Below are 288,358 nucleotides of genomic sequence, written 5' to 3' on the forward strand. Positions count from 1 at the left end.
TATAGAATTTGTGTGTAATACACGCACATGTGAAAGTATTTTAAGAGCTTATGGGATCAAGCTGTCAAGATCTAAGACATAGGCATCCAGGAATCACTCCTGCCCTTCATCTAAAAATGTCAGGGAATGTCTGGAAGTTCTTTTTCTCTGCAGTTGCCCCTTATGTAGAGCGCATTACAGTAATCGAGCCGTATCAGGATCAATGCCTGTACTGTTGATTGGAAATCATATGGAAGAAGCATCGGCTTCAATCGATAACGTGTCCACAGTTGTGAGTATCTACCCTGGATCACCCTGAGGACTAGATTAGGTGGTGGCAAGTAGGAGTTGCAGTCAAAGCAAAATCATTAAGTCTTGACAGTTACAGTAACTCAAAAAGAATCAGTGTATTTATCCTGCAGGGAGAGTGGTTCATTTTCAAATAGCCAATGATTCTCTGTACAAAATTATGTCCAATTATAACATTTTTATAGGATTCTTCTTGGGTCTGTTGAGCTGATCATTGTTGAGTTTAACTATCAGTCTCACATGTATGAAGGTTAAGGAGAGAGGGGTTGCATTTGGGTCCTGATAGTTGAAGAGCGTTAAAGAATGAAGGTTTGTCTAGGGCAGTGTTTTTCAACCGCTGTTCCGCGGCACACTAGTGTGCCGCGAGATGTTGCCTGGTGTGCCGTACGGTCAGGGCCGCCATCAGGGCAGTACCACCAGTCTAGGGAGAGGGGCGGTCCGCCCCACGTGGACAGGAGAGAGCTGGACGGGGGACCCGCGGAGTTCAATACATCTCGAGCCGCGAGGCTCGTCTTCTGTTCCTGCCTGCCCTGCAGCTAACATATAGCCGATCGCAAGCGTTCCCCGATGTCAGCGCTGACGTCGGAGGGAGGGCTTAAGCAAAGCCTGCCCTCCGACGTCAGCGCTGACGTCGGAGAATACTTCCGTTCGGCTATTTGTGCGCGGCAGGGCAGGCAGGAAGCAGAAGACAAGCCTTGCGGCTTGAGCTTCGTTTTGCTGAGAAAGTTGCAAAGATGGGCTGGGAGGCAAACACGGAACACAAAAGGGGGGAGGGAGTGCGTTTTGGACACAAGGCATGAACTTGGGAGAGAGGAAGGGAGGGAAAGAGATGCTGAGGTGGGGGAGGGAATGGGTTTTTGGACACAGAAGGCATGGACTTGGGAGAGAGGAAGGGAGGGAAAGAGATGCTGAGGTGGGGGAGGGAATGGGTTTTTGGACACAGAAGAAATGGACTTGGGAGAGAGGAAGGGAGGGAAAGAGATGCTGAGATGGGGGAGGGAATGGGTTTTTGGACACAGAAGGCATGGACTTGGGAGAGAGGAAGGGAGGGAAAGAGATGCTGAGGTGGGGGAGGGAATGGGTTTTTGGACACAGAAGAAATGGACTTGGGAGAGAGGAAGGGAGGGAAAGAGATGCTGAGGTGGGGGAGGGAATGGGTTTTTGGACACAGAAGGCATGGACTTGGGAGAGAGGAAGGGAGGGAAAGAGATGCTGAGGTGGGGGAGGGAATGGGTTTTTGGACACAGAAGGAATGGACTTGGGAGAGAGGAAGGGAGGGAAAGAGATGCTGAGGTGGGGGAGGGAATGCGTTTTTGGACACAGAAGAAATGGACTTGGGAGAGAGGAAGGGAGGGAAAGAGATGCTGAGGTGGGGGAGGGAATGCGTTTTTGGACACAGAAGAAATGGACTTGGGAGAGAGGAAGGGAGGGAATGAGTGTTTGGACACAGAAGGCATGGACTTTGGAGAGAGGAAGGGAGGGAAAGAGATGGTTGTGTACACGGGGAATAGAAGAAAGGAGAATTTTTGGTCATAGGGAGGGAGTGAGGTACAGATAGTGACATACCAGGGTGGGGGGGGGCGGTCTGCCCCACCCCGGGTTTACGTCCCAAGGGGGTGCACAGCTGGCCACCCTCCAGTGTTGTCCCTAGGCCGGCAAACTGCGGCTCTTTAGCCACTTGAGTGCCACCGCCGCCAACGGTGTTGATGGCGGTGGCAGCATTATAAAATACTTTCTTTGTGTTTATTTGATTCCTATTCAAGAGAATTACTTTATATATAGTCAATATAGGCACAGAGTTAAATTTTTTAACATTTTCTAATGGTGGTGTGCCTCGTGATTTTTTTCATGAAACAAGTGTGCCTTTGCCCAAAAAAGGTTGAAAAACACTGGTTCTAGGGCATCTAATATTTTTACACTGGCTCTGGGTAGTGAGGTGAAACTTAAAGAGTCCTCCAGAATGTTGAAAGGGAGAGATGGGGCAGGTGGTTAACAAAGAAAATTGCAACAAGATAACAAACAGGTCCTTACAAGGAGGTAGAAATAGCTAGTTTACTTGTCAGGAGCAGTTGGTAGAGTTTTACAAGAGGTGGAACTGATCATTGTTATTGGGGTACAACATAGCTTGGCAGAGGTGGTTAATAATGGAAGTCACTTTCTAGGAGTCTTAGGAAGGACTGCTGAATTTAGAAAAGAGATGTATTTTTAGGAGTTTTCTAAAGTGCATGTAAGAGGTTGATGCTCTGACCAGTTGGTTCCATTCTGGGTCTTTGGACGCGGCTTGATATGATAGGAGTGTTGATTAATTTTTTCTGAGTGCAGCCTTTAATCGAGGGGAAGGTGAAGAATGACTGATGTGTGGATTGAACAGGTCCAGTGAATAGGAACTGATTAGTAAGGTAGTTGGGCATTTACCATATTTCCCCACATATAGGCCGCCCCTGTGTATAGGCCACAAAAAATGCCTATACAAGTTTTAAAATTGGTAGATAAGCCACCCCATTTTTTTAGCCGTGGTTTATCTACCAGTAACTGGGGCGGCCTATACAGTTTTAAAAAATCATCCCCCCCTTACCTCCCTCGCTGGAATCGCTGCTCCTCCAATCACGGCCAGCAGTGCAGGGCAGGAGAGATCTTTTCAATCTCCAGCCCAGCCCCATGTTGCTTCCTGCGTGCGTTTGCGTCAGTTCTCCTCCTCACATGCATGATGCAATAGTTACACAGAAAGACATGCTGTCTTTTCAGGCTTTTCTGCTACCTTAGCCTTTCACTGATAGGAACCTCTGTCAGGTTAGAATCACATACCTTCCAGAGCCAGTCATCCCAAACAATCTTGCTCGTGTCCTTTCCTCTGCCAGGTTCTTCCATATGAAACAACTTCCTTTCTTCGCAAAAACAGGAAGTTGCATCATAAGGATGGGACCTGGCAGAGGACAGTCTACAAGCAGGCCTATGCGAAAGTATGTGCTGGCAGGAGAGAGGGAGGAAAGAAGCTCGGGGAGTGGAAGCATGGGTTCCCCCACCCCCCTAGGAACAAAGCTTTTTCTGTTTCCGTGGAGCAGTGAAAAGCATTGCTACCATACCCATGGTAAATAGCTCAAAATGTTTCCTATTCCTGCAAGAACAGGTCACTGTATTATTCTCTACCCCACAGTTCCAGTAGCGTGCACTCTTTGATAAGTGTGCACTCATATCAATAGCACACACTAATATCAAACAGTGCACACTATTTTTCAAGGACAACATGGGACGATTTCTCTGTCCATTTTGGGGCTTTGGCGACATACTATTGACCATTCCCATGTCATTTCCTAAAATGTACATTTACATTTGCATAATTGTGCTTCATTGGAGATATATTGAACTATTTTTTTTGCTAGTATAAAGAAATTCTGAAGTGGGCTCTTTAAACAGCAAATCAGATGCAAAAATAATTACATATCACAGGTGACTTACACAGGTATCTCAAAGTGAAGCAAAATCATTTTTATATAAACTGCTTAACTTTAGCAGATAGAAATCAATAATTTAACTTATCTGTTTATTATACGTTCAAATTCCAAATTTTTTTTTATATTGGAAATATACTTGGCTATTGTTATTTACATGAAAATATATGGTTATAGCATTATTAAATTTTAAACAATTGACCTAGAAGCTATGAATGAAAAAATATATTACTATTCTCAAGCAGAACAGATCTCTTTATTTTGCCTTTCTTTTATGGATCTCTCAGTCATATATTTTTTATTGCTCCTCTGTCAAGTGTAGCCTTGTTTTACGTTTTAGAAATAATTTTGCCTTGCAGTAAAATACTGCATATTGAGTGCCAAGGAGGACAATGATTACAGAAAAGAATTGAACCAAGGAAGGGAGCTGCATATACAGAAGGCTGCTGGAGACAGAGGTGCCAATTTGATTATGTTTATAGTTATGGTTATCTTTTAGTTGACATACTGCCTTTCCTCTGCAGATATCAAAATGGTTTACAATACATTAAACAATAAGCAGGTACTCTAAGTAATTTCCCTATCTGTCCCTGTGGGCTTATAATCTAACTACAGAGGGTTACGGCACTTGGTCAGCATCACAAGGCAGTTGGCAGCATCCATGCTGATTTGTAGAAGCAAGGTCACCAGGAAAGAGTATCACCTGTCAGTGGCAGGAAGTGAACCTGTAGAAGGGACTTGTATCATAAGTGATGAGTTATCCTGTCACATTGAGGATTAGTGATGTGCTTTCATTAGAAATGGAAGAACAATCTCAATGAACATGCTATTTCATTTTAAAACAAAAGAAAAATATCTAACAGCATTTCATCTGTCTTAATTTCCTTTCCTTTTTTTTTTTTTAAAGGCTTTTAAAACACAGTTATGGAAGTTCAAAATGTTTTCCCAAAACATACACAATGTGACACAACAGCATATTTTCCCTTTTTCTTGAAAAAATGCTGTTTAACAATTTAAAAAGAGCTATCAAATGTGTCCCATTTTCAGAAGGCATTTGATAAGGTATTTCATGAGACTCCAAAGGAAATATAAAGTCATGCGGTAGAAGGCCAGAGGATGTGGTAAGAGTGGTTAATGTAGCTGGTTTTAAAAAAGGTTTAGACAAGTTCCTGGAGGAAAAGTCCATAGACTGCTGTTGAGACAGACATGGGAGACTGCTTGCCTTGGATCGGTGGCATGGAATGCTGATACTATTTGTGTTTTTGCCAGATACTTGTGACTTGAATTGGCTTCTGTGAAGATGGGATACTGTGCTAAATAAAACCATTGGTCTGGCCCAGTAAGGCTATTCCCATGTTCTTAAGGCCATGTTTTACTCTAGGCTGGTAACCGATTAAAAAATAGAAAGCAAAAAGTATGACTAAAGGTCATTTTCCCAGTGGAAAAAGGTCTGACCTAGGACAGGCTTGTTCATTAATGATCTTAACACAGAAAGAGAAAAACAAAGAGAAAATGGCAGCAGATATTACTACTATTATTATTTCCAGAGCGCTACCAGATGTACGCAGCGCTGTACAGAGTCACAAAGGAGACAGTCCCTGCTCAAATGAGCTTACAATCTAACATAGTAATATAGTAGATGACGGCAGATAAAGACCCGAATGGTCCATCCAGTCTGCCCAACCTGATTCAATTTAAATTTTTTTTTTTTTTTTTTTTTTCTTCTTAGCTATTTCTGGGCGAGAATCCAAAGCTTTACCCGGTATTGTGCTTGGGTTCCAACTGCTGAAATCTCTGTTAAGACTTACTCCAGCCCATCTACACCCTCCCAGCCATTGAAGCCCTCCCCTGCACATCCTCCTCCAAACGGCCATACACAGACACAGACCGTACAAGTCTGCCCAGTAACTGGCCTAGTTCAATCTTTAATATTATTTTCTGATTCTAAATCTTCTGTGTTCATCCCACGCTTCTTTGAACTCAGTCACAGTTTTACTCTCCACCACCTCTCTCGGGAGCGCATTCCAGGCATCCACCACCCTCTCCGTAAAGTAGAATTTCCTAACATTGCCCCTGAATCTACCACCCCTCAAACTCAAATTATGTCCTCTGGTTTTACCATTTTCCTTTCTCTGGAAAAGATTTTGTTCTACGTTAATACCCTTTAAGTATTTGAACGTCTGAATCATATCTCCCCTGTCTCTCCTTTCCTCTAGGGTATACATATTCAGGGCTTCCAGTCTCTCCTCATACATCTTCTGGCGCAAGCCTCCTATCATTTTCGTCGCCCTCCTCTGGACCGCCTCAAGTCTTCTTACGTCTTTCGCCAGATACGGTCTCCAAAACTGAACACAATACTCCAAGTGGGGCCTCACCAATGACCTGTACAGGGGCATCAACACCTTCTTCCTTCTACTGACTACGCCTCTCTTTATACAGCCCAGAATCCTTTTGGCAGCAGCCACTGCCTTGTCACACTGTTTTTTCGCCTTTAGATCTTCGGACACTATCACCCCAAGGTCCCTCTCCCCGTCCGTGCATATCAGCTTCTCTCCTCCCAGCATATACGGTTCCTTCCTATTATTAATCCCCAAATGAATTACTCTGCATTTCTTTGCATTGAATTTTAGTTGCCAGGCATTAGACCATTCCTCTAACTTTTGCAGATCCTTTTTCATATTTTCCATTCCCTCTTCGGTGTCTACTCTGTTACAAATCTTGGTATCATCTGCAAAAAGGCACACTTTTCCTTCTAACCCTTCAGCAATGTCACTTACATACATATTGAACAGGATTGGCCCCAGCACCGAACCCTGAGGGACTCCACTAGTCACCTTTCCTTCCTTCGAGCGACTTCCATTAACCACCACCCTCTGGCGTCTGTCCGACAGCCAGTTTCTGACCCAGTTCACCACTTTGGGTCCTAACTTCAGCCCTTCAAGTTTGTTCAACAGCCTCCTATGAGGAACTGTATCAAAGGCTTTGCTGAAATCCAAGTAAATTACATCTAGCATATGTCCTCGATCCAGCTCTCTGGTCACCCAATCAAAAAATTCAATCAGGTTCGTTTGGCACGATTTACCTTTTGTAAAGCCATGTTGCCTCGGATCCTGTAACCCATTAGATTCAAGGAAATACACTATCCTTTCTTTCAGCAACACTTCCATTATTTTTCCAACAACTGAAGTGAGGCTCACCGGCCTGTAGTTTCCTGCTTCATCCCTGTGACCACTTTTATGAATAGGGACCACATCCACTCTCCTCCAATCCCCAGGAATCACTCCCGTCTCCAGAGATTTGTTGAACAAGTCTGTAATAGGACTCGCCAGAATCTCTCTGAGCTCCCTTAGTATCCTGGGATGGATCCCGTCTGGTCCCATCGCTTTGTCCACCTTCAGTTTTTCAAGTTGCTCATAAACACCCTCCTCCGTGAACGGCGCAGAATCTACTCCATTTTCTCGTGTAACTTTGCCAGACAATCTCGGTCCTTCTCCAGGATTTTCTTCTGTGAACACAGAACAGAAGTATTTGTTTAGCACATTTGCTTTCTCCTCATCACTCTCCACATATTTGTTCCCAGCATCTTTTAGCCTAGCAATTCCATTTTTTATCTTCCTCCTTTCACTAATATATCTGAAAAATTTTTTATCTCCCTTTTTTACATTTTTAGCCATTTGTTCTTCCGCCTGTGCCTTCGCCAACTCTTGGCTTCTTTCAGTTTCACCCTGTAGTCCTTTCTGCTCTCCTCTTCTTGGGTTTTTTTATATTTCATGAACAATCAAGACAGATAAACTGGATGCCAGGGTAGGGGTTACAGTTAAAGGGGATGGTTAAACTGTTGGATAGGGTGGTGAGCAGAGTGGAGTAGGGTTATGATTGAAGGCTGTCTCAAAACAGTGGGTTTTCAGCCTACTTTTGAACAAGGGAAGGGGGCATAGTAAATGGGTTCAAGTAGTTTATTCCAGAGGAAAGTGTGGTGTAGTGTTTAAAGCTACAGCCTCAGTATCTTGAGGTTATGGGTTCAAACCCATGCTGCACCTTGTGACCCTAGACAAGTTGCTTAATCCCCCATTGCCCCCAGGTACATTAGACAGATTGCGAGCCTGCCAGGACTGACAGGGAAAAATGCTTGAGTACCTGAATAAATTCATATAAACTGTTCTGAGCTCCCCTGGGGGAATGGTATAGAAAATTGAATAAATAAATATGGGGCAGTTAGATGAAAGGAAAGAAGGCTGGAATTGGAAGTGGTGGAGAAGGGTACAGACAAAAGTAATCTGTCTGAGGAACAGAGTTCTTGAGGAGAGATACTGAGGGGCTTCAGGATGAACACACTTGTAGGTTAGTAATAGGCATTTGAACTGTATGCAAAGGCAGATAGAGAGCCAGTGAAGTGATTTGAGGAGAGGGATGAGGTTGGCAGAAGATAAGTCACAGCAGAGTTTTGTACAGATTGCAAGGGAGAGCGGCGGTTCAACAGGAGACCTGTTAGAAGTAGATTGCAGTAGTCTAAGATAAAGACCATATGGGCTAGTCAGTCTCCTATACCAAACTATTTTTTCTCTACCTTAGAGATCCCATGTGCTTGTCCCATGCTTTTAGGAATTCAAATACAGCCTTCATTTTCACTGCTTCCACTGGAAGACCATTCCATGCAACCACCATCCTTTCTATAAAGAAGTATTTCTGTAGATTTCTCCTGAATCTATCACCTTTCCTCTTCATCCTATGCCCCCTGATTACAGGACATAAGAACATAAGAATTGCTGCTGCTGGGTCAAACCAGTGGTCCATCGTGCCCAGCAATCCGCTCACGCGGCGGCCCTTAGGTCAAAGAGTTTCCTTTCCATTGAGAGAGACTTGCCTCCTGTTCATTTATGCCATATACATATTTAAACCTCTCTATTATATCTCCCCTCTTTTTTCCTGCTAGTCATTCCTCTCCCTTTGCAGTCAAGCATCAGTCTGGCTTTTCCCATTGATCTTTCTACCTGTTTGGCTACATTAAGATTATCAGATACGATCATCCCCAAGTCCCACTTTTCTTTCACGCACAGAAGTACTTCATCCCTATACTGATTTTGGTATCCGATGCCGCTGGACTTAAAAGTTAGGTACATTCAATGACACAGAACCCCATGCCTTGATAAAGATTGGCGAAACACGTTGGCAGGGGAGCGATCTATTTTGAACGCTGGAAAAAGCATATTCAAAACAACATGACCTAAATAATCAATTGAAAGAAGCTAAGTTATCTTTTTTATATAACTTATTATGAATAGTTGAAAAGTGCATTTATATATAAAAAAGTATAAAAATTTGACTATGATAAAGATATAGGGGACGAATGAAGATTTGATAGACCTTTGAGGTGCTTTTCACTTCAAGCGGTCAATCTGACACCCCATATCTAGCTTATTCCACATCACTGGAATTTTGTTATTTTGTTAATTGCCTAGTCATCTGTTTAATTAGCTGCATGTAATATGGTGGGATGTTAAGAATTTAGGAGGCAGGAACGAGGTTGTGGGTTCAAGCCCTGCGCTACTCTTTGTGACCCTGGGCAAGTTACTTAATCCTCCATTGCTACAGGTACATTACATAGATTGTGAGCCCACTGGGACAGATAGGAAAAAATGCTTGAGTACCTGAATGTAAACTGATTAGACAACCTCCCTTGATAGACAGTCTATAAATAAACTTAAATAATAAGCTATAGGCATAGCACATTACTTATTTACAGAAAATCCCTTTGATTCAACATCAAAGCCAGTGGAGAGAAATGGCTTACACTTAGCTTTCTGAGACATGTTTTTAGAGTTGTAGGCATTCAGCCATGGACTCAATAAAAGGAAAAAAAATCATTGTCAAATAAACTATCGAATGCTAACCTTTTCAAATTTGATATGAGGAACATCATTAGAACATAACTGCCAATCCCCTTTTAGTTGTAGAACAGAGTTATATTCCAGCAAGAAAGGCAATGTAGCTTTTTTGTTGAATATATATGGTTAAAACACAAATAAATGTTGAAATTGGAGCAATTTCTTGTCAGAGCATAATGGAAAACAAAATGATTGGTGTGGTTTTAGAAGCCTGAGGCTGAGGCTGAATGTCTAAATTAACATTTAAAAAAATCTTGTAGTTAAATTTGCAGATAGTTTGAGAAAATGAAGGAAAGTATTCCATTCCACTTGACATTCTGCATTTCCCAAGAGCACACAAAGCACATTTTATCCATTAAAGACAGTAAAAATGCAATCTTGCAGAAAGTAAAAAGATATATATATATAGCAATAGATAAACTCCATCTCTAAACTAAACTATGAGAAATTCCTAGGTCTGAGCATTTAAAATACAGTGCAAACAATTAACTAAACACCAGGATAAGTAAGTTTTAACTGCTGACATCTCCCTGGCGAGCTGTCATCTGCACCTGCTCCAAAATGCAACAATGAAAAGTTGAAAAATTGTGTTGTTCCTGTAAGCAGTGTTCGACCAGTGGCTCCATAAGTTTCCTAACTGCTATGCAATGTCTATGCTCAGTGAGGCGAATACATAATTGCCGCAAGGTTTACCCCACATAATAAAGTCCATAAGGGCAAATAAGTAAATAGACCACATTCATAGATGTACATGAAGTATCAGCTAGTAAATAGAAAATCCTGTTAGTCCTTGCATCATAAAATGTAGGTCCCTCCAGCATCATCGGACAAGCTGTGCAATGGCCACATTTACGATGACCCTCATCTGGATTTCAGCTTTCTACCTAAGAGCTTAAGTTTTTCAACTTTTCACTGTTGCATTTTGTAGCAGGTGCAGATGACAGCTCACCAGCAGTTTCTACGTCAAAAGGATCAAAGATGGATATTTAATTTATGATCTACTGCCCCGCCAGCTTAAACTATGCCATTGAATGGAAAGCATTTCTGTAGGAGGTACCTGACTGATGATGTCATCTGAGGACTGTGTTTGAAGAGCGATGACTTTTTCGCCACATTCAGCGCAGCCAAAAGTACTTTCTGTGTTTCAACCCCTGAAGATACTGTTTGCAAAATGGGATACTCCCATTGGGACTTTCTTTGTGTTCAAGGACTGTGCATAGGAATGGACAACGCTGAAGCCCTTTGAGAGCTATTGGAATGCGATAGAACTGCTTGAACTAAAGCTAAGTACAATTTCTGGCTGAAGCTAAGTACTTTTTGTTGGCATACAAAGGGCAATATCTCCTCTGGGACTTTATTATTACTGTTTTTGATTATTTTTTAATTAGAATTGTAATTGTTCTGTTTTTTTGGATTTTTTTTCATTGTGATTTGATATTGCCCTGTTTGCTTTATGTTGGTTTCAGTTTGCTTTCTTGTGAAGTGGAGAGTGAAGTCCTTCTTATGCTGCTTGGTTTTTCCAGTTCATTGAACCTCTATTGAACTCCTATAATGTGCTTTGATGAAAGGAGCCATACAAAACATTGATTCTGCACAAAGGTGGAGGTTTTCTTATGACCAATGATGATAAGTGAACTTACTTGATTTCAGCTGTTGCTGTTATGTTAAGTTCCACGATGCTTATGTGAGGTCTTTCTTCTCCACTAATGTGCTTATGTATGTATGTCCTTTCCTTAATAGAAGAGGATTGAGTGAGAGTGTTTGTATTGATATTATCTATCCTGCCTGGTGTATAATATTATAGGTAATTGAAATCACCCATTATTATACTGTTACCCAATTCTCCAGCTTTCCTAATCTCTGAAAACATTTCTTCATCTGTCTGCTCATTTTGTCCCCGGGGGATGGTAGTATAACTCTACCTTTATATTCCTTCCCTTCACACATGGAATTTCTATCCATATGGATTCCACACTGCTATCTATGTCTTGCAGAAAGTTTATTTTATTTGATTCAATTCTCTCTTTAATATATAGCGCAACCCTCCCCCTCTTCTAATTTGATCTACTCTACCCTTGTAATATAATTTGTACCCAGGGTAATTGTGTCCCATTAATTGTCTGCCTTCCACCAGGTCTCCGAGATGTGTGCTATCTTTACACAAGATTACAGTTAACCATTCTAAGTATGCTATATTTACATCCTCCTAAATAGGTTAAGCCTTACAACTAAGGGCTAGATTCACTAAGCAAACCCATCGTGTAAAGATCGGTTTGCGAGCCCTTTGTGACCCGATTTACCTTTGACCCGATTCACTAACCATTGTCCCAATCATCCTCCAATCCGCGCATGCAAATGAGGGGTAATGGCATTCAAATGAAGGCAGGAAGTGATTCACTAAAATAAAAAAAGCAACACCGACTGGGCTGGCTGATCCAAAATAAGCAACTGCTGAAGACCAGTCGCTGAGGTCCTTTCCGACTGCCCTGCCTTCTGCTGAAGAGCTCTAACTTTTTTAATCTTTCCTCATATGAGAGGAGTTCCATCCCCTTTATCATCTTGGTCGCTCTTCTTTGAACCTTTTCTAGTGCCACTATATATTTCTTGAGACAAGGAGACCAGTGAGTTCCAAAATTTCACTCCTTTTATTGAAAACATATTTTCCAAACCTAGTATGTATCACATTTCTCTCTTTCATTAGTGCCAATCTCATATCATGTCTAGATCTTAATTCCCTTCCTGGACAATATAATTCCAATAAATCTTGAAAACATCTAGGGGCTTTATGATACTATCACAATGATGACCCTCCCCCCTTCCCACCCATTATGCTACTACCATGAAGAGGACAGTGATCTAGGAGAAATTCATGTGCCCCACCATATTTGCCCTTCGAACAGTGCTGTTTACACCAACCAAAAGGCCCGATGAGAAGCCCCATAATAATCCAATAGACATACAGCTTACAAACATCATGACAGTCAAAGGGTTAATGACATTTTGTCAGTAACAGATAAAAGTTGATGAACTTTCCCTGCTCTGGAAAGCTAATTAAAACTATTTAATCTAGAGAACACAGTTAGTTAATTAGGTAAAGTATCCTAACACTGTTTTGCCTCCAGTCTAATTACTTAAGAATATAAGATCTTCAATGACAATCAAAAGGTAATCAAAAGACCTAGAAGAAACTGTGAAAATCATTAACCCACAAAATCAGGATATTGTTAATAGAAATACAGGAATAAATTAAACATTCATGTAAGAAAACAAATTTGAACTCCTGACCTCAGTTTCTTCTCTCATTCTTCCCATTTTATTATGATTCACTGGTTACAATAAACATGGTTCTTGATACATGTATATGACGTGATTCATTTAACGAGAGATTTTTTTTTTCATAAATAATAATAATAATTTGAACCAAATATTCAAATGCTGATGACAGTATATCATGATGTGCACTGCCAACGTGTTATTGACCAGCTATATTTATCATTAAAAAATGTGGTGGTCAGGGCTGCTCCAAGTTGGATTGTTAAGGAGAATAAACAGGAACTTAGGGCTCCTTTTATCAAGCCGTGCTAGCGGGGTTAACGCGCGCAAACTTTCATCACGTGCTAACCCCCGCGCTGGCCAAAAACTACCGTCTGCTCAAGAGGAGGCGGTAGCGTCTAATGCGGTTTAACGCACACTATTACGCGCGTAAAACCGCTAGCGCGACTTGATAAAAGGAGCCCTTAATGATTACATCAGAACCTGAAATGAGAAAATGTTAATTGAAGTTTACTGGAGGAACATCAGAGACAGAGAACAGCACAGACTCAACAACTGGAAACCCATTTAGTTAACTGGAGAATCAAGGCCTTACATTGACAATACCTTAAGGAAATTGAGAATAATGTGGACTATACCAGGAACTGGCATGGCTGTAGCTCATGAAGTATGAACAAGCTCAAGAACGAGCTTTACAAACTAATCGAAGGAAAGTGAATATTCAAGATGACATGAAGACAGACCTAGCAAAGCTTGAAGAATGGTCTGAAATTTGGCAGCTAAAATTTAATGCAAGGTCATGCATTTGGGCTGCAAAAATCTGAAGGAACGGTACAGTTTAGGGGGTGAAGAACTTATGTGCATGACTGAAGAGCGGGACTTGGGTGTGATTCTATGTGATGATCTTAAGGTGGCCAAACAGGTTGAAAAGGCAACGGTGAAAGCGAGAAGGATGCTAGGTTGCATAGGGAGAGGTATGGCTAGTAGGAAAAAGGAGATATTGATGCCCCTGTATAAGACTTTGGTGAGACCTCATTTAGAATATTGTGTACAATTCTGGAGGCCACACCTTCAAAAAGATATAAAAAGGATGGAGTCGGTCCAGAGGAAGGCTACTAAAATGGTCTGCAGTTTTCATCATAAGGCGCATGGGGACAGACTTAAAGATCTCAATCTGTATACTATGGAGGAAAGGCGGGAGAGGAGAAATATGATAGAGACATTTAAATACCTATGTAATGTAAATGCACATGAGTACCATGAGGTTGCTGTGAGAGGTTGGAGGATATTGGGGGAAGGGATGAGTGGCAGTGGACTGAGGGGGAAGTCAGTTTTTAGGAGCTAGGAGGAGGTTTGGAGAGGCATCAAAAATAGTAAAATACTTATGTGGGTCTCGGAATTCACATACCTAACCTGGCCAAGTTAGGACAGCTTTTGAGTTGTTCCCACTTGTAACATGGAAGGGCAGAGGTGATTTTCAGCAGCACTGCCCAGTTTAATGCTGCTGAATATTGGTGATTGGGTTGCTCACCATAATTTAAGTGGGCCAGAGCACTCTCCTGCCCACGTAAATCTCTCTGAATATCAGCCAGAACAAAAATGGTATTATTATAATATAGAAAAAATAATACAAAATGAAAAAGTCAAAATTTTATTGGACTTTCAAATTCAAATGGACCAACATTTGGGTCATAATATACTTGATATTATTACATCAATCATGAATAATTCTGTGATTTTCAACAATTTCATTACCAAGAGATATAAGAATTAAAGACAAAACTAGAAAATTAATGAAATATTAAGACCTGACAACAGAAATAGCAAGACTTTGGAACAAGCTATGTTGAGTTATCCCTATTGGAACTTTTTGGCGGCGTTACACCTAGGTTATGAAACCTTGGAATCTCAGAATTGAAAACAGCAAATTTACAAAAAAAAAACCCCCAAAAACCCATTTTGTTGGGCCAAGCTATATTTTGCAGTGAAACCTGGATAATTCCTAGGCTTCTATGTGAAACTCAGTTTTTCCTGTTATATCTTAAATAATAAAATGCTAGCCGCGCATGCGCAATTGTCTCGCATGTTCCCTGATCCCTTTTCTGTCGGGATGTGGCAAGACAAGTGCGCATGCGCGCTTATTACGTCACTGAGAGCAGCGAATGCAGGAAGCGGAGTAAAAAAAACAAAACAACCGAGCGAGCTGGGCCGCTGAGAAAGCGCGGGAGGCCTGGCCCGGGCTGCGGACGGGTAAGGAGCTGGGGCAGTGAGCCTTCCCTGCGGCTGAAATGGAGCCGGCCCACCCTCCGCTACAGACCACAGGAGTCCGTGTCCTTTTCCGCTCACCTCCCTTCCCGCGGACCCGAATACCTTGGCGATTCAAGCAGCGTGTGCACCAGTCTTCACACGCTGCTTCGGGCCCTTGTACTTCCCTGATTTGCTCTGCCGCGTCTCTGATGATGTCATCAGGGGCGTGCAAGAGTAAATCAGGGCAGTAGAAGGACCCGAAGCAGCGTGTGAAGACTGGTGCACACGCTGCTTGAATCGCCGGGTAGGTAGTCAGGTCCGTGGGAAGGGAAGGGGGGGGGCACAAGGACTCTGGGGAGAATGGCAGACACCGGCCCTGTTCTAACTCCCTTGGACAGGGGGAGCAGGAAGGGGTGCTGATGGACAGGGGTGGGGGAAATGAAGGGAAGCCTATTGCTAGACAGAGGGAGCAGGAAGAGGTGATGATGGACAGGGGGGGGGAAAAGGAAGGGAGGCTTATTGCTTGACAGGGGGAACAGGAAGAGGTGCTGATGGACAGGGGGGGAAAATGAAGGGAGGCCTGCTGGATAGGGGGAGCAGGAAGAGGTGCTGATGGACAGGGGGGGGAAATGAAGGGAGGCCTACTGCTGGACAGGGGGAGCAGGAAGAGGTGCTGATGGACAGGGGGGGAATGAAGGAAGGCCTACTGCTGGACAGGGGGAGCAGGAAGAGGTGCTGATGGATGGGGGGGGAAGGAATGGAGGCCTATTGTTGGACAGGGGGAGCAGGAAGAGGTGCTGATGGACACGGGGGGGGGCGGGGGAAATGAAGGGAGACCTACTGCTGGACATGGGGAGCAGGAAGAGGTGCTTATGGACAGAGGGGAAATGAAGGGAGGCCTACTGCTGGACAGGGGGAGCAGGAAGAGGTGCTGATGGACCGGGGGGAGGTAAAACAAAGGGAGAAGGGCTGCTGCTGGATAAGGGGAGCAGTGAAGGGGTGGTGGTGGACACAGGGGAGGTAAAAATAAGGGAGAATGGACAGGAAAAAGCAGCTAAGGAGACAGAGAGAGAAAGAAATAAAGACAAACACACATATATTCTAGCACCCGTTAATGTAACGGGCTATAAAGCTAGTTCTATATAATCAGGATATTATTTAGTGGACTAATAATGCTGTTAAGTGAAAATTGAGCGGGTAACCTGTTCCCATCCTATTGTTTCTTTACCCATGCCATTTTTATTTTATTTACAAATTGTATTTAATCCTTTTTTTCTCTTTTTTTTCCTGTTGTGCTTGGTTGGTCAAAAGTTGCAATTAATGTGTTTTTATTTACTCTGATTTTATTATTATTTGTAAATCACATTGGATTAAGATTTTGCGATTAAATCAAATTTTTAAACTTGAAACTATATCAGATAAGTCATTGTGTTCTATACCATATATCATCATTATCATAAACTGAAGGAATAATTGTAGCAGCCCAATAACCAGCATTACAAACAAATGTTATGAAAAATGTGTTATTTTTACCAATAACATGCTATTGTAGAAAAGGTCAGTTTTGAGACCCTGTGGTATAATAACCTGACTTAACAGTAGCCCATGTTGATAATTTCCCCCCCCCCCTTTTTAAAGGGCGCTCTTATTGATGACCCTTTTATCACATCTCATTTCATAAAATGAGACTCAGTTAATAATAACTGTGGTTAATAGTAATATCTTAATGGTATGAATATTGATGAATTTGATATAAAAACCTTTCTGTAGTACCACTAAAGTAGTCTGTAAATTATATAATAGCAGCCTATGTTAGTAACCACACCCCATTAAGGAACTAAAATTAGTCAACATTCACTGTGATATGCCACACATCAATATAATAATAATTATTTATTTATTTATTTATTTATTTATTTATTTATTTAATTTCCTGTCCTCTCCAAAGAGCTCAGAATGGGTTGCAGGCTAACATACATAATATACAGTTTACAGGTTACAATTTGCCATAGTTAGAGTTCAAGGTTTATCAATACAAGTTTTTGTCCTAACTTAGGGAACAAAAATCAATATACAATATACAGTTTACAGGTTAAATTTGTCATAGTTACAGTGCAAGATTTTTCAATACAAGTTTGTATCCTAATGTGATACATACGGAGGATCTTGTATCAATATACCTTTCTTTCTAATCTATCAGCTGTGGACGGGGGAGTTAGGTGAAGAGGTATGTTTTTTATTGCTTTCCTAAAGTTGAGAAGTCCTTCGAGGGATCTAATCTGTGGGGGCAGTTGATTCCAGTGGCTCAGTATGAAGTAGGCATAAGAACGTCATTTGGCAGTTTGCAGTTGAAGGACATGACCAGGGGGCATTTTGAGGCATATTTCATCCTAGGAGTGGAGGGACCTGTTTGGCACATACAGAGGAAGCTTGGTTGTCATATAGCACAGTGCCATGTCGTGTAAGGATTTGAACGCTAGCATCAGGCCCTTGAACACACAATGTTTGTCTAAGGGCAACTAGTAGAGAAGAGAAAGGGAGACATGCTGGATTATGGGAGAACATAAGAACATAAGAATTGCTGCTGCTGGGTCAGACCAATGGTCCATCCTGCCCAGCAGTCTGCTCACACGGCGGCCCCAAGGTCAAGACCAGTGCTCCAAATGAGTCCAGTCTCACCAGTTTAGCATGAACTTGTCCAACATTGTCTTGAATCCCTGGAGGGTGTTTTCCCCTATAACAGACTCCAGAAAAGAGTTCCAGTTTTCTACCATTCTCTGGGTGAAGAAGAATTTCCTTACGTTTGTACGGAATATATTCCCTTTCAACTTTAGAGAGTGTCCTCTCGTTCTCCCTAACTTGGAGAGAGTGAACAGTCTGTCTTTCTCTACTAAGTCTCTACACCTTCAGTATTTTGAATGTTTCGATCATGTCCCCTCACAGTCTCCTCTTTTAAAGGGAGAAGAGGCCCAGTTTCTCTAATCTCTCGCTATACGGCAACTCCTCCAGCCCCTTAATCATTTTAGTCGCCTTTCTCTAGACCCTTTCGAGTAGTACCGTATCCTTCTTCAAGTACGGCGATCAGTGCTGGACGCAGTACTCCAAGTGAGGGCGCACTATGGCCCGGTACAGCGGCATGATAACCTTCTCGGATCTGTTCGTGATTCACCTTCTTGATCATTCCTAGCATTCTGTTCACCCTTTTCGCCGCCGTAGCACATTGTGCAGATGGCTTTATGGACTTGTCGATCAGAACTACCAAGTCCCTTTCCTGGGAGGTTTCTTCAAGTACCGCCCTGGACATCCTGTACTCGTACATTAGATTTTTGTTCTCGACATGCATCACTTTGCACTTATCCCCATTGAACCTCATTTGCCATGTTGATGCCCATTTCTTGAGCTTGATTATGTCACGTTGCAGATCTTCGCAATCCCCCTGTGTCTTCACTACTCTGTATAACTTCGTATCGTCCGCAAATTTAATCACCTCGCTCGTCGTACCAATGTCTAGATCGTTTATAAAGATGTTGAAGAACATGGGTCTAAGCACTGAGCCCTGCGGCACCCCACTGGTGACGCTCTTCCAATCCGAGTATTGTCCATTTATCCCCACTCTCTGTTTCCTATGCTCCAGCCAGTTTTTAATCCATGTGAGTATTTCACCCTCGATTACATGGCATGCAATTTTCTGAAGTAGTCGTTCATGTGGAACTTTGTCAGACACCTTCTGAAAATCCAGATATACAATGTCAACTGGGTCGCCCTTGCCTATCTGCCTGTTTGCTCCCTCGAAGAAGTGCAGCAAGTTCGTCAGGCAAGATCTGCCTTTACTGAAACCGTGCTGCCTGGTCCTCATCAGATCGTGTCCGTCAAGGTGATCAATGATGCGGTCCTTTATCAGCACCTCTATCATCTTTCTCGGTACCGAGGTCAGACTCACCAGTCTGTAGTTTCCTGGATCTCCCCTCAAACTTTTTTTGAAGATCGGCGTAACATTCGCCACCTTCCAGTCTTCCAAAATCTTTCCCGATTTGATCGACAGATTGGCTATTAGCTGAAGCAGTTCAGCTATAGTCCCTTTCAGTTCCTTGATGACCCTCGGATGGATGCCATCCAGTCCTGGGGATTTGTCGCACATAAGCCTATCAATCTGCTTGCATACCTCTTCTAGACTGACCGTCAACCGTGTCAGTTTCCCATCTTCTTTTCCATCATATAGCCTGATGGGTTCTGGTATGTTGTGTATATCCTCTTTGGTAAATACAGATGCAAAAAAAATGTGTTCAGTTTGTCAGCGATTTCTTTGTCCTCCTTTAGCACTCCCTTTATTCCACGGTCATCCAACGGCCCCACCGCTTCCCTCGCAGGTCGTTTCCCCTTAATATATCAAAAGAACGGCTTGAAGTTTTTCGCCTCCTTGGCTATTTTTTCCTTGTAGTCTCTTTTGGCCCCTTTTACCACCTTATGGCACCTGCATTGATGTTGTTATCAAGTTTATCAAGTTTTCATCCATTTTTGACCTTTTCCATTCCTTAAATGACAGGGGAGGGGAAGGAAGGATAGCAAGAGAGAGATAGAGATGCTGGATCATAGGAGAAGAGAGAAGGAGATATGCTGAATAGGGGGCAGGATGTAAGTAAGATGGGACAGGAAGATAGGCTACAAGGGCAAGGGAGGAGAGGAAGATGAGATGCTAGGCTAAAACAGTAGAAGGTGAGAGAGGTTGGAAATGGTGGAACCATATGGGAGATGCCAGGAGGTGACAAGGAGATGAATGAGAGGAGGATGGTGAGTAATAGAATAGTGAATATGGTAGAAATCAGGTAATATGGAGTAGCTGAAATATGGAAGGGAGTAGGAGATTGGGCATTTAATATCAGGTTTAATGCTGACGGTGGGCAGTCAAAGTCCTTCCCAGCACCAGCTGAATATAGGATGGATAATTTGTAGAATAGAATTTGTATATCAATGCCCACTTAAGTTAGTCTGTAACGGAATTATGGTGCCAAGAGAACTGGTGCTAGGTTCACAGCATTGGGACACTTAAACTGAAGTGGCAGTTTATAAAATTGCCTCAACTGTTTTTACTTTTAAATTAAGCTTGCTGAACAGCTGACCTAAATTAAATTGATAGTGGTGGTGGTAGTAGTCAGAGGTGAATATGGATAATCAGCAATGCTGGCTATGGTTATTACTTGGAAATATTTCTATGTCTAAATGGAGAGACCCAGGCCCAGATGCACTAAAGCCAGTGATCATTTGGGCTGTTTTAACAGCTTTAGCGACGATAGCGTTTGCTGACCCGATTCAGAAAATGACTCACTACCTAGTTTTCTGCTCATTCCCCAATCCAACCATACAAATAAGCTGAATATTAGAATGCCATGTAAACTAGTAGAGCCATTGATGCTCTAACATGCCTTCCTGAAGCACTAAAAAAGTGATCACTTACCTGTCTAACCTTTTTTAAATGGGCACAGATGCTGTGCATATTACACATATCCTTGCGTCAATGTGTTTTTTATACATATATATATAGTCTTTAGTTACCTTTCTAGGGCGTCAGACATGCCATTTTTATTCGCCTAGATTCTGGCGACATAAAGAGTGTTTATGGCTATGACTCTGGCATTGGCCTCTTCATTCGCCCATTATCATCGATTATTTTAATTTTTTATATACTTTTTCTTTTTTTCAATTTTATAATAAAGTGCTATTGCTTATATTCTTAAATATTGAAGTGACAATAACTTATCTTAAAAAGACGTTTTTTCTTTAGTACATTCGGACCAGGGACCTGTCAAATCGACATGTTTCGCCTCCTCGGCTTTTTCAAGATTTTGTCCCCCTTTTCTTTTTAGTGCGACCATCCCGATACTAAAGCATTTTTGATCTGTCAAGATCTTGACAGATCAAAAATGCTTTAGTATCGGGATGGTCGCACTAAAAAGAAAAGGGGGACAAAATCTTGAAAAAGCCGAGGAGGCGAAACATGTCGATTTGACAGGTCCCTGGTCCGAATGTACTAAAGAAAAAACGTCTTTTTAAGATAAGTTATTGTCACTTCAATATTTAAGAATATAAGCAATAGCACTTTATTATAAAATTGAAAAAAAGAAAAAGTATATAAAAAATTAAAATAATCGATGATAATGGGCGAATGAAGAGGCCAATGCCAGAGTCATAGCCATAAACACTCTTTATGTCGCCAGAATCTAGGCGAATAAAAATGGCATGTCTGACGCCCTAGAAAGGTAACTAAAGACTATATATATATGTATAAAAAACACATTGACGCAAGGATATGAGCTACACTATATTAGTCAATGTAAAGAACACTGGCTTATATATATATTAGTGCATATTACACATGCACAATATCTGCCCCATTAGAAAAAAAAAGCACCCCCCTCCACTGATGACACCCCTTCCCGAAAAACTGGCATTGTGAACTGACCCCCACCCTGTGCCAGCGAAAATGGCAGGAGAAATGCCCAATTCTTCCTGCCATGTCGAGCCTACCTCCCACGCACTAGAAAAATGGCAGAAGGGATGCCCACTCCCTCCTGCCACTGAAGGCCCACTCCCATGCCAGGTGCCTCCTCAAACATCCCCTACCCTTTTGCTCACTGATAAAAAAGGCAGGGGGGAAGCCCACTCCCTCCTGCCACCACAGGTCCCCCTGAAACCCCCCCCCTACCCTCCAACCCCCCCCCTCTGTACCTTTTTAGAGAGGCTGGAGTGGGAGGGAAGCTCAGTCCATCCCTCTAGTAGTCCTGCCAGTTCAAAATGGTAGGCCTTTCCCTCCCTGGAGCGGGAAGAACTGAACCTCCTTCCCGCTCCAGCTTCTCTAAAAAGGTACAGGAAGGGGGGGTGGAGAGTGGGGGTGAGGTTTTGGGGGAACCTCTGGTGGCAGGAGGAAGTGGGCATCCCTCCTGCCTTTTTTTTGGGGGGGGGATGAGGGGAGGGGATGTTTGGGGGGTGCCTGGTGTGCGAGTGGGTCTTTGATGGCTGAAGGAAGTGAGCATCCCTCCTGCTGTTTTGCTGCTGTAGGGGGGGGGGGGTGGCATAGCAGGAAGGCGTGAGCATCCTTCCTGCATTTTTATCTCATGGGGGGAGGGGGGAAGGGAAAATGGCAGGAGGGAAAGGCCATACCTCCTGCCTATTTTCACTAGTGTGTGTTGGGGGGGGGGGGGAGGATTTCCAGTGCCGGGTTTAACAGGGTCATTGGGGAGGGATATCATCAGTGCGGAGGGGCTTTTTTAAAAAATTATTTATTTATATATTTCAATATTTGACAAAGTAATCAGTCTAAAGAAGAAAAAATACATTGCCAACATAAATATCATAACAAGTATAACAATATCTTGCTTAAGTTAACAAAGGAAAATTTACCACAACATGTGCCATTAGTCCACAACAGTAGAGGCAGAGCTGCAAATAGACTGAAATATTTAACTAAATACTTATAAAAAAGGAAAATAAAGATGTGTCTAGGAGGCACCAAGACATATCCTCACTGAGCTAATATTAGAGACTGACAGGTCTCACGTAGTAGAGACAGATTGCGCTTTGGCTGAAATAAATTTTGACAGCTGGTGTGGCTCATAAAAAAACATATCTATTCTCTTGATAAACCATAACACATTTACAGGGGTATCTCAAAATGAATGTTGCGCCTAACTGCACTGCCTGAGGTCTCAAAATAAGAAACTGCTTTCTTCTCTTCTGGGTGGAACGTGATACGTCAGGATACATTCTTACTACATTTGACATAAAGGGAACATTTTTACATTTGAAAAAGAGTTTTAGCATCCATTCCCTATCTGAATCTATAACAAATTATACTAGGAGCATAGCAGTAATCAGATACTGAAGCTCAGATTACTGGGGCTTTTTTTTTTTTTCATGGGGCAGATATTGTATGCGTGTAACACGCATAGTATCTGTGCCCATTTAAAAAAAGAAAGGAACCTTCAAATACCCCCCCCCATCTCTCCTCCCAATCCCTCCCCCCCCCCTCAGTGGTACTCTCCACCCCTCCCCACCTTTACTCACCATTGCTCTCTCAGCCCAACAAACTGAGCACTCAGATTAGGACACCCATCTTAAAACCTCACTGCGTCCCTTTGGATGCAAGGACTGCAGATATGGCTCCCAGATATTCAAGAACAGCATCTTTCGCTTCCTAGCCCATCCGGCATCTCGCGCCTCCCAGGTGGCCAACTGATGCAACTGGTTCCGCCAATGCCAAAACGTCGGAGGGTCTGAGATTGTCCAGCACTGAAGAATACATTTCCTGGCCAGTAAGCTCATCTTCCTTCGTCATGGGTATGATCTGTGGTGTTGGGTGTGGGAGGGGGGGCATCTTCGGGGCTCATCAGAGTCCAGGGCCTCGGAGTGCCTTTCCGCCCCTCTGGTCTCGCTTGCCCTGCGTGAATTAGAAGGGGGGGAGGAGTTTTGTTGCTGTTACTCCTCTTATGTACCTGATAGTGATATTATTATTATATTATTGTTTGTGCTGTGCACCATTGTGGTGCCCTGGCATTCTATTTGCTGTTGCTTGCATGAATAAAAATTGTTTGAACCTAAAAAAATGAAAGGGGGAAAAACGGTTTCCTGCCCAAACAGCGTGGCAGCAGGCTTTCCCCTACCTCTCAGCTGTTCGGGCTTCCCTTGCTTGCTCTACACATGTGCGAGTCGCTCTCACAGCGATCCATCGGATCGGAGAGTCAGGGATTATGGTGAACATCCATGTGAATCATTTGAATGCAAACTTTTTAGTGCATCAATAACTCTCTCTGAATCGGCCAAAAATCAGATTGGTGCAAACCCATACGGTCTTACTGATCCTTAGTGCATCTAAGCCCCAGGCATTTAAATGTTATTTCAAAATAGAGGCCATTCACACTTGAGGAAGCTGAGTATGTCTAGATGGCAAGATGGAATAAAGAAAGTAGGGAGAGGGAGTGGTCTGAACAGGTGTGCAATGTCATATTATTTATGACACTCCTTGTAAATCTATTTTCTCTGTAACAGCCCTGGTTATCTGCTGGCTGCGTTATCCACAGAGAAGCTAAGTACTTCCAGTTGACTTTTGCACAGTTGGATTTGGACGTTTGAACTTTATGTTCGGGCCCCTTGGATAAGGGGTAGAGACAATTTTATCTGTAGAGTGTGTTTTTGATTAAGTTTTGCACCTTCAGCACTTGTTTTGTGTGTTATTTATCACTAAAAATTCCACAGAGAGCCCGGGGATGTTTCACAGTTAACATCCTTTTGGGTGTAAGCCAGTGACAGCCATTACTTCTGGGGGCTCCCGGTGGGAGGCTCTCTTAATCTTAAACATTCGAAACTATCTTACTCAGTTTTCTGAGTGTCAGCAGAATAACCACTCTACAGATTGTCTCTCTCCCTTATCTAGTTCCATTTCTTGGGGTTTTGGGAGATCTGTTCTCTTCAGTGTTTTTGCATCTCCCATTTTTGGGTTTTGTTACTATTCTGTTGACTTATGTTTAGTGTGGCAGGTTCAATGCTCACTCATTCCCACTCATATCTCCAACTCATCAAAATGGCCACCAAGACCTCTAGCAGTGACATCATAAGTGTTAGGCTTCCATACTGTATATAGGCATTTGAAGCGGTTTGCGCCATGCTGGGGAGTTACTTGAAGGGATTCTTTGCCATCTAATGGTTAGTCAGGGGAGGGAAGTATCAGGTATTGTGATGGTGGGTTACTTGGGAGAGGCAGATGCTGTGAGAGGGTTGGTTGGAGGAGGCTGCACCATGATGGGGGGAGTTGCAGGGGAGCTCTGAAGTGGATTAGCCTAAAATAGTGGTGTCATAGTGGGGGTTGCCTTTTGGGGTGATTGTATGTTTTTGGGAAGTGGGTCTTTGACGTGCGGTCCTGCACCTATTTTACAAGAGGATTTAGGTTTGGCAGACCCTCTTGTAAAATAGCATGGTAATTCCTCACTTCCTCACATGGACCCATGAATCCCCCTCTGGACATTCTGTTTGAAATCTGCCTTGGCATGCATCGCAGTGCTGAATATACATATTCATCTGAATGGCATAGCTGGTGTTTAAGTTAACACTTTGAATGCCACCATGGAAAAGCTGTCTCTTTAATTCTTCTATCAGTGATATAATATTAGTTTCTTATCTAGGTTATCTCATCAGTTATGCTCTATTTGATGAGATACTCTTGGTTTTCATAAAAAAGACAAAAAAGAAAAACATGTAGCTCCCTATAGCCACTTCAAACACAACACTGCTACTATAACATTACCCTCCGTTTTATACAAGCTAAACAAACTCATCTCCTTTAACTGTTCTGCTCTTTCTTCAGTGGTGTCTTGAGAGTTCCTTTTAATTATTGATGGAAGGCATTTAAAAGAGCATATCTATAGCCTAAAACTGTAGGCAAGTGAAGAGATTCAGGGCAATTGGATTGAGCACATTCAAATCCCATTTCAGTATCTGGAATGTGTCTTTTGTGACTACAAATGTTTTCAGTTATTTCACAAGCTTTGTTTCATGCAATGAGCAGTATACTTTTCACAGCTGTTGATGCATTGAAATACCAGAAGGTGAGAGGACAGTTTATCATGTGAATTTCTCCTTGTATAACTAAGACACCAAACAGATAGACAACGTTATGGATGCTACATACTATTCAGGATATTTTCTATATTCTTGGAAAATGAAAATAATATAGAAACAGAGAGAAAATTAAGACAAAAAAAGACTATATGGCCTATCTAATCTGTCTATCCATGCCATCTACTATCCCTTCCTCTCCCTTAGAGATTCAATATATCTGCCCCAAGCTTTCATGAATTCAGTTACACTTTTTGTCTCCACCACCTCATTTGGGAGGCCATTCCGTGTATTCACCTCTTTTTCTGGGAAGAAACTTCTATTTTCTACACTATGGAAATGTAATTAAGTGACACAATTCTGTTACTGTTTAAAGAAATGTATGGAGATGTACAAGCATCAATATATATTCATAAATTATAACTTATGGAATATCTTTGATGAATAGGGCCCAAAAAAATTGATTTTCTGAATTATTCTCCTACAGAAAGATATTTGGCCATTGCATTGGGTGTATCTGGAAAAATCCAAAAAGGAAAATGATAAAACCAGGGGGCATAATTTGAGCTTGAGGGGTGGTAGACAAGAGTAATGTTAGGAAATTCTTCTTTACATAGAGGGTGGTTGATGCCTGGAATGCGCTCCTGAAAGAGATGGTGGAGAGGAAAATGGTGACAGAGTAAAAAAAAAGCATGGGATTAACACAGAGGATCTCTAATCAGAATATGATGGGCATATATTGAAGAACTAAGGCCAGTACTGGACAGACTTACACGGTTTGTGCTCCGTATTTGGCCATTTAGTTAAGGATGGGCTAGGGAGGGCTGCGATGCCCGGGATGGTTTAGATGGGCTAGAGCAGTGGTCTCAAACTTGTGCCCGGGGGCCTCATGCAGCCCGCCAGGTACCATTATGCTCCATTATAAAAACCTTGTACCTTTTACTCCCATAAATTGAGATTCAACCCTACTACTGCTTACTCCAAGAATAACTATAGGAAACCTTTTTCCCTAGTGACTTTCTCATTGTTCCCAGTGAAAGGAAACATTTTTACATTTTATTAAACTTTTATTAAGTCGTATAAAAACTTTTTGGCACGATCTCACTTTCTTGTTTGAGTTATTAGTTGGGCACCTTTTTTTTTTGCTGTTTGTGGCTAAACCAGTCTGATTTGATAACCATACATACTGTAGATCCCTGACCCAGGCGAACATGCCGAAACACAGCCCATGTCAGGTCTTAATAAAACACACATTGATTGTCCTTGAAGGTACCTTGTGCTATTTTCTTTGTTTATTTTGTACTGTATGTCCCTCTTCATTTTTGGACCTAAATTTTATTTATGCCATTTTATGTACTGGGACATTTGAAGATCTGTAGCTTCAGAAGCTACAAATTATGGAGGGAAAGGCATCTTCTTTCCTGCTTCTTGTGGATCTTGGAGGGCAGGGAGAATAAACTTCTTCAAGTGCTTAGTTTGTAGATCAGCTACACTTTCAGGGGCAAATTCTGTAAAGGATGCCTAAAATTTAGGCAGCATTTAGACATTCGGCTGCACAACGTTGAGTGCAATTCTATTAAGCATAGATGCACAATATAGAATCGTGCTCAGTGGTGCTCAGAGAATTTAAGCGCATCTATATAGTTAGGCATGCTTTATAGAATCACCTTTTCGGCGTCGCATAGACATCTTCACATCTCTCGCATTTTAGCATTATGATGTCATTAGAATGGCGATTTTATGCTGTTTTTTTTTAACATTAAAATTGTATGTAGTAAAATGGCATGCAGAAGGCAGCCCGATTTTACAGAAGCACCACTGTTATATTTTATTTATTTATCTTTTAATTATTTATATTTGGCTACTTTATCATAATTCCCTTCTGTCCTTGTAGGCTCCAGGGGATTAAGTGACTTGCCCAGGGTCACAAGGAGCAGTGAAGGCTACTAAGGCTGTAGCTCTAAACACTGCGCCACACACACTCAAATATTAAACCACGTCAATTCAAAAGCCAAGCTTATATCCTCTTGATTCATAAGCAGTCATTTCTCTAAGAAAAATATCAAACATGTACCTTCAACACTTGTCCAGTTCTTCTTTTGGCCTCTGTGTTCCTCAATCAAAGCACATGAAAAAATAAATATATATATTGCATACTAAACCTATTTTTGGGTATAAAGAGGACTCCTCTTTGATAATGGAAAATGAAGTTTAATAATGCATTACTCAAGCAAAGCACATGATAAAATGTATTGCATAATAAATCTCATTCCCAAAGTTTAAGAAAATAAGAAGAGAAACCCTACTCACAATGGCAATGGCTCAGAGCAAGTAGACTTGTTTGACGTACTATCTTGACATCATTGTGACATCATCAATATGCACCTAGATGGCAATATGCACCTAGATGGCAATTTTTCTTTAAAATATGGCACAGTGCCAGAAGAGAGTGGCTAAAAGGACACCGATATTTAGAAAGGATTCCAAAGGTGATCCAGGAAATTTTAGACCAGTGACTCTGACGTCAGTGCCGAGCAAAATGGTTGAGACTATTATAAAGAACAAAATGACAGACCATACACGTACGCATGAATTAATGAGAGAAAGCCAACATGGATTTAGTCAAGGAAAATCTTACCTCACCAATCTACTGCATTTCTTTGAAGGGGTGAAGGAACATGTGGATAAAAGTGAACCAGCTGATATTGTGTATTTGGATTTTCTAAAGGCATTTTAAAAAGTACCTCATGAAAGACTTCTTAGTAAATTATAAAGTAATGGGATTGGAAGTAATATCCTATTATGGATTAGGACCTGGTTGAAAAACAGAAAACCATAGGTTTAAATGGACAATATGCTCAATAGTCCACAACAAAAAGAACACCAATGAAAATCCACAGAATACCAAGGGAAAACAATAAAACAATAACAAAACTGTGGATATGAAGTACTTAATGTCAAAGTTGATTGTAATGGTTCTTCACAGTGGATTCAAATAGTGCATAAGAAATAATTCCATACAATAATACACCGTGAAGAGTCATTACAATAAACTTTGACATCAAGTACTTTGTATCCACAGTTTTGTTCTTGTTTTCAATATTCTCAATGGAGAAGTTTAATAATGGGGGTCCCAAGAGGTCTGTGCCGGGACCGGTACTTTTTAACATATTTATCTATGATCTAGAGATGGGAATAACTAGTGAGGTTATTAAATTTGCTGATGACACAAAGGGCTTCTTTTACGAAGGTGTGCTAGCAGTTTTAGCACGCGCGCTAGACGCTGACGCCTCCATAGAGCTGGCGTTAGTATTTTCCAAGCACTGTGGGGTTAGCGCATGCGGCATTGTAGCACGCGCTAAAAATGCTAGCGCACCTTCGTAAAAGGAGCCCAAAGTTGTTAAGGATTGTAAAAAATTGCAAGACCTTGTGAGACTGGAAGACTGGGTACCAAAATGGCAGATGATATCTAATGTAAGCAAGTGCAAAGTGATGCATATGGAAAAGAAGAACCTAAAACATAGCTGTGTGATGCTGAGTATACATTGAAATCTCAATTCAATGTGCACGGGCAGCTAAGAAAACAAATACAATGTTAAGAATTAACAGGAAAGAAATGAAAAACAAAGATGTAAATGTTACAATGCCCTTGTCTTGCTCTACAGTGGTACCGCGAATACTGTGTGCAATTCTAGTCGCCACATCTCAGAAAAGATATTGCGGAATTAGAAAAGGTACAGAAAAGGGCGATGAAAATGATAAAAGAGACGGGGCGACCTTCCTTATGAGGAAAGGCTAAAGTACTGAGTGGAGTGGAAAGGGTAGATGTGAATCGCTTGTTTACTCTTTCTAAAAATACTAGGACTAGGGGGCATAAGCTGAATCTACTAAGTAGGAGATTTTAAAAAAATCTGATAAAATATTTATTCCCACAACATGTAATTAAACTCTGGAATTTGGTGCCAGAGAATGTGTTGAAATCAGTTAGCTTAGCAGGGTTTAAAAAAGGTTTATATAATTTCCTAAAGAGAAGTCCATAGGCCATTATTGAGATGGCTTTGGGAAATCCACTGGTTATTCCTTGGATAAGCAGCATAAAATCTGTTTTACTACTTGGGATATAGCTACTGGTAGATACTTGGGACCTAGGTTAGCCACTGTTGGAAACAGGATACTGGACTTGAAAGACCTTCGGTCTGTCCCAGTATGGCAATTGTTATGTTCTTAAGAAAGCATGTCTCCTTCCAGCAGGGCCGGATTTTCCTATAGGCTAACTAGGCTTCAGCCTAGGGCCTCAAGATCAAGAGGGGCCTACATTCAAATTGTTAGCAAAATTAAAATTACACTATTCTAAAAACAGTGAACACTAAAACACTGAACCGAAAATAAGGAGAAATTCTACGCTTCGGGATCGGAACCGGCTCCGGCCGCAACGGGGCGCTGACTCGGCTTCTCCCTTTCTTTTTCTTGCCCTGGGAGGAGGATCGGGGAGGGAAAGACTTCAGTCCGGAAACAGCTGGGCAAAGCCCAGCCCCGTGGGGAGAGAGGCAAAACGTGGATCCGTCAGGACAGGGCGGCCCAGACTGGCATCGGGGGGGGAGGAGGGGAGGAGTTTAATGGAAGGCAGGCAGGCAGGATGGCATGGGGGGTGTTCAATGGAAGGGGGATGGGAGGCAGGCGGGCATCGGAGGGGGGGTGAGGTGAGGAAGGACGCACTGGGGGCACTATGGACATAGGAAGGGGCAATGTTGTGTGTTATGTTTGATTAGTTATTGTTACAAGTACTATATATGGTGCTGAGAATAAATGTCCAAATAAGTGTTCTCGACTTTTTTAAATTTATTATCCGTGTCACATTTTTATAAAGGTTAGTACCAATAACAACATGTTTCATTTAACATATTGATATATATCACAGTAATGATGTATTTTATTATCTCTCATGTAATTTACAAACTTAAAAATGGGAGGTGAAAGGGCCTCATAAGTGGAATAGCCTAGGGCCTCTTTTCATCTAAATCCGGCCCTGCCTTCCAGCTTCCTTCCCCATCACAGTCCATGCCCCTTCTGAGTTCCTCTCAACTGTTTCGTCTCCACTCACACAGCTATACTTTCCATCACTTAGCCTCTCTTCCCTTTTAGAGCTTTCAGACACTTACAGCTCTCCATTATTTTTCAAATCCCTTCACTCCTTAGTGCCCTCAATTCCTTCCAAGTCTGTCTTCCCCTTATAACTACTTTCTACCTCTTCCAATCCTTCACTGGATAATTCTCTCTCTCTCTCTGCCATTTCCATTCATCCCTTTCTAGCCCCCTCTGTTCCTTTACCCACAACTCCACTACTTGTGCTTATCCCTGTCACCCTCTCCCCCTTATAATTCTTTTCTGTTTTTTTCCAGCCTTTCACAGCAGCATTTTCTCTCCCAGACATACTCCTTCCTCTTCCTACAGCCCCCTTCTCAGCCTGTCTCCATCACCCAGTCTCTTTCCCATACAACTATTTTCTGCTTCTTCCAGCCCTTCACAGTCAAATTTTTTCCGTCAGTAACCCCTTTCTATCCCTTTCACCTCTTAGACTTGTCTATTCATCTACCCACAGCTCCACTCTCAGCACAAGTCCCAATGTCCCAGCCCCTCTTCCCTGTACATTTTCTTGGTTTCTTCCAGCAGAATTTTTCTCCTAGGCATCAACCCCTTTTCTAGTCACTTATACCTTCTTATTTTTCTTTCTACAGCTCTACAGCTTTCTAAAGCTCTTTCAGCTTGTTCTTATTACTCAGCTCTCCTATCCTTACAGGTGCTTTCTATAACCTCCAATTCTTCACAGCTGCATTTTCTCTTCCAGCCACTAACCCTTTTCAAACCTTTTCATCCCTTCCCAGCTCCGCAATTACTCTCTTAGTGCTTGTCTGGGTTTACCCTCCCCCCTTTAACTGCTAAATACATTTCTTTGGCAACACATGTAAAATTGTCATAACAATAAAGTTATGTGATTCCGTTTTCTTTTAGTGTCTGTTGTTCTTCCCCTCCCCATTGGCAGCTGCAGGCAGGAAGTGTAGGATTACCATATGGCTCCAGAAAAAGGAGGACGGATTGAGACACTGCAAGGCCGCTGAAGAGTTGGGGTATGTGCGGGGGAGGCAGGTGGGTGGATTCAGCCAGGACGGGAGACGGGGGAGGGATCCTCATGTCCCAGCCCACTGCTGGACCACCGGAGGCCTGCAATAGGTCTGGGATGAGGGCGGTTAGGCAGCCCGAATATAAGCCGAGACCCCCATTTATGGGCCACTTTTTGTCCCCCAAATCCTGGCTTATATTTGAGTATATACGGTATCTATTTCTCTCTATTGAGAAAGAAGTTGTGTGGAAACTGTCAGTGAGTACAGAACACAGATGACAGAGATGTGAGAAATTGTGAGAGAGTCAAATTCTCTCAGGTCTAGTGTTTTCCCTTAAAGGGAAGGAAATCTTACCCATAAATATCTTTTACCTTAGGTGAAGACACCAGGGCACAGCCGGCCCCAAGGGCTCCTGTTAAGCTGGATCCCAATCGACAGATGCTTCTGAGGGGGGTGTTACAAATAGAATACTAAGTGCAGTTACAAGCGTAACTGAAAATTAGTGATGGTTTAACTAAATTATAGCCAATAATTAATAATGCTAATACCAATTAGTGCCTGATTTAACAATTAAGTTTTATATAAACTGTGTTCACAATCAGGCATACAAGATTATAGAATTAGAAGAACAGGAGGCAAAACTGTGCCAAAATGTGCATACAATGGCAGGTGTTAAGTACTATTTTATAAAGGCATCTGGGCTCCCAGATGTCATTATAGAATAAAGCAGTGTTTTTCAACCGCTGTTCCGTACGGTCAGGGCCGCCATCAGGGCAGTACCACCAGTCTAGGGAGAGGGGCGGTCCGCCCCACGTGGACAGGAGAGAGCTGGCCGGGGGACCCGCGGAGTTCAATACATCTCGAGCCGCGAGGCTCGTCTTCTGTTCCTGCCTGCCCTGCAGCTAACATATAGCCGATAGCAAGCGTTCCCCGATGTCAGCGCTGACGTCAGAGGGAGGGCTTAAGCAAAGCCTGCCCTCCGATGTCAGCACTGACGTCGGAGAATACTTCCGTTCGGCTATTTGTGCGCGGCAGGGCAGGCAGGAAGCAGAAGACAAGCCTCGCGGCTTGAGCTTCGTTTGGCTGAGAAAGTTGCAAAGATGGGCTGGGAGGCAAACACGGAACACAAAAGGGGGGAGGGAGTGCGTTTTGGACACAAGGCATGAACTTGGGAGAGAGGAAGGGAGGGAAAGAGATGCTGAGGTGGGGGAGGGAATGGGTTTTTGGACACAGAAGGCATGGACTTGGGAGAGAGGAAGGGAGGGAAAGAGATGCTGAGGTGGGGGAGGGAATGTGTTTTTGGACACAGAAGAAATGGACTTGGGAGAGAGGAAGGGAGGGAAAGAGATGCTGAGGTGGGGGAGGGAATGAATGTTTGGACACAGAAGGCATGGACTTTGGAGAGAGGAAGGGAGGGAAAGAGATGGTTGTGTACACGGGGAATAGAAGAAAGGAGAATTTTTGGTCATAGGGAGGGAGTGAGGTACAGATAGTGGCATACCAGGGTGGGTGGGGGGGCGGTCTGCCCCACCCCGGGTTTACATCCCAAGGGGGTGCACAGCTGGCCACCCTCCAGTGTTGTCCCTAGGCCGGCAAACTGCGGCTCTTTAGCCACTTGAGTGCCACCGCCGCCAACGGTGTTGTTGGCGGTGGCAGCATTATAAAATACTTTCTTTGTGTTTATTTGATTCCTATTCAAGAGAATTACTTTATATATAGTCAATATAGGCACAGAGTTAAATTTTTTAACATTTTCTAATGGTGGTGTGCCTCGTGATTTTTTTCATGAAACAAGTGTGCCTTTGCCCAAAAAAGGTTGAAAAACACTGGAATAAAGCATAAGTCTCCATCAATACTCCCTCTAAGGATTGGCCTGGTAAATGCAAGTTTGGGACAGGAAGCTCTAAATTGTTTTAGGTTTTTTTCGTGTGAGCAACTAGTTCTAAAAACTAGATTTGCAAGTGTTTTTCTGAATGACATTCCTAGAATGTATGAGCAATTGCTCATGTGCTCCGCTTAGAATGAACAGAGGTCACCATTTACATGCCAACATTTAGGTGCTTATGCCTGGCTTATGGAAGGTATAAATGCGCACATATACAGTAGATATTGTTCTTTAGCACATAATCAGGGCCGGATTTTCCTATAGGCTAACTAGGCTTCAGCCTAGGGCCTCAAGATCAAGATCAAATTGTTAGCAAAATTAAAATTACACTATTCTAAAAACAGTGAACACTAAAACACTGAACCGAAATAAGGAGAAATTCTACGCTTCGGGATCGGAACCGGCTCCGGCCGCAACGGGGCGCTGACTCGGCTTCTCCCTTTCTTTTTCTCGCCCTGGGAGGAGGATCGGGGAGGGAAAGACGTCAGTCCGGCAGGGAGAGAGGAAAAATGTGAATCCGTCAGGACAGGGTGGCCCAGACTGGCATCGGGGGTGGGGTGGGGTGAGGGGTTTCAGTAGAAGGGGGATGGGAGGCAGGCAGGCTGGCATCGGAGGGGGGTGGGGGGGTTTAATGGAAGGCAGGCAGGCAGGATGGCATGGGGAGTGTTCAATGGAAGGGGGATGGGAGGCAGGCGGGCATCGGAGGGGGGTGGTGAGGTGAGGAAGGACGCACTGGGGGCACTATAGACATAGGAAGGGGCAATGTTGTGTGTTATGTTTGATTAGTTATTGTTACAAGTACTATATATGGTGCTGAGAATAAATGTCCAAATAAGCGTTCTCGACTTTTTTTTATTTATTATCCGTGTCACATTTTTTATAAAGGTTAGTACCAATAACAACATGTTTCATTTAAAATATTGATATATATCACAATAATGATGTATTTTATTATCTCATGTAATTTACAAACTTAAAAATGGGAGGTGAAAGGGCCTCATAAGTGGAATAGCCTAGGGCCTCTTTTCATCTAAATCCAGCCCTGCACATAATTCATAGTATTCAATAACCCCCATTTTTCAAAACTGTAGCATGGTTTTTAGCACTGGCCGCGGCGGGTAACAGCTCCGACGCTCATAGGAATTCTATGATCGTCGGAGCTGTTAATGCTGTGGTTGGCATTAAAAACTGTGCTACGGGGGGGGGCGCTGTTGAGCCCGACAAAGATGGTCGTCTGAACAGCAGGCTCCAGCAACCTTCACCATCTTTTTACTCTCTGGCTGCACTGCACTGGTGTTAGACCCCTCCATCCAGCTCCATCCACACTATAAACGATGGCTACAGCTACTAAGGGCAAAAGGCACAAGCCCGACCCTCCCTCTCCCGCAAAGGACTCTAAATTGGTGACACAGGATGGCCCTGAGGCTCCCTCCATGTCTGATTTGTGGAATGCAATCAAAACAGTCCAGGATCTGATGACTGAGACCAAGGATGCCATCTCTGAGCTTAAAGATGACTTATCTTCAATCCAAACTGAACTGACCACCTTCAAAGTGAAAATAGCTGATCTGGAAATAAAATCAGCAACCACAGATGCCAATGTTAAGGCATTACAGGGCCACGTGAAACGCACGCTGGCCCTGGAAAAAGAAATGGAGGACGCCAGTAATCGTTCCCGCCGGAATAACCTGCGTCTTTTGGGGGTCCCGGAGGGGCAGGAAGGCAATAATATGGTGGCGTTCTTGGAGTCCTTCATCCCCAAAATACTAGATCTGCACTTTAAGCATGATTTTGAAATTGAACGTGCTCACCGCTCTCCATCCTCCAGGTTCCCGCGTGATCGCCGGCCACGACCCATAGTGCTTCGGATCCTCCGCTACCCGCAGGTCCTAGAAATTCAACAAAAAGCCCGATCACTAGCGCCTGTGACCCACGAGGGAAATAAGATCCTTTTCCTCCCAGATCTGCACAAGAACACTGTTAAAGCACGACAACAACTGCTTGCATTCAGACCACAACTAAAAAAGATGGGAGCCCGCTACGGTCTTTTCTACCCGGCAAGAATGAGGGTAACTTACCTAAATCAAACAAAAGACTTCACTGACCCGGAGCTTCTGGCTACTTACATCGAAGAGACTTCACCAACCCCGATTGACTCTGTGTGAGCCTGTTTCCCTCTGTGCCTGATGCTCATCTGCCATGCTGCCTCTGAAACTGACTCTTTCTACATGTTATTCTAACTCTACAATTGTTATTTCCATGATTATTTCTCTCTCTTTTACTATATATCGCTTGAATGACTCCTTCTCTAATTTATTTTTCATTTTTACTACCATTTTACCTTTCCACTGCATCGCAGGACCTCTAGGCATGTTCGTTACTCTCTTCTTTTTACAGACATGTGACTCTGCACTGCAAGACCATGCACCTCAGCCATTTTGTGTTTTTTTTTTTTTTTTTATATATATTATATTATGTTACTGGACTATTATGCTCACTCTACCTGCTAAAACCCTTTGAACCTCTTACTCTTTTTCTTCTCGTTGGTGCGGATGTTAATTGGTAAGCATAATGAAAGTACAGTGGCTTTAAATTTACACTTTTAAATGTCCAGAAACTTAGATGATGAATGTTTACTACATAGGTTTGGTCTTCTGCAATTTTTTCACACATGACTCAATTACTGTGCCACGGATTTTAATCTTTTATTTATTTTATGAATTTCCTTACTTGTATTATCCTATGACATCATAGGCTTTGCTATCTGATGTCATTTATACTAGATCAGAGTGCTAATGTCCTTAGTGGGACACACTGACTGCCTGAGTAGTTCATCTTTCTGTATTATTATGCCTCTCTTTCCATTTATTTATCCTCCTGAACTCTATAATCATTATATATTGTTTTTAGTTTATTTCATTAATGTTACTTCCACAGCAGGCATTCATGGCTGACTGACATTGAATGTGCCTCTTTATTCTGATGATTCACTTGTTTTAGTGGTTGCTGTGTATTGCCATTGTTGGCATAGTTCATTCATTATAAACACAGCACTTAAACTTTTTGACCTGTTGTTTACTTTAGTTAATTGTGCATACAGCTAGAGCTACCTTTTGCAATACACTGATCAAATGGCTGCTGAGTTTGTTTTGTTCACTCGGCTATCTGTCCCCTCCTCGGCCACCCAAAGTTTTTTGCTTGCTGTTTTATTACAGTGGGCTCTTTCTCCTTTCAGGTACATCTCTTACTCCTCTACTATAATCCTTTTGTTGATTTTTCATTTTTGTTATAAGATGCATACAGCTTCTGCTTTTTTTGCCATAATTTTATTTACAGCTTATAAGTCCCACACCAAATTTTGTCTGGCTTATTTAGGTATCTCAACCATGCTAAATATCATATATCCATGCTTTCAATGTCATTATCAATAACATCTTTAAATATCAAAGGTCTAAATAATGTGATTAAAAAGCGGAAATTATTGTCTTATATTGATGATCTTAAATCAGATATTATTCTGCTTCAGGAAACTCATCTCAATGAATCTAGCTCAAGTAAATTTCTTAAACAAGGCTTTTGTGCGCCATTGTTTTCCCCTGCTCTGAATGGAAAAAATGGTGTAATTACCCTAATTAAACATCATCCATCCATCTCTATTTTATCTAGCTCTCATGATACTTATGGTAGATGGGTTAGTGCCAAACTTTCTATATCCAATCGCACATTACGCATTTTAAATATATATGCACCAAATTTAGATTCTCCTGAATTTTTTCATAATTTGGCCAATCATATCTTACAGGATCCTGACACCCCTATTATTATTGGAGGTGATTTTAATCTTATTTTAGATCCTTCCAAGGACAGGAAATCACATGCCTCCTACAAGAAACCAAAATCATGGTATGCATTGCATGATATTATATCCCAGCTTCACTTAACAGATCCCTGGAGATTGCAGCATACCACCCTTGATCAATTTACGTTCTTTTCAGCACCACACTCGACATACTCCAGGATTGATTACTTTCTTGCCTCTTCTTCTATCTTACCTCACATCACCACCTCTGATATTCACTCTATCACAATTTCTGATCATGCAGCTATTTCCCTGACTTGCTCTTACTTTTCTCTTACACCTCGCAGTAGGCAATGGCGGTTCAACTCTTCACTCCTTGCTGAAAACCAATTCTCTGAAAGTATTACTGCGGCCATCCAAGAATTTTTTCATTTTAACATCCCCACTCAGTCCAATTGGATCAACACCTGGGATGCCTTCAAAGCTTTCATACGTGGGACAATAATTCAATTTACTGCTAGACTCCACTCCTCTAGAAAACAAACCCTACGAGACCTTGAATCTCGCATACGTGAAGCGGAAGCTACCCATATTTCAGACATTACTGATATTACAGCCCTGACTACTCTTCGTAACCTTAGAATCCAATACAACTCTTTATTGAGTTCATCTGCTGCCAATTCAGTCTTCGTCCAAGCGGCTTCGTACTACGCAGAAAATAACAAACCTGGACATCTGCTTGCGAATTATTTGAAAAAATCCCAGGATAAAACTACCATATCATCCATTAAAGACCCCGCAGGAATACTTACTACAGATCCTTCAATCATCTCATCCGCCTTCCATAATTTCTATCAAGATCTTTATTCTTCAGAAATCACCTCCTCTGAAGCTAATCTCAATTCCTTCTTATCTTTCCCGCACCCCACTCTTTCTCCTACAGATTCTCTCTCACTTTCTTCTCCCTTCACTTCCCAGGAAATCACGGATGCCATTAACTCCATGGCTCCGAACAAATCTCCAGGCCCGGATGGCCTTACAATAGAATTTTACAAAGCCTTTCTACCAATTTTACTTCCACATTTGCTTCCTTTCTTTCACTTCTTGTGCAATCAAGGTCATTCCATAGGCTCCTTTACAGAAGCTAATCTCATTGTCTTTCCTAAACCGGGTAAGGACCCTCAAGAGGTCAAAAATTACCGTCCCATCTCATTAATAAATGTAGACGCAAAAATTTTCGCTAAGATCCTTGCTTCTCGGCTTCAAACCGTACTTCCTCTGCTCATTTCCTCAGACCAATCTGGTTTTCTAAATAATCGTTACTCTTCTAATAATACCCGACTCTTGTCTCACATTATCCACCACTCATCTTCTCACGCAGAAAGACTGGTAATCATGGCTCTTGATGCCGAAAAAGCCTTTGATCGTCTAGAATGGCCCTTCCTATTTCATATTCTACGTTGGTATGGTTTTCCTGATCCCTTCTTATCTATGATTAAAGTTCTCTACTCTCATCCCACGACACGAATTATGATAAATGGACTTCTTTCCCAACCCTTCTCTCCATCCCGTGGCACGAGACAGGGTTGCCCCCTATCTCCCTTACTCTTCAATCTTGCTCTTGAACCACTTTTATCTGCTATACGGAATGATTCTCGAATTGCTGGCTTTCATTACAATGATTTTTCAGTTAAACTCTCGGCATATGCCGACGATGTTCTTCTTTATGTTCATCCAGAATCTATTATCTTTATCCTTGAACAAATTAATCGCTATTCGGCGATTTCTGGATACAAATTAAACATCAATAAATCTGAACTTTTACCTTTAAACTGTATAGATATTCAATCTGATTCTTCCCAATATGGTTTCATATGGTCCCCTTCTAAGATCAAATATCTTGGATTGTATTTTGGGCCCTCTCTCGACTCCACCTCACGACTTAACTCTGACTATATCTTCTCTATTATTCGTTCCTGCACTTCCAGATGGTCCCCCCTTAATCTCTCCTGGTGGGGTAGACTATCTACAATACGTATGATGATCACTCCGAAAATCAATTACATCCTTAGTATGCTTCCCTTTCTCTTCCCTCACTCAATTTATTCTCGTATTGAACACTTACTCACTTCCTTTTTATGGCAAGGCAAACAGCCTCGGATTGCACTCCGTAAACTGAAATGTTCTAAGGAGCAGGGAGGAGTCAATTTTCCTAGCTTTCGCGAATATCACCATGCATTTTTGATGTCTCAGGGCTCCTTATGGCTGAATGTTGAGTCTATGCATGTAAATCCTACGTGGCTACCTTTGGAACTCTCTTTAGTTGATTCTTATATATTGCATCATGCTCCTGCCATTCCTCTTCCTCAATTGGCAAAACAAAACCCGATTATATTAAGTACTTGGCAGGCGATCAGTTATATTGACTCCCTTTCAAATATGAAATTGGCTGATTCAGTATCTGCACCTATCTGGCATAACCCCAAACTCAAGATAGGCAACGCGGTGATGGTTTGGAAAACTTGGCAACAGCGAGGAATTTGGCATATTTCCCATCTTTTGACTAATGACAAATGGATTACTTTTTCAGATATCATGGCCAAATATAACATCCCTCCCTCTCAATATTTCAATTGGATTCAACTCCACCATTGCCTTTCTGCGAGGTATCCTTCTCCAACTTCTCTTCATACCACTTCAGACCTACACTCTATGGCTCTTTCCTTCTCTGCATCCCATGGACAATCATCTAATTGGTATAAATATATACATTCAAAATGTTTCCCTGCAATTTCGGCTTCCCTGACTAAGTGGGATTTGGTGTTGCAATCTCCGTTAACTGATCGTATGTGGACAGAACTGTGGATTAGGATCTTTAAATCGCTCCACTCAGCCTCCCATAGACAAACTGCGATTTTTCTGTATCATCGAGCCTTCTGGACTCCGTCCAAAACAGCTAAAATTAAGAGATCCACGGATAGCTCCTGTTGGACCTGTAAATCCTCCGAAGGCTCCCTACGACATATGTTATTTGATTGTCCCCATTTACAGATTTTTTGGTCCTCTATCTGGAATATGATTACCAAACTTTTTATTATTAATGACCCCTTCACATTGGATGTCTTACTTCTGGGATCCTCGGCACTGTCCTCACCTTTATCTTTGTATCATGATCGTCTTTTGACCCTTTTGTTATTCATAGCTCTTCAATTAATTTTACAAAATTGGAAAGACTTCTCTAACCTCAGCCTCACTCATTGGTGGAATTCAGTATGCCTACATGCTAAATACGAGAAACATATGGCAGAACGCTCTAAGTCACTATCCACTTATGATAATACATGGTCTATACTAATAGACCATTCTACTCAAGACCTTTGAAATAATGCTTATGAGATCATTTATTGATATAACATCACTCATCAATTTGTTTTAATCTTTCACACTTTTCATTGGTGTTCCTTATCTGATATATCTCAGGAATCAATATGACCCTCTCTCCATTTATAATGCCAGATTCTATTAAGCTTTTGTATTCTCTATGGCTTTACATACTAGACTACATTATGATACTATACATAATTCATGGTCCTGCCATCCTATTTATGTATTTATCTTGCAATGTACTATGACCAGAAGACTGTGTTAGTTTTCTCATTATTATTTGTTGCTTCTATCCTTGAGTATCGATAATATTTCTTATTGTGATATGATGTACTGAAGGGAGCTGTCACTTGGTTTTTCTTGTTAGGCTTCCTCGGAAGCCTTTGTTGTATATTTTCTATTTTATAACTATGAAATCAATAAAAATATTTTGAACAGAAAAAAAAAACTGTGCTACGGTTATATTAAAGGGGGGATAAGTTATGTGTGTAAATGTAGAACCCCATCTCTTGCAAATACATGCAAAGCACACACAATTTTCAGGATAGTACTTAGCAAGCATAGAGTGCCTGCATATGTGACTATTGCTTAAGTGCTGGTATTCATATGGCGCTTATATTCTGGAGCTATGATTGAAGAATAAGGGGGAGATCATGTTTTTCCTTTGTTTTATATATACTGTATATATATATATATACACACACACACATATACATACATACATATATATACACATATATCCATACATATACACACACATACACACACTTATATAGAGAGAGCTGTATATATATATATATATACATACACACAGTATATGTTGCTTTTTAGCTTGTTTTGTATATCATACTTTTTTATCTGTAACTTTCTGTTGAAAAGTAAGAAATAATGAAAAAAGAATAGATCTCTGTTTTCTCTTCTTTACCTTAACATTTTATTATTCACTTTCTTCGTTTTCTTTCTTTCTGTTCCCCTGATCAAGTTTACCTCAAGGAAATCATATCAATGTACTTTACAAAAGATTTATTGATTCTCAGTTTAGCTCATTTTATAAAATCCATCAATGTCTCTGAAAGAGCAGAGAAACAAATCAGACTGGGGAGACAGCCAATCAGATTTCAGGTCAGAGCCAGACTTGGAATGTAATACTCCTGGTTCAGTGCTCTGAATTTTAATTCAGTCCACTGAATGGTAAATAGCAGAGCTCAAGACTTTGCTTAGTTGAAACTGCAAATTTCATAAGTTACCATTAAAATAAATTTAAAATATTTTTGATTATAAAATGAGATAAACCTGTCTCTTCAGTTCCTGTGTTTGGAGCAGGGATATGGTGGGAAGAAATGTCAGTCTTTGAGGGATTCCTTTCTTGTAATTGGGGGGGAGGGGAGAGAAAGGTTGTTGGTGATCACCGATTTCTCAATTGTGCTTGGACATGTAAATAGGTGGGGGAAGAGGCAAGCAGAGGCATTTATTCCCCCCGGATTTCTTAGCCACTGCCTCCTCCTACTGCTGCTATTACCCTCTATCCAGGGGCAGACTGACTATTCAGCCAAAAAGGAATATGGGTCCCGTGTCTCTCTGCTCCCTCATGTGATCCAGCTACTCGTATATCTTTGTCTGTCCGCCTCCAGCCTCTCTCACTAACTTCCCTGTCCACATGGATAGGATAGGTCAGATGGAAGGCTTTGGAGCAGGCAATGTGAATTGCTACCACTGTCGGAGACTTCTAGAAGAATAGGTAGGCTGAGATATTGGTGGTGGTGATGGTGGGTGGGGGGCTGGCAAACTACAAACGGGAAGGAGAGATGCCAGACCTCCTACAAAAGCAAGGAGACGGAAATGCTAGAGAATGGGAGGGGGGGAGGATTGAAGGGGGAGCAATGTCAAGACCAAGAGGTGGAGGGGAGAGAGCCGGAGAGAGAAATTCATTTGTGGAACAAATTTAGAAGTACAGTATATGTTTTGGATTCCGTACCTCTGATATCAACGTTTGTTTGTGTGGTGCTGTTTATAAATTGTTGAAAGATATTAATAAAAAGATTATTATTTTGTTCCAGTCACGACTGTCATCCCAAATACTCTATTGGTTAAAACAAAAATTGCTTTGTTTCCCGTACAGAAATTCTTCCCTATGCCCAGGGTGTGGGTGTTGATGAACAGTGACATCGCCACATTACCAAGGCAATTTTCAAACTGTGCATGAAGCTTGCAGCCCCACAGAATATTGTACATACATAATTGCAAACTTATGTTCAAGGATAACTCCAAGTGAAGTGGATTTCCTGAAAAATGAGTGTTTGAGATCGAACACTATGATAACATGAGTTTTCAGATAAGCAATTTATTATTATTTTAAGGATTACCAGTGATGTGCAGTGACATTTAGGGCTCCTTTTACGAAGGGGCGTTAGGGCTTTAATGTGCGCTAGCCGCTACCGCCTCCTATAGCGCGTGCTAATCCGGTGCGTGCGCTAAAAACACTAGCGCACCTTCGTAAAAGGAGCCCTTAATATTCAGTCATTTTAGTAATTTAATAATTTTAATTTTGTTATGCAATTACTCTCCCATTGTAATTATAATTATAAAGTACTTAGCTCCGGTGTGGATTCTTAACCCGGGCCAACTAGGGCAAAAAAGAACGATGGAAGATCTCCGTTTCGCTCCCATCAACCATGAAAGAGCTTCATCGGGAAAAGTGCTGAATGCCAACACTATGAATAAACATATCACTAACTACTCTAATCAATTACTATTTTAAACAAATATGATTATAAATACTCATGCTTAAAAAGGCTCCATTGGACCACTTCAGGTTATACTACTTAATGATTAAACCCTTGTTTATTCAAAACCTTAAATGTAATGTTATATTTTCTTAGTCATATTTTCTTTCATGGTTGATGGGAGGGAAACGGAGATCTTCCATCATTCTTTTTTGCCCTAGTTGGCCCAGGTTAAGAATCCACACCAAAGCTAAGTACTTTATAATTATAATTACAATGGAAGAGTAATTGCATAACAAAATTAAAATTATTAAATTACTAAAATTACTAAAATTATTTAAATTATGAAACTTATAGGAGAGGAGAGTGTAAGGGACCGATGATAGCTCACTTGGTAGTTATTTGCCTTGATGTGATTGACGGGCATATAGCTGTGAGCGCTTGAGACCCCAATTACCTCTCTAGACAACCTTTTTTGGTTGTTTATGGACTTGTGTTATAGCCAGGTTCTTAGGATTTCAGTGTGTTTCACAAGATTTTGGAGGATTGTTTACTTTATACGATGAAGCATGGAGGATCATGAAAAAAAAAAATTACCACCCTTTTACAAAACCACGATAGCAGCTGCTAAGAGGCAAATGCTCCAGCACCCATTAAATCCCTATGGGCATTAGAGTGACTACCACAGCAGCAGCTGTTACCACGGCTTTGTAAAAAAAAAAAGAGCCCTTAACGTGTAAATCCTGCACATTTCAGATCTAATTAATTAAAATACGCAATTACCTGATCTAGCTTTATGTTATCCAAATTCACTAACAGGCTCTTATGCAGATTACAAACTGTTATTGACCCAGTGCTAATCTGTTTGTGAGAGAATTTGAAAATATGTTTAATTATTTAAGGAAATAATTTTAAATGAATTGCTTCCCATAAACCTAACATTTGCTATTGAGGTATAATTTCATTAACAGAGTTATCATTATCGTCTTAGTTCACAGATGTCTGGTGATCCATTTTCCTTGCTCATAATTTAAAACAGTGCATACTTTTTTTATTAATGTATATTTTACAGGAAGATAGAATTACATTTTAACCTACAGGCTTTGAATTTACTGCACCGTTGCGTCCATTAATAAAATTAAAAGGCCAAAATATAGTTCCAAAAACCCAGCAACAGTCTCTTACGGTGATGGATAGTCAGACAGCACACTTTAGAATTTCAGTATCCTTGACATGCTATTTTTAGATTCAGGATATAAAGAAGAAAGTCTATGGAGCATGTGTAACCCGCTTAACATACATCTCAAGTAACATGACATTAATAGTTCCTACCATTAGTAAGTCATTTGTTCACATTTCCATAACATGAACTCAATGGTGATTCACAGTCTGCACTGTCCTTCAAAGGATTTTACTCTGTGCACAGTCGAGTCATTTGTTGGTGCATCTAGCCAGAGACGTTTTTAAATGGCTCCATTTAATTTCCTTAGTCACAAGTTATGATTTTAAGCCAACATAAATTCTCAGCATATTTTTTTTTTTCATTCAATAACTGGGCTCTAAAATAAAATGAAACCAAATGGAGCTCAAACTGCATCAACATAAATGTCTTCACAGTTCAATTTCAGTGCTTGCATCTGAACACTCGCATGAATCTCAAAGAAATAGTGGTCTAATGTTTAATGAAATGGACTAGGAAGTAGTAAAATGGTCTGGAAACTAATGAAAAAATTGCTCAGCTCTCACATCGTCCACTGATCATCCTTGTGACCTTGAAAGGTCATTGTACCAGATACCCACTTGGCTTGTAAACTTCTGCAAACAGGACTTTTCATACCTGGGTACCATACTTATCACTATTGTACAGCACTGCACGTGTCCAATAATACAATAAAAGCAAGTATTATTAAGACTTTGCTATTTGCTTTGTAAGTTTCTTTTAAATGCCAGTGTTCAAACAATATGTTCTTCATAAAGAGTTTTCATCTTTAAGATGAAAAACTCTTACATGGCTTGTGTGTCTTTTACACAGGTATTGCCAATATGTATAAATAGCATCTTTTCAAAAACCACTATTTACGCATGTAGATCAGCTGCATGATGCCGGTGTGTTTTGGGTAGGCCAGAAAAATGCCTATGTTCCTGATTCTGCAATGGCAATGCTCACATGGAGGGGCATAATTGAAAGGAACGTCTAAGTCCGTTTTCGTCTAAGTTGCAAGTCGTCCAAAGTGAAAAACAGCTTAGGACACATTTTTGAAAAATATGTCCACATTTTTTTTGTTTCGAAAATCGTCTAAGTATACTTCCTGCCGATCTGATCGTCCAAATCACTAAATTATACATCTTTATACCACATTTTCGTCCAACTTTTCATCCAAGTCAAAAACGCCTAGAACAAGCCCTGTTGGACGTGGGAGGGGTCTGCAAAGTGATGGACTGAACACCCAGATATGGCACCTAAATAGTGGGGTACCTTACAGGGCATTGCTGTGAACTTCACAAAAAGGGTGCCATGTCTTCTCCTCACTACAGCTCCCTTATAGGTCATGGTGAGCCCCCCAAACCACATCCAGAATCCCCTAGACCCACTTATCTACCACTCCAATAGCCCTTATGGCTGCAAGAGCCACTTATATGCCAATGAAAAAGGGTTTTGGGGGTGTATAGGGAAGTGCACAAGTTTCAATATCAATGCAGTGATTACAGGAGCTTATGGGCATGGGTCCTCCTCTCCATGGGTCCCTAACGCACCCCCAAGATGGCTTAAGACGCCTCTGTGCAGCATGACTAGGCTTTCCAATGCCAGGCTGCCAGGTGATGATGTTCTGAAGGCACAATTTTCAAGTTGTGATTAATATTTTTATGGGGGTGGGGAGGGTCTGTTATCACTGGGGTAGTGTGTGGGGGGTCTGTATTATTTGTTTGCAGTGCTTATCTGGTCATTTTAGGTGGGTTTTTGTGACTTAGACCATGTTTTAAATGGTCTAAGTCACAATGTCCAAGTTCCGTCGATCCTGTGCTGTATAACTTTTGATTATACATGCAGTACGACTAAATCTAAGCCTGCCCAAGTCTCACCCAAATCCCGCCCTCGACACTCCTCCTGAAACGCTCTGTTTAACTATTGTCGTTCATCGGCACTATGAAGGCCTAGGTCGTTTAGAAATATGTCCAATACCCATTTTTATTATTGGCACTTGGACGTATTTTGCCAATGTTCGTCCAAGTGCCGAATTAGACCGGTTTTTGGACTTTTTATAAGTCTGAGTATATTTATTTAAGATTTAGAACAGTACAATAAAATACAACAGAAAATGTCATCAATAACAAATAACAAAACACAGAGACACAAATATGCTGAAAAATGCTAATTATCTGATTAGAAATAAATAATAAACAGAAAATAACTTTTAGTTACATTGTTTGAGAAATAAATCTAATGGATCCCAAGTTTTCTTATTATAAATTGAGGTACCTGTTCTATCTGTAACTGAGAGAAAAGGATTATTTTTTTCCAGTTCAAAAGAACTCATTTAAGTGCAACTGAAACAAGAATATCATACCAACCTAGCTTGGTATGGTATGAAGATAACTTTTAGTTAATAATCCAAACAATATTTTAAGCCATTGAATTGTATTTCTTTAATAGGGAATAGTTGTTTTAGAATATTCGAGATTTCAATCCAAAAAGGAAAAGTAGCATGACATTCAAAAAGAAGATGTAATAAAACACGTTCCTGTTTTTTTCTGAATATGACTAGCAAATGTTAGTGTTATATTGTATTGCTTGTTTTATTTATTATTCACCTTATACAAAGTGAAGTACAAATCAACAAACATAATAAATGTCATTACAGGCATAAAAACGATATTCAATTTGAATACTTAATAAACCATAACATGCATTCAAAAATAGACTATGCTATGAAGGTATCACTGTAGTTTACTTAAATAGTGGAGAAAGACTGCAATTATTTCGTAAATTCCTGAAAACTTTGTTATTCTCGCAGTTTTTAAATGGTTTAACTATGGCCTCAACAAAATGATAATATTATAGTTATTTTTCTTATGCTTTTCTGTTAGAAGCCATGTACTAAATCATCTGCAAATGCTCTAAATCAAGTTTCTGCATCGACCCTTGGGTTTTTTACCATAGTCAATATTTTTCTTGGAAAACACAACCCACATTTATTAGAAACTCAGAACCATTAACAAGTAACAGTACTATCATAAAATTACCTCTTAAATATCTGACAGAACAAAATTTTTTACTAGGTCTCAGTATTACAAACATCAATCTCTTTGATTTGGAGCTTTGGCCTGGATTCTCTAACTAGTGTTGATTTTTCAGGAGGCGCTCAAGCTCAGTAAAAAAAAAACTGGTCAAATTGTATTTTTTATTGAGTTTCAAGGTACTACTGGCACCTAAAAAAATTGGTGCCAGAATTGTGCCTCCATAGGCAATTTAGGCCACCTAATGCCACTCAGGGTGTGTCTAATGCCGCAAGTGGTGATAGATGACCTAAAGCACCTACAAAGGCACGATTCAAGACAAAGATAGGTGCCGGAAATATAGGCCTAGAAAATTCTGGCCTGGAAAATCCTGGCCTACATTTCAAGTACCTATCTTTTGCAGGGTCCTAACTTCAGCCTGTCAAGTTTGTTCAAGAGCCTTCTATAAGGAACTGTGTCTAAAGCTTTGCTGAAATCTAAGTAAATTACATCTAGCATATGCCCTTGATCCAATTCTCTGGTCACCCAATCAAAGAATTCAATCAGATTCATGCCAAACAAATCTGTTTGAATTCTTTGATTGGGTGACCAGAGAATTAGATCAAGGGCATATGCTAAATGTAATTTACAGGTACTTAGATTTCAGCAAAGCCTTTGACATGGTTCCTTATAGAAGGCTCTTGAACAAACTTGACGGGCTGAAGTTAGGACCCAAAGTGATGAACTGGATTAGAAACTAGTTGGTGGTTAATGGAATTTGCTCAGAGGAAGGAAAGGTGAGTAGTGGAGTCCCTCAAGGATCGGTACTGCGACCGATCCTATTCAATATGTTTATGATCAACATTGCCGAAGGGTTAGAAGGAAAGGTTTGCCTTTTTGTGGATGATACCAAGATTTGTAACAGAGTAGACACCAAGGAAGGAGTGGAAAACATGAAAAAAGATCTGCAAAAGTTTGAGGAATGGTCTAATATCTGGCAATTAAAATTCAATGCAAAGAAGTGAAGAGTAATGCATTTGGGGATTAGAAATTGGAAGGTGCTGGAAAGTGAGAGACTGATATGCACGGATGGGGAGAGGAACCTTGGGGTGATAATGTCTGAACATCTAAAGGCAAAAAAACAGTGTGACAAGGCGGTGGCTGTTGCCAGAAAGATGCTGGGATATATAGAGAGAGGCGTGACCAGTAGAAGAAAGAAGGTGTTGATGCCCCTGTACAGGTTGATGGTGAGACCCCCACTTGGAGTATTGTGTTCAGTTTTGGACACCGTATCTGGCAAAGGACATTAGAAGACTTGAAGTGGTCCAGAGAAAGGTGACAAAAATGATAGGAGGTTTGTGCCAAAAGATGTATGAAGAGAGAGTGGAAACCCTGAATATGTAAACCCTAGAGGAAAGGAAGGACAGGGGAGATATGATTCAGATGTACAAATACTTGAAAGGTATTAGCGTAGAACAAAATCTATTCCAGAGAAAGGAAAATGGTAAAACCAGAGGGCAAAGTTTGAGGATGAGGGGTGGGAGACTCAAGAGTAATGTTAGGAAATTCTTCTTTAGGGAGAGGGTGGTTGATGCCTGGAATGCGCTCCCGAGGGAGGTGGTAGAAAGTAAAATGGTGACAAGAGTTCAAAAAAGCATGGGATGAACACAGAGGATCTCTAATCAGAAAATAATGGTACATATTGAAGAATTAAGGCCAGTACTGGGCAGACTTCCATGGACTATGTCCGTATATGGTCGTTTGGTTGAGGATGGGCTGTGATGGCTTGTGATGGTTTAGATGGGCTGGAGTGAGCTTTGACGGAGACTTCAGTAGATGGAACCTAAGCACAGTACTGGGCAGAACTTTGGGTTCTGGCCCAGAAAGAGCTAAGAAGAAGGAAAATGTAATCAGTAATTTAAAGAGAGGGTAAAGTTGGGCAGACTGGATGGACCATTCGGGTCTTTATCTGCCATCACCTACTAAATAACTATGTAAACCATCTTGTGTGTATACCCATTAGATGGTATATTAAGAGATTAATAAACAGAGCACCAAGCTAAAAAGTTTATTCACTTTATTCTGTGATATAGAAGGTCTCTAAGAAACAGTTTTTGACAGAACATGCAATTTTCTCTGAACAAATATCTTTGTATTGGATGTTTTTAAGCTATGCATTTCAGTGAATCAAGCCCATAATGGCTCCTGTTTGAGAAGAGTTGTAGGAAACTATGTTCTGCTATTTCAAAGTGCTCTCTCTCTCTCTCTCTTTTACTATCCAATTTTCTTTTCATTTGCTTGAACTACACAGACACCACGTCTGTCAAAGCAAACCCGAGAGATCAGAGGAATGAAAACCCTCAAGCATTCAAATAATGTCAGGAATTTCTAATGACGTTCTTGTTTGGCAGAAAGTTTCATATCCTTTCATGGACGATTATTTCCAATTTATTTTCCTATTTGTGAAATATAAATATGTTGCTAATTCTAAGTAAAATGTGTGTCTTTTAGATAAGAGACTAATTTTATGCTAATAGAGTTTTGTGCCAGCATTTCTGTGACCTGTGGAAACTTAAAGCAAGGTGGTTTCATATTAAATAGTATTGCTAAAATTCAAGTTGGTACACATAAATTTAACGTAAGAGACTGGAAGTAGGTTAACGCATAGACAGAGACATTTCTTGTGTAATGCATTTCATAAAGAAATTGCCAAACTATTACAGTATAATAAACTTAAGGAAAATTCAAATTACAAAAAGGGCCTGCATACTAAGCTGTGTTAAGTGCTAACATGGCCTAACTCAGGATGCTCTGAAATGGCCTGAGTTAGTGTTGCTGGTTGCGCATGCTAAGTATGTGGTATTTAATTTTTTTAATTTGGGGGGAGGGGCAGGGAATAGGTGGAGAGTGGGCGTGAAAGTGGTAATCAGGATAAACGCAGGAGTCCTTACCATCAATGTTCTCTCTAAGGACCAAAGGCTAGATTCACTAACCCTCCGATCCGTGTTCGCTCCATGTGCGATTGGAGGCAGGCCAACCAATTCCCCAACCATCTGCATGCAAATGGGGGCGATCGGAGGCACGCCCCCCCCAATCAACTGAACGTCGCTAGAGCACTGACAGTAGTGACAGGAGAAGCAGCCTCCTGTCACTGCTGTCAGGGCTTCTGCTGGCTTTTTAATTTTTTTTTTTTTTAATCGGGCAGATATTTTATACATATCTGGAGCTAATGTAGTTGGTAATGGTTATCATTTAAAAAAGGTGATTGCTGTCAGCTGAATATCAGCCAGACATTGTTTACTGTCAACAAAGAGACTGCTCTTTCAGAAGAGTGCTTCCTTTTACCAACAGTACCTTCAAGGGCATACTATTCATGCATGTGCAATGGCACATATATGTGTGCTGAATCAGGAAAGAGTGTGCACTCTTTGAGAATAGTGTGCGCTTATATCACATGAAAAAAACCTGATATACTGGGGTTTCTCCTGGAGTGAAGGTGAGGTCTAGTGGTTAGAGATGCTGACTCAGCACCCTGAAGTTATGGGTTCAAGCCCAGTGCTGTTCCTTGTGACTCTGGGAAAGTCACTCAACCCTCCATTACCCCAGGTGCTATAGCTAGATTGTGAGCCCACCAGGACAGAAAGGGAAAATAGAGTACCTGCTTACAAGTCAATGTAGTGCAAATCACCTTGATATCTGCAGAGAAAAGACAGTACAGTACTCCCCCGATATTCAGAAAAACTGCGAATACGGCTTTTCATGGGGGAGCCTGAAGAGAGCAGCGGGAGAGGGCAGCGACAGAGCAGCAGGAGTGCCGCGAGTGCAGGAAATCACTCGCGGTATGCTCCGACTGCCTCTTCCTGCACTAAGTCGGGCCTTATCCAATCAGGAGCTGCATGTCAAAGCAGCTCCTGATTGAATAAGGCCTGACTTAGTGCAGGAAGAGGTGGTCGGAGCGTACTGCAAATGATGTCCTGCACTCGCGGTGCTCCGGCTGCTCTCTCTTGCCTCTCCCGCTGCCCTCTCCTTGTCGGCGGTTCGCAGTCGGAAAATACCGCGAATGACCGGGACCACGAATCGCCAAACACGAACGACCGGGGGAACACTGTATATAAAATAAAGATAACCATAACCATTTGGGGCAAAAAAAAAAAAAAATGCTATAAATGTACATACATCCTTATTAATTAGCATACACTAGCAATTGCTTTACATGGCATAAGCACGTGTTTTACAGCCCTATTATACAGTACCTATACCTACTGCATGGAAAGGAAAGGTCTCCCCCAACATCTTTAATAACCATTAAGGGGGATATTCTATAAATGATGCTGAAACTTAGCTGCTGGTAGGCCCTTTTCTGGTAAAAAATGGTAAAGGGGGATTTCTATAAATGATGTTCTATAAATGATGTTCTATACATGATGCTGAAACTTAGGCGCTGGTAGACCCCTTTCTGGCAAAAAATGGTAAATGCCGTTTAAAATGGCAAAAATTGTAAAAATAAAGTGCCTAACAGTGCCTAAATAATAGGTACCAGAATCGCACCTACATAGGCGCTTATCAGCGCTTAATGCTATTATGGGTGTGGCTAACACCGGAAGTGGCATTAGGTGCCATAAAGTGCCTACATAGGTGCAATTCATGACATAGATAGACGCCTGAAATGTAGGCCTGGAAAATCCTGGCCTATATTTCCGGTGCCTATCTTTCATGGAGGCATGATTCTCTATAGGGTGCCATTGCATGACTGACACGCAATTGTCGGCCACGTTTTAGGCAGCCACTGATATCGGCACCTATAGGGAATCTGGGCCTAAAGGCCTAAAAGTGGGATGAGTCTAACTGGGTTCTAATCAACTCTTTGCATTAAGAAGGTTCTAGAAAACATAGTCTTTTCCTTGAACCTTCACCAGAGATTGCATGGGAAATTCCAGGAGAGAGTATATACCAATGCTCTAGGTTTCAATTCAGAAATTATTTTCAGACTATTAGCATCCTACAAGAGAAGAGATCAGGAAACACATAAATCAACCACCATTTTTTTTTTTATTTCTGAAACATGTGAAATGTTTAAGACCTTATGATTTGGATACTTAATTGCATCCTTTAATTGCCTCTTATTTCTTCAAATGCCCATTTTCTTCTACATTTTAATTTGTATGCTTAATATTACTAAACTACCTTTGTTTCCATTTTTTACTTTTTTATTGGTTTACAAAGAGACTATCATTGCTTTATTCTAGTTATAATCATTTAAAATGGATAATAATAAAAATACTATGAGATCTTGTATGCCAAATGAAACATTTCACATTTTTCTGTCCCTCTTTCTAAAGCATCCATGAAAAGCAAGGCAAGATTCAGACATGGAAACAGAGCTCGGTTCTCAAAACAAATGAAGACCGTCGGCACAATTTCCAAGACTTATGATTAAAGTGATTTATCATGTTTGTTATTGTGCTCACTGCCTTATATGAAAAAAAGAAGAAACTGAAATGCTATTACCAGAATTTCTGTAATGAGGTCAGAAAGCATGATAACAGTTTTGTTATTATTTGATATCAAACTTAGGTAATTTAGAGAGCACAAATACACCTAAAAACTATAAATGAGCCATGGTGATTATTCTGTGGCATAACCAAGAGACATCAAAGCACCTGGAGTGCTGTCCTAAAATGTGTTAAAGAAACATGAGCGTACTACCGAGCAGAGAATACTTTAACTGCTGCAAATATTATAGCCCTATTAGACTGAAAATTGTGGCTTCAATTTGTACTTGTTTTCCTTACCATTAAGAAATTATTTAATGAAAAGAGGGCCAATTTAAGTCATGTTGATTGAGCATAAGAACTTTTTTTTTCCGTTTTGCTTAATGAAAGATAAACATCCCCATCTACTTGCAAAAGGCACCCCTGATTTCACAAAAGAGCAGCGCTAAGTCAACAACAGAAAGCTCTGCTGACATGGATTAGCCAAATCCAGTTTTCTCTTGCACATGAACAAACAGAGCTAAATGACAATGGGGTTGATTTGGAATTTTTAAAATAAGTTACATTTTCACTAGCTTTTTAAATACGGTTTTAGTTAGGAGGTCTAAATTTATTGGCATTTGGAGACAGCCTAAGATGAGTAACTTGATTTGAATCCAGATCCAGACATTATTCATTTTCCATTGCTAGGCTCAAATTTGACTCTGAATGTTTTGAAAATGTTGAATTTACCTGGATTATTTATACACTTCACAAACTTTAAAATTCTTGTAATCCCTCCAAAGCAGCATATTGATGTGAAACTATTTTTTTTTCCAATTCTTTATTCATTTTCATATCTCATAACAAGTATACAATAATCATTCAATATTCATACAATTCACTTGTATACTTCATATAATATTAAATCTTATATTATCCCCCCTTCCCCCTTCCCTTCCACACATATCAACATTTTATTTGAATCTCACACATTATACCCTCCCAATCCCATATCATATTATTCTTCTATAAAAAAAAATGTCTAATCATTCGAATATTCAATCAATGGCCCCCAAATTTTTTTAAACTTGTTATAATTTCCTTTTTGCATAGCAAGAATTCGTTCCATTTTATAAATATAACATATAGAATTCCACCAAAAAGTATAGTTAAGTCTTGTATAATCTTTCCAATTTCTAGTTATATTCTGAATGGCAACTCCTGTCATAATCATTAGTAATTTATTATTATTTGCTGAAATTTGACTCTTTGCTCTCATCATTGTTCCAAACAAAATTGTATCATATGACATAGCAACTGGATTTTCTAGAAAATAATTAATTTGAGACCAAATTGACTTCCAGAAGGCGTTAATACAAGGACAATAAAAAATTAGATGATCCAAAGTCCCTGCTTCTAGATTACAGTGCCAACATTTATTAGATCTAGAGCTATCAAACTTTTGTAAACATACTGGGGTCAAAAGAGCTCTATGCAACAAAAAGAACCAAGTCTGTCTCATAGATGCCGACACTGTACATCTAATTCTCCAAGACCAAATTCGTGGCCATTAAGAAGCAGAAATTTGATGCTTAATCTCAATGCTCCAAATGTCTCTGAGACCTGTTTTTTGTTTTTTATTTGTAAAACCATATATCAATTTATACCACTTAGCGGCTTGGTGACCCAAGAAATCCGCCTGGAAACATAGGATTTCCAAACTATATTGAGTATCAAGATCTTTCCATTCAGGGAACCCATGTGAAACTATTGTTAACTTGTTGATGCCAATGTTCTATCTATTGTAGCTCATTGACAATGGTCAGCCCATCTCTTTTGTAAACCGCATAGAACCAAAAAGCTTTTACGAAATATAAACATTTATGTTATATTATAATGGCAGTTCACAGTATCATGTTTAATTGTTGATTCATATTTGCACATTTCTGAGCCCCTTACCTATCCTTTTGAAGAATTTAAACAATTCATGGCAAATGACTGGCTTTCTTGAAGAACGCAGTACTCTCATTTCATTAGCAGCGTGTGCCCTCCAGATTAAATTTTCATACACAATAGGTCTGTTGATCAAAGGCTTTTCCCATTCTTCAACAGTCAATGGCACTGAATATATGACTAAATACAGGCAGTCCTCGGTGTAAGAACACTTAGCTTATGTCAAACTCGTACTTATGAACTAGGGTACTGCCTCTCCCTTCCTTTGCCAATACAGCCCTTCTTCCTCCCTTCCTGTCCCAATACGACCCAACTCTTACCTTCTGTGTTCCAATGCACCCCTCGTCAGCCCCTTCCATTCCGCATCCCAGATTCTTGCCTCCCGTGTTTACCTCCTCTTGCCAGCTCCCTCCTCCCAGCCACACTTCTGTTGTCAAAGCCGCAAGCGACGGCTCCAGCACATGGTCCCCTGGTCTTGCAAAGCTGCAATCTGTGGCTCATGCATGCAGCCCACTGACCAGAAGCCTTCCTTCAAACAGGCTACCAGGTCAGCAGGCCGCATGCACGAACTGCAGATCGCGGCTTTGCAAGACCAGGGGACCACGTGTAGAGCCACCACTTGCAACTTTGACAACAGAAATGCGGTTGGGAGGAGGGAGCCGGCAAGAAGAGGTAAATGTGGGAGGCATCAATTTGGGACACAGAATGGAGGGAGCCACGCCAACGATGAGCACATTAGGTACACGGAAGGGAAGAAAGGACTGCGTTGGCATAGCAAGGGAGAAGCAGGGTTGCGTTAGGACACAGAAGGAAGGAAGGGGACACAAACTTCAGACAAAGGATGGAAGGAATGAGGGAGGGAGCTTGAACATGGGACACAGAATGGAGTGAGGGAGTGGAGCATGAACTTGGGACATAGGATGGAAGAATGGTGGAAGTGAGGAAAACAGATGCTGAGATGGGGAGGGAATAGAAAGGGAGAATTGCTGGGCATGAGTGTCTGAGTGAGAGGGAAAAAGAGATGGTGCACATGGGGAAATGAAGAAAGCAAGTGAAATGTTAGGCATAGGGAGGGAGAAAAATATTGGAAATGGTGGTGGGAGAAGCATAAGATGCAGATGCATGGAGAAGAGAGAGATGAGAGGGAGAAATGTTGAATGTGGTGGTGGAGAAGGAACAGTGGGACTGATGAAGAACAAAATTAAGTGTAAACCTTCTATCTTTTCTTTCTATTTAAACTACAGTACAGGTGTCCCAAAAGTCACTACACACTTTTAATAAATTCTTAAAAATTACACAAGAATCTGAGTTTATTCATATTCTTAGCATCAACAAAAGAGTTATTGCAATTTTACTTGCTAGGCTTGCCATCACGTTCCAATACCTCAAAGACAAGTTGTATACCTCCACATGAGCACCTCCATTTTTGATAACTTTCAGCCACCTTCAGATGCAAGCCTCTCCAACGTTTTGCAGCATCTCTTCCTCGACTTCGCTGCAGGCCATGCATATTCTTTCCTCAAGCTGTGACAGGTTACGGGGCTTAGTGGCATACACCTTGCTTTTGATATAGCCCCACAAGGTGTAAGATCAGGGGAGTATGGAGCCCATTCAAGGGGACCCCTTCGATCGATCCATCGGTCAGGAAACTTGATATTTAGGAAATCTCTGACTAACCTTGCAAAGTGGGGAGGGGCTCAGTCTTGTTGAAGAAAGATATTAGCAAGATGACTCCTCGCTTGAAGTTGTGGCACAGCAAATTCTTGCAGCATCTCCAGGTAATTTTCCCTTGTAACGGTGGTCGTATTACCGGATGCATAGCGAAAGAAAAATGACCCAATCAGCCCAGTGCTAGACATTGCACACCAAACCACTAGCTTTGGAGAGTCTTGTTCATGCTCGAGAATTTATACTGGGTTTGATTTTCCCCAAATTTGACAGTTGTGTCAGTTAGCCTTACCAGAGATATGAAAGATAGACTCATCGCTGAACCATACGTTTTCCAAGAGCTGAGGTTTGTTTTGGTAATGGTGCAGGAGTGATTCTCATATTTCCACACGAGCATCGTAATCTTCCACTTAAAGTTTTGGAACAACCTGAAGTCGGTACAGGTAGAGCTGTATCACTCTCTGAAGAATCCGCTGAATCGAACTTTTGTTGATGCTGAGTTCCATTGCAGCCCTCCAGATGGATTTTCCCTGGCTTTGTGCGAATGCCTGCTCCAGGAGTTCAGTGTTTTCATCGGTGGTGGTGGTAGCAGGCCTTCCGCTGTGTGGTTTGTCAAGAACAGATCTTGTTTTGAGAAACTTGCCATGGATACCGTAAATTGTGTTATGTGTTGGAGCAGTGTGTTGGCCATAAAGCTTCTCAAACTCTTGCTGAACTGCAGTAGGAGGCTGAAAAACTCCTTGCCAAGTGGCAATTTTGTAATGCTGCTCTAATGTCAATTGGCAAGCCATAGTTAAGGGATGATATGCTTACAAAAACCGCAAAGCTTAGCAGTGGTCATTTGGTCAGTTTGGTTACCTTTTTGATTCTTATTCATTTTTTAAACAGGTCTAGCCCTAAATGTGTAAATGGTATCCTGGACGTATTGTTAAGTGTTTAATTTTCACTGCAAAATGTCTCAGTCCTAAACCCACCCTAAGATTTCTAGATATGTGGCTTTAAACTGTATTACTAAGCTACATCCTTCCAAGGCTCCAAATCCAGGTACTCCATTCCAGGTTACACCTACCATTGCTTCAATGTTTCCAGCTCCTAGTATTCCCATCTAGGAACTTAAACTACTTTTGTTTCAGTGAAATGGGGGTAGGTGGGATTGAGGAGAGATTGTTTCCACCCTCACACTTTACCACTAATATCCATGGTAAATGCCAAAGGGGAGGGAGGATCAGTTGCTTTTTCAGTGGGGGCTGACATACTGCCTAATGTTGAAGGGAGGTGCAATGGGGGTAAGGAGTATAGGTTGGCATCAGGCTTTTGAGTTATGATAAGGGAGTTGGGGGAGTTGTCACAAGCTGGTTTCTTGTTGGTTTGATTAGGGCAGCAGCTGCAGCCACTTATAAATTTAAAAAACCAAAAATGAAGCAAATTGACAAAAGTTGCAAATGTCACAGAAAAGCTAAGCAAACTATAAAATATTTGTCTGCACACCCCTTTTTTTAATATCATATAGGAACCTCTAGCCCTCACTCTTAAGATTGAAAAAGAGATCTGGATTTTAGAATGACAAAAATACTCAACTTTACCTGATTTTTCTGACCAAATGTATTCAGTTATGTGTATGAATAAATATTCATTGCTGTCAAGGACAGGAATTGAGAAATCTTAACTCATATCTCATCAAATTTGCATTCTTCTAGCTTGTATTTGGAAGCACTTCCTTTACTCATACTCCTTAAAACCAGAAACATAGGGCTCCTTTTACTAAGGTGTGCTAGCATTTTTAGTGCATGCTTAAGATTAGCGCGTGCAAACCACATGCTAAACCAGGTCAAAGTCCCTCCTCGAGGGCCGCAATCCAGTCGGGTTTTCAGGATTTCCCCAATGAATATGCATGAGACCTATTTGCATGCACTGCTTTCCATTGTATGCTAATAGAGTTCATGCATATTCATTGCAGAAATCTTGAAAACCCGACTGGATTGCGGCCCTCGAGGAGGGACTTTGACACCCCTGTGCTAAACGAAAAATACTAACGCAAGCTCTATGGAGGCGTTAGCGTTTAACGTGTGCGGCATTGTAGCATGCGCTAAAACCGCTAGCACACCTTAGTAATAGGAGCCCATAATCAAATTTCAAAAAATGGTAATTTATGAAATAATGACCCATAGATTACATTACATTACATTACATTAGGGATTTCTATTCCGCCATTACCTTGCGGTTCAAGGCGGATTACAAAAGGTTAATTAAAAAAAAACAGAGTTACAATGATTAGCAAGAGAGGTAAGTTGTAGATCTTATAAACATTTAGCGGGTTGTTGAGGGTGAGGTGGTTTGTGAAAGAGTTAATAGGTGGTCATAGTGGAAGTTCTTTTGTTATTATTCGTGCAGTAATGGATAGGTCAAATGTCAGTTTTAGAGTTATTAAACGGTCGTGATGTTATTGCTGCTTCAGGAATTTCTTGAAAAGTGTGGTTTTTAATTCTTTTCTGAACGTCCTATAGTCTGGGGTGGTCATCAAGAGGTTGGAGATCTTGTTGTCCAGCCTTGCGGCTTGGGTGGCTAGGAGGCCGTCGTGTAGTTTTGTTCTTTTTACTTCCTTGATTGGGGGGGGGTATGAATGGGGAGTGCGTTTTTCTGTGTCTTGTAGTGGGTGCTTGGATGAGGCGATTGTTCAAGTATGATGGGCTGTCTCCGTGTAGGGTTTTAAATAATATGCAGTAGAATTTGAATTGGATTCTTTCTTGGATTGGGAGCCAGTGTGAGTTGATGAAGGCTTCAGTGATGTGGTCATGTTTTTTCAAAGAGTAGATGAGTCTCAATGCTGTATTTTGGATTGTTTGGAGTTGTTTGATCATAGTTGCAGGGCAAGGAAGGAAGAGGATGTTGCAGTAGTCCAATATACCTAGTATTAGGGATTGTACTATAAGTTGGAATTGTGTTCTTTCAAAGAATTTTCGGACTTGTCTCAGATTTCTCATGACTGCGAATGATCTCTGAATTGTTTTATTTATTTGCGGTTGCATGGTGCAGCATCTGTCTATGGTCATGCCAAGTAGTTTTATGGTGGTTTGGATGGGATATTTGATTGCGTTTATGTCTAAGTTGGTTGTGGTTTGGATCTTGTCATTTTCGAGAAGGATGAATTTTGTTTTGTCTTGGTTGAGTTTAAGTTTGTGATTTTTCATCCAGGTTGTGACTGTTTCAAGTGTTTGGTGAAGTTTGTCAGTCATGGTAGGTTTGGAATGATCGTATGGGATGAGGATGGTGATGTCATCCGCATAACTATAAGTGGTTATGCCCAGATTGTCCAGATGCATTCCTAGAGATGCAGTGTAGAGATTGAAGAGGGTGGGGGATAGTGGAGATCCTTGTGGTACGCCGCAGGGGTTTGACCAGGATTCTGACTTTTCTTTGTTTGATTTTACACTGTAGGTTCTGAGTTTTAGGAATCCTTCAAACCAAGAGTATACTTTATCTGAGATGCCTATTGCGTCTAAGATCTGTAGAAGGATGTTGTGATCCACTAGGTCGAATGCCGCAGTTAGGTCCAGTTGTATGAGAAGCATTTTTTTCCCTGTACTAAGGTGTTGTCTGACGGTATCCATAAGGGAGCCTAGTAGTGTCTCTGTACTGAAATTTGTTCTGAAGCCTGATTGCATGGGGTGGAGTAGGTTGTGGTCATCTATGTAGTTGGTGAGGAGTTTGGCTACTAGGCCTTCTATAATTTTGACATATAGCGGAATTGAGGCTATAGGTCTAAAGTTAGCTGGGTGGTTTTGTGGTGCTTTTGGGTCTTTTTGGATTGGGGTGATGACGATTTCGCTGAGGTCAGCAGGGAATGTGCCTTCTGTGAGCGTGAATTGAATCCATTGTAGAATTATGGCGCGGAATTTTACACTCGAGGTGGTAAGGAGATATGAGGGGCAATGGTTGAGGTCACAGGAGGCATGGCTGTATTTTTTGTAGAATTTGTTGAATTCTGACCATTGTATGTTGGGGAATTGAGTCCAAATTCTGTCTGCTGCAGATGCCTCTTTTCCTGAAGGGTGGATTGTGATTGGGTTTTGATGGGATGGGTTAAGGATGAGAGTGGCTCTGGTGTTGGTAATTTTGTTCTTGAAGTGTTCTGCTAAGAGGGTGGGTGATGGTGGAGGTGTGTTCGTGGTGGTTGTGTATGGTTTGGTGTCTGTTAATTCTTTCAGGATTTGGAATATTTTTTTGGAGTCTTGGGTTTCCGTGCCTATGAGATTAGTATAGTAGCTTTTCCTCTTATCCCTTAGTTGATTTTTGTATTGTTTGTTGATTTTTTTTCCATTCGGTTTTTGTTTGATCTTGGTTCTTTTTTCTCCATTTTCTTTCTAATCTTCTACACTGTCTTTTGAGTTGGAGTAGTTCATTATCAAACCATTGGTCTGATTTCCTGCTGGTTCTGGTTTTGGTTTGTAGGGGGGCCAGATCATCAAGGATGTTGGTGGACACATTTTTCCAGTGGGAGATGAAGTTTTTTGGGTCGCAGTCTTGGATAGTTTCGTCTACATTTGACCAAAAAATGGTTGGGTCGATATGTTTGCGTGTGGTATATGTGGTTTTTTTTGATTGAGGTGTGTGTTTGGTCATGGTCCAGTTGATGTTGAAGTTGTATGTGTAGTGGTCTGACCATAGGGAAGGGGACCATGTTCCGTTAGGAGTTTGGATTGCTGGATTGGATGGTTGGTGAGTCATGAATGCAGCAATGTCCAGTTGATGACCTTTTTCATGGGTGGTTTGTGGATTTAGGATCTGGAAGGATAAGGCATTGAGGAAGGATAGACAGTTGTTTGCTGGTGTGGAGGTTGTGTCTTCTAGGTGTAGGTTTAGGTCTCCTAGGATGAGGTTATATTCTGCTGTTAATGAGTTTTGGTAGATGAAGTTTTCAAATTCAGGTCTCACTGTGGTCCAGTTTCCTGGTGTTATGTAGCAGAGCAAGCAGTTTAGTGAGTTTTTTAGTGTTGGGTTTGTGAGATGACACGCTAGGAAATCCATTTGCGGGGTGGATGTTTTTTCAAGTATGTTTAGAGTTAGGGAATTCTTGATTATTATTGCTAGTCCTCCTCCTCTTTTTTTTTCTCTGCAGGTTACTGTTATTTTGTATCCCGGCGGGCATACTTCTTTTATTCTTGGGTCTGTGTCTGAGGTTAACCAGGTTTCAGTGAGGAATAGGCAGTCAAGTTTTTCTGTTTTTATCCAATTTTTTATGTTTTCTGTTTTGGGTCCTAGTGCTCTGATGTTAACATAGGCACATGTAAGGGAGGTCGTGTCAGTCTGGGGAATGTGTGTTGTTTCCGGGTATATGAGTGTTGTGGGAGATGGATGAGATTTTGTTTTCGGAAGTGTTGATCTTCTTCTCCAGGTAACAGTGATGGAGTGTTGAGTGCTGGTGTGGTGGTTCGAGTTTCTTGTTGTGATTATTCTTCTGTTGGGGAGTTGGAAGTTGGTTGTACTGGAGGATGTGGTTGTGGTGGGTAAGTTGTTTGCTGCTGCTTTCCAACTAGAAATGAGGAGGATTATCAAAAGGGTGGCTAGAGTGTGTGTATGCAAGGAGAACTTCATTTTTGATGACTGGTTCGGAGTGTTAGGTAGAAGGAATGGTTCTCCCTTTGAGTCCCAGCTGGATCGGGAGTGGCTGGTTTTTTCGTGCTGGGAGGAGTGGGAGGAGCGGGGATCTTACGCTCCTTACCTTATGTTGGAAGTCGGCAGGAGGTTCTGTGGAGTGGTCTTTGGGGCGTAGGTGTTCCCGGTTCCTAGGTCCGCACGTGCTCCTCTCAGGTGCTCCACGAAGGCGCTCACTAAGGCGCAGGCGCCTTTGTCGTGCGCCTTCGTCGGCGCGCCGAACGGCGGTGCGCCGTTGACCCTGGGTCGAATTAAATATGGTGTCCTCCTGCGGGAACGGGGGGGCGGAGCAGGGCTCCCACGCCGGCCCGTTCGAGCTGGCTTGTGTGGTGCTGGCGTCGGGTCTTTGTTTTAAAATGGTGTCCTCCTGCGGGAACGGGGGGACGGAGCAGGGCTCCCACGCCGGCCCGTTCGAGCTGGCTTGTGTGGTGCTGGCGTCGGGTCTTTGTTTTAAAATGGTGTCCTCCTGCGGGAACGGGGGGGCGGAGCAGGGCTCCCACGCCGGCCCGTTCGAGCTGGCTTGTGTGGTGCTGGCGTCGGGTCTTTGTTTTAAAATGGTGTCCTCCTGCGGGAACGGGGGGGCGGAGCAGGGCTCCCACGCCGGCCCGTTCGAGCTGGCTTGTGTGGTGCTGGCGTCGGGTCTTTGTTTTAAAATGGTGTCCTCCTGCGGGAACGGGGGGGCGGAGCAGGGCTCCCACGCCGGCCCGTTCGAGCTGGCTTGTGTGGTGCTGGCGTCGGGTCTTTGTTTTAAAATGGTGTCCTCCTGCGGGAACGGGGGGGCGGAGCAGGGCTCCCACGCCGGCCCGTTCGAGCTGGCTTGTGTGGTGCTGGCGTCGGGTCTTTGTTTTAAAATGGTGTCCTCCTGCGGGAACGGGGGGGCGGAGCAGGGCTCCCACGCCGGCCCGTTCGAGCTGGCTTGTGTGGTGCTGGCGTCGGGTCTTTGTTTTAAAATGGTGTCCTCCTGCGGGAACGGGGGGGCGGAGCAGGGCTCCCACGCCGGCCCGTTCGAGCTGGCTTGTGTGGTGCTGGCGTCGGGTCTTTGTTTTAAAATGGTGTCCTCCTGCGGGAACGGGGGGGCGGAGCAGGGCTCCCACGCCGGCCCGTTCGAGCTGGCTTGTGTGGTGCTGGCGTCGGGTCTTTGTTTTAAAATGGTGTCCTCCTGCGGGAACGGGGGGGCGGAGCAGGGCTCCCACGCCGGCCCGTTCGAGCTGGCTTGTGTGGTGCTGGCGTCGGGTCTTTGTTTTAAAATGGTGTCCTCCTGCGGGAACGGGGGGGCGGAGCAGGGCTCCCACGCCGGCCCGTTCGAGCTGGCTTGTGTGGTGCTGGCGTCGGGTCTTTGTTTTAAAATGGTGTCCTCCTGCGGGAACGGGGGGACGGAGCAGGGCTCCCACGCCGGCCCGTTCGAGCTATCTTGTGTGGTGCTGGCGTCGGGTCTTTGTTTTAAAATGGTGTCCTCCTGCGGGAACGGGGGGGCGGAGCAGGGCTCCCACGCCGGCCCGTTCGAGCTGGCTTGTGTGGTGCTGGCGTCGGGTCTTTGTTTTAAAATGGTGTCCTCCTGCGGGAACGGGGGGGGCGGAGCAGGGCTCCCACGCCGGCCCGTTCGAGCTGGCTTGTGTGGTGCTGGCGTCGGGTCTTTGTTTTAAAATGGTGTCCTCCTGCGGGAACGGGGGGGCGGAGCAGGGCTCCCACGCCGGCCCGTTCGAGCTGGCTTGTGTGGTGCTGGCGTCGGGTCTTTGTTTTAAAATGGTGTCCTCCTGCGGGAACGGGGGGGCGGAGCAGGGCTCCCACGCCGGCCCGTTCGAGCTGGCTTGTGTGGTGCTGGCGTCGGGTCTTTGTTTTAAAATGGTGTCCTCCTGCGGGAACGGGGGGGCGGAGCAGGGCTCACACGCCGGCCCGTTCGAGCTGGCTTGTGTGGTGCTGGCGTCGGGTCTTTGTTTTAAAATGGTGTCCTCCTGCGGGAATGGGGGGGCGGAGCAGGGCTCCCACGCCGGCCCGTTCGAGCTGGCTTGTGTGGTGCTGGCGTCGGGTCTTTGTTTTAAAATGGTGTCCTCCATTGTATGCTAATAGAGTTCATGCATATTCATTGCAGAAATCTTGAAAACCCGACTGGATTGCGGCCCTCGAGGAGGGACTTTGACACCCCTGTGCTAAACGAAAAATACTAACGCAAGCTCTATGGAGGCGTTAGCGTTTAACGTGTGCGGCATTGTAGCATGCGCTAAAACCGCTTACACACCTTAGTAATAGGAGCCCATAATCAAATTTCAAAAAATGGTAATTTATGAAATAATGACCCATAGATAATTGTTCCAACAGCTGTCAATTATGAAGATTTCAGCTAATGAAAAAAGCTTAATGGAATAGTATTCTGAAGAACATTTATGTGAATGCTGAAGAAAACATACTGAAAACATGTAAAGCTGATTAAAATTTAAAATGACCCTTGAATGATATATATGTTACCTGTTCAGATATTAGTGTAATGTATGTAATACCTACTGTTTTTTCATTTGTATGACACTTTTAGATTAAAAATCAATAAAGATTTTTTAAAAATGACCCTTAGGCAAAAAATTTATTTTATTTTAAAAGAGTTTTGTTAATTATAGTTTTTTTTAGGAGGGAATATATGCTGATACATTTCCAATTAACAACCAGTAGAATTTTCTACCTCTTCAGGAAAAGACCATTGATACTATGCTACTGGTTTCTCATTACTGTGTAGTTAATTAACAATCAAATTACCACCAATCTGAAAGTTCAATGCTTTTTAAAATTCTACTTCTGCTCTATTTTTAGGGCAAAGTCTTTAAAATTTTGGTAAAAAGTTTTCACCAATTCTAAAAGAATGAAATTGAAGAGTTGGGGGCCTATTGATTTTATCTGTTTTTCTGTCTCTCCACTGCTATTGTACTGTATTATGCTCCAACAGACTTGCATCAATTTTTTAAACCACCTATGAGATTTTGGAATAGCCTGCACGACAGATATAATTCCAAAGTAAGTACTTCCAAGAACATTTAGAACACTGTCACAGATAGCCCCATGCTGATTTTCTGGATGATTTGGGGAATTAAACTACCTTGCAGTGTCAGTGACAATTTCCTTTGATGGCAAATCAAAATTATAACCTTGGGATTACATCACAACATGTGAGGCAAAGTTGTCAAGCTCTCCATATGAGTCAATGAAATTTCCATCAGAGAGATTATGATGCAGTTCTTCATCCACAGACAGAAATGGTATGTTGTAACTGACTGGAGTTTGGGATCACTGTAAATTAGGATGTCAGTGACAATATCCCTAAATTGTAGCCAGCAAAACAAAGTGAAAGCAGCTTTATTCCATTGGTTTGAAAGCATCAGGCCTCAAAGCAGCAGCCTGATGCTTCCAACATAGGCAGCGGAACGCTGTTTGATTGGGGGGGAGGGGAGCAGGAGCTCTACCCTAGCCCCAGCGGAATCCTGCGGCCCGTCACCAGCTCCTGACTTCCCTCTCCCCCCAATCTCCTCCCGGCGTTGTACTTTAAATCTTTGGGGCAGCCGCAGTACAACATCAACAAGCAGGCCTGCCCCCGGAAGTAGAATGAAGGGCTCTGAGGCAGGCCTGCTTGTTGATGCTATGCGGAAGCTGCTCCGAAGATATAAAGTACAACACCAGGAAACGGGTGAGAGGGCAGACGTGAACTGTCAACCACTAATTTGGGGGGAGGTCATGGCCCCTGTGGTCTCCCCCATTCCAACGCCTATAGATGACCTAAAGGAGCTGCAGAGTAAATAAGAACCTCCCCTAATCATGACTCCCAACCTTCAGATCAAGTTTCAAGTTTTATTAAAATTTTTATGTATTGCAGTATCATAAATTCACAGATCAACACCCACCATCTCTCGAATCATACTACTCCTCTCCCCCCCCTCACACACACACACACACACACACACACAAACACACTGAAACAACACTCTCACTTGCTGATCAAGACTCCCTCTCTCTCCTAAGGGCCCTTTATCTGGTTGCTCAGTGATCCAAAAAGCAGTGATTCTGCTCTACCGACACAATCTCCAAAGCGACACCTCTAGCAATAGTCTCCTGCTGATACCACTAGGGGTCATGTTTCATATGATGTTGAAGGAAAGCCTAAAGGGGGTAGGAATGTGGCTTCAGTGGGGGGGATATAATCAGAAGTGTTGATCCAGGGTGTAGGGGTATGTGTGTGTGATTGGGGTTAGGGGAGAATTGATCAGGTAGGGGTACTTGATCTTGATGTTAGGGGGGTGGGGGTCATGATTAGAGGGATCTGAGTAGCCTTGCAGCCCCTATAGAGTCAGGCCTCCCAGAGCATCGGGTTGTAGCTTTGAGGGCTGATGCTCCTGCCATGGTAAAATAACCCCAGCTTTTAGATTATTTTACTGTGATTTTATGGTCATAACACAGTGCTGTGTACAGTAGGTGCACACCACAAATCATTATGTTTTTTGCATAGTAATAAGCTGATTTGTATCCTTGCAGCTCATTATTGTGTAACCTGTGGTGATCTAAATATTAACAACATGAACAATAAAGAGAGATATATAGTAACACTAGGATTCTCAAACTATCAATAAAATATTATCAAAAGAGAATCCAAATCAATTTAACATTGTAACAAGAATTTATTTAATTAATATTACTGCATTTAAATAACAATATAATCATAAAATTCATAAAACATTGATAACAAATTGTAGACAGTAACAATTATACAAATATCGACAAAAAAATGTAATACATAACATTCAATCATCCATTTTTACCAAAAATCAGTGAAGGAATAAATAGAGAATGTTCAAGATAAAGTAAAAACTTCAAAGTCCAGATGTTCTTAATCCCAATTCGTGTACAACTAGTCCATAAGGTGCAAGTGCAGTTGTTTCATAAGTGCTTCACAAAGTGACATAAGAACATAAGTAATGCCTCTGCTGGGTCAGACCAGAAATCCATCATGCCCAGCAGTCCGCTCATGTGGCGGCCCATCAGATCCAGGACCTGTAGAGTAATCCTCTATCTATACCCTTCTATACCCTTTTCCTTCAGGAAATCATCCAATCCCTTCTTGAACCCCAAAACCGTACTCTGTCCTATCACACCCTCTGGAAGCGCATTCTAGGTGTCTACCACCCTCTGGATGAAGAAGAACTTCATTGGTTCTGAATCTGTCCCCTTTTAATTTTTCCGCATGCCCTCTCGTTCTTATAGTTTTTGAAAGTTTGACAAATCTGTCCCTCTCCACTTTCTCTATGCCCTTCATGATCTTGTAAGTCTCTATCATATCCCCTCTAAGGGCTCCTTTTATCAAGGTGTGGTAGGCGATTAACGTGCAGAATACCGCGCATTCAACCACCTGCCGCGCTAGTCACTAACACCTCCATTGACGAGGCGTTAGTTTTTAGGCTTGCTGCGGGGGTTAGCGTGTGATGAAATGTCCGACACTCACGTAGCGCGCCTTGATAAAAGGAGCCCTAAGTCTCAGCTTCTCCAGGGAAAAGAGCCCCAGTTTCTCCAATCTTTCAGCGTATGAAAGGTTTTCCATACCTTTTATCAATCGTGTTGCTCTTTTCTGAACCCTCTCGAGTATCGCCATATCCTTCTTTAGGCACGGTGACCAATATTGGACGCAGTACTCCAGATGCGGGCGTACAATCGCCCGATACAATGACAGGATAACTTGTTTCGTTCTGGTTGTAATACTCTTCTTGATTATACCTAGCATTCTATTCGCTTTCTTAGCAGCCGCTGCATACTGTCTTGTCCACTGTCTTGTCTTCATTGTCTTGTCCACTATTACCCCCAGGTCCCTTTCTTGGGTACTCTCACTCAATGACAGCCCTCCCATCGTATAGCTGTACCTTGGGTTTCTGTTTCCTATGTGCAAGACTTTACATTTCTCTACATTAAACTTTATCTGCCATCTCATCGCCCACTCCTTTAGTTTGTTCAGATCTCTTTGTAAATCTTTGCAGTCTTCTATAGTCCTAGCCCCATTAAATAGTGTGGTGTCGTCTGTGAATTTTATTACTTCGCACTTCATCCCTGTTTCTAGATCATTTATAAATACATTGAATAGCAGTGGTCCAAGCACTGACTCCTGCGGAACACCACTCATGACCCTCCTCCAGTACGAGTAGTGGCCCTTTACTCCTACCCTCCGCTTCCTACCTGCCAACCAATTCTTGATCCATCTGTGTACGTCTCCTTCCACCCCATGGTTCTTCAGTTTCCGAAGTAGGCATTCATGGGGTACCTTGTCAAAGGCTTTTTGGAAGTCTAAGTATATGATGTCTATTGGGTCCCCTTTGTCTATCCATTTGTTAATTCCTTCGAAGAAGTGCAATAAGTTCCTCAGGCACGATCTTCCCTTGCAGAAGCCATGTTGGCTTGTTATCATAAGTTTATTCCTTTCTAGATGCTCCTCGATGCTATCTTTTATCAGTGCTTCTGCCATTTTCCCTGGAACCGAGGTCAGACTTACCAGTCTGTAGTTTCCTGGGTCACCTCTCGATCCCTTTTTAAAGATGGGCATAACATTGGCTATCTTCCAATCTTCCGGGATCACGCCTGTTTTCAGGGATAGATTACAGACTTGCTGTAGTAGCTCCGCTATTTCCTCCTTTAGTTCTTTCAGTACCCTAAGGTGGATTCCGTCCAGGCTCGGTGATTTGTCAGTTTTTAATTTTTCTATCTACCTGTGTACGTCTTCGAGGCTTACTTCCATGGATGTTAATTTTTCTGCTTGGTCTCCTTTGAAGATTTGTTCAGGTTCCGTTATATTAGATGTGTCCTCTTTTGTAAATACTGATGAAAAGAACATGTTTAGTCTTTCCGCCACTTCTTTCTCCTCCTTCACCACTCCCTTCAAAATCCACATAGATGAATCCAACTCCAAATACGAACAGATACTCCAATACAGATACAACTCCCTCAACATGAATCATGTTTCGATATTGTTTTTTTCAAGAGGAAGAACGGTACAGGAGAGGAGAAACACTGGATTGACCATAAGCAGCATAACAAAACCGCCAGACAGCGGAAGATTGCTGTCTACAATTTATTATCAATGTTTTATGAATTTTATGTTTATATTGTGATTTAAATGCAGTAATATTGATTAAATAAATTCTTGTTATAATGTTAAATTGATTTGGATTCTCTTATGATAATATTTTAGTGATATAAATATTGCCACATTAGAATATAACAATTACCACTACTTAAGGCCTCATCTGTGCAGAGTTACGACTCAGTATCATTTTCAGTTTTTAATCCATGTGTTTTCATATCAGGACTTTTAGGGACCCCTGGGGAAGACAGCATTGTCGAAACATGGATCGTGTTGGGTCCACACCTCTCAATGGTTTAGGTCCTAGATATATTTTATGTGGATTATCAAATTGTACATTTTTAAATAAAGCCTGCATTTTGAACATCACCATCTCCACAGAATTTTCACACAATAATTATTATCATAGCATGTTTCCCACACAGTTTGCCATTCCATGTCTTCCATGCTATGTCTCATAAGAACATAAGAACATAAGAAGTTGCCTCCGCTGAGGCAGACCCTAGGTCCATCCTGCTCAGCGGTCCGCTCCCGCGGCGGCCCATCAGGCCCATTTCCTGAGCAATGGTCTATACCTATCTATACCCCTCAATCCCTTTTTCTTCTAGGAATCTATCCAAACCTTCTTTGAAACCATTTAATGTTTTCTTGTCTACAACAGCCTCTGGAAGCGCGTTCCACGTATCCACCACCCTCTGAGTGAAAAAGAACTTCCTAGCGTTTGTTCTAAACCTGTCCCCTTTCAATTTCTCCGAGTGCCCCCTTGTACTTGTGGCTCCCCTTAATTTGAAAAATCTGTCCCTGTCTACTTTTTCTATGCCCTTCAGGATCTTGAAGGTTTCTATCATGTCTCCTCTAAGTCTTCGCTTCTCCAGGGAGAAAAGTCCCAACTGCTTCAATCTTTCGGTATATGGAAGTTTTTCCATTCCCTTTATCAGTCTAGTTGCTCTTCTTTGTACTCCCTCAAGTACCGCCATGTCTTTCTTGAGGTACGGCGACCAGTACTGGACGCAGTACTCCAGGTGCGGCTGCACCATTGCACGATATAGCGGCATGATGACTTCTTTCGTCCTGGTTGTAATACCCTTCTTAATGATACCCAACATTCTGTTTGCTTTCCTTGAGGCCGTGGCGCATTGTGCTGATGCCTTCAGTGTTTCATCTACCATCACTCCCAGGTCTCTCTCCAGGTTGCTGACCCCTAGTGATGTTCCCCCCATTTTGTATGTGAACATCGGGTTCTTTTTCCCCACGTGCATGACCTTGCATTTCCCCACGTTGAAGCTCATCTGCCATTTTTCGGCCCACTTTTCCAGCTGTGTTAGATCCTTTTGAAGATCTTCGCAGTCTTCCCTGGTTTGAGCCCTGCTGCATAGTTTGGTGTCATCTGCAAATTTAATGACCTCACACTTGATTCCCGCCTCTAGGTCGTTTATGTAGATATTGAACAGGAGCGGTCCCAGCACCGACCCCTGCGGAACTCTGCTCGTGACCCCTTTCCAGTCTGAGTAGTGGCCCTTTACGCCAACCCTCTGCTTCCTGTTTGCCAGCCAGACCTTGATCCATCGGTGGACCTCCCCTTGTACCCCGTGGTTCCATATCTTTTTAAGCAGTCTCTCGTGTGGCACCTTGTCGAAGGCTTTTTGGAAGTCAAGGTAAATGATGTCTATAGATTCCCCTTTATCCACCTGACTGCTCACCCCCTCAAAGAAGTACAATAAGTTAGTGAGGCATGACCTACCCTTGCAGAAGCCGTGTTGACTCGGTTTTAGCTGCCCATTTTTTTCGATGTGCTCACAGATGCTGTCTTTGATCAGTGCCTCCATCATCTTTCCCGGGACTGAGGTCAGGCTTACCAGCCTGTAGTTTCCCGGGTCTCCTCTTGCGCCCTTCTTGAAGATGGGCGTGACATTTGCTATTTTCCAATCCTCCGGGATCTCACCGGTTTTTAAGGATAGGTTGCATATCTGTCGAAATGGCTCCGCTATTTCGTTTTTTAGCTCCTTGAGTACCCTTGGGTGAATGCCGTCCGGACCTGGCGATTTGTCGTTCTTTAGTCTGTCAATCTGCTTAAGTACATCCTCTTGGCTTACTTCTAAATCGACCAGCTTATCATCTTGGTCTCTTATTACGATCTCCTCGGGTTCCGGAATGTTGGTTATATTTTCCATTGTGAAGACTGACGTGAAGAACTCATTTAACCTGTCAGCTATCTCTTTCTCTTCTTTTACTACTCCCTTTCTGTCACCATCGTCCAATGGTCCCATGTTTTGTCATATTATATTTTTATCATGCTTTGTAAACTTTGTTTTGCCATCTTTGCCCAGACTTGCCCCAGGTACATTAGATAAATTGTGAGCCCTGGCACAGACAGGGAAAAATGCCTGAATAGCTTAATAAATTCATTTAAACCATTTTGAGCTCCACTGGGAGAATGGTATAGAAATATAAATAAATAAATCTATAGGACCCACCCCAAATATAATCATCTAATTGCAACCCTCATGATCAAATCTGCTCATTAACTATATAAAAGACTTCAATAAATAGATGTTACCTGTAGCATTCTGACTCTCCTTGCTGTCCATGTTATAATGTTCATTCCACAATATAAAGGTTTTCAGTAAAAAGCCATGTTTTCAAAAGCTTTCAAAAACTCAGGTAATTTTCCATTGATTGCAATTCAATTAGCTTTTTTATTCCACAAGTTATGTCCAGCATAATAGAATGTTAATTATAATGTTCCAGTCAATCTCACTTTATCCATTGCTGATAACTGAAGCAAGTTCTTCTGTGATTAATGCAGAAGACGTGTTGGAGCATATTTACTCAATTCATCTGACAAATACGCTGGAATATTCTACTTCAAAGCTTTAAACACCAAACATAAAATTTTAAAAGTAATTTGTCGGCAACCAATGCAAATTAACCTAATATAGATGTAATATGATCTGATTTCTTTTTTTTCCAGTTATCAATTTAGCAGCAGTATTTTGCACTAGTTGCAATCCATTGTACAAGGAACTACAATAATCTAATTGACTAGTTATTAAAGCATACACAATCTTTACCAAATTGAATTCACTCAGAAATGGTCTGAATTGTTTAATAAACTGTAAATGAAAAAAGCAACCCTTGACCACCATCAAATTCAGTCCAGTTGGATTCCTGATGCTGTCAGAAGCTGCCTGTAATCTTCAGTAGCAGTCCACCAAATACATTACAAAACTGAGGCCTCGGCTTTATTTTAGGCCCACTGGAATTCTGGACACATTACTGCTTATGAGCCAGATTTAAAATCCAATGAACTATCTGGCTTGCCCGAGATCTGGCTCATAAGCAGTAATGTGTCCAGAATTCCAGTTGGCCTAAAATAAAGCCGAGGCCTCAGTTTTGTAATGTATTTGGTGGACTGCTACTGAAGATTACAGGCAGCTTCTGACAGCATCAGGAATCCAACTGGACTGAATTTGATGGTGAGAGTTGTCAGGGACTATAAGCTCTTCTGAGCAGGGACTGCCTATTGAATGTTAAAATGTACAGTGCTTTGTACACCTTTAAGCACTATAGAAATGATAAATAGTGGTAGTAGAGACCAGGTAAGGAGACCCTTGGTCTTCTATTTTATTTTTTAATTTCTATGGGCCATTTTGGGTCTGGTGATGCTCGGGCTCAAGGAATTAATTCAAAATTTTATTTTTGGGTGTTGGAGGGTCTGGAGGTCCTGAGGTGTTGGACCTAAAAAAAAACTTATTTTGCTTGTCAAAAATTGTGTTTTGTGAATGAGCTGGAAATCAGGTTGAAGGTTGAATTATGCCTTTCAAAAAAGAAAATAACCATTTTAAGAGTCATTAATAAGTATCTGATAAGTTTCTGAGAGAATTTTGATGAAAAATGTAAGAATATAATTTATAGTGTTTAAAAGATTAGAAAACTACTTTTACTTTGGGTTGGGTTTGGAAAGCACTTTAAATAACTTTGGAACATTTTCTAGTAATTTTGGTGATTTACAATGAGTGTATGGAAAAAGAGGACTTCAAAATGGAGATTTTCTTCTGCAAAATGATCCTGATTTGTGGACAAGGAAGAAGGCAGGAGTAATAACATCATCCAAATCGCTGTTTCCTTGAAACAGCTTAAGTTTCAGTTACGCAGAAGATCTGAAGAACTAAAGAGAGTCAGACATCTGTGAGAGTGTCTCTGGTGAAAGAAAAAAAAGTTGAGGAAAAATTGTGTCTGAGAGTCTGAAAGGAGGTTAGCATTGGTTATGTTTAAAAGAACTGAATGACTGGAAAGAAAAGAATGTGGGTTTAAACCATATATTTTGGTTATGGTACTGATTGTTAATGTGACTGCTGATGCTTGATTAGTGCTTTGACAGGATTAGAGTCCTTTTACTAAGGCGCGCGGACCGAATATAATGGGCCTTGTTCCGTCTCCGCTGAGGTGGAGTCCATCCTTCCTGTATAGCTGGGGGAAGAGCAAGCTATACAGGAAGGATGGACTCCACCTCAGCGGAGACGGAACAAGGCTACTTGCAAGCAAGAAAATTGAGAAGTTTTTAAACTAGGAAGAAGGGGAAAGCCAACAGTTGACCATTAGAAGGAGTGTAGTTGGTGAGAGGCAGAGGCAAGGGGCTGCTGACTAGGGTTGTGTTTCCATTTGAAACTAACCCCCTCATCTACTAAACTGCGCTAGCAGTTTTAGTGCAGGGAGCCACGCTGAATGGCCCGCGCTGCTCCCGACACTCATTGAGTTCCTATGAGCGTCGAGAGCAGCGCGGGCCACTCAGTGCAGCTCCTCGCGCTAAAACCGCTAGCACAGTTTAGTAGAAGAGGAGGTAAATAGACTACTTTAATTTTTTTTTTTATTGGGTTTTTTTTCTTTCATTTTCAACACACAACAACAAAAACTAATGAAATTTGGAAGGAACCATTACCACACCAATACTTTTTCCCAATGCATCTGCCTCACACCTTAACCATCTATTGATATCTACCACAGGGCAAGAACAACCCTCAATAGAACCTGCACTGCTAGTGCCATACTCCAAAATTGTGCTATCTTTAGATTATCCAGTGCCATTTTGAAACCCAGTGCCAGTGAGGCAAAAGCAACTGAGGATCACATCACCTCTGTGAAGAAGAAATAGGGGGGGGGGTATTTTATAAAGTTAAGTTCTGGCTGTGCATAGTAAAATAATCCCAGCATTTTGCTGGGAGGGAGGGGGTGTTCATTACTTGGGAGCATCAGCACCAGTTTTTCCTGTCACAAGATACCCCTCCCCTGGCAGAAATCCCCTCCCTTCTCCCCTCCCCCCACATGGGCATAGAGGTTCAGAGGGCATAGAGGTTCAGAGTGACCTTCAGGCTAGGGTTAGAAGATTTTAGTTAAATAAAATCCTGACCCTTAGTCCCACCCCCAGGCCCACCCCATTATGCCACATCATATCCTGGCCCCGCCCCTCAAACTGCTCTCATCAGTGGGAGGGCATCCGCGCATGGGTGGATGCAACACAATGATGTCACCGTATTGCCTTCACGCATATGCAGATGCCCTCCTGACATGGTCTCGAAGAAGTAGCTTTTCAAAACCCAGACAAAAAGAGGACATATTTAGGTAAATCTGGACATCTGGTAACCTGACTTTAGGCAGAAATGAGGCCTAGTTGTTCCTTACCAATACCAAAAAAGACATCCAGAGTCGTAGCCTCACACAGATTAGTTACCTTATATACTCAAATATAAACTGATACGAATATAAACCAAAATGACCTTTTACCCCCTCCCTCCACCCCCCCAAAAAAAGGGGAGGAAAAAAGGTTGACTCGAATATAAACTGAGATTAGAAATTTGGGTGATCCTGGTGAGAAAGTTTACAAAATCTAGACATCCTTGCCATATGATTTTTCAGTGGGATTTCTATCACTAACTTATAGTACTTCTACTTCCTAGGGAAGTCAGAGGGATGCTACTACCTGGCAGTCAACATCCAAGCTGAGGGTGCCAGAACACTTAAGAACGGAGTGCAGTGTTCTTTCCTGATCTTGCGTGATTACCATCTAATATAATAAAACGCTAGACGCGCATGCGCACTCAGACCTGCGTGATCTGAAATCCCTGAGATGTATGTCTGTGGCTTTGCAGGAGTGCGCATGCGCGAGTCCCCAGCCTTACTGCTTCCCAGCCGCATTGCTTTCCAGCCGCCAGCGTTGGACTCTGTGGCCCCCCTTCTGTCTCCCCCCCCAAGCAAAGCTGTCTGCCTCTAAGCACACCCCTTCCCCAAAGCAGGCCCCTTTCCCTCTTCCGCTCCAGTTCCTCCCTGTCTCTTCGTGGCCCACCCGATTTTCTCTTCTCGCGGTCTGGCCAGCTCCCCTAGTCTCTTGTCGCCGCCGCCGCCACCCCCTTCCCTTCCCGCGGTCGACAAACCTCTTGGCTCCAGCAGCGGCCGCAGCACTGTAAACACGCTGCTTCGCTGCCTCTACTGCCTTGATTTGCTCTTCCGTGTCTCTGATGACGTCATCAGAGACACGGAAGAGCAAATCGGGGACTAGGGGAGTTGGCCAGACCGCGAGAAGAGAAAATCGGGTGGGCCACGAAAAAAAAAAAGGGGGTGGGTGGGTAACAGAGTTAAGACAATTCTGGAAGGGACAAAGATCAATGGAATAGGATGATGTAGGAAAAAAAATAGCACTATGCCATCCATGTAAAAATAGAAATTAATATTAAAGTTTTGAATTAGAGTAGCTGCAGTTGTCTATTGCTTATGTTTGCCTTATTCCTGCTATACACTATCTTGAGTGAATTTCTTTGAAAAGGCAGTAAATAAATTTATTTATTTATTTATGTTACATGGAAATTTCCTGTAACATAAATAAGATACCTGTAGAGGAAATGTGCCATATAGGGGTGATTCGATAGTGATTTTTCAGTAATGTCAAATGGTGTACTGAGGTTTTATGGTGATTTATTGATCTGTTTTGGTCATGTTTCAGTGATGAGATGTGTACCAAGAAATAATGTATATGATGTGGTTGTGAAGGTCTAGAATGAACAAAAATGGTCATTTAAAATAAAATAACTTGCTTTATTTATGACTGCTCTTATTTGTATAATTCGAGTCTAAAGTGTCTTCATTCAATATTAACCATCAATATATACATAAATACAGTGGGTTGCTAAGAAAGCATTTGTATCTCCAAGAGAACGTAGCAACGGGAGTTCAGATATTGACCTCAGAGTATAGAATGCTCATACGGTCTCATTCGTCATTAATCCCTGCTAATGTTCTCATATTTTTGTATATTTTTTATAATCTTTTTGTTGTTGTATATTGTATCATTTAATTTATTAATAAACTACTGTTTATATATCGTATATTTTGATCACTTAGCTTATTTTGCGTATCTGCATTCTGTGATCTACTGGTTCACCAGTGCTGTCCCAGCATTAGATTAAGTATTCCCCCATGCCAACGCGTTTCGCTTAGCTTTATCAGGGCTGGGGAATCTGCGGGAAACATAAAGCACAGAGAAAACCTATTACTGCATATTAATCAGTACATGGAGCAAAGTATTCATAAAGTAAAGCATCTTACCATAGTTTTAAACTTCTATACTATCACGCCGGCAATAACCAAAAGATGGCCGCGGCGTGCACCCCACAATATAAATACACACATCCCTTGACGTCATCTCCAATAAGGAGCGAACAGTAAAACTGTCAGAATACTAACAGGCTAGTTAGACGTCAGCCTGAGCTAGCCAGTCAGAAGCTTCATTCAATCCCTCAGGAGCCATCGACCCTAGCATGAACATCCAACGTAGTTCTTTTAAGTTTAGATTCCTCTCTATGGAAGATTTAAAAACTACAATCAAGCAAGCCTGTGGTAATGAGGCGGACTTTAAGACTCTGGAAAATGATCATAATCAAAAAATGGATAGCTACAGGGAATCCATAAAACAGACAAAAATAAAGAAATATCGTAGAGATGAGCGAGATTACCAGACTAACCAGGTATATCTATGGTTATTCAAGGGAAACCCTACAATTAACAAACAACCATTTGAAGATGACCACCTCTCCACTGACTCAAGTTCATCCAGTGGTCGGAGTGGAGGTCGGTCATATGCTGCCACTGGCCAACAGGGTCAGGGGGGTTTTTATCCGCGAGGGCAACGCGGCAGACAGAAAAACCGAGGCTCAAGACGAGTCGGTTTTCAGTATCAACAACAGGGGTATGCCCCGGGCCCCCAGACCCGATCACAATCACGGAACAATCCCCCATAGTGAATTTATCTTCAGATGTACTATCTACTACCCAGGAAGCGGTTTTAACCCTGGGATTGGGGTTTGTCCCGACTACAAGATATAATGCATTTGAAACACGATTGTCCATTTTCAGCTTTTTGCGTAAATTACATGTTAAAATGTTTTTTCTGGACCGCTCCTCTTGTAGTGATGGGACGTTGATTGCTAACAAATCTGGTTGGTGTCCTGCTGCTCCTCTTCACTCTCATCTAACGACCTTTAGAGATCTAATTTTGGCTGATTTAGAAGAGGTTGAGAGCTTGAATGTTCATTCTCCCATTGAATATAATATGACTCGGGAAGAATGGTCTGCTTTACAAGAACTTCAACACAATACTTCCCTGATCATTACCCGGGCTGATAAAGGAGGAGCGATTGTTCTCCTTTCAAAAGAGAAGTATATTCTTGAAGCTCTTCGCCAACTCAATGATACGAAATTTTATTTAAAATTGAGAGAGGACCCTGTGGTAGAATTAAAGACCATCATATCCAAATTGATTTCGAAAGCTTTCAAGTTGAAAATGATCACTACCCGTGAAGCCAATTTTTTGAACCCTAACTGGTACACCACCCCCAACATTTACTTTCTTCCGAAAATTCATAAGGATATGCAGAACCCCCCTGGACGTCCGATTGTTTCTATGAGGAACTCCCCATTGGAACCATTGTCAAAATTTCTAGATCTTTTTCTTCAACAAGACCTCCAGCATGTTAAATCATTCATCAAAGACACTACCCACATGCTTCGAATACTATCTGAAATCCAAGAAATCCAGGATCATTGGTTGTTGGTCACCTTTGATGTTACGGCGTTGTACACCATGATTCCTGTTGATCAAGCTTTAAATCTGCTTAGGACTATATTCTCTAAACAAACTATTCGTCCGCACTTATCAACTGAAATTTTGATGGAGATGGCTACCTTGGTTTTAACTCGTAGCTACTTTCACTTCCATGGTGAGTTTTTTCTTCAACGTCAGGGCATTGCGATGGGGGCCTCTTTGGCACCATCTCTAGCCACTCTTTTTATGGCAAATATGGAGGAAGAACTGATATATCTGATGCCCTTGTTTGAACACATGGTAATTTGGAAGCGCTTTCTTGATGACGTATTCTGTATATGGTCATCTTCTGAAGCGGATCTCCATCGATTCATTGCAGATTTGAATAAACTAAATACAAACATACAGTTCACTGCGACTATCAATAACCAGGAAATTGCTTTCTTGGACATAAAAATTATCAAGAAGCATGGCAAACTATTAACAACGATATATCGAAAGCAAACTGATAGGAACAGCTTACTTCGATACCACAGCTTCCATCCCATTGGTCTCAGAAGAAGTCTACCTATCAGTCAATTCCTGCGGCTTCGGCGGATTTGCTACTCCCTTGATGAATTTCGGGCCCAGGCTAAAATAATGAAGAGACGATTTTTTCAACGAGGCTATCCCCGTGAAGTAATAAAAAAAGCATATATTCGAGCCAAATATGCCCATCGTGAATGGCTACTTCTTGAAAAGCAGAAAAGCACTGAATCTGAGGGGGTGGCTTTTGTTCAACAATTTTCGCCTTTATCTCACCACATCACCCAACTAGTTATGAAACACTGGCACATAGCTAGATTGGCCAATCCAACTTTAGCTGAGCAACCCATTTTCTCATACAAACGTAGGAAAAATATTGGGGAGTATGTAAATCACAACCTTCTTAGAGATCCAAAAGCTAAAATTGCAGGTTGCCACTTGCCTTGTGGTAAATGTCAATGGTGTCCTTACACCATGCCAGGTGAAACATGGATTCACCCCCGTACGGGGGAGGCTTATCGCTCAAAAACTAAAACAAATTGTAATTCTGATCATGTCATTTATCTGATTCAATGTCCCTGTCCTAAACTGTATATAGGCAGAACCGTGAGATCCATAAAAACACGTCTGACAGAGCACAAATCGCGTGTTCATACAAAAAGCGAAACTTCCCCTTTGGTCCGGCATTGGCTACTATGTGGCCATACTCTAGATGACCTTAGGTGGAGGGTTCTAGACTCTGTTTATGTAGGGTGGGAGGGTGGAAACATAGAGAGGAATCTAAACTTAAAAGAACTACGTTGGATGTTCATGCTAGGGTCGATGGCTCCTGAGGGATTGAATGAAGCTTCTGACTGGCTAGCTCAGGCTGACGTCTAACTAGCCTGTTAGTATTCTGACAGTTTTACTGTTCGCTCCTTATTGGAGATGACGTCAAGGGATGTGTGTATTTATATTGTGGGGTGCACGCCGCGGCCATCTTTTGGTTATTGCCGGCGTGATAGTATGGAAGTTTAAAACTATGGTAAGATGCTTTACTTTATGAATACTTTGCTCCATGTACTGATTAATATGCAGTAATAGGTTTTCTCTGTGCTTTATGTTTCCCGCAGATTCCCCAGCCCTGATAAAGCTAAGCGAAACGCGTTGGCATGGGGGAATACTTAATCTAATGCTGGGACAGCACTGGTGAACCAGTAGATCACAGAATGCAGATACGCAAAATAAGCTAAGTGATCAAAATATACGATATATAAACAGTAGTTTATTAATAAATTAAATGATACAATATACAACAACAAAAAGATTATAAAAAATATACAAAAATATGAGAACATTAGCAGGGATTAATGACGAATGAGACCGTATGAGCATTCTATACTCTGAGGTCAATATCTGAACTCCCGTTGCTACGTTCTCTTGGAGATACAAATGCTTTCTTAGCAACCCACTGTATTTATGTATATATTGATGCTCTTATTTGTTGAATACAGTTGAAAAAGTAATTTTATTTCATGTACTCGTATGTCTATGGAAAAGGCAGTTTAGAATTTTGGATTTATATTTAAACTTTATTTATTTATTTATTTATTTATTTATTTATAAGTTTTCATTATAACATACCAAGGGAAAAAACTTGTAGAGAAAGTGAATTAGTCTGAGTACAATTCCATAAAGTGTAAATCATATCTTAATACAATTTACAAAGAAAAAGAAAATTAAGAAAACTTTGACTAATTCTCTCAAGTCCTCAATCTAGGATTCCAAGATTACATATAGACGAAAAATAAAGAAAATTGTACAACAATTTAGCAAGATCTGATACAGATAGTGCTGGGGAAGGAGCTTCTTCTATAATTATTGAGCACTTGATTTTCTTTCATCCAGGCGGGACGTTGCCAAAGACGCACTTAATTGTTGAGGTTCAAAGAAAACATATTTAACTGAACGGTGGCAAAGGCTGTCTCAAATAAAATGTCCCAGTAAAGTGACTCCTGGTCTCATGAGAAGAAATTCTCTATGACGCCTTTGAGTTTCCCTTGAAAGATCAGGAAACATTTGAATTTTACAACCAAGAAATTATTTCTGTTTGCTTTTGAAGAAAAGCCTCAATAACCACATTTTATCAATTGAGAGAGCTACTGTTATTATCATTGTAGATAGTATTGCAATATCTCTGTCTGATGTTTCCAAAATTTCCGATACATTTATTGCAGTTTGATCAGTCATTGTAATCTGTTGCTGATTCCCTCCTTTATTAGGCAAATGGTAAACTTGGGAAAAGGGTGGTAATGTTTCCTCTGGAATTTGTAAGATTTCCACCAGGTATCTCCTAAGCATCTCCCTAGGAGTCACTATCGTTAATCTTGGAAAATTAATTAGTCTCAAGTTATTATTCCTTGCATTATTCTCAAGAATCTCTAACTTCTTCCTAAGATTCACTTGATCCTTAACAAGGGATTGTTGTACTTGTTTAGTTAATAATAAGTCCTGGTCAAGCTTTTTAATTGAGGATTTTGAAACAGTGCACCTTAAGCTCTTTAGTATGTTGAACCAATTTTGCTTCAACATATTGGAATTTGAGACTAATAGTCTGTAAAACTTGTAATTAAATCCCATAGGGAATCAAGAGTCACTTGTGCTGGTTTATCAGGAATTAGGAACTTTTGCTGAGTATAAAAATGCTCACCATCTGTGGAAACTGTTTCTTGGCTTTGTTTCGACTGGATATCTTCACCTCCGGTAGCTGGATCTCCCCCAGTTTCTCCTACAGAGACACCCTGAACCAGGGGCTCTGCTTCCAAACTCTTCGACGGTAAACTCGCCTCCAGGGAGAGTTCCTCTCCCGTCTCCGGGGTTTCCTCTTCCCCTGGAGAGCTGGTAACTCAGGGTTGCAGGGATGAAGCTCTCACGTCGGGGCTAAGCATGGTATCTGGCCCAGGAGAAGCGACTCTGGTTTCGTCATAACCAGCGCCCTCAGCGGACTGGTTCCTGGCGTCGCTACTGCAGCTCCCTGCATCCTTCTCAGGTACTCTTCGATGCTGCCAAAGGTTGGAGCATCGGGATGTCGTGAGGTGCTAACGGTGCACCTGTCTCTCCTCTTTGGCATCATTGAAGGTAGGCTACACGAGCCGCAATAGTTATCAGGAAAAAGGCTCTGAGTGGTGCGGTTCAGGTGCGATCCTCTCAGCACTTCTGTACCGCGGCCATCTTGGAATCTTCTATATTTAAACTTTTTGCAGACAAGCCTGAGCTTGCATGGAAACTCAGAATGGTTATACTACAGTTGGCTAGGTGAATCTTGTGAGCTTGTTGCTAGGGAAACAAGCTATATTTCAGTTAGGGAGAGAGGCTGGAAAACACCATAGGGAGATGACTTGTGTCTAAGTGGCATATGAGATGGGATTTGTAAGAAAGTGATCAGTAGTGTGTGAGTTTATTTTAGAAGGGCTAGATGATTTAAAAAGTGTTGTGATAGAAAATCTTATATACGAGGGGGGCACTGAAAAGTTCCCAGCCCAAATAACCAGCTTCCTAAATTCTGAGCGTTATTTTGCCACTGTAGTTGAAAAGAGTGTTATTTTATTTCGTTAAGTGCCAATTTGCAGAAACAAAATTCTGTTTTCTCATTGTTTCAGATCATTGATTGAACCATATCCACGTTATTATCTTCTTGATTTGGATGAGATCATTTCAGCACCCCTTTGTACTATGTGCTTGAATGAAAGGGTGAGATGAAAAAAGGATCGTTTTGAGCTTTGAAAGGTTCAACACTATGACTGCCTAATTTAATTTGATGAGATTTGAAAATTTAGTTAAAAATGAGTTAACAGCTGTATTGGAGTTGTAAGCTGTAAGCTGATAACAGTGGCTGAGCGAACCCTTATACAGTAGTTACAGTGGGCTGGGGGTAGAGGGGGTGGTTAGAATGTGAGGGTTGGTAGTGGGAGCTGGAGGTTGGCAGGGATTGGTGGTTGGGATGTTAGGACAGGAGGATTGGTTGGAAGGGTGAAGGGTGATTGGTGGAGGAATTGTGTGGGATTAAGGGTGATTTTGGCGGGTTAAATCATTTTTGGAAGGGTGGGAGTATGGGAAGAGGTGGGTAGGCAGAGTTAAATTTGTTTGTGCGGTCAGTGAGCCATTTAATTGTACTTTAATTGTAGTTTTACCTTTTTTCCCCTTGGTTTCCTGCAGTGGTTGCTGACTAGGAGTGTTTTGGGCTGGGGTGAAGTGCAGGGTTGTTTTTCTGTGGAGAGCTGTCCGTCGCGCTTTGGCTTTCTTTAGTGCTGGTATTTGTGCCGTGCGTTGGAGCTGTGTAGAAGGGTTCTCGGAGTTCCCTACAGGGTTTAGCAGCTTCGGCAACGAATGTCCTGTTCTTTGCTGCTCTCGCGGTGTTTGAAGGGGTGACGCGCGTTGGTGTGGAGCCAGCCTTTATAGGCCCTCCGGCTCTTTTCTGCTGTTGTGGTGCCATGCGTCTGCTGGGGGCTGGAACGGTAAGCTTAGAGCGGGCGGTTTGAGCACAGCGCATCTTTTCCCTGCTCTGGTTTGACAGGGACGACACGCGTCTTTGTGAGCCGGCATTGCTCAGTCAGCTTTGCGTGTCCTGCTCATCGAGTGGCTGGGTGAATACTGAGCAGGTCAGGTGATCCTTTTCCCCTGCTTCTTTTTCTGCTGCTGACAAGAGATTCGTGTGTCAGTGAGCTAGTGGTGCACGGAGTCTGTGGCAGTGCTGAAGACTACTGGTTTCCTGCTGTAGAGGTGCCTGCTTGGTAGTCCTTGTTGGCTTTATTATTTTGTTCAGGTTTTGGGTTTGATCCTTGGGCTGGTGGTTGGGGGGGGGGTGGTTTCTGGGTTTGGTGTGTTGGGGTTGGATTGCTGGGTTTGTGGGGGGGGGTGAGAGTTACTTCTGGTTTGGGGGTTGGTCGGGTGGTTGAGTTGCACAGTTTTGGTATTATAGGGAGCAGGATTTCATGTTCGTTTGTTATGGCTCCTAGGAAGCCACAGTCTGCTAGGGAGGGCTCTTCCGCTAGAGGAACTCGTAGAGGACGCTCTCCCTCTCTTGCAGGTGCTGTTCCATGTGCTGCTGCTGCTGGGAGGCAGCAGTGTGGTTCTCATGCAGCTGTCTAGAGGGGTGCTGGGCCTCGCAGGGGTGGGGCCCATGGTGGTCGGACCTCTAGTACCCGGACTTATTTGGTGCCAGCTGCCTCTCAGCCTGGTACATCTACAGTGGATCTTGCTCTGGTTGATCATTCTGGTGAGTCTTTTGGGGTTTTGATGGATGTTTTGGCTGGGGTGGGTGCTGCTGTGTCTGGGAGCGGGGTGGCACAAGGGGGGCAGCATGGGGTGCGTCCGGTGGCGCGATCAGTGGTGAAGCGTTTGCGGGATAAAAAATTTTTGAAGCGTCTTCAGCATGTTGTTAAACGGTTAGATGTGGACAAGAGGCGGCGTCGGGGTGCTCCTGCGGATCCGATAGCTGTTTGGCAGTCGTCTGATTGTGGGATTCCTCGGAGGTTTCTTCTGGTGCCTCTTCTTCATCTGAGAGTGGTGCTGCCGCTGGACCTTCAGCCCAGTCGGTGGGTTTGGGAGTTGGTGTTCCTTCGTCCACGTCTGTGTCGAGTGGTTCTTCTGGTGCGGCTGCTCAGCTGATGCGTCATGGTCATACATTATGTGAAATTGCACCTTTAGATTGTAGTATTTCAAAGAAATTGTGGGAAAAAATATTGAAGGGCAAGTATGTGGATGTGTTTTCCTTGTTGGAAAAGGAGCAAGACAAAGTGGATAAGAAGAAAGATGCTGGTAAGGCTGATGGGCAGCGTAATCGTTTTCTTGTGCCTAGAACCATTATGAATTGGTTGCTGGGTTTTAATATTTATGCTTCTGTGGTTGGGGCAGCTCGGCCGGGATTGTTTGCAGGTTTGTTGAAATACTCTGATCTTATTTTGAGGGCGTTTCGGATTTATGGTGGTTGGTCATGGTTAAAATATGACAAGCAATTTCACAAAAGTTTGGCTGCTGATAAATCATGGGTGTGGGGGTATAGGGATGTTGATTTATGGCTTGCAGAGATGACGCAGGCTCATGCTGGTTCCTTTCGATTCGGAGGGGGGGGTTAGGTCATCTGTTATGGGAGGATCCTCCTTCAGTGGGGTCTCCACCTCTTTTGGTACATGGAGGCCCTTTGGCACTTCTGGACGCGGTGAGACCTTTGGGTTGCCCAGGTTTCGGGTCGCCATGGGTACCTTGTTTCCAGTTTAACGCCGGACGCTGTGACCGAGCGATTTATAAATTCAGACATCGGTGTAGTCAATGTTCCGGTGCCCACCCAGCATTTCGTTGTTTCAATGCTGGAGCCAGCGGTCGTGGGGCAGGGATCCGGACTGCCGGGTCCTTTGGTGGGAGTTTGCCAGGTCAAAGCAGAGTGCCCAATTAATTTACCCATGATTGATCTATGGTTGGGTTTGTATCCTTTGGAGGATGTTGCTCAGCTGCTTAGAGAGGGTTTTCATTTTGGTTTTGTGATTCCTTTTGCTGGGCCACTCCTTGCTCATCCTTGTTGTAATTCTTCTTCTGTTGAGCGGCATGTGGAGGTGGTGCGTACAAAGTTGCAGAAGGAGTTGGAGTTGGGGAGGATTGCTGGCCCCTTTTCTTTTCCGCCTTTTCCAGATCTGGTGGTTTCACCTTTGGGTGTTGTGCCATATAGGGAAGGGCAGAGAGATGGCAGACAGTGGATGGAAGGAAGACAGTAACAAGAAGATGAGGAAAGCAGAAACCACAAAAGACAAAAGTAGAAAAAAATTTCTATTTATTTATTGCTTTAGGAGACATGTGTCAGTGTTTCTGTGGTGCACTGTATGCAGAGTCCAGCTTCTTACTGGTTCAATTTAACCTTTGTCTATGTATTTCTATTTTATCCCCCCCTTTTACAAAACTGTTAAGCATTTTTTAGCGCCAGCCATGGTAGTAGCAGCTCTGAGGCTCAGAATTCTATGAGCGTCAGAGCTGTTACCGCCGTGGCTAAAATCCACACTACAGTTTTGTAAAAGAGGGAGGGGTTAGTTTTGTGATGACATATTCCATACTAGGCAAAGGTGTTTTCTGTGTTCTGTGTGTTTGAAAGACATGGTTTTTTGTTAGGATTGACTGCAGGATTGATCTGTACTAGTCTGGCTTGTTTAGTTTTACAATGGGTATATTGATGTACTGCTCACTGCAGTATGTAAGATGCTGCCTTTTCCTAGGTACTCATGTGTGACGTGTGGCTTTTTACTAAAAATCATGTTTTTCGTACAGATGGGAGGGAGGTGTCAAAAAATGATGGGCCCCAGGTGTCACATATGCTAGGTACGTCACTGGATGTGTATATGAGGAGTGATGCGAATGCCAGTGTTATAAAGTGTGAGAGCTGGAACAGGAAGCTTACAGCATGTGGTTAGCTTCATAGGCCTAAATGAACTCCATTTGAGTCTTAGTGCCTAATTTTTAATATCAGCTAAAACTGAAAGCAGTGACATGTGTAATTAAACTAGGATTTGGATAGTCTGTGGTTTCTGGCTAGCAAACGAAATTGCTGACAGTCTTTAAGAAGCAATATAAATTGAGCTGCATGTGTAGTTGTTGGTGCCAGTACATTTATGTGAATTCTGAAAAAGGCCATGCATTTATTTTGAGATTCTAAGTGTAAGAAATGGGAAATAAAAATGATCTTATCATCTTAGTACAGGGTTCTCCCCACTCCTGTCCAAACTTCACTGGCTTCCAGTTCACTCCAGAGTCCTCTTTAAATGTGCCTGTTTAGCTTTCAAGATCCTACATGGCATCCTCCCTCCCGTTATCCCACTCTTTTGGAACTCCTCTAACCCTAATTCCACTAGATCTTCCCAAAAACTGAAACTATCATTCCCCTCTGCAAAAGGTATATCCCGCGTAGGAAACATCCCTCCCCTTTAGAACCACAGAACTCTGGAACAACCTCACATCCCTGCTCAGAATTTCAAGCTCCCTCCAATCCTTCCGCAAACACCTGAAAACTTGGTTCTTTTCAAAAATCTAACACCTCCCGCTCCTTGGTACCCTGTCCCTCTTTATCTTCCTAGCTCCTTTCCTATAACCCTTCCTAGCTCCTTTTCAACCTAACCCTGTAAACCGTGCTGAGCTCTACGCTTGTGGAGATGGCGCGGTATACAAACTTAAGGTTTAGTTTAATTTTAGTTTAGTTTAGTATGAGACTTTTAAAATGGGAAATAGCATAGGGTTTCCCATTATTTAGCTTTGAGAAGTTAGGAAGTATGATTACAAAAGAAAATTAAAGCCACAAGACCTAAGGGCTCCACTGCCTAGAAAGGTGGAGAAATCCTATAAAAGAAAGAAGAAGAACACATAGAATAGTATTTTTCAAATGGGAGAAAAAGACAAGAAAAGAAAGACTAGAGAGGTAAAAGCGACAGAAATACCTTTCCCTGAGTAAAAGTCCTTGGGTTCTGGTACATCTGGAACCTAAAAACAAAAAATAGTACATAATGAAACAGTTCTTACATGTTTTTGTTTATTTAAAATTTAATTAACCGCCAATGCTGTGCACAGATCAAGACGGCTTACAATTAAACATTTTAAAACAAATACCATTTCATTTCTAGACCAGAAAACTTCTTGGGTCGATGCGGTTCACAAAAGTTAAAAATACTGGACAATCTCAGCAATCTACAGATTAGACATTAACCTTTTTTACACTTCTCCCTCCGGATTCACGGGGGATAGGGGCAGAGCCGGACCGCAAATGGTGAAATACCGCAAATATCTTCTGGTCCGGCTCTAACCTACCCCCGCCTCCCTCCTACATTCCCCCCCCCCGGCATCCCGGCCTTACCTGGTGGTCTAGCGGGCTTTCGGGGAAGGAGCAACCTTCCTACACTCCTGCCCCGTGCAGATCGCCAATAGGAAATAGCTGCCGTGAGTTCCCGTAGTCTCTTGAGACTACGACGGGAACTCCCCACAGCCATTTCCTATTGGCGATCTACATGGGGCAGGAGTGTAGGAAGATCGCTCCTGCCCTGAAAGTCCACTAGACCACCAGATAAGGCCAGGACACCGGGGGGAAGGCTAAACTGTGTGTGTGTGTGGGGGGGGGGTTCTTTTTTTTCCCCTCCCCAAAGAGGAGATAAATGGCATTCATTTTTCCTCACTGTAAACTCCCTCTTGCACACAGAATAACCAATATGAATGCAGCTGACCAAACTAATTGGGAATGCAGGATGCTTGTTCCCAAGGCCTTAGAGGCAATGAGCCTTTGAAGAAAGAAGAATGTGAAAAAAAACAAGCACATTTGTTCTTCTTCTGTTCTTTGAAGTGTGGCTCCTTTCCTATAAATCTTTCTCTGACTTTAAAAATACTTTATAAGCAGGTACCTGCTTTTCTCTGACTTTTTAACATTCCCATTATTTCTGTTTCTGAATTTCCTTTTGTTCTTTTTTCCCATCCCTGATGAGACAAAGTTTAGGGAGAGTGCATTTTACATTCAAGGCAATTCACCCCCTGCCCTTCAATCAGGGCCCTCCAATTAAGGGTCAAATCAAGTTTTGCTTTTTACTATGAAAATGACACAATCTGGAGATTAGCTAGGAACAGTAAAAGAGGTGATGAGAACAAAAAGGAATGTTTATCGCTCTAACCTGAGTTACACTAAAGTTATCTGAACTAATGAATATGCATTTTTTTTCTTATTCTGTACGTTACAGAGAAACCTAAGACTCCCTAAGTTCAGAAGGTAGGCTTTGTTCTCTTAAGCCTCAAAGGATGCTACTCTGCCAGGCATACAACTCCCCTCCCCCCATTTGTCTTTATCTAATCTAACCTGGAATTTATGAGTTGCGCTATGTCTAATTAGGTTCAAGGCGACTTACAGAACAATTTAAAGAGATACAATTTAGTATAGTACAATGGTGCTACTGTCTTAATTTGTCTTTTATGTCAGTGTGTATGCATATCACATTGTAATGGTCCTCCTGAGAGCTTTGTGTGCTATAATTATCGCTATTTGATTAGTGTTCCTTCCTATTTTGTATAACCTTTTTTTTCTATACTTGTATGAGAGTCTGAGCTAACCATAATAAAGGGAGAAGGCAGGCCCTGAGCAAGCACAGATGCTCAAAGCTCCACACCAGGATCACAACACAACATCGGCGGCAGCGACTTACTTCGGAGTCAGTGGCTGTAGCAACAGCTTTCTTTGGCTCTGGTGGCAGTAGATCCTCAGAAATCAACAGTAGACTTATTGCAGTATAAGTGTAGGAAGTAAGGCAAAAGTACCAGGGGGGAGATGGGGAAGACAAGGGAGTATAGACCCATGAGGACACCATATTTCCCGATCGGATCATTACCTTCTTACTTTGTTACCCTCTCCTTATCTCTGTCTCGAAATGCCACTACCACTTCAGGCTTTTTTTGTAACTTGTGCTTTTTAATGTTGCAGCTTCACAGTAGAGAATTAATAATCCTATATAATAAAAGGTTAGTGGCGCATGCGCTTTTAAAAAAGCATGATTACTGCGGCCGTGGTGTGTGATCCGTGGCCATGTTCCATTTTGGAACCCGGCCAATGATCACTCTGGCCACGCCCCTCCTCCCGCCCTCACCAACCCAAAGGAAGCTCAGCAGACCTCCCGCCCTCACCTCACCAAGCTGGAACCATACCTCCCGCCCTTGCTCACCGCTGATGTCGCTGCTGCTGCCGCTGATCCTCCTCTTCTGGCCAGCCTGCGATCGTGGCTGGCTTTGGTGGGCCTCGTGGGCTGCTTTCTGGCCTCGGTGGCACGTTCCCTCTGACGCACGGGATCGCGTCGGAGGGAGCGTGCTTCCGGGTTGGGGAACAGCCTGCGAAGTTCGCTGGAGCCGTCCACCACGATTGCGGCCTGCTTTGAAGAGGAGCAGGCCAGGTAAGCAGGGGGATTAATTCAGGGGGCCAGAGGGAGAGGGAAAGGGGCCATGGAGAGATAGGGAGAGGGAAAGGGGGCTTCTTTGGGGGGGGGAGGTGTGCTGGGGACAGACAGTTTTACTCTGGGGGGAAGACAGAAGGGCAAATGGAGAGACAGGGAGAAGGAAAGGGGGCTGCTTTGGGGGAGGTGTGCTGGGGACAGACAGTTTTGCTCTGGGGCAGACAGAAGGGGCCATGGAGAGACAGGGAGAGGGAAAGGGGGCTGCTTTGGGGGAGGGGTGTGCTGGGGGGAGACAGAAGGGGCCATGGAGAGATAGGGAGAGGGAAAGGGGGCTGCTTTCGGTGGGAGGTGTGTGCTGGGGGCAGACAGCTTTGCTTGGGGGGGGGGAGACAGAAGGACACAGACAGCAGCCAAGGAGAGAGAGATAAAGAAACACAGACAGACACTCTATTCTAGCACCCGTTAATGTAACGGGCTTAAAGACTAGTTAGTAATAATTAGTAAGCCAGTCTTGTGGCCAGATTTTAACTTCACTGTATAGCTTCTTTGAAGTATACTGATTTTGCCTTCCCTCTTGTTTTGCCCTTGAACGTCTTACTTACTATCAAACAATTTGTATTTCCTTCCCCTTCCTTCCCTTGTGTTTCATGGGTCTGTAACGTTAGTCTTGCAAGATTTAGTTTTGTCATTTGTTGTATTGTTCCCTAAATTTTGTAATTTTAGTAATATGTACATCGCTTAGAATTCTGATTAGGCGATCAATCAAATCCTTATTAAACTTGAAACTTGAGAATGACACGGAGACAAATTTTTCTCCGTCCCCGCAGGAACAAAATTTCTCCCTCCCCACAAGATGTCGCTGTCCCTGTCCCTGCCCCATTCTTGTACTGCCTTAACCATACAGGCCTCAAACACTTATGATTTTAAAGTTTTTAAGCCAAACACGATTTGAAGTTGCAGGGGACTTTTTTTTAAAAAAAGATCACTAAAATTCAAGAGGGCCACCGGAAGACTTTTGATGTCCAAAATTGCTACAAACAGCAAAACAAACCCTCCCCCCACAAAAGCCCAACAACTTTAGGATTGTAGGTGGCTGTAAAGCTCTCAGTGAAGTAGGAGGGATACAGAGAAAATCTAGAGTGGATTCGTTCTGCAAAGGCTTGCGACCATTGGGAGATTACCCACTTGTCCAAAATTATACACCTATTGCACTGGTAAAGGTAGGTTCCCTGGAGTTCTGAAGAGCTTGTCTGTCCCCCACTATTGAAAAAAGTGAAGTGTGACAGTGCCCTCACTGGCAGGACTATAGATGGAGGACTCCCGCTCAGCTTAGAGGGAACAGTACCCTTAACGCAGTTTAGTAATTACCTCTCTAATAGTTTTGCCCTATTATTCCTCAAAATAACCAGTTTTTACTGTTGACAGTTTTTATCATGAAAATTTCTTTTGCATCCCATATTTTTTCTGTAAGTAGTTTACAAATAGTAAAGCCAATAAAAGAGAATTTACAGCATTGCTATCACTCTATGCAGACAATTTCATTTTCTACAGAAAAGAACATTTTTTTTTCCTGAAGTGCTTATTTTAAATGTGTGAACAATTTCTGTGTGCTCAGCTACAAGGGCAATATGACTGAAATAGAATTACTGACTGTGAATATAGATTTACCAGGATGAATTTTGACCACCCAGATATTTAGCTAGATCTCCGTATCCTTAAGGTATTTTGAAATCCATCCACCCTTTTTAATTACACAAGCTACAGCATAATCAGTAATGACTGTAGAACTGATTTATCAAAGTCATTCCATATTTTCGAAGCACCTTCATCTATTACACTTGACATTATCCTATATAATAAAAGGTTAGTGGCGCATGCGCTTTTAAAAAAGCGTGATTACTGTGACCGTGGTGTGTGATCCGTGGCCGTGTTCCATTTTAGAACCCGGCCAATGATCACTCTGGCCATGCCCCTCCTCCCGCCCTCACCAACCCGAAGGCTCAGCAGACCTCCCGCCCTCACCTCACCAAGCTGGAACCATACCTCCCGCCCTCGCTCACCACTGATGTCGCTGCTGTTGCCGCTGATCCTCCTCTTCTGGCCAGCCTGCGATCGTGGCCAGCTTTGGCGGGCCTCGCGGGCCGCTTTCCGGCCTCGGTGGCACGTTCCCTCTGACGCATGGGATCGCGTAGGAGGGAGCGTGCTTCCGGGTTGGGGAGCGGCCTGCGAAGTTCGCTGGGGCTGGCCACCACGATCGCGGCCTGCTTTGAAGAGGAGCAGGCCAGGTAAGCAGGGGGATTAATTCAGGGGGCCAGAGGGAGAGGGAAAGGGGCCATGGAGAGATAGGGAGAGGGAAAGGGGGCTTCTTTGGGGGGGAGGTGTGCTGGGGACAGACAGTTTTACTCTTGGGGGAAGACAGAAGGGCAAATGGAGAGACAGGGAGAAGGAAAGGGGGCTGCTTTGGGGGAGGGGTGTGCTAGGGGGAGACAGAAGGGGCCATGGAGAGATAGGGAGAAGGAAAAGGGGCTGCTTTGGGGGGGAGGTGTGCTGGGGATAGACAGTTTTGCTCTGGGGGCACACAGAAGGGGCCATGGAGAGACAGGGAGAGGGAAAGGGGGCTGCTTTGGGGGAGGGGTGTGCTGGGGCAGACATCTTTGCTCGGGGGGGGGGAGGGGGGAGAGACAGAAGGACACAGACAGCAGCCAAGGAGAGAGAGATAAAGAAACACAGACAGACAGACTCTATTCTAGCACCTGTTAATGTAACGGGCTTAAAGACTAGTAATTTATAAAAACTGAAAGTCAGGGAACAATCTCTGTGCTTAGATAAATAGATTCTCATGTGAAAAGGAACAATGTCAAACAGCGGGAAATGTGGAACATTTATTATAATACTATTATATCTTCTGAGGTCAGTACTGAACTGGGGATCAACATACAGTTTGCAGCATCTAATTTAGACATTTGCACATTATACAAAGGGCTTCTGATTTGACGTCTTAGCAAATAAACATCCCAGGAGAAAAAATATGGCTGTTTGCTGGATAAATTCCAGAAAAGCCTTGCTTCCCCTTATACTCTCATGCATTCTCTTATCCGCTTTGAATGTTCTATTCTGTTTATGTGTCTTATCCATGCTGATAGTTCCTCAGCTCCACAAATGTATATATTTAATTCCACCAGAAAAGATACCCAAGTATGGCACTTGTGACATTTCCAGCACTAATGCTAGACCTGTCACTTTTAAAACACCAATGATTCAAAAGTTGTGGAACAAAATTTGCTCAACTCCACATAATGTTCACCCCAAATATTGAGACAAGTGAAACAATTACACAAGATACATCCTTTAGTGGGGATCAAGCCTCAAATACCCAAACACCCGCAACATGCTGGTGTTTTCCTGGGGTAATGAATGTCATCATTGGCTCGATAAATCTCCCACTAGAGCTGTGCTGTAACATTCAGCTATATGAATTGTGATTAGATGAAGCCAATACTTAGCTTTCACACGACCCAGCAGGAGCTCTTGTCATTTCACTTTTCAAAGCTTCATCTGGGGTTTAAAGTTTTGAGTAAACAAACCAAAACTGCAGGCTTATACACGATGCAGGCAAATTTTATTGTGACAAATAAATCATATCTAAAAACCTTTTACTAAGCGAGGGACCCAACACGGTCCGTGTTTCGGACAACCTTCATCAGGGGTCCATGGTGAAAAAGGAGAAAAGAAAAAATTGTCACAAAATAAGCTGGAAAGATAACGTTTGATGTCACGCCAAAAGTCGCAAATTACTGTAAATAATCGCCAAAGTTTACAGTAATTTGCGACTTTCGGCGTGAAATCTAACGTTATCTTTTCAGCTTATTTTGTGACAATTTTTTCTTTTCTCCTTTTTCACCATGGACCCCTGATGAAGGTTGTCCGAAACACGGACCGTGTTGGGTCCCTCGCTTGGTAAAAGGTTTTTAGATATGATTTATTTGTCACAATAAAATTTGCCTGCATCGTGTACAAGTCTGCAGTTTTGGTTTGTTTGCTCTAGTTGGTTTTTCACTGCAGACGAAGTTGGACCCCTTGTCTTCTCTGGTTTAAAGTTTTGAAGCATTCATCATGACATTCACAGCACATTTGCATAAGCACCATCTTTTAATAAATATCTAAAGTAATATTTTTTTAAAGCCGGCGTTTTTACATTTAATTTATTCTCAGATATTTAAAACATTTAAACTTCTATGATTTAAATAGTTTACAGGAAACTCACCCTACATACAACTATGGCATAAGAGCCTTCTTCAATCGATGTCAGTTTTTCTAATGTGATGCATCAAATGGAAATGGTGATGGTGTATTTCAAAAGAACGCCATCATTTGTAACCAATTACAAGGCTACATGTCACTTCTGACTATTTTACTGTAAAACTCGGAATAAAACTTCCTACTTCTGTTATATAATTGGTATTCACAATACAACCCTATTCCTTTTTTTTTTGGTATGTTTTTTAATTCCCTTTATCATGTTAAGGGCAAGTCACTTAATTCCCCCCGTTGCCCCAGGTACATTAGATAGATTGTGAACCCGCCGGGACAGAGAGGGAAAACTGCTTGAGTACCTGAATAAATGCATGTAAACCGTTCTGGGAGAACGGTATAGAAAATTGAATGAATAAATAAATGTTAACATTTTAACGATAAATTCACTGTTTGTTTGTTTTTTTAAACCAATGGAATAAGAATTCACAATCATGGTTTCACTTTTAACGATTTTTCTATACTGAACATCAGAAACTGAAAAGTAGAATTATAGAACCCTTATTTACATGCAACATCTTATTTTTACTTTCGCTCCATTCGATCAAAAGCGCTTTTGATCGAGTGGAGAGAAATAACTGTCCCTGCACACAGTGGCTTGGTTTTTTTAAGTCATCTTATTGAATCAATCACCATTAAATTAGATATTGTTTGTATATTATATACTGATATTCTCCACTATATTCTCTTATCACTTGATTCCCTGATATGTAATTTTCATAATTGAATCCTCTACCACACCATGTAATGTACATGAATCACTGTTATGTAATTTATCTAGATAATCTTTATTACGCAATTCTTTTGGTAATGTCCAAATCTCCTATAATTTGTATTCCGCCTTGAACAATATATAATGTATAATGTATTCAAAATTAATTTTCCTATGAACTGTTTTCCTACCTTCTTCTACTCTATGTTTATAACCTAACTAATTTATTTTTCTCAAGTACTTTAGCAAGAATGTGAGCCTTTGGGACAGTCAGGGAACTCTAAGTACTCTCTCTTCATCTTAATTAATCTTAATTATTGCATTTCTTCTGTTTCTACTGTAAACCGCTTAGAACTTCACAGTACAGCGGTATATTATTATTATTATTATAAGAGGGCAATTACAAACAGCATTTTATATTAAGGAAGACCCCTGAGGCAGGCCTCACGGCTGAAACACATACATGTCGAGTCTTGAGTGAATAAAAAGATTGAGCAGCTTTGGTTTTCTTTGCTCTACCTTAAGGTGGTAGTACCTCCTGTTTGGCTGTGTATGATTTTAAGTTAGTGTTTCCATTTTTAGTTAGATTTTAGATTGTAAGCTGCCCATAAGTCTTTTGCCCTTGGTGCAGATAGTAAGATTTGATTAAACTTGGAAACTTGGAAGAATTCCAGTGTATTTATACAACTCTTATCACTGCAGCATTTAACTTTGGTGTAGAGAATGACACGGAGACAAATTTGTCCCCATCCCCGCCGGAACTCAATTTCCTCATTCTGTCCCTGCGAGTTTTGTCGCTATCACTGTCCCTGTCCCATTCCTGTAAGCTCTGCCTTAACCACAAAAGCTTCGAACACATATGATTTTAAAGGGTTTGAGGATTGTGCAGTTGAGGTCGGAGCTTGCAGGAATGGGGCAGGAACAGGAAAAGAACTTGACGGAATGGGAAAATGAGTTCCTACGGGGACGGGAATGGAAAAAAATTTCTCCCCGCGTCATTCTCTGCTTTGGTGGCAAGCCATTCCATTTTGTTTTACATTTTTTGACTGATAAGTAATGTGTGAAGACTATAGATGACTGAATCAGGCAGACTATGAAACAGAACACTATTTGAAAGCGCAATGACAAATAGTCACTCTTATTATAAAACATAAAAAGCTGCAGTAATGGCTTGCAGTGGCACTGAAGTAATGAGCTCCTCTGCTAATGAAGAGGAACTTCCTCAGTTTCCCAGCAGCTATAATAAAGTATTTAGCAATAAAAAAAAAAAGTGGTAACAATGAGAATCTGGAGCTGAATTGCAATGATCATATATAAGAGCTTCCTAGCATAACATGTACAGGGTACTGATTAGAGAATGACACGGGGACAAATTTGTCCCCATCCCCACAGGAACTCAATTTTCCTGTCCCCATCCCCACCAGTTTTGTCCCTGTCCCTGTCCCATTCCTGCAAACTCTGCCTTAATCACACACGTCTCGAACCCTTATGATTTTAAAGTGTTTGAGGCTTGTGCAGATGAGGACAGAGCTTGCAAAAATTGGGCAGGGACAGGAAAAGAACGGACAAGACGGGGTAAAATTTGTCCCCATGTCATTCTCTAGTACTGATCTCTAAAGCAAGCAAGAAAAAAAAAATGGTTCTGAAATCATTTTCACTGATATGAAGTAGTACTACTATGATTTTATAAAGTTAAAGGGATGGATTTCTGAATATTATAAGTGGGAATCAAAGAACTCTTTGTAAACCTTTCAAAAGGTTTCTTTGAGTAATTCATGCAATGTTCCAGGAGTTCACTATGAAAAAAAACCCCATGAATATTTCATGACTCTGTGAACATCTCAAAAATACAAATGTCACAAATGTTGAATTTTGTACTGAATACTAAGAGCACTTCTTGTGATATATCTTAGCAACATAAATGTCAGCCCCTATATTTGTTGATGTGAGTCACCAGTGTCGCATCGCCAGGCACACCTCACATAGCTGTTCTCTGAACCCAGAAGAGAATATAATTAAAAGGCCCCTTTTACTAAAGTGTGATAAAAAAAAATTAACACATAGGCATGCATACATTGAAATCAATGTGCATTAATCACAAAATTAAGATATCTATAAGTAGCTTATGGCAGGGCATGCCTATGGTATAGAGGTTTCTGCCTCCATTAGGCATACACTGGTTTGTGAATCAGTCACTACTGTGCACTAAACACAAGCAGTCCCACATGGTAATATTCATGTGCACAATACCTAGGCCTATTCTTATTATGGAGGGGGGAGCATTAGAGGTCTGGAAGTGAAATATGTGAGGTGTGACAGTGATGGTGGTTCAAACAAAGACAGTATAGCACAGAGACTAAACATTCAGGGTATGTAGCCAAGTCCTATGTATGCCAGAAGCTTCCTTGGAATCTCCTAGGTCAATATTCCAGCAGGCCCCAAATAAGGTCTGGATGGCACTTTGTCCGGGTTTTGAAAAGCTTTCTCAAAATCACGGGCAGGAGGGCAGAAGGGAGAGAGAAAAAGATAGTGGGCAACGGTACAGAGAAGAAATGGAAGGGGAGGAGGGAAGAAAGAAATATGATAGACTGCGAGGAGAGGAGAGAGCAGACCATGGGAAGGGGGAGAAGGGAAGGAGGGAAATGGACCATGGGAAGGGGGAGAGAAGGAGGGAAGGGAAGAAGGTGAGAGAAATATACCAGACTGTGGGAAGGAAAAGAAAGTGATACCAGGTCAGGGGAAGGGGGGATGGAAGGAGAGAGATGTCAGACCACAAAAAGGGCAAGGAAAGGAGGAGAGAGAGATGCCAGACCACAGTAGGGGGAAGGAGGGAATGGAAAGAGAGAAAAAATATGCCAGACCATAGGAAGGGGGAAAACAGAGATGCCAGAACACAGGAGGAGGAGAGAGAGAGGAGATGATGCACAGGGATGGGAGGAGTGGGGAAGAGAAAAGAGATATAAGAAATGTTTAGAATTGATGGGAATAGGGGAAAAGGAGGGAGGAGATAATGCACATGTATGGAGAGGCGGGGAAGACATGGAAAAATAGATTGAGAAATAAGCAGAAAAATGGAAGAAAGTTGAATGTTAAAGGTTAATGCCAAAGATGGATATGGGCAAAAAGTGAAGGAGAGAAAATCAGCAAATGGATAAGAAAGTCTTGAAAACAGAGTTAAGAGCACAGGCAAAAGGAAATGCAGCCAGAGATTGGGAAAAGATGTTTACAAAATAAAATCACCAGACAACAAAGGTAGGAAAATAATTTTATTTTCAATTCAGTGATTGAAATATGTTAGTTTTGAAAATTTATATCTGTTGTCTATATTTTGTATTGTTCAGGAAGAAATTCATTTGTTTCTATTTCTCTGGTGTTGTACTGTATGTGCTAGATGTGGTGTATTTAGATTTTAACAAAGCCTTTGACAGTGTTCCACACAGACGTCTAATAAATAAACTGAGTGCCCTCTGGATGGGCCCCAAAGTGACAGACTGAGTTAGGAACTGGTTGAGTAGAAGATGACATGGGGGTAGTGAAGGTACCGTCTCCTGAATTGTACATAATATTCTAGAATGAGGTCTCTCAAAAGTCTTATATAAGGGCATCATTACCTGCTTTTCCCTACTGGCCATATCTTTCCCTATGCACCCAAGCATCCTTCTACCTTTTGCCATTACCTTTTCAACCTGTTTAGACACCTTAAAATCATTACACACAATCACATCCAAATCACACTCCTCTTTTCTGCACAAAGGTTTTTCACACCTAAACCGTACCATTCCCTTGGGTTTTTGCAGACCAAAAGCATGACCCTGCATTTCTTAGCATTACATCTGAGCTGCCAAATTCCAGACCATTCTTTAAGCTTCACTAGGGCCCATTCACTAAAGATAGCAATTAAATCGCTGTTGGCTGATTCTCTGGCCAATTTTTAAACAGCGATTGATTCACTATCAAGTTTGCATGCAAATGATTTGCACAGAGGTGCAAATCATTTCCATGCAAACTCCCCAACTCAGTCGCTCAGTGAGCGATTGAGTCGGTGCAGAGCCCTGACAGTAGTACAGGAGAAGCAGCCTCCTGTCACTGCTTTCAGGGCTTCTGTCAGGAGGCTTTTTCTTTCTTTCATTTTTTTAAATGCACAAATATTTTGCGTGTATTGCACACACACAATATCTGCCCAATTAAAAAAAGCCTCCCGACTGCGCCCCTCCCCCCAACCCCCAAAAAAGGCAGGAGGGATGCCCACTCCCTCCTGCCACCAGACATTCCCTGCCACTCTTAAATATGGCAGGAGGGATGCTCACTCCCTCCTGCCATCGGCCCACTCCCCCTCTCCCCACAGAGCAAAGATATGGCAGGAGGGATGCCCACTCCCTCCTGCCATCAGGCCCCCGCAGTTGGGTCGGGTCGTCATTCCTTCTTCCCCCCTCCTACTGCTGCTGTCCTCCTCCTCCCCCAGTACCGTTAAGTTGGGAGCAGGAGGTGTGCTCAGTGATGCACAGGGAGGGGCCTAAGGAACTGATTGTCTCAGGTACCTCGGGCTCCTCCCTTGTGAGGGGCCTAAGGTGACTGAGCCAATCAGGGATTTTCTTAGGGAGGAGAAGCCTAAGGAAGTTCCTGATTGGCTATTGTTTTGGATTTTCCTACAGTGTTTGGATTGAGTCATTAGTACTGTGTTACAAGCCTGAAGCCATTCTTTTAGATATACATATATTAAATCAGCGCCATCTATTGGATCTCAAGTCTTCCCCTGAGGAAGGCTTTCTAGTGGAAGCTGAAACACAGGCTGTGTTGGGTCCAAAGATATAAGCAAAAGCACTCTATATAAGGCTTGGTGTTTTACATATGTGATATGTTTTTATGATTTTCAATAAATTGTAATTGTTCTAGAGGCTGATGTGCACAGTCCCTTCCCCACTTGTTCTTTGTTTTGCAAGTCTTTGTGATCCAATATTTGGTATGTTACACGGTACTATCAGACCAGCTGCTGAGATAGATGCTACAGGGTATGTGTTACATTTGGTCTTTTTCTTACCGACTGTCAATAGAAAACCTTAGAAGCATCAGTGGAACTCAAGGAGACAATCTATGCTGACAGCCATGTTGACCTAGTCTATTTTAAAGTTGCTATTTGAATTCAGACACTTTAGGGCTTTATTTAGTGAGCTTTAACATTCTGAGTAGGTTGTACAGAAACAGGCAGCAGCTCTCATCTATTTCAGCAAGCAGCATGCATTAATTGCTTTGTGACAGGGTTAAAAAGGGAGTAACTTTAAGAGCTGTCTGGTGGCTGATCTAGCATGTTAGTAGTTTTAAATCTCTCTTTGCATCTTCCCCGCTCTATCTCACTCTTCAAGGCAGTGTGCTCAAACATACAATTGTTTCCTTCTTTTCTACACCAAGGACAGTTATAAATTTACCTTGCTGAATACAGACATGCCTATTTAGATTGTAATCGTGATTTACTGGTCTATTTTTCAAGTATTTGAAATAGCCTTCACCAGACAAAATTAGAGAAGAAACTTTTTAATGGGTTTTTTTTTTCCTATTTCATTTTGTTTTACATTCCTAGGAATTTTTGTTGTAGAGGCTACAGTTTGTCAATAATTCAAAACAGTATTTTTTTGTTTGTTTTGTAAGCATATTAAAATTCTTGAGTTCAAAATAGAGAATGACACGGTGGCAGTTACCCATGGCTAGCCGCGGGTAACCTGCCGAAATGGTGGGGGGGGGAAAGTTCTCACTGCGGGCACGGGGACAAGACCATCCAATGCCCTGTGGAGCGGCTTTGTCCCTGCAGTTAAAGGAGGGAAGGTGCGCGGTCACCAATCGCGAGTGGCTCCCTCCCTACCACCGGCCAAATCTATCTCCCTCCCTCCCCCTTACCTTCGTGGCACTTTAGAAAAGAAACTGAAGCTGGCGAAGCCTGCCTGTGCCGCCCTGCGGTCGCGTGTGTATGGGCGGAAGCTTCTCCTCTGACGCAACTTCTGGTTGCGTCAGAGAAGACGCTTCCGCCTGCACACACACGACTGCAGGGCAACACAGGCAGGCTTCGCCAGCTTCAGTTTCTTTTCTAAAGTGCCACAAAGGTAAGGGGGAGGGAGATAGATTTGGCCAGAGGTAGGTAGGGAGGGAAAGGACTGCGCACCTTCCCTCCTTTAAGTTTCTTTACACCGCGAAGGTAAGAGGGATGGAGGGAGGGAGATTCTCGGGCCACTGAAGGGCGGTGAGGTGGCAAGAGGGAAGGGTGGATGCTGTGGGGACGGGGCAGTGAAGGGGACAGCAGGGATGGGGTGGTGAAGGGGATGGTTGTCCGGTGACGGGGCAGTGACGGGGACAGATTTTTTCCCCCGGGTCATTCTCTAGTTCAAAATGAACATTTTTGTGTCTATATTCTGATCATATTTTCAGTGGATGGGAATGCATGGAAGAGGAACGCTCCTACCTGTGTGTATTATCAGAGATTTGATTTTGAAATGGCATCATCAAATTATTTCATATGCTTCATTTTGGTGTTGTCTGTGCTGTCTAAGGGGTCATTTTATTAAGGTGTGCTAACCAATTTAGCATATACTAAATGCTAAGGCATCCATTATATCCTATGGGCATCTTAGCATTTAGCGCACGTGTGGTCTTCGTCATAAGGTGTATGGGGACAAACTAAAAGATCTCAATCTGGATACTTTGGAGGAAAGGCGGGAGAGGGGGGAGATATGATAGAGACGTTTAAATACCTACGTAATGTAAATGCGCATGAGTCGAGTCTCTTTGAAAGGAAGTTCTAGAATGAGAGGGCATAGGATGACGTTATGAGGTGATAGGCTCTGGAGTAATCTAAGGAAATACTTTTTTTTACAGAAAAAGCGTGGTAGATGCGTGGAACAGTCCCCCGGTCGAGGGGGTGGAGACGGAAACTGTGTCTGAATTCAAGAAGACCTGGGAAGAGAGAGGAAGAGATAATGGTTACTGTGGATTGGCAGACTAGATGGGCCATTTGGAACAGTATTGGAGCATTTAGGCCCAAATTCTATAACCTGCGCCTAAAGTTAGGCACCTATTTTGGAGGCGGCCGCCTAGATAGGCGCCTATCTAAATTGAATAACAAGCTTAATTAAGCTTTTAATCAGCACTGATTGAAACATAGGCGCCTATTAAGAAAGTGCAATTCTGTAACAAGGCGCCCTTAAAAATTTAGGCAGCCTTCATAAAAATAGGTGCTATGCATGTTAGGCATGGGCGTGGCTACATGTTAGGTGCCTTGTTGCAGAATCGCTGGTCTTAAGCTTGCTTAAGCGCACGCATGGGCGCCTAACTTTTAGTTGTGCCTAGAGCTGGCCTATTTAATGGGTGCCTCCAAAACAGGTGCCGCTCAGCACGATTCACTAAACAGCACCCAATTTTACTTGAATCACGCTGAACAGTGCCTATATCGACGCCTATATTGGGCATTTCTTATAGAATTTGCCCTTTAGTGCTTCAGGCTCGGTAGAAACCTCTGCTGCGCATATTAAAAGAGGGCCTTAATTACATCACTAGTTATTCCCATCTCTATATTAATTATACACATGATAGAAAGCAGCAGTCCTAGCACAGACCCCTGGAGGACTTCATCCTCTACTCATTGCTATTGAGAATACGCACCATCAAACCCTGCACTCTGCTTTTTCTTTTATTTATTTATTTAGATTTTTATCCTGTCCTCCCAGTAGCTCAGAACGGTCTACAAGCAAACATTCACAGTGGAGTACATTTGGACAGTACAAAGACTATACAGTAGTTTAAATACATTTGGACAATAGAAGACTATACAGAAGTTTAAAATACAAGGACTATACAGTAATTTAAGTATAGGTTAAGAATGGACTGCACAGCAATTTAAGTAGAAGTTTCGAATGGAGAAGAGAGGTTAGAGGGGGGGTCAGGGGGGGTGAGGCGTAGACTGTGGTTGAATTTTAATTGAAGAGGAGGGTCTTTACCGCTTTCCGGAAGGTCATATTTCCGGAAGTTCTTATTTCATAAGAGGACACAACCTCATATCCAAACTGAGTGTATTTAACGATCATGCAATACCTTCGTATCTAAGCATTTTCACTGATGTATCTACATAAGAATAAAAGATTTTAGGGTCCCTTTTATCAAACTGCGCTAGAGCCAGCGTGGTAAATGCTCCAACGCTCATAGAATTCATCTGAGCATCAGAGCATCTACCTCAACAGTCCATGCTAAAAACCTCTAGTGCAGCTTGATTAAGATAAAACTGATGAAGTATTCTACTCCCATAGTAAGACAAAACTTGTCAGTGACTCTAGGTAATTTTATAGAAAAATAAAATAATTGTGTAACAATTGGTAGACCTTTTAAGTTATTGTAATTGTTTTTGTGGTAAAATATCTAAATTAACCAAACTCCTGTTATATATGAAATTTAAAATTTTGTTCCAGATACCTGCAACAAAAAATGTACAAAGAATTAACTGTTTACCTTTCCATATATGAGAAAAACGTAATGAAAGTGGATGCCCTGTGATATGATATCAAAATAATCCAAAAGGATTTCAGTAATGTCTTAACAGAAACACCTATAACTTTACATTGAACAAGTTAGATTAATGTCTTCAACCTTATCTACATGGCCGTTTTCAATATCACATCCAAAATCCGAGTTTGGATGTTTTGCAGAAGATGCACAAAAATCCAGTACTAAACATGCCCGTTTTAAAAACTGCAAAACATCTATCTTGTTGTTGTTTTTTTTTAATATGGCTATTTTTCAGATGTGTGTTTATATTTTTGAACCATTAAAAAAAAAAAAACCACAATCTAAAGTAAAATGCACAAAACAAACCATTGGAATGTAGGAGGGGCCGGCATTTGTGGTAGACTGGCCACACAGACATCCTAGCAGAGAAGTGTTGCACTTTAGGGGGCACTGCAATGATCTTCACATAAAAAGGCCCAGATACACATCTCACCATAATCCCCTTACAGTGTATGGTGAGCCCTCCAAACCCCACTAAATATCTGCTGTACCCAACTGTACACCACACCAATAATCCTAATATCTGCAGGCATCACCTATATGATGATACGGTAGGTTTTGGTGGACTCACACCTTCCACAACAAGTGTAGTACAGTAGTTAGAGTGGGATATGGACCTAGCCCCCCTTCTCTGTAGTCCATTGAACTGACCACCAGACTACTCCAGATGCCTGTTTGCTGCTCTACATCTGCAGTTGGCATACAAGCAGGTATGTACTGTTTTATTTACATCTTTTTTTTGGGGGGGGGATGTGGGTGTCATGCTTACATCCCCTTCAGTGATCTTCTGGTCAGTTTGTCACCTTTCTGGCACTTATTAAAAGAGGTCTAGCCTCAAATGTCCAAATTGTGTCCTGGACGTTTTCTTAAATGTTCAATTATGGCAGAAAACATCCGAATCAGAAGCCCACCCTAGTCCCACCTACACTACTCTAACATGCCCCCTTGAGATTTAGATAAACTGCAGACAAAATACATTTAGCATCAATATCCATCTAGAAAATAGATTTAAAAAATAGGGAATTAGAAGGATTTGGCAAGAAAAACTTCCATAAACATCCATAAGCCCCTTTATATCTCTTTTCAGATTTTTTTTTTTTAATGAGCCCCTATGTGACACAATATCACCACTAAAACAAGCAACTTTTGGTAAAAAAACAAAATAAATAGAACTTATATAAGAACTAGAGAGGCAAAAAATTAAGGAAGACTAATACACTCAAAACACAAAAGGGTCCTTTTATTAAGGTGCGCTAACTTATTTAGCGCGCACTAAAGATTAGTGTGCGCTAAATGCTAAGATATTCATTATATTCCTATTGGCATCTTAGCATTTAGCATGCACTAATCTTTTTTTTTTTTTTTTTAATCTTTATTCATTTTTAAAACTCACAATAATGTAACATAAAATACAATCATTTTATACTTTAACATCGCTTAATATATCATCAAATTCTAACTCTCATCAAATATTCCCTCTTACTTATACCCAACAATTATTCATAAGCAAAATAAATCATGAAATATTCCCATCCCCCACCCCACCCTGGACGTGTATGAACAAAAGGGAAAAAAATTAATATTTATTCTATGCAGCAATTTCAATCTTTACAGTATCTTGTTAATGGCTCCCAAATAACCTGAAATTTCTTAAAATTTCCCTGCTGCATGGCAATTATCCTTTCCATTTTGAATATGTGACACAAAGAGTTCCACCAAAAGCTATAATTCAGCCTATCCCAATTTTTCCAATTATTCATTAAATTGGTTAGCGCACCTTAATAAAAGGACTCCAAAGCTCAGTTGCATTTCTGCTGTAATTAGCCACAGAAATCACATACTTCACTTCAGGTACCTTTTAGGCACTTGCAGGTTTTAGGCTGTAGACCATGAAAAACAATAAAGTTCTGAATAAAACTACATATTCCCTTTCCACTGATCCTATAATACACAAAGGGGCTCATAATCGAAATTGAAAAACGTCTAAACCTGGTCTAAATTGGCACTTGGACAATCTAAAAGACAAATCATCCAGCCAATAATCAAACCAGGTTTTAGACGTATTTAAAAATGACCTAGGTCTTCACAGTACTGTTGAATGACCAGAGCTAAAAGGGACGTTTCAGGAGGAGTGTTGAGGGTGGGATTTAGGAGGGCCGTGGGCCATCCTAGACTTAGTCATACTGCATGTATAACCGAAAGTTTTACAATACTGTCAAGACGGAACTTGGACGTTGTGACTTAGGCCATCTAAAACCAGGTCCACAAAAGGTATCCAAAGTGACCAGATAAGCACTGCAGATACAAAGTACAGATCTCCACACACTGCCCCAGTGATCACTGACCCCCCACCCCCATAAAAAATGTAATAACTTTACATATCTGCCTCCAGAACATCAGCACCTGGCAGCCTGGCATAGGAAAGCCTAGTAGAGCTGCACAGAGGTGGCTTAAGTGGTCTTGGGGGTGGGTTAGTAAACCATGAAGAGGAGGACCCAGGACCATAAGCCACTCTAATCACTGCATTCATGGAGAAACATGTTCACCCCCCAAAAAAACTCCAAACCCCTTTGTACTGCCATATAAGTAACTCCTTCAGCCATAAGGGCTATTGGGGTGGTAGATAGGTGGGTCTAGTAGAGTCTGGGGGTGTTTTGGGGGACTCACCATGACTTATAAGGGAGCTGTTATGAGATGTTTATTTGGCACCCTTTTTGTGAAGTTCACAGCATTGCCCTGTAAGGTGCCCCACTACTCTGTTGCCATGTCTGGGTGTCCAGTCCCTTAATGTTCTGGCTCCTCCCATGCCCTAAAGTTCTTTTTCTAAACATTTTTGAGTTGGATGAATTTTTGGTTGAAAATGGGGTATAAAGATGGATGACTTAACGGTCTGGACGATCAGACGGCTGGACGTACAGTTGGACAATTAAAAAAAATAATAATGCTGGATGTATTTTTTGAAAATGGACCTTTTCCTGTGTCTGACTTTGGACGACTTGTGACTTAGGCCAAAATGGACTTAAACGTTTCTAATGATTATGCCCCTCCACCCCTTTAAAAATGAAAGTTGTCCAAATTTATTTCTTCATATTTTTATAGCCTTTATGAGATATCTCTTTTATCTAGTAGACCATGATATCCTTTTACAAATTCTAGACTCAATAGGAATTGCAGGAAATGTACTAACATGGTTTAAAGGATTCCTACAATCCAGAACTTATAGAGTCAAAACAAACAAAGAAAAATCAGAACCATGTCCAACCCATGTGGAGCTCCCCAAGGATCACCCCTATCTCCCACACTCTTCAACATATACATTGCCTCCCTAAGCTCCTACCCAGACAAACTAGGCATTACTTCCTACAGCTACGCGGATGACATCACTATACTCCTCCCCTTCGAGCAACTTGAGCCCTCCATGATAGGCACAACACACAGAACACTGGAAACAGTACAACATGGATGAAAGAACACAAACTAAAACTTAACCCTGACAAAACAAACTTCATCTTCCTAGAAAACAGCAAAATCCCAACCTTCACTACCCTAAAACTCCTCGGAGTACTGATAGACAGGGGCTGTACCACGCAACCACAAATCAACAAAATAATAAAAACATCATTCGCAACCATGAGAAATCTAAGACAAGTCCAAAAATTCTTCAACAGAAAACAATTCTAAATAGTGGTTCAATCACAAATCCTAGGCCTAATAGACTACTGCAACATACTTTATCTCCCCTGCCCAGTCACCACGATAAAACAACTTCAAACAATACAAAACACAACCCTAAGACTTATCTATTCATTGAAAAAATACGACCACATCACAGAAGCATACTATGACTCACACTGGCTTCCAATACAAGCCAGAGTGCCCTTCAAATTCCACTGCCTATTATTCAAAGCTATAAATATTCAAAGCTATAAACGGAGACAGCCCTTCTTACTGGAACAATCGACTTACTCAATCCTCCTCAACCAGACAAAGGAGAACCCACACAATATTCACACACCTGCCAACCAAAAATGTCAAATGAAGAAAAATGTATGATAACCTACTGGCCACCAGAGTAGCGAAACTGGACCGACAACTCATCGATCTGCTGACTTCGACCACAGACTACAGAACCTTCAAAAAAGAAACAAAAACCCTAATCTTCAAAAAATTCATAAAACCAATGTAACAATGTAACAATTTCTACTGAAAGCCATTCCACTTCCCCAGACCTCCCTGAGGTACTGCAGTCAATAAGGCACACTGGGAGGATTCTTGCCCTTGACCAAACAGGTTCTGAACACCTCCTGCAATTACCAACTACTTCTTAGCAAAATAGAAAAGGTTCTAAATATTCCTTAAGTACTTCTTAATATCTTAACAATATGTACTTCTTAATATCATAACAATTCTTATGTAATCCGCCTTGAACTGCAAGGTAAAGGCGGAATAGAAATCACTAATGTAATATAATGTAATTTGTAACTCCACTTTTAGTACCTTTGCAGTCAGTGTCTATAAAGAGTTGAATGGACTGGTTGCCAAAATTATGAATTTATTTATCTACTAAACCAGTGGAACTTTAGTAATCCTGGTTCAGGTGAATCGAGTGAATAGTCACAGAAATCTTCAAGGTAAAGTCACAAGCCCATTATAGAAATCCATGAGTCAGGGGTTGCCAAACCTGTCCTGAGAGAGCCCCAGCCAGTCTGGTTTTCAGAATATCCACAATAAATATACATGAGATAGATTTGCATACCATGAACACAGTATATGCAAATTGATCCAATGAATATTCATTGTGGATATCCTGAAAACATGACCGGCTGGAGCTCTCCAAGGACAGATTTGGAAATCACTTGCCATGAGTAATGGTGTTCAAAAACCTAAAGCAGATCTCAATGTTCCAACCCATCAGGAATCATAAAAATATGCATTTTTTCCCCAATACCCATTGCTTACTAAGGCAATCATTTTATTCCAGTATGAAAAGTTTCTTGGCCTCATTTGTCAAGCTTTTCAAGCATGACTTGCAAACTCTGCTTTATCACAAATGTTACCACACTTCAGCAGCCTTCAGCAACCAGAAGACTGCCAAAGCATGAAACTAACTGACAAAGATCTCAAACAAGTATCCATAGAGCAAATTCTTGAGAAGGAATTGAAATATGTCACGCTTGAGCTTCAGTGTAGAACAAACTAGAAGTGTGTCTAGATTGAAGAGTCAACAAAGTTCACAACAATGGGGGTCCTTTGTGAGGAAATAAATTATTCTATTTATGTTCCACAGTAATTAAAAGATGAATCAAATCAATAAAGAAAATCTATATTTCTTCTACAAATAACAATGTCTCTTGATGGAGGATCAGCTGTGATATCCATGGTTTGCATATAGATTACACTAAATGAGTCCAAAAGTAGTAAAAAAAAAAAAAAAAAAAAGAAAATTAATAGATATGATTTGACATGGTTCACCTTAATCAAGCAATCTGAATCGTGAGACCTTGTCACATTCCATTCAGCAATTCCAGTGGCTAAAGAAACTCCGTTGTTTCAATAGAACAGTGTTACTCCACTGAACAATTTCACAGAGTTCCTGGTTGTACTTTTGTTCTCTTTACTTATGGTTTCTGCCATGTCCTCTGTGGTATATTTTCCCTGCCGTGGTACTTTTTTGTCTTTTGATCACTTGTAATAAGCAAATTAAAGAGCATACCAGAGATGAGTGCCAGTATTCAGAGAAGCAACTTTTGAAAGCATTGCGTTTGCTTTCATGTATGGCTTTTTAAAGAACTAAGATGACAGAGAACAGAACATTTCACAGGCAGTATTTTTTTTTTTTTTAGGATTAATTTAACAGTACTTAATTTTGGAGACTGTAAAATGCTACTGCTAATATTAGGAACTGTTTCATTTTGTTTATATGTATTGTATCTCTGTGATGCCTTTAATCAAACATGTACCTGTAAAGTGATATTAGGACCATGTAAATATGCATTCTAAAACTGAAGAATAAGTATGAAGTACAAGCCAATAGACAGCCCTGTTGCTCTGTCAGTGTTATTTATTTACTTATTTAGATTTCTATCCTGTCGTCCCAACAGCTCAGAATGGGTTACAAAAGGACATTCACAGTGTAGGGAGAGGATATGAAGCTAAAGACAGGGACTACAGAGGACAAAAGAACTAAAAAAGAAAGAGAGGATACAGATAGATGCATACAAGGGGACAGTTTCCTAACTACATAGGGACGAGAGGTTAAAGATAGTAGCTTTCGAAGAGGTCAGTTTACAAGTAGTCACTTCATTCAGTATCTTTGGCAAAATGGAAGGTCTTTGTTGCTCTCCGAAAGGCCATTAGCGAGTCGGAGTTAGGTTCTTCAGTCTAGCATCTGCTAATCAGACTGGCTGCTGCAGACACTGCCTTCAAAACCCTGGGTGAATCTGGGGGGAAGGGGGAGAAACATAATTCCCAGGGGTGTAGTCACAGGTGAGCTCTAGCCCACCCACTTTCACCTGAGGCCCACCCAAGTATGATCTTGCATCCCTCTCTCCTTTTCCTCTACTCTCACCTGTCATGCTGATCCAGCATCTCTGCATCCTTTTTCCCTCCTCCCACCGAGATGCTTCTACCTTAAGAGAGTGGTTTGAAAAGTTTGGTAAAAGAGAAAGTTGAACAATGTAGTCTCCATCGACACTTAGTACAACAAGTTTCCAGTTTTTGCATAAGCTATTTTTCCTACAATATTAAAAACCTGGAAACTCAGATGGAGACTACGTTGTTTAACTTGCTTTTTTACCAAACCTTTCAAATCACCCTCAAACATTGGGCCTTACAGTAGCAAATGACACAAGTCTGCTCTGGGTCCTTCCCTCTGCTGCATCTCCCATATCATAAACAGGAAGTTGCATCAGAGAGAGCAGGACATAGAAGAGGGATGGCTCTGGTGCAGTTAAGAGAGAGAAGCAGAAATCAGAGCCTAGGACCAAAATGACTTGAAAAATAAAACTGATTAGACAACAAAAGATAGAAAACATAATTTTATTTTCTGATTGGTAAGTCATATTTGATGTGTACATTGTGCCAGAGCCGATGTTAGATATGGTTGGGGCCTTGATCAGAAATTTACTATAAGCACTTCTAGATGTATGCAGTGCCTTGCAGTGATTCAGTTCATAAGTCTTTATAAAATCCACCAGGTTGCCCAATAGTTTCCAGCTGTGGTTTTTCCTGGAATCTCTTTCAATGTATGTTGAATGCTTTCTGTGTCCAATGATGCAGAGAGACAAATCATATGAGGTCTGTTTAAAAAGTTCCAGGACAGTTTGAATTGCATGCCAATGGAAAGTTCTTTTGAGATGTGCTAGGTGGCATTCAGTAGTGTGATACCTCACAAGTAACCTCCTTTTTCTCCATTTATTGATATCTGTTTTTGTCTCTAAGCTACAGTAGTTTGTGTGAAAGTATGTTGTAGTGATCGGCTATTTTTCACAATGTGCGACCTGAATGAGCAGCGCTACAGCATGAAGTTTCTGTTTTAAATTGAATAAGACCACTATAGAAACTTATGAAATGTTGAAAGTGGCTTATGGGGAACATGTCATGAGTCATGGAAGGTGTTTTGAATTATATTCATGCTTCAAAAGTGCTGTGAATCAGTGGAAGATGATTTGCAACTGGAAGACTATCAACGTCAACTGATGATAATCATGTTGATCAATAGAGGGCTCTTGTGCATACTAATCAATGATTAACTATTAAATAATTGGCAGAGGAATGCACCATATCCATTAGTTCATGCCACAATATTCTAACAGAGTAGTTGGGGATGTCTCGCATTTCAGCAAAGTTTGTTCCACGATCGATGACCGATGACCAGAAGAACAAGTGCATCATGATCTGTCAGAATCTCCTTGAGCAGGCAAATGCAGATGAAACATTTCTTGATAAAGTGATAACTGTTGATGCGACGTGGAAACCAAAGCTCAATCATCTCAATGGAAAACCAGAACATCGCCAAGACCGAAAAAAGCTCGGCAAGTTCAGTGCATGCCAAAGTGATATTAGCAGTTATTTTTTTGACAGTCATGGCATTGTTCACTATGAATTTCTGCTACAAGGACAAACTGTTAACCAAAATCACTATCTAAAAGTGTTGAAACAACTCCATGAAAGGATCAGGAGGAAGTGGCCTGAACTTTGGAAGGAGCAGTCATGGTTCCTGCATCACGACAACATACCGCCCTCAAAATTCATGAATTTTGTACAAAAAACACGTTAACAGTTCTTTCCCAGCCTCTCCTGACTTGGCCCCTGATGACTTCTTGTTTCCTAAACTTAAATCCACGCTGAAAGAAAAGCAATTCAACACCATTGAAGACATAAAGCAAAATTTGACGCAGCAACTTTTGGCGATTCCTGAAGATGCGTTTAAGGACTATTTCCAGAAGTGGAAATGACATTAGGAAAAGTGTATATGTAGGGAAGATGAGTACTTTGAAGAGGACCCAATGGAATAAGTTGTAAGATTGTTTAATAAATTTTAATAAAATCAGACTTGAACTTTTTGAACAGACATCGTATATTACGGATTTGACTACTTTCATGAACATTTTAGCAAATATTAATTGTGACATCATGAGTTGTTGGCTAGCTACCTTGGATATAATACCACTATATACAGTGACCCCTGAACATGAATCACTACAAGTTGTGAAAACATATTTGGATCAAACTAATTCTACCAAGGTTTCTACAGATTTAATTATACAGCTAGTTTCTAAAGCTATGAAAAATTTTTTCTCTATACAATAGCAGATTATTTCAATAGCACCTTCCATAGCACATCTTTTTGGGCACACTATGAAGAACAATTTGTAGACCCTTTTCTTCATTTTCTGAAGATAAAGATGTGGGTGAAATTCATTGATTTTTTTTTTTTTTTTCTTGCATGGGAAGACACAGAGGCCCTGATTCTGTATAGGACGCCCGGGAGAGGTAACCGGCGTCCATGTTACAGACGCTGGTTAGAAAATCGGGTTAGATTAGACACGGCCCGCTACACTTATCGCGGCAAGGGATCTCTCTGCCGCTATAAGTATAGCGGGCCGCAGCCCCCTGTCCGATTGCAGGCAGGAGGGTGCCCAAAACCTCATGCCGAAAGATGCTCCCCCCCGACACTACCGACCGCTCCCCCCGACACTACCAACCGCCCCCCGACACTACCGACCGCCCCGCCCCCTGACATTACCAATCTCCCTCCCACCCCGACACTATCGATCTGGCAGGAGGGTGCCCAAACCCTCCTGCTGGAAGATGCCCCCCCCCGACAATATCGATTGCTGGCAGGAGGGTGCCCAATCTCTCCTGCCCGAAGACGCACCCTCCCCCCCCACGCTAACAGCCCCCAAACCTCCCCCCCATCAAACTAACCTTTTCTTTTGGCCAGACGGCTCTTACCCGTCCAGCCGGCAGGCCCGCCTCGTCGAAATGAGGCGGGCCCGCCCCTTCCCGGCCCATCCCGCCGAAGCCTAAGGCCTGATTGGCCCAGGCTCTAGAAGCCTGGACCAATCAGGCCTTAGGCATAGCGGGTCCGCCCATCCCCACTTAATCTAAGGCCTGATTGGCCCAGGCTCTAGAAGCCTGGCCTAATCAGGCCTTAGGCATAGCGGGTCCGCCCATCCCCACTTAATCTAAGGCCTGATTGGCCCAGGCTCTAGGCGCCTGGGCCAATCAAGCCTTAGACTTAGTGGGGATGGGCGGACCCGCTATGCCTAAGGCCTGATTGGTCCAGGCTTCTAGAGCCTGGGCCAATCAGGCCTTAGGCTTCGGCGGGATGGGCCGGGAAGGGGCGGGCCTGCCTCATTTCGACGAAGCGGGCCTGCCGGCTGGACGGGCAACACCCATCTGGCCAAAAGAAAAGACTAGTTTGGTGGGGGTGGAGGTTTGGGGGCTGTTAGCGCGGGGGGGAGGGTGCGTCTTCGGGCAGGAGGGATTGGGCACCCTCCTGCCAGCGATCGATATTGTCGGGGGGGCATCTTCTGGCAGGAGGGTTTGGGCACCCTCCTGCCACATCGGTAGTGTCAGGGTGGGAGGGAGATCGGTAATGTCGGGGGGGGCGGTCGGTAGTGTCGGGGGGCGGTCGGTAGTGTCGGGGGGAGCATCTTTCGGCATGAGGTTTTGGGCACCCTCCTGCCTGCAATCGGACAGGGGGCCACGACCCGCTATACTTATAGCGGCAGAGAGATCCCTTGCCGCAATAAGTAAAGCGGCCGCGTCTACTTACAATGTAGACCAGCATTTTATTGGCCTACATTGTAAGCGTCTCTTCCTCTACTAGGGAGATGCGTAGGGCCACCTAGGTTCGCCTAAGGCCCGCCTAAGGCCCCTAGGCGAGCTTAGGCGTCTTGCGGGTCTCCCTAGGCTCCCGGAGGCGCCTTCAATATAGGTGGCCTGCCTGGAGAGCATTTTTTTAAAAAACATGCATCCCTATTGGCTGATTAATCAGGACGCACTTTGGAGAATCAGGGCCAGAGAATTTGTGTATATATGAATTCTTGCCACAACCAATTGAAATTCACTTTACATTATGATCTACACTTGATCTCTTTTTTTGGATGTGAAAATTTTGAAAGATGGAGACAAAGTAAAAACTACAGTTTTTCAAAAGGACACAGAAATACTTTATTCCAACAGTCACCCCCATGCAGTGGCATAGTAAGGGGAGGCGGTACGGATCAACCCGGGTGCTGTTTTGGTAGGGGTGTTGGCACCTCTCCTGCGCACACCCTTCCTTCCCCGCTCCCCATATTTCTTTAAAATCTTCACCAGCGCTAGCAATTACTCTTTCCTGCTGCTCGTGCCAGCCAGGCTCCCTCTGAAATACTTCTGAGTCATGGGGCCAGGAAGTAATGTCAGAGGGAAACCCAATGCCAGTGTGAGCAGCAGGCTGGAGAAGCTGTTTGTGCTGGCAAAGATTTAAAGAGGTACAGGAATGGGAAGGGAGGCATGGGTGCATAGAAGAAGCGGGGGTAGAGAGGAGGGGGGAGGTTGGCATGGAAGGAGCAAGGGGGTGTAGAGAAGGGCACGGGAGCATCACTGCCCCTTGCACCTCTGCCCCAGGCACCTCCTACCCTCTCTACGCCACTGCCCTGGTGTTCTAAAAAATAGTCTTCCTTTTTCACAGTTTCTGCGATTTTGTTGAATCTGCTCAGACAACAAAGATTTGAAGAAACAAGTTCTATAAAATAGGTTCATTGACAGAAGATATCCAAAAAATATCGTAAAGAATGCTTACCATTGAACAAAGTTTAACCAAAGAGTGTTACTATTATCTGCAAGCACTAGAGAAAGTGATGGTAATGATGTTTTTAACTTGGGTTTTGAAGCACATTGTTATGGCACCAAAGGTAGCTCGAGCAATCAAGAAATATTGGCAGATAATGACATCTTTACCTGAGTTAACCAGCAACAGTGCGGTTTGCATATCGCTGTGGAAAAAATTTGAAAGAAATGTTATGGCCTTCAGAACTACCATTATTGAATGAAAATGATGCTATTGGTACCCCTTGACATTCGAGATGTGGACACAGTCCCATTTGTGAGATCACCATGGCGATTCCTGTATTCATTAATCCCCAATCTCAGTGTCAATACTTTTTGAAAAAATGCTACATCATGTCAAACTGATTTTGTACTTTACTGCACAGTCTAGTCTGCCCTTGTAATGAAGTGTACGATGGGCTAACAACTAGGAAGCTATATGTTTGTATGCTGCAGCACAAAAGCAATATTAAAATTCAAAAGATGGCACCTTTTGCTATGCACTGTAAAGAAGCTATGCAGGAGTTCAGTTCTCTACAATGTTTAGCTCTTCAGAGAGTTCTGCTGTCCAGATGCGGTGGAGCCTGGCACTGAATGTTAGTAAGACAAAAGCAACAGTGGATTTTCTATTTGGGATTGTTGGAACCTAGTAACTTAAATATCAGACTTGATTGGAGTGATTTTTTTTTTCAAATTTTGACATGTTTTTTCCCTCAACTTTTGACATGGATTTTCCTTTTAAATTCTGTTCTGATAGTTCCACCTCTGCTCAAAGGAGTTCAGGCCGTGTGTTCCACAAAGAAGGAGCTACAGGAAAGAAGACACTGAATCTGGTGTTAGCACATCTAGCCACTGTTGGTATGTAAGTATGTAATCAAAGTGTCCTGATAATGCACTGTATTCACAGCAGGGATTTCAGTAAAGAGTGCCTTGTAGACCTGCTGCTTCCAAAACTGAGAATTGCTTCCACTATCTCACTAAGTCCTTTGTCTTATGGTGCTTGACAAACAGATCACTTGATGGATGATCACAGAGCACAAATCACCTGAGGCAAATATATCCGTTTTTTGAAGAGAATGAGTTCAAGGGAATGTTCAATATTAACTAGAAAGAACTGCATGCAAAACCCTTAGAATCTAATCAAGGAGGAAGACTCCATATGAATAGAAACATAGAAAAATGAGTGCTGAGTTGTACTTTGAAATGACCGAGTAAAAATCTGAAAGGTTGAACTAAATTAAAAACTGAGAAAAATGAGTGTAATTCATCAAAGGTTAGTGAACCAGGAAATCAGCATAATATTGTGAAAGTAGAATCATTTGGAGGTCGGAAGAGTTAGGACTATAATTTAGATTGATCTGTGATACTTTCCATGCTGAAGGATAAATGAAATGACCATCAGCAACCTCCTATAGTGCTTATAGATAGAAGAAAGTTCAAGAAAAAATAGAAAGTGGTAAGATTAATAGATCTTCCCAAACAAATTGGGTTTGACAAAACTAGCAGGATTAATAGAATGGGTATAAGTCAGGGATCTCAAAGTCCCTCCTTGAGGGCCGCAATCCAGTCGGGTTTTCAGGATTTCCCCAATGAATATGCGTTGAAAGCAGTGCATGCAGGTAGATCTCATACATATTCATTGGGGAAATCCTGTAAACCCGACTGGATTGCGGCCCTCAAGGAGGGACTTTGAAATCCCTGGTATAAGTTATATGAGATGCCATTGTGAAGGTAGGTTTTAGTGAATTTTGATTGGACATTTCAGAGGAATCAAACAGGTCCTGAACTATGCTAAGAACTCTAGTGTGGAGGGAAGGAGGAAGAGAAAGAATAAGCAAGCATATGTGGAAAGAGTGGGGAAGAAGAAAGGCAGTGGGGGGCCCTTCAGGGTTTGAAGTGGGACACGTGAGGTAAAAATAAGAATACACAGTATTAAGTTCATAAAAAAAGAAATACTTTTTTCATCAATTAGGTTGTTGATAATTATAATGCCCAGTTCTGGTCACCATATCTCAAAAAAGATATAGCGGAATTAGAAAAGGCTCAGAGAAGGGCGACAAAAATGATAAAAGGGAGGGACGACTTCTCTATAAGGAAAGGCTAAAGCGGCTAGAGCTCTTCAGCTTGGAGAAGAGATGGCTCAGGGGTGATATCACAGAGGTCTATAAAATAATGAGTGGAGTGGAATGAGATGACTCAGGGGTGATATCACAGAGGTCTATAAAATAATGAGTGGAGTGGAATGGGTAGATGTGAATCACTTGTTCACTTTCCAAAAATACTAGGACTATGGGACATTCAATGAAGCTACTAAGTAGTAGATTTAAAATAAATCGGAGAAAATATTTCTTCACACAAGTAATTAAACTCTGGAATTTGTTGCCAGAGAATGGGGCAAAATCAGCTAGCTTTGCAGGGTTTTAAAAAGATTTGGATAATTTCCTAAAAGAGAAGTCCATAGGCCATTATTGAGATGGCTTGGGGAAATCCAATGCTTATTCCTAGGATAAACGGCATAGAATCTGTTTTGCTACATGGGATCTAGCTAGGTGCTTGGGACCTGGATTGGCCACTGCTGGAAACAGGATACTGGGCTTGATGGACCTTCAGTCTATTCCAGTATGGCAATTCTTATGTTCTTATGTTTACATTTCAAGCTTCTAAAGTCCAGTATCTTCAAGGATAGCAACGAGAAGTGCCTTGCCAATATGATAATCAGCCTTCAGATATTAAGAAGGACTACAAAACATGTAAAAAAGTATTTTTATGACAAAAGGTGACCTACATCCATCAATGCATATTCTGAACCTCCATCGACCAAGCTTCATTAAACTTGCTGCACTACAGAAATGGATTCCATGAGATGGCTGAAGGTCTGCAGGCCAATCATGGTTTATGGTTGAGGGTCTTCCATAAAAGCTAGTCACTACAACAGCATGACCATCAAATAGTGCTGATAATTTGATACTTATACTCGTAGGATCATTGAGAGGGAAAAATAATCTAACATTACAGGTTTCAACATTATATATTATTGGAATAATTCATACATATTGTGCTTTCTTCTAGAGGTTTTACAAAATGCCCTCAGAAAACTTGCCACATCAACTGTAACAGCTAGGTCCAAAGATGGCACCAGTGAAAATTATCTGCACGTGAGCAGCAACCCCCAACCTGCTGTCGCACCAGCATCGGCTCTTCCTCTGACCTCACTTCCTGGATCTGCACATAGGAAGTGAAGTCAGAGGAAGAGCAGACACTGGCGCAACAGCAGGTTGGGGGGTTGCTGCTCGTGCCAGGAACATTACAAAGGTATGGGAGAAGGGAAGTGGCGCATGTAGGGAAGGAGAGGGCAGGGAAGGAGCATGTGGAGGTGGGAGGGTGGAGAAGAGAGCAGGGGAGAGGCACCACCGCCCCAGGTGCCTCTCACCCTTGCTACGCCACTGCATGGCATTACTGTTCACAGAATGTAGGATCACAGATGACATTACAGAATTAGTTCTCAGGGCATAGAATCAGCACACCCAAATTATGGCGAACAGTTATAGAATTGTTCCTTCCCTCATTATGCATATGTTCTAGCATAACCCAAAGCAAACTGCTGGGAAAAATCTCAAAATAAATGGGTGAGCCAAAAGTGAAATAACAAAAGTATTCAAACAGCAAAAGGCTGTCATCCAACAGGATGACAGGTTCTGATGTCATCCAACAGGAAAAGGAAGTGAGATCAGCAGAATATGAGTAAGATGACGACTACATGTTACAATTAAAAGTTAATTGTGGGTTCTCTGAGAAAGCTGGTCTGGTGAAACGCGTCAGAACCCAATACTGCTTGCTTCTGAAGATCATTTCAACAACCTCAACTAAGTACCCAGTAAAGGGATTTGAGAAAGTTTATACTTTTCAAAGAAACAAACAGTAATAGTTTATTGACTTGGTATTTCTAAAGACTGTTTGCTGTGCAATGATAGACTAAGGAAGTTCATTTAGGGGCTTGACCCCTTTTGTGGTCTTTCTACCTGACAACGGTTCTGAGCACATCTCAGTCAACAAGAGATTAGTGAAAGTACAGGGGTGCCTTTTGTTGTTTGAATACTTTGGTATTTTCTAGCATATACATGAGAAAGTGCCTTTATAAAATTACCCCCTTAATGGATTCTGAAACATTCGAATTGTCAGTATTAAGTAAAATAAAATAGTCAAAGTTATGAGAAGCTGCGATGACCGCTTGATTAATGGTTGCATAAATGACACACAGACCCCCATGCCCTCCTCAGAAATGAGTAATAGGAACATAGTTCTTATTTTTTTAACTATAAATTAAAGACAGACCAGGACAGAGACCACATTCTTTTGAATTAATTATAAGGTACATTAATTCCATTCATGAGATGCTGGTCATTCAGCTTATTAGATTGTCCTTGAAGTGAAAGGTGAACATTCTGTCTACACTGAAGTATTACAGAAAAGCACTTCCGCACAGAAATCATCTGCTTGTCATGAAACATTCAAGCCTGTTTATCAAAATCCATCATGTGAAGTAGTAATGCATTTTGAAGACGGTCTGCCTGGAGTTTAGCAAAAATTGGAACTCTGGAATTTCATTCATTGAGAAGTATGGACTTGATACACTAGTTTTAAAACTGCATATAACATGGAAATATTTGTGTTAATATTCAGCCTGTTGTGGTTGGTGTTTTTTTTAAAGCACTAATTGCCACTGGCTAAATTAGACCTGGATGTTCAACCTCAGCCATGTCTGGGCACTGGCACTGAATACCCAGACATGGCTGACCAAGTATTAGCTGCTGGCACATATTCAGGTGCCTGCCGATATTCAGCCAGGACTCAAATAAAGCATCTATCTGCATCCCAGATAAATATTGCTGTTATAAGGAAGATCGACCTTCACACACACACACCCCGAACCCCAGAACACATAAGGAAAGCTTATAAGGTAAAATCTGGTATTACAACTATGGCAAATCCAACCTATAAACTGTCTATGTGTCAATTAGGATAAAACTTGTACCGGAAAACTTGCACCTTAAGATTAACCAGGGTAAATTATAACCGGTAAACTGTATATTATCTATATTAGTATTAGACCCTAAATATGTGTCTAGCTAGGAAAAACTTGTATGGGAAACTTGTACTGAAATTATGGCAAATCTAGTGTAAATTGTAACCTGTTAACTATACTATGTATGTTTAACCTGTAACCCGTTCTGGGTTCTTTGGGGACAACGGGTTAGAAATCTAAATCAATAAATAAGATACAACTAAGGGTCAGCACCACTGTTTTTGTACCCAAGCTGGACAGAGAAGGAGCAAAGGGGAATCACTCCTCCATTAACACCACTATCTGGCTGCTTAGCTATGCAGATATAACTGGCCACCCCTTCACTGCCTGATTTTGGTGTGGGCAGTTAGGGCCAGATTCTGCAAACGGCGCCGTAATTGGTGGCCGCCTGCATGATGCCGGCCACGTGTTAATCAAGTTATGGACGCCATTTGGAGAATAATGGCTAACGTCAAAGGTAGGCACCGGAAATGTAGACCAGGGATTTGAATCGAGTCTATAGAAGCTTTTAATTTCATTTCTGGTGCAAACGAGACCTAATTTGACCTTAGGCGTTGCCAGGCGCCTTCGTAGATGTAATTCCGGTGCTGTTTTTGTAGGCACCTCCAGGTGCATACATTTTTTAAAATGTGTTTGGAATTGTTTATTATTAATCAGTGGAGTCAATTACTGCGCCGATTGAATCAATTAAAACAATTAAATTAGGCACCTACCACCACCTAACTTATAGTACTGTTTAGAGAATTGGGACCGTAGAGCTGATATTCAGTAGCATTGTCCAATTTAGGGGTCCTTTTACTAAGGCGAGCTAGCCGTTTTAGCGCGCGCTAAACGCTAAAGTGTCCATAGAATATAATGGATTCATTAGCGTTTGGTGCGCACTAAAATGGCAAACCAAACATCCAAATGCCACTAAATGCTATTTTTGGGACATTTTTCTCTTTTGAAAATGAGTCCCTTTGTATATCTTTATTACAGTTACTGGTCTATTTGCCTTGTGTTGTTTGCTTTGCCACAACTGAAATTATAATTGACTCTAAACACCTTAGTAAAATTCTGGTTCAGAACGAGCTTGTTGAGTTGACTGAGTTATTAAGGGCTCCTTTTGCGAAGCCGCGTTAGCGGCTTTATCGCACGCACCTTTTTAGAGCGCGCTAACCCCCGCGCTAGCTGAAAAACTACCTCTTGCTCAAGAGGAGACGGTAGCGACTAGTGCGGCCGGCAAATTAGCACGCGCTAAAAAGGTGTGTGCGATAAAGCCGCTTCGTAAAAGGAGCCCTAAGTGTAGAGTGTTATAAAATCCAAACTACTTAATTGTCATGCTGTTATAAACTAGCCCTAGCCTTGGTCTTGCTAAATCAATAACTTGGGTTGTGAACGTGGTTCCTACTCTACGGACAAGCAAAGACACATAAGTGACGCCTTTGCTACAATTCAAGCTTAACATTACAGATAAATATATACACACAAATCTGCTTTTTATATATGTAAACAATAGTTACAGTTTCTATAATTAAGTCCCTGAATAGTTAGTCCCACATGCAAATGCTGACTTGAGGTAAACCAGGTAAATCAAGATCCTGGTTTCAAATAAAAGTATCTTGGAAAATCAGATTAGAAAAACAGATTGGTACAATGTATGAAGTGTTTAACCAGGTTGTGGCCACATTTTATCATGCAGATTCCTGAATTATATAATTCAAAGAACTATTACCAATGTAGTCTTTAAAATGTATAATGTTCATCAATTAACTATAAAGTCATCAATTAAAAAAAAAAAAACTTTAAATTTTCATTAATCATTTCTCAAGACATTTAAACTAAAGATATAAATGAAATCCAGAAATTGATTACGAAACTGAAAGATTAATTATTGATCTAATATAACCATAAGCAAAATTAATGGCTTGCAATGCAAAATAAATGCTTAGATGATCTGTAGCATTCTTGATCAAAGCTTCCTTGAATTAATCAGATTTAATTAATTTTAACCTCCACCAAGAAAATGAATGGTTGCTATTATTTCTAATATCATAATGTGACATTTTCAAAATTACATAGGTATAATTAGTGCTGCATAATTCTTGGGAATGAAAGTGAACCTGTAGTGGCATGGGCTAACATAGCAAAGCGAGCTAAATGATATCCAGACAGAGCTTACAACCTGCTACTGCCATGAGAAAAAAACTTTCATTTTCTAATATGGAGACTTTCCAGTGTTTTAAGTCCCTTGGATAAAAATAAAAGAGATTCATCTACTGTTTTGGAAGGAAGAGTGAAACAAAATTTGTTTGCTATGTCATAATAGGGCTTAGGCTTGTTTCCTTTTGGAAGTCATCTCTGAAACTGTTCCTCACGTGGCTGAAATTTGGGGCCTGTGGTTAAGCCACGTAGTTGCTTGTAAAGCACAAAAACAAGGTAACAAGAGGAACTGCCAGGGCACTGAGAAAACAAAACCGGGATTTAGATCTCATAAATGTATGGGAAGATAGAGACTGTTTGTTCATTCAGTCATTAATGGTATCATCTATGACCAAGTGGTACTAACGAGGGTTGTGCATGACATGGGAAATATTAACATTTCACAAGTCATTTCATGTGATTTTTTTCACTTCAAAACTATAGGAAATAAAGCACAGTCTTTGTAGTGAGTGAAAAACTTTTGTAAAGAGTGCAAAATATTTCAGAAAAGTATGCAGTTTTTTGATAAATGGGCATGTACAAGGGGGTGCTAAAAAGTTCTCAGCCCAACCAAGAAGAGAGTGACGTGGATATTGTTCAATTAATAATCTTAAACAATGTCAAAACATAGAATTTTGTTTCTGCAGATTGGCACTTAACAAAATAAAATAACACTTCAGCTGCAATGGTAAAATAAGGCTCAGAATTTAGGATTCCTCTGTAGCCACTAGTGTTGAAGCAGGTAAACAAGGAAGACACTGGACAAAATGTGCATTTCTCAGTGCATACAGTATCAGAAGTTCCTTTCTGTATCTTTTTCCTTCCTCCCAGCCTGACTCCAATCTGTTCCTCTCTGCTTGCTTCCAAAGGGAGGAAAAAATATATCCTCATATCCAATGACATTAATTAAAAGGACTGTGACCAACAGAAAAATATTTGGTTTGATCCCCTAGAGCAGGGGTGTCAAAGTCCCTCCTCGAGGGCCGCAATCCAATCGGGTTTTCGGGATTTCCCCAATGAATATGCATGAAATCTATTAACATACAATGAAAGCAGTGTATGCAAATAGATCTCATGCACATTTATTGGGAAAATCCTGAAAACCTGACTGGATTGCGGCCCTCGAGGAGGGACTTTGACATCCCTGCCGTAGAAGTAGTACCTTGAGACTACTACTATATCACTCTATCAGTTCAAATTCAGAGCCAGATAGGTCAGGAGGGCCTGGAGATTGCTCTTGTTCAGTACCACCAGACACCAGGGATTTAGGAGGTAGGCCCAGGCAGCCAACAAGGGTATGAGTGGTCTTTTTCCAGAGGGAGGAGCTTTCAGGGGGAGGGGCCTTCAGGGGGTTCCATAGGGCGCTTTTTCACTAAAGCCCCCTTCAGTAGTTTTGTAGTTTTTTCTACTACTATACCCTCTTTTAAAATTATTTTAATTGAATTTTTTTTTCTGTAAAGTGCTATGCTGTTTGTACTGAAAAGCAGAATAGAAAGACTATTAGTAAACAAACCTAAACCACAACTTGAATGGATGTGACAGTTTATGGGTATGTGATTAACCCTGAAATGAAGAAACGTAATGCTTATATAAGAAACAGCCCAATTAAGGCTTTTCATTATTGCAGTTAATATGCAACTACATACTGGAGTTCAATTCCCAAGAAGAACCTTAACTATGCAATTAGATTGTCTCAAAGGTGGTTGGTTTTATAATGATGCTGTGATACTGTTTCAGTAACCAAAAAAAAAAATTAAGGAAAATTGCGGAAAAAAAGTAAACGTAAAAATGCAGCAAGTGCACACTACAGTGACAATTCTATAGGTGAGTACTTCCTTTTAGGTGAAGCAGCACAATGAATGCCTGTTCTAGAACAATATCTCAGTGCCCCAATTTCATTCTAGAATACTAGGGTAAACCCACCTACTTAAGCCAGGTCTATGGCAAGGGTAAATGGGCATGTCTGAGTGCTGCACACAGCATGCACAATTTAAATCACTCCATTAATAAACTTTGTACTTTTTATTATATAGAATATTTTGGACACCGATAAAATTGCAAAAACTAGATCAGTGGTGCCCAAAAGGTTGATCGCAATCGACCAGTAGATCGTGAAGGCTCCGTGATAGACTCGCATTGCTTTTGTGTTCTACCTGCTTCTCGATGCCGTAAAGAGAACGCAGAAGCGCCAAGCTGACCAGCCTTCCCCACCTGACATCAATTCTGACGTCGGAGAGGAAATTCCGGGCCAGCCAATCGCTGCCTGGCTGGCCTGGAACTTCTTCTCCGATGTTAGAATTGATGTTGGGTGGAGAAGGCTGGTCGACCCGGCGCTTCTGCGTCCTCTCTACGGCATCGGGAAGCAGGGAGAACTCAGAACTGGGCGGTGGAAGCTTGGGGGCCTGTTCCTCGATCACAACAGCGGTAGCTTGGGGGAGGGTAGGAAGACACAAAGAAAGAAAGGGGGCAGGGAGACAGAAAGAAAGAAGGGGCAGGGAGAAAGAAAGAAAGGGGAGGGGGCAGGGAGAGAGGAAGAAAAAGTTGGGGGAGGGAATGAGGTCTGAAGGAGAGGAAGCATACAGGAGGCTGAAAGAAGGGAAGAAATATTGGATGCACAGTCAGGAGAAGAAAGTGCAACCAGAGACTCATGAAATCACCAGACAACAAAGGTAGGAAAAATAATTTTATTTTCAATTTAGTGATCAAAATGTGGCCCCCTTTTACTAAACTGCAATAGCGTTTTTTAGCGCAGGGAGCCTATGAGCGTCGAGAGCAGCGCAGGGCATTCAGAGCAGCTCCCTGAGCTAAAAAACGCTATCGCGGTTTAGTAAAAAGGGAGGGGACATATTTGTCTATTTTTATTTAGTTGGTACCGAGGTGACATTACATAAAGTCATCTGCCTTGACCTCTTTGAAAAACCCCGGAATATAAATGATAATTAACATTTTCTCTGCATACAGTGTGCTTTGTGTTTTTTAAAATTTTATTGTTGGTAGATCATTTTGACTTGGTCATTTTAAAAGTAGCTCGCAAGCCCAAAAAGTGTGGGCACCCCTGAACTAGATAATACAAAATCTAATAGATGCTGGCATTGCTATCTGGAAGTGGAGACATTGAATCACTTATTATATTATTGTCCATTGATAGTTAATTTCTGGAAATCTATTTGGGGCAAAATCAATTTTGGTTTTGGGATCTCTATTCCATTATCATATGATGTGATTTTATTTGGGGCATCCCTGAGGCCTAAAAGCATAATTGACAATAATAAAGATAGGCTTCTTCTTATAATGACTGGAGTTGCCATACAACTGATCACTGGAAATTGGAAACATTAGGTTCATCTAAATTTTACATGGAATGGGAAACACTCTGCTTATATTACCAGTATGAAATTAGGAGAAACTAAGGGCCCCTTTTACTAATTTAATTTTGTGCCAATTACCGTATTTACCTGAAAATAAGACCTAACCGGAAAATAAGTCCTATCAAAATGCTTGCAATATAAACCCTACTCCAAAAATAAGCCCCAGTTAAGATCGATCCCTGAAGGACCCCTCTGAATTTCTGCAGCAGGAGGAGTGCCCAATTCCTCCTGACACAATGGCGACTCCTCTCGACACAGTCTAAGGCAGGAGGATGCCCACTCCCTGCTGCTGCTGGCCCCATCATCCCCAAAACCTTCCCAAACATTTCCCTACTCCATCTCGACACTCCTAGACACCCCAACATCCCCCTGACACTCCACAACACCCCAACATCTCCCCATCTCCACCCTGGATGCTCCATACCTTTATCTGATGGCCGGCAAGAGGGATATCCATTCCCTCCTGCCAGCAGGCCCAGCACTGCAAAATGGCGGGCCTTCCCCTTTCCAGTGTATTCTGGGATGCACCGGGAAGGGGCCTAAGGCCCTGATTGGCTCAGATGCCTGACAGCTGTGTTGCCAATGCTCTACAAGCAGGCTACATGGACAAAAAGTGCTCATTTAAGGAGAGCTATATTGCTGGACATGAGAGATTGGGACCAATAGTTCTACAGGAAATGGAGTTGCAAAAAATTCAGGCCAGAATTCGGAGTTTGGAGAATTATGACAATGTTCCAGAAGATGACATGACTTTATTTGAATAAATGTAGATTTTTGTACATGAATAAATGTAGATTTTTGTACATGAAAAAATAAGACATCCTCTGAAAATAAGCCTTATAACTGCAAGACAACCTTTGCACACCATTTATAAAATTTGGGGTATAGCATCCAGCACTTCCTCCTCTACCCCATCCCCAAAATGTCCAGCACTTTTCTTCTTTCTTCTTGCCCCTCCCCCTAAAAAGTCTAGAATCTCTTCTTTCCATTCTCTCCTGCCCCTAATGTTCAGTGGCTCCCTTTTCATTTTTTATGCTCCCTCTGGGGCAGTACAGACACAACACTGAGAATATCTTCCAAAGTCTAAAAACAGCCAGTACAGGACCTTGAGCATCTAAAACATGAAGGGGATATGACCCTGCAGTCTTGAGGGATAAGACTCTAGTGAGCCGATGCTCAGAACTCCTGTGGTTTATGGTATCGAGCACTAGTCAAGAAGTGCCTCCCTGCCTCCCCTACAATGTATAGTGCTGCGTGCGCCTGGTAGCGCTAAAGAAATAATAAATTGTTGTTGTTTCAAGTTACAAGTTTATTAGAAATTTGATGAATCGCTTATACATAATTTACTAAGTGAATTACATTAAAATCCAAGATATGCATACAACATATAAATTAAAAAAATAACTACTCAGAAAAGGGGTTAGACGAACAGACCAACAGACAAAACTGAATGCGAAAGGAGTGAAGGGATAAAGTTACAGAATTAATAATTTTGAAAAAAAGGAAACAATAAAGGGAAAAAACATCAGGAGGGGTATCTTTTTTTTGTTGTTGTTGTTGATTTGAGAAAAAAAAAGAACTCCTGTATTAAAATATAATATAATAATAATAACTTTATTCTTATATACCGCCACAATCTTTCGACTTCTAGGCGGTTCACAATGAAGAAAAACTGTACAGACAGCGAATTACAAAGTATTGAAATGAACATCGTATAATGATACAAGGAAAATTTCAGGGTCGGAATATTACATGGTTTTATAATGTGTAACTTTATACAATCAGCAATAATTTATTACATGGTTTTTTAATGAGTAACTTTATACAATCAGCAATAATTGAGAACATAAGTAGGAGAGGAGAAAGTAGAATGCGCGGTCAATAAGTTACAAGGAGAAAGACTTTAAAGATGATAGTGATGGCTTAGGAGTATTGGTGAGGAACTATTTTAATTACTTGGTACGTTAGCGGAGGACGGGCACCAATGAGCATGCTGGTAGGTAAATTAAAGATGGAGTTTTGGCTGATGAGGGGGGACGGGATTGTTTGGATGAGAGGGGAGTCTGGTTAGGTTAAGAATTTTTTAAACAGGGTGGTTTTTAGTTCTTTTCTAAAGGCACTATATGATTCTCTGGCGCCATCGGTGAAGTAACCTAGCCAAGTGTACAGTCTGGCTGCTTGGAATTTGAATGTTCTGTCAAAGAAGGTTTGATATCTACAGCTTGTAATGTTTGGGTATGTGAAGAGGTTATGGTTTCTGGTAGGCCTGTTAGAGGAGTGGAATTCAAAGTGAGGTAGGAGGTAGCTGGGGGCCAATCCCCAGATTAGTTTATAACAGAGGCAGGAGAATTTGAACTGAATTCGTGCTTCAATTGGTAACCAGTGAAGGAGTTTGTAGTATGGACTAACGTGATCGCTTTTCTTTAGACCGAATATTAAGCGGATGGCCGTATTTTGTACTATTCTCAATTTTCTCACATTTTTTTTAAGTATCCCCAAATAGACGATGTTGCAATAGTCCAGGGTGGATAGAATCAATGACTGAACCAGTAATCTGAAAGATAGCGGGTCGAAGTATTTTTTTATGGTTTTCAGTTTCCAAAGGATGAAGAAGCATTTTTTGGTCACTGAGTTTATGTGATCTGTTAGAGTCAAGTGGGTGTCCAGGGTGACTCCCAGTATTTTTATGGTTTTTTGTATTGGGTAATCATGGCCATTTACATGTATTGTAGTTGCGGATATTTTTTCGTTTGGGCTGGCAAGGAAAAACTTTGTTTTTTCTGAGTTTAGTTTCAGTTTGAAGTTTAGAGTCCATTTTTCTATAGCGGTCATGATGGAGGAGATTTGTTTTAAATTTGCTGAGGTCGCGTTTGTTATAGGTATTAATATGGAGATGTCGTCTGCGTATATGTAGTAGGTTAGGTTAAGCTTTTGCAATAGGTTGCCTAGGGAGGAGATGTATATATTGAACAGGGTGGGAGATAGGGGGGAGCCCTGTGGGACTCCCGAAGGGCTTTGCCAGGGTTTAGAGTAGGTTCCTTCATGGACTACTTGGTAAGACCGTTTGGTTAAAAATCCTTTGAACCAGGTCCATACTCTTCCTGATATTCCCATTTCATCTAAGCACCTGAGCATTGTCTCGTGGTCCACGAGATCGAAGGCGCTGCTGAAGTCTAGCTGTAGGATCAGAGCGCTGGAACCTTGAGTGAAAAGGTTATATAGGTGGTTAATGAGAGAGCCTAGGACTGTTTCAGTACTGAATCCTTTTCTAAAGCCTGATTGGTGGTCATTTAGGAGAGAGAATTTATCTAGATGATTTACTAATTCCAAGTTGACCAACCCTTCCAGCATTTTGGTGAAGAAGGGGGTGCTCGCTATGGGTCTATAGTTGGACGCCATAGTGAGCGAGATCTTCTGGTCTTTGGGTATGGGTGTAATGAGGATGTGTCCCATATTTTCCAGATAAGTTCCGTTTTTGAGAGAGTATGTTGCCCAGTTAAATAGATCCCTTTTGAATTCTGGTATTGCCTCTTGCATGATCTGAGACGGACATTCATCGAGTAGACAATTTGATTTGGAGTATTTGTTGAAGAGTGCAAGGAAGTTGTTCCAATCTGGGGGCTCGAAATGCTTCCAGCTCATATCGCCAATGGATTCACTATTCTGCGATGTAAGGTTGAGTTCGAGATTGGGTGGGGGAGGGGGTATTGAGGCTCTTAAGTCAGTGATTTTTTGCCTAAAGTGATTTGCTAGGGTGGTGACCGCTGGGATTCGCTCGTGATGGTTCTGTAGTATCTGTGTGGTGTCTGTTATTTTATTTACTAGTTTGAATAGTTCTTTACTGTTTGTGCTGGCTGATCCTATTTTCTGTGCATAACAGTTATAACGTTTTTCTTTGATCAGGTTTTTGTAATTTTTCATTTTTTGTTTCCATTTAATTTTGTCTTCCGCTTTGTCGGTTTTTTGCCATATTCTTTCCAATTTTCTGAGATCTTGTTTGAGTGCTAATAATTCGGAGTCGTACCATTCTTTTGATGCCCTTGTGTTCTTTTTGTATGATTGAAGGGGAGCTATTTGGTCGAGTGTGTCTTTTGTGAATTTATCCCAGCTAGTGGGGAATTCTTGCTCTTCCTCTAATTTGGGGTAAAGTTCGTAATGGGTCCAGAATTCTGTGGGGTTGATGATGCCTCTGCGGGTGATTGTTTTGTTCGAACTGGTTTTGGTTTTATGTTTTTCAGTTGAGTGTTTCTTTTGCCAGCGTAATTCAAAATTATAGATATAATGATCTGACCATATGCATTTAGTCCAGCTTCCTATATGATATTGTATTTTTTGTATGTCGGGGTCTTTGTGTGAGAAAGTGACGATGTCCAGTTGGTGTCCCTTTTCGTGTGTTTTCTCTTTGTCTGGAATTTCAAAACCCAGAGTATTTAGGAATATGTTGATTTCTGTCACTTCCGGTTTTTCCCTTTGCTCTAGGTGAACATTTATGTCTCCCAGGAGTATATTATATTGGCCTTTTATGGTATTGGACGAGAGGAATTCGAAAAATTCTTCCTTTGCATTTGACCATTTTTTGGGGGGGATGTAGAATAGTGTAGCTATTAGATATTCTTCCAGTTCGGGGTATGTGATCTTACAGGTGATGATTTCCATTTCTTCTGTGATTTTTGAGTCCATTGTGGTGAAGTTAAAGTGGCATTTAAGTATTATTGCTAGTCCCCCTCCTCTTTTCCAGCTTCTAGTTATTGGGATGATTTTATAGCCCTGGGGTATCATTTCCTTCATTATGACATCTGTGTCTGAGGTCATCCACGTTTCCGTTAGGAATATAATATCCGGGTTGTTATGTTCGATCCAGTCATGTATGATCTGTGCCTTGTTTCTCACTGACCGAGCGTTCAGATAATATCCCTTAAAGTTCCTGTATTGTTTGTAGGTGGGGGTTTCTATGTGTTTCAATTGTTTTAAGTTTTTGTTAATTTTGGTCTTGTTTCTGTGTTGTTTGGACGCTTTGTGTATGGTGTTGATTGCGGGGATTTGAAAAGGGCCAAGTTCGGAGCAGTTAAGTAGTGTTTGGGGGGAGGGGGTTGGTTTTATCTGTTTGGGTGGTCTGTGCCAGGAGATGTGGACTGTGATTGGTTCAGGGGGTCTTTCGTCGTTGCCCCGGCAACTGTAGTAGGATAGGTAGATGATGCATAGAATTATCTGTGTGGTAATAGGTGCCCTCATTTTGGTTCAGGTGCAGTAACAGATATGAGTTTGTAACAGGTATGAAAACTTCACAGTAATAAGACTTCACGATATTCATGCAATGACATGCGGGTGCAACTTTTCGTGCGTGTTCCTGTGATCTTACGGGTTCGCCTTGCCTGGCAGTGCAATGATAACCTTACAGTATTCGGGCTAATTATAAATTTCTCTGTTTACAGGCCTAGTCATGCAGGCTCATATGTGCATGCAGGTTCGTGTGATTATGCATTTAACCTGAATAAGCAATGTCATGCATGCACTTGCTAAGACAATTAGCTTCACAGTGTTTCTAGCAAGTAAGAAAGTACACAATAGACATGCAAAGTTCCTGCAGGTTTGTGTAGTCATGCAATTAGCCTAGTCTTGCGTGGGTATGCGTGGTCGTGCAAGTCAAAAATAAGTTATAGTGATTATAGTTAATTAATTATACTTATCGCTAGGAGTCTTTTGGGGGCTGGTGGAGTCCTGTTGAGGCTGGTTACAGTGGTGGCTGGTTACTGTGGTGGAGTTCAGTAGGCTCTCCGGTTGGGACAGGTTACTTTCTTTTTTTTGGCGCTTCACGAAGGCGCTCACAAAGGCGCATGCGCCTTTGTCGTGCGCCTTCGTCGGCACGCCGAACGGCCGCACGCCGTTGGGGAGATTCTTTTTAAGTCTCCCGAAGACTCTGGCGATCCGGGGGAGGGGCGGAGCAAGGGCTCCCACGCTCCTCTCCTCTCCTGTGTGCTTGTGCAGCAGAAAGGCTGCAAAATCGGTGGGGAGTTCTTTTTAAGTCTCCCGAAGACTCTGGCGATCCGGGGGAGGGGCGGAGCAAGGGCTCCCACGCTCCTCTCCTCTCCTGTGTGCTTGTGCAGCAGAAAGGCTGCAAAATCGGTGGGGAGTTCTTTTTAAGTCTCCCGAAGACTCTGGTGATCCGGGGGAGGGGCGGAGCAAGGGCTCCCACGCTCCTCTCCTCTCCTGTGTGCTTGTGCAGCAGAAAGGCTGCAAAATCGGTGGGGAGTTCTTTTTAAGTCTCCCGAAGACTCTGGCGATCCGGGGGAGGGGCGGAGCAAGGGCTCCCACGCTCCTCTCCTCTCCTGTGTGCTTGTGCAGCAGAAAGGCTGCAAAATCGGTGGGGAGTTCTTTTTAAGTCTCCCGAAGACTCTGGCGATCCGGGGGAGGGGCGGAGCAAGGGCTCCCACGCTCCTCTCCTCTCCTGTGTGCTTGTGCAGCAGAAAGGCTGCAAAATCGGTGGGGAGTTCTTTTTAAGTCTCCCGAAGACTCTGGCGATCCGGGGGAGGGGCGGAGCAAGGGCTCCCACGCTCCTCTCCTCTCCTGTGTGCTTGTGCAGCAGAAAGGCTGCAAAATCGGTGGGGAGTTCTTTTTAAGTCTCCCGAAGACTCTGGCGATCCGGGGGAGGGGCGGAGCAAGGGCTCCCACGCTCCTCTCCTCTCCTGTGTGCTTGTGCAGCAGAAAGGCTGCAAAATCGGTGGGGAGTTCTTTTTAAGTCTCCCGAAGACTCTGGCGATCCGGGGGAGGGGCGGAGCAAGGGCTCCCACGCTCCTCTCCTCTCCTGTGTGCTTGTGCAGCAGAAAGGCTGCAAAATCGGTGGGGAGTTCTTTTTAAGTCTCCCGAAGACTCTGGCGATCCGGGGGAGGGGCGGAGCAAGGGCTCCCACGCTCCTCTCCTCTCCTGTGTGCTTGTGCAGCAGAAAGGCTGCAAAATCGGTGGGGAGTTCTTTTTAAGTCTCCCGAAGACTCTGGCGATCCGGGGGAGGGGCGGAGCAAGGGCTCCCACGCTCCTCTCCTCTCCTGTGTGCTTGTGCAGCAGAAAGGCTGCAAAATCGGTGGGGAGTTCTTTTTAAGTCTCCCGAAGACTCTGGCGATCCGGGGGAGGGGCGGAGCAAGGGCTCCCACGCTCCTCTCCTCTCCTGTGTGCTTGTGCAGCAGAAAGGCTGCAAAATCGGTGGGGAGTTCTTTTTAAGTCTCCCGAAGACTCTGGCGATCCGGGGGAGGGGCGGAGCAAGGGCTCCCACGCTCCTCTCCTCTCCTGTGTGCTTGTGCAGCAGAAAGGCTGCAAAATCGGTGGGGAGTTCTTTTTAAGTCTCCCGAAGACTCTGGCGATCCGGGGGAGGGGCGGAGCAAGAGCTCCCACGCTCCTCTCCTCTCCTGTGTGCTTGTGCAGCAGAAAGGCTGCAAAATCGGTGGGGAGTTCTTTTTAAGTCTCCCGAAGACTCTGGCGATCCGGGGGAGGGGCGGAGCAAGGGCTCCCACGCTCCTCTCCTCTCCTGTGTGCTTGTGCAGCAGAAAGGCTGCAAAATCGGTGGGGAGTTCTTTTTAAGTCTCCCGAAGACTCTGGCGATCCGGGGGAGGGGCGGAGCAAGGGCTCCCACGCTCCTCTCCTCTCCTGTGTGCTTGTGCAGCAGAAAGGCTGCAAAATCGGTGGGGAGTTCTTTTTAAGTCTCCCGAAGACTCTGGCGATCCGGGGGAGGGGCGGAGCAAGGGCTCCCACGCTCCTCTCCTCTCCTGTGTGCTTGTGCAGCATAGACCCCATACTGCTGGAATAGTGCAGAAAACTAGCTCACCAATGCTCAAAAGAAATGGCTTTCAAATTATATATGTGCTGTAAAAGCAAAAGCAAGAGGAAGAATGTATTTGGCGCATGCGCAGAAGAGTTTCGTAGTAAGTGCAGCTCTTGTGCACATGTGCCAGGCAAACCTGAAAAAGAAATACATGTCAGCACCGCTGTTCTGTGACTTTAAATAGAAGCTTTTTGATTATTATTATTATTTTTTTTTTTTTACTTGGAAGGCTTATATTTACGCACAGAAAACAGGTAACAATATGTGGTTTCACTTTTGAGCTTGCTTGGACTCGCGTACATTTCTTTCCCTAGTGCTGGCACTTACAGGCTTGCATGGGCTTCCTTTCACTTCTAAAAGAAATCAAAACTGGCAAATTATAAACTGAAAATCAAAAGAAATCCTTTTTCAAACCCCTCAATACAAGCTCTGAGTTAGTGGAATGTTTCTAGAAGTAAAAGCAGGGGTTTTTGTGTGTGCTATTCTCTGAGTATTGGGAGGGCTTAGCAAATTACCTCATTAACATCTATTTGACTACATTTAAATACAATTTGCGGCAGTTTCTGGTGCGCAAAATAACGTCAGTGCTAGTCTTGTCCTAATCGGCTCTAACACTGGCGTTAGATTCTGAACATCAGCCTGCAGGAGACGGATATGATGCGGTATACAAACCTAAGATTTCGTTTAGTTTAGTTTAGTATTGACTGCCTTCCCCCCTAAACTGTGCAAAAGACAGACTGACCCTTGTTATGAACCAGGCCAGAAAAAGGAAATAGGTGCAATTAATAACAGAAAAGGTAAGAAATGAAAGTAGTGAACAATAAAGAAGATAAGGAGAGAGAAAAATTATATCAAACCCTATCACACATTATTATAGCAATGTAAAAGATAAACTGCCTAGCAATTACTTGCGACTGTCAGAGGTAAGAAACATTAGCTTAATGATAAATCCAAAGTCCTAGGCTAAAAGGGAATGGGTCTGTCTCTTTGTACATAAGTATAAGTCCAAAATATGAAGCTACCTGCAGATTTAATTTTCAAAATGACTGCCGGTGAATGTTAAGTGAACTAGACGGCTAAGAAACCTCCACCTATCTGACCCGCGTACAGATTTCATTAGATAATACATATCACTAGTGACAGTCACCACTAAATCCAAAACTGATATATATATTTTTCTTTTTTCTACAGAAGGATGAGAAAATAGTCAATATATTCAGGATTCAGTTAATCTCTGCTTGGTATATCCAGAAACATGCACTGTAAATCTTATCTGGTAAGCGCTGTTGGTCTTAGAGTCGAGACATGGTATTAAAAAAATGTTTGTTTATTCTTTCAGGTGCTGATAATCTATTTTTAATAGCATAATATGTATAACGTGCATTAGTGCCTTGGGCTGGTAGCAATACATCAGTATTATTTTTAATTGTCCTTTTCTTTATAAGGCAGTTCTTCTGAGACAGAGTGTGAATGTCATGGTAAAATAGGGAGTGTATTTTAAAAGGGGGTAGGCTGCAAAAGACTTTCAAGGGCTTGAATCACTCAGGTCTTATTTTTTTATTGGCCTAAGGAAGAAAAGTAGTAGAAAAGCCTCAACAGCTCTGTTGTAAAAGCAGCTATTTAGAAAATATAAAAGAAGCTTGCCATGGTCTTCTAAATAAAGCATTTTTAGGGGGTTCAGTAGGAAGAGCTTATACTTAAGAGTTCATCAATGCCCCCAACTGATATGGCAATAAATTCCTTTTCACTGAAATATATAAAGATCTTGTTTCTATCTCATAAGAACATAAGAATAGCCTTACTGGGAACAGACCAATGGTCCATCAAGCCCAGTAGCCTATTCTCACAGTGGCCAACCCAAAGAGTAGCAACATTCCATGCTAATGATCCAGGGCAAGCAGTGGCTTCCCCCATGTTTTTCTCAATAACAGACTATGGACTTTTCCTCCAGGAAATTGTCCAAACCTTTCTTAAAACCAGCTAAGCTATCCACTCTTACTACAACCTCTGGCAATGCGTTCCAGAGCTTAACTATTCTCTGAGTGAAAAAATATTTCCTCCTATTGGTTTTAAAAGTATTTCCCTGAAACTTCATCAAGTGTTCCCCTAGTCTTTGTAATTTTTGATGGAGTGAAAATTCAATCCACTTGTATCCGATCTATACCACTCAGGACTTTGTAGACTCTCTGGAAGCACTCGCCCCTTTACTCCTGCTCCATTCTGTTGATGCTACAGGAGTGTAATTTTGTATAGATTGGAGAAGAGGAGGAAGATGTCTGAAAAATGACTGCTAAAAAGTTTGGCAGGATTACTCCAGCTCCCAAAGTACTTGTATACTTACAAAACTGTATACATAGAAATGTACGAGTATACACATGTATATTTCTGAACCATGTGTTATGAAGATACAGCATTTTGTTTGTTACTCTTTTCTGTATGGTTATAGATGGTATATAAATTTTAAAAATAAATATATATGCGGGGACATCAGCAAAATGGCACCTCAAGGCAGGACTCCTCATTTTCACAAGACTGCCTCCCTCATCCTGGTGGTAGGTCAGAAACAAAAACTATGCATCATACAGTTGCCGCACAGGGATCTTGAAAATATAAACCAAGCCTAGGTATGTCTGGTCCAATGCTACAACAGATGTGCATCATACCACTCAAAGGTAAGAGATAACAGGTGTGTGCACTCAGGAGCTTAAAGACAGCTATAGAGAAGAGGGGGAAGAGAGGGTACCTGAAGAAAAGGCAATTTTATTTGGTCTATGATTTGGTTCTACTAAAGACAGATGAATCCGTCATCCTGAATATTCACATAGGTACTCTTGGTATTTTGATGGACACTAGAGGGAGGGGATAAAGAGGAGTAGGTAGCTATGCTCGACATCTATGTATGGATTTCACTAAATACAGGGAAAGGAGGGCCTACTGCCAGACATGGCCAATCGAGTTATAGAAAATATGGAAAGGACAATTTTTCTTTCCTAACCCAGTCATCACTAACCAGACAACTGCAGGGATTGTCCATGCTTCACCTAAGCACCGCTCCAGCACTATCTAGATAGTACAGAGATATCTGCAGAGATATTCAGTAGCACTATCTAGAGAGTTATCTAGATATTTTGCTTTAGATAATGACTCATATTATGCTTTAGATATTGACTCATATTACGAAGGCCATATTGTGGGCCTTCAACCCATCTTGTGTGAAAGTCCTAGACCCCTGTTGGTGTCTAACACGACACTCCCTGCAAACTGTTTTACTCTGGCATACTTGAACCTTGGAATGTATGGATCTTGTTTTCCTATTATATTAACGGAGTTCTTGTTTCCTCCTTGCATTTGTTTAGATTGTAAACCGCTTTGACCTACACAGTTAGTTAACGATGGAATAGCAAGTCTTGATAAATAAATATTGTGACAGGGAAGCTCCTGTCACTGGTTTAAACCCGGTTTAAAACCCTGCCATGCAAAGGGCTGTCCCTATTCCTAAGCCCAGGAAGCTGCCCATTAACTCTGTTCCTATTGTAAAGAGCCAACAAGCAGGGCAAGGCAGAGAGAGAAGGACAGAAACCACAATACCTGATTTAGGGCACTATAATCCCTTTTATAATTCCTTGTGCAGTTCTCCAGTAAAACCTCTGGTAAAGAAAACTGTCCCAGGAAGGGTTAAGGAAAGGGGTGGAGCTGACAGGCAAGACGAACCCAGAGGGGGAGTGAGCACAAGCCTGCAGCATAAAATCAACACAGCTGGGAACACTCCGGGGAACGCAGGAACTGGGAGAGAGAGACAAGCCGTGCAGAGCAGGAAGGAAACGGCTAGGAGCTTTTCCTCGCAGCCCAGGGCTAGAGAACATGCTGTCACACAGCTCTCTTGATTTAACAAACCTCTGGCTCCCAGGCAGAGGCTCAGTGGAAGAGAAAAGCTTCCAGAGCAGGGCTGGCCGGTAGCTGCCTTTGAGGGGAATTCCTATCCAGCCTCAGAGAGCGGGGAGTCCCTAATGGAAATAGAGGGAGAGGTCTCTGAAGGAAGCGAAATGGATTGCAGTTTGGCAGCCTGGGACTCCTATCTAACTACAGTCAGTGAGGTAATGAATTGGGGGGGGGGGGGGGGAGAATGAAAGTTAATGTCTCTTTTAGGCAGGACTGTAAGGGAGTGTGAATGTGAAAGGGGGGAGGAGGAGGTGCCCCGTGTGAATTAAAGGCTGAGATATGCCAAGCAGAAAGAGTGAAGGAGGTGAGAACATTAATTAACCTCCGGGGAAAAGCCTGAATGGGAATTCAGTAACCTGACATTACATAGCCCTGAATAGGGGAACTTCTGGGTGGGGACTTTAAACCAGTAAGCCAAAGGGTGGACGGTTCCCCAGCCCCTACCCCATTAGCACAAGGGTGGTGGGGGCATTAGACTTCAGGTGGGTCAGGTGAGAAAAGCTTCCTGAAGTATCCTCAGGCACAACTGCTGAAGCCTGAAAGAAAGCGTTTTTGTATGTTTTTGGTTTATTTGCCTGAAGGGCAGTTTGGACTCTCTCTAAAGGAGAAGCATTGCTTCTGTATTATTTGTTTCAAGTAACCTTAGCCAAGGAGAGCTGTTTAAAGACCCAGTGCCTTGAACTGGGTAATAAAAGGACAAACTGTGAACTCTCCAAAGTTAGCAGTGTGTGTTTTCTACTGGATTATCCAGCGGGGGCCCTCCGGGGAGCGCTCCGTCCTGCGCCTGGGGCGGGAGCCGGGTTGCCAGCGCTAGGCTTATCCCTGGCCCCGCCATAATATAAATAAAACATGTAGGTATGAATATGGTTATGGGTCATGCATTTGGTGTGTGGATCCAATGCTGGCCTAACATTATCCTGATAGCTATCTGAATAGCAGTTTGAAAGTCAACTTTATCTAGATATTCAGCACTGGCTGCAATCCAGATACCAATGCCGAATATCTAGATTTTATTTAACCATCTCAGTTGGTGTTTAAAAAAATGTCAGCTGCAGCTGAATATCAGACTGATAATCTGTCATGACGTGAAAAATTACTACATTTTGAGTGTCAATAGTGAACCTAGTTTATAGCATACTAGCTGATGCCCCAGCATTGCATGGGTATTTAATTATAGCAATAACACTGTAAATGGATTCAAATAAAGATACTTTATAGTGGTGAATGAAATTATTTTTTTACAGCTTAATAAAAAGTACAATATTCAAATTATAATGTGAAATATTTGACAAAATGAATACAATACAACTAACGCAAAACGTGATTATAAACAACATTTTTAGTTTCACCTCCTGGAGCAAGAACATATAAATTCTTGGGTGAACCCAGCCTTGAGCAAGCAACATAGAGTTGTGGGCCGCGAGACCCCCAGAACATATCACCCCAGGTAGTGAGGAATGTGCATACCAAGTTTCGTTCAAATCGGTCAAGCCGTTTTTGAATTACTGTGAGAATGGCAGCTTTTTACATTTTTTCCATTGACATGAATGGGTGAAATCTGATTTTCTGTTTGTAGCTCCGCCCACGTGTGCAGGTGGGCCGCTCAAATCGGTCAAGCCGTTTTTGAATTACTGTGAGAATGGCAGCGTTTTACATTTTTTCCATTGACATGAATGGGTGAAATCAGATTTTCTGTTTGTAGCTCCGCCCATGTGTGCAGGTGGGCTGCGAGACCCCCAGAACATATCACCCCAGGTAGTGAGGGATGTGCATACCAAGTTTCGTTCAAATCGGTCAAGCCGTTTTTGAATTACTGTGAGAATGGCAGCTTTTTACATTTTTTCCATTGACATGAATGGGTGAAATCAGATTTTCTGTTTGTAGCTCCACCCACGTGTGCAGGTGGGCCGCGAGACCCCCAGAACATATCACCCCAGGTAGTGAGGGATCTGCATACCAAGTTTCGTTCAAATCGGTCAAGCCGTTTTTGAATTACAGTGAGAATGGCAGCTTTTTACATTTTTTCCATTGACATGAATGGCTGAAATCTGATTTTCTGTTTGTAGCTCCACCCACGTGTGCAGGTGGGCCGCGAGACCCCCAGAACATATCACCCCAGGTAGTGAGGGATCTGCATACCAAGTTTCGTTCAAATCGGTCAAGCCGTTTTTGAATTACTGTGAGAATGGCAGCTTTTTACATTTTTTCCATTGACATGAATGGGTGAAATCAGATTTTCTGTTTGTAGCTCTGCCCACGTGTGCAGGTGGGCCGCGAGACCCCCAGAACATATCACCCCAGGTAGTGAGGGATCTGCATACCAAGTTTCGTTCAAATCGGTCAAGCCGTTTTTGAATTACAGTGAGAATGGCAGCTTTTTACATTTTTTCCATTGACATGAATGGCTGAAATCTGATTTTCTGTTTGTAGCTCCGCCCACGTGTTCAGGTGGGCCGCGAGACCCCCAGAACATATCACCCCAGGTAGTGAGGGATCTGCATACCAAGTTTCGTTCAAATCGGTCAAGCCGTTTTTGCGTGATCGCGGCACATACACACACACATACATACACACATACATACCTCCGATTTTATATATATAGATTGGCACTTATGTAACCGCACCAATAATTGGTCCCCCTGGTCATGCCCTTCAACTGCAAACTGCCAAATGATGTTCCTACTCCCACTTCATACCGAGCCGCTGGAATCAACTGCTCCCACAGATCAGATCCTTCGAAGGACTCCTCAACTTTAGGAAAGCAATAAAAACATACCTTTTCACCTAATTCTCCCACCCACATCCTAAGGATTTAAAAGAAATGCATATTAGTACTGGATCCTTGGTATGTTTCACGTTAGGATAAAACTTGTATTGAACTATGGAAAATTTAAGCTGTAAACTGAGATAGAAAACAAATTAAATAATTGGCAGTTATACGTGTAAATGCATGGTGCTATTCCGTGTTAAGTACAACATGTGGACAGAGCATGGGCATGTCACCAACATGCAACTTATCGAACACTATCAGTTGCATACATTGTATGGTACACTTAGGTGTACCCACTTATACTTGCCATCAACATGTCATGCCGCACCAATGCAGCTGTGTGCTAATATTCTATAAAATGCTTAGGCACACCACTTTGTAGCATCTAAGAGGAGGCATCAGATTACAGAATTGCTGCTAAAGTGATCTCTTTCACTCCCTCTCACTCTATAGACAAACTCCTAAATTATATATCTATATATCGCTTTAAAAAATCAGCGCTGATCAGAATAACGCTTAGCACAGTTCTATAAAAGGCACTCACTATATATAGAATCATGTTTAGTGCCCATATGCATTACTAACATTTAAGTACATCTAATTTGGCTAATGAAAACCAGATCTAAATATCTGTTCCTAAGTTGTGCGCAGATCTGTAACAGTATGCCTAATTTTTAGGAATCCCATGATGTGCCCATGCTCCTCCCCTGACCACTCCCATCTGATAGCGATAGTATGCCTACTGTTTCAGATGACTCATCTAGTCAGCATGCTGATGATACTATAATGGTATGCAGGTCAGACAGGACCCAAAAGCCTCTCAAAACCTGTTTGTAATGAATTGGGCACCCCTTCTAGATTTTTACAAAGACTGTCATTGCAGATTGGTTGACAGTTCTTCAATACCTGAGTAAATATGTTTAATGAGCTAGTCAGAATGATTTTGCTATATTAGAAAGCAATTGTGCTTACCACAGGTGGACATGGAGACCTGTCCAATTGTGGCAGGGGGAGAGCGTAAGGAGGGAGATTCCCCTGTTCACTGAACCTTTCAGAATTTTCAAGGGAGCTGCTTTGCCTCTGCTGTTAAAACAACAGGGAGGCTATCATGCACACTATATGGATTCCTCCCACTGCCAATACAAGAGAGCTACTGTTGGTTCTTTTGAACGAATCAGAGTTTTTTCAACCTTAGAACTGTGTAGAGAGAGACAGAAAGCAGTTGGAGTGAGAAGAGGAAGGGAACAGTTTGGAATACGGAGAAATAGCTTTTCTCTCTCTCTAGTTAATAGTTTGGTGGAAGCTGGCAGATAATTTTTCTAAGGAACTGGCTACCTCTATACAAGTATACCGGTATACAAGAATAAAGTTATTATTATTATTATATAGCTCAAGGGATCAGTGTTCAGAACCCTGAATAGACTGCTAAAGGGGGAATTTTTATTTATCCTATTTACCCTCCTTTTACCTGATAGTGTTCTTCTGGCTTGTCTCCTGTGCACATAACCAGCCACAGGGTAGCATAGGAGGCCCAGGGTTACAATAAGCATGAGCCAGATTTTTATGCCTGTCACCTCCATTTTGTATTGTTGCTGGAAAGACTAAGCAACAATAAATAGTCTTTTATCTATCATCAATTTTTATGTTTCTGTGTTTCTGGATGTACACACTGAAATGTATTGCATAAATTTCATAGTTGGATGGCATGACAGCAACAAATTACATTAGGACCTTGCATTAGCCTGTGACATAAAGACTCTTGCTGTATACCAGAAAGGACCTCCTGAGGAAGCTACATGCACTTACCCCCAAAACAAATGGATTACATTGTCTTCTTAAGTGTTCTTTATGCCTTATTATTCAATGGGAGTAGTTTTCTAAAAACAAAATGTCAAAGTAGTCACTTGTAACCATAGCAAGAATGGATGCTTTCAAGAAGGCAGCAATAGAATGCACTGTTTTTTTTTCAGCCCACTCAATATAGTTCCAACAAGACAAATGTCATAATACCTGTTAACTTGTTTTTCTAGTTGAGGAACTGAACCATTCTCAGAGTGAGATACATGTTTCTATTTAAATAAAAAAATTTCCCAAGTTTTATTATTGTCTGATGGATTGCATTTCATGGTAATATCAATGTGATGTACAATTGCTACAATATAAGAGAGAGTAAGAGGAAAGAAAGAGAGAGAAAGGAATGAGAGCAAAAGGAACTACAATTTATAATAGTAAAGTTGTGCAAAGAAAAGTGAAGGGGGAGGGAGGGTAAAAAATAGTTAATTCTATTATGTCTGCTTCATGTGTCCAGAGTTTTATAATCTTGTAAGAATTAGTGGAGGGAAGGAAAAATTAGGATTTCTAAGCATCATTGAAAAGGAAAGCTTTGAGATTGGACTTAAATTTTTCTAGAGAAGTTTCCAGTCTATGTTCAGTAGGAAGGGTATTCTATAGTGAGGGACCAATGACTGAAAAGGTGGATTAACATGTAAAGTCATAGATTATGTGTAGGAATAGATTTTGTTGACGTGGATGGAGTGTGTGTGTGTAGGTTTGTAGGGTGTAAGAAGTTGTTCGAAGTAAGGGGGTGATTGCTTTCCACCAGCATAACGTCCAGTGATGATTTGCTCAATGCTTGATTTCAACAAACCAGGCTGCTTCTTGCCCCCACTGAAACAAAGATCTGTTTTCATAGCCTATGATGTACAATCAAGAAAAGTCCTCTATGCTCATTTATTTATTAAAAAAATTTCTAACCCGCTTAAACCTAAATGGTGTACAAAATACAAACATAATCATCATACTACAAACAGAAATAGACAAATTCAACTAAAATATTCACAATTAGTATCATGACTCAGTCAAGCAAAAGCCTCCACAAACAAGATTGTTTTCAATACTTTCTCAAATTTCTGAATATCAGAAAGCAACCTCAAAGGTCCTATCAGATTATTCCATAAAAGTGCTCCTGCAACTGAAATCATAGATGCTCTCATATTAACATAAAGAAAACCAAAAAGAACAATTGGCAGAACCCTATAATAAGCTTTCAAAGAACATCTGTTGGCTTTGTTTAAATAGAGGTTAATAAAGATGAGACACCTCAGTACGGGCCAAAGTTGAGCACTTTAATACTGCTGTATGACTTTTATGGCCCCGGGCAAAAGACTCATAGGTGACCAGCACCAGGTTTAAAAAAACCTCAATAAGTCCTGCCCCATACATCATTCGGTCTCTGTGATAATAAATGCACAGCGAGAGGCTTTAGGAGTAGAATAGAAGGCCAAAAAAATGGCTCAAAAAACCACATCCCTTAAATAAATAATTTCAGAAATATTCTCAAAAGTGCTTAAGTGCTAAAAATGTAAAAAGGTATAAGAAAAAAATCATTTCATTTGCAAATCTTATATAAATCCCAGCGAACAATAATTAAAAGTCACAATCCATTCACAAGATTTATCTGAGTCCCACTGGGTGATTGTCTCGGCTCGACAGAGCTCCATTTCGCAAACTTCTTTAGGAGCTGAAACAACCAGTTAAGTCCCGGCTGGAAGAATAATGCAGAAAAAATCTTCTTAGTAAAAATCTTCTTAGTTAACAAAAGCTCCAACCGCTGGCAAAATAACACCAATCACAGTGGCTGGAACAATGGCGGCTGGAGATTTTAGAGACGCCCTGGAGATCCTATGTGATTAACGTATTCTAACTTATTGAGGTTTTTTAAACCTGGTGCTGGTCACCTATGAGTCTTTTGCCCGGGGCCATAAAAGTCATACAGCAGTATTAAAGTGCTCAACTTTGGCCCGTACTTAAGAAAATACATTGAAGCTAAGTACTTCATGATTATATACCATAATGGGAGAGTATTACATAAGAAATTAAGTACATTGTTCTTTTTGGGCAGAAAAAGAAGATATATCTGTAATCTATGTGATGCAATCTGATGCATCATCCTGTAATAGTAATGACCTACTAGCCAGTTGGGATACTTGATCACTAGAAAAGCATAAAGTACGTTGCCACGCAGGAATCTCCAAAAAGGCAACCAAAAAAAACTCTAGAAAATTGCCAAACCAATGGTATAACAAAAAGAACAATTGGCAGAACTCTATATTAAGCTCTCAAAGAACATCTGCTGGCTTTGTTTAAATAGAGGTTAATAAAGATGAGACACCTCAGTCTTTTGCCCGGGGCCATAAAAGTCATACAGCAGTATTAAAGTGCTCAACTTTGGCCCGTACTGAGGTGTCTCATCTTTATTAACCTCTATTTAAACAAAGCCAGCAGATGTTCTTTGAGAGCTTAATATAGAGTTCTGCCAATTGTTCTTTTTGTTATACCATTGGTTTGGCAATTTTCTAGAGTTTTTTTTGGTTGCCTTTTTGGAGATTCCTGCGTGGCAACGTACTTTATGCTTTTCTAGTGATCAAGTATCCCAACTGGCTAGTAGGTCATTACTATTACAGGATGATGCATCAGATTGCATCACATAGATTACAGATATATCTTCTTTTTCTGCCCAAAAAGAACAATGGACTTAATTTCTTATGCAATACTCTCCCATTATGGCATATAATCATGAAGTACTTAGCTTCAATGTATTTTCTTAAAAATACATTGAAGCTAAGTACTTCATGATTATATACCATAATGGGAGAGTATTGCATAAGAAATTAAGATCACTAAACTATTTAAAAGTATAAAAACTTAAAAATCACTTAAGAAGAGAGTGTATGGGACCGATGATAGCTCACTTTGTAGTTATTAGCCTTGAAAAGAATGTCAGGCTTATAGCTGTGAGCGATTGAGACCCCTATTACCTCTCTACACTACCTGGTTCGGGTTGCTGTAGACTTGTGTTTTAGCCAAGTCTTAAAGATTTCAGTGTGTTTCACAACAGTTTGGAGAAGTATTAAAATTTGAGGAAGAACATCTTTATCCTAATGTATATTTCCATCTTATAACAATGTTATTTGCATTTTATTGATGATATCTTTTTTATATGGACATCTACTAAGGACCATCTAACCGGTCCTCGAGAGCCATATTCCAGTCGGGTTTTCAGGATTTCCCCAATGAATATGCATTGAAAGTAGTGCATGCACATAGATCTCATGCATATTCATTGGGGAAATCCTGAAAACCCGACTGGAATAAGGCTCTCGAGGACCGGAGTTCCCTACCCCTGATCTAACCACTTTTATCATCTGGATGAATTCATTAACTTCCTGTCTGGGTTTTACAGCTACTAGCAGTCAACATTCCATTAATTTTCTTGACACTTTCGTTAATTTTGAAAGAGGCAAGATATTTACCAAGGTTCATCATAAATCTACAGCAAGGAATAGCTTGTCTTTCTCCAGCTGTCACCCAAGACGTTTAAAATCTGCTATACCCATTGGCCAATTTTTACGGGCCAGAAGAATATGTACCACAGATGCTGATTTTAAAAGGGAGGCCAAGATTTTACAAGAAAAATTTGAATCCTGGAATTATCCTAAATCTATAATCTATAAAGCCTATATGAGGGCGTGGCATGCCAATAGGGATCTCTTACTTACCCAAAGGACTAAGGAATCATCTTCTAATCACATTTGTGTCCTTTCTTATTCCACCCAATCATCGAGAGTGGCTCAAAGTATACGTACCCATTGGCATGTCCTCCAACTTCACCAGGTCTTTCAAGACAATCCATGCATTGCTTTCTCTAGAGGAAAGAATTTGTCTGAATATTTGGTGTCTTCTGATTTTGGATTTAAACCCCATCATTCATCTGTTAAAGGTCATCACACCCCTTGTGGGCCGATGTTCTTTCTATGAGACTTCAGTTATGGGAGCTGAATGAATTCACCCTATTGCTGGAAGGTCATACAAATTGCATTCTGTGACATCATGTACATCTACTTTTGTAATCTATGTGATTTCATGCCCCCTGTAAGTTGATATATGTGGGCTGTACCTCCCGGGTGGTTAAGATGAGATTGACAGAACATCGTAGCTGGCTTAAGACAGCAAAACACACGGTTCCAGGCACTAAATGCTATTCTATAAGCAACGACTAACTTTCAGCTATTTTTATTTTTTGAGCCAATTTTTTGAGTAATTTTCTTTCAGAAGCAGTTGAAGTCTAAACTGACCGTGGCATAGTTCGAAAAGACCTTCAACTGCTTCTGAAAGAAAATTACGGCATACTAAGAAAGCTGGAGAATGTAAGGGGCACCTTTCTCCTGATGAAGCTCTCCCAAAAATTTAAAGAGTGAAATGGGATCTGCTGGGAGCCATTACATACTGTCTGAAGATCCAGAGAGGTTCATCTTCCTCAGGGCTTCTCTCTTCACTTACCCCTGCAAAGTCCCCTGGGCATCTGTGACTAGGATTACCATATGGTCCAGAAAAAGAAGGACAGTTTGAAACATCTGGATTTTACTTCCATTGAAAGCAACAGAAGTAAAACCAGGATGTCTGAATCCATCCTCCTTTTTCTGGAGCCATATGGTAACCCTACCTGTGACCTCTCATCCTCTCCCCTCCAGTCTGGTAATTCTTTGGCTTCTGGCATACGTGGTTTCAAATTCCCCTGCCCTTCTTGGGCAAAGGTATTTGGGGTCAGATATCTGGACTAGGGCACCCATCTCCTCCTGAATATGACAACATTGATCATCAGGAAACAGGGTGTGCCACATGTTGGCAATTGCTTTTATCTACAGCTGGACTTCTGTTTCTCCCTTGCCCTCATTATGTTCAGCCTACACTATCATTTGCCCCTTTGGAGAGATAGAAACCAGTTTTTTCACACGTTCACTAAAGGCTGAAGCTGTTGGCATTTTCCTCTTAATTAAATCTTTCTTTAGCTTGGCTAGTGGAATATAAAAGAACAGAGACCTTTCATTTGATCCTCATTAATGTGGCTGCTGGTCTTACATTTCTCAGCTGCACGAACCTTCCCTCTCTGCTTTTGTGAGCATTTATATGCTTACTCAAGCCAAACATTGTAGGTTCTATCACGCAGAGGCTCTCTCTCATTTGTGTCTGTACAGTGCTGTGGAATGCCTAGTAGTTAGAAATGATGATAAGTAGTACTACTACAATTTATTATTTCTATAGCGCTACCAGATGCACACATTAAATACGAAAGAGACGGTCCCTGCTCAAAAGAGCTTACAATCTAATTATGACAGACATACAGAACACAGGGTGGACCAATAGTAGTAGTAGATGATTGTCTGCCTGTCTTTGTCGATGGTCCTGTTGAGGCTTGATTACTGCAATGTTATGTACCTTGGAATAACCCAAACTAGGTGCAGGGCATTGCAAGTGGTTCAAAATGCAGCGGTCAGATTGATAACGGGAACGTTGAGATATGAACATATTACACCTTATTTTCGACAGTTACACTGGCTGCCTGTTGCATTTAGAATTCAGTATAAAGCAGCGATGATGTGTCTAGTTACCAGCCGAAAAGATCATTGCGCTCTGAAAATTCAGCGCTGCTGAAAGCGAATGCTAATCCAAGATATGTGGAAACCAACGTAATTACCTTCTGTTGTGCAGGGGTAAGATTGTGGAACTCCCTCGTTGGACAAATACGGAAATGTAGTGATAGGAGCACATTTAGAAAACTACTTAAAACACAATTGTTTGAAAATGTATTTCATTAAGTAGTGATTTTCTCTGTTCGCTGATTTTCCAAAGGATTTGATTATTTGTGCTCATCTGTTTTATTTTGTTGCAAAATTTTATGTATGTAACATGTTTGTTAACCATTTTGGTTTAAAATGGTATAGAAATTTTCAAAATAAAATAAAATCAATCAATAAAATACTCTGCCTATACTCTTTTCTCTTTGACTTGTCCAGGGACGGGAAGTCTAACTCAACCCACAGAGCTGAACAGTTTTAAAACTCATTTTCTGTGATCTAAAGAGAAAATAGTGATTGTTTGGACTTCCTTGCTCTGTCTTGTTTGTGCTCTTTTTCTTTTGGGAGTCCAGGGGGGCAATCGTGTGTGGGGGGTGCATCAAGGGCAGGAGGGCCTGGGATCCCTCCTGCCCGTACCTTAGTAGGGGTGGGGTAAGGGGTTTCAGCGGGGCAGGAGGGGTTGGGCTTCCTCCTGCCCCAATCTTGTCACGGGGAGGGGGTGATGCCGGGCAGCCTTCCTACCCCAATCTTGTTGTGCGGGTGTGGGGCTGCTTCAGGGCAGGAGGGCCTGGCCTCCCTCCTGCCCATATCAGATCGGGCGGGTGCGGGGCTGCGTTGGGGCAGGAGAAGTTGGGACCCCTCCTACCCGCATCCATTCAGTAGGGGGGGGTGATGGATCGCGGCAGGAGAGATTGGCTATCTCTCCTGCCGCGATAGCGATCCGAAGTGCGGCAATTGCCGCACTTTGGGATCATTATCGCGGCAGGGGAGATGAGCTATCTCTCCTGCCCCAATCGTTGCTGGGGGTGGATTATGTAACTGGTGTTGTTTGTGACAGACACCAGTTACAGAATCCAGCTTTTAGGCGAAGGACTGACTCCTCCTTCACCTAAAAAGTCTGGTTTTGGGCGTTTGGGACTTAGGCTCTTTTTTGGTTTATTATATATTGTAAGTGTAGATGCAGTGGTGGTCTGGGTGTTTAAACAGCTGAATGTAGACGCAGGCCATTTTTTAGAATGGACATTTTCCCTGCTTCTGCTTTCAGCATTTAGGGCCTAGGCCAAAAGGGGACTTAGATGGGTTTTTTTTATTATTATGCCCCTCCAAGCTTATATACTGCATCTATGGACTTTTCCTCCAGGAAATTATCCAAACCTTTCTTAAAACCAGCTACGCTATCCGCTCTTACCACAACCTCTGGCAACACGTTCCAGAGCTTAACTATTCTCTGGGTGAAAAAAAATTTCCTCCTATTGGTTTTAAAAGTATTTCCCTGTAACTTTATCGAGTGCCCCCTAGTCTTTGACAGAGTGAAAAATCAATCCACTTGTACCCTTTCTAGTTCACTCAGGATTTTGTAGACTTCAATCATATCTCCCCTCAGCCGTCTCTTTTCCAAGCTGAAGAGCCCTAACCGTTTTAGTATTTCCTCTTATTTCTTTCTCTGCTTATCAATTTTTGATTTCAGAAAGTAATTTCTGAAGCTAACACCTTTCTTTCTGATCATCTCTTTCAAAATGGAGTAAAAATACGGCTCATATTTTTTGTTTTCATTTTCCTGCTAAGTTGCTAGCACCATCAGTCATGGGATTTGAGAGAAATGAGGCAAAGATAAGCTTATTTACCTGCTTTTCAATATGATCAATACAGCAATTTGTACTTCTACCTTTTTCTCCCTCCCAACATGGCTCTGCTGTGTCTGGTCCGATATGTAGCATTAGACTAGCGCTAAAAGCAAAATATGAACAAATGAGAGTTTCACTCATTTCATCCACATTGTTTAAAGTATACAAAATGAAAATGCTCTTATCTGTTGCATTTTACCATTCATCCTAAAATGAATGCACATTCTTATATGAAGTAAATGTATAACTCCATGAGCTGGTATTAACTATTGTTAATTCACTCTGCAAAACAGTCTGACTTTGTGACTCTCAAGGCAATGCTTGATTATACTGCTTCAAGAACTGAATACAATTTGCATTTTAAACAGCAACCATAGTAATCCACAAAAAGACAATTCTTTCCCAGAAACTGATATTATTATACCTTCCTTATCTATGGCAGTGGTTTATATTTGCTAAAATTAATTGGCAGTATTAAGGAGAACTTTAAAAAGACTTCCATGACAAATTTAAGAGTTACAGTTTCATTCAATCTACATTTCCCTGCTTGGTTTAACTCTTCTCAATCAATGTTCCTGTTAACTACACACCTCTTATTTATTTTGTTTGTATGTTATGACTAGAATGTATCTGTTCGGTGCTGGATGTATCTGACAGTTCTATACAAATAATAATATAGATCAGTCTATAAACATTAGAAAATATTTATAAATGTGGAACAAAATAATCATTTGCTTTAAAACTCATCAATTTCAATTTTTGAAAGACTCTATAAGAAACATTGGCCCGGATTCCATAAAAGGCGCCTTGATCGGCAGCCGCCTACAAAAGCGGCACCAATCGCATGTCAATCATGTGATGCTGCCGTTTATAGAATCGTGGCTATATTATAGATAGGAGCCAGAAATGTAGGCCAGGGCTTTCAAGGCCTATATTTCCGGCACCTATCTGTAACAAGAATCATGACTACAGAGGCATCTACTCATGCCTATTTATTTATTTAAAACTTTATAGTTCATATATCCTGTGGCATACCAAGGGCGGGGTGGGGGGTGCGGACTACCCCGGGTGCCAGCCCAAGAGGGGTGCACAGCCGACTGGGTCCGGAACCTTAAACAGCACCTCAGCGCGACTGCCATACTTACTCCGGAGCAGAGTCGGCAACTGCGCTGAAGTGCATGAAGATCCCGCGATGCCGCCTCTGGTCTGGAAGAGGTAAGTGACATTGGAGAAGGTGGACCGGCAGCCGCAATCATCACGGGACCTTACCGCAGCTCCCTGCGTTTTCCGGTCCACCCCCCTCTGATGTCACTTACCTCTTCCGGAGCAGAGACGGCAGAAGCAGTCATCGTGGGACTTTGCTGATTTGGATGGAGAGAGAAAGAAGCATAGCATGGTGGTGGAAGGAGAAAAAGGGGGTCAGGGTGGTATGGAAGGGTGATGAAGGGTGAGAAATGGGGGTCAGGGTGGTATGGAAAGGTGGTGAAGGGTGAAAAAGAGGTCAGGGTGGTATGGAAGGGTGGTAGAGGGTGAGAAACAGGGTCAGGGTGGTATGGAAGGGTGGTGGAGGGAGAGTAAGGGGGCAGATGCTTATGGAATTGTGTGCAGGGAAAGGGGAGAGATATAAGGGGGAAGGATACTGCATGGAATTGGGTTGGAAAGAAAGAAAGGGGGCATATGCTGATGGAAGTAGGGGGGAAGGGAGAGGAGAGAGTGAAATCTCAGACCATAGGGGTGTGGGAGAGGGAAGAAGAGGAGAGAGATGCCAGACCATTGGAGGAGGGAAAGGAAGAAGATGGATGCCAGACCAATGGGGGTGAAGGGAGAGATGGAAGGGGGAGGCATAAAGTTTCTGGAAGGGGAATAGAAGGAGAGAAGATGCCATATAGAAGGGGCAGAGAGAGGGTAGACAATGGATGAAAGGAAGAGAGTGACAAGAAGATGAGGAATGCAGAAACCAGAGAAGACAAGTTAGAAAAAAAATTCTATTTATTTATTTATTTTTTGCTTTAGGGGAGATACATTGCTGTTTCTGTGCTGTTGCATTGTATGCAGAGTCCAGCTTCTTGGTGCTTCAGTTTAACCTTTGTCTACGTATTTCTATTATATCTCCCCTTTAACAAAACTGTAGAGAGTTTTTTTAGCTTTGGCCGTGGTGGTAACAGCTCTGATGCTCAGAATTCTAAGAGTTTCTGAGCTGTTATCACTGTGGCTAAAAACGACACTACAGTTTTGTAAAAGGGGAAGGAGTTAGTTTGTGATTACAAATTTCATACTAGGCGAAGGTGTGTTCGAAAAGACATGGTTTTCTGTTAGGATTGACTGTGTAAGATTGCTCTGTACTAGTCTGGCTTGTTTAGTTTTACAATGGGTGTATTGATGTTGTACTGCTCACTGCAGTATGTAAGATGCTGCCTTTACCTAGGTACACTCTTGTGTGATGTGTGGATTGTTACTAAAAAATCATGTTTTTCATACAGATGGGGGGGGGTGTCAAAAAATGATGGGCCCTGGGTGTCACATATGCTAGGTATGCCACTGCTTATATCCAACAACTCTATGTGAATAACATCATAACACACATAATAAAGTCGCAACGATAAGCAAAAAACATAAAATCAGACAAATCAATACAACAAAACAATTCAATGCCTAAGAGTACTTCCGGTGTTAACCATGCCTATTTTACCCTTAGGCACTGATAGGCACCTCCGTAGTCCCAGTTCCGGAGTTATATGTGGAGGCAGCATCTCTTTTTATTTTTTTTAAATGACATTTTAATTGCTTTTATATGATATGACCAATTATCAGATCGATTAAAGGCAATTAAACCAATTAAAATCAGCGCCGTTAGGGCATCTGACTAGTGGTGCCACTTATAGCATTTGGGCCTTTCTGTCCCTTTTGCTAAATTACAGTAGGTTTTTGCACTTACCACATCTTAACTGCAAAAGACCATGAAGTGTCCAGATCAGCCACTCCAAGTTTAATAGTTTCTTATCATCATAAGTATCTAGACGGTTTACAATTTAAATACAGTAAACGTAATATATAATCTAAAATATTTTAGGGGAAATGACATGGCAAGGGCTCATTCCCCTTTCATCTTCCCCCAGCTCCCTGAACACAAGAATCCTCCTTCAGATTGCTTCTTATATGAAAAGATGTCCCTTGTACCACGACACCACCACTAGAGGTCATTGGTACATTTTGATACCCACAGTCAGAGACAAGAGCAGAGGGAAGGCGCACTTGTTCCATCCTATTAGAATACCAAGGAACCCCTGGGTAAGTCCCAGGAACTGGGGCCTGCTCATGAGGATAGAGTCTATTGAGATGGTCAGAAAAGGGGGATCAGAAAGTTAGGGCTATGGCTGTACTACCAGATTCCCAAACTGTTACTGGGAAATAATATTCATGAACTATTCTAGTACTAACATGTTTGTCAAACAATGCACAAAAAACAACTTATGATATATATTGTATATTCTTATTCATTTATGTGCTCATAGATATGTTTGTGTTGAGACATGAAGTGAGCGAAAGCACACTGTAGTAATGGCACAAAATCTCAATCACAGCACACTTTGTTAGTTTGTTCATTACTTTTTGTTCATTTTTTTACTTTTCGTCCTTTTTTTATACTTTAATATTTATTGTGCTTAAGTAAACAAGTGCTTGGCTTTGTCCTCCAAATACGGGACCTGATGCTTTTCACCAAACAAGCTGCTTCAGAGCGACCCGATCAATAACTAAACATTTTGCTCGCAGAATCTCTGTAAACAATATATATAAAGACAGTTTCATTAGGTCAAATATCTTTTACCTGAAAAAAATAGATTTTCTAATAAAAACTTCACAGCACTTTGCCAGTACCACGGCACCAGATTGCCAGTAGCAGAACTACACAATGCCACCTCTTTACTCGACACCATCAACCCACACACTAGCTGTCACAGCTGGCCAGGCCTCTATTCCACCTCTGTCACACCCACAACTTGCTTCTACCTGAATTAACCAGCTAGTACAGATTTTCTACTGGGCTGGCTAGTTTTAACATGTGGAAGCCATTAGTGCGGGTACATTCTAATATGTAACACACAAACAGAAGACAAAATCCTCTGTAAAAAGCAGTACAAAAGAGCAACACAGCGGTGGAGACAAAAACACCAAGGTAGTCAAAAATTGGATGAATCAATTATTTATATGGTGAACAGATGGCTCAACATGATTCGTGTTTTAGCCAAAAGGCCTGCATTAGGAGTCTAAATACATAAAAAAATACAAATGCTAATAAAAATATATTTGTGAAGCCGCATTAGGGATTTTTTTAATCACCAGCCACAGCAATAAAAGCTTTTGAAAATGTAAAAACAATATTTGCTAAGACAGTGCTATAACTACAAGATGGCCGTATAGGCAAAGAACCAAATTAACTCGATGTGTCTGTTCTATAAAACCTTAACTGCCCTTTAGTTAAAACCTTAACTGCCTTTTAGTTATATTGAATTTGCTAAATTTACAAGGGGCATAAAATGCGGATCCACAGATTGAAAGTGTTATTAAACAAGCATCAAAAATATACAGTAAAACCTTGGTTTGCGAGCATAATTCGTTCCGGAAACATGCTTGTAATCCAAAACACTCGTACATCAAAATGAATTTCCCCATATAAATTAATGGAAACTCGGACGATTCATTCCACAACCCAAAAACTTTAATACAAAATACTGTACTGAATAAAGTAAAAATATATATAGTAAAACAAATTAACCTTCACTTTACTTTTGAAAAGAATCGTGGCTGGTGTGAGGGAGATGAGAGAGAGGAGAGGATGAGGGTTCTTCTTCATAGAGACCATTGTTGCAGTCACTACACTTAGAATAAGTACAATCTTGCAGCGACTGAGAGAGAAGAGCCATCGACTCTGTTGTGATGACATGAAGCGCGTATACTGTACGTACTCATATTGCAAGACCTCGATCGTTTATTAAGTTAAAATTTTAAAAAAATGTTTTGCTCATCTTGCAAAACAGTTGCACACCAAGTTACTTGCAAGCCAAGGTTTTACTGTTAGAGCACCAACCACCTCCTTTACAAGCTGCACTAGCATTTTTAGCACCACAATAACATCTCCGACGTTCAAAGAATTCCTATGAACATCTGAGCTGTTACTGCCGCAGCCGGTGCAAAAAACGCTAATGCGGCTTTGTAAAGGAGGGGGCAAATACACTAATTGAAACCCTAATCCATCAACTATCTAAGGCATACACACATAACCCAAAGAGGTAGTTGCTTATAGGAATAAACCAAAATGCAAAATTAGTGAGCAGACATAAGAGCATAAGAACATAAGCAGTTCCTCTGCTGGGTCAGACCAGGGGTCCATCCTGCCTAGCAGTCCACTCACACGGCGGCACATCAGGTCTCTATCTATACCCTTCTATCCCTTTTTTCTTCAGTAATTCATCCAATCCTTTCTTGAATCCTGATACCGTACCCTGTCCTATCACACCCTCTGGAAGCGCATTCCAGGCATCCACCACCCTTTGGGTGAAGAAGAACTTCCTAGCATTGGTTCTGAATCTGTCCCCTCTTAATGTTTCCGTATGCCCTCTCATTCTTGAAGTTTCTGAAAGTTAGAAGAATCTGTCCCTCTCCACTTTCTCTACGCCCTTTATGATCTTGAAAGTCTCTATCATGTCCCCTCTAAGTCTCCGCTTTTCCACGGAAAAGAGCCATAGTTTCTCTAATCTTTCAGCATATATAAGGTTTTCCATACCTCTTATCAATCACGTCGCTCTTTTCTGACCCCTCTCGAGTATCGCCATATCCTTCTTAAGATACGGCGACCAATATTGGACGCAGTACTCCAGATGCGGGCGCACCATTGTCCAATACAACGGCAGGATGACCTCTTTCAATCTTGTTGTAATGCCTTTTTTGATAATAACCAGCATTCTATTTGCCTTCTTAGAGGCCGCTGCGCACTGTGCCGATGGCTTCATTGTGTTGTCCACTATTACCCCCAAGTCCTTTTCTTGGGTACTTTCACCCATTACCAGCCCTCCCATCATATAGCTGTACTTCGGGTTTCTGTTCCCTACATGCAAGACTTTACATTTTTCTGCATTAAACGTCATCTGCCATCTCATAAAAACTGTATAGTGCCAGAAACTTAGGGCTCCTTTTATGAAGCCGCATTAGCGGCTTTATAGCACGCAACTTTTTAGCGCGTGCTAACCCTTGCGCTAGCCGAAAACCTACTGCCTGCTCAAGAGGAGGCGGTAGCGGCTAGCATGGCCGGCAAATTAGCGCGCGCTATTATGCGCGTTAAACCGCTAACACGGCTTCGTAAAAGGAGCCCTTAATGAAGTAACATACAGTTAAAGATATATTATGAAATAAATAAATTGGGTTATAAATGAGTAACTTGCCATCTAAAAGTGATTTAAAGAAACAAACTAAAGCTACAGCTTACAAACAAAAGTTTTGAGCAGCAAAAGAAAGAGACAGGTATTTCAGAGTGCCTTAATGCATACTACGGCAGGAAAAAAAAATAAGGCTGATGTCATTTCAACAACAAAAGCTTTATCAAACTCAACACCAAAGCAGACAGTATAACGGACATTACTCAAAACTGTTGCAAAACATAGTAAAGAGAATTCACAAAACCACATGTATCAATGTGTTAAAAAAGATAATGTAAGAACAAATATTGCATGATATGTCTGTTGTATATAGCCTTGGCAGAAGCATGTGTATAGTACTGTCATTATCCACCCTTTGACTATATTGAATTTGCAAAAGGCGTGAACTTCAGCTAAAACTACTAATCCAAACCCGCAGGTTGAAACGTTGTACAACTAACCTCTATAATATGCACCCAGACTACACACAAAACAAACTGCAACACTGCATCATCTCCTTCTGTATCCTTAGTTGAAAAATGGTCTGAAATGATCAATATGAAAAAGAACGTTATCCAAAACAAGTTACATTATGCAACAATACGTCAATACTGTCACCTCAAAAGTATTCCCAGAAGTCTTAGGATCAATAAAGAACCTCATTTATTTTGGGATGACCAAGATTTTCTTGACATGTGGTGTTCAATTTTAAATAAATGTTCTTTGGATTTGATGATTTTAATTGTTAAAACCACCAAGAAGAAGAATTATGTTTTAAAGCCAGATTTAGTAGATGTACTTAAGAAAGACAATAGTAATTTTGAAAATATCCTTATGGATGTAAATAAATGCTTAGACTCCTTTAGAAACAACATTAAGAAAGTTAAATTAGACAAATTGCGTAGAAATGCCAAAGCCTATAGGTAAGGTAGTATTTATCTTTTTGCTAAAACTGAGGTATTTCCAAAAACAAATAGACATTTTGGGGCAAATTTTATAAACGGCGTCCTATGGCTGTCTAACTAGCCATTTGGGACAAATGTTAAAAAAAACAAACCCAAAAACACCCCAAGGAGGGTTCCCTATATTGTAGACATTTTTGAGAACCTAGGGAAGCATGTAGGGCTGCCTAAGCTCACCCAAGGCTAGGCATGGCAATGGTTTTGCCTATAAGTGGCCTTAGAGGAGCTAAGGCAGCCCTAGGCATCTCCCTAGGGCTGTGATAGGTGCCTGAAATGTAGGCTGATCTACATTTCAAATAGGCGTGGCAGCTGAGCTGATTGCAGCAAGGGAATCTACCTGCCGTGATCAGTTTAGCAGCCACGGCAGGGAACTCACCTCCCACCCTCCCCGTGAAGACAACCGGCAGAAGGGATGCCCAGTCCCTCCTGCTGCAACCCCCGAAGCCACCACCCCCCTATCCCTGAATGTCTGTGGCAGGAGCGATGCCCAGTCCCTCCTTCCTCCTGCTGGAACCCCCAAAGCCTTTCCCAATCCCTGAATGTCCACAGCAGGAGGAGTGCCCAGTTCCTCCTGCCCGCCACCCTCCCCAAGACATTGCCCAGCAGGAGGATTGCACAGTCCCTCCTGCCGGAAACCCTTCTACTTCCCCGAGACATTCCCTGGCAGGAGGGATATCCAGAACCCCCCCCCCCCCAAAGATCATTAGCAAGAGGGATTCCCACTCCCTGCTGCCAGAAACAACCCCCCCCCCCTGCAGGCATGCCCCCATCCCTTCCCCAAAACCTACCAGTACCTTTTTTTTTGTTGGCCAGCTGGAGGGATGCTTACTCCCTCTGGCTGGCAGGCCTGCCTCCACAGAATGCCAAGCTTTTCTCTTCCCGGTACATCGTAGGATGCACCGGGGAGAGGCATAAGGCCCTCATTGGCCCGGACACTTAAGGCCTCTCCCAAGCCACGTTACTGTTTTGCAAAAGGGGGAAGATTTTAAGTCATAGGAGGAGCCTTAGGCATCTGGGCCAACTGGAATCTTAGGGCTCTCTCCCAGTGCATTCTGGGATGCATTGAGAGTGGCCTAAGACTCAGATTGGCCAGATCTCAGGCCACTCCAATGGATATAGCTCAGATTCGGTCTCACTTTTCTGAAGACCAGGATACTTCTAAAAAATTAGGAAAGTTGGGATTACACTTATATTCTCTCTTTATATTGATTCTGGCAAGGAGTAAGTAGCAAGCCTTGTTAGAAAAAAAGAAAAAGAGTACCATGTTTGAGTAATAGGGATTCCCTGATTTCTCTTGGTTTGCCAAGGTGACATAGGGGTTCATTTTCAAAAGAGAAAAATGTCCAAAAGTTATAAACAGACAGATGGACTTTTTTTTCAACTGCTGTTCATCTGCAGTGGGCCTAAATCTTAAGGGGGAATGCTGGAGGTGTGTTTGTGGTGGTACTAGGGCAGGCTTATAATTTGGACACTTTTCAGAAACAATGGAACATGTTCCTGTCCCATCACCGTCCCTGCATTTTCATTACCATCCCCTCATCATCCCCGCAGTGAAGTGCATTTTTCATCCCCATCCCCTCCCCCCATTCCCACAGTTTTCATCCTCGTTTCCACAGTCTTCATTTTTTTCTCCTGCATCTCCCTGCTCAAAACAAAAACATGATGTTATGCAATTTTATGAGCCTAGGGCAGGGGTCTCCAAAGTCCCTCCTTGAGGGCCGAATCCAGTCGGGTTTTCAGGATTTCCCCAATGAATATGCATGAGATCTATGTGCATGCACTGCTTTCAATGCATATTCATTGGGGAAATCCTGAAAACCCGACTGGATTCGGCCCTCAAGGAGGGACTTTGGAGACCCCTGGCCTACGGCATTGCAAATAACCCCCCTCCCCTTTACAAAACCACACTAGCATTTTTAGCGCTGTTCATGGCAGTAACAGCTCCGATGCTCATAGAATTCCTAAGAGCGTCAGAGCTGTTACCACAGTGGCTGGTGCTATACTACAGTTTTGTAAAAAAAAATGGGGAGGAGCATTTTAAGCATATATATATATTTACACCCACACAGGGAAAAGCCCATAGACAGTAAAATACATAAATTGCAGGCTAAGCAAAGCCCTGTCACTGCAGGAAAGCCCAGTAGCAATTGTACACACATTAAGCACAAAGCTGGTGGATTCCTGTACTAGCACTAGGTTCATGAAGAAATTTGGACAGCATTTTGTAATTGAGGGCTGGAGACACAGCAGTTATTTCTTCTCTGTATTGTTAAGAGAAAAAATTCCCAAGACACTGTAGAAATGCAAAGAAGTGCAAAGTGATGCACTTGGAGATTGGAATTGAAATCCAAAAGAGCTATTTGTGCCAGGAGGTGAGAGGCTGCTATGCACAAATAGGGAAAGGGACCTTTGGAGTGATAGTGGCTAAGAAACTGAAGGTGACAAAACAGTGTCATAAGGCAATGGCTTTAGCCAGAAGGATGCTAAGCTGTATAGAGAGAGGCACACCAGCAGAAAAAGGAGATACTGATACCCCTTTACAAGTCATTGGTGAGGCCTTACTTGGAGTGCTGAGTTCACTTTTGGAGGCTGTACCTTGATAAGGAGGTAAAAAGACTTGGAGAGTTTCAGAGAAGGTGACAAAAATGGTATGAGGCTTGCACCAAAAGATGTTTGAGAAGAAACCGGAAGACCTGAATAAGTTTACCCTAGAGGTGAGGAAGGACAGGGAGATATGATACAGATATCTAAATACTTGAAAGGTATTAATAAAGAAACAAATCTTTTCCAGAGAAGGGGAAATGGTTAAAAAAAAGAAGTGTATATGAATTGAGGTTTTAGGTTGGTGGACTTACGAGTAAATGTTAGGAAATTCTTTTTCATAGAGAGGGTGGTCAGAAAGGCTGATCGTACTTGGTAGCAGCTGCTAGAATGGAATGAACAAGCCAAACCACCAGCTGTGGGAAGTAGGGCTACCAGATGTCTGGATTTACCCAGACATGTTAGCTTTTTAGAGGACTGTCCAGGTGTACGGATGGGTTTTCAAAATCCGGCACTTTGTCCGAGTTTTCAAAACCGTTGAGCTCAGGGCCGCATCTGGATCCCAATAAGCAGCCCCTAAAAAGACAAAGGGCTCCTTTTACTAAGGTGCACTAGCTTTTTAGCGCCCGCACAAAATTACCGCACAGTACGCTTCTACAATAACGCCAGCTCAATGCTGGCGTTAAGGTCTAGCGTACTATTCTGTGCGTTAAGGCCCTAACGCACCTTAGTAAAAGGAGCCCAAAGTTTTTGTGGTACGGGGTTGGGGGGAGGAATGGAGCAGGGCTGTGAGTGGAATGGGGGGGGGGACTTTGGGCAGAACAGGGCAGGGCCACACATCCTCTTTTTCCCTTCCCTAGTGAGAAGGGGCACAGCAGTGTCATGAAATGCACATAGGGCTAGGCTAATGTTGGAAAATAAGATTTGAAAATCTTTTTTTTTTTTGCTTTTTGGCATTTTTTTCCATTCCTTTCTAATTGTTTTTTGTGGCAAAAAAAAGCAACAACACTAGAAATAAAAGCAAGGCAGGGCAGCCAATCACTTTAGGTAGCAGGAAAAAGGGTGGTAGTATTAACTTGCGGCAGATCACTGGCATTGAAACTAGAGATCAAGCCAGTGATACTGATGGTCGTAACATCAGATGCAGATAGGTGAATATCCAAATTTTATCTTCTTTGCTCTGGAGTATTCCAACCAATACAGATGCAAGTCCCTAATTTCTGCAGCTGAGAATAAATTACTTCTTGTAATGACTGGGATTGCTACACAAATGATCACAAAAAACTGGAAGAATCGCAATTGACTGAATCACACCTTTTGGTGGGAATCCCTGTGCTTGTGTTATCGATACGAACATATGAATTCAGAAATAAAGGTTATGGTAAAAATTTTTTATAAGATTTGGGGCCCTTTAGCAGATTTTGTATCCACCAATCAAGAGTCCAAGCTTTCCATTTTATTGAGTTTTACACACATCTGGATTGGGAGGGAGGGATGGGGGTAGGGGGAGAAAAGAAGTTTATATTATTATTGTTAGTAGTAAGTGCTGTTATTTGGTGCCAATTGTTATATTTTTGTATGCACTTTGTATGTTATTAAAATGAATAAAGAAAAAAAATATATACAGATGCTGTTATACCCCTCTCTTTGCACAATGGGATTTTTCTATCAATTTTATTGCTACTTACCCCCTCTTTTACAAAGGTGCGCTAAGCTTTTTAGTGCACGCTAAACATTAACGCTTGCATGTTATCCTATGGGCGTGTTAGTGGTTAGCGCACGCATTGACCCCATCACCCATCATAGAACTAGACCTCCCTGAACAATCACTTGCCCTCACTTTTCATAATGCAGACCCCTTCCCAATGACCCCATTGCACAGCAAGGAAAGCCCCCATGGTGGTCAAGAATGTAACATGTGGAGCCCAGCCTTCCCACAGATTAAATTCCCACCCTTGGGCCCAAAACCCCCAGTAGGTCCCATACCCTCATTCTCTGAGCCTGTTCCTGGACTTACAGAGATCTCTGGTGCCTAGTGAGGCAGGAATGATGCCCACTTGCTTCCAGCTTGGATCCCTGCCGCTTCAAACTGGCTACTGAGACTTCTAGTGGTAATACGAGTGTCTGTTCATTGGGTCCCCTTCAAAGTACTCACCTCCCCTTCCCTACTCCCCTTCCTTGAGACGCTTTACTTTTTGCAGCAATCCTCGGCGAACACAATATACAGGCACTTTGTTACTTATCTTCATTTTTTATGGTATGTCCCAACCTTTTTCACCATGGACCCCTGACGAAGGTTTGTCCGAAACACGGACCGTGTCGTGTCCCTTGATTGGTAAAAGGGTTTTATTTTACTTATTTGCATTTTGATTTTGGTACAATTAAAATTTTTGCCTGCATCTTGTACACAGTTTGCAGTTTTGTTTGTTTCTCCTGCTTGGTTTTTTCTGCAGACAAAGTTGGACTTTCTCCTTTGTTTTATTTCCAGCATTTAAGAAATGTCTTGAAATATCTTTTATTTACAGGCATGTTTAAATAATGAATAGAGTACTAATAATGGGTTGAATAATTATTTCAAATATGGAGCAGAAAGACACTATCTCCACTTCTCTCAAATTGATTTGTAAATTATAATGTTCTTTCTTTTATTCTATTTGAAATTTATTATTGTGAAACCCCTTGTAGGTATGACCAAAAGTTAACTTTGAATCTTGAACTTTTTGTTTTGAAATGGCAACCATCTGGGTTTTTCCAGATGTTTATATGCTGCCATTTACACAAGGGATGCCTCTAACATGAGGGCCTTAGGCTGCATTCCAAACTTCCTTACAAAGAAGAGGCCCCAAATCCTTTAATCCAAATCCTTCTTGGCAGTGTGACAAAGTAAATTCTTACTGACATATCTCTCAGGTATACAGTATTATCTCAGATATAAGGCATAGTTTCTTTTTTTTTTCCACACAAAAATTACTCAGAGACTGGGTGCATATTATACATACAAAAAAAGTTTTAAGATGTTTTTAGGTCTTCCAAATGGCAATGCTGTTCAAGCAAGAAGACCACCATGGCAACACTCAGGAGCTGCAGAACTGGTAGATTACAAAATTTCGTGAATGAATGATTTTTAGCAACATATTTTCATTTTTGAATGCATTTCCGCAGTAAGCTAAGGTCCGGATTCTATAAATGGTGCCCAGATTGTAGGCGGTGATAGGCATCCTACCACTGTCTAACCAGCCAATCAGGACTCATGTTTTTTTTTTAAAAAAAAACCTCCCAAGGCCGCCTACCTTGAAAGTGCCTCCGGGAGCCTAGGGAGATGCACAAGCCCGCCTAAGCTCGCCTAAGGCTAGGCGTGAGCGTGGTTTTGCCCATAAGTAGTGGACCTAGGTGGCCATATGTGTCTCCCTAGGCCAGCAGGAGACGCATACAATGTAGGCCAACAAAATGCTGGCCTACACTGTAAGTAGACATGGCCGCTGAGCTTATCGCAGCAAGGGATCTCCCTGCTGCGATAAGTTTAGTGGCTGCCCATTCCCCCCCACAACAATTGCTGGGGGGGGTACTCTCCATTCCCCCTGTAGATCACCGGCAGGAGGGATGCCCAATCCCTCCTGCCAGAACCCCCCTACCCCCCATAGATCACCAAGCCCAGACCCCCCTCCACCTCTACCCATATCCCCCCACTAGAACCCCTCAAAACCCCACTCAATCCCCTCAGACCTTCCCAACCCCCTCTATCCTTTTTCAATGGCCAGCCAGCCGGGTCCTCCATGTGAATGGTGGGCCTGCTCCTTCCTGGTGCATTGTGGAATGCACCAGGGTGGGGCCTAAGGCCTGATTGGCCCAGTGCCTAAGGTACCCCCCATAGGAGGGGCCTTAGGCACATGGGCCACCCGGAATCTTAGGTTTAGGTTCGATTCTGTATAGGACACCTATTGGCTTCTGAGACCGGGCGTCCTATACAGAATCAGGGCCTAAATGTTTTATATCTGGCACTCTTCCATAAATCTTTTATAGTCCTTCTAAGTACTAATATAGCACTTACATTAAGTGGATATGCTGAACTCCACCTACTTATTATTTGAGGGGCAGCTGAAAAGTTATCAGCCCAACCAAGAAGAGAATGATGTGGAGCCATGAAACTTACAAGTTATTCCATACTTTTCTTGATACTTTTCTTTTCTTTTCATATCATTGAATTGAAAAGTGGAATAACTTGTAGGTTTTATAGCTCCATATCATTCATTGGTTGGGCCAAGAATTTTTCAGTGGCCCCTTGTGCATAGGTAATTACTCATAGATTTTTACATCAGAGTTTAAAATTCTGAGTGTATATTATACATGAGCCTCCTTAGGAACTGTTTGATTGTATACTAGCTGTGTTCCAAAGCTGAAGGTAATATTATGGTATGACTGTATTCTCTGTTGTGAAGCAAAGTTGATGCATTATGAGAACACAACAGGGCAGCAAGCTTCTGCAAGTACAAAAGAATAGAAGATTGCTATCCATTAAAGCAGAGGTTTACAGCCCAGACCCTGGATCAATCCCAGCCAGTCAGGTTTTCAATATGCCCACAATGACTATGCATGAGATAAATTTCAGTTTATAAAACCAATAGCATTTGTAATGACACCTAGGTCACAAAATGCTCAGCTGAAGTCTCACCACTTTCATTTCTGAAACTGAATCATGTTGGGCAGACTGAATGGAATACTCGGGTCTTTATCTGCCGTCATCTAATCTAATCTAAACCTTAAGTTTATATACCGCATAATCTCCATGAGTATGGAGCTCTACACGGTTTACAAGAACTTAAATAATAGGTAGAGAAGAAGAAAAAGGTTTACATGAACTTATGTGTAGAAGGGAGGAGAAAAAGGGGGGGAGGATAGAGTTACAATTTGATGAAAAGCCAAGTTTTCAGTTGTTTGCGGAATAATTGAAGGGAGCCCAGGTTCCGCAACGGGATGGTGAGGTCATTCCAAAGACCTGTGATTTTGAAGAGAAGGGATTTTCCCAGTTTGCCTGCATAGTGGATGCCGCGTAGAGAGGGGAAGGCTAATTTATACCTTTGGGCAGTTCTGGAGGAGTCGGGACTGGAGGAGTTGAAAGATAGTGGGATAAGGGGAGGGAGGATGCCGTGAATGATCTATGTTACTATGACATATTGAGCCCTTGTGTACATGGCCTCTAGCATCTGGTATGAACATCAGCTAAAGGTGAATTGTGGAACATGAGGACAGTGCCGGGGAGACTTTTATGGTCTCTTTCCCACAAATGACAAGATGCTTTGGAATGGACTGCAGTGGGTTTTAATGGCAATTCCAGTAGCTGGAGCCTAAGGACAGTACCGGGTGGACTTCTACAATCTATGTCGCAGAAATGCCAAAGAAAGACAATTTAATCATGAATTGATGATGGGTGTGACTGCTAGGCAGACTGGATGGCCTGTTCAGGTCTTTATTTGCCATCATTTGCTATGTGACAAAAGTAAAACTACTGAGGATGTTTGAGATAAGTTCTCTGCCCTGCACATTGGCGACTTGAACCTATGTGTTACATGTGAGCTGGATCAATACTTTACTTAAGTTAGTATAGATAGATTTATTTTTGACAGAAGATTATCTAAATGAAAGAAGATTAGTTTAATGGAAGGAGACTACCTAAATGAAAAGAGATTATTTAAATGAAATTAAAATATGAAGATTATTTAAATATTTGTAGATTGACCTGGAGCTATTTTACCTATATACCAGTTGGTGTTTCTCTGAATGAGATATATTGCTCCAATTTCTAAGGCTTTTCCAACCCTCTACAATAAATACATATTAAGAACAGTAATACGAATAAGAGTGTTAAACCGAAAATCACTAATGGAAAGTGAACACTTAAATGTAACGTATTAGGGTTTTTTGTGGCTCAATACTATCCCCCTCTTTTACTAAGGCACACTAGCCGATTTAGCGCTCGCTAAATGCTAACACGTTCATGGAATATAATGGGCGCGTAAGCATTTAGCGTGTGCTAGATCGGCTATCACACCTTAGTAAAATGACCCCTATGTTACACTACACAGGTATTTGCCAGATAGTTCTTTGTGCTCCGTTGACACTTTTACAGGTATGTGTATACATATGCACATAAGTGTTAGTGTTCTAGATCAGTGGTTCCCAACCCTGTCCTGGAGGACCACCAGGCCAATCAGGTTTTCAGGCTAGCCCTAATGAATATGAGTGGAGCAGATTTGCATGCCTGTAAATCTCTCTCATGCATATTCATTAGCCCTCTTCGATGTGAACCACCTATAAGTCACCTGACTATGGCGGTATAGAAGAATAAAGTTATTATTATTATTATTATTAGGGCTAGCCTGAAAAACCGATTGGTCTGGTGGTCCTCCAGGACAGGGTTGGGAACCACTGTTCTAGATATCTATACATGAGGCCATCTAGTTCAGGGCTGCCCAAGTCCAGTCCTCGAGATCTACTGGCAGGCCAGGTTTTCAGGATATCCACAATGAATATGCATAAGAGAGGTTTGCCTGCACTGCCTTCTTTGTATGCAAATCTCTCTCATGCATGTTCATTGTGGATATCTTGAAAACCTGGCCTGCCAGTAGATCTCGAGGACCGGACTTGGGCAGCCTTGATCTAGTTGATAGAACTGCCTTTCACAAGTTCTTCTATTATAAGGTTCTAATGCAGCTCCAGTAAGGACTGTGGGGCTCATTTTCAAAAAAGATAGACGTCCAAAAAACATCATTTGGACATCTTACTAATCAAAACGCCCAAGTGGGCATTCTCAAAACAGACTTTCTAGATGTCTTTCTGATTTTGTCTCCAGTACGTCTAAATCTTAAGGGAGGCTGTTCGAGGTTTTTGGGCGGGCTTAGGGCTTAGACGCTCCTCAAGCATAATCAAACCTTTAAAAAATGTCCATGGCTTTTTTAAGACGTTTGGAGCTAGACCTGTTGTAAAAGCGTCTAAATGCTAAAAAGGTACCCAAACTGACCAGATGACCACTGGAAGGATTAAGGAATTTAATTTAATTTATTTATTTATTCAATTATTTAGCCCATCCTCCCAAAGGAGCCCAGAACATCCACATGGGTTACGAAGTACATCCACAATATAATTGAGACAGGACAGAGATGACATAATTTACAATATAGACATGACAATAAAACATATACACTAAGTAGCATCTGGTGAGATTAGATGGCGTAAGAGCAATGACTCTGAATGGCATTTCTGGGTGTATGTCCTTAAGGCACTGAGTTTGTAAAGAGGAAGGTTTTCCCGGCCTTCCTGAAGCTCCAGTCCATCTAGTGTTCTAACAGATGGGGGGATGGTGTGCCATGACCCCACCTTACTCCCCCATTGATCACTGACCCCTCCTACCACCCAAAGATGTGAAAACCCCCCAAAGATGTGAAAACCCCCCAGTGCTGTCTAGCCTGTATGACATATTCACATGGCTCACATGCATCAGCACAGCAGAGCAGAGGGCCACTCTAAGGATTACTGCAGTGAATATCATGTTAAAAGTTCCAGGGGGTGGGTGGGGTGCCATCAGAGGTCTTGCTGTTCTGCAGATTGCCTGACTGTACTGTTTTTGTATGTTCCTGATGTTTTGCTGTGCTGTTTTTTGTCATAAATAAACAATTGCAAAAAAAAATAAATAAAATAAAAGTCCCAGGTACAGAAGTCACTATAATTTGTTTATATTGTATGGTGAACCCTCCAAAACCTACTGTACCTACATAAAGATGGCACCTGCAGGCATAAGGGCTATAGTTATGGTGTACAGGTGGATGCAGTAAGTTTTGGGTGGGTCTTGGAGGGCTCACCATACAATATATGTAAGTTACAGTGACATCTGTACCTGAGGCAGTAATTCTTAGAGCTCTCCTCTGCTATACTCAGAAATGCTCAGCTGTCTGTGAACAGTTTGCTAAGAATGCTGGCTGCATGAACATCAGAAAAACTTGGCTTTTGTGCATTTTTCATATGGACGTCATTATATTTGAGAATGGCCAAAAAAGATAGACATACTAAGGGCCCAAATGTCTAGATAATTTATTTTCAAATAAAAGAAATAGATGTCTTGCAGTTTTGAAAATAAGCATTTTCTCTACTGGATTTCTAGACGTCTTTCCCAAAATGTCCAAACTCAGACTTAGATGTTCTATTGAAAATGTCCCTTCACATTAAGGTTCATCTTTTATGAATAGACCTGTCCAGCAAAAGGATAGAAATATACTGCATCTAATCATGTTTAAAACTGTGTTTATATTCTGCAAGACAAGCAGCTACATTCAGCAGCCTTGTCTTTGCAATCTACATAAACAATATTTGTCACATGAGATTAAATGATTAAATTGGAACTTGTCATAAACAGTAAAACAAATGAATGAGAGCCATATTTTAATTTTAGCTATAAACACTGTCTGATGGCATCTTCTAGTGAAAGTTTCAAACACGACCTTCCTGATGATAAACAGTTCAATTAACTGTTGTGCTAAGAAAAGCTATCTGACACAAGAAATGAACAGTTTATCTCAACTAATTTCAATAATCCTTTAGAGCAACCAATATTTAATATCATTTCAAATATTTTAGTCATGCATGTATTTTCACTCACACTGTTCACCTCTAATTTACCCTTCTGATTAGTTATTTGTCTAGAAATTTGTAGATATAGAAAAAAAGTCATGGTGTACTGTGTCTCTATATACCCCCTTCCCACATCTGTTTTTGGCCCACTTTTACTAAACCACAGTAGAGGTTTTCTACCGCGGCCCAGAGCGCTAAATGCCCCAATGCTGCTCCAGCGCTTATAAAAATTCTATGAGTGGCAGAGCAGCATCGGAGCATTTAGTGCTTCAGGCCACGGTAGAAACCTCTATTGCAGCTTAGTGAAAGGGGAAGTAAATGCAGCTTGTGCAGCTTTCACATCACCTATAATTCAGTATAGTTGGACGTTCAAATATGTCACGGGCTGTATCGAGGTGGAAGAAGATCTCTTTTTTCTTAAAGGACCCTCGGCAAAAAGAGGGCATCCGTTGAAAATCAGTGGAGGGAAATTTCATGGCGACACCAGAAAATATTTCTTCACCGAAAGGGTGGTTGATCGCTGGAATAATCTTCCACTACAGGTAATTGAGGCCAGCAGCATGCCAGAGTTTAAGAAAAGATGGGATTGGCATGTGGGATCTCTTCATGGAGAAAGTTAGGGAGTGGGTCATTAGTGTGGGCAGACTAGATGGGCCGTGGCCCTTTTCTGCCATCATTTTCTATGTTTCTATGCTACAATTAAGTTGTTTCTACAGTAAATTTATATTGAATTATCTGGATACAGCTTTTTATTCCACTTTGTCTTTTTCCCTTATATTTTTGTGTGGGTATTCTTGTCCCTTTTTTTCTTTTTTTGCTTGCTTATGTACAGGAATCATGCAGTATTACAGCTAAACATGGACATATCAACTCACATGCATTAGCCATGTGACACATGTGCTCAGCCTCGTTCTCCAGCTTACATCCTAAGGTCCCTCCTTTCATTTATTTTGCCCCCCACCCCACCCACCCATCATGTGGTGACTTGTGCCCATCCTGTGGTGGCTTGTGTTCTATCCAGGCAGTGGCATGAAGGAAAATGCTAAGATAAACTAAGATACCCCACAATGACTTTGCTCAGCATGGCTCTGCCGGCATCCCACCTCCACAGTAACAGTAAAATATGTGTCAGAGGTGGAACACTGGCAGAAGCCCAAAGGGTGCAGTTGATGGAAGCCTCTGTGAGGTTCTTAGTGTTTCTTTGAATGTTGCCCTTCTTTCTACTGTGGCTTGGCCAGAAAAGGAGCTACCACAGGGAAAGAGGTAGAGATGCTAGACTAATTGTAGACAAGATACGAGAAAGAGATGATGGACCAGAAGGGGGATAGGGGAAAGTTGGAGTTGCTGAACCGAAAGGGGAGAGGTGAGAGTTATTGAGAAGAGGGTGAAAGAAGAAAATAAGAGGCGAGAAAAGAGAAAAACTGAGGAAACAGGAAGGCTAGGAAAATGGAAATGAAAGAAAGAGATGGAAAGTTGATAGGTGGATGAAAAGTAATAGGAAGGAGACTGAGAACTGTAGAGTGAAAGTCAGGTTGAATTTTGAATGGATAAAGAAACAGAAAAGAATGAAATTAAGCAAGTGGTGAAACGGAGGATATCCATCGGGCTATTGTGGTTTTTCCAGTTTTCACACTTTGTTGAGCCATCTTTTCTGCTGGTTATTTAAGAATCAGACCAAAGGTCCACCAAGCCCAACATCTTATTTCCAACAGTATCCAACCCAGCTCACAAGTAACATAGTAACATAGTATATGACGGCAGATAAAGAAGACCTGAACGGTCCATCCAGTCTGCCCATAAGTTATACTTATTAAAAAATACATGATTAGATTAACTTGTCTCTTCTTTGATATTTCTGGGCCATAGATTGTAAAGTCTAGTATTGTCCTAGGCTTCAAATGCTTAAGTTGCCATCCAAGCTCACTCCAGCCTATCCAACCATCCCGTTGTTTGAAGGACATCTACCAAAAAGTCTAGCCAGTAACATCATCCTGTTCCATATTAGTGGAGTTCACATTGATGCCTACCCCAGTCCACCCCAGCCCATCCTACTCCAAATCACCATATATGGAACACAGACCATGCAGGTCTGTCCAATATCGGCCTTAGTTCTTTACTTTACATCCTTCATTTTCTAATTAGAGATCCTCCATTTTTATCCCACACTTTTTTGAATTCCATCACCGTTTTCCTCTCCACCACTTCCCTTAGGAGGGCATTCCAGGCATCCACCACCATGAAGAAGAATTTCCTAACATTGCTCCTAAGTCTTCCTCCCCCGTAACCTCAAATTATGTCCTCTAGTTTTACCATTTTCTCTTCTCTGGAAAATATTTGGTTCTATATTAATGCCTTTCAAGTATTTAAACATCTGTATCATATCTCCTCTGTCCCTCATCTCCTCCAGAGTATACATATTTAGGTCTTCCAGTCTCTTCTCATACTTCTTTTGGTTCAAACCTCTTACCATTTTTGTCGCCTTCCTCTGAACCACTTCAAGTCTTTTTATATCCTTCGACTTTACTTTGTAGAGATACTTGGCAAGATCTCTACAAAGTAAAGAGATTTTATACTGCTTATCATAGAGATAAGCTGTAGATTTTCCTAAGTCCATCTAAATAATGAACTATTGGCTATTCTTGTAACTTGCTCAAAACTTTTTAAAACCCTGCTAAGCTAACTGGTTTTACCACATTCTCTGCCAACAAATTCCAGAGTTTAATTATTTTTGAGTGAAAAAATGTTTTTTCTGATTTGTTTTAAATTTACTATTAGTAGCTTCATTACATGCCCCCTAAACCTTGTATTTTTGTAAAGAGCAAACAAGCAATTCACATCTACCCATTCCATTCGACTCAGTGTTTTATAGTCTTTTATTATATCTCCCCTGTGCCATCTCTTCTCCAAGCTGCCAAACCCTAGTCTTTTTAGCCTTTTTTCATAGGGAAGTTGCCCCATATGCCATACTTTAAAATTTTCCTCTATTTGTATGTTTCCTTGACATACCTTGAATCATACAGGAACTGCACTAGGCTCCTTTCCATGCCTTCCGTGTGTATGTACCACCTCTTCAGTATAGCTTTTTTGAGGGTCTTCAACACTTGCTTTCTTGCATAGGTTCTTCAGTATCTTCACAGAAAATTTTGCAATTCCATGAGCTAGTGGTTTCAGTGATCATGTAGTAACATGTTCAAACTCCCACTCATCAGAAAACTGTGTACATTGCATGCAGGTAAATTAAGGGTCATTATTTGAGATTGCTCAGTCACGTTGGTCATAATGTGCAAACTCTGCAGCACTTGATTGTGGCTTCCACAGACTTGTGGCAGAAGATCAATTTCCCAGAACACTGAATTGTGATCCATTATGAGCAGGAACTTTTTTCTAGCACAGTTTAAACAAGCTCATGCTGGCAATATGCCAAGGCACTCTGGTATGCCATATGACATAATCATTTCCTTCTGCTGCTCATGTATATATTTAGTGCAGGTGGAACAATTGCTCACAAACCAGTATAAGTGGGCCAGTCAGAAACATACTTCACCTCCAATGTGGTTTGATGCCTTAACCCCAACCCACTTATAAAGTACCCATATCTGTTTGTCACTCCCTCTATAGGTCCCTACTCTATCTACGTCATCATTCCCTTTACCTGAGCAGCGTCTATAGCAGTGTATCACAAACTGTGTACCACGATAAGATTCCGAGTGTGCCGTGAGACACCGATGAGGAAGAGAGGTGCAGGCACCGGTTGACTGATTACAGGACATGCCTCTTGCGGTGAGAGGCATGCCCTGTAGGCAGTCAACTGGCACTGGTGCCTTTTCTCCTCACCGGCACTTCTCCTCCTCTCCACACCTCTTCTCCTCCAGCACCCTCCCCACCGACATAGTACTAGCAGGTTAAATAGAAGCTATAAGGATCAGTTGCAAAGGTTAGGACTGTAAACCAGGCGTGGATGTTACTTAAAAATATCATCATGGAAGCCCAGACCAGATATATGGAAGCCCAGACCAGATGTATTCCACGTATCAGCAAAGGTGGAAAAGAAGAGGAAATGAGAGCCGGCGTGGTTAAAAGATGAAGTGAAAAAGGCTATTAGAGCCAAAAATTATCCCTTTAAAGAATGGGAAAAAGGATCCGAATGAAGAAAATAGAAGAAACACAAGCACTTGCAAGTTAGATGCAAAGCATTGATAAAAACAGCTAAGAAAGAATATGAAGAGAAATTTGCAAAAGAGGCAAAAACTCATAACAATTTTTTTAGGTACATCAAAATCAGGTTTTCTTCAGGTTCTAAGCAGCCTGTAGATGCAAGGAAAAAAATACAATTTGAAGTGTCTGTATACAAATACTAGAAACCTAAAAAGTAAGATGGGAGAAATAGAGTATATATTATTAAATAAAGGGGTAGATATACTGTAATAGGCATCTTCCTGTCCCTTCTTTTTGGATTGTGTTGGATTTATCATTGAAACTTTTCAGTTTTTTGTTTGGTTTGGTTCTTTATTAATGATAATAATAATAATAAATGTCCTGAATTTATAACATATTTCCAGCAACTAAATGTCAAACTTTTGAGCTGAGAAACATTGTATGCATATTTATCTGCACTTCAGTGCTCTGTCCCTGGTCCCTCAGATTGTGCAGGAGTTTCTGCTGACTGCTGTAGAGGGTACTAAGCATGCAGAAAATATTTGAGAGAAGAGAGGCAGTGCATATTAATAAGATTATAAACACAGCACAATTTCTATGCATAGCACACCAAAGAGAAATATTGAAAACGGTCCTGACTGGTTATGTCATGATTTTTACCTTAAATGTGTCTGGCTGCTTTGCATTTTGGTAATAGAGTATAATACTTCTTCTACATACAGTAGACTCTCAGTTAACCGTCACCCATAGGGATTGATAGATGTCAAATAAATGTAGTTTCTGGTTGCTTGAGAGTTACTATTAAAAATAGGCCTAACTAATATGATACACCATAGTATGCAATACCATAAACTGTTCCAGACAAACTACCAGACATGTGGTAGGCAAAGTGTAGGTGTTCTCAGGTGTTGTGTGCTAAGTTTACACTTAAATTTCTGCCAGAAATTGATTTTATTTTTAAAGTATTACAGTATTTCTTAGATTATTTTTTCTGGTTGTTTGAGAGTTCTGGTTAACAGAGATTCTACTATATTTAATTTTTAAATTACTGAGGCCCCCTTTTATTAAGCCACGGTAGAGCGTTTTAGCGCATGCCGGCAAGGTAAATGATCCGGCACTTATTCAATTCCTATGAGCGGCAGAGCATTTATATCACCGGTCCGCACTAAAACGCTCTACCGTGGCTTGATAAAAGGGGGCTTAACTTCTGTAACTGAAAAAAGGTTGACTTGTACATAACAGTTTTTTTAAACTGAAGATGCCACAAAAACATCTCCATCTTTATACTAATTTAGGGGGAACTTCATGAATAGTTTCATAGTTTATTAAAATTTGAATAAACGCAAATCATAAAATTCAAAGCATTGTACAGTTAAATAAAACATTCTTAAAAAGAAAGATAAACTCCAGGTTACCGACAAGACGACCGACCTAATCATACAGACATAGGGAGGATTGGAAAACAAGAGGAGAGGGGGGAAAGAACTACAATCTTGTAAGGAAAGAAGACAATAAAGGGAAAAGACACAAAGGGAGGGAAGGGAAAATTAGAATGAAATCATGAAAATTACTCATATGCATCCTTAAAAAGGAAGCATTTTAGACTACCCTTAAATTTATCTAAATTATGTTCTGCTCTGATGGAAAATGGAAGAGAGTTCCAGATCATGGGTCCTGTGACAGAGAAAATGGAGGCACGAGGAGTGCCGATAATTTTTAGTGAGGGGACGTGGAGAGTTCATTGAGAAGTGGATCTTAAAGCCCTTGGAGGATCATATGGAATCAAAAGACAGTCTATGAAAGCGGGTTCATTAGTTTTTTGTGTCATAAATGTTAAGAGGGCAATTCTATATGTGATCCGGTGAGGTATAGGTAGCAAGTGTGCTTTTTTCAATAGAGGAGCGACGTAGTCATATTTTTTTTAATTTGTTATGATTTTTATGGCGGAGTTTTTGATCAATTGAAGGCGTTTGATATCTTTTTGACATAGTCCTTTATAGAGTGAGTTGCAATAATCGATTTTTGAGATAACCAAAGAATGTATCAGGATATTTAGTCCCTCTTTTACTAATAGTGCGCAAACTTATTTAGCACATGCTAAACGCTAATGAGTCCAAAGACTAACATACACGCATTAGCGTGCGCTAATTCAATTAGCGCATGTTAATTCAGTTTACGCGCACTTAATCAGTTAGCGCACCTTAGAAAAAGGACCTATAAGTGATTGGGAATCTAGGACAGAAGCTAATGCGTGCTACTGTTAAGATGGGTTATTTTACCTCAAGTTGTGCTATTTTAACACAAGGTCTCATTGTATAAAATGCAGTGGCGGTACCAAGGGGGAGGGGTGGGGTGGAGGTCCGCACCAGGTGCGGCCTTAGGGGGGTGCACAGCCGGACAGGTCTGGAAAATTCTTGGGCTGCGACGGCACTCAGTGGCATCGGTGCCCCCCTGCCCCTTGACAGCACTCAAGTTCGGCTCCTTCTTCTGGCATCAGCAGAACTTCAGATCGGCAACAGGTGCTCAGTCAAAAGCTTCCCCTGACTCAGCTTCCTGTTTCTGCCCAGGCAGTTCAGTCAGGAGAAGCTTTTGACTGAGCACCTGTTGCCGATCTGAAGTTCTGCTAATGTCGGGAGAAGGAGGCCAAACTTGAGTGCTGTCGTGGGGTGGGGGGGGGCACCGATGCTGGTGAGTGCCATCACGGAGGGGGGCGCCGATGCCGCTGAGTGCCGTCGCAGTCCAGGAATTTTCTGGACCTGTCCGGCTGTGCACCCCCCCTAACGCTGCACCCGGGGTGAACCCCCACCCACCCTCCCTTGGTACGCCACTGATAAAATGAGCCCCTGTGCTAAAATAGTCCAACTTGTGGTAAAATAACCCATCTTAACAGGAGCACACATTAATAAACCCCCCCCTCTAAATAAACTTAACAAAACTTAAATTGAAACTGAAAGTTCCGTTTACCATAACACAGGTTCAAAATTAACCTAACCAAAAAGTGTTTCCTCAGAGCGAAACAAAAGTGCATCCTCTCTTTAAAAGTATTAAGTGGTAACGCACATCTGAATAGTTTTATGTAAGAGGGATTTACTCAAGATGTTTAATCCTGTTCCCACTGTGGAGGACTGTAATCTTCACCATTGCTTTCATTTTACTGACGCTAACATCCCTTGATCATCATGGGCTATGTTTTTATTTCTTTCTCTCTGCCTCTCCATGCTGACATCATGCACATCTAAAAGAGAGAAGCAGGAAACACACCAAATATGGTCAAAAACAGCAAGCCAAAATGGAGGAATAGCATAAAACTGACAGAGGTTGCCTTTCAAAGTAAGTTTATCTCTTCTTAGTACATTTTCAAGGTGGCTACATACGCAGGGGGAAGGGAATAAAAAACCAAAACAGTAACCTCCTAGAGTTTTTTTTGCTATTTTCTGAGCAAATGCTAGAAATTTCAACATGAAATTTACCCCCCTCCTTTTCTAACGCATAGCACAGGTTTTAGCCCCGACAGTGGTGGAAACTGCTCCGATGATCATGAGCGTCAGAGCAGTTACCACCGCTGCTAGCGCTAAAACCCACACAATGCATTAGTAAAGGAGGGGGTTAGAGCTTTATTTGTTATTACTATCTACCTTTCCATGCCAAATGGAATGAGATTATCTTTACAGACTGTTTAGAGTGATACCCCTAGAGATTTTCACACATTCAAAAATGTTTGCACTGTAAAATTACTATTATTTGAAGAAAAAAAAAAAAAGGTACAAGCTTACTGTTGATATCACAGTGATATAGACTTTTGACTGATTAGCAATGTTTGAAGCCTATCACAAACTCAACCCAAAGTTGCAATTGCCAAAATCAAGAAAGCGCAGCAGATGATCTGGGACGGCCTATCGCAGGGATGCATCAACAAGGCTATTAAGAACTTCTCAAAGAGACTGAAGACCTGGGTTAAAGCTGTGTTAGTGACTATGAAATTCTGACACATTGTTAATTGCATGGCTTGAAAGACGCTATTTCATTGTAGTTTAGCTCAAATATTTTTAACAAGCAAAAATCACTAGGCAGTAATGCTAAAATGTTAGCAGCATCAACATAGCTTCAGATAGTTAAATGCTGTTTAATAGTAATATGTAAGTATGATGACTAAATAAGTATGTAAAATTTCTCATTGAAATTCAAAACAGTTGTTGAGAAAACGCCAAAAACTCTAGGAGGTTACGATTGTTGGTTTTTTGCCTCACTGTCTAGGTCAGCTTTCAAAGAAAGCAGAGTTTGAGATACACATCTGAATTTTAAGCATGTAAATGTAAGCAGATTTTCAGCTGAAATGTCAACTAACCTTAGATTGTGAAAATATTGCTTCTTACATTTATTTTCAGTGCTAACCTTTCTAACTAGATAAGCTATCTTCTCTTTCAACACTCTCGTCTGTATACAGTACATGAGCCTTTCTCTTACTCACCTTGACAGGCCCATAATAATCCTCTAGTCTCAGAACTTATCCTGCAATACTGTACCAGCAAGACACAGTAATATCTTCCATGTCTCCCTTAAATTGCTCACTCTTTGGGTTTCATTTAAAGAAACTACTTCAGGAACTTAGGTAAGGTCGCCAAAGAGTAACATACATATATTTGCAGATAAGTACTTCTTTTCCTATATGTACTAAAAAGCTTGTCAGGATGTCAGCATTTCAAGAAGAGAATGGAGTGAGATTTTTCTCTTTATTTCACTGTTTGCACATTGCATACTAGACACAGTTTTTACTCAGTGCATTATAAGAAAGCCCTATGAAAGATGAAATCAAATCACCCTTAAAAACAGAGAATAGTTAAGCTCTGGAACGCATTGCCAGAGGTTGTGCTAAGAGTGGATAGTGTTACTGGTTTTAAGAAAGGTTTGGGCAAGCTCCTGGAGGAAAAGTCCATAGTCTGTTATTGACAAAGACAGAGGGGAAGCCACTGCTTGCCCTGGATCAGTAGCATGGAATATTGCTACACCTTGGGTTTTAGCCAGGTACTAGAGACCTGGATTGGCCACCGTGAGAACGGGCTAAGGGGCTTGATGGACCATTGGTCTGACCCAGTAAGGCTATTCTTATGTTCTTATGCTCTAAAGCACTGCTATTGATGATGCATAGAAAAAGCTAGGCGAAACGCGTCAGGAAGGGGAACGGACTTCTTATATAAGCTAAGTTATTCTATTTATACTATCTATTTATTAATGAAACAGTAACGAAATAGTAATAAAACAAAAATAAAACAGGAATAAATTAAATAGAAGTACTGGGAATTATGAAGAATCCCCCCACCTGCATCTGTGTGATAAGGGTGGAAATCTGAACTCCCAGGAAGTACTTTCTGTATTGAATTGAATAATATACTGATGATATATCCAGCACTGCTGTACTGTTCAGATGCATAGTAGGTGACATATAGGGCTCCTTTTACTAAGGTACGCTAGCATTTTTAGCGCGCGCTAACCCCGCGCTACATGAAAAATACTAACGCAAGCTCTATGGAGGCATTAGCGTGTAATGCGCAGCGATATAGCCCGCTAGCACACCTTAGTAAGAGGAGCCCATCGTTCTGAGGGCTTCTCTCTTTCACAATATTTTTTTTTATTTTTGTTCAGTATTTTAAGATGGCAAGAAGCTTTTTTTTTTTTTTTTTGTATTTGTTGCATTAATATTTATATGTTTGGCAAATATTTACACTGGCTTCTATTATTTGGTAAAAGTAATGCATGTAGCACCTCTAGATGTATAGTGAAGCTTTTTTGAATCAATGATGCCATAATAAACAATGTGAGATTTAGGCCCTCTTTCACTAAGGTGCGCTAAGCATTTTAGCGCGTTTAGCGTGCACTAACCGCTAATTTGTCCATAGCATAACATGCACACATTAGTGTTTAGCGTGTGATTACCACGCGCTAATATATATTGCGTACTAAAAAGCATAGCGCGCCTTAGTAAAAGAGGGGGTTATCCACGCAGACACCACGCGGTAGACTCTTTCATCGTTTGGTTTGTTTCTGGTTGTATCTGTTTCCGGATTATTATATATTTCCTTTTGTATTTTCATTTTCAAAATAAAAACTTTGAAATTTGAAAAAAAAAAAAGAGGGGGTTAATATGTAACACTATTACTGAAGCTCATGCAAACCACTCTGAATTAGTAACAGTATAGAACCTTCCAATAAACATACGTGAGAAAGTGGTCGTATGAGAGGACATCTATACCAAAGTAACAAAAAAGTAATATTTTATGTTTGTGATGTAACAGCAATATAGGCACCTATGTGTCTTTATTAACTAGTTACCCAGAACCAGATCCAACAGCACACAAAAAGGGTTATTTTAGAACAGGGGTGTCCAACCTCAGCCCTCTCCAGGTCGGGTTTTTCAGGATTTCCCAAATGAAAATGCTTGAGATCTATTTGCATACAGTGGAAGCAGTGTGTGCAAATAGATCTCATGCAAATTCAGTGGGGGAATCCTAAAAACCTGACTAGATTGCGGCCCTCAAGGACCGACATTGGCCAACCCTGTCTTAGAAGCTTTATTTGCAATTTCTGCATGGAAATTCTGGCATTGCTGTGTGGAAATGACATCCATGTGAAAATGGTGGTTCCATCTACACATAGATGTTCATAATACATAGAAATTGTAAGGTGGTTTTGAATAGGCTCCTTAATGTGTGATGCTTCCCTCTATCTCCCAATCCCCCAAATATGGTACATTTATTGTGTGAAAATTCCCTCAGTTAGTAATGTATTTTGTTTTTCTTTGTATTTCACTTTCCATTCATGAATAATCTTGTAATTTACCTCCCCCTCCCCACCTCCGTTAGGCATTTTATCGCCAGCTATGGCAGTATTAGTTCTGATGCTTATAGGAATTAAATGAGTGTCAGAGTTAATATCGCCATGGCCGGTGATATGAAAAAGCCTAATACAGCTTCATAAAAGGGGGGGGGGGCTTAATTATTAAAATTCAATAAATATATTTTTTTTAAAAAAGAAATTTCAAGGTGGCATGTTGGCCTTGGTGAGTAAAAATTCTAATACAAATTAATAATGGCTAGAAACCTCTAATGTTGCAAACCCAAAATCAAACAGGTTTCACACATACAACTGATGTGAAATCAAGAAAAGGACCTCAGATGCCTGCACTATTCAGAGATATGAATTCTTACATAGCATATGCAGGAGCAGATTTTCTTTCATCGGTCCCAAAACCTCTTGTTAGCTGATCACTAAAACTTTTTAAATATTTTTTTTTATATTATATTTAAACAGCTATAATGACCAGCAAAAAAAATGCACTTATCTGTTGTGCAAATCAGCTAACAAGAGGTTTTGGGACCGATGAAAGACCTGTTTGATTTTGAGTAAAAATCCTAAACATAAGTCCCCTTGTGATATGGGAAATACATTTCCACATGGGGATTTACAGACGCTCCCTAGCATTTATAGGTTTTAAAAAGGACTCGTTTTAACCAACCTCAAACAGGGGGATTAAAAGGAGTTATCTTTCTTAATCCGTCATTATTTAGTTCTTCCTCCAAACTGAAAATAAAGATTACAGCCTCTGTATATAATTAGCAGCATTAAGTGTATAGGTTTACATACATGTGTGAGTGTCAGCACTTCAATGTGTAAGCTGACACATTTCCTCCCTTGATTTTTTCTAAGCATATATTATAAAAAGGCTGCTTCCACTGCACATGCTGACAAATACACATGCATTCTTCCAGATATTTTAGAAAAAGCACTATGTCAACAGATTCTTTACTAAAATATCAGATATATTTAAAAAAATCCATTATACAGAGCCAAGCCACACAATACCACCACATCTGCTCTGATCCAAGAGACAGAGATAAACACCTAAAGACCATGACTGAATCCTTCAAACAGAAAGGATATAACTCTAAAATAGTCTCCAAGAATATTGTCTCATCCCTTAAAACATCCAGAGAAAACCTGTTACACTACAAGGACAAGAAAACGACAGAAAGGACCCTCTTGGAAGTGACATACAATCCAGAGTTGGAAAAACTAAGAAAAATTATATGAGATCTACAGCCACAACTCCAGGAAGATGAATTACTAAAAGTAATATTCTCAGCTAATCTGAAACAAAACTTGGTAAAAAGCAAGCTCCCCACACAAACCCACAAAGAAGAGAATGGCACACATCCTTGTGGTGTGGCAAACTGCAAACTGTGCAAGCACATCTCAAAGGATCCTATAGTCACTCATAAGAGAAAAACATTCAGTATAAAGGGATCCTTCACATATTCACCTTCTAATGTGGTATACATCATTCAGTGCAAAAAGTGCAAAGAGGGATATTCTATTGGTGAAACAAGCCAAGTGTTAATGACCAAAATCAACTTACATAGATATATTGAAAATTGCAATACCAATCAGGATGTCACCCCTGTCGAACAACACTTTGTAAAACTTGACCACTACACCAATGATTTTATAGTAAGAATACTAAAAGGGAACTTTAAGACAATCCAAGAACATAAAACCTTTAAAAGTAAAATGATAAAATATTTTGACACCTACCAGACAGGGCTTAACAAAGATCTTCTCTTCCTTTCCCCACTACAAAGATATTTAAAACTGCTTTGACATCTCTCTGTCTCCTGCTCACCAACCCACCCCTCCCTCTTCCTATCCCTGAAATGCTTTCATGCTTTCCTTATATACACTGATAGTTGTCCATTTGCGTATTTCTGATCTGAAGAAGAAGAGTTGAAAGCTCATCATAAAATGCATTGAGTTAGTCCAATAACAAAAATGTATTACACTTCTCCTTCCGTATTCACAGGGGATGCGGCCGAACCATAGGCTCGAATACGGAAAAAACACGAATAACTTTTTTAATGTTATTTGCGGTTTTTCGAAAAAGCCTTCCGTTTTTATTATTGGAACCGCGAATAACTTTTCTACAGCGATTTCTGGGCAGGCAAGCAGTGATTTCAGGGCAGGTAAGCAAGCAGCAATTTCTGGGCAGGCATACTGGGAAACAGCATTTTTCTCAGTGCACACTGGGAAGCATGGAAGCAGCGAATTGGTGGGAGAAAGCATGGTAGCAGCGATTTTCAGAGTGAATGGTAAGCGATACACTTTTTTATCGGTACAGTAAAAGGAAAAAGAACTTTAATGATGATGTAATTTTGGGGGGGTGGAGTCAGCTTCTGAAAAATCACGAATAAGCGAATCCGCATATACAGAAACCGCGGATAAGGAGGGAGTAGTGTACTTTATTTCCTTTGTTTTTTTGTTTCATTTCTATATATTACCTTGGAAATCAATTAATGTAATGAGTCTATTACCCCAGATTTCTTCTTCATCAACTGCTTAACACAGGCATGAGTGTTTACTTCACCATAGGTATACTAAAACCAGTATGTTTCTCCTGTTTAAATTTTTATTGATTTTAAAAAAACATCTTACAAAAAGTGTAACAGATTCTTAATCAATAACATTCTTGAAAAGCACTTTTGTACTATACATGAATACCAATAAAACAATCCCCTCCCCTTCCCTTTCCCCTTTCTGGATTTGTATGTAGAATATTAAATTTTTAATATGGTAGGTATACATTACTATTAAAGTTGTTTAATGTAAGAATCTAATGGATCCCAGATTCTTATAATTCTTTGTGATTCATTTATTTTTTCTGCAAGCATTTTCTCATATCTGTAATACAGACATAGGGTCTCCCACCAAAACGGCATATTCAACCTATCCCATTGTTTCCAGTTCTTAGTAATCATTTGCAAAGCCACACCTGTCATGATGAGAAGTTTATCTTTGAAACTATTTAGTGGGCTATTTTTCATACCAAACATAATTCCATATCATAATGAAATTGGGACTTTGAGAATTGAAATTATTTTATTCCATATGGACTTCCAGAATCCCAATATTAAAGGACAGTAGAATACAAGAAGATCTAATGTTCCAATTCCTAACTGACAATGCCAGCATCTATTAGAGCAGTGGTTCTTAACCTGGGTTCGACCGAACCCCAGGGGTTCAGTGAGTCAGTCTCGCGGGTTTGGCGGAGGTCAAAACTCACCTACGATTCATATAGCGCTTCGGTCACGTTCAATCATCTATCAGTTATTCAGTGATTTTGATCAAGACTGACCGTGTACTCGGTTTCTTGATCTATCAATCTGTAACTAACGTCTTATATACATCAATCAATTCCTGATCAAAATTTTTGATTTAATTGATAGATGATTGAACGTGACCGAAGCGCTTATGATTTGTGATGATACGCCCCGCTTGTCCATAATTGGCTGCAGGTGATCACGCAACATCGCTTGGCCTATCTGTGCTGCAGGGGATTTGATGCGCGCAGTAGTCGAATTGTAACTGTTGTGATGGTACGTCATGTGATACCTATCTTAATATTTTAATCCCTTACTAACTATGTCGAGCAAAATACGAAAGTGGTCGGACGAATATGTACAATATGGATTCACATGTATAACGGAATGTGATGGGAGTCAGCGTCCTAATTGCATGATTTGCAATGCCAAGTTGAGTAATTCTAGTCTAGCTCCGGCAAAACTAAGGGAACACTTCCTTAAGCTGCATGGAGATGGAAAATACAAGAACACAACCCTCGCTGAATTCAAGGTGAAGAGAGCAAGATTCGATGAAAAGGCTACTCTGCCTGTTCTCAGCTTTGTACCCATCAACAAACCGATCCTCACAGCATCGTACGAAGTTGCTTACCTGATCGCAAAGCAGGGCAAACCACACACCATTGGTGAAACACTCATAAAACCAGCTGTGTTGAAGATGGCGAATATCATGCTGGGAAAAGCGGCTGAAGTTCAGTTATCTGAAATTCCTCTTTCAAATGACATCATCAGCAACAGAATAGAAGACATGAGCAAAGACATCTTGGCTCAAGTAGTTGCAGATCTGATTTCAAGCCCGGCAAAATTCAGCCTTCAACTCGACGAGACCACAGACGTTTCCAATCTAAGCCAGCTTGCAGTATTCGTGCGCTATGTGAAAGACGACGTGATAAAGGAAGATTTTTTATTTTGTAAGCCTCTTACAACAACAACTAAGGCACCTGATGTGAAGAAACTTGTGGATGACTTCTTCAAAGACAACAATCTTTCGTGGGATATGGTTTGTGCAGTTTGTTCGAACGGAGCTCCAGCCATGCTCGGAAGAAAGTCCGGTTTTGGTGCGCTAGTGAATGCCGATGCACCACACATCATTGTTACGCATTGCATTCTGCACAGGCATGCGTTGGCAACAAAAACCTTGCCTCCAAAACTGGCAGAAGTTTTAAAAATTGTTGTGGAATGCGTGAACTATGTGCAAAATAATGCTTTGAAGCACCGCATCTTCAAGGAGCTGTGTAAAGAAATGGGATCTGAATTCGAGGTACTTCTGTACCATTCTAACGTTCGGTGGTTATCCCGGGGACAGGTGCTGAATCGTGTTTTTGCCATGCGTGTGGAATTAGCTCTGTTTTTGCAAGAGCAGCAACATTGTCATGCAGATTGCTTCAAAAATTCTGAGTTCATTCTCATTTTAGCGTACATGGCTGATATCTTTGCAGCTCTCAATCATCTCAATAAGCAGATGCAGGGTGGTGGAGTCAACATCATCGAAGCAGAAGAAAACCTGAAAGCTTTTCAAAAAAAGCTACCATTATGGAAATGACGAACAGAAAACGATAACTTCGCAAACTTTCCCCTGCTAGACAACTGTGTAAGTAAGATCGAAGATGTATCTGGAATCGGAGACATTTCTGTACCCGCGGAACTGAAGCAAACTATTGCCATGCACTTAGATGAGCTTGCAAAGTCTCTCGACGGATACTTCCCTACAAGAGAGTCATATCCAGCATGGGTGAGACAGCCGTTCACGTTTAGTGTTGAGACAACAGATGTCAATGATGAATACCTCGATGAAATCATTGAAATTCAGCAGAGCCAGGTTCAACAGCAACTCTTCAGAACAACAACGCTCTCAACGTTTTGGTGTCAACAATTGGTAACGTATCCTGTTATTGCTAAGAAAGCTCTGGAAATTTTCATACCGTTTGTTACAACATATCTTTGTGAGCAATCCTTTTCGAGGATGCTGGACATAAAAACGAAGAAAAGGAACAGACTTTGTTGCGAAAATGACATTAGAGTGGCACTTGCCAAGGTAAAGCCGCGCATTTCTGAACTGGTCTCTGAGAGGCAACAGCAGAAGTCACACTGATTTGCAGTAAATTTCATTATTATGTTATTATTATTCAAAATATAGGAGAACTTTTTTGTTTTCAAAATTGATATTATTTTTTCCCTCACTGTATACCTATGTTTCGAATTTGTAAAAATCATATTTTATTTTTCCAATAAAGAAGGGTTCGGTGAACACGCATATGAAACTGGTGGGGTTCAGTACCTCCAACAAGGTTAAGAACCACTGTATTAGAGCGTGTAGAGTCTGTTTTTTGTAATCTCACTGGAGTCCAAAATACTCTATATGTTTCAAGTTATCGGTCTGGATTGGATCATGCAGGCTTCATCATGCATTACATATTTGCATATGCCTTGAGACTCTGATTCATCGAGGATGGTCCTAATCACAGATTGGAAGAAATCTTTGAAAGAATCAGACTAATCCTTATAAAAATATCAGCTCCCTGTTTTCTTGCTTCTGGAATATTCTTTGCAAAAAAAAAAAAAAAATTGCAGCAAGCATTTCCAAGGTACAAGTTATAATTAGACTGTACACAGATGTCAGAATATATGACTACAATACTAAATAAATTTCCATTTTGACTAGTTTATATCTTTTACTGTACTGAGTTTAGCACCGTTCATTAAAGAATAAATTCTTAGCTAAAAGTGTTATACATGTCTTGCCAATTGACTACCACTTAACATTATTAGAACACTGAAGAAAAGCTTCAAGCATGTCTAAAGAAGCCCTTATAATAAACATTCAGTGAAAAGAACAAATATAACAATATATAAACGTCTGGTTAAAATCAGTAGTGATAGTTTGCCCATGGTTGTAAATCATGGTCTATGACTAATCCAGCCAAGGTATACTTAGACACACAGAAAAATGAAGGATCATTTTTCCATCGGTGACTGAGACCACGAATAGAGGGAAATCATGACTCAATGTCTGGACGAAGCAGCAGTTGTTACTGCCAGGAACAGAATCAGTCCTGCTGATGTAGCATGGATCTAGCACCCTTCTATGCACTTTGAAGTACAGGAATGAAGATCTGATGCTAAAACCAGAGACAATACAATGGTGAACCTTACCAGCTCTCTTTGTCTGCTTCCCAGGCAGTTCCTCATATTTCCTTGGCCGTGATGCTGTTCTTTTGTACTATGCAATTTTCCCATAGACACAAACTTGTAAGAAACCTTTTTACTTAGGATGATTTCCTGATTTTGGTTTGCTCTGCATTGCTTTTCTTGTTAAGCAGGAGCCATTTAACACAACCACATTTATTTAGAGCATGGGTTCTCAACCCAGTCCTCGGGGACCCCATGCCACTCAGGTTTTCTGGAGATCCACAATGACTATACATCAGGTAGATCTGTATACGAGAACTGACAATTACAGCACTGTACAAACAGCTCAGTACAGTTTCATAACCTTGGTATATCAGTGTCTCACAGCCGTGTTCGTGTCGACATGTGGCGGTGTCATGCTGGATGGCGTTCATTATTGATGTTGCATATTTTTGTGTGAATGACAGAGCTCAAATTAGAGCAACAAACAAACATTAAAATTCTTGTTAAACTTAGCAAGAGTGGAAGTGAGATCAGGAACATGTTAGTCCAAGTTTATGGTAATAATGCCATGAAGAAAATGGCAGTGTATAAATGGAGTAAACTTTCTGAGAGAAAGCGTCACTGATGAAGAAAGGTCAAGGCTGCTAATAACAAGCAGAACTAATGAAAACATTGCAGAAAATTGTCGAATTGTGCGTCAAAATTGTCAGTTGACTGTGAGAAGCATAGCAGACCAAGTAAACATTGGAGGAGATATGGCCAGTAGGAAAAAGGAGGTATTGATGTCCCTGTATAAGACTCTGGTGAGACCTCATTTAGAATATTGTGTACAGTTCTGGAGGCCGCACTTTCAAAAAGATATTAAAAAAGATGAAGTTGGTCCAGAGGAAGGCTACTAAAATGGCATGTGGTCTTCATCATAAGGTGTATGGGGACAGACGCAAAGATCTCAATATGTATACTTTGGAGGAAAGGTGGGAGAGGGGAGATATGATAGAGATGTTTAAATATCTATGAGGCATAAATGAGCATGAGTTGAGTCTCTTTCATTTGAAAGGAAGGTCTGGAATGAGGGGCATAGGATGAAGTTAAGAGGTGATAGGCTCAGGAGTAATCTAAGGAAATACTTTTTTACAGAAAGTGAGGTAGATGCATTGAACAATCTCCTGGAAGAGGTGATAGAGACAGACTGTGCTTTAATTCAAGAAAGCATGGGATAGTCACATGGTTATTTCGGATGGGCAGACTGGGAGGGCCATTTGGCCTTTATCTGCCATCATGTTTATATGTTTCTATGTTTAGAGAAACAGAAAATCTTAACTGAAAATCTTGGCATGAGAAAAGTGTGTACAGAAATGGTCCCTCATGGCTCTTGCATCACGACAGTACACCAGCTCACAAGGCACTGTCTATGAGGGAGTTTTTAGTCAGTAAACAAATAGATGTTTTGGAACACCCTCCTTACTCACCTGATCTGGCCCTCAATGACTTTTTTCTTTACCTGAAGAGAAAGGAAATATTGAAAGGAAGACATTTTGATGACGTTCAGGACATCAAGGATAATACAATAACAGCTCTGATGGCCATTCCAGTAAAAGAGTTCCAAAATTGGCCTCAGTGCATAACTTCCCAAGGGGAGTACTTTGAAGGTGACCATATTGATATTCAGCAATGAGGTATGTAGCATTTTTACTATGATGAATTCATGAACTTAATTGTCAAACTTCGTACCATGAAGGTTAGGCATGCAAGTTTATCTCGTTCATATTTATTGTAAACGTCTTGAAAATCAGACTAGCTTGGTGTGTCCTGAGAACAGGGTTCAGAACCCCTGATCTAGAGTCTCTTTCTATAGAAAAGTGTGTTCTACCAAGTGAAAATTATAACTTTCTTCTATTGCTGTGCAAAAAAGCAAATGAATTTAGTAGGAGAGCTCCCTGGTACGTACAAATAGATCTCATGCATATTCATTATGGAAATCCCGACAACCCGACTGGATTGCAACCCTCGAGGAGGGACTTTGACACCCCCGATCTATAGGAAAATTGAGGTTAGGTTCCAGCGGTACACATTGTGCCTCAAAAATGTGGAAAGCGAACAATGGATCCTATTGGGAAAATAGGGTTAGGTTTCTGCATGGGACAGCATTTAGAGTACCTGTAGATGCTTATAATTCACTCTCTGGACACATATCTGGAAGCAAAAGCCAGACCACGAAGTGGAAATGGAAACAAGGAAAGCTGTTTCTTTAAGAGAAGGTCTGAGAATATGTGAACTCAGCAACACAAATGGGGAATATTGGTCACAATGGATGCAACTACTAATACTCAAAATTGTGCATTAGGAACACACAAATAACAAAAATGGACTGTACTTTGTAAAATCAGTTTCACACCATTTTGAAATCAAATTCATTTTTATTAAAGTATGCACTCAGAAGCTTTTAGGATTGGAATTAACAGCCAAGCTTTGCTACCATGGCTACATGCTCAATACATTAATTTGAGCTTATTCAGGGAGCAACCTAGTCAACAGATTTAATATTTTGTCATATTTCTTGGGAACATTACATGTGCTATACTCTGAACAATTACTGCTGCTGAGCAAAACCAACTGAATTTCTGTTAACAATGTAATTGAATTTCATTATTACAATATAAATGAGCTTACAAAAAGTAATAAAGGCACAGACTGCTCTCCTTTTCTAGTGCATACAACTAAGGGGATTAAAGGCAACGTAGAGACACTGTAAGGAAGGACTACCAAATGGTGTAGAATCAGCATCAAAATAACATACTATAAACAAAAGTATGTCAATGAAGGACGCACATCTCTTCCGCCATTACTATTAACACACCATTAGACAAAATTATGCAAATGATACATCTAATCTAGTCTACAATTTATGAGTGTCTCTATGCCTAACTAAGAGATCCTTTTGTTAAGGTGCACTAACTGATTTAGCGCACGCTAAATGCTAAGGCATCCATTATATTCTATGAGCGCCATGGAGGGGCATAATCGAAAGGGACGTCTAAGTCCGTTTACATCTCAGTTGCAAGTCGTCCAAAGTAAAAAAACAGCCTAGGACACATTTTCGAAAAATACATCCAAATTTTTTTTTTGTTTCGAAAATCGTCTAATTATACGTCCTGCTGATCTGATCGTCCAAGCCGCTAAATCGTCCATCTTTATACCACATTTCCATCCAACTTTTCATCCAAGTCAAAAACGCCTAGAAAAAAAAGCCCTGTTGGATGTGGGAGGGGTATGCAAAGTAATGGACTGAACACCCAGACATGGCACCTAAATAGTGGGGTACCTTACAGGGCACTGCTGTGAACTTCACAAAAAGGGTGCCATGTCTTCTCTTCACTACAGCTCCCTTATAGGTCATGGTGAGCCCCCCAAATCACCTCCAGAATCCCCTAGACCCACTTATCTACCACCCCAATAGCCCTCATGGCTGCAGGAGCCACTTATATGCCAGTAAAAAAGTGTTTTGGGGTGTATAGGGGAATGCACATGTTTAAGTATCAATGCAGTGATTACAGGAGCTTATGGGCATGGGTCCTCCTCTCCATGAGTCCCTTACCCACCCCCAAGATGGCTTAAGCCGCCTCTGTGCTGGACGACTAGGCTTTCCTATGTCAGGTGATGATGGTCTGGAGGCTGAATTTTAAAGGTGTGGGGGTCTATTTTATGTGTTTTCAGTACTTATATGGTTGGCTGTATAACTTTCAGTTCTACATGCTGTACGACTAAGTCTAAGCCAGTCCACGTCCCGCCCAACTCCCACCTTCGACACTCCTCCCAAAACGCCCCATTTAGCTTTGGTCATTCAGTGGCACTATGTAGGCCTAGGTCATTTAGAAATACGTCCAAAACTCATTTTTATTATCGGCACTTGGACGTATTTGGGAAATGTTTGTCCAAGTGCCGACTTAGGCCGGTTTTTGGATGTTTTTCTCTTTTGATTATGAGCCCCTTAGCATTTAGCACATGCTAATCTTTAGCACGTGCTAAATCAGTTAGCGCACCTTAACAAAAGGATCCCTAGGTTCAAGGTGACATACAATTCAAGCGATAAATACATAGAAGAGTACAGGAGGAGATAGAGGGAGCTACAAAGGAGATGAGTCTCTTACAAGGGAAATATAGAATAGACATTTGGATCAAAGAAACAGGACAAACTGTTGAAGGTACTGGAAGTGAGGAGAGTTCTTCTCTGTTATCTCAAAGTGATAAATGATTTTTGGCTCTCCGACCATCTTTTTGTCCTAACTAGAAGTCTAGGCTGGACAAGCCAGCCTCTAAGGCATCTAGATGGATTTGCATGGCAATATTATCAGTGTACATTGGCTGTGGTAAACAGCCACCATTATCTTTGAGAGCTCATTCCACGAGAAGTGTAGCTTCTTCATGGGCAAAGGCCCGGGTGATCCTGCCTGAGGAGATTTGCAAGGCAACTATATGGTCCACACTTCATACCTTTGCATTGACTGAAGATTTGATATTCATGACGTTGAACAAACTACTGATTGTCAATGGAGCATATTGTCTCAAAGAGAAGAGTTTTTAATACATGCTGAAATTAAATAAATAACATTTTATTAGATTTTGGGTCATTCTAGATGGAGAAACATACAATATAGGAGGATTCTTCAAAATGTTTCCGCACTTTCATATTTTCGTGGGAAATAGTTGGGGCAGGAGACGTGGTAAGAGGGCATGTCGTAGAATATCATGTGACTAGCCTTCTTATCTCTCTCATCACACTTTTAGTGTATGCAGTGATGGATCCTTCTCCACTGCTATCCTACTATCAGTCAGTGAGCCTCAAGACTGTCTTAGGACCTCTTCTTTTTTCCATCTACTGTATACTCATTCCTTTGATACTCTGATCTCTTCTCAAGGTTTTCAGTATCACCTCTATGCTGATGACTCCCAGATCTGTCTCTCTACAACAGAAATTTCTACAGAATCCAGGCCCAAGTCTCAGCCTGCCTGTCTGACATTGCTGCCTGGAAGCCTCACTGCCATTTAAAACTGAACATGGCCAAGACTGAGCTTCTTATCTTTCCACCTAAGCCTTCCTCTCCTCTTCCCCTATTCTCTCTTTTTATGGATAACACTCTCATCCTCCTTATCTTGTCAGCTCATAACCTCAAAGTCATCTTTGACTCCTAGCTCTCTTTCTCTGCATAAATTCAACAGACCTGTATGCCTATCGTTTCTTTATACTATCACCAAAATCCGACCTTTCCTTTCTGAGCACACTACCAAAACCCTTATTCATACTCTTGTAATCTAGTCTCATCTAGATTATTGCATCTTGCTTCTCATAAATCTTCCACTAATGCATCTCTCTGCCCTTCAATCCATTCAAAATTCTGCTGCATGCCTTATATTTTACATGTGTAACTATGCTCACATTACCCTTCTCCTGAAATCGCCTCATTGGCTCCCTATCCAATTCCGCATACTCCTCTTATCGATTTTCAAGTGCATTCACTCTGCAGCTTCTCAGTATCTCTCCATCTCTTGTCTCTCCTTATACTCTTCCCTGGGAGCTCTGTTCATTAGGTAAGCCTCTCTTATCTGTACTCTTCTCCTCCACTGCCAACTCCAGACCCATCGCTTTTATCTTGTTGCACTATATGCCTGGAACAGACTGCCTGAGTCAGTACATCAAGCTCCATCTCTGGCAGTATTCAAATAAAGGCTAAAAGCCCACTTGCTTTTAACTCCTAACTCAATTGTAAAGTACCCCATATGTCTGTTTTATCATTCCCTCTGTGAATAATTCTCTAACCCCTAATTGTCCTGTTTGTCTGTTTCAATAAGATTGTAAGCTCCATTAAGCAGGGATTGTCTCTTACATGTTGATGTACAGTGCTGCACCCAAAAAAGACTCAGTTATTGTGTACCGATCAACAGAAGATAAGTTGAAAAGCATTTTCTTCTATCTTTTAATATCTTCTTTAAGAACAGCACAGAGCTTTTTTTCATTTAAAGGAGGTTTTTTGCCAATGAGGTGATTGCTTAACCACCTTGAAACCATTTTTGTGGGGGTAGGAGGGCCCTTGTCTGAAGCTTTTTCCTCCGTTTATAAATTGTCATTAAGCCTGAACTGTGCTGATATTGCACCACCTGACATTGTGCATTTTTCATAGTGAAAGTGTTTTCATATTATGATGTACAGTGCTGCATACATCTACCTGTGCTATAGAAATTATAAGTAGTTGTAGTAGTATGTGGCCCTTTTCATGGGTTGGAGAATTGATCACAGCTGTCATCGTGTCCAGGATGATAGCTGTGGTGGTGGTAAATGTCAGTACAGTAGGGTTTTAGTGGGCTCACTTTCCACCACAAGTATACTAGTTAGAGTAGAATATGGGTTGGTCCCCTTCTCTGCAGTCCTCTGCACTGACCAACAGGCTACACTAGAGACCTGCATGCTGCTCTATTAGCAATGTCCATAACATCTGAAACTGTCGTACAGGCTAGTATGTGCTGTTTCATTCACACCTTTGGGGGGTTGGAGGGGTTCAGAAACCATGAGGGGAGTAATGGGGACATGCCTTCATCTCCCTCCAGTGACCAGTGGTCATCTGGTCAGTTTGGCTACCTTTTTGGCTCTTATTCATCATTAAAACTGTGTTTCTCAATGGCCAAGTTTTGCCCTGGATGTGTCCTGCAATGATCCATTATTGCAGAAAGACAGGAAGGACAGTGAAGGTGACCTGAGGTGCTCAATTTCTTTATTTTATCTGTTTAGACTCTATTAAGACTGTTTTATCTGTTAAGACTGTTTTATTGTGCCAGTATTGCAGAAAAACATCCAAATCATGTCTGCCTGAATCCCACCCAAAACATGCCCCCTTGAGATTTATAACCTGAAAAAAATTATACTCCCCCCTTGATATTTAAATACACCTATCCTTATCCAACCACATATCCCAAGTAGTCTCCACCTCCTTCTACTACCTTTGCCAACTGAAAAGGATCAAACCCTACATCTCCAAACCAGACCTCGCCCAACTCCTATACGCATATGTCCTCTCCAGAATGGATTATTGTAACTCGCTATTTAACGGACTAACCAAAAATAATATCAAACGCCTCCAACGGGTCCAAAATGCAGCCATCCGCCTCCTACACAACCTCAACTACCGCGATTCCATCTCCCCGGCACTCCATGCTGAACACTGGCTCCCAATTAGCCAACGCTGTACTTTCAAAGCCCTAACAATTGCCCACAAGAGAATCTACTCCACCACTCCCTCCTATATAAAATCCAAGCTTCCCATCTACAACCCCACTCGCACCCTCCGCTCAAAGTCAGAGACACGCCTATGCGTCCCCCCCGGAAGATCCCTGCTCACAGAAACTGCCCACAAACGATCCTACAGCCACTTCATTCCACACCTCTGGAACCAACTTCCCCCCCAACTTAGACAACAGAACTCATTATTAGCATTCCGTAAATCGGTAAAGACCCTCCTCTTCAATTAAAGCTCCCCTCTGTCTCTCCCCCCCATAAGCCCCACCCTCCACTCTCCTATCTCCTTCCCAAAATTCCAGTATTACCTCTCTTACTCTCTCCACTAAAAAAAAAAAAAAAAAATTGCACCCATACGCTTAGAACTTTCCTTAAACTACTGTATTTCCCCCCTCTCTCTCTCTGCTCAATCCCCCTGTATTTAACTCTCTCCAAAAACTATAAATCCACCCACTAAACCTGTTGTACTACTTATATGTCTAATTACTCCGCAGTGTGTATGTTCAATTGTAAACCGTTCTGAGCTATTGGGAGGACGGGATAAAAATCTAAATAAATAAATAAATAAAAATAAAAGATAAACAGAATAGACAAACATCTAAAAAATGTGTTTTGAAAATGGCAATTTGGATGTTTTAGCAAACAAAGGGCTCCTTTTACTAAGATGCGCAATATAGGAACATCTATTAGTTTATCAATAAATTTAATTGTTTTCCATGTATCCAATATAATTATATTGTCCCTAGCATATCTAGGTACTCTAATACTTAATACATGAGATAATCACATTGGGGACATAATTTTCCATTCTAGGTGTAACCAATCTGGGAGATGCTCCATGAGCTCAGGGAGGATCCAGTACATTCCATATATAATAACTCTCTGTTACACACTTTACACACTCTCTGTGGTCAGTGCTCAACACACCAAACCTGATCTCTGATCAATTTTAATTTAATTTAGAAGAGGGGCCTCAGATCCCCGTGCACTGCCAGCAATTAACTTATCAGCTGCACTAGAAAGGGAAACAACCTCATCGGCCTCCCTCCTCCTCCTGCCTAATGTGCTCACCTTCAGTGATGAATGATCAAAAACTTCAAACTTAGCTTAAGCAGGAGATGTTCAAAAGGTTGAATTATTTCAGTATAAATATTGCTGTCCTCACTGGTCCGCCTCCGCCAACGTAAAGCTAGCTGACGTTTCGCTGTATGGCTGTGTCAGGGCGGTGGACTCCTGTATAGAAAAAACACATTAATATTAAAGTAAGAAAAGTGAAGAACACCTCTCTCCATGTCTATGACTTACTCGGCTATATTCTTAAGCTCAAATCGACAAAGACGGCGACTGCCCCAAGCTGCTCAAATTTATCTGCATACTGACGTCTTGATGTGTGACGTCTACAACGTAACTGGAACAGCTGATTTAAATTAAAGAGCTCTCATGTTTACTTCTGTGTCGGACATTGTCACTATACTCCTATAATGGTTAAAGAAGCTCATATGATGTGATTAATAAAAGTGTTCAGAAAATAGATGTAATTGTTCATGAAAAGTCAAAAATATTCCAAGGAAATGTTCAAAGCAAATGTTCAAAGAAACAAGTGCCATTCAATCTTGGCGTTCAGCCCTTTGGGTTCTTCTAACATCTGACTTCATGTTCTTTTCGCATTAAGGTATGTCTCCTGTCTCCACCTCTTATCATCAGTGGCACATGATCAAGTACCAGGCATTGGAACTCTGTAACTGCATGGCCTTGAGTGACATAATGCTGAACCAAAGGCTCCTCCATCTTATTACACGCCAAACTACTCCTATGTTCTCCTATCCTGGTACGAAATGATCTAGTGGTTTGCCCAATATAAAGTTTTAAACAAGGGCAGATTATAACATACACCACATATGATGTATCACATTAAGTTTTATGCTATAACCGACAGCTCATTCCTGTTTGTGGGTGAAAAAGCAATCAGTTACTTCTTTCGTCAGATCACACGTTTTACACCTACCACATTTTTTATGCTCCCCTGGTGTGTGTACTGTGTCAAACTTCCAAGAAGTATCAGATGGACATAATGTCTCTTTGAGATTTTTTTGACGGACTATATGCTATCCTTAAATTTTTCCCACTAAAGTGTGGTTGCAACTGAACTACTAGTGTGGCTGATAAGTTAATTGCTGGCAGCGCACGGGGATCTGAGGCCCCTCCTCTAAATTAAATTAAAATTGATCAGAGATCAGGTTTGGTGTGTTGAGCACTGACCACAGGTCTATACTTCAATAAATAAAGTGTGTAACAGAGAGTTATTATATATGGTATATAGATTCATCTCTCTGGTTCCTACATAATATATATTGATTTGTAGGATCCAGTACATTCCTTGGCGCATTATATAGGCCTGATGATACCTATAAAAATTGGGAAAATTTACCCCACTCTCCACAATTGGTCTTTGTAAAGATACTACAGAAATTCTCGCATTTTTCCCAAGCCAAATAAATTTCATCAGAATATTATTTAATTTTTAATAAAAAGACCCCGGAAAAAAGACTGGCAACATATATCCATTTGGTAACACACTACAGGCAGAACCATCATTTTTAGTGTGAACTCTCCCCCACCAAGACAAATGTAGTGGATTCCAATGCTCACACATTTCTGAGACCTTTAGCAACATGGACTTTTCATTTACTTGCATCATCTCGTCCATTTTCTGAATCCAAATGCCTAAATATTTTATACTTTCTTCCTTCCACAGAAAAGGAAACGTGTCAAATAATCCCTTGGAACAGTGAACGTTTAAAGGAAGAACCTCTGATTTACTCCAGTTTATTTTATAACCTGATATTTTCCCAAATCTATCAATCAATTCAAGTAAATGTGGAATGGTTGTTTCCGGATTCCTCAAATAAAGCAAAATATCATCTGCATTAGCAGAGACTTTGTATTCCTGACCTGCATAAGGAATACCCTGAATCTCCTCTACCTTGTGGATAGCTAATAACAAAGGTTCCAAAACAATGTCAAACAGTAGAGGAAATAAAGGACAACCTTGCCTAACTCCTCTCTCTAGACGAAATTGCTCCGAAAAAGTATTATTGATATATAATCTGGCAAAGGGAGAGCTATACAAGGTTTGAATCATTTGAATTAATCCAGAACCTATACCAAACCAATCCATTGCTTGATACATAAAGGTCCATTCCACATGATCGAAGGCCTTCTCTGCATCCAAAGATACAGCAAAGGCCATATCTTCTATATCTTTTGATAAATTTAACATATGTAACGCCAATCTAGTGTTATTAGAAGAATGCCTTTGAACCACAAACCCTGTTTGGTGCATTCCGATACCCTGTTTCCCCAATGGTAAGACACTGTCTTATTTTTTTTGGAAGGCCAAAATATGCTCTAGGGCTTATTTTCAGGGGGATGCCTTATTTACATTTTTTTCTAAAAAGGGGGTGCTGTCTTATTTGACGGCTGAAGAATCGGTCGGCCGAAAAATCGTACTGTGTATGGCCAGCTTTATCCAAAATACCATATATTGTACCATTTAATGTCCACAATGTTCTCCATCAGGGAAACACAGTAAAGAGATTATTCTGTAGAGCAGCATCAGAGGGGACTTGACAATGTGAAACCATTGTTTATATACCGTATGCATTTTAAACAGGCTTTATATACAGTAAGTGGTATTGCTCACAGCAAAAGAAACCTGTCTGCATGTCTCACTTTTGGATGTTCTGGCCGTGAACAAACTCCTGCAGTCTCCGTTAGGGAGGGATGAGGGAAGCTGCCTGTGTTTCCTTGCGCGGAGTCACGTGCGCGCGCTACAGTCCTGTCACTTCCTCCTCTTCACTTCATGACGAGGCGCGGCACGCAGCCATGGAGGCAAATACGGTAGACGGAGGGACCACACGGAGTCACCCACCGTACCACCCGATTCGGGTAAGCGCAGGTATCGGTGGGTGGCTTATTTGCGGGGGGGGGGGTGCCTTATTTTACATTTTTTTCTAAAAAGAGGGGGGCTGTCTTATTTGATGGCCCTGCCTTATCATCGGGGAAACAGGGTAATATAAGGGAGAGCCTTAGTTAAGTGTAAGGCCAATAACTTAGCCAAAAGTTTACCATCCACATTAATCAAAGAAATAGGCCTGTAATTTGAAACCAACAAAGGATCTTTATTTGGCTTTGGTAAAACAATATTTAAGGATTCTGCCATAGTATCTGTAATACAATCTTTAGTTAGCTGAGCCTGATATAAATTTAACAAATAAGGTAATAGGGTAATTTGGAATGATTTATAAAATTCCACCGTGAAACCATCACCAACTGGAGCAGATCCAACTCTAAGGGATTTCAATGCTGTTGGTCTAACCCAGTAAGGCTATTCTTATGTTCTTATGAAGGGATGGGGATGAAAAATGCTTTTCACTCAGGGGATAGTGAGGGGACAGGGATGAATCTTTGTCCACGCATCTCTCTCTACTCCTGAGTCATGGGTTATGCATTCTAGATCCCTGCTAGTTCAACTTTTAGAAAAAGCATCAGAGAGAATGATAAGCTGGTTAACAGTGTTCGTAAGTGAATCAACTTGTATTCCAGATTTGCTATTCGGCATCATTAAAGATTCCTTACGTCAAAGGTAACTGGGAAGACCAAATTATAGTATGCTGCAAATGAAGCTATTCTAGAAAATTAAGCTGATGTTTAATTTAGTTTAGTAATATCCTGAGGTAAGTAATCCAGAAAATTCATTATCCTGGAGTACAAATGATTGTCTCAGGGTAATGACCATGGGATTGTTGCTCTACTTCAGCATAATTATTTGTATCCTATTTAGTCACAACAATCCTTACTGCAGGATCATTATGCTACCATAGAGTAATAATCATTATCCTGTGATAATGATCTCAGGGTAATTAGCCCAAGGTGATTATCAGGCCCCAATATAATGATCCTTACCATGGAATCATTATCTTACCTAGGGTAATAATCATTAGAATCACCAATTCACAGTTAAGGCCGCTTTAATCATGTGTGGAGCCCTGGGCCAAATATTGTAGATTGGCCCTCTTTCATTTATTTATTTATTCAGATTATCCTTCCTCAAAATTATGCATCCAGTAAATGTTGAATCACCTCCCAAAGCACAATCACCTTTACATCTTTTTGCTTTGTCATATCAAACACGTTGAGATACAGAAGAACCTAATCTATAGGTATCAAACAACTGAACTAGACATACAGCAGAGCAATCAGATGTTTCATCTTCTCCTATATGAGAGTAGAGTCTAAGATCTATACAGAATGTAGAAGATGGACAAAACCTCTTTGTAAACTCTGAAGATTCTGTTCTGTAAAACATATCTGTAAACAGTAGGTATCACATGACAAAGTACTGCCAAGCCTAGGAGTGTCAGAGAGTGAATGAATATGAGCCGGTTGATATTGTATATTTGGATTTTCAAAAGGCATTTGACAAAGTACCTCATGAAAGATTTCTGAGGAAATTAGAAAGTCATGGGATAGGAGGAATGTCCTATTATGGATTAAGAACTGGTTGAAAGATAGAAAACAAAGACTAGGTTTAAATGGTCAATATTCTCAATGAGAAGGATAAATAGTGAGGGTTCACTCCACAAATACACAACTCCGTTTCGCCCTCAGGCTGCGTCAGGGCTTTGCCGTGGTGAGCTTGTGAATCATAGAGCCACAACATTATACTGGTCCACAGCCCTGACGCAGCCTGAGGGCAAAACGGACAGCTAGCTTAACGTTGGTGAAGGAACTAGCAGAGACAGCAGGAAAGATTGAGTAAAAACAACTTTCACTGCCTATTTTCAACAAACCCTGCCCGGGATCTAAAAGTTAAGTCCCTGTTTTAAGAACCATAAGTTTAAGAACTTTAAGTGTTTTTGATTGACAACAGGGCAGGAGGGGAGCATGAGCCAGTGAGGTTAATTCCCTTTCTAGTGTGATTGTAAAACACATACAACACACGGGGATCTGAGGCTCAGCCCCTTTGATAGTAACTAAAAAGAATTTAAGTTCAGAAGCTATTCATAGTGGATTTACACCTCTGGATAACTTGGACTAAGAATATTGAAATGACATTTAAGAAGGGTATTTTTTGAAATGAATATATGTTCTTTCTCATCCTGTATATAATTTAGGTAAATAGTGGGGTTCCCCAGGGGTCTATGTGGGACTGCGGTTTTTAACATATTCATCAATGATCTAGAAATGGTAATAACTAGTGAGATGACACAAAGTTGTTCAAAGTTGTTAATTGTAAGAGGATTGTGAAAACTTGCAAAAAAGACCTTGTGAGGCTGAAAAATTGCACATCAGAATGACAGATGATGTGTTATTGTGCAAAGTGATGCATGTGGGAAAGAGGAACCCGAACTATAGCTACATGATGCAGGGTTACACATTAGGAGTCACCACCCAGGAAAAGGATTTAGGTGTCATTGTTATGGATACATTGAAATCATCAGCTTAGTGTGCGGTGGTGGCTAAGAAAGCAAATAGAATGTTAGGAATTATCAGGAAACGAATGGAAACAAAGATGAAAATGTTATAATGCCTTTGTATTGCTCTATGGTACGGCTGCACCTCGAATACTCTGTGCAATTATGGTCACTGTATCTCAAAAAAGATATAGCAGAATTAGCAAAGGTGCAGAGAGGGGTGACAAAAATGATAAAAGGGATGGGCCGACTTCCCTGTGAGGAAAGGCTAAAGCAGCTAAGGCTCTTCAGCTTGGAGAAGAGACAGCCCAGGGGTGATATGACAGAGATCTAGAAAATACTGAGCGGAGTAGAAAGTGTACATGCAAATCACTTCTTTACTGTTTCCAAAATTACTAGGACTATGGGGCATAAGATGAAGCTACTAAGTAGTAGATATAAAACAAACCAGAGAAAATATTTCATTACTCAACTTGTAATTAAACTTTGGAATTTGTTGCTGGAGAATGTGGTGAAATCAGTTAGCATAACAGGGTTTTAAAAAGGCTTGAATAATTTCCTAAAAGAGAAGTCCATAGGCCATTACTGAGATGGCTTCTGGAAATCCATTGCTTATTCCTAGGATAAGCAGCATAAAATCTATTTTACTCCTTGGAATCTTTCCGGGTACTTGACCTGGGTTAGCCACTGTTAGAAACAAGATACTAGGCTTGATAGACCTTCGTACTGACCCAGTATGGCAATTCTTATGTTTTTATGAGAGCAGAGTTTGGGATGCAGGTTTTTAGTGTGAGGGAAAGGTTTATTTGTCAGAGTGTGGCTTGGCGTCAACAGGGGTGCTCTTAACTTGAGGTTTGGGTTCTTGTCATAAGGGGTCAGGATGTTGAGTCAGTGGAGTCATATTCTAGAATTGTCTGGGGGGGGAGGGGATCATGGTGTTGAGCCAGGAAAGATCTGAATTGGGTTGGAGAATTAAGAGGCCAAAGGGTGTGCTGGTATAGTGCTTTACTTTTAACAGCAATATGCACCATTCAATGTCCTATATCTTCTTTTCTTACTTTTTCTAAGTTTTTCAGGGCTTCAGACATGCCATTTGGTCACCACTCATTCTTCATGGCTGCCAAATATTTCTTTATGGCTATGGCTTCTTCATTAGCCACTCTATATACTTATTTTTACATGTTTTTTTATTTTTTCTTTTTCAAACCTTTAATGTGGTATATGCTAATATCAATAACTTAATGTCAATAACTTAATCTTTTAAAACTTATCTTAAATATTTCTGTTTGCCTGTTTTTCGTATCCTATCGGGAAGGGACCTGTCATATCGACATGTTTCACCGTTAGGCTGCTTCAAGGAAAGTCCCCTAAAAAAAACAAGAAAAAGTTTGGTGATACTACACCCTCCCACTTTTACAATACAGTTTACACTTATATAAGTTTCTCTTAAGGAGCAGGACATTCAAAAACTAAATTGAATGCTTACCCCTTTTCCAACTCATCTGCACCATCCCGATCCGTTATAGCTTTTTGCTGAGATAAGATGGCCACAGTGTCTTTTTTTCTTGTTAGGTACCTCCCCTTCACTGACATCATGCATAATTCCCAGCGAATCAGAATCTACACTAAGGACAACCATTCTATTTCTTGATTTAGTCCCCCCGGTTCAACTGCATCTAAACTATAAATCCACTTTTGTTCAAGAAAATTCAATTTATATTTGTACTACAAATATAAATTTATACAATTGTCCAAACCCTTCTTAAAACCAGCTATGCTATCCGCTCTTACCACAACCTCTAGCAACGCGTTCCAGAGCTTAACTATTCTCTGAGTGAAAAAATATTTCCTCCTATTGGTTTTTAAAGTAACTTCATCGAGATAAGAACATAAGAATAGCCAAATGGTATTGGTCTGGTTTCCGACAAGCTGGACACCTGAGGCGGATATTTTTTTGTCAGTGGCATGATTCATTTCCATAACTTTGTTAAGGTTCATTGTTTATTCCCTCCCTATTGTTTTTTTTTCCATGTTTTTTTTTTTCTATCAGCAATTTGTATTTATCTACCCATCCTTTCCTCTCATTTTTTACGTTTATAATATTAGTCTTTAACACGTTACGTATGTTTAGATTTTGCTTGTTTTGCTGCCCCCTTAATTGTATGTAATTTTAATGATATGTTCATCGCTTAGAAATTTGAGTAAGCGATTAATCAAATATACAATAAACTTGAAACTTAGCTTAAAAAAACAAACAAACAAATGAAATACCCTACTGTGCTGAGTTTGTAAATGTTAAGGGGCCCTTTTGTCAAATTGTGATAAAAAGTGACCTTAACGTGTGCTTGTAGAGGTCAGTCCTACCTGCTAAGGCCATATTTCCTGCATGGACAGCATGGACAAATCTCTGCTTTATTATTAATGACCACATGCTAATTTTCTCATTAGTGTGTGAGCCCCTTCTGCCATCTATTTTATTTATTTATTTTATTTAAAAAATTTTGATACCCTCTAAAGCCTAAACAGTTTACAAAATATTACATACATAAGTTTTAAAACAAAATAAAAGACAAGTAAATGTAGATAATCAGATCCTCAGAAAATCAGCAATCAGGGAAAATCAATGCCTAAAAAAAGGCTTTTACAAACAATTGTGTCTATTTTATGGTGCTAAGGACTCGCATGTGCTAATCAGGAAGCGCACATCAAGATAACTGTACTAACCGATTAGTGTGGAACATGCCTACTCTTCATCCACTAACCTGTCCCCTAGCGCTAAAAATAACATCTATTTTGTAGTGTGTGGGAAGTACATGTTGATGCACAAAAATTACTGTGGCATACCTGAGCAGGCATTTTAAGCTGCGGTAAGCATGCAATATTGTTTACCGCAGCTTAGTAAAAGGACTTAAGACTTCTGGGTCTAAAAAAAATTAGCATGATTCCAAATGTTTTATAAAAAAATATAATAGTTCACTGTAGATTTTTATCTCACGAGATGGCAAAGTATAAGGAGTATGCTTTGAGGACAAGTTTCCAAATGATTTTAGCCAGGTACTAAGCAGTTACCTGGGTAAAACAGTCTGCTGAAAATTTTCGCTTCTCTCTGCAGGAGTGAAGGGAGAAGGGGACAACGAGTAATCTTCAGACATTAAGGACCTCTGTTACAAAGCTACAGTGGCAATTCCCACGCTGCAAATGCAATGCAGCCCATTCGATTCCTATTGGCTGTGTTGCATTTGCCACGCCGGGACTCGCTACCTCGGCTTTGTAAAAGGGGACCTTCATTCTGAAAGCCTTTATCATACTTTATAGGACTTAGGGATCTTTTTACTAAGCAGTGGTAAGTTCTAGCATATGCTTAGCGCAACTTAAAATGGCTTACTATGGGACTCTCTCAGGCATCCTGTGGTAATTTTGTGATCTATGCAGACAAACCACATGCTAAAAATTTTTGGTTTTACATTTTAACACAGATGGAGTGTTTCTGGGGGGAAGGGGGGACAGAAAGTGGATGTTCCTGTGTTAATCAGTTAGTATGTCCACATTGTAATATGCTAACTGATTAACACAGGATTAGTGTATGAGCCCTTATGAGCTGATTCTATAGTATAAACCAGGGGTGCCCACACTTTTTTGGCTTGCAAGTCACCTCAGTAACAATTATACAAAAATAGACAAATATATCCCCTCCCCTTTTACTAAACCGCAATAGCGTTTTTTAGTGCAGGGAGCTGCACTGAATGCCCCTTGCAGCTCCCGACGCTTATAGGCTCCCTGCGCTAAAAAACACTATTGTGATTTAGTAAAAGGGGGCCATAGTGCAAAATATAGACAGCAGATATAAATTCTCAAAACGGACACATTTTGATCACTAAATTGAAAATAAAATCATTTTCCTACCTTTTTGTCTGGTGATTTCATGAGTCTCTGGTTGCACTTCCTTCTTCTGTAAATCCAATATTTCCTTCTTTCTGCCCCCTCCCCTTTTCTTTCTGTCTCTCTTTATTTCTCTCTCCCCGCCCCCTCTTTATTTCTGTCTTTCTCTATCCCCCCTGCCTGCCTGTCTTTCTTTCTCTCTCCCCTGCCCCCCTCTTTATTTCTATCTTTCTCTATCCCCCCTGCCTGCCTGTCTTTCTTTCTCTCTCCCCTGCCCCCTCTTTATTTCTGTCTTTCTTTCTCTCTCCCCCTGCCTGCCTGTCTTTCTTTCTCTCTCCCACTGCGCCCCCCCCCAGCCATCGCACCGATTTCTCCACTTCCATGATTCCTTCTCTCTCCCTGCCCCCCCCCAAGCTACCACGCTGATTTCTCCCTGCTTCCCCGAGCCAGGCCTGGCATGTACAAGCACCGGGCCCACAAGCTTTCCCCCGACATCAATTCTGACGTCAGTTCCAGGAAGTTCCAGGTCAGCCAGGCAGCGATTAGCTGGCCCAGACGTTGTTTATAGAATCTGGCCCTTACTGCCTTCAAAATATGTGTTGGTAAGGGCTCGTGTGCTAATTTTTTTTAATGGTGTTGAAGCTGGATAATTTCCCTGACGAAGCTCATTTCCCTGACGAAGCTTTTTGCGAAACAGGGAGCCCTGCTGGAAATCATGGTGACAGTGTGCAGGCGGTGGTAATTCAGTGGCCGCTCTGCACTTTGCTCATGCTTGTGGGTTTTTCCTGCTTCTATTGCCCAGCACTACGAAGACTACTTTTTCAGATAAGTGTGAAAATGTTTTAATATTTATATTTATGCAACAGTGAATGAATTAAGAAGAGTAAATTTTCCCACTTATCTTTGGAGTTTTTTGACCCAGGATTGTATATTGATTGTATATTGAGGCAGGTTTGTCTATGTGAGAGTTGTATTTTTTGAGGATAGCGTATCTACATTTGTCAGCAGCTTAATACTGCAACTGCCCTCAAGTGACTGTGAAAATAAATAACTGCCAGAAAAATGAGAACTGAGTGATATATAATGTTCTGTAATAAACATAATTTGGTACTAATTGCTTACTGCTTCATGTTTCGTGATGAATGATTTGCTAAATCATTAGACTGATGGCATGCTTAATTCTCTTCAAAACAGACAAGTGGCGTTACGGCTCAGAATCGTGCTTGATAAAGTAGTGATTATACTGAGAACCAGGACAGCTTTAATAATGAAAGACAGCCAAGAAAAACATTGCTTTTATTGTAATTGCACAGAAAAAAGCAACTTAGTTTTCTATTATACCAATGGGCGCTTTGTTCTAGCTCAACAAGCAGATATTAGATGCCTGCTTTGTTATTTTATAAAACTGAGAAATGAGCACTCTAGATATATTATTAAATATGACAGTGCAACAAAGAAACAGAATTGACTGAATTTCCTTTTATCTGCCACTGAGCTTGACAAGGAGCTAAGAACTTAAATGACCAATTCAGTACATGTTGTCATAAATAATCTCTAAAGTTTGATAGGTTTGACCATATTCAAAGTAGCAGGTCATGTTCAAAATGGTTCCACTCCACACACCTAGACTGCAAAAATTAAATTAAAAAGATCTTTGTAATCGAAGACAGACGTGTGTGCTGAGCTCTCTCCCTGAGAGAGGTTTGGAGAGACAGTATGGTTCCTCTTGGCATTGTTTACGGCCACGGGGAAGCAGAAAGGACTTTGCAGATTGGTCCTCCTGTGGCTGCGACCCCTAGACGCCTCATTCAAACTACTATTTTGAGGTAGTTTCTCGCCATGCGATAGAGGTGTTACCAGCTTCAGTGCTGACGGGGCTTCGTTAAGCCCAGATTTGAGGCAGGCCTCTCTCCAACCCGGAAGGATGAGCCCAGCTGGAACGAAGCTTTGTCTTCCCAAGGGGAGCTGACAACGCCTAGCTCTGGAGGAGCAGCAAGGGGAAACTCATTAAAGGACTGCCCTTCTGTGGCCTTAAGATCAGCAACCTGCATGGGAGCTAAGGAAGTAAACGCTTTTGGAAGTGAGAGCTTGTAGTTTGGAGAGATGGTGAAACCTGCTGTGGAGGGCTACTGACTCCAACCTTAAAAAAGCAGTATCTATGTTGAGGAATGATCATGGTAATATCAACTCCAAGGTGCATACTCAAAGTGAAATTCTGCCAAAAACATGGTGAGAGAATTAAAAAACATGAAGAACAATTTAATTTAATTAAAATATTAGAAGTAGATATCATTACGGAGAGGTTTTATATATAGAAAAAGTTGGAATATATGGAAAATAATCGCAGGAAAAATAATTTGAGAATGTTGAACTTTCCAAGATCTCCAATAGTGTCAGCTGTCGAGATGGTGCAGAGATATCTGTGTGAATTTTTACTAATTCTGGCAGAGAGTTTACCACCAATTCTGAGAGCTCAATATCTCACTATTAAGAATAAACCAGAAAGTTCTACTCCAACTGGCAATACTGGAGATGTTTGTACAGAAATGAACTTAACTAATTTTCTGGAAGTGTTACTGAAAGAACAACTCTTATCATGACGGGATGGAGATTTAATTCTTCGTACTTATTTCAGGCATATTAATGAGCAATTTCTCAGTTCTTCAATCTATTTCCTGATGTATCACAAGTTTCACAGAGAAGAAGGAAGGACTTTTTGGCATATCGGCCTAGAGTCCTCGATCTGGGATCTTCTGCATTGTTACTTTCCTTGGCCCCTAAAAGACAGAAGACTAAATAATGGAAAAATTTCTGCTCTTTGGTGATTTTTTTTTCTCCGTATATAATTTCCTTGATAGTCATGATCTGTATTCAAGTATTGATATGCTTGTTTTTAACTTCCTCTAGTACAAAGTCAGGTTAGTGTTTTTAGCGCCAGCCATCACGGTAACAGCTCCGATGCTCATAGAATTCCTATGATCGTCGGAGCTATTACCACAGTGGCCGGCGCTAAAAACACTAATGCGGCTTTGCATAGTAGGGCCTAAATTTGTAATTCATACATAAATTTAAAAAAATATCTCTGTAAAATTTCTCATACAACTTCTTTCTGATGAGAAGCAGAAATGGAGTACCATACCTGAATTTTTATGATATGTTTAAAGAAATTGATCCCCTATTGTGAGTTCCCACCTTTCTTGCACAATCTTTTGGAATTTTTACCTTGATTTTTGCAGGTCTATGAGTGTCAGGATAAGGGAGAGATGTCTTTACAACCAAAACAAGTCTTTATTAGAAATAGTAGGACCCAACAAGGATCCCAGTTTCGGCGTATAGAAGACGCTTTCTTCAGGGGCCACTTTTTGAAATGATGCAGGTTCCAAAAAACTGCCTGAGCAGAGAAAATCAGTGCAGAGAAGATCAGTAATGCTTCTACTTAGTAGCTTCATTGCATTCCCCCCTAGTCCCAGTATTTTTGGAAAGAGTAAATAAGCAATTCACATTTACCTATTCTACTCCACTCAGTATTTTATAAACCTCTATCATAGCTCCCTTCAACCTATCATAGCTGCTTCAGCCTTAACTCATAGAGCAGTCATTCCATCTCTATCATTTTCATCACCCTCCTCTGTACCTTTTCTAATTCCATTAAGTTTAGTCTCTGCCCCTGGAATGCCTCCGAAATAGTCGGTTTTCGCTTGAGCACTAACCAGGCATTTTCAACAGCACTATCCGGTCAAGTGCCACTGGAAATGCCCAGTTAGCCTTGGACAGGTGATTTAACTGGCCAGTACCCTCTCCTAATTGTTTAAATTACAATACTCCCCTGAAATTCACGTTCCAGGAACCCCCATGAATTTTGACAAACCGCAAATGTGGTTTTTCGCCTGTAAAAAGGCAGGGGAGGCAGGAGAGGGCAACTGGAGCGCCGGCGGGTGAAGAAAATCACTCACGGTCTGCTCCGACCGCCTCTTCCTGTAGTAAAGTCGGGCTACACCAATCAGGAGCTGCTTTGTCATGCAGCTCCTGATTGGTATAGCCCGACTTTACTACAGGAAGAGGCAGTCGGAGCAGACCACAAATGAGCGAGTCCATGATTTGCGAACTGCAAATTTGCGGAGGAACACTGTATTTTGAATATGGGGCCCATCAGCTTTCTGAAAAGGGGTTTTACATGTGTTTGTGATATATGTAAATGGTGGAATTTGCATGTGGTCAGATCTCTTGCATCTTGCTTTTCTTTCATAAAACCAGACATAACACAACAAAAGCAACTTAGAATAATATTCTATAAAGCAGATGCATTAAAATAACATTGGAAAGAATTGTAAAAACAAAACACGTTTTCAACAATTTTCTAAAACTACATTTTAATTTCATCTCTACTAGTGAACATTCCAATGATCTGGGCCAAATATAGATATCATCCTATTCTTGGTACTTTTTTTTTTAGCTGCATTTAATGAATGGACAATACGATTAAGCTGGTCTGTGACTAAAGCCAATGTAAAGATATATACAGTATATGGACAATAAAAAGTGCAAAGGTAAACCTTAATGTATCACTTTGAAACAAGAGATAATACCTTGAATCTGACATGCCATAAAATTGTTAACCAGTGGAGCTGAAATAATACAAGAGAAATATGATCAGAACTCCCCTAACCAGCCACAGTTCTGGCTGCTAAATTTTGCACAGATTGTAAGGAGTTTAAGGTCACTGCTGGATGGCCCAAATAAATCACATAATGATCATCTAGAAGCACCATTACTAACTGGTGCAAACCTGTCCTAATAAGTCAGTGTCATTTAGGAATGGTTTCAGTCTGAGAAGCAGTTTAATTTGTAAATTGAACTGTGCACTGAGGTGGAGTTTGGTAGGACATCAAAATGACTGCATAGAATTGCTTTTCCTTCCTCATATTGGAAGAACTCAATCTCCATCCCATTTCAGGACCGAATTTTAAGAGGGTCTGGGAATTAAGATGTATGACAATGTGGGACTCATTCTCAGAAAAAGAAACGCATCCAAAAAGTGGCATAAAAGGGAAGATGGATGTTTTTCTTTCCAAACCCATCTAATTCGCTATTTTAGAAGCCTATTTTTTAAGAGAGATATCAATGTTGTTCCATCAGTAATTCATCTAAATCTGAAGGGGTGGGGGTTTTAGAGGCATGGTGTGGGCGGGACTAGGGAAGTCTTATGACTTGGACATTTTTCTGCCGTTATCAAACTTTTAAGAATGTGTCCAGGGCACAGTTTGGACAATTGGGGTTAGACCTGTTTTAAAAACAAATAAGTGCTAAAAATGTGCCTAAACTGATAAGATGACCACTGAGAGATGTATATACATGACCCCCTTATACTTCCTCAGTGGTCACTGATTCCTTTTTAACCTCTCTCACCCCCACCCCAAAGATGTGAATGAAACAGTACATACTTGCATATATGATAGCTTCAGATGTTGTGGGCAGTCCTATTAAAGAAATGAGAGGTTTCTGGAGTAGCCTAGTAGGTGGTGTAGTTAGCCATTGAGATAGGGACCCAGGGCCATATCCAAGTCTGGTCACCACATCTCAAAAAAGATATAGTAGAATTAGAAAAGGAAGAAAAATGATAAAAGGTTTGGGATGACTACCTTATGAGGAAATGCTAAAGTGACTAGGGCTCTTCAGACTGGAGAAGAGAAGGCTCAGGGGAGCTATGATAGAGGTCTATAAAATACTAAATGAAGTGGAGCTGGTAGAAGTGAGTCACTTGTTTACTCTTTCCAAAAATACTAGGACTAGGGGGCATGCAATGAAGCTACTAAGTAGTAGGTTGTAACAAAACCTGGAGAAAATATTTCTTCTCACATGTAATTAAAGCTCTGGAATTTGTTGCCAGAGAATGTGGTGAAATCAGTTAGCTTAGCAGGGTTTAAAAAAGGTTTGGATAATTTCCTAAAAGAGAAGTCCATAGTCCATATGCCAATCTTACTTGGGACCTGGGTTAGCCACTGTTGGAAACAGGATACTGGGCTTGATGGGCCTTCGGTCTGTCCTACTATGGCAATTCTTATGTTTTTATGAACCTTTTATCTGACCCAGCATGATACTTCTTATTTTCCTTTTTTTTTTTTTTTTTTAATATCAGATAGACCACTTAGGGCTCCTTTTACTAAGCTGCGATAGTGTTTATAGAGCGCACAGAATTTTAGCGTGCGCTAAACCCACGCTACGCGGCTAGAACTAACGCCAGCTCAATGCTGGCATTAACATCTAGCGTGCGCTAAGTGCGCGCTAAAACCGCTATCGCAGCTTAGTATAGTTTACCCTTCTGAGATATAAGTTTTGCACATTTAAACAACATTGCCAACTTTAATTTATAAAGGCAGAAAACACCCCAAATCAATTAAACAGCAGTCTGATGCAAATATATTTTTTAGATATTCTCCAGTGGTCACTGCACTGCTTGTTATTATTGCTTATCCCTTAGCTATTTAATCCTGGTACAAATATTTCTCTTTGTGTTTAAGATCTGGCCAGGCTGTTCCTTGTAAGGCTTACATAATAGCATACAGCAAATATTTCACTGGGTTTAATTTTCATCATTTATATTCAGCACTTTTATTTTTAGATGAAAGAATCGGGGGTTGTGTGAACAACACCCCCTTCCCTTCCCCCCCCCCCGCACCCCCCCCAAGGACTATGCTTCAATGGTTCTTGATTCCTACATACATTTTCATATGTTTGTTCATTAAGGCATCTATTTCTCATTTAGATAGGGGTGACAATTTCATGAGGCTGCTGTAACTAGAGTATAAAAACATGCTCGGTTTCTTTATTACTTCATTAATATACATTTTGTTCTGATGCAGTAAACAAATGACAAGCAAATACTTTGGGAAATAATAATAATAAAAAAAAGCATGGTACAGACAGAAGGTGAGCTTAAATGAGAGTAAAAGAATGCATTAAACTTAGTTCACCTTTTTATACTGGAAGGCACACAGAAACAGTTGAAAAAGTCCATAACTTCTTTATTATGCTTAGCTTCTAAGCACTGAATTTAACAACGTGGACATTGTATGATTGAACTCAGAGCCCTCAAGTTAGAGGAACTCTGCCTTGGGAAAAGAGAACTCCAAACCCCCTCCCTCTCCCCCATTATCTCATGTACCTAATTTATTTATTTATTTATTTATTTGGATTTCTATCCCGTCCTCCCAGTAGCTCAGAACGGTCTACAAATGAACATACACAGTGGAGAGTAAATAGACATATAAGTAATATAACAGGTTTAATCATTGGATTTATAGAATTTGGAGAGAATTAAGTACAGGGAGAGTATAGCAGAAAGAGAGAAGGGGGAAATACAGTAGTTTAGTTTAAGGAAAGTTATATGCGTTTAGATACAATTTGTTGGTGGAGAGAGTAAGAGAGGGTTATATTGGAGTTTTGGGGGGGAGATAGGAGAGTGGAGGGGGGTGTAAGGGGGGGAGAAGACAGAGGAGATCTTTAGTTGAAGAGGAGGGTCTTTACCGATTTCCTGAAAGTTAATAATGAGTTCTGTTGTCTTAATCTCTACATTTCTACCTATCCACCTACACTCCAGCTCATTCAATAACCTCTCACCCACTCCCTAACTGTATCATCACATCCACCCCACCTACTGTCATAAAGGCCACATCCTTGCTAGCTCTTCCTTAATGCTTGTTATTTGCGAAATATTAGCAGTTCAACTGAGGTCACTGATATCAGTGTGCCATTATAAAAAATGGTGAAGATTCAGTTGGTTAGCTATATGTTATGTTATGAGTCACTTATATTCTGCTAACTCTCCCCAAAATGGTTCAAAGCAGATTACAAATTAAAACAGACGGAGAATAAAATTAACAATGTGTTAGAAACTTTCTAAATACATTTAGAGCTTTGCATAAAATAAAATATGACTTCAAAGATCTCAAATCCAAAGGTAATGAATTCCAAAACTGAACAGTTTGAAAACATAAATAATTTGTCAATATACTTTTATAACAAATGCCACAAGAGGGATAATTGTGTAATCAGGAGAAGATCTATCAAATATTTTGAATACTATGGGGCTTATTTTCAAATGGCCAAAAAATGTCATAAACCAGCACTTGGCCGTTTTAGTTATCCAAATGTCCAAGTGTTGATTTTCAAAACTAAGGGCTCCTTTTATTAAGGTTCTCTAATGGTTTTAGTGAGTGCTTAGCGCGCACTACAATGCCAACACCTCTATAAAGTTTGCGTTAGTTTTTTTCATTTAGCGCGTGGTTTGCGCGCGCTTTAAACGCTAGCACACCTTAGTAAAAGAAGCCCTAAATGTTAAGGGGATGTGTAAAAGATGTGGTTCCTGGGGGTCCTATAAAGGTGAGTACGTGGGAAACAATTGTGTGGTGAGTTGGAAGTGAGACACTGCTTGCATTTGCAATGGAAAGGGCAAGCAGTGTCTCACTTCCGGCTTACCACACAATTGTTTCCCATGTACTCACCTTTATAGGACCCCCAGGGACCTCTGAAGAAGACTTTTTGTCGAAACGCGGACCGTGTTGGGTCCTGTATCCTTAGCGGACTAGGTCCTTTAAGACTCTTATGTGGATGATTTACTTTTATGTGGATGGAATTATTTTATGTGGATGATTTCAGTGTACCTTTGGAATAGAGAATGACATGGTGACAAAATTCATTACCGTCCCCGTCCCCGCGGATAACCGCGGGAAATAAACCCATGTCATTTTCTAGTGTCTATTTCATCCTTAGTCCTTCTACACCAGCATTATTCAAAGCAAAGCTTGCGGGTCAGTGGCTGTGGCCATTCATACTCTGATTCTTCCCTCTTTCTTTAAAGTATGACATGAAGATGGTTTCCCACGGTTATCCGCGGGGACGGGAACGGTGATGAATTTTGTCACCGTGTCATTCTCTACTTTGGAACTTTGACACTTTCAAATAAAGTCCATTTAGGAACATCATCACTCCACAGAGTTTTTTTTTTGTTTTCTCTGGATTTTCTTTGTGGATATTTTGGGGTCAATTCCTTTTATAAATATGTATGCAGCACTAATAATAAATGGATATGTCTTTGGATATGCAACCAGTTTGCATAAGCATCTATTCTTTCTAAAAGAGATTATCCCCAGATGCATCTGTACCAGAGACGGCAGAGTTTGAGCGAGGCTGTATTGGGACCAGAACCTTTTCAACTGTACACAGAAATTAGTTTACGTATTTGTTCACACAATGGCCTGACCTGTGTCCCTACACCCACTTAGTCTCAATGGGTTGGGTGGGGGGTTGATACATAATTGTGTATGTAGTATGCAACCAATGCATGCTATGGTAACCCTAACTTCATATTCTTACTGCACACAGGTCACGTACAGCATGCTGCTAAGGGCCTAGCTCAGGAGGTGGTCCATGAAATGTGCCTATAGGCAGCCAGGGAGGCAGTGGCAGAGGCAGAGGCTGAAAAGGAGGTGGAAGGAAAGTCTGCCACCTGAGGATGTTGTGGAGGTGTCTGATGTGGAGGACGAGGCCCAGGTGGTAGAGGTGGAGGATGCGGCACAGGTGGTGGTGGAGGTGAACCACGAGCATGTGGTTGTGGAGCAGGGAGCATGGAAGGTCCCTTATCTATATCAGGACATGCCCCTCTTGAAGGGGATGAGGAGGTGATTATGGAGGCAGCAGCCCCGGCCCCACACCATGATGTGCAGCCAGAGGCCCCTATAGTTCCTCCCCCTTACACTCCTGAGGCATATGGAGAGCTGCTCAACATTGTGGGCCAAATGCGCAGTGAATTGCAGGAGGGGAAGCACGAAACAATGCAGACCCTGCAGGAGATTGTCAGCCTTCTGCGGCAGCTGGTTGCCAAATTTAAGGAGCCAGTATAGGAGGTGAAGGGGCTAAACTGAAAGCTAAGCTGCCAATGGGCCATTGAGGCCCCAATCATGTTACCAACAGTATCCCTGACAGCTCACAAGTAGCTGGCAGAAACCCAATGACTGAAAGGACATCACACGGCCTCTCCTTCACATATTCAGGAGACTTTACCTACTGTATCTCATTGGGACATACTTGGATGTTATCAACCTACTTGATGTTACTGGCTGTCGTGTACAATGCTGTCACCATATTCTCTGCCAATGATTGCAAGTGTTGAGATGTGATGTACAGATGTAAACTGTACAGTGATGGTTAAGGTGTGCAATAGTTGCACTAAAGGTGTGTTCCAATCCCATGACTAGGGTAGGAAGACATGCATATGGTGGGACAGCGTTAAACTCAATAAAGAGTACCCTCCCCATATCAGTGGAAAAGAGGTATCCATTGAAATGAAAAGACCCTACCATCAGATGGAATGTGGTGAGGAGGCCATAAAGATTGACACAGTGAGAAAGTGGGAATGCTAGGCTGCATTTATGAGGTCACAAATAGCTTCTATAACCTATGGGCCAATGGATGATGATGTAACCAGGCCAGGGGTACAGGGAGCACCATTGAGATTAGAAGCCACAACCTCTGGAGACAGAGGCAGCTGCAGCAGGACAGCCCTCACAGAAATTTGCTGACCCTTAATATGAGAGGCTCAGAACTGCTCGCTTACTTTGCACAGTTTGGAGCAGTATAAGGCATGTTGGGGCAATTGGACAGGCATGTACCATGTTGTTACCATAAGTATGATATTGTATTTTCTCATAATGAGTACATATTTGTATGGCTATTGTTCTATGACAGTCTTTTGTGACCAGGTGTTCTACCATTCATGTCTACCTCAGCAAAGATGTATGCATTTATATTTGATTCATGACTAAAAAAAAGAACAAAATAAATATCAGATATCTACCTCTAAACTGGGTGTCATGTGTGATCCCTTGATATCATGTCACTGACCTGCACCGAACAAAAGGGCAGGCAGGAGCCTACTGAAAGTGGGAATGTGGCCATCTTGTAAGTGAGATCTGGATGAAACCAGGACCATGTCCATGCAGGACCTGAGACAGAGGTTGTGTTAGTCACAGTTCAAGAAAAAGGGGAGAGATGTAGACTTGTGCGTTCCCTGATTTGCAATGGATGTAACACCTGACTATCTGAATAGCTCCCCCTCTTTCTAGAGGCCTGTGCTAACCCTCGACTGAAGGGACATATTATGATTGAGGACTCATGTCAAAGGGAGCTGGTGACTGCTGTGCAATGCTGCCGTTCATATGCAATCAGTTAGATCCCATAAGAGCTACACATGTGCAAGGTGAGGCACTAGGAAGCAGACCAGTGTCAACTAAGAGGGTATTTCCCCCCCCCCCCCAATTAAACAAAAAAGCAGTAACAGTCGAGCCAACAACAAGGCCACACATACACCCTTCCATTACCTGTACAGAGGACGGCACACACTCAGGAATAGCTTAGATGTTGTGGAAGTAGGTCTAACTGGAAACGCTACTTAGAAAACACAGAGCAAACTGATTTAGCTTTGGTTATCGTATTTGTACGCTTGGGGCCTAAACAGGCCCTCAGAACACCCCCATGTTGTACGACTTACGTTGGACATTTTGCGGTGTAGGACGTGCAGCTGGCCGACTTTTGATTATGGTCGCTTGTACGTTTTGCCGGGTAAAACATCCAAACTACGACTTATGCGTTTTTTTAGATGTCTTTGATTTTTTATTATGAACCCCATAGGATAGGTAGAGGGCTGACCAATGAGGAGGCTAGCTACATGAACTCCTGAACTGAAACAAGAATACGTCTGTTCAGATGTAGCCACTGAGGTCTTTCTCCCTATAAACAATATTTTAAATGCAATGTTGAAAAGTTTGAAAGTAAAATAAATATTAAAGTGAAGATTGAAGAGAGAAAAAGAAATTTATAAAAGAACTGTTGAAATAATGAAGTGAAGTATGTATAAATGAGTAGTATATAACATTGCTTCACTTATAATTTATCAAGAATATTTGCCAAGTATACTGTGCTTGTGACTAAACTGTTATGAAGCATATACTGTATATTAGGGGGGGAAGAAAAAATATATATACAAAATATATATATACAAAAGCCATGCAAAGGTTTTGCATCACCTCCGAGTAATACATTGTTCCATCTTTCTTGCTGGATCACAGCAATATTTCTGATGCCTACTGCTATATATTATATACTGACGTGTTCAGAATTTTATGCTCTATCACCCTGCGGATTTTAAATTGATTTAGGACTTCAGATTTAAGACGTGTAATGCATAAACTGCAGAATGTCGAAAAATGATGTTTCATAAATGGATTCCATTAGCTATTTCAATACATACTAAGTTTATTTGTATTTTAACTGTTCCCCTTCAAGAAGAGGTAGCCCTGAAAAGGGCTGGTTGTTTTCTGCTATTCTAATAACGTATGGGTCAGCCTTTGTTCATGATAACAAGCTTGCAGCGTTGAGGCATGAGTGAACCAATTTTCAATGTCATCTGGCTGTACAACATGATGCCAATCATTAATCAGTGCTTCAATCAACTCGACCTTTGTTTTTGGGTATTTTCTGAACACCTTAACAGCAAGACTATTCCACAAATTCTCAATTGGATTGAGATCTGGTAACTGCCCTGGCCATTCCAGTCGCTGAATATGGTTTGGTATCATCCACTTTGTCACCATCTTTGCCCGATGGCAGGATGCATTGTCATCCTGGACATGGAAGTCACCCTAGAAGAGACTCCTTGCAGACGGAACCATTACGTTTTGCAAAGTGGAGAGATACTTGGCACCATTCATCATGCCATCAATCACCTGAAAGCGTTCAATGCCATTAGCTGACATACAGCCCCAGACCATGATTTTTGTTGGATGCTTTACAGTCAAGTCCAGGCACTGTGGTTTGAAAGCCTCATTCTTAAATCGTCTTACAAACGTGTTGCACTGGCCTCCTGACACACAGAAAGAACTCTCATCTCTGAAGAGAATGTTTTCCCACACCTCTGGAGTCCACATGCTGTACTTTCTGGCCCACTCAATGCGTCGCTTTCTTTGCATCGCTGTTACCAATGGCTTCTTTCTTGCTCTACAGCCATGTAGGCCAAACTCCAGGCACCGCCGACGTACTGTTGAGGCAGATACGTTCACTGAACACATTTCCTGCCACTTGGCTGACAATTCTGTTGATATGAGTTTGCAATCTGTCACTGAGATCCGGCGAACAACCCTATCCTCTCACATAGTGGATTTGCGTGGTCTTCCACTTCAAGCCCTGTCAGTCACATTTCCTGTCTCTTTTTTCTTACTGAGCAAGCGTATGACTGTACTTTGATTGTACTTCTTCACCCTGGCTACAATTTGATGGCTTGAATAGCCTTCTTCATTAAGTACAACCACTGTCACACGTTCTTCTTTTGAAAGATTTCTAACTTTTCCCATGTTGCGATTATTCTGTCACTGGAGTAGCAGACAGTTATGAAAACTGATTTTCCCACTTCGTCATATATGCACGCGAATGCTGCACTGTGATTGGTTCCTCAAAACAAAAGCCATTGGTTGAAAATGGAGTGATCTGATTGGACCGTTTCGATTTGGTTTTGACGTGAAATATTGACATTTTTGACATTCCGCAGTTTATGCATTACACGTCTTAAATCTGAAGTCCTAAATCAATTTAAAATCCGCAGGGTGATAGAGCATAAAATTCTGAACACTTCAGTATATAATATGCAGTAGTAGGCATCAGAAATATTGCTGTGATCCAGCAAGAAAGACAGAACAATGTATTACTTGGAGGTGATGCAAAACTTTTGCATGGCTATGTATATATGTATAAATAAATAAAGCAGGGAGAAGAACTTGACAGATCACAATCTGTGCCAAAAGAAAACAGATCAAATTTAAACATAAGAGAAAGTAATACAAGAATTCAGTATAATTAACAAAATAATAAACAAATTCAGATAAAATAAAAATAAAATATAATTCCAGTTGGTAAAAGTTCAGTCCAGATAATAGCGAGGCACAGTGTTGATAGCAGACCTTTCTCCGATAGCATCATCTGATCACCCGAAAACCTCAAATTTAAGAACATCTCAAACAGGGCAGGGCTCAACGTCAAAGCCTTCAGTCAGGAAAAGCAGCAATCCTCCAGTTTGTTTGTTATGGGTTATAATCCTTTATAAAATAGGAATAATCGATCTGCTTTGTCAGCCAAGGCACCCTCCACATATATATTTGTTGCTTTGAAGCTTTTCAATTCTAGACTGAGAGATGAGACTTTGGAGTATGTTAAGGCTTGGGGATGTTTTGAAAGCTTGGCACCTAAACACTATTCTTGTAACCAAAAGTGCTTCAGTGTTTGACAGAGTTATAATCCATCTATTGGAAACTTTTCCAGATGCAGCTATTAAGTTTCTAATTCATAATTTAGCAATAAAATGCAGACAGGCAATGAATTATATATTCAGTTGCCATTGAGATGTGGTACAACTTGAGGAGAATAAAAATGGAAAAATTCTCTTCCCTTTGCATATTAATTATTCTTATGCAATGGAATAGAATGACTCATGAGTAAAAACTAAAGAGATTAGGGCTTTTCTTTTGGAGATCAAATAGCTGAGGGGGCATAGTGTATAACAGAGGTCTATAAAATAATGAATGAAGTGGAATTGGTAAAAGTGAATCAATTTTTTTTTTCTTTCAAAAGTACAAAGACTAGGGGGACACTCTATGAAGTTACATAGTAGCACATTTAAAACAAATAGTAGAAATATTATTTTTTCTTTAAATTTTTCATTCAAAAGCTCTGGAATTCCTTGCAGAACAAGTGGTAAAAGCAGTTAAAAGTAACTGGGTTTAAAAAAAAGGTTTGGAAAAATTCCTGGAGGGAAAATCTATAAACTATTTTTAAGGTAGACCTAGGGAAAGCCATTGCTTGTCTCTGAGGTTAGGTAGCATGAAATCTTGCCAACTTTTGTGATTCTATCGGGAACTTGTGATCTGGACTGGTCACTGTTGGAAATAAGAGACTGGGCTAGATGGACCCTTGCTCTGACCCAATACACAACTCTTATGTAAGACAGTAGTTCTGTCATGGCCTAGTGACTCACTGGCAGTTCCGTGTATTGTTATGTTGAAGACCCTCAGCAATCTTATTTATTTGTATTTAGCTCATATGAGGTGTGTTACAATCAGGTACAGCTAGAATTTTATTATCCCTAGAAGAATCTGAGAGATAAATTTACCAGTCCTGAGCTCTTTGGGGATGACGAGATAGAAAACAAATTAAATCAATCAATCAATCAATGCCAATGCATCAACGTGTCATTTCTGAGGGTCTGGGCGATTAACAATTTATGTGAGGGCGATTAAGAGGTAGTTAAAATTGGACTATTCTTGAAGCATTAAACAATATACTCTCACAATTATTTTGGCCCGCTGATCATATAATTTATAACGTTTCAATGTGTCATTAGTAAACAGGATGGTGTTAAACAACATGCATCAAATAACAATGTGCATCAATGCATAGGCAGCGGAATGCTTTTTTTGTTCGGGGGAGAGGGGCCTTCAGCACATCTCTCTTCAGCTCCCAACTCCCCCATCCATCTCCTCCTTGTTGCTGTAATTTTAAGGGCTCCTTTTATGAAGGTGCATTACGGCCTTAACGTGCAGAATAGCGTACACTAAAATGCCATGCGCGCTAGCCACTACCGCCTCCTCTTGAGCAGGCAGAAGTTTTTCAGCTAGCGCGCATTATAGCACGCGCTAATCCGGTGCGTGCGCTAAAAACACTAGCGCACCTTCGTAAAAGGAGCACTAAGTCTTCGGGCAGCAGCCGGGCAGCATCAACGAGTAGGCCTGCCCCAGAGGTGTTCATTCTATAGCGACGCTCGTTGACGCTGCATGGCAGCTACCCGAAGACTTAAAATTACAGAGATGAGGGGGGGAGTAGAGCTGCCCATTACTGACTCCTTTGTCTGCCAAATTTTGGGGAGGCCATGGCCTCTATGGCCTTCCCCATTCCGACGCCCATGCATCAATGCAGGAAATAAAATCTAGTTCTAATTTTGCCTGAGGTAATGGTGGTTGACTTGTTTAAGGTCACAAGGAATGATAGCAGGGTTTGTTATTAACCTAGTGATTTTGTTTTTTAATGTTTATGCTTGAAGACTGTATGGTGGGACCACTCACAACTAATTTGTTAGTTTGGCACCGCGATCACAACTGGTAAAGCCTGGGAGGCTATAAGCATGTATTTCACACAGGTGCACACCATGCCAGGGAAGATGATTTCAACCAACATGTTTACTTAAAAGTTTTTGGTTAGCAGTAACTATGTCAACAGCAATAGCTGAGATAAATGCATTTTGGCAGAAGCAATAACAAAGTAATATTTTCAAAGTTACCTTAACTCTGTTGTATCTTTTCTTCCTTTGTATGGATATATTTATATCCTCTCTCTAACTTTCCTTCCAAACTGTGTAGTGTAGTAAGATTTATGGATGACTAATCAGTTACATAAACAAATATGTGTCTGTCTTAGTCAGATGCTAGGGAAAACCATAATCTCCTTACCCAAGGTTCGTTATCTTGCCAGTTTATACTAAGAATATAGGCCAAGGCTATATGAAGTATTTTATTAGAAATATAAAAATATAATTCACGAGCCAAAAGTAAATAATAACTAATTATTTGTTCTCAATGTCTCTGAATACATATATATATATCTCATTACATAATTATTACACAATAATCCCTAAGTAAATGAGCAAAACTAATTCTTACACTCTAAATAATTCCTTATAATAATAATTCCTGATTAGCAGCAACTAAAATATGGCTTATCACCACAGATACTTCACTTCCTTGTCCCAAAGACAATAGAATTATCTCTCTAACCCAGCTGAAAAGACAATAGAATTCCTTATTCTCACCACATAGATCAGGCCTCAGCAAAATTGGGGAGAAAGAATCGGTGTCTTTCCTCCACTTAGCAGATATAGAAATTCTTCTGATTAGGAACAGTCCGTCAGCCACTGGAAAAGCTGTAAATTAGGTTGGCAGCAAAGGTTTCCTTTATGTGATGGAATCCAGACCTATAGAAAGTCCGATTTCTCTCTCTCAAGCAGAGAGTCACAAGAGGTAACTTTTCAGGTCTTAATTATTATAGAAGATGTGCAGAGAACACCTATGATAAGATGCAAGCTTCCTCATTGTGCCTCCTTGAGTGTCCAGCATCCTTTGTGCAGTGCTGTTTTGCCATGATGACACTAAACTGTTCAAAGTTGTTAAAACGCATGTGGACTGTGAAAAACTGCAGGAAGACCTTAGGAAATTGAAAGACTGGGCGTCCAAATGGCAGATGAAATTCAATGTGGACAAATGCAAAGTGATGCATATTGGGAAGAATAATCCAAATTATAAGTATTGGATGCTAGGGACCACCTTGGGGGTCAGCGCTCAAGAAAAGGATCTGGGTGTCTTCGTAGACAATACGCTGAAGCCTTCTGCCCAATGTGCGGCAGCACCCGAGAAGGCAAACAGGATGCTAGGAATTATTAAAAAAGGGATGGTTAACAAGACTAAGAATGTTATAATAGTAATATAGTAACATAGTAGATGATGGCAGATAAAGACCCGAATGGTCCATCCAGTCTGCCCAATCTGATTCAATTTAAATTAATTTTTTTTTTTTCTTTGTAGCTATTTCTAGGCAAGAATCCAAAGCTCTACTCGATACTTTGGCTCCAATTGCTGAAGTCTCCGTCAAAGCTCACTCCAGCCCATCCACACCCTCCCAGCCATTGAAGCCCTCCCCAGCCCATCCTCTCCCAAAAGGCCATATACAGACACATACCGTGCAAGTCTGCCCAGTACTGGCCTTAGTTCTTCAATATTTACTATGCCTCTGTATCGCTCAATGGTGCAACCTTACCTTGAGTATTGCATTCAGTTCTGGTCTCCTTATCTCAAAAAAAGATAAAGCAGCACTAAAAAAAAGTTCAAAGAAGAGTGACCAAGATGATAAAGGGGATGGAACTTTTCTCACATGAGGAAAGACAAAAAAGGTTATGACTCTTCAGCTTGGAAAAGAGATGACTGAGGGGAGATATGATTGAAGTCTACAAAATCCTGAGTGGTGTAGAATGGGTACAAGTGGATCGATTTTTTACTGCATCATGGTTTACCAAGACTAGGGGGACACTCAATGAAGTTACAGAGTAATGCTTTTAAAGCCAATAGGAGGAAATATTTTTTCACTCAGAGAATAGTTAAGCTCTGGAATGTGTCGCCAGAGGATGTGGTAAGAGCAGTTAATGTAGCTGGTTTTAAAAAAGGTTTGGACAAATTCCTGGAGGAAATGTCCATAGTCTGTTATTGAGAGAGACATGGGATGGTATTTGGGTTTTTGCCAGGTACTTGTGACTTGGATTGGCCTCTGCCAAGACGGGATACTAGGCTAGATGGACCATTGGTCTGACCCAGTAAGGCTATTCTCAAGTTTTTATGTGCAAGAAGATGATTGGAAGCTTCTGCAAGGAAATTTGTGATTTCAGGGTGACTACCCACTAGTTCAGGATATCTGCATTAGACATATTTTTCTTTTGCCTTATTCTTTATTCTACTTGTTTGGCTCCATTTCCGTGTTTTGATAGCAGTGAAAGTCTGTTTGTTTTCTTCTAATTGTTAAAAATGAATAAAATGCAAGTGAAATAACATCCGCTCCAGATTCTTTTGTTGGCTAGCAGGAAGAGTTATTTTTCCCTAACGTGATTTGGATTTCCATTGTTGAGTCTGTGATTGGAAGCTTCTTTGCAAATAATAAACGATTATGGTGCTTATATATGTAGTGATCAGCCAAATTGATGTAGGGTTTGCTTTAGATTTGGATAATGAATTTCTTGACTATATGAAATAGAATGAAAAAAAAATGACATCACAAGTATGCACCAGCTTATGCCATTCTGATAGTTCAGTATACATCAATATATTCCATTATAGTCCAGCTTTGAAGGGAAATCTTTGAAAATGCATTAATGCCTGTCTTCGAGACTTGATAGAAATACCATTACAGCAAGAGTTCTTAGCAATAACAATTGCATTTTAATGTGAGATACTTCAAGTGCACATTGGAAATGTTTGCTACCAAGATATAGACTGCAGTCACTTTTTTTTTTCCACTAAAATCATATATTGTACAAACAGATATCACCATCTTAAGATTGCAAATATTTTGAATCAGTCATGTTGAACAGCAGAAAATTATCCATATGGTGATATGTCTGTCACTAAACTGCAATTGCACCCCCTCCCCTGCATTGATATGATTTGGAATTAGCCTTTTGATGATAAGGCTGTCATCAAAATATAATTTTTTTTTTCAAGTTTTTATTAGGATTTTATATACCGCCTATCAAGGTTATCTAAGCGGTTTTTACAATCAGGTATTCAAGCATTTTCCCTCTCTGTCCCGGTGGGCTCACAATCTATCTAATGTACCTGGGGCTATGGAGGATTAAGTGACTTGCCCAGGGTCACAAGGAGCAGCGCGGGGTTTGAACCCACAACCCCAGGATGCCGAGGCTGTAGATCCAACCACTCCGCCACACACTCCTCCCTCAATATTGATATGATGTGCTTTGTCAATGCTTGCAGCTGATTTTGAAGCATCAACAAAAAATACTTTATCAGCTTTGGCAGGGATCTCCTATTAACTAAGACCCCCTTCTATCAAGCTGCGTTAGGGTTTTTCTACCGCCGGCTGTTGTGGTAAAAACTCTGACGCTCGGAATTTCTTTGAGCACTGGAGCTTTTGCCATAGCGGCTGGCGATAAAAGAATCCTAAAGCGGCTTGATAAAAGGGGGTCTAAATTGTAAAGAATACAATATTATCATTATTAGATGTGTCTCGTTTCACATTTCACTTTCTATACTTCTCAGATTATGGAACAATAATATAGGAAGCTTAGATTAGGATACCTGAGGCTATGTAAAGACAAGATGTCTTTTAAGAAGCAATTGAAAACACATTTGTGAAAGCTTTTTACTAGGTAGTGATGTTTTAGATTTTGACAATCTATTTTATCAAAGTTTTATTAGCCATGTGCTAGTTTTAGTAAGATAGATAACTGTGCGGAGTGAGTAGATAATGTTGTTTTGATTATGTGTGTTTACATGATTATGTATAGAAGCATAGAAACATGACGGCAGATAAAGACCAAATGGTCCATCTAGTCTGCCCATCCATTATCTCTTTCTCTCTCTGAGAGATCCCACATGCCTATCCCAGGCCCTCTTGAATTCAGACATAGTCTCTGTTTCCACCACCTCTTCCGAGAGACTGTTCCACGTATTTACCACCCTTTCCGTAAAAAAGTATTTCCTCAGATTACTCCGGAGCCTATCACCTCTTAGCTTTATCCTATGCCCTCTCATTGCAGAGTTTCCTTTCAAATAAAAGAGACTCGACTCGTGCATGTATGTTTTCTTTGTAAACTGCTTAGGTCGTGTAGAAGTTTTTTAAATAAATAAAATAAAAACAATACATATAATGTAAAACACATAGCGCAGGACATATAATAAGATTAGCATTACCAAAATGAGAAACAAGAAGAGGAGAGGAAACAAGACAGGACAGAACAGAGAGAAACTGTTCAATACATTACTTGACAGACCCCCAGAGAGAAGCAGTAGGTAAACTTACAGGGCACGCCAGACCCCAAAAAATGCGTCTTGAAAGACAATTTAAATTTCATGAGCAATGTTCCCCCTCAGAAGTCGGAGGGCAAGTTGTTCCAGAATGCGACTAAAACACAAGCAGTTTATGCAATTTTTGGATATTTAGCATTATTGTGTGGCCTCTCTTCCCTCTTAATTGGAAGCAGAACATTTCAAAATACCAAACTTATATATGTTGATATATCCAGGTGCTACTTTTTTAGATATGTGATACTGCCTTCTACTCGCCTGGTGTGAGTGGGAAATATAGTCAGCTATATAAGATTTTCTATTTTGCATTAATGTGCATTTTTATTTATTTATTTATTTTTATTTAATTGCCTGATGTATTATGTTATACTGATTGTACTTTTAATTGTGAACTGCTTGTGATGCCTTTGTGAGAGGTGGAAGTTATTCAGAAACCTGAAAACCTGAAGCCTACAAGAGGCTGCTGAAAAGTTCTCGGCCTAGCCAAGAGAGAATGATATGGAGCCATAAAACTTACATGTTATTCCACACTTTTCGTTTCAATGTTATGAAATGAAACGAAAAATGTCAAGAAAAGTGTGGAATAACGTGTAAATTTCATGGCTCCACATCATTCTCTTCATGGTTGAGTTGAGAACTTTTCAGCGGCCCCTCATAAATCCTACATATGCACTTAATCAAGCAATTCAGACATTAAAAAACAAAAACAATAAAAACTCCTTTGTCTGTGAAACCTAAGTGAAACTATATTTCCATGGGTGACAACTACAACTTGCAAAATGGATAAATATAGATAATAAAGTCAATGAAGGATTTCCTCATCAGCCTAAAATCTTTCAATCCTGTACCTATAGAGACACAATTACTGATGAAGAGAAAGAGGCTAAAAATACACGAGAGAGATAAAACAGACATTCTGTAACCAAGTCCCTACAGATGGGAGATGATAATGAGTCATGACAAAGATGATGTCTCTTCTGCAACTGCATCTGCACTGCTGTGGAACACTCTAAGGAAGGAAAGAAGTGGTGCTACATTCTTAATTCAACCATCTGTGACTGTAGCATTGAAATTCTGACAATACAACACCTGCTGAGGTGTTTGGTGCGGAAAGTTTTATTTATTGTACTTCTAAACTGCTTTCCCAACTTTAAAAATCACCCACAGAGTTTTACAAAAATAACAGTGTAATAAAAGCTATACAGTATGGGGCTCATAATCGAAAGAGAAAAATGTCTAAAAACCGGCCTAAATCGGCACTTGGACGAACATTGTCCAAATATGTCCAAGTGCCAATATTAAAAATGGGTTTTGGACGTATTTCTAAACGACCTAGGCCTTCATAGTGCCGCTGAATGACCAAAGCTAAATGGGGCGTTTCAGGAGGAGTGTTGAGGGCGGGACATGGGCCGGCTTAGACTTAGTAAAACATGTAAAACATGGTCTAAGCCACAAAAACCCACCTAAAGTCACAAGATAAGCACTGCAAACACATACAACAGACCCCCACACACTACCCTAGTGATCACCGACACCTCCCACCCCCATAAAAATATTAATCACACCTTTAAAATTCAGCTTCCAGACCATCATCACCTGACACCCTGGCATAGGAAAGTCTAGTCATCCAGCACAAAGGCGGCTTAAGCCGTCTTGAGGGTGGGTTAGGGACCCATGGAGAGGAGGACCCGTGCCCATAAGCCCCTGTAGTCACTGCATTGATACTTAAACATGTGCACTCCCCTATATACCCCCAAAACCCTTTTTTACTAGCATATAAGTGGCTCCTGCAGACATAAGGACTATTGGGGTGGTAGATAAGTGGGTCTAGGGGATTCTGGAGGTGGTTTGGGGGGGCTCACCATGACCTATAAGGGAGCTGTAGTGAGGAGAAGACATGACACCCTTTTTGTGAAGTTCACAGCAGTGCCCTGTAAGGTACCCCACTATTTAGGTGGCATGTCTGGGTATGCAGTCCATCACTTTGCAGACCCCTCCCACATCCAACAGGGCTTGTTCTAGGCGTTTTGGACTTGGACGGAAAGTTGGATGAAAATGTGGTCTAAAGATGGATGATTTAGCAATTTGGATGATCAGATCTGCAGGACGTATAGTTAGACGATTTTTGAAAGAAAAAAAAATTTTGGACCTATTTTTCGACAATGTGTCCTAGGCTGTTTTTTACTTTGGACAACTTGCGAGTTAGACGTTCCTTTCCATTATGCCCCTCCACGTAACAAATTTATATAAAAATGTAAAATGCAAATACTATCACATTACAAAACATCAATAAGATGACAAAACATCACACAGAGACATTTATATACTATCTACACATTACACTCACACTAGCTCAAAACCACTGCAATTCCAGTTTAATGAACTCTCCCTGCTATTTCCCCCACCTGAAAGCCAAATAGTTCATCTTATGGCTAATGTCTTCTGGAAATGAATTCTAAAGAGTGGCGGCAAATCTCAAACAAGCATGGGACTTCCTCACATCTTTACTCATGACCATGAACCCTTTCATTTCCTTTAGACATGCAGAACCTCTACCTAGGATTGCTATACGGCTCCAGAAAAAGGAGGACGGATTGAGACATCTGGGTTTTACTTCCATTGCTTTCAGTAGAAGTAAAACTCGGATGTCTAAATCCGTCCTCCTTTTTCTGGAGCCATGGACTCTACTGCTACCTCTCATTATTTTAAATATCATTATCAAGATTTGGGGCCCAAACTAGAATGTGAGGTAATGAAAGGGCACTCAATCTCTTTGGGTTAAAGATTTTGATGTCAAAGTGTGAGTGAGCTCAAGCATGCTTGACAATTTAATTAGATGTGGCATAACATGCGGAGTTAAATGGTTGGAAATAAATATAAATTATGAACTTGAAGCTTTACGCTGGGAACTATTCAACTATATAAATTTAATCCACTTTTCCCTGTGTAATGCTTCAAATCAATCAATAACTTCCATGAGGTTTAGAAATCTAGAGTTCCTCAGTAATTGTCAGAATAGTATGGTGACTTATTAGCCACTCTTTGAGTGATAATTTGTAGATATGTTTTTAATCTATATATATAAAATCGGAGGTATGTATGTGTGTATGTATGTGTGTATGTATGTGTGTATGTGCCGCGATCACGCAAAAACGGCTTGACCGATTTGAACGAAACTTGGTATGCAGATCCCTCACTACCTGGGATGATATGTTCTGGGGGTCTCGCGGCCCACCTGCACACGTGGGCGGAGCTACAAACAGAAAATCAGATTTCACCCATTCATGTCAATGGAAAAATTGTAAAAAGCTGCCATTCTCACTGTAATTCAAAAACGGCTTGACCGATTTGAACGAAACTTGGTATGCAGATCCCTCACTACCTGGGGTGATATGTTCTGGGGGTCTCGCGGCCCACAACTCTATGTTGCTTGCTCAAGGGTGGGTTCACCCAAGAATTTATATGTTCTTGCTCCTGGAGGTGAAACTAAAAATGTTGTTTAAAATCACGTTTTGCGTTAGTTGTATTGTATTCATTTTGTCAAATATTTCACATTATAATTTGAATATTGTACTTTTTATTAAGCTGTAAAAAATTAATTTCATTCACCACTATAAAGTATCTTTATTTGAATCCATTTACAGTGTTATTGCTATAATTAAATACCCGTGCAACGCCGGGGCATCAGCTATATATATATAAAATCGGATGTATGTATGTATGTATGTTCCAGCATAACTCCGAAACGCATGGACAGATTTCAACCAAACTTGGTATACATATCAATTGCTATCTGGGAAAAAAATACTGTGGGGGTGGGAAGGGGATGACATGTAAAGACTCATCGAAAAAGACAGATATTGCTTTGACCAATGGTGTGAAGCTTGGGGAATGATGTCACACAGTCAGAATGATGTCACAGTCAACAGTATATAAGGAAGTGCCGCTGTGGTGTGGTGTGGTGAAGCCGAAACTGAAAATTTGTGTGATGTTATTCCTCAAGTGAATGTTCCTGAAGGGAATTTATATCCGGGCAACGCCGGGTGATCAGCTAGTATAATATATATAGAGAGAAAAATGATCTTTCACTGCTAGCAAAGTCACTGAAAGGTATTGTCAACTCTTCAAAAACATTATACACTTTCTACACTGAGATGTCTTAGGTTTATCTCTTATCAACTAATATATTGTGGGAAAAATTCAGACATCAGAGTGAAACAACCCCAATGCACAATAATAATCACCGAAAGTAAGCAGTCCACTTTTGTTGCAAAAAAAATTGTGGAGAAAAAGTCTTCACAAAAACAACCGCTCAAAATACCTGTTCAGTATATCAAGATTGGGAGGAGGGGGGGCCTTATTTCATCATATAGTACCAAAAATAAATAAATTCTTCAAACATTTAAACTTAATGCAGTATATAAACCAGCTGTGTCTCTTATGATCTTATCACCTCAAGAAGAGGCAATTTCTGTAACTGATACTGTATTACACACTCGTGATCAACCACAGTTAATATCAGCTGAATTTGTGGCACAGTTAAGCTCTATAGCTACGCGTTGTAACTACTTATTATTTACCCCCATCCCTTACAAAACTGTAGCGCGGTTATGAGTGTTGGACATATTACCACCATAGCTGGTGCTAAAAACCGCACTACGGTTTTGTAAAAGGGGGGAGGGGGGTTAATGAGGAGGTTTTTCCAACAATTATCAGGCATAGTAATGGGAGCTTCTTTTGCACAGACTATAGCAAATTTACCTCCTCTTTTAAAAAGCCGCGCTAGCATTTTTAGCGCCAGCCACAGTAGTAAGAGCTCTGACACTAGTCGGAATTCTATGACATGCTAGTGCGGCTTTGTAAAGGAGGGGTTTATTTATGTTAGCTTTTGAGGAAAAGTAGATTTATTCTTTAGACGCCTTGCATGGGTTGTATGTTGGTAGCATTTTACTGATGACGTTTTTAAAATATGGAATGGTTCCATGAGCACTTTACAGGATTTTGCCATGCAATTAAATAACTGCCATCAAACTAAGTTTGAGATGTGTTACAGTATGTCTCAGATTCTTTTTTTTTTTTTATGGACGTGCTCAATTAGTGAGATGGTGAGGAATTGGAGACTACTGTTTATAAGAAAAAGATTGAGTGGGATTCCGTTTTACAATATGGCAGTAAGTGCCCACTTCATTCCTATCAGATGATTTTTACAATACAGGAGAATTTGTAGTTCCAGGGAAGAGTATTGGTCAAAATCCACAGGTTTTACAGCAAGTTTTTATGGAGCAATATTATCCTATGCACCTTTTTGAAGGAAGCTCAAAAGTGGGCTTCGCTCTGCACAAGAGAGGCTTTGTTACAGTGCACACAGAGATCTGATAGTACAGATGCGCTCCCTTTTATATTAAAACAGACTTGTACGTCTGTTAGCGCTATAGAAATAATTAATAGTAGTAGTAGTAGAATCATGGATGATTTCCAGAACTTTGGAACATCATTTTCAGGGGTTGAGAGTATTACCTTGCTTCCAGCAGAAGAGACTTGTATTAGCCCATTCAAGGAACATGAATTTCAATGATGTTTTGTGTCAAACTACTAAAGTTTTATTTCAGCAATACGTTTAGGGCTCCTTTTACTAAGGCGCGTTAGGGCATTAACGCGCGTTATAGTGCGCGCTGAATTGCTGCGTGCGTTATACCTTAACGCCAGCATTGAGCTAGCGTTAGTTCTAGCCGCGTAGCGTGCGGTGTAGCGCACGGTAATATCCTGCGTGCGCTATAGACGCTAGTGCACCTTAGTAAAGAGAGCCCTTAGATTGGGGTGAAATGTCATCAAAAATGTGGCTCATGTTCTGTTTGTGAGATAATCTGGGTCATGTCCACATTGATTCATCCTCAAACAGAAAAATGTTTTGATTTAAAAACTTCTACCGATTGTCAATCCCGTCAAGTTATCTACCTCTTGATGTGTCCTTGAACTTTTTTTTTTTTAAATATCTTTATTCATTTTGAAGCCATAAGTAAGTGCAACATATAATACAATCATATTACACTATAAAAGCACTTAAATACAATTAAAATTTTAATCTATGACAAATAGATATATCATCCCCCCATAATTATATTCAAAAAGTACACTCAAATTAATAAATTAAAAATATGTTCCAACCACCCTTGACATGTTTGACCAAAGGGCAAAATCAACAATCACTCTTTGCAAAATTTTGTCAGTGGTTCCAAGTCTTCAGAAACTTTTTGTAATGTCCCTGTTGTATAGCCATAATACGTTCCATTTTAAAAACGTGACAGAGAGACTCCTACCAAAAGGTATAGTTCAATCCAGTGGCATACCTAGCATATGTGACACCCGGGGTCCATCATTTTTTGACACCCCCCCCCCCATCTATATGAAAAATATGATTTTTAGTAACAATCCACATATTGCGCAAGAGTGTACCTAGGAAAAGGCAGCATCTTAAACACTGCAGTGAGCATTAGAACACCAACGCATACATTGTAAAACTAAACAAGCCAGATTCTGTTCAGTCGATGCTATCAGAGAGCCATATCCCTTTCATACACACAGACAGATACACCCTCGCCCAATATAGAATAATCACAAACTAAAAATTGTGGGTTGCTGTATGGGTGGAATCTGGTTAGCATAGGGATATGTGACTTTCAGGGACAGGGTAATTTGTGGGGTTTTGTTTTTTTTTTTTTTGCTGCATTTTGAGCACTTACTAGACAAATGTCCCCCTGGCATTCTAGATTGAGATGGTGCTAGAGCAGGAGGTGATTTCAATTACCCCAATATTGACTGGATAAATGTAACATCAGGGCATGCTAGGGATTGGGAGGTAACATTCCTTGATGAAATCAAGGAGTGCTTTATGGAATGGCTGGCAAGAGGCAGAGCAATTCTAGAACTAGTCCTTAGTGAAGCGCATGATTTGGTGCAGGAGGTAATGGTGCTGGGGCCACTTGATAACAGTGATCATAATCTCCGGAGGAAGTACACACAGGAAATCCATTACAATAGCATCTAACTTTAAGAAAGGAGGCTATGAGGTGGACGGGGATGGGATAATTCCTGCAGGTTGTCCTGCAGAACAATGTGTGTGTGTTCACTTTGTAATAAATGTCTGGACATCCTGAGATACAAGACTGGGAAGTGCCATGCTCCCCTCTCCAGTGGGTCAGTGCTCTCTCAGACTGCTTCACAGGAATAGGGGAACGGTGTGTAGGTGAACAGTATCCACTGATGTTGCTTCACAGACTTGAACCTGGAACAACAGAGCAGGTCACTAAAACAGCATTATGGCAAAGGCTGGAGGGCACACCATACACCTATACGAGTAACATGGTGGCCTAATGATCCCATCTGAGGATTTACATCTCCCACTGGCATCCACATATCAGACACTGGATGTGTAACCCTGCCTGACCCTTACTGCTCACTAAAACTATGGCACTAGTTTCAATAGTCCTTATTCCAGTATAAATCCAGAACTATTATAAAAAGTGTATACTGGATAAGAATCTTAACCTTGCAGACTCATGAGTGGATAAATGAAAAAGCCTCAGCCCCACCACGCCACCGCTGTAATATCTTGTTACTGCGGGAAGAAATTACGTGGTGCAATCATCACTGGCTATTTCATTCATTTATAAGTGCTTTTTGTTTAAATAGTATGTTTAAATAAATAATTTATTAGGTAATAGTAAGAAATACTGAGGTTCAGTGTACTTATCTTATGCCAGCTAAACCCTGGGAACATGACCCGACATGTTTCGCACCGTCTATGCTGTATCAAGGGTCCCCCGGGTTGCCTATGTCATCCGACTCTGTCTATGTTTGTAAAACGACTCTGTCTATGTCTATGTTTGTATCCCTTACTGCTGGCATCAAAAGTGCAGGACCAGCCACCTGCCACCTATCTTATAGCCCTACCTCCTGGGCATACATACAACAGATAGATACATGGTCAGGTAAAGGTCTGTTGTCTCGCCCCAGCAACCTGTGAGGTACAGTACCTGCAGATATTGCAAGGCAGTGTCTAAATTAGAGTTTGTTCTCTGTTCATCATGCTCCCTTCGCCCCAAACCTGCATGGCTGAGGCCCCTAGAAGATGCACAAACAGCTGCTTCCAAGAGATACTCTTCAATGGAGGACATGTTACACGATAGTCATGGTGAGAGAAACAGTTTATAAATTATTCCAAGGTTACAAATTGTGATATCAGGTTTAAAAGGTCATGGTGAGAGTTTTAGCGTTGATACTTTAAACATGAGCAAATGAGGGGACATTGCAGGGAAAAGAAGGGGATGTACACAAATGGGGGATATATACATCAGGAGGTCAGGGAACAGCTATACTGTACAGATGCCAGTTGTCTCACCAAAGCAACCCAACAGGCACAGGGCCAACAAGTGAGCTTAGCCATTGGAGATACTAGACTTTACTCTGGGTTTAGGGGACCAGAATATAGGGGAATAGAGTGGTCAGCAGGCAGGAGGCACCTCCAGCATGGGAGTATGTGGGTAGCCATATGTGAGCACCTCAATCCATCCCACCATAACTACCGGGACATCGAGAACTGCAAGAGGAAGTAGAGGCAGCTGTAACTGAAGCAACACCCTTCCCCCCTTGGTTATATGGAGATCGCCTTGTGATGGGATGAGGGGAGCCCTTGCTCTGGCACCATTGAACATGTGGGTCACAAGACAGACCAGGAAGATAAGGGGGAAGTGCGAAGGACAGGACAGAGGTCAGGGTATTGGAGTCCACAGCTCTTCCCTTGGGAAGGCATTCCAGGCATCTCTAAGAAAAATAATTTCCTAACATTGCTCCTGAGTCTTCCTCCCTGCAATCTCAAATTATGCTCTCTAGTTTTACCATGTTCTCTTCTCTGGAAAAGATTTAGTTCTATATTAATACCTTTCGAGTATTTAAACATCTGCATCATATCTCCGCTGTCTCTCCTCTCCTTCAGAGTATACATATTTAGGTCTTCCAGTCTCTTCTCACACTTCTTTTGGTTCAAATCCCTTACCATTTTTGTCACCTTCCTCTGGACCACTTCAAGTCTTTTTATATCCGTCACCAGATACGGCTTCCAGAACTGAACACAATACTCCAAGTGCGGTCTCACCAATGACCTATATAGGGGCATCAATACCTCTCTTCTGCTGGTTATTCCTCTTTCTTTACAGGCTAGCATCCTATTGGCTACAGCCACCGTCTGTTTAGATGCCTTTAGATCCTCAGACTCAGTCATCCCAAGGCCCCTCTCTCCATTAGTGCTTATCAGCCTCTCACCTCCCAGCACATTCAATTCCCTTGGATTTCTACCCCGCAAATGTATCACTCTGCACTTCTTCACGTTGAATTTTAGTTGCCAGATGTTAGACCATTTTTCTAACTTTTGCTGATCCTTTTTCATGTTTTCCACTCCCTCTGGGGTGTCCCTCCATGGTGTCCCCTTCTACAGTCCAATGCACTGACCACAAGGCTACTCCAGGGGTCACACAATGAAGCTCCTAGGTAGTAGATTTTAAAAAACCAGACAAATATTTCTTCACACAACGTGTAATTAAACTCTGGAATTCGTTGCCAGAGAATGTGGTGAAATCAGTTAGCTTAGCAGGGTTTAAAAAAGGTTTGGATAATCTCCTAAAAGAGAAGTCCATAGGCCATTATTGAGATGGCTTGGGGAAATCCACTGCTTATTCCTAGGATAAGCAGCATAAAATCTGTTTTACTCTTTGTGATCTTGCCAAGTACCTGTGACCTGGATTGGCTACTGTTGGAAACAAGATGCTGGGTTTGATGGATCTTTGGTCTGTCGCAGTATGTTAATTCTTATGTTCTTATATCTGCTGCTGTCATAAAGTCTGGTATATACTGTTACTTTCACTTCTTAAGGGTTGGGAGGGGATCACGTGGGATTAAGGGGGTCATGCCTTCATCCCTGCAATGGTCATCTGTTTAGTTTGGATACTTTTTTAGCACAGGTCTAGACAAAAATGTCCTATTTTTTTAGTCAGGACATTTAGTCCATATTCTATAATCACAGAAAAGCATCCATCTCATACATCCATCTCACACTGTTCATGCTCATACATAAGCCCACCTTTTTTGGATGTTTTTCTGTTTCAAAAATGAGCCCCATAGGCACTGATGTATTATTATAAAACACTCAGTCCGTGCCTGCAAGACGTTACCTCACAAGTTTTTCCTTCATTCAAGAATCATTAATTTATTTCGATTTTATATCGATTTTTTATGGGTCCTCAGAGGGCCACCACGCACTCAAATATATCTCATAGTGCGGGGCTTTATGCACCCTTTCGTCACTGGACCTATGTTTTGCATTTATCATAAATATGATTTAAATTATCTAAGTATAAATATGCTAAAAGTACTTAGCTTTTTTATGTGACGCTAGTCGGGAGGGTAGAAACATCAGTTTCTACCCTCCCGACTAGCGTCACATAAAAAAGCTAAGTACTTTTAGCATATTTATACTTAGATAATTACGTGGAAACATCAGTTTCTACCCTCCCGACTAGCGTCACATAAAAAAGCTAAGTACTTTTAGCATATTTATACTTAGATAATTACGTGGAAACATCAGTTTCTACCCTCCCGACTAGCGTCACATAAAAAAGCTAAGTACTTTTAGCATATTTATACTTAGATAATTACGTGGAAACATCAGTTTCTACCCTCCCGACTAGCGTCACATAAAAAAGCTAAGTACTTTTAGCATATTTATACTTAGATAATTACGTGGAAACATCAGTTTCTACCCTCCCGACTAGCGTCACATTAAAAAGCTAAGTACTTTTAGCATATTTATACTTAGATAATTACGTGGAAACATCAGTTTCTACCCTCCCGACTAGCGTCACATAAAAAAGCTAAGTACTTTTAGCATATTTATACTTAGATAATTACGTGGAAACATCAGTTTCTACCCTCCCGACTAGCGTCACATTAAAAAGCTAAGTACTTTTAGCATATTTATACTTAGATAATTACGTGGAAACATCAGTTTCTACCCTCCCGACTAGCGTCACATAAAAAAGCTAAGTACTTTTAGCATATTTATACTTAGATAATTTAAATCATATTTATGATAAATGCAAAACATAGGTCCAGTGACGAAAGGGTGCATAAAGCCCCGCACTATGAGATATATTTGAGTGCGTGGTGGCCCTCTGAGGACCCATAAAAAATCGATATAAAATCAAAATAAATTAATGATTCTTGAATGAAGGAAAAACTTGTGAGGTAACGTCTTGCAGGCACGGACTGATTGATGATAATATTCTTCATTCAAAATAAAGGTGAAGTGTGTGCCTAGGTCTTCATTATTATAAAACACTAGCACAAATCTTGCAGAGATTGCAACTAGATTGAATCTGCATAAATGTCAGCATGCATGCAAGGTATGACATGCTTATGAATCATGACTTAGCCTATTCACCACCCAAACTGCTCCCCTAAATATGCCCGCTCTACAGTCACTAATAAGCCAATGCCTAATTGTATTGCATGTATTTTTACACCTGTAGGAAACTTAAATCCTTTTCTCCTTGGACCTGTTCCGAAATCCCAGGAGCCTACCCCCCCTGTTCTATACTCGGGTCCTGTTCTTAAGTCTTGTTGTAAACCGCAGTGAATCTTAGCGAAAAATTGCGGTATAGAAGAAAAATGTATGGTATTGCATATGGTATTGCCTCAAAGGTTTTGCTGAGCTGTTTAATAACAAGTTAACCTTATGTATAATTTGGTACAGGGCTAATACCACTAAACTGGAAATGTAATAGCACAAGCAAATTTGAGTACATGCCCTTTGGCACATGTAATTTTTGTGTTTGCACAGTTATTTCCAAACTGTGTAAAATCGTTTATCAGGCAAAAAAAAAAAAAATAGAGAAACACTAATTATTACCCATTTCACAAAATTAAATTTCAATCTAATATTTTCACAAACTGGCACTATTTCACAGAGCAGTCTCTCTGCAATAAATAAAGTCCATCTATGATCTTGCTGCCAATGCCATTTCCAAATTACTTAATTGAGCCATCACAGCAAGAAAATCTTCCCTTGATATCAACTCGTTTCTGTACGTTCCTTCACAGTTTAGTGGAATGCCCCCTATGTCTGCAGGAGATACAGTGTAATTCTCATTAGGCTTAACAAGTTCTTTATGAGCATCATTATTTGCAGTAAGACGGAGCCCACTTTTAATTTCATCTGTAGTTTTTCTGTGCCGCTATTTGCAATATATGGCCTCCAAAACTGAACACAGTATTCAACTGTATTGGGAGAGGCGTCCTATACAGAATCAGGCCTGCACTAACCCTGATTCTGTAATCAGCATCCATGTTACAAACGCCAGTTACAGAATCGGGTTAGGGTAGATGCGGCCGCTATACTTATCATGGCAAGGGATCTCTCTGCTGCGATAAGTATAGTGGCTGAGGCCACCTGTCCGATCACCGGCAGGAGGGTACCAAACCCCTCTACCTGAAGGCCGCTCCCCCGACACTCCCAATTGCCAGCAGGAGGGTGCCCAACCCCTCCTGCCGGAAAGCCGCTCCCCCTTGACACTTCTTATTGCCGATAGGAGGGTGCCCAACCCCTCCTGCCAGAACGCCACCCCCCAACACTCCCGATCACCGGCAGGAGGGTGCCCAACCCCTCCTGCTGGAAGGCCGCCCTCCTACGGATCCCCCCCACGCTTCATAAAAATGCTTTCCAATCTATTGCACTGTGTTTTTTTTTTTTGTAAATCATGTTTATTGAGGTCAACCAAAGGAACAAAGGGCATACAAGAAATACAAATGCAGCCGAGTAATATACATCCATAAAAGTACAATCAGCTGGGAATAGTACAAAAACATTACATAACAAGCAGTCGCACCAGCGTGGAACCATTCCCTTGAACTGCTGGCTTACTCAGATGTCTGAGCTGGCACGGTTTGAGTTATGCTATCATGCTCGATCCACCAGTTCCGAGGTCAGGGCCTACCTGGCTATTGCATTGTTTAACCACTGGTTCACAACCCTGTCCTGCAGGACCACCAGCCAGTTGAGTTTTCAGGATAGGCATGAGAGAGATGTGCATATCATGGAGGCGACAGGAATGTAAATCTGCCTCATGTCTATTCATTAGGGCTGTCCTGAAAACCTGACTGGTTGGTGTTCCTCCAGGACAGGGTTGGGAGCCACTGGTTTACCCTTGGGCTCCAAAGCCCCCAGCTTAAAGATCCATTGAATTTCTTTTCATGGGAGCCTTCGCAAACAAGCTCCTCCTCTCAAACAAACTGATTCATGATCAATTACAAAGCACTTTAAGCTATCAAAAGACTTTTCTATTCTTCCCCTTTTGATGTTAGATTTCTGCTCCACCATAAATTTAATGACCTTGTTGTTGACCTTATATATAATTTGGTGCATGGGCACTGTGCTACATAAATAACACATTGTGTCTTACATTTAGTGAAATTCAACAATTTATATATCTTTTTATCTCTTGGATTCAAAAATGTCTTAATTTGCATTGGAATATCACATATATTGCATTCCATACACTTAAGCTCTTAGCTTTGATCTCTGCCAGACACAAAAATTTCTTTCAAGTTCTACTCTCTAGAGAAAACAATTCTCAAAACCATATCTTTAAAAATAGGATGAAGTTTCATAATGTCAGAACGTCTTTTAATTATTTGTTACTGCTCCATTTCCTTTGGCACTGAAACACAGCATACATGTCCATTTTTTTTAGGTAATAACAAATCACAATTGCAGAACTTATCCCCTCCTTTACAAAGGCAAGCTAGCATTTTTAGCGCCAGCTGTGGCGGTAAGAACTCCGACGCTCATGGAATTCCTATGAGCATCAGAGTTCTTAGCACCGTGGCCGGCGCTAAAAACGCTAGCATGGCTTTGTAAAGGAGGGCCTCAGTTCTTTTGTAAGCTCTTTGACCTAAGGGCCACTGCGGGAACAGACTGCTGGGCACGATGGACCACCGGTCTGACCCAGCAGCGGCAATTTTTATGTTTTTAATAACTTCCCTGAATAGCCTCTTGCTCTAAATTTCTCAATTAACAGTTTGGCTTGATTATTAAAAGTTTTGAAGTCAGAACAATTCCTTCTAATCCTAAGTAATTGAGAAAAAGAGAGACTTTCTTTTAATCTCCTTGGATGGCAACTTTTGGCGCTTAGACTAACACCAAAAAAGTGTACAATAACATTTGGTCCCAGTTCTGTAGGCTTGTATACTTTTTTTTGTTGTTGTTTTATTGGCTTTTTGTGTATTTAGAATAAAACCGCAACCATTTTGTAAGATCCAACAGTTAGCGAGCAAGCAGCTGAAGCCAGGAAAGCTTCTATGTAGACAGCAGAAGCTCTTGTTTAAATGATGTGAGATTTTAGACTAAAAGTTAAAGATTATAAAGAGGATTATCTCTTGTACAGATAAATATACTGGTTGATGCTGCACAGTCTGAATCCTCAAAAGAAGCCATATACTCATGGAGAAACAGGCCATATTGGGGTTTAAGAGTGCACAATTTCTAAGATAAATTAAAAAGTCTATAAGGTCAATCAATATACATCAATTCAAGCATGTTATGATGAAAAAAAAAATAGTGATTTTTGAAGATTAAAGTTTATTGATCAGAACATGGAGGGTTTTTTTTTTTTTTTTTTAAGATCAATGAAAGCGAACTGGATCTAAAGTTTGTGAGTAACTTTCAATTGAAGTTTACTTTCTCACAATGGATCTCTGAGGTCTTTTTTCTCCATAAAAATGGAGATTGACATTTATACATGCAGTGAGATTAAGAAATATCTTCAGTATACTGTTCAGTTTTCTGTAAGTGTTGAAAGCGTTTGTCAGTGTTATGGAGCTTTATTCTTTCGCTGGTCCTTTTGATTGTGCTTTCTCATAATGTGCATTTATGTGTGTCTGGGAATTGTTGAACCTGGTCTTCCAGATTATTTTGGCACGCTTCCATTCATTTCCATTATTCGTTCATTTTTCTAAGGGAATACGGTGAATATAAATACAAGAGGATTTTTTTCCTCATCTAGCTGAGCTGCAGGGATTCTTTCATCTTATTTTATTTATTCCTTTCCTTGCTTCTCTGTGAAGGGACCTCTAGGGATATCAAACTGCCAGTTGAAAAGAAGTACTGGCTTAAATACAAACCATTTGGGTTAGATATAAAAGGTTCCATTTTTGTTTGCTGAATGAATGTAAATTAGAAAGCTAAACAAAAATAACAAACCATAGAAAAGCTATCATTCTAATCTCTGGACACCTCACGGGCTTTCTTATTTTGCCAGAATTTTCATCTGTGCTTCTGTTGTTGTAATGCCATGCACTGCTATTTTCTTTGTTGCTTTAGCGTTTCTTAAAAAAACAAACAAACAAAAAAAAAAACCCACACACAGGCTAGTTCAATAAGTTTTACAAAACAAATCTGTTACTATTACAATAATCCCTCTTTCTGCCCCCCCCCCCCACCACTGCCTTCCCAGAGCATTTCACTGAACTGAGATTGTACTGCTCTATTCCAGAATAGATCTTGACTGTAAACCACAACAGGGATACTCCAATGGAAAGAAAGATTTATCCTCAAGATCCAAGGCATTAAATTTGTATTTTTGTCAGAAAGACTCCATACAGGATCTGCAATACAAATTTAATCCAGTTATTTTGTATCCAGTTATTGTATCCAGCTATTGTATCCAGTTATTTTCCTCCCTTAATATCTAGTTAAAATTATCCAGGTGCTGTAAAAGATTGTCTTTTACCACAGCTGGATATACCACAGGATTCAGTAAACTGCAGTATCTCAGGTCCACAGGTTGCTGTTTTAAAAGAATCTTGCAAGCTTGCAAGCCATGCTCCTGTCCAATTTGGTGCTATCTTCAAAGGAAAGGGAATCGCATCTATATTTTATTCCCAGGTTAATTTGTCCTTTCATCTAGTCCTGAAAATATCCTATAATTTTACAAAGTCAACATACCCCCTCTTCTATTAAACTGCGCTAGCAGTTTTTAGCCCAGAGAACTGCACTAAATGGCTTGCGCTGCTCCCGACGCTCATAGGAACTCCCTGGGGAGGGGGGATTCTGTAACCGGTTTTGTTTGTGACAGACACCGGTTACAGAATCCAGATTTTAGGCGAAGGACACATTTTAAAAAAAAATACGTCCAAAAATCGTTTTGTTTTGAAAATCGTCTAACTATATGTCCTGCCGATCTGATCGTCCAAGTTGCTAAATCGTCCATCTTTATACCACATTTTCGTCCAACTTTTTGTCCAAGTCAAAAACGCCTAGAACAAGCCCTGTTGGACGTGGGAGGGGTCTGCAAAGTGATGGACTGAGCACCCAGACATGCCACCTAAATAGTGGGGTACTTTACAGGGCACTGCTGTGAACTTCACCAAAAGGGTGCCATGTCTTCTCCTCACTACAGCTCCCTTATAGGTCATGGTGAGCCCCCCCAAACCACCTCCAGAATCCCCTAGACAAACTTATCTACCGCCCTAATAGCTCTTATGGCTGCAGCAGCCACATATATGCTAGTAGAAAAAGATTTTGGGGGTGTATAGGGGAGTGCACATGTTTCATTATCAATGCAGTGATTACAGGGGCTTATGGCCATGTGTCCTCCTCTCCATGGGTCCCTAACCCACCTCCAAGACGGCTTAAGCCACCTCTGTACTGGACGACTAGGCTTTCCTATGCCAGGCTGCCAGGTGATGATGGTCTGGAGGCTGAATTTTAAAGGTATGATTACGATTTTTATGAGGTTGGGGTGGGGGGGGTGGGTCGGTGATCACTGGGATAGTGTCTGGGGGGACTGTTTTATGTGTTTGCAGTGCTTATCTGTTGACTTTAGGTGGTTTTTTTGTGACTTAGACCAGTGGCGTACTAAGGGGGGGGGGGCGGGAGGGGCGGTCCGCCCCGGGTGCCAGCCATGAGGGGGTGTTCCCGGCCTTGCCGTTCATTCCCCCCCACCCCCGAAGGACCGCTCGCCCCACTGACCTTCCTGCACCACCTGTGAAGCAGCCCGCAGCAGGATTGCGACTTCAGCGATACCTGAGCTGCTTGGGCGCTGCTTCCTGCGCCGCGGTCCCGCCCCTCCTCTGACGTCAGAGGAGGGGCGGGAACGCGGCGCAGGAAGCAGCGCCTAAGCAGCGCAGAGATCGCTGACGTCGGGATCCTGCTGCGGCTGCTTCATAGGTGGTGCAGGAAGGTCAGTGGGGCGAGCGGTCCTTCGGGGGTGGTGGGGGGGGGGACTGAACGGCAAGGCCGGGAGCATAGGTAGTGCTGCTTCATAGTGGTGCGGGGAGGCCAGGGGCGAGCAGTCCTTCGGGGTGGGGCGGGCGGGCAGGCAGGCAGGCTTTCAAGGAGGAGGGGGGTGACAGACAGGCAGGAAGGCCTTCAAGGGGGGACAGGCCTTCAAGGGGGGGGCAGGCAGGCCTTCAAGGGGGGGACAGGCCTTTGGGGGGGTGTGCAGACCTTCAAGGGGGGGGGACAGGCCTTCAAGGGGGGGCAGGCAGGCCTTCAAGGGGGGGACAGGTCTACAAGGGGGTGGGACAAGCCTACAAGGGGGTGGGACAGGCCTTCAAGGGGGGAACAGGCCTTGGGGGGGTGCAGGCCTTCGGGGGGGTGCAGGCCTTCAAGGGGGGGACAGGCCTTCAAGGGGGGGACAGGCCTACAAGGGGGGTCAGGCCTACAAGGGGGTGGGACATGCCTTCAAGGGGGGTGCAGGCCTTCGGGGGGGTTCAGGCCTTCGGGGGGTGCAGACCTTCAAGGGGGTGCAGGCCTTCAAGGGGGGACAGGCCTTCAGGGGGGTGCAGGCCTTCGGGGGGGTGCAGACCTTCAAGGGGGGGGACAGGCCTTCAAGGGGGGGACAGGAAGGCAGGCCTACAAGGGGGGGAACAGGCCTACAAGGGGGGAGGACAGGCCTTCGGGGGGGTGCAGGCCTTCGGGGGGGGTGCAGACCTTCAAGGGGGGGACAGGCCTTCAAGGGGGGGACAGGCAGGCAGGCCTTCAAGGGGGGGACAGGCCTACAAGGGGGGGGGGACAGGCCTTCAAGGAGGTGGGACAGGCCTTCAAGGGGGGTGCAGGCCTTCAAGGGGGGACAGGCAGACCTTTAAGGGGGGACCCTGGTTTAGAAGTACACGGAGGGAAGGGGGTGTTCAAAGACGTGCATATGCCAAACTTTGGGGGGGGAGGAAGAAATAATGGGTCTGAAAATAGAGGAGAGGGAGAGAGATGATGGACCATGGGATTTAGGGAGGGAAGGAACAGAAAGGGAGAGAAATTGGACACAAGGGATGGTGTGGAGGAGGGATAGAGATACTGGATAGGAGGGTAATTGGGAAAAGAAAGGGAGAGATGGTGGACTCGGGTGGTGGGGAAGGAGGGAGAGATGCCGGATGAAAGGGTAGTTAAGAAAAGGTGGATCTGTGGAGGGAGATGAAAAAAAGGAAAGATACCAGACTTCCTGGGGAGGGAAGGGAAATGGAAAGGGAGGACAGAGTTGGCAGATGGATGGTTAGCATGCAGAAAGAAGAAAGAAGGAGACCCCAAGTTATCAGTAGAAAACCAGAGCCTTGGACCAACAAGATTTGAAATATAACCAGACAACAAAAGGTTGAAAAATTAATTTTATTTTCTGTTTTGTGATTATAATATGTCAGATTTGAAATGTGTATCCTGCCAGAGCTGGTGTTGGACTGCAAACGTGAGCTAGGATTTAACAGAGAGAGGAAAAGTCCTTTTTGTTTCTTTATTTTATTTACACCACAGCGCCAGTGTGATTAGGAGAAGCCAAAGGGGGTGAAAAAGCTATAAAACCCACCAGGAGTTTTGAAAAAATCACCCAACTGGGCAAGAAAATCGAATTGAAAAACCAATTCAATAGGCTGAATCGAATCAAAATTTTTTTTCCTGAATCTGGCAGCATTAGTTTGCGCTACTGTCTTAGACTTTAGGACCTGGGATTGGGGAGAGATGGCATCCTCAGTACTTTATAATGCAAGTGAAACGAGGATTTGGTCAGACTTTTGAAGGGTCTGCAGAAAAAAAATATTGTATAGGCCGGGGACATGAGACAGCAGGAAATGGGAACTTTTCTTCCTTCTATTTTTGTGAATGGAAAGGCTGAGGATGTCAGAGAGTTCAGTTAAAATATGTGCTTTATAAGAAAATATAATAATGTGTTTTATAAAGTTTATAGCATAGCTGGCCTACCCAGTGAGGTGTTCCTAGTGGTGGTGGTGGCAGCGTGTCAATGTGTTGAGAGGAAGAGGTGGTCTGGGAAATTCTGCTGTGCAAACTCCGGGCCCATTTCCACCCCCCAGTTAGTCCACTCCACTCAACTGGTTCACACACTGAGTGGGTCTTTGGGTGTTGTTTTGGGATCTCTTCCAGTGGTTTATCAGTATCTCCTTCTGGTCCAAGGAAGGAAACTTTGTTATCCTTAGCATTGACCTACAGAATATGTTTGTAACAGCGCTGCTTGTGTGGCATTAGGCTATGTAGTGATCGAAAGAAAAAAACAGACCTTTGCACATTTTTGCACTATATGGTGGGTGTATGAGGAGATTCACATTTCCTGCACAGCTAAGTCCATGTGAAGTTACCTTGTGCTGTATTTGACATCTAGCAAGGTCTCTGTTTGAAAGGAAAGATCTAAACTTAAAAATGAAGTGGCCAGAAGTTATGGTAAAAGCAGATAGTGTAGCTGGTTTTAAGAAAGATTTGGACAAATTCCTGGAGGAAAAGTCCATAATCTGTTATTAAGACATGGGGGAAGTGTCTGCTTGCCCTGGATCGGTAGCATGGAATGTTGCTACTCTTTTGGGTTTTGACCAGGTATTAGTGTCCTGGATTGGCTACCATGAGAATGGGCTACTGGGCATGATGGACCATTGGTCTGACCCAGTTAGGCTATTCTTATGTTATGTTCTCATCTGTAGGGGCCTTTGTTTTCACTTCTTATTTTAATGTATTTTTTTTCTGGGAACTTATCAGTGTTTTTTATAATGGGAACAAAAATGGAAGAGAATTAATGTGTGTGGGATGAGGGGGTAACTAATTTCTTCAGCTAAATAATTCAATCCACCTCAACCAGACATAGGAGAACTCAAGCACCATTCACACACCCTCCAACCAAAAACGTCAAAAGAAAAAAACTGTTCGACAACCTCCTAGCCAATCGAGCTGCAACACTCGACCCCCAACTCTACAACCTATTGACCTCGACCACAGACTACAAAACCATCAAAAAAGAAATCAAAACCCTTCTTTTCAAAAAACACATAAAACCGAACTAACACAATCAGAACTGTCCCAAGCATCACCTGCAACTAGTACTCCATATGTACTTCTGATGTCATGACAATTCAGACATAATTTATGTTATGTTATGTTTGGAATATAAGAAAATTTTCACTGCCTGTTTCTATTCTGACCATTTATTCCGTTTCATGGTCATTACAAAAAAATATTTTTTTACATGGGGGGGGGGGGTGTCAAAAAATGATGGGCCCCGGGTGCCACATACCCTAGGTACGCCACTGACTTAGACCATGTTTTAAATGGTCTAAGTTACAACGTCCAAGTTCCGTCAATCCTGAGCTGTATAACTTTCAGTTATACATGCTGTACGACTAAGTCTAAACCGGTCCATGTCCCGCCCTCGACACTCCTCCTGAAACGCCCCATTTAGCTTTGGTCGTTCAGCGGTACTATGAAGACCTAGGTCGTTTAGAAATATGTCCAAAACACATTTTTATTATCGGCACTTGGACGTATTTTGACAATGTTCGTCCAAGTGCTGACTTAGGCCGGTTTTTGGATGTTTTTCTCTTTCGATTATGAGCCCCTTAGCTTTTTTTAGCCACTAGACTGACAACCTTTTACTTTCACTTTGATTACTTGTCTGCGCCGAGAAAGGACTGGTCATGTTTCGCTGTTAAGCTTTGTCAAGATCAGCCCCCTCTTTATTATTACCACAAACCACGCCAACTTGCTCTTTATTCGAAGTGTTCTTTTGAATCATGTGCAGTGCTATATGGTTGTAGGCACAAACAAGTAAGTGCCATTATAGAGTTGATTCTAAACACACCCTACTGTGATGCCTACTTCTCACACCAAATTATAGAATGGCTTCCTGTATATCTGATTCTAATTTGGCTCTAGTAACTATGGTACATTTTAGGATATTGGTTCAGGCATTAATGCTTACATAATTACATAATTACTGTAACTTACCCCCCCCCCTCATATAAAACTGCGATAGCGGTTTTTAACGTCAGCCGGCACACTGAATGCTATGCGCTGCTCCTGATGCTCATAGAGTTCCTATGAGCGTCGGGAGTAGCATGGACCATTCAGCATGCCGACTGGCACCAAAAAACTCCTATCACGGTTTTATAAAATGGGGGTTTAATGCACCTAGCTATAAATAAACTGTTGAGTTATAAAATGCAGATTTTACAAAATACAGCAACTCAACTAATTTATGGAGCTTGAAAGTTTGGTGAGGTTACACTTTTTGGCATTAGTTTGCTATAAATTTAAATTCTTATGTTTTATTTACAAAATTTTAAATCTATTGTCTCCATCTTGCATGCTTTAATTGCTTTATTTTCCATGAGATGATAGGTTATTGTGATCTCATAATAATTTTGTTCTTCATTTTCCAAACTGAATAGGAGAATGTTTTATACAAAGTATAGTACATGCATGAACCACTGTCCACGTTAATGGGAGAAAGTACACGCTCCTTCTGAAAGACTGTGCCCTCTTTGCAAATAGCCCAGCCCTTTTCAGAAGAGTGTACACTTTTTACGAATGTGCTCACATTACTTCCACAAGAGCACACACTCTTAATGATACTGTTGTTGCCGTAAACCACACTGTTCCCTCTAAACTGAGCGGGAGTCCTCCAACTGAATTGCTCCAACTGAATAGGAGATAGTGCTTTAATATTGTGTTTTCTATTTTTTTTTTTTTTCAAATCTTTATTCATTTTTAAAACTCACAATGTGTAACATAAGATACAATCATTTTATACTATAACATCACTTAATATATCATCAAATTCTAACTCGCATCAAATATCCCCCCTCCCTTATATCCAACAATTATTCATAAGCATAAGAAATCATAAAATATTCCCATCCCCCCACCCCACCCTGGACATGTATGAACAAAAGAGAAAAAATAATATTAATTATATACAGTACTTTGTTAATGGCTCCCAAACATCCCTAAATATTGCGTTTTCAATTGCTAGAGACAGGCAGGTTTCTTGGAATCTGAACAGCTTGTCTGTTCCTTGCTATTTAAAACTGATAGTGAAACAGCAGCACCCCCCCCCCCCCCACCCACACACACACACACACACACACTGGCAGGACTATAGCTAGATCAGGGGTCTCAAAGTCCCTCCTTGAGGGCCGCAATCCAGTTGGTTTTTCAGGATTTCCCCAATGAATATGCATTGAAAGCAGTGCATGTACATAGATCTCATGCATATTCATTGGGGAAATCCTGAAAACCCGACTGGATTGCGGCCCTCAAGGAGGGACTTTGAGACCCTTGAGCTAGATGATTCCTGCTCAGCTTATGGGAAACAGTGGTGACGTTCCACCACTTCCCCCCTCCCTCCTCCAAACCCAAAACAAAATGAAAATTCATGTAAACAAGGGAAGCAACAAGAAACAGAAATGTTTTGGCTTTTCAGATATTTCTTTGCTAGTACTGGCATTTTTCTAGTGCCTAGGCTCTTTAGGAAGGATTTATATAGTTTCATGGATAAAGTCAGGCATAATCAGTTAGACTCTATTTATTGCTAAGCTTTTCTTTTCAGCTTCCTTTGAAAAAAAAAAAAAAAAAATCTAAAATGCCCTGTATGAGTGTTTTGGGTGTTTGTGGGGTTTTTTTTTAGCCATCACTTACTTTGGAGAAATGAATCACTATTCTATGTGCTGCAATGAAAAAGGAAAACGTTAGCCAAGCATAACTGAAAAATTGCCACAAAGTGAACATTGGGCAACAATACAAAAAAATGTAATTATAAGAAGGAAAACATAAGATGCCCATCAATGAAGAGTTTGGATTTACTTTGGATTTTCCAGTCTTGATCTGTGCAAGACTTCTGTTTTTCAAGCCTAGAGATTTTCATGGTTCATAGACAAGGGCGCGAAAGACAAAGGCGCGTGCCGACAACTGAACGCAAGACGGAGGCGCGCGCCGAAGAAAATTACAGTGTTTAGGGGCTCCGACGGGGGGTTTTGTTGGGGAGCCCCCCCAGTTTACTTAATAGACATTGCGCTGGCGTTATGGGGGGTTTGGGGGGTTGTAACCCTCCACATTTTACTGTAAACTTAACTTTTTCCCTAAAAACAGGAAAAAAGTGAAGTTTTCAGTAAAATGTGGGGGGTTAGAACCCCCCACACCCCCCACAATGCCCCCACAACGCGGCACAATGTCTAGTAAGTAAAGTGGGGGGGGTTCTCCCCATGCCCCCCCCCGTCAGAACCCTAAAAAACTGTAATTTTGTTCGGCGCGCGCCTCCGTGCTGCGCTCAATTGTCTGGGCGCACCTTCGTCCCGGCGCGCTTTTGACCTGACACCGATTTTCACTGTTGAAAAAGCACAAAAACAAACCCCTTGCACATACAGGCACAAAAAAAAAACTGGAGTAGATGTACTGGATGCTATCTGGTTTATTATAAACAACAAATCATAACATTTATAAAATGATTAAAACAAAAATGTCTGTATTAGCCAAAGTTGACAAATTAATATAGTTTTAGAATCAGATATTCCATTAACATATGAAGTAATAATTTGTGGCACTATGTTACAAGTTAAACCTCTCCTTGATAAATTTAAAAGCCGTCTTCTCTTGATTTTGACTGGAATTGCAGTTCAATTGATCACAAAGAATTGGAAAAGCAATGATAGATTAAATTATACATTTTGGTGGACAACTGTATGTACTATGTATCAATATGAAAGAATGAATGCGGAATGTTTAAGATGTAGTGCTTTATTTAAAAAAAATAAAATATGGAGTCCATTGGCTTTATTTGTTGATTCACAGTAAACGAGAATATTTTGCCTTCTGAGTTTTTTCATTACACATCCGGGGCGGGAGAAGGGGAGGGGAGGGAAAGATACTGGAAAAATGGAAATGAAATATTGTTATTATAGTAATAAAGTGGTTTAATATTATCACTTATTGTTAGTAGGGGGATATAGTTATATTTCTATATACTATTTATATGAAATGGTGTATTTTCTGTAAGAACTTGATACTTTTAACCAAATGTATTACACTGTTGTAATTTAATAAAATATTTTTTTTAAAAAACAAAAAAAAAAACCCCAAAGTTGATCTTGAGGTGCAATATCAAGAGAGTCCCAGGTTGGTGCTAGCAAATAAAGTGATATTGGCTGTATTGCCCAAGTTGGTCCTAAGGCGCAGAGAGCCAATTGCTGCAGTGCTAGGCTGAAGTGCTGTGAGGTAGGAAGGACCCTACACAACCCGTGTTTCGTCTTGTAGAAAAGCCTTCAGCAGGGATCTGTTGAAGATTTATGGGTCTGAACAATACAAAACACGCTTTAAAATTAAGGGCTCCTTTTACCAAGCCGCGTTAGGGCTTTAACGTGCAGAATAGCGTGCGCTAAATTGCCGCACGCGGCTAGACCTTAAGGCCAGCATTGAGCTGGCGTCATTCTAGAAGTGTACCGCGTGGTTTAGCGTGCGGTGATTTTGCACGTGTGCTAAAAACGCTAGCGCACCTTAGTAAAAGGAGCCCTACGTGTACCACATGATACGTGCAGAAGCCGTTAATGGAAGTGAAATGATGCAATACTGGAGCACTTGCCATTTGGAATGACACCGATGCTGAGCCAAAAAGTTAAGAAGATTGAAAAAGACCAGAAGTTAAAGGCAAAAATAATCCTGTGGAGACACAAAATAATACATAACAAAGAAAAGTAAGGCATAACCTCTATTACTCTTCTGCAAGGAAGAAGTAGGCCTCCCCCCTCCTCCCCCACCGCCCCAAGCCGTGCCCTTCAACTACAGAACGCCAGATGCCAATCCTACTCCCATTTCTTACCAAACTACTGGAACCAACTCCCCCACAGATCAGATCCCTTGAAGGGCCCCTGAACATTAAGAAAGCAATAAAAACATACCTCTTCACATAATCCCTTTCCTACTACTGTATGTTTAAAAAGAGAAATGTATATTGAGTGCCTTTGCGAGGGTGAAGCACCTAGGGCGGTAGTGTCCCTCCCCACCTTCTTCTCAGCCCCCCCCAAAAACTCAACGTGGTCTTTCCCCACCCCCTCCTGCCACTCATGTGCTGCTTAACTTCCCCGTACCTCTGTAATGTTCGAGGCATGAGCACCAACCCCCAAGCTGCTGTCGCACCAGTGTCAGCTCTTCCTCTGATGGCACTTCCTAGGTGCGGGTCCAGGAAGTGATGTCAATTTAATCTGTAAACTGTCTTGACTATATATTATGTACAGTATGTTCAACTTGCAACCCGTTCTGAGTTCGGGAAGAATGGGATAGAAAATGAATTACATAAATAAATAAATATTGGAGGAATAGTTTGGGGACTGTAAGACTGCATCAATTATCTTATAGTCTGGATACTTTAATGGAAATTCAGAACTATCCAGGGACATGAGACATTTTGATGTGCGGATAATCAAACATTTCAAAACAAATGTGAAAGTTTTTAAAAGATATTTGGAGATTTTAAGATTTAACGTTTATAAATGTTTCATCAATAAAAAAATTAACCTCCCCTCTTCCCCTTTTATGAATTCGCATTAGAGTTTTTTTATCATCGGTTTCAGCGATAAATGTTCTAACACTCATAGGAATTCTATGAGCATCAGAGCTTTTACCGCCACAGCTGGTGATAAAAAATGTTAACCTTGCTTCATAAAAGCGGGGGGAGGGGGGCTGTAAATCAGGAAAAGGAACACATGCACATATCACATATTGTACAGAAGCACAGAGACCAGGAAAAATATACAGTGGTACCTCGGTTTATGAGTGCACTGGTTTGCGAGTGTTTTGCAAGATGAACAAAACATTCACAAAATCGGCACCTCGGAAACCTAGCGTGCTTCGATTTGTGAGTGGTGCCCCCGCAATCCGGCACCCTCCCCCTGTGATCCAGCACCCTTCCCCCGCGATCCGGCACCCTTCTGCCACGATCCGGCACCTGCCCCGCCGCGATTCGGCACCCCCTTCCCCCGCCGCTTTTTACTGTCATCTGGGCCTCGGCACCGGCATGTCCTGTGCATTGGTGCCAGTGCCCGAAGATCGGCTTCCTCTTCTTGCTGGGCCTTGAGCATCTGTGCATGCTCAAGGCCTGCGAGTTCACGCTCTCTCCGAGATCTCGGAGAGAGCGTGAACTTGCAGGCCTTAAGCATGCGCAGATGCTCAAGGCCCAGCATGAAGAGGAGGCCGATCTTCAGGCACCGGCACCAACGCACAGGACATGCCGATGCCGGTGCCGAGGCCCAAATGCCAGTAAGAAGCGGCGGGGGGGGGTGTGCCGAATCACGGCGGGAGGTGCTGAATCGCGGGGGGGGGGGGAGGGTGCCGGATCGCGGGGGAGAGGGTGCTGGATCGCAGGGGGGGCCTTCGGGGGGAGCAATGCCGGTTCTCGTGGGGGGGGTGATAGAGGAGCGCCGCTGGCCTCAGGGGGGGGGAATTTATTAAAGCGAGTTTCCATTATTTCCTATGGGGAAACTCGTTTTGATATACGAGTATTTTGGTTTACGAGCATGCTTCTGGAACGAATTATGCTCGTAAACCAAGGTACCACTGTATATATTCATGTTTATTCCAAAAGTACTCAAATAAGGAAAGAAGTGCATATTTACAAAATAAATAATAAACCAACAGGTGCTAGTCCGGAAAGATCCTTCCGGACCAGCACAAAACCGATTTCTTTTTAGATCCTCAGTTCATCAAGTTGCTAGGGCTCGAGCATGAGTCGAAGGCACCTAACAACAAGGATTCCTACATGCTCATAAATTCTTCTGAGATAGTACCACAAACCTATACGGGATAATTCTACAAACGTGTCTAGAGGTGTGCACCACATACATGTGTCAAAGACATCATTCATTGACAGGTACCTATGTGTACTAGGCACTGTTCTTTAAGGTAGCACCAAAGTGTCATAATACCTAACTATAAGGGGGTGTACATGTGAGAGGAGCTCTGAAATGAGAGGGCATAAGATGAAGTAAGAGGTAATAGGCTCAAGAGTAATCTAAGGAAATACTTTTTTTAAAGAGAATTAGGGCTCCTTTTACTAAGCTGCATTAGGACTTTAGCGCGCGTAATAACACATGCTACATTGCCGCGTGCGCTAGACCTTAATGCCAGCATTGAGCTGGTGTTAGTTTTTCCGCGTAGCACGTGGTAATTTCCTGCGTGCGCTAATTTTCTTTACTCTTATTTCATGCTTCTTGCTTCTTCTTTATTCTTTTTTTTTTTCTTGTTCATTCTAAACTTTTTCATCTTATCATTGTTAGTTCACTTCGTGATTGTTAACCAAGTCAAGCTCCAACTTTTATGGAGATAACCCAGTCTATAAATTTAAGTTTTAGTTTAGAATGGGTGGTAGATGCATGGAACAGTCTCCCGGAAGAGGTGGTGGAGACAGAGACTGTCTGCATTCAAGAAAACGTGGGTTAGGCATATGGGATCTCTTAGAGAGAGGAAGGGACAATGGTTACTGCGGATGGGCAATTGATGGACCATTTGACCTTTATCTGCCATCATGTTTCTATGGGCCATGCGTGTGTCTCCCAGTTGTGTGCCTAATTTATAGAACTATGAATTACATGCATCACTTGGTGTATTTAGGTGTACCGACCTACACCTGTCACCAAAGAAAGTGTCAATGACAACATACACTAGTATTCTATAATGGAATCTTGGTGCCAACACCCTTCTTTCTACGTCAAAAAATATTTTATTGTTGATTAGCAGCCATAAATTATTTTTAGAGAGTATATCATATGAATTAGCTATTCAAGAATAGTCCAACTTAGACCACCTCTTTATCTTGATAACAGGAACTCGGTGGTCGATATGCAGGCGATAAGCTTTACAAAGGGACAGTAGCCTTGAGGAAATCCTCCGGGTGAAACATGTCGGCTTAATAATCCCTGAAAATCCGACCACTTAAGCTATGTAGTAAAGCTTTAAAAATATTATAAATTTGAATGGTATAATTGCATCTAACTAGAAGAAATGTATTAAAGTGACCCAGTGAGAATTGAATGCATAAAGCCAGATACTATGAAAAAACACTTGAGTATCATGGTGACATTTCTGAGGGTCTAAGTAATTAATGACTGTAAGGGAAAGTGTTAAAGAGGTGGTCTAAGTTGGACTATTCTTGAATAGCTAAAAAATATTTTATGTCATATTTCTACTCTTTTATTAGTAGAAACTGTAGAAATAAAGGCCATCCAGAGAAGTTACAAGAGATCCCTTAATATTAGACTATGAATACATTTGGGACTAGCTTCAGAATTTCTAAAAGCTCAGTAGGTTTCACGTAGAATGCTGTCTCCTATCTTAAATGTTAAAAAAACCTTTCTGGTTTATTGAACCTCTGAAGAACTGACTGCTGCATATGGGCTCATAGTAGGCAGCATAATGCTTCTTTTGACCTCTCTTTTCTCATGCTGCTTTTGACAGAGAGTGCCTTTGCTTGTCATGCCTCAAGTGCTGTAATCCCAGGATCATAAAATCTTACAGTTTGTATCCTCTTTCTAGACAATAAATCCGCACCTTGGCAGCAATTGTGTACAGACAGCAAAATCAATTGGAAGGAAATATTTTTATATAAAAAGATAAAATTGTCAATTTGGAATAGGAGTTACTTTAGAAGTCCTCTTTGCAATTTCCATGTCGAAATGCTGGTATTCGCATGTGTATAGTACATATATGTGTAAAAAAAAATAATAATTCAAACAGCTACTATTCTGGAGTGTTGCACGTGCACATCAAATGCACCCTGTGTGATGCCCCCAACTGACATAGTGTGCATCTATCCCACCCACTTTGGTGACATCATTGTAAGGGAAGCCAATGGACAGCTTCCCTTGTAACCAAACTGCCCACTCATAGTTTGTTACAGCCCTGCTAACTAGTGCTGCCCATTTCACAATTCAAATCAATTTAAATTTTAAAACAATCGGCTTCCCGATTTGGACCCTCTCCTCTCGCTCCCTAAAGCAGGAGCGGCAACACTGCTCTTGCTGGCTGGCCGCTGCCGCACCTGTTTTAGAGGGCGAGGAGGGAGGGTCAGTCGGGAAGTGCTGCGTCTGGCTTCCCTCCTGGCCTCCCCAAAGGACTACCCCCCCTCGAAAGACTGTGTAACCCCCCTCCCCCCCGGGAAGGCCTCCATGTTCCCCCTAGCCTCCCCGAACCTGCAGCCGAAGATCGTGGTTACAGTGTCTTTGCACTGCAGTGCTTTGAGCTGTTTCCCTCCGCCGCGATCCTGCCTCTGATGTCAGAGGAGGGGCGGGACCGCAGCAGAGGAAACAGCTCAAAGCACTGCAGTGCAAAGACGCTGTAACCGCGATCTTCGGCTATAGGCTGAAGCTGTAAGGTAAACGGTTCGGAGAGGCCAGGGGGAGCACGGAGGCCTTTCCGAGGGATGCACAGTCTTTTGGGGGGGCAGTCCTTTGGGGGGCAGTATTTCAGGGGTGGGACAGGCCTTGGGGGGTTGAACAGGCCTTTAACGGGGAACAGGCCTTTAAGGGGGGGGACAGGCCTTCAAAGGGGGGACAGGCCAGGGATGGTGGCATAGGCTTTCAGGGGGGACCGGCAGGCCTTCGTGGGGGCAGTCCTTTGGTGGGAAGTCCTTCAGGGGGTGGGACAGGCCTTGGGGGGGTACAGGCCTTTAAGAGGGGGAAAGGCCAGGGATGGTGCATAGGCCATCAGGGGGGACATGCAGGCCTTCGGGGGGGGGGGCAGTCCTTCAGGGGGTGGGACAGGCTTTGGGTGGTGCAGACCTTAAAGGGGGGAACAGGCCTTTAAGGCGGGGGGTGCACGGTGCAGACCTATAAGGGGGGGACAGGCCTTCAAAGAGGGGACAGGCCAGTGATGATGGCATAGGCCTTCAGGGAGGACAGGCAGGCCCTGGTGTAGAAGTACACGGAGGGAGGGAAGGGGGGTTCAAAGAGATGTGCATATGCCGGACTTTGGGGGGGGAGACATAATGGGTCTAAAAATAGAGGAGAGGGAGAGAGATGATGGACAATGGGATTTAGGGAGGGAAGGAACAGAAAGGGAGAGAAGTTGGACACAAGGGATGGTGTGGAGTGGATAGAGATACTGCATAGGAGGGTAGTTGGGAAAAGAAAGGGAGAGATGGTGGACCTTGGGGTGGTGGGGAAGGAGGGAGAGATGCTGGATGAAAGGGTAGTTAAGAAAAGGTGGATCTGTGGATGGAGATGAAAAAAAAGAAAGATGCCAGACCTCCGGAGGAGGGAAAGGAAACGGAACAGGAGGACAGAAATGGCAGATGGATGGTTAGCATGCAGAAAGAAGGAAGAAGGAGACCCTGGCAAGCAAGTTATCAGAAGACAACCAGAGCCTGGGACCAACAAGATTTGAATAATGACCAGACAACAAAAGGTAGAAAAACAAATTTTATTTTCCATTTTGTAATTACAATATGTCAGATTTGAAACGTGTATCCTGCCAGTGCTGGTGTTAGACCGCAAACGTGGGCTAGGATTTAAGAGAGAGAGGAGAAGTCTTTTTTGTTTGTTTATTTTGTTTACACCACAGCGCCAGTGTGGTTAGGAGAAGGCAAAGGGGGTGAAGAGGCTATAAAATAAACCCACCAGAATGTTTGAAAAAAAATCCAATTGGGCAGGAAAATCGAATCGAATCAAATCGAAAAACCAATTCAGTGGGCTGAATCGAATCAAAATTTTTTTTCCTGAATTGGGCAGCACTACTGGCAACATATACTTTTGGTGATCCGCACTATGTAGAGATTTCAAGAAAGATTATTCTACACATATGTTCCTCCTTTAACAAAGGGAATGCATGTATATGGAGAAAAGGTTCATTAGCCTTTACACATCTTCAACAGCACATATAGTTTTCTAAAAAAGAGTTTACATTTCAGCCAGGATTTTATACAATGGATTAAGACAGTCCGCCTTCGTAATGAAACTATATTAAAGTTGCATCCTGTTTCATTGGCTACAGGGACAGCAGAACATCTTTTTAGTAGCAGGGGGGCCACCCAAACCAATTTCTGGCTCCACCCCCAAGCTCTCTCACTGCTGATGTTGGGCAAAATATTAATTGGCCCACTCGAACGTACTACCTATGACTGGTTTAAGTTTATACTTTTGGGCAGCTATATGTGAAAGTATCAACACTTAAACATGGAGGGAAGAGTGGCCTAGTGGTTAGAGCTACAGCCTCAGCACCCTGAGATTGTGGGTTTGAACCCAGTACTGCTCCATGTGACCCTGGGCAAGTCACTTAATCCTCCATTGTCCCAGCTTGTTAAAGCTCATAATTGAAACCAATTTACTAATTAAGTCAGGCGCCTAACTTTAGGCACCTTTTTTTTTTTTTTAAATATCATGTTTATTAAGACAAGAAACACTGGGACAGTCACTGCCGCCTATAATACAAAACATAAGCAGTACAGGTGCACAGGAAAACATAGTAGAGAACATGCAATTCCAAACATAAGAACAATTTGCATAGTCAGAAACATGCAGAAACAGGTGACTGTAGATTAAAATGAGGCACCACACGCCTGCAAAAAACGTATAACTAGCGCGTTGCATCGTTTGGGGATCCTTGATGTTGATGTTTTCTCTTAATAGAAATTATAGACGAGGGGTGCTGGTCAGGCACCTTTTATATAATTTCCTCCTTAGAGAGTGTTTTAAGTGTTTAATTTATGTGCAGTGCACAAATAATATTAAGTTTCATCACACCGGCCTGCACACACTGTTCTACATCTTGCAGATTGGTTGCCTGTCTCTTTTTTTTTAAAGTAAATAATACTCCATTTCTGCCCCATTGAAATCCAGTCAAAAGCCTGATTTTTTGAGACTGTTTTTAACCCCATAATCACCTATTTAATACCCCCATAACAAAAGAAAAACCCCTATTTTTTTTAGTCCTCTTTGTATGTCTTAGATAAATTTATAAGATCTGTTGAGCAAAGGCTCTCTTACATGTTCATGTAGAGTGTTGGGGAGAGTGTGGTGCAGTGGTTAAAGCTATAGCTTCAGCACCCTGGGGTTGTAGGTTCAAACACACACTGCTCCTTGTAATCCCCCCATTGCCCCAGGTACATTAGATAGATTGTGAGCCCGCCAGGGCAGACAGGAAAAAATGCTTGAGTACCTGAATAAACTCATGTAAACCATTCTGAGCTCTCCTGGGAGAACAGTATAGAAAATCTAATGGCACTATAGAAATACAAGAGTAACATAGAAACATAGAAATAGACGGCAGATAAGGGCCCACGGCCCATCTAGTCTGCCCACCTTAATGTCCCTCCCCTACCTTTGCCCTGTGAAGAGATCCCATGTGCCGATCCCATTTGGCCTTAAAATCAGGCACGCTGCTGGCCTCAATCACCTGTAGTGGAAGACTATTCCAGCGATCAACCACTCTTTCAGTAGTTTTAGTAACACAGGTAGACATGCACATAGGCAAGACCTAGGTAGAGTGTGGGCATGATTCAAACATATGCACTGGCTAGCATAGGTGCTCACACTTAACTTATGGATGTTTATTTTTGCTGTTTTGCTAATACTCCACAAAAGAAAGTGGGCACCTATATTCTTTTATAGAATAGGCTCCTACCAGGTGCCCTTTTATAGAATTACACCTGTGGAGGGGCATTTTAGATAGGACATCTACGTCCAACTTTGGATGTTTCCCACAAAATATCCAAAATTGGACTTCCAGAAGGGTCCATTTTTGAAAATGTTGGGCATCCAATTTTTCTTTTAAATCATCTAGTTCAGGGGTCTCAAAGTCCCTCCTTGAGGGCCGCAGTCCAGTCGGGTTTTCAGGATTTCCCCAATGAATATGCATGAGATCTGTGTGTATGCACTACTTTCAATGCATATTCATTGGGGAAATCCTGAAAACCCGAATGGATTGCGGCTCTCAAGGAGGGACTTTGAGATCCCTGATCTAGTTGGATGTCTTGGTCACCAGTACATCCAACTAGATGTCTAAACTTAGTACATCTAACTTTATTCCTCATTTTCAACCACAATACTGACCAATTTGAAAATGTCCAAATGAAGCCCATTTGGACGTGGGAGGACCAGCTTTCTAATCGACTGGCCACACAGACCTGTCAATAGAACATTGGGGCACATTAGAAGGCACTGCTGTGAACTTCACATAAACAGTGCCCCCTTCTAATGTACAGTATGGTGAGCCCTCAAAAACTCCCCCTTAAACTACTATACACACGTGTCCACCATAATCATCTATTATGGCTGCTGGTGGCACCTATATGACAGGATACTAGGGTTTTGGTGGATTACATTACATTAAATTTCATTTCTAGACTGCAAAACCTCTTGGATCGATGTGGTTCACAAAAATAAAAGACTGGACAACCCTAGCAACCTACAGAATAATCATTAGCCCTATTTAATTTTCTAGAAATCTCACTGTCAATTTTAATAGCTTTCTGAAATGTATGTATGGGCGTGACCTAGTAAACAGAGTACGTAACTCCCTATTCCAACTAGCTGCCCGATAGGCAAGCAAACGTTGTAGAAACTTCTTATAAGTGCAACCTCGAACAGGAGGGAAAATGAACAGAGATGTGATACTTAATGGGCGATCCACTTTAAAAAAGGTAAATAATTCCGATAAATACTCAGGTACCTGCTGATTTAAGACTTTAAACAAAAGGTCCCAAATTTAAATAATACCCGAGCCTCGAATGGAAGCCAGTGAAGTTCCTTGTAGTAGGATGTAATATGATCTGATTTCTTCAAATTGGAAAATCAAGTGCAGTGCCACGTTCTGGATTTTATGTAATCTGACATAATTTGGTGGGCTCACACATTCCACCATAAATAAAGTGGTTAGAGTGGCTTATGGGCCTGCCTACTCTCTATGGTTCACTATCCTACCTGCCTGACTACTTAAGACACTTCTATGATGCTCTACTAGGCCTTCCCATACCAACTACTGATGTTATAGAGCCAGGTATGTACTGTTTCATTCAAATTTGGGAGAGGGGGTTGGAGGGTGTCAGTGACCACTGGGGAAGTGTGTGGATATTATTACTTAATCTCTCCAGTGGTCATTTGGTCAGTTTGGGGTACTCTTTGGGCACTTAGATGCTTCTCAAACAGGTCTAGTTGAAAACGTCTATGTTCCGTCTTGGACATCCTGGGAAAAGTTTGATTTTAGCTGCAGGACATCCAAGTCTAAGGGCTCCTCTTATCAAGCCACGCTAGCGGTTTAACGCGCGTAATAGTGCGCGTTAAACCGCCGGCCGTGATAGCCGCTAATGCCTGCCTTGAGCAGGTGGTAGTTTTTTGGCCAGCGCAGGGGTTAGCGTGTGATTAAGTCACGCGCGCTAACCCCGCTAGCGCGGCTTGATAAAAGGGGCCCAAAGTCCACCCAAAGCCTGCTGTGGAGAGAAAGAGAAGGTGAAGCTAGAAGAAGGGAGATTTAAAGAACAGAAATGGGGAAGATGATACCTTAAAAGAGGTTGGAGGGCTAGGGTGAAAAGAAAAAGGAGGGATAAATTATTGGAGGGGTACATCTGGAGATAAAAAGAAGACTGCAGAAGGGAAGAAACAGGAGAAAGAAGGAAGGGGATAGAAATACAGGTTACAGGTTTATTTATTTAATATACCACTATATCACTTCACAGAAAATGTTTACAACATTAAAATAATCATCAATGGAAAGGAACACCATCATCTAAATAGATAAAGACTCACACTAAAACTACTCCAAAGAATTACCTTATAAAACCCCACTTGAAAGAGTTATGTTTATTGGCCAATTTTTTAATGGGAGTAAATTTGCCACTCCGGCTTCTGTTGGTTTTTTTTTTTTTTTTAAATTCTTTATTGATTTTCCAAACTTCAAAAGTGCAATACACAAATATACAACATACAAATATGCATAACCATCCATTTTCTCCCACCCAATGATTATTCAATAAAACACAGAAACATAGATTATCCCAATAACCTTACCCTATTCAGAATAATAATATCCTCCCACCCTCCTCCCACCCCAGGTGGACATACTAAAAAGTCAAAATTAGGACAGAAATAGTCATGTGTATAAAAATAACTAAAAACTGACTCATAATCAAAGATCTACTATAATGAAGTAATATATGATGTCAACGGCCCCTCCAATAAATTACTATGCCCCAAACTATCGGCATTCATTTTTTCATATCTATAGCTGGAGCACAAATTTGCCCATCAGAAAGGGAAATTTAGGCAATCGTAGTTCTTCCGATTTCGGGTTACCATCTGCATGGCTATCCAGGTCATGACAAGAAAAAATGGCATTTATATCGATCCATAGGAGATTTAACATGTAATAACGTTCCACATATGACCACCTCATATGTCAGTGGAATTGATGATTCCAATAAAATGTTAATCTTACACCAAAAGTTAAGTATCAAAGGATAATAGAATAACAGTGTCACTATGTCCAGATGACAGTGCCATAGCTATCATTCAAGACACTCTTCAGAAAAGAGAAGGTACTCAACGTATCACCACTGAATTTTTGATACAGCTAGCCCGGTGGGTGATAGAAGAAAATTATTTTGAGTTTGAAGGGGTATTTTATAAACAGATACAAGGAGTGGCGATGGGGGCCACGTTGGCCCCATCAGTAGCTACGCTGTATGTAGGACAGTTTGAAGATACTCACATCTATACTTCAAACTATTTTCAAAATATAACATTATGGAAAAGGTTTCTGGACGATATTTTTTTCTTGTGGGAGGGTCCTCAAAGTCTCTTGGTTGATTTTTTAAACTGGATCAACACTAGAAATCCCCATCTTCAATTTACCCCTTCTTATAGTTTGGATAGGGTAGAGTTTCTTGACTTACTTATAATAAAAGAAGAATCTCGGCTGAAAACAAAACTTTTCAGAAAATCAGTGGCGAAGAACACGTTATTGCACTTCTCCAGTCACCATCCATACCATTTAAAATTTAATTTACCAGTGAGCCAATTTTTAAGGCTCCGAAGAGTATCATCAGATTTATATGATTTCATGGAATCGGCGGTTTAAAACTAGAGGATATCCTGCAAAATCTATCAAACAAGCGTTCACAAGAGCCAAATATGCAAATAGAGAACTATTGATATCTGAAAGGGAGCCTGAAGAACAAAATGAAAGATTAATCTGTGTGCTGCCATATTCTGAGGCGGCAAAAGAGCTCATCGCTAATATAAGAAAATACTGGCATGTTTTGCAAACGCATGAAATATTTAGAGAAATCCCTATGTTTGCCTTTAAGAGAGGAAAAACTATTGGGCAAGTTTTAATTCAACAGAAATTAGGGAACTATAAAATAAATCAGACAGGATATCACACGAGTTGTGGGCACTGCCAATGGTGTTCCATGACTATCATGGGCACCACATGGAAAGACCCTCAAACGGGGAAAGTTATTACAGCAAATACTAATACAACTTGTCAGTCAACTCACGTTGTATATATCATAGTATGTCCGTGCAGTCTTGTATATGTGGGTCGTACTTCCAGACCCATACATATAAGACTGAATGAACACAAATCACGCATAAAAACAAAAAATATACAAGCACCAATGGTAGAACATTTTTTACAACATCAACATACTATAGAGCAAATACAATGGCGCATAATTGAAAAGGTTGAATGGGGACGGGAGGGAGGCAATATTGAAGAATTTCTGAATTATAAAGAACAGCGTTGGATCCACACCCTAAATACAGTGACCCCACATGGCTTAAATGCCGAACTAGAGTGGGGTTCTTTGCTGTGACATTCTTTTGAATTAGTAAACATCTAAGTGAGGAGGCAGTCGAAATTCAGGCTTTTCTTCTTTAAATTATTAATTTGAATAGTTTAGTATCGGCAAACCCGGACGACGCGTCAGTAACGTAATGACGCAGTCACGTTCAAGGAGGGTCCCGGTCTTTTTAAAAACCTAGCAGAAACGCCGCCGCCATATCTGTAGGACAGAGTGGTCGCAGGTTTGGCGGTGAAAACTATAGGTAAGCAAATAGGTAGGACAGCTTAGAAAGAAATGCACTGTTTTAAGTTCTGTCTCTATTTTTCCAAATAGTAGTTGACAGCTTTTGTTTTATTTCTAGGGGTAAAGCCTTGATAAAGCTCAAGGAGCGAAACATGTCGGTATGATGTTTCCCCTAGCCAGAGACCACAAGTTAAAGCTAAGTACTTAAAATAATTTATTATGAAAAAATATATATATAAAAAATAAAAAATAAAATATTACAAAAGCAAGTATATAATCATATGAGATTGATATTAAATAAAGGGAACCAATGAGGAGCTGGCACATAAAGCTTAGAGCTATGAAATCTATTTCAGCTCTGAGTGGTGGCGCTGAGGATCCCATATAATATCAATAGATTAAGGGACGCAATAAAGCTGATAGAAAGTTACACTATCAGGTGAGAAGTGCAGATGACAGTGCCAGCATCTATTAGATTTAAAACTGTCTAACTTGTGTAACTCAGGCTTCTAATTTGCATAGCCACACTAGTAGTTAAATATCAGGAGATATTCAATTTTATTTTTCTTGTGCTGTGAAAAAAAAGACATTCTGGTAGATTCAAGGGTTTGTAAGCTCTGCCTTGCTGATATTTGGTTTAGTGAATTATAAATTTCATAGAACAAAAGTTTTACAGATAAATTAATGATGTATTTCCATAGTGCAAAATCTGCCTCACATATGTAAACAATAATAATGTCCTAGCATTTTCAATGGGAATATATCCATGCAAAAACTGAAGCAATCTTTGCACATATCCGTTCCCAAGACATCTCCTATCGCAAATCCGCTGCTAAGAGCAAGAAATTTTCCCATACTGGCTCAATTGAAAAAAGATGCCATATCATCCATACCAGAACTTAGCTGAAAAAGATTATATACTATATCATCACAGCAGCATGCAAGAAAGGTTATTTTGACAGCTGGCTGTCGACACATGATAAACCTTTCAGGAATGTGTGCTATGTTATCCCCTTAAAACCTATCATAGGTTTGGAACTGGAAACTAACAGGCATGACTTGAGAACACCATATAATCAGATTCATCTGTGTTTGTGATTCTAAACTTTTGCTGACAGTAGAAATTAGAGTTCATTGTTATACAGAAGGAGCCAATAGTCTTGTATATTTCACAAACATATCAGTTTGAAAGTAGAGAGAAATGACAATCCAGAGCAAATGCAGCTGAGAACTAATAGTAGATAACTGGAAATGCAAGAATATATTTAGAAGGCCTGAGCAGCATTTGTTCACAAAAATGGCTAGTTAAAATATGTAAATGAACCAACATGGGCCAGTAGGTATTTACATGTAACTACCCATGACATGCACAGTTTTGAAGGAGACAAGTTCTGAACATGATTTGGACAAGCTTGAAAGGTTTTCTGTTGACATTTACACGTGGAGGAAATGTTTTAAGCTCAGATGGGAAATTTAAAATATATACAAGGGATCACTGAAAACATCTGAGCCCAACAACAAAGTTGGGGAAGTCCCTATGGAGGGCTATACATTCACGCCTGGATTCTCTAAGTGGCACCAGTAGGTGCCCAAGCTCAGTAAAAAATGGCATTTAAAAAATGTTTTTAACTTATTTTCAAGGCGCCGATCGGTGCCTACAAAACGGACTCTAGAACATGCCTATGTAGGTACTTTAGGCCACCTAATGCCACTGTAGGGATGTCTAATGCCGGAGTTGGTGTTAGGTGACTTAAAGCACCTATGGAGGCATGATTCACATCGAAGGTAGGTGCCGAAAATGTAGGCCTGGAAAACGGCTGTACTCACTTGAGGAAAGAAGAGAACGGGGAGATATGATTGAAACATATAAGTACATCACGGGACACATCGAGTCAGAAGATGATATTTTCTGGCTCATGGGACCCTCGACCACCAGAGGGCATCCGCTGAAAATCAGGGGAGGGAAGTTTCATGGCGACTCCAGGAAGTACTTCTTCACCGAAAGAGTAGTGGATCATTGGAACAGACTCCCACTCCAGGTGATAAAGGCCAGCAGCGTGACGGATTTTAAGAGAAAATGGGATACTCGCGTGGGATCTTTAAGGGAGTAAATTCAGGGGAGGGGATATTTGGAATGGGCAGACTTGGTGGGCTATAGCCCTTTTCTGCTGCTTTTTTCTATGTTTCTATGTTACATTTCCAGCGCCTGCCTTTGCCAGAGGTGTGATTCTGTAACCGGTGCCATCAAGTAATTGACACACAATTGGGAGTCGCTTATAAGGTGGCCAACGACAACAATGCTGGTTAGAGAATCTGGGGCCTCAGTTCAGTGAATTTCCTTTTTTTTCATTCCGTTGGGAAAATATGGAACAAAAAAAAAGTGGGAAATCGCTGTACTAAGTGTACAACCCTCATGGAGATAGCCATGCACCCACTGTGCACCCATCAACAGCTGTCAGACGCACTGCAGTCTGCAGGACTCCAGATACCTATAGCAACCATCTAGCATCTTATTGACTCGCACCCCTCTCCCCCCCTTCCCACCGTGGTTGCTGCCAGAGGCAGTTATTCTGAATAATAGCAGGTGGTCATAATAATGTGACTCGACCATGTATAATTATAATGATCAGTGGCCATACTGTGTATCCTCTGCACCTGTTCTAAAAGACATCCATACATTAATAGGACAGTGCACACACTCTGCTGAGTAAGAGAAAAGGATAGCACACATGCTACACTGCCTTTTATTTCTCTCATGGTTTCCCTTTTAGATGCAATCTTAGTGATGTCCTGGGGGGGGAGGTTATCCTGATACCCCCTTTTTATTTTATGACTGCAAACTGGAGAGACCCCCTTCAATAGAACAGGTGTAGCACTGAGAACCCCCACCGTTACAAAAATCGGCAGCACATCGCTGCCAAAGCGCTTTCTTGGAAACATTGTCAACAAGGTACTGACAGATATGTTAGCATTTAAGGAAGCCTGAACGAAGAAAATTCTTCTACTTTTCCCCAAAGAAGACAGTATATTAGAAGTGATTGCATGATTTTCACTTGCTTCTGCTTGATTGCCTCCAGATGACTTCAGTAAAATGAAATCCACATGTATTAATTTTATTTCCCAGTCATTTTTTCCATTTTCTTTTGAAATTATGGGGTAGATAGTCAGCCGACAATAGTCAGCAATTTTTTTTTTGCCGCCACCAGCTTTATGCCTGGGCATTCAATGCCAGGCCATGTACAGGCACCAGCACTTAATAGCCAAATATATGTGGACGACCAGCATTTATCCAGTTAAGACCAATATCCAGTCCTTAACCAGATAAGTGAGATCAGACAACGAGAGCACTGTGCTTTATTCGGTCTGATTTTGTCCATTCAGCACTTAAACTGATAAGTGCTGCCTCTGCCCCCCCTCCCCTAGACTGCCCCATACTTATCTGGTTTGGGCTTAGAGGGGATATTCAGTGGCATTATCCAATATTCAGTGGCATTAGCCAATTAAATGTCACTGAATATTCTCGGTCAGGCCCTCACAGGCAATTTAACTAGGCAGAAGCCTCTCCTGCTTGGTTAAACAGCTTTTAATATTGACACTTATATTTTCCGGGTACTTTATAGGAAAAAAGCTGTATCACTCCTAGAGAATAATTCTCTCCTTTTCTGAAAAAAGTGAATAGAACAAATCCATGCTTTGGATGCTGTCAATTAGAATTTCATTAACTCTAAGCAACTAGTGATGTCGCTGATCTCAGAGAACTCATCCCATTGGTGTAGTAAGGTGGGCTGAGGGGTGGACCTCCCTGGGTGCAGCCTTAGTGGGGGCACCGGTACCTCTCCTCCTACCCTGTCCCCATACCTCTTCAAATTATCACCGCCCACAAGCAGCATATCTTACCCTCTGCTCGTGCTGGTGTCATCCTTCCCTCTGATGTCATTTCCTGTTCACAGGGACCAGGAAGCAATGTCAGAGAGAATGAGGCCAGCATGTAAGAGATGCTGCTTCTGGTCAGTGAAGATTTGAAGAGGTGGGGGGGAAGGGCCACAGGAAAGGATGCATAGGGTGGGCATAGGGAAAAGTGCATCGGGTACAAGGTGCAGTGATGCCAGGGGAGTGTAGGGGAGGGGGGCTACATGGTGCAGCAAAGCCAGGCGCATCTGCCCTGGGTGCATACTTCCTTACTATGCCACTAACTCAATCATCTTAATACTTGACAAGACCCAGACAACTGCAGCAATCACTCGTAACATCATTCTCATACAAGATATGTGAAAATATGCTTTTTCCTTTTCTTCCCCACACAATTTCTAATTGATTTAAGCTACGAGTTCTCAAGCTGGTCCTCTTAACACCCTTGGCTAGTCATATATTTCAGGATATCCAGAATGAATATGCATGAGATAAATTTGCATGCACTACCTTCATTGTATGCAAATTGTATTTAACATGATGGGCATCCTGAAAATCTGACTGGGTAGGTATGTCCCAAGGACTGACTTGAGAACCACTGCTCCAAGCTAAGGACCCATACAACCTATTATTACTTTAAATCGAAAAATCCTAATCTACACATTGTACAACTATTCAATATTTCCCAAATCTGGGTTCAATGTGAGTTACATAAATGTACTTGGCTATTTCCTTGCCCAAGGGAGTTTATAATCTAAGTCAGGGGTGAGCAACTCCGGTCCTCAAGGGCCGGAATCCAATTGAGTTTTCTGGATTTTCCAATGAATATGCATGAGATCTATTTGCATGCACTGCTTTCAATACATATTCATTGGGAAAATCCTGAAAACCCAACTGGATTCCGGCCCTCAACTGGATTCCGGCCCTTGAGGACCAGAGTTGTCCACCCCTGATCTAAGTTGTACCTGTGGCAATGGAGGGAAAAGTGAAAGTGGCTTATTCAAAGTCACAAGGAACATCAGTGAGAGAAGCAGGATTTGAACCCACTAAGCTACTCCTTTACTTATATTAGACAACTAGCTGATGGCCCGGCGTTGCACGGGTATTTAATTATAGCAATAACACTGTAAATGGATTCAAATAAAGATATTTTATAGTGGTGAATGAAAATATTTTTTTACTTTATAAAAAGTACAATATTCAAATTATAATGTGAAATATTTGACAAAATGAATACAATACAACTAACACAAAACTTGATTATAAACAACATTTTTAGTTTCACCTCCAGGAGCAAGAACGTATACATTATTGGGTGAACCCACCCTTCCCACGTGTGCAGGTGGGCCGCGAGACCCCCAGAACATATCACCCCAGGTAGTGAGGGATCTGCATACCAAGTTTCGTTCAAATCGGTCCCACAGCTTTTTACATTTTTTCCATTGACTTGAATGGGTGAAATCTGATTTTCTGTTTGTAGCTCCGCCCACGTGTGCAGGTGGGCCGCGAGACCCCAAGAACATATCACCCCCGGTAGTGAGGGATCTGCATACCAATTTTTGTTCAAATCGGTCCCACAGCTTTTTACATTTTTTCCATTGACTTGAATGGGTGAAATCTGATTTTCTGTTTGTAGCTCCGCCCACGTGTGCAGGTGGGCCGCGAGACCCCAAGAACATATCACCCCAGGTAGTGAGGGATCTGCATACCAAGTTTCGTTCAAATCGGTCAAGCCGTTTTTGAATTACTGTGAAAATGGCAGCTTTTTACATTTTTTCCATTGACATGAATGGGTGAAATTTGATGTTCTGTTTGTAGCTCCGCCCACTTGTGCAGGTGGGCCGCGAGACCCCCAGAACATATCACCCCAGGTAGTGAGGGATCAGCATACCAAGTTTAGTTCAAATCGGTCCCACAGCTTTTTACATTTTTCCCATTGACTTGAATGGGTGAAATCTGAAGTTATGTTTGTAGCTCCGCCCACGTGTGCAGTTGGGCCGCGAGACCCCCAGAACATATCATCCCGGGTAGTGAGGGATCCGCATACCAAGTTTCGTTCAAATCGGGCAAGCCAGTTTTGCGGAGGCAGTTTTTACATTTTTTCCATTGACATGAATGGGTGAAATCTGATTTTCTGTTTGTAGCTCCGCCCAGGTATGCAGGTTGGCCGTGATACCCCCAGAACATATCACCCCAGGTAGTGAGGGATCGGCATACCAAGTTTCGTTCAAATCGGGCAAGCCGTTTTTGCGTTGGCAGCTGTTTTACATTTTTTCCATTGACATGAATGGGTGAAATCTGATTTTATGTTTGTAGCTCCGCCCACATGTGCAGGTGGGCCGTGAGACCCCCAGAACATATCACCCCAGGTAGTGAGGGATCGGCATACCAAGTTTCGTTCAAATCGGGCAAGCCGTTTTTGCGTTGGCAGCTCTTTACATTTTTTCCATTGACATGAATGGGTGAAATCCGATTATCTGTTTGTAGCTCCGCCCAGGTGTGCAGGTTGGCCGCGATACCCCCAGAACATATCACCCCAGGTAGTGAGGGATCTGCATACCAAGTTTCGTTCAAATCGGGCAAGCCGTTTTTGCGTTGGCAGCTGTTTTACATTTTTTCCATTGACATGAATGGGTGAAATCTGATTTTATGTTTGTAGCTCCGCCCACATGTGCAGGTGGGCCGTGAGACCCCCAGAACATATCACCCCAGGTAGTGAGGGATCGGCATACCAAGTTTCGTTCAAATCGGGCAAGCCGTTTTTGCGTTGGCAGCTCTTTACATTTTTTCCATTGACATGAATGGGTGAAATCCGATTATCTGTTTGTAGCTCCGCCCACGTGTGCAGGTGGGCCGCGAGACCCCCAGAACATATCATCCCGGGTAGTGAGGGATCTGCATACCAAGTTTCGTTCAAATCGGTCAAGCCGTTTTTGCGTGATCGCGGCACATACATACATACATCCGATTTTATATATATAGAGAAGCTAGTTATTTTAGAAGCTCTATTCATAATTTGCATGTGTAAATGCCAATATATGTTTGTTGGGCCCACTTTGGCTTCAGGCAAACAGGATTCTAAAGGTTCCATTTCATAATTACTTGTATACATTTCTTCTGGCATTTCTACATCCAAAATAGTGTTACCTTCAGAAGAATGCTGACAAAATTTAGACCTGAGATTTTATCCCTGTTTCCTGTGGGAAATGCTGGTTTTTGGCTTCTGTCCCCTGAACTGCACCAGTCTGCCTCTTTCCAAGGGTTCAGCCAGGCTATAGGTCTGTGGCTGCCTCTCTGGCCTAGAGACCACACCCTTTACTCTAACCTTGTGCTGATTGTCTCTAGAAACACCTGTGGTTCTCTGGTGCTTTGCTAATGAGCCTGGATAGCTTCCCTGCTGACTAGCCCTACACCCAGCAGAGCTGATTGCAGGAGCTAATCCTTTTGTGGGTTTAGTTATCTCCGGCCTGGTGCATGCTGGTACTTGTAGTTCTTTGCCTTTAGCATTCCCTACACTAAACCTAAGCACTTATAATTGGGTCACTTTTTGGCTGCCTTTCACTGGAGATAAATTCTGCAGGGCAGTTTCCCTAACCTGCCAGCTTCTAGTAGCAGGTTTAGGAATAGTTTTAGAGCACTGCAGGGTTTCTTCCAGCATGACAGGACTCTCCCTGTCACAGTATGTAAACTATTCAAATCTCATCAATCAAAGAGAAAACATGGCAGGGTGCTGGCCATAGTGACTCTATAATTTGTTTAGTGCTGTTTTTTAATGGCTGAGATATAACCATTCCAAAACATTCATGTATGTTTCACTTGGTTTTATGAATTTCAACAAAAATGTTTGATTGTATTGAATCTGAAAGCTTCACCAAATGACCATTCACTAACTGCAATTTTGAATTCTTTCTCAATTATTTAGTGACAGCTAATTTTCCAGCTCTTTAATGTGGTAAAAAGCTAAAAGATTTTAAGTCTTGAGTCACTCTATTTCAGAGCTTAGGGAAAAAAGAAAGTGAAAATACTTATGGAAGAAAACTAAAATAGTTGTATTTTTTAATGGGACTCAGAGGTCCTAAGATCTCAGAAAAAAACAACAACACAATATATACCCCCAATAAGTGGTCTTCTTGAGTGACTCCTGTTTGGGGTCATGTGATAAGTTATCAATTTAAATATTGCTTTTGGTGTTACTTTAGATTTAAACTAGCAAAGAATGAAATAGGATAATGCAACCATAGAAAATGGAGACTGCATTGCTTGCAGAGAGAAAGTGATGCAGTTTGTTATGAATTATTAATTATATTTAACTACATCCTCCACCAATTACATATTATGCAAGATGATTTAATCACATATATATATATATAGAGAGAGAGAGTACTGGGAAATATGTGTTTACCACCGCTAAGGCCCCGGTCTATAAAAGATCTATAGGTCAGAAAATGAAGGGGAAAAAATAGACTCTCATTTTAAACTGCAGGCTAGTTGTATTTTAAAAGAATTATAAGCTACATGCATCATATATATTTTTTTCGCAAGGAGTCTTTGCAAGGAGAATTTGCATCAAGAGAGATCATTTTAATCTTATGCTTTTTCACATTGGATTAGTAAACTCACATGCCCTGGTGGTTAAGCTTGATGGAGCCTCTCTATCAAGATATTCTCGTTGTGTAGCTCAGTGATTCTATAGTGGTTCAATCTTGCTTGCACATGAAGATTTTGTGTTGGTCTGGTTTATAAAGATCGAGGTAGACATGGATTTATTGCTGGGAGGGAGTATAGAAGAGGTAGAGAGATAGGGCAAGCCGTCCTTTTTTTCCAAGATAGAGAGCAAAAGAAAAGGAGTCCCTAAGGGGGGAATTCATCAATGTGTGCTACTGTTAAGACAAGTGATTTTCATTTACAGGGTCATGTATCTTTCCTTTTCTTAGATTTCCTTACACATCCAGGGTGGGTGGGTGGGGGGAGGGAAATGTATTTTGAGGATTTAAATTACTTAATTATAATATTGTAATCACATCATATGTCTTATTGTATTAATAATTGGGAGAAGGATGGGAGAAAATGATTGTTTTATGTATTACTTGTATAGTTAATAGTGCGTTTTATGCAGTATTTTATGTTCAATTAATTGTATTGCACTGTTGAAGTTTGAAAATCAATAAAGATTAAAAAAAAAAGACAGGTGATTTTTGCACAAGTTGTGCTATTTTATGCAATGAGACCTTGTGCTAAAATAACACAACTTGTAGTAAAATTACCCATCTTAACAGTAGCACCTATTCATGAAGTTCCCCCTACATTCCTTCCATTTCCTCTTTATGTCTTGCAGTGTTGCAGGGATGATTTGCAGGACGGTAAATCTTTAATAAACAATCATAAAAAATGAACAAAGAACAATTTGTTTCCAAAAGGACTGATAAGACCGGTCTTATCAGTCCTTTTGGAAACAAACTGTTCTATGTTCACTAAAAAAATATATATATCTTTATTCATTTTAAAAACCAACATCAAGTGCGACATATTATCAAACAATGTACAAATAAACAGCACTTAATTCCTTCAAATGATATAACGATATAATAAATACATATCCCTTCCCATCCATCCACCCTTTCATACAACCTAAAGACAATCAAGAGTAACACAAATGATCAAAACAAGCAAAATTGCAATCAAATAATAAATTAAAGGCATATCCCTTCCCCCCCTCCCACCACCCATCCTGTATGTGTATAATCAAAGGGCTAAAATTAATAATCAATCTTTACAAAACTTTGTTAATGGGTCCCAAACCTCCTTGAATTTCTTATAATGTCCCAATTGTATTGCACTCATCTGTTCACACTTATAAGTGTGGCACAAAGATTCCCACCAAAAACTATAGTTTAACCTGTCCCAATTTTTCCAATTTTTCAAAATAAGCTATATGGCAACTGCCGTCATGATGAGAAGTAGTCTATTGTTAATTAAAGACTTGACGTCCTGTACATCATCACTGCAATTTCTGTTTTAGTCCTTCATTTCGATGTTTTACTGCAGTTCTGTTGGATTTTTTGTTTGCTTTGTCTTGCAGTTTTGCAGGGACATAGTTCATATGCAATGTACCATCTACGCAATGTGCATGCATGTACACAGATCATGATCCCTGAGCTCATGGTAAAACATAGGGCACATAAGAGAATATACCTTAATGATGCAAGGACTTTGAATGAGGTATTATAAAGCAGCATGGGAAAAACAAACTACAATCAAACCTTGGTTTGCGAGTAACGCGGTTTGCGAGTGTTTTGCAAGATGAGCAAAACACTCCCAATTAACGAGCACGTATGCGTGTGTCACGTGTGAGCACACACAACATCGATGACATGCATGCTTACATGTGGCGCGTGAGTACGTGATTGTTTATCGGGACGGTGCTCGTTTCTAATTGCTCACCCGCTGTGTTGCACCAGAAGACCACCCTCGCAGTCCTCCATCACCTCCATGCCCTCCTACCCCTGCCTGCAGGCGATGCCCTACTAGCATTCTGCCTTCGTGCCAACCCTGAGGAGTGTTTGCCCGACAACTACAACAAGATGTGGACCAACACCAAATTCCTCCGTGAAGAGCAACAAACATGTCCCCAGCCAGCGACTTCACGACCAGCACCCCTCCTGATTGCTACCTAAACCCAGCCGACAACCCGCACAAGCCCGTCCCTGTCTACTCCTACTTCTCCCTTCCCCGCTCCTTCAAGCATGTCCACTACTCTCTCTAGCTGCCTGTTCTGTGCCGAGGAATCCTCTTCCTCCTGCACCAGCAGCTATACGGGGACCCCGCGACAGGTATGGGTTTTGGAACAAATTGCCTGCATTGCCATTATTTTTTTCTATGGGGAAGTGTGTTTTGATATACGAGTGTTATGGATTACAAGCAAGCTTCTGGAATGAATTATGCTCGTAAACCAAGGTACCACTGTATTCGCACATGTCTAATCTTTGCAACTGAGTGTGACCACTTAACTAAGGGGCCTTTTTATTAAACTTCACTAGTAAATGGGCTTAGTGCATCCTAAAGCAGGACTGTCTAGTGTGCTAAGCCAATTTCTAGCGCAGCTGTAAATTCGACCTTTTTCAATTATGTCTTTTTGGCTGTGTGCTAAGGTTAGCACGTGTGCAGTCATTGAATAAAATTAACATAGGATCCCCGAATGCCTTGCTCCCACCTCCTATTTAAGAAGTGCTTAGGGCTCCCGTGTTAAGACAGTGTTATTCAGTTAGTATCCCTGACATAACCCCTCCCCCAATTTTTTAAAAAATGAATACCACATGGTTAGTATGAACAAACAGTAAAACTAACACAAAATGCTTTACCATGTCCTGTGTTAGATAATTTTTCCTATGTTAAGCACATTAGTGCTTAACACAACTTAGTAAAATAGTTTTTAATTGGTGTTCTGCTCATTTGTCTGTTTGGGTCCTATCAGGACAGTGCTACAATATTAATCATGGATTGTTAAAATTTAATAATGATGGTATTGCCAATTGTGTTTAGGAAATCTCTGACCTTAAATCTTTCTTTTTTTTTAGTCAAGGTGTTTTTATTGAAAATTTTTTTATAAAGAAAACAGAAAAGCAACTCAGTGGAAATCTCTAGTGCAATAATCATTGAGAATGAATAGAATATAACAATGACATGGTATATAATACAATGAACAAAAATTATGTTGAAGTAACAGCAGAACAACAGTGGTGTTACATCAAAACATCTCAATAAACTGTAACAACTATCCACTGGCGAATAGAATGAATCATCCTGGAAACAGAGAAATAAATTAAACTAATAAAAGAAAATAGGGTATACTGTGGACATGGCAATCAATTGTCATTAGGAAGTAAGTAGATCTTTAATAGATTCCATCTGGAATGGAAACGGGGCAGCTTGTTAAATGATTTTGCTAAGTAAGCCTCCATTCTATATGTTGAGCATACTAGGTTCCACCATTGTGAATGGGAGGCCTTAGACAAATCTTTCCATGTTGATAGAAGGATTTTTAAGGCTAGGGTAATTAACATATCCATTAAATAGAAATCATTGTCTAAGATTAAATGATTGAGTGCGAAAGACTTTAGGAGGAGCATTTGATAGGAAAGAGCAATATTTATGTTGAAAATTGAGCATATTGTGTTCCAAACAGTATGCCAGAATGTTTGGATCAGTGGACAGGAAAATAATAGATGGTGTAAAGATCCTACTTCAGTTTTACAAGACCAGCAATTTTTAGAATATGTTGCATCTATCCTATTAGATTTGATAGGAGTCCATTGTGCTCTGTGTAGAAAGAAGAACATATTCTGTAGTATTGAGGCAGATCTAGATGTTTTGAATATAGAAGTAAAAATTGAGGACCAAGCAGCGTCAGATATAGATATCCCAATATCATGCTCCCATGATGATTGTAAGGCCGATAAGTGATTGGGAGTGAGAGATTTAAGTAATTTATAAAAATGAGATGCTGTATGACCCAAAGCTAGGAATTTCTGGGAATGCGTGTATAAGGTAGGTGAATAGAGAAAGAGTGAAGAGAGAAGACCTGATTTTTTAATAGCCGATCGGAGCTGTAACCAACGGAGAAAGTTAGATTCATTAAGGGAAAAAGAGGTCATCATTTCCTGAAAGGTGAATAGTGTCTTGTCTGAATGACACACTGAACCCACATCCCATATGTGATGATGTTGGGACCAGGAGGGCCGGGAGAAGGGTTTCTTATCTATCAGTAAAGATTTATTAAACCAGAGAGGGCAAAAGACTGAATTATGCCAGGGTATCTCCATCATAGAGTCAAGATTTGTTAAAACCTTGTGTGTATTATATAATACAGGATTATGTTTAACAGGTGGAAAGTTGTGAGTTCCCATAAGACGGAGTAGGGGGAAAGGATGTGTGAGGGAAGATTCTAAACGTAGCCAATTAGGGATATCAATAGATGTAGGCTTAGAAAGCCACTCCGCACCTTGTCTCAATATAAAAGCTTTGTGGTAGAGGAGAAGATCTGGGAAGTTAACCCCACCAGAGGTACGAGGAGTTTTTAGTTTCTGGAGTGAGATTCTATGGGGTTTTTCATTCCATAGGAAACGTAGAAGCATGGTCTCAATTTGTTTGTATATAGAAGATGGAAATAATATAGGAAACATGTTGAAGATATACGTGATTTTGGGAACTATCATCATTTTTATGGTGTCTAAACGACCCCACCAAGAAAGGTGTAAAGGGGACCAGGAGGCAAGAGAGTTCTTAACTTGCGCGAAGATTTTGGAGGATATTAGTTGTTGTGAGGAACCAATATCTTTGTCAAATAATAATCCTAAATATTTGATACCTGTGGTGACCCATGTAAAGGGTTGAGTCACTTGTTTGAGGGAAGGACTACAGTTATGAAGGGGCATGATCTCGGATTTATCCCAATTGATTTTATAACCTGAAAATAAGGAGAATGATGAGATTAATCGTGTTAGTGCGGGAAGCGAATGTTCAGGTTCAGAAAGATATAGAAGGACATCATCTGCATAGGCTGAAATTTTTATTTCTATTGATGCTATGGAGATTCCTTTAATATCTGGGGAAAGGCGGATGGCCGCAAGAAGGGGTTCTAGAGCTAGATTAAATAAGAGTGGGGACATAGGGCATCCTTGACGAGTGCCTCTGTGCAAGGTAAATGGTGCAGACGCCTCATCATTGACAATAAGTTTGGCAGTGGGGGAGTTGTAGAGTAGAGAGATCATATGAATAAGGGATGGGGGAAAACCAAATCTAGAAAGGACAGCAAATAAATATTTCCACTCCACTCTATCGAACGCTTTTTCGGCGTCTAGAAAGACAAGAACTGAGGATTGAGTGAACGATCGAGAGGAGTGGAGAACATGGCATAAAAGTCTAGTGTTGTCTGCGCCATATCGACCTTTTAGAAATCCCACTTGGTCTCTATGTATCAGACAAGACATTACCTTTTCTAATCGAAAAACCAATATTTTAGCATAAATTTTATAGTCCAAATTCAAAAGAGATATAGGTCTATAGTTCTTCACTAGATCAGGGTCTCTGTTCGGTTTTGGTAGAACTATAATGTTCGCATCAAGGAATCTATGCAGAGTTGCCGGATATTCCTGAATACCCTGGTAGTACGAGAGTAAGTGAGGAGACAGCAGGGCTGAAAATGATTTGTAGAATTCTGAAGATATTCCATCTGGTCCTGGTGCCTTAGCTGAGGGTAGAGATGAGATGGCACGGGTGACTTCCTCGGTGGAAATAGGGGACTGCATAGAGTGGCGCTGTTGGTCAGTCAAAGTCGGCAAATCCAATGTATGAAGAAAGTCATGAATAGAAGATGAGGAGGAGGAGGAGGAGTCCGAGATGTAGAGGTCTTCATAAAATTTGCGAAAGTCTTCTAAGATGTCTTTTGTTGAATGGTGGATATGACCAGAATTGGTTTTGATGTGAGTGATGTGATTTTTTAGCCGTTTGCCTTTCAGGTATAAAGCAAGAAGATGGCCTGATTTGTTGGAAGCAGCATAGTATGTGGTTGATCTTCGGAACAAGGAAGCTGAGGCCATTGAGCTGAAGAGTTCATTATACTGGAATTTGAGTTGTTGCAACTTTTTGTATAGTTCAGGATCATACTGGTTATAGAGTTGTGATTCATAGGAGTGAATGTCAGTTTCAAGTAAACGTAATTTAGATTTTTTTTGTTTCAATTGGAAAGCTGAGAAGCTTATGACTTTTCCTCGTAACCAAGCTTTGTAAGTTTCCCATACTATGGAGAAGTCACTGACTGAAGAAATATTGGTATCAAAGAATGATTGAGATTCTTCTTTGATATGCGAAATGAAAGAGTCATCATGTAACAAAAAGTTATTAAATCTCCATTGCCTGAATGAGGAGGATGCAGCCCAGTTGAGATGACAGGAGACGGCCGCATGGTCTGAAATGGTAATGTCATGTATGCGTGATGAAGAAACAATGTTTAATAAATCTTTAGATCCAAGAATATAGTCAATTCTAGAGTAGGATTGATGTGGTGCTGAGTAGAAGGTAAAATCCTTGGAAGATGGGTGTAATATTCTCCAAATATCTGACCAGCCGAATGAATCCATTAAATTTTTAACGGTAGCTCTAACTCGAAGTTTTGCTGGACGGCATTTCGATGAGCGGTCAATGAAGGGGTCCAAAGGGAAGTTGAAATCACCTGCAAAAATAGTGTCTGTGGATAAAGAGGAGTGGCACAGTGTCTGGAATGATTGAAAGAAAGAGGGGTCATCTGCGTTAGGGGCATAGATGTTGAACAGTTTTATCGGTCTTCCAGCTATGGAGCCCTCCAGGAAGGACCAGCGACCAGAAGGGTCAAATTTGTGAGTTTGAAGTTGAAAGTTAAGAGATTTCTTTATTAGGGTGATGACCCCATTTTTCTTACCTGAAGCCGGGGCCGCAAAACAATATTGAACCCACCCTCCGGTAAGTTTGTTAGCTTCTTCTGCGCTAATGTGTGATTCTTGTAGGAGACAAATGTCTGCTTCAAGGTGTTTAAGGTAGTGAAGAATTTTTTTTCTTTTAATAGGGCTGTTAATTCCTTTGACGTTCAGGGAGACAATATGTAGTTTAACCATTAGTAAGCAGTTGATTGGATGGGTCCAGCACTGAGATTTGAAAGATACAGCTGGTCATTGTACATCTTAGGATAGGGCATGGATGAGAGCATGAATACCATGAGTTGAACTTATGAGAGTCCCAGTATATAAAAAGAGAGGACAAAGATGAAAAAGAAAAAGGATGATTCAGACAATCAGAGGCCCGGATCAAAAAATAGATATAGATCCAGAGATGGGACCCCATGCTGACAAGAGGTGCTCAGCAAGCCCTCTACTCGAGCCAAGTATGAATCTCAGATAATATTATTTAAACCTCACGAACATTAGATTAAATTGCAGTCCATGGAGAGAGGTCAGGTCATAGCTCCTACAGTGTGATCCAGAAAAGTTTGAAGGTCGGCTGGATCATCAAAATTCTTTGTAATGTTATGGTAAGTGATCTTCATCCTCGCAGGATAGAATAACCCGTATTGGGCTCCTATGTTTTTGAGTTGAGGTCTCATGGCCAGAAAGGCTTTTCGCTTTTGCGCTGTTGTTTTGGCCAGGTCAGGGACCAGTATAATCTTTTTACCATCTAGGAATATTGCAGGAGAAGATTTAGCAGCTTGCAGAATTTGAAGAGCTTGAGTATAGCGCAGTAATTTTATGATTATAGGCCTAGGAGGTTTGGCTGGCAGCGGCGGACCTGATGGGACCCTGTGCGCTCTTTCAATTTCAAGCGGGGGGTCAAAATGAAGCTTTAGGTTAGTAGGTATGAAGGAAAGCAGGAAAGACATGAGATCAGCGCCTTCGGATGATTCTGGGAGACCAATAATACGGATATTACTTCGGCGCATTCTGTTAGAAAGGTCCTCAATGTCGCGTTGCAGTACAGATAACTTGCGAAAGTCACGCTGGATTTCAATATACTGCGAATCATGCGTCGCTAGCCTTTCTTCTGCCAAATCTATGCGAGCATTTTGTTGTTTTAGTTGGGTAAGAATGCCCCCGATTTCATTTTTGATGTCCGCCGTAGCGGCTAGGTTTTCTTGCATTAACTCCCTTAACACATGGAGATCGTGGGAGATTGAGTCGCCCTGCGCCGCGGCGCCAGGCGCGGCGGCCTTGATCGGGGAGGGCGGTTCATGTTTAGATCTTTTCGTCGCCGGATGCGCCGTCTGCGGACCCGGTTGAGGGGCAGGATCGGGCTTATTAGGCTTGGAAGACATTCCGCAGCAGGCGGTCAATGTAAACTGACCTGAAAGAGTGGTTCGTGAGGTTAAATTTTTGATTTTCGGCGAGGCTCGAGTCGGAGCGAGGGCGCTAAGCGGCCATCTTGCAAACGAGCACGTGACGTCCCCCCGACCTTAAATCTTTCTGCCCAAAAAAATTCCAGATCTATCTGTTAAGAAACACTATCTGTAAGAAACTTCTATCTGTTAAGGGGTCCTTTTACTAAGGCATGTGCTATATGCTAACGCGTCCGTTATATTCTATGTATGCATTAGCGTTTAGCAAGTGCTAATATTTAGTGCGTGCTAAAATGGCTAGAATGCCTTAGTAAAAGAGGGGGAAAGTTTAGTGCTGTGTTCTTTAAAGCAAGGCCCAGGGGCCAATGATGGCCCTTAGAAACCTGATGTGGCCCTCATCATCAATCTGGCTTTTTTTTCTGTTACTTTCTCCCTCTCTAACCAGGTTCATGACAGAAAGAGGTAAGTGGATGGGAGAAAGAGCCGCATGCTGGAAGGACAAGGATGGTAAAGATAATTCCTTTGCAAATGCCCACCCAATAAACAGTTTGAAGACAGGATGGTGGGGTGAATGTCATTGACATACACTGGTCAGCAGAGTCGTGACCTTGCATGGAAAATTATTTGGTGGATCTCCTTCAGTTCATTGGTTCCAAAATGTCACGGGCTTAGAAATTAGTAAAAATCACTGGTGTAGTGCATCAAAGTGAAAGTCATTTTTAAAATATCAGCAATATAACTGGTTAAATTGCCCATTCAGGGCTAATCACTAATTTTTAGTTGCACTTAACTGGTTAATGCTGCTAAAAAATAATCAGTTAGCGCCAAACTGCAAACTGACTATTTTAGGAGTGATCCAGAGGTAGAGTTGGCACTTGGATGGTTAAATGCCAATATTCAGCACTTAACTGACCTGGTTAACCACATAAATGGGACCACTTAAAAGGTTGTCCTATTCAGTAGTCAAATATCTGACTTAAACATTAGCTGGCTCCACAAAACCGAATATTCAATGCCGAAGCCTGGACAGGGCTCGGCATTGAAAATACAGAAATAATGCCAGTGGCGATCAGCAAAATTCTAAGTACCATTAGCTGAATATCGAACACCCCCTCCCCCCCCCCCCCCATTTATAAAACATCCAATCCAAAATGTTACTATTTAGGGGTGCAAACAAGCTAGGAATGAAACAGTAGAATTAATCACATTAGAATCTCAAAGCATTATAATGAGGACAATGGAATTCTTTGCCAGTACTGTTGGGATACCAAAATTCCAGGACAGGTTTCTACAATGAAAATATGGGATGATGTTTGGAAGCTGGATTTCTTAAACCATCATAAATTAGTCTCTCACAGATGGTGTAACAAGACTTAGGGCTCCTTTTAGTAAGCTTTAACGCGTGGAATAGCGCACGCTACATCGCCACGTGCGCTAGACCTTAACGCCAGCATTGAGCTGGCGTTAGTTCTAGCCATGTAGCGCACGGTAATTTCCTGTGTGCGCTAAAAACACTAGCGTACCTTAGTAAAAGGAGCCCTTAAAAACAAAACTTTTCTTCATGCAAAGGATGGTTTTAGCATAATGCTTGAAAATTCAGTTGAAAAGCAGACAACAAATTAATATTGAATGCAAGAATTGAAACTCTGTAAACAGATATTTGTTTCTGAATTCATTTTTATTTACTTACTGTATTTCATTTTTTTAGCCTGTCCTCCCAAAGGAGCTCAGAATGGGTTACAAATCAGGTGGTACTCAAGAGCTTTATCTTTATTAAAAATTCATCCAAGCCAGTTTATATAAAAATGCACAGAAAACAATCCAGTAAATATTCAAAGCAATTTAAGCTGACAGACCAGGTTCTTGCCTAGAAACATAGAAACATGATGGCAGATAAAGGCCAAATGGCCCATCCAGTCTGCCCATCTGCAGTAACCATTATCTCTTCCTCCCTCTAAGAGATCCCACGTGACTATCTCCAATTCGGGGCTCTGTAGAGCTCAGTTCCACCTGCAATGCAAGCAGCAATTATGACAGGTGCCTAAAGTGGTGGATTTTTCTTTATTTTTTCCTATTTCTTTTTGGAAAGTTTGTGGACTCCACAATTAAAGTTGCTAATTGTATATTGCCCTGGTGAAAAAGACTTCCTTGCTAGAGACTGTTAGCCCAGGTGCAATGAAAAGGGATTTATGCTCCATGGACAAACAAAAAAATGTCTTGTTTTTTTTTCTTTTGTGAGAAATTTGCTATCCTGAACTGTTAGCAGGAACTCTGAGCTCAGAATAAAAGTTTCAGAACTGATATTGAGTGCTGTACTTTTTGTGGTAACACACCTGTAACTCCACAGTATAATCAGTTGAACTAGGTGTAGACCTAGTCAGTATCTACCTGAAGGATTTCCCCATTTCCAGGGGGAACACGCCCAGTCCTAAGGTAGTCGCTGCTAGCACCGCCTATTGCCCGAAACAGGGACCTAGCATGCAACATTATTGACTTGTATCTGCATAGCTTCCAGGTAGCAGCTGATGTTCTTGATGCATTCCCCTCCCCTACCCCCTCCACCATTGACACCCTGTCCTGAGCACCCCACTGATTCTGAACCCATCCTGGACCCTTCCCTGAGATGGACTTCTCCAATATCAGCCATCTCCCTGAGAACAAACCCTCCCTCCATTCCCCCCACCCCCTTAGACCAGGTACCCCCTTTGGAACTTAACAACATCCCTGGTGGTCCAGTAGGGATCTTCTGGGTAAGAGTGATCCCTACTAGCTTGTAGCAGCCATTTTAAGACGGGCAACAATTAAGAGCAGGAGCAAGTAGGTATTGTTCTTGCCCTGAAGACCCTTACTGGACCACCAGGGATGTCAGTAGGCCTGGTCTCAGAGGATGGTCATCTTCAGAGAGGCATCTTGGAGGGGGGGAGGTACATCAAAGGAGGAGGGTGTTTGGAATTGGCAGAGAAGAATTCAGGAAGGACATGAGAGAAAATGGCAGAACCACTTATGGAGTCTCAGCTGATAGTTAGACAGAATCTGCATAAGTGTGAGCGGCCAGTGCCTGGATAGAGCCCGGCACTGAATATTTGGGTCTAACATTTCATGCCTCAATCAATGTTTAAAAACATGCTGACTTGACACCAGCTGAATAATGACGTATGTTATGTTTTGTGCAATCTTATATCTTGCCGAATCCTCACAAAATGGAATTCTAGGCGGGTTACAAGCAGCTAATCGCTACATAGAAATTAAACATATAATTAGAGTTTGAGGGCTCCTTTTATCAAGCCGCGCTAGCGGGGTTAACGCGCGTGACTTTTTATCTCGCGTAAACTCCTGCGCTGGCCAAAAACTACTGCCTGCTCAAGAGAAGGCGTTAGCAGCTAGTGCGGCCGTTGGTTTAGCGTGCGCTATTACACGCATTAAACCGCTAGCGCGGCTTGAGAAAAGGAGCCCTGAGTCTCCTTAAGCCCCTAACAGGGACTTCTTGAAAAGCTATGTTTTCAGACCTTTACTAAACAGTGCATATAAAGTAGTTGCACAGATTTTGATGGGAAGTGAGTTCCACACGTTTGTAATTTTAAATGATTTGATATGAGGTGTCTTGTGTTTTTATTTCTTTATGAATTGGGAATGGCAGGATTAAGTGGTCAGAGTTACAATGATTAGCGGTTCTACCTAATAGTTCAATAAGTCTGGGGAAGCTATTAAGGGCATCACCATATAAGGGTCCTTATACTATGGCGCACTAGTGTGTCTTAGTACGCGCAAAAAATTAGCATGCACTAAATGGTAACGCACCCATTATATCCTATGGACGCGTTAGCATGTAGCGTGCGATAAGATGCACTACCGCGCCTTAGTAAAAGGACCTCATAGTGTTTTGAATGCTAAAACACATAGGGCTCCTTTTACGAAGCCGCATTAGCGGTTTAACGCGTGCAATAGCGCACGCTAAACCGCCAGATGCGCTAGCCACTACCGCCTCCTCTTGAGCAGGCGGTAGTTTTTCGGTTAACCCGGGGGGTAGCGCATGATTAAAAGTCACGCGCGTTAAAGCCGCTACCGCGGCTTCGTAAAAGGAGCCCATAGTTTGAATTCCATTCGGTAGCCAGTGTAGCTCCATAAGCAGCAGTGTGACATGGTCAAATCTTGATCTACAGTATGTAAGTTTTGCTGGAGTTTTTCATTAGTTTCACAGAAATTCCTGAAAACAGTGCATTGCATATTAGAATCTTGTAGTGTTGTTGGAAAAAGTAGGATCTGACCCTTCTTAACATCTGTAGTGTAAGAAAGGATTTCCATAGCAGCTTACATTAAAATTTCAACCAAGGCAATTTACATTAAAAAAAAGCATACATAACAATAACATTTGTAAAAAACATATCTCCAGCACCCCATTAAATCATGAGACACCCTTTAATGTAAGACAGCCATGTTTTCAATTTCTTTTCAAAGATTTTCCTGCCTAAGATCAAGATCTCCTGGCAAAGAATTCCACCAAGTAGGGCCATAACAGAAAGCATTCTAGCTCTAATCCTAACTCCCTTCAAATATACAGTAGGCCTATAAATACTTCAGATTACAAAATCTTATTTAGTGAACTGTTACGATTGCAACACTGTGATGTTCCAATTTTTTTTTTCTGCAAATCCATAATACAGTAAAACCTTGGATTACAAGTAACTTGGTTTGCAAGTGTTTTGCAAGACAAGCAAAACATTTTATTAAATTTTAACTTGATATACAAGCAATGTCTTGCAATACAAGTACATACAGTATACATGCGTCACCTCATCACAACTGAGCCGATGGTGATTCTCTCTCTGATGCTGCAGGAGTGTAGTGACTGTTCTAAATGAGCGAGGTCTTGCAATGAGCAGAAGTCTTGCGTATTTTGTATATGTCTATAGTATTTTGTATTAAAGTTTTTGGGTTGTGGAACGAATCGCCTGAGTTTCCATTATTTCCTATGGGGAAATTTACTTTGATATACGAGTGCTTTGGATTACAAGCATACTTCTGGAATGAATTATGCTCGCAAACCAAGGTTTGACTGTACCTTGTAAATTACCCCTTGATTAATAGAAATGGTAACACAGTGGTACCTCGGTTACGAGTGCACCGGTTTGCGAGTGTTTTGCAAGACGAGCAAAACACTATAAGTGGCTCCTGCAGCCATAAGGGCTATTGGGGTGGTAGATAAGTGGGTCTAGGGGATTCTGGAGGTGGTTTGGGGGGCTCATCATGACCTATAAGGGAGCTGTAGGGAGAAGAAGATATGGCACCCTTTTTATGAAGTTTACAGCAGTGCCCTGTAAGATACCCCACTATTTAGGTGGCATGTCTGGGTGTGCAGTCCATCACTTTGCAGACCCCTCCCACATCCAACAGGGCTTGTTCTAGGCGTTTTGGACTTGGACGGAAAGATGGATGGAAATGTGGTATATAGACGATGTAGTGGCTTGGACGATCAGATCGGCAGGACGTATAATTAGATGATTTTCGAAAGTAAAAAAAAGTTGGACGTATCTTTTGAAAATGTGTTTTAGACTCTTTTTAACTTTGGACAACTTGCGATATGGACATAATCGGACTTAGACGTCCCTTTCGATTATGCCCCTCTACGTATACAGCAAGAGCACATACAACAGGTGTAAAGAATGATAATCCAATGTGTAAAACAGAGCCTTAAAAGACTGATACAAATCAAATACCAAATTGTATTAGAAGTTTTAAATACTATTTGGTCAGAACTGACTTTATTATCCATGCTGCTACAGAAACAGAGTCTAACACTTCTTGAAGCATTTTACCGTACGTAGCATAAAGAAAACTAAACAAGATCTGAGGACAGTTCTTTGGAGAGCCAATTTCATAGAATGAGAAAGGCTCTTCTAGGAATGAATTTCTTAAGGACATATTCAAATAAATATGAGGTATTAGTTCCAAAATATCTTTTAGAAACAAGTAAAGGTCCATTTTAAATAAAACACAGAAATTGGAAATGAAATGTTCAAGTAAGGACATGTACATACAAGTAGAATATGATCTGCTAACATAAAGCCTGTTTTACATACATGTAGGAATGGATGTGCACGCATCAGTTATGTACGGTGAAAACATCCATTTTAGAAAGATTAATATCGATAATATCAGCAGAGGAAATATGACTACAAAGATGTCTGTGTTAGCACATACATGTGTATGTAGTTATTTCAGAACCTAGATCTATATGTGCCAATCCATAGACATGTATGCAGTAGCATAGTAAGCGGGGGGGGAGACCATCCCAAGCACCTTCTTGGCCATCCCTCCCCCACCACAGGTGCGCCTTCACTTCCCCGCCCCGTACTTCCAGCTCTTTGCTGGTGCGAGCAGCAGCTCCAACCTGCAGCTCGTGCCAGTCTCGGCTCTCCCTCTGATGTCACTTCCTGGTTGCGGGACCAGGAAATGATGTCAGAGGGAAAGCAGAGGCTGACGGCAGCAGCAAGTGAAAGATGCTGCTCATGGCAGAGATCTTAAAGAGTTATGAGGGAATGGAAGGGGTATGCATGCACAGCAGGGGTGGGGGCAGGGAAGGAGTGGGGGCAGAGAAGAGAGCAGGGGGCACAATCACCCCGGGTGCCCCCCCCCTCGCTAAGCCACTGCATGTATGTGTGCTATTTGGGAAACATAGAAGTCTGTATGCTGCCAATTAAGGAAAGAGCCCTCAAACATATGGGATAATTGGAATGACCACTGTAGAAACAGGATACTGGGCTAGATGGATCATTGGTCTGACCCAGTATGGCTATTCTTATGTTCTTATGATTTCAGGGGAGCCCTGCCAAAAACAAGCATGCTCCTGAAAGCTATTTTACATATTAAACCTATCCTTGATAAATTTAAAAGCCGTCTTTTCTTGATTTTAACTGGAATTGCGGTTCAAATGATCACAAAAAAATGGAAAAATCATGACAGATTAAATTATACATTTTGGTGGACAAATGTATGTAATACATATAGATATGAGAGAGTGAACGCAGAATGCTTAGGGTTTAGTGTTTTATTTAACAAAATTTGGAGTCCATTGGCTTTATTTGCTGTTTCGCATTAAAAAAAATATTGCCTTCTGAGTTTTTTCATTACACATCTAGGTTGGGATGGAGGAGGTAGGGTTGGGAAAGGTACGGAAAAATGGATATTAAATCTTCATTTTAAAGATGTTTAGTATTGTCAATATTAATAATTGTTGGGAAAGGGGTTGGGTATAGTTATGGTTCTATAACATTTGTTTGAAATAGTGTATTATTTGTAATATTTTACTATTTTCAATTAAATGTATTACACTGTGGTAATTTAATAAAATAATAAAAATGTTTAAAAAAAAGCATGCTCCTGAAAGCTAGAGCAACAGTAATTGTGACATTAAAGCATAGACCTCCATGCCGCTTCTGAATTAGGGAATAAATGTATATCCTTTGTTCTCACCTTAGTGTCACCCAAATCTTTCCTAAACCCTGTCCCATTGCCATATGCATGCATTGTGAATTTGAACAGCTATATCCTAGCTTTCTAAAACGGAGATTTAGACGTATATGTGATATACACTTCTAAATGCCAATGTATGCTCATTCGACTTCTGAACAGGGCTTCTAAAATTGCTGTCGCTGTGTGCTCCCATTTGGCAGAAAGATTTTCAGATGATGAAGTCCAGAAGTGGTCTGCTTCTGATTTTTCAGCAATAGCAAAAATGTGACTTCAGTTTTGGAACAGCTGAGGTCAAACTTCTATGTTCAAAATACATAGAATTTATTGCTAAAGATGCTGTTATTATGCTCAGTCAAAACAACGACTTCAAAGTTGGCAGTGGCAGAGAAAGCTAACTGGTCTCAGATTTTCTGGAAATGGAAAGAGAGAAGCATAGAAAATGATGGCAGATAAAGACCATATGGCCCATCCAGTCTGCCCTTCCATGCCATCTACTACCCTTTCTTCTTCCACACAGATCCTGTGCTTGTCCCATGATTCCTTAGATTCAGCTAAAGTCTTCGTCTCTGCCTTATGTGGCAGCATTTTCTCATTAAAATGAGCAATTTAAAGATCTTGCATAGTTGGTGGATATTCAAGGAACATTCATGGTATCTAGTGCAAACAACAACCCTGAATCACTTAAAATTAGGTTATTGCATGTGCAGGAGTTAAGCTATGGAATGGCCTTGTTGGCCAGATTTGAAAATGTGGAGAGAGGAATTCTTTTAGGAAAATGTTGACGACTCATCTATTTGCTGATGCATTTTTCTGAGCAATTAATTTTATGCTACACTGAATATGCCTGTTTTATCTTCGTATTTTGTATAGACTTTTAACATTTTATGTATGTAACTCCTTGTAAACCGCTTTGGATAAAAACAGCATAGAAACGTTAAAAATAAATAAATAAATTATTAAAGATATACTGATGTGCATTGAGTTATCAGTCTGATACAGGACTAATAGATCTGAACAGAATTCATAGTAAATGGCAAAATGCCAAAGACTGCAGGGGGGGAAAAAAACCCTGTAAGGTTAGCTAACTTAGGGGCTTTTATACTAATCTCCATCAAACAGTTACGGCCATATACTATATATCAGGGGTAGGGAACTCCGGTCCTCGAGAGCCGTGTTCCAGTCGGGTTTTCAGGATTTCTGCAATGAATATGCATGAGATCTATTTTCATGCACTGCTTTCAATGCATATTCATTGCGGAAATCCTGAAAATCCAACTGGAATACGGCTCTCGAGGACCGGAGTTCCCTACCCCTGCTATATATGTTGCCTAAAAAAATTGGTGCTGACAAATACAGTGCTAAGCGTGATTCTATCATATTTAGCGCCAGTGTGCTTCATAATTTTTAGGTGTACCCATTTTAAGCCAAGGAAAACGACCTAAATGCCTGCACCTAGTTTGTGTGCATATTACCGACAAGTGGAAAACTTGTGCATAACTCAAAACCACATCCACGATACACCCCCCCTAACTACACCCCCTTTTAGATACACGCACTGGGCATGATGCATAACCCTCTGTGCTATGCGCCTACCTAGTTGTGTGCACAACTTTCAATTAACTCCAATTAGGGTCAATTATGAGATGTTAATTGCCAACTATCGGCTGATTAGGCCTATTAATCAATTAAGTTGTGCACGTACATCGGTTTCACGCAGCGATATACGCACACAACTATAGGCTCCATATACAGAATTTGGCCTTTTGTGCTGATTTATAACGTTAGCTAATTTAGAAATCCTTGTACTAATCTATGTTAAGTACTCAGTTATTGTAAGTGTTAAGCAGAACAGGGAGGGATTGAGGAAAGAACAAGATAGGGCTATGTGTCCTCTTTTTAAAAGAGGAAATCTAGTAGCCCTACATATGTTAATTTTATAGATGAAGTTGTCATCTGTTGGCTGCAAGGCCAGCTCAATCCATGAAGTAGGTGAGATACTGGGTAAAGGAATCAAGCCTGAAGGGCAATATGAGCCTGCCTCACTGACTCCTCTGCAGTGGCTAACTTCCTTGCTCCTGTCAGCATCTCCCAGCCTCCAAATGTTCAGTATATCTTTCGCCCTCCCCTCAACCACCGGGTTGTATATCTCTCCCTTTCTTACAGCTCTCACCCCCTCCCCATGGACTGGCAGCTTCCTGTATCTCTAAACCACTCACATCCCCCAGTCTATGTTTAAACATGTCTTTGTCCTCTACAGGTGGCTGACAGTGGTAGTGATTCACATGCACTGGGGTCTGGCCCTACAGTCTTTCCTCTGTAGCATAATTTCCAGTTTGTAGAAGGAAGTCTTTGGCAGCAAAGGTGAATCAGTGCTACTGCTGGTCACCTCTAGAGGGAAAATACTTTGAAATATAGACCAGGGGAGGTGTGAGAGATGGGCTGAAAGGGAAGGGAAGCTGCTGGACTGTGAGGGAGATTGAGAGAAAGGGAAAGGTATTCAACCTAGGGATAGAGGGAAGGGAGATTCTGGACAATGGGAAAGAGGGAAAAGATAAGAAGAGATGTTGAACTCAGGGGCAATGGAAAGAGAAGAGAAGAGAGTAAGAGAGATCTTGGACCCAGAGCAGTGGCGAGGAAGGGAGGAAAGTAAGAGAGAGGAAGAGGTGACTTAGGAGAGAAAGTGAGGAAGACAGAAGGGGAGAGATGAAGTATTAGATGGACTGGAGACTCTGGAAAGAGAGTTAAGAGAAGACAGAACAGAAAATCTATTCAATTCTTGTGGACTTCTGCGCATTTACCGCAGCAGCATCGCTACTGTGGTTTTGTAAAAGGGACCCTTAGTGATTTGAATATGATGAATTTTATGGAATTTACATC

Source organism: Geotrypetes seraphini, chromosome 1, assembly GCF_902459505.1.
Source record: "Geotrypetes seraphini chromosome 1, aGeoSer1.1, whole genome shotgun sequence".
NCBI classification, from domain to species: domain Eukaryota; kingdom Metazoa; phylum Chordata; class Amphibia; order Gymnophiona; family Dermophiidae; genus Geotrypetes; species Geotrypetes seraphini.